Source organism: Dasypus novemcinctus, chromosome 16, assembly GCF_030445035.2.
Source record: "Dasypus novemcinctus isolate mDasNov1 chromosome 16, mDasNov1.1.hap2, whole genome shotgun sequence".
Lineage (NCBI taxonomy): Eukaryota > Metazoa > Chordata > Mammalia > Cingulata > Dasypodidae > Dasypus > Dasypus novemcinctus.
In genome coordinates this window covers 33078697-33297416 of record NC_080688.1, presented here as the reverse complement: position 1 = coordinate 33297416, position 218720 = coordinate 33078697, and the positions used below count along the sequence as shown (strand labels likewise).

General features: G+C 36.9%; 1 protein-coding gene and 1 pseudogene across 2 annotated transcripts; one reads left to right on the top strand and one right to left on the bottom strand.

The window, feature by feature from the left end:
* Positions 1–22194: 22194 nt before the first annotated feature.
* SMCHD1 (structural maintenance of chromosomes flexible hinge domain containing 1) lies at positions 22195–193371 on the top strand. 2 transcript variants are annotated; one of them, XM_004455865.5, is made up of 48 exons: positions 22213–22777; positions 34096–34171; positions 34944–35105; positions 41718–41800; positions 42434–42564; positions 64157–64271; positions 64395–64514; positions 76023–76189; positions 77638–77728; positions 78408–78618; positions 81619–81739; positions 81816–81999; positions 84182–84376; positions 87247–87360; positions 87787–87893; positions 88614–88696; positions 88866–88979; positions 93202–93279; positions 93358–93477; positions 97353–97497; positions 104248–104344; positions 106059–106131; positions 108052–108191; positions 108802–108936; positions 118473–118700; positions 122462–122610; positions 123545–123633; positions 124176–124294; positions 128499–128666; positions 130797–130922; positions 131285–131364; positions 131759–131916; positions 132582–132697; positions 134634–134698; positions 142760–142847; positions 143442–143573; positions 144591–144743; positions 156097–156223; positions 156386–156505; positions 158024–158109; positions 158724–158846; positions 162185–162375; positions 162706–162815; positions 163096–163166; positions 172327–172498; positions 185624–185782; positions 185997–186108; positions 192347–193371. In XM_004455865.5, exons 1-48 carry the CDS (start codon positions 22583–22585, stop codon positions 192369–192371), a joined length of 6024 nt encoding a protein of 2007 aa, XP_004455922.1. In that variant the 5' UTR covers positions 22213–22582; the 3' UTR covers positions 192372–193371. The 2 variants fall into 2 exon arrangements, with proteins under 2 accessions (XP_071064596.1, XP_004455922.1); XM_071208495.1 differs by lacking the exon at positions 76023–76189 and having other exon boundaries at positions 22195–22777.
* Positions 57690–60323, bottom strand: LOC139436619 (CWF19-like protein 2 pseudogene; annotated as a pseudogene).
* Positions 193372–218720: the final 25349 nt, after the last annotated feature.

Genomic DNA, 218720 nt, shown 5'->3' with positions numbered 1-218720 from the left:
AATTATAGAAACATATACAACATAAACATTCCTCACCACCATCCATTACTAGAACTTTACCATCACCTGTAACCTGTACATTATTTTCTCTCTATGTATTTGCATATTCTCTAATATTTTCTTTGTGGCTACCATAGGGCTCAAATTTTACATCTTATATCTGTTAAAATCTTGTTTGGTTTGATACCAACATAACTTCATTTGTACATATAAACTGTGTTCCTCCATCCCCCATCTTTATGTAGTTCTTGTCACAAATTACATTATTTCTATAAGTTCAAAACTTTTGACTTATCATTATAAATTGTCTCTTAGATCCTGTATGAAGTAAAAAGTGGAGTTACAAACCAAAAAGAAAATAGTACTGGCATTTATATTTACCCAGGTCGTAACCTCCTTTACCAGAGATCTTTATTTCATGTGGCTTCAATCTATTGTCTAGTATCCTTTCCCTTCAACCTGCAGAACTCACTTTAACATTTCTCATAGGGCCTGGATAGTGAAGACAATTCCCTCAGCTTTTGTTTACCTTAGAATATCTTAATCTCTCCCTCATTTTTGAAAGACAGTTTGCTGGATATAGAATTCTTAGTTCACAGTTTTTCCTTTCAACACAGTAAATATGTCATCCCACTGCCTTCTTGCCTCCATGATTTCTGATGAGAAATTAGCAGTAATCTTAGTGAGGTTTCCTTGTATATGACATGTTCCTTTCCTATTGTGGCTTTCAGAATATTTTCCTTATCTTTGACATTCAACAGTTTGATTATAACATGCTGCAGTATGGGTTGATTTGGGCTGATCCTGTTTAGAGTTTGCTGAAAGTCTTGGATATATATATATATTCATGTCTTTCATTAAATTCAGGAATTTTTCAGCCATTATTTCTTCAAATATTTTGTTTTCTCCTTTCTCTATTTCTTCCCCTTCTGAGATTCCCGTAATTCATTTACTGTACACTTGGTAGTGTCCCACAAGTTCCTCAGGTTCTGTTCACTCTTCTTACTGCATCTTTCTGCTCCTCAAACTGTATGATTTCAATTGTATTAACTTCAAGTTCAGTGATTCTTGTGCCAGCTCCAATCTTCTACTGAACCACTTTAGGAAATCTTTTATTTTCTGTTACTATAGTATAACTTGGAGTGTACAAGAGTCTAAAATTATCATTGAACTTACAGGGCACTCTTCAGTTAACATCTTTTACTTCACTCTAGAAGCTTTTCTTCTAAACTCATCAAGATATGCCTGTCTTCAGAACTAGCACCACTGGAGGAGATATTATTCTAGTTACAAAATCCCGTGTATTATAGAGTCAGAAAAAGGTTTTAGAGGTTATATAGTTCAATCTTCCAACCAATGAGAAATATCTCCCACAGTTTTTTTGTTAGTAGGTTACCTACTCCTTGTCTGAATACAAGTGAGGAAAGCTCCCAAATTGCTCATTACTACAAAGTATTCCATGGCTGAGCAAGTCTGTTTGCCAGGAGGATCTGATACTGGGCCAAAGACTGCCTTCAAGTTACTTTCTCTTATTTGGGTACAGATATATTTTTTTGTCAGAGAGTACAGTAGTGAATTATCTTAGTTTCCAATTCTACTTAGGGGCATCAATTATCTTTATGTTTGATTGACTTTTTTCTTTTTTCTTCAATCTCTTTGTCATTTTTATCTGCTTTCAATGTTATTTTAAGCCTTTCCTCTATGAAAGTATTTTTTTATTTTTTTAATTATTAATTTTTTTCAGTTTGTTTTCTTATCTTTTTTTTTAAGATACATAGATCACACAAAATGTTACATTAAAAAATATAAGTCACCAGATGCAATGGATGTGTCATGATGATGGGGGAGAGTGTTACTGTGGGGGGAGTGGTGGGGTGGGGGTGGTGGGGGTGAATGGGGACCTCATATTTCCACACCATAGCCCACACTCTCCCACATTCCATCCAGTGGGCCATGGGAGGACATACAATGTCCGGCAATTGTCCCTGGAGCACCACCCGGGACAACTCCAAGTCCCAAAAATGCCTCCACATCTCATCTCTTCCTCCCATTCCCCGCACCCAGCAGCCACCATGACCACTTTTTCCACATCAATGCCACATTTTCTCGATTATTAACCACAATAGTTCATGAATAGAATATCATTAAGTCCACTCTAATCCTTACTGTATTCCTCCTTCCTGTGGACCTTGGCTTGGTTGTGTCCACTCCACATCTATGTCAAGAGGGGGCTTAGATTCCACATGGATACTGGATGCAATCCTCCTGCTTTCAGTTGTAGGCACTCTTGGCTCCATGGTGTGGTGGTTGACATTCTTCAACTCCATGTTAGCTGAGTGGAGTAAGTCCAATAAATCAGAGTGTAGGAACTGAAGTCTGTTGAGGCTCAGGGCCTGGCTATCATATTGTCAGTCCAGAGGTTCAAATCCCCTAGATATATCTTAAACCTCAGCACCAACTACAATTCCAGTAAAGTAGCATGAAAGTCTTGTGAAAAGAGATCACATCTGAGTCCAGCTCCATCACGCAGAAACACCAGCTCCAAAGAAGGGCCAACTGACATGGCAGTGAACCCCATCTGCCATGACCATAGAACCTGTGGGTCTCTTTAGCCCTCAAAAGGACCAATACCTGGGGTTGTATCTACTTTATCTGTCTCTGAGACTCTGCTCAGGTGTGCATAAGGGCAATCCTTCTGACAACCTCCAGACTCTTTTTTAGAGACTCATAGCCATATAAACTCATTTGTCCTTTCCATTTCCCCCTTACTTTAGGTCAAACAGCATTTTTAACTCCTGTTATTATATGGAGAGAAGGATATTCTGCTGGTCTGCGTTGAACCTTTAATTCAAGGTCATTTTCTAGTTACATCATCAGCTGGTACTTGGTAGTGATCCCTCGGTGCCAGGGAGGCTCATCCCCGGGTGTCATGTCCCACTCTGGGGGGAAGGCAGTGCATTTACATGCTGAGTTTGGCTTAGAGACTGGCCACATTTGAGTAACATAATGGCTGTCAGGAGGAAACTCCCAGGCACAGTGCTGCTCTAGGCCTTGTTCTTTTTTCAGGCGTATAGGCTCACAAGTATAGTCATTAGTATCAGGGGCTCACTGTTGGACCCTCATTCCTTCCTGGTCCTTACCTGAGGGACTGCCACTGCTCCCCTAGGGACCATAACAGAGCCCTCCTCGCCCCCCCTCAACCCCCGGCCAGGAACCCAGTACCCCCACAGCTGTTGTTTTTAATTGTTTCCACTATGAGTATATCCAAACATTTCCATGCACCCTGGACACATGCCCTGTATAACTCCCTGTCAACCATATATCGCCTGTCAATAACATCCCATACCAGTATTCCTCCGCTGCCATTGTTGAACCACTCTGTGATCCAATCACATCTATTCTTCCCTCTCCCTACCCTCAGCAACTACCATGGTCACTGTCTCTACATCAATGATACAGTTTCTTCCATTTCTAGAGTCACAATAATTCTAGTGTAGAATACCAGTAAGTCCACTCCAATCCATATTTTATTCCTCCATCCTGAGGACCCTGGGATGGCAATGTCCACTCTACCTCTAAATTGAGAGGGGGCTTAGATTCCACAAGGCTGATGGATGGGATTCTTCTGCTTGCAGTTGTAGACTCCCTTGGCTCCCTGGTGTAGTGGCTGGCCATCTTCACCTCCCTGTTGGCTGACCTGGGTAAGTCCAATGAACCAGAGTATGTGTTGCAACTCTGCCAAGGCTCAGGGCCTAGCTGGCACATGGAGAGTCTAGAGATTCAAGTCTCCTGAGCATATACCAACCCCAGCACCAACCACAGATTCAGTAAAAGTGACAAGAGCCATGTGTAGACAGTTCACATCTGAGTCCAACTGCATCACTCTCAGAAGCACAAGTTCCAAAGTAGGGGCCACTGGCGAGGCACTGAACTCCAGAGCCATCTGTTATGGCCATAAGACTTGGGTGTCTCCATAGCCCTCAGGAGCAACACTACCTGGGGTAGTGTCTTTGGCTGTCTCTGAGTTCTTGCTGAGACGTGCATAAGCATGACCCCTCTGATGACCTCCCTACTCATTCTGAAGTCTCTTAGCCATATAAACTCATTTGTCTTTACAATTTCCCCATTTTATTCAAGGTCTTTTTCTAGTTGCATCACCAGCTAGTGATTGGTAGTAATCCCTCAGCACCAGGGAGGCTCATCCCTGGGAGTTATGTCCCACACTGGGGGAAGGTAATGCATTTACATGTGGAGTTTGGCTTAGAGTGTGGCCACATTTGAGCAACATGGAGGCTCTCAGGAGATAACTCTTAGGTACCCTGCAGCTCTAGGCCAAGTTGAAATTTCAAGCACACAGGTTTATAAGCATAGTCAACAGTATTAAGGGCCCATCACTGGACCATCCTTCTTCACTGATCTTTGCCCTTGTTCTTGGGGGATTGTTGCTACTCCATTGGGGAGTGTGACAGAGTTCCCTGGAATGGGAACTCTCAATTGTCATGTAAAACTCTACCCACTATGTCAATACCCAATGAACATCCAAATGTGTCTATATATCTTATAAGCATGCCCTGGAGAACTCCCTCCCACCCATGCATCCCCCATCAGTTAAATATTAATATTTATTTTGAAATTATTTGACTTTAAAAATTGCATAAATAACCTCCTGCACATAAATTTCCTAGCTAAAAACTTACTATATTATTATTCTCTCCCTCTCCCCTCCAATTTATTTATTTGCTTGCTTGTTTATCTTGAGTCATTTGTAAGTGGTAGGCATAGTACCTTTTTACCTCTAAATACTTCATTTTACATTTCCTAAGATCAATGACAGTCTCTAACATAACCACAATACAATTATCAACATCAGAAAAATAACATTGTTACAATATTAGTACCTTAGCTTCAGAATTTACTTAAAATTCACCAATTGTCCCAATACTGTCCTCTATTAATATATTTTTTTCCTGGTCCAGGATCCAATGTAACCTTTACACTGAAAGCGTTTCTCAGTCTGTTGATAACTTTCCTTATCTTGATATTTTTGAGAACAGATCAGTTCTATTTTATAGAATGGCCCTCCATTTTTTTCTCTAATACATCCTCATGATTAGGTTGAATTATGTATTCATGGCAGGAAAACCACAGAAATGATGTTACCTTCTTTTCTGTGTACCACATGGGAAGGAGCATAATGTTGATTGGTCCTATTAATGGTGGTAACATTAATCACTTGGTTTTGGTGCTTTCTGCAAGACCATTGTTTTCCCCTTTGTAATTTAATGAGTATCTTGTGGGAGTATTTTTTGAGTCTATATAAATGTTTCCCATCAAGCTTTCACCTACTAGGTTTAGCATCCATGGCTCTTGCACAAATTATTACTATGGTGGTTGCCAAAAAGTAATTTTCTAATTTCTAATTGTATCATTCAATACTCATGCATTTATTAGATAGCATTCTACTCTAGGGAAGAACTTTCTCTTTTCTACCATTTGCTTATTTATATCAGTATGGACCCACAGATTCTTACTTTAAGGAGTCGGTTATATAAGCACTTCCTTATATTCAGGCACAATAAAATGTTCCATACCCATCCTGTATTTTCACAGCCCCATACTTGGAATTAGCCAGTTAAAGGAGTCCTGACCAAAGTCTGACTATAAGTAGCCATTGGGTCTGTGGACCCACCCAGAAGTCTTTTTCTTAATTCTCAGTTGTATAATTAAACCTGATATACTTGGGATTTGGAGTATACCCTACACTGGGTCCTGGGTGGAGAAAGCCAAATAGAAACCACTTGCACTGATCCTCAGCCAAATAATAAATAAATATAATATCATATACCAGAAAGGATGGCAGAGATTAGTGGCACCTTTAAAGACCTACAGGACAAAGGAGTAGTGGTTCCTAACATACTGAACCAGACAATCCAATACTAGTCCCAATCCCAGCTGATACCAGATGTGGTCTCACTGCTAGAACAGATTAATAAGGCTTCAGGCTTGTGGTATGCAACCATTAATTTGGAGAATACATTTTTTACTGTAACAATGTATTCTGCACCAAATGAAGAAAAACAGGGCGAGTAGACTTCTTTGCATTCTAGAAACAACACATTCCACACCCAGGAATATTGTTATGACCATGTATTGGGTAATCTGGAAGGCTGCCAGACTTGAGTGTGGCCAGGAGCAGGAAAGGGCACTACAGCAAGTCTGGGCCATGGTGCAATCAACTCTGCTTCTTGGGTCATCCAATCCTGCAAACTGATGGTGTTAGAAGTGTCCTATAATGGGAAAGATTTAGTATGAAGTTTAGATAAAGCTCCAGTGTGAAACTCGTAACTCAGGTCTCTGGGATTCTACAGTAAAGTCATGCCATCCATGCAGGGATGTGCATGCTCTTTGAGAAACAGCTCTTTGCATTTTACAGGGTCTTAAAAAGATGGAACAATTAACCAAGGGACATAAAGTGACCATGGATTTAGAACTTTCCATTGTGAGCTGGCTTCTGTTGACTCACCAAGTCAGAAAGACAGAAAGGCCCAAAAGTAGTCCATCACAGCTGGAAATGGTACAGCTGTGATCAATCTTAGCAGGACCAGATTAAGCTACTTAAGCAGGCAGTTAAGATCTTCGTGTCAATTATCACAGTTTTACCAGTTTTCACCTATGGGCATATGAAGGATCTGAACAACCAGTTGGTGGAGGAAAAATTCCAAAGTTGATTTATAAATGAGTCAACTCAGTATATGGAGTCCAAACCAAAAGTCAGCATGTGCACACAGATTCAGAAGTTGCCCTCTATAAGGAAAGGGTTAGGTTTAATTTTCACATAAAAGTGAAGCCAGAGCAGGCTCTGCAGTTGAAGGAAGGAGGGAAAGGGGTTCTAGTGGCTTTGGCACCAAGAATTTGGAAAGTGGTGCTAAAGCAAGGGAGGGGCCTAAGTGAGGGCAGGGCCAATAGTGATAGCAGCTCCAAATTTGAAAAGCTCCCTAGGAGCGAAAGCAGCACCTAGCCTGCCCAGCCTTCCGGAATGTAAGGAACCAATGACTCAGAGCAGGAAGTCCCATAAGTTAGTGAGATGTCCTGGATAGGTTGTAACCCTGAAATAAAAAATCAATGGGGAACAGAGGAGGGACCTGCAATTTAGGTTTAGGTTATAAATATCATTGTTTCTTGCTGTTTGGAAGGCTGGCCATTTTATCCAGGTTGTGTACCTGTTCTTGTAAGATGGTTAATAAAATTATTTTCTCCTCCACAATCAGGTGAGCTTTTGTTCTCTTACAGGTGCAGTTTTCTTTCCAACACCTGGAAGACTATGATGAAGGAGAATCTTGCTAATGGGCAGAACTGTGAGCAGAGCACCTGGTCAACCACTTTGCGTGGAAGGAAGTTTTCCTTCTTTTTTTCATTTCTATATAATAATATGAAACTATTAGTATAGTATGTTTTTTTAAAGTTTGGTAGAATTGTCCATCTGTGTGCTGCTTATTCTGGGTGTAACTCTTTGACAACTTTACCTATTTCTTCCACAGAACTCAGTTTCAGTTTTTGCTTTTGTTTTGTTTTGTTTTGTGTTGTTGTAAATCTCTTCTCTAGTTTTGGTAAACTACATATTTAGACATTTTTCTATTTAATCCAATTTTCGAATTGATTTCACAGACTTGAACAAAGACTTTGTTGTGATTCTTTTTTTTTTCCATTTTGTGTTATTCCCCTTATTACTTACTTTGTATATTTGCACTCTTCCCTTTTTTCTAAAATAAAATAGCTAATGGTTATTCATTTTTTAGCTCGATACTTCTGTCTTTCTGTTTTAACTGAATAAGTTTTATGTTTTTTTCTTTATTAATGAATTACTTCTGCTTTCCTTCCATTCATTTTATGATTTTTTCACCTAACTTTTTGAGTTAGATTCTTTATCATTTATTTTAATTATTTTTAATGTATTATTTAATGGTATGAATTTTCCTCTAAGTTCTACTTTAGTAAGTATCCCATAATTTTTTCCTATGCTTTTATTTGTTATGTTTTCATTATCTAAAGTTTCAGTTAGTGCTTCCTCTTAATTCTAAGCAATTTTAACATATTTTGAAATTTCCAAATAGAAGGTATGTCCCCCCAATTTTTATTAATTTCTTTTTTTTAAAAGATTTATTTATTTATTTATTTCTCTCCCCTTCCCCCACCCCCCACCCTGATTGTCTGTTCTCTGTGTCTGTTTTGCTGCATCTTGTTCTTTGTCCGCTTCTGTTGTTGTCAGCAGCATGGGAATCTGTGTTTCTTTTTGTTGTGTCATCTTGTGTCAGCTCTCCGTGTGTGTGGCACCATTTCTGGGCAGACTGCACTTTCTTTCACGCTGGGTGGCTCTCCTTACTGGGCGCACTCCTTGAGCATGGGGCTCCCCTCCGGGGGGGACACCCCTGCGTGGCAGGGCACTCCTTGCGCGCATCAGCACTGCACATGGGCCAGCTGCATATGGGTCAAGGAGGCCCGGGATTTGAACTGTGGACCTCCCATGTGGTAGACGGACGCTCTAACCACTGGGCAAGTCCGCTGCCTTTCTTAATTTCTAGTTGTTTTTAGTTTTGATCAGAGTATGCCTACTGTGTGGAATTTACTGTTGTTTTTCTTTGTGGCCTAATAGGTTTTGTGAGTATTCATGGACACTCAAACCAAAAGTGCATTCTCTTTTTGGGGTGTATAACTTGGTATGGGAAGCGGACTTGGCCCAGTGGTTAGGGCGTCCGTCTACCACATGGGAGGTCCGCAGTTCAAACCCCAGGCCTCCTTGACCCAAGTGCAGCTGGCCCATGTGCAGTGCTGATGCATGCAAGGAGTGCCCTGACACGCAGGGGTGTCCCCTGTGTAGGGGAGCCCCACGCGCAAGGAGTGTGCCCGGTAAGGAGAGCCGCCCAGCATGAAAGAAAGTACAGCCTGCCCAGGAATGGCGCCGCACACACGGAGAGCTGATGCAGCAAGATGACTCAACAAAAAGAGACAGATTCCCGTGCCACTGGCAACAACAGAAGCGGACAAAAGAACAACATGCAGCAAATGGACTCAGAAAACAGACAACTGGGGTGGAGAGGGGAGAAAAATAAATAAATAAAAAATAAAAATCTTTTTAAAAAAACAACTTGGTATGTATCAATAAGATGTACCTTATCAATTATTTTACTAAGATCCTCTATAATTTTCCTTTTTTTTTTGCAGGACCAGTGCTGGGACCTCCCATGTGTTGGGTCGGAGCTCAATTACTTGAGTCACATCCACTCCCCTAATTTACTTTTTATTTATCTGACCTCTCATAGATCAAGAAATAAAGAAGTTAAATATCAAATTCTCATGGCTAATAAGTGGCAAAATCTGAATTGAAGTATCTGGTTGTTATTGTTGTTATTTTTTTAAGGTACTGGGGCTGGGGATTGAACCTGGGACCTCATATGTGGGCGCTCAACTACTTAAGCTACACCGGTTCCCAGGTAGTCTGATTTTAGAACCTCAGCTCTTAACTATTATTCAGTGCTGACTTTAATGGGTATTTGCTATATGTTCCCTTGTGTGGTGGCACCCAGGGTCAAACCATTTAGTAGCAGACAAGAGAGATCTCCCAGGGGAACAATGTGAAATCAATAAAAAAGGATTGTAAAGAGGTTAGAGCTTATGAAGCAATTTAACAAGGTATGCAGGAAGTCAGAAGGAGCTGAAGAATTGTGCAAAATGGTGACATGACTAGAGCAGCAGGAACTATAAACAATATGGAATGTTGGTCAGTAAGGTCTCTTAGAGTATGGTGTAGTCAGTGAGGGAGTAGTGTGGTGGGGGCAGGGGAAACGTGGTTAAATTTGGTATGGTAAAATGGCTAATACCAAGAAACTGAGGGACAAGTGCCACCAACATTCCGTGAGTTATGATAGTGAAATAGTTTATCTGTTGAAAACCTTCCAACCTCTGACTGGGAAAAAACTTATCAGTTCTAAAGCAGGAGACCCCACCCTGCTAGACATCAGCAGTGTTAGGATAAAAGTGGAAAAGGCTTCTGAGTTGTTTGTCCCTTAAAGGGGAGGTGACAGCTCCACTAATGTGGTGGTAGAGGGATAGGATAATGAGTTGCTGTCCACTAGTAGTCTTTCAACTCCTAAGACTAGAGCAAGACATCAGCTCTAAAGAAGATAGTTTGTTCACTAGCAAAAATGCGTCTATCCTTGGGAGATCTTTGGACACATGTCTAAAAGTGGATAGTGTCCACTTTCTGCCTGACATGTTAGCAAGGCTGCAGTGGCTGCATCTGCTCTCTGAGCTTCACGATGCTGCCCAAGGATGGCAAGAAGAAGATGCCGGAAAGTCAGCCAGGGAAGACAAAGACTCAGTGAACACATCAGGAGGCAAGGCCAAAGAGAAGAAGTGGTCCAAAGGAAAAGTTCAGAACCAGTTCAATAAAACTTAGCCTTATTTGACAAAGGCACTTATGACAAACTCTGTAAGGAAGTTCCCAACTACAAGTTTATAACTCCTACTGTGGTCTCTGAGAAACTGAAGATTTACAGTTCCCTGGTCAGGGAAGCCCTTTAGGAGCTGCTTAGTAAAGGGCTTATTGTGCTGGTTTCAAAACATAGAGCTCAAGTATTCTGCAACAGAAACACCGAGGGTAGAGATGCCCCAGCTGCTGGGGAAGATGCATGAACAGGTCCAAACAACTATACATTATGAAAAGTAAAACTATATTAAATTAAAAAGAAAAAAAAATAGGATAGTGTCCTAGCAGAGGAATGGAATAGTGGAACAAACTACTCCCTTCTCAGCCTCAGTAGAAAGAGTGTCTATTCTCTGCAAACTAGAGAATGTGTTACCTAGACCCTTAATAAAAGGTCCTTAGGTACTTTGTTCAAAAGGGCGGAGAATGCAATTATCCTGGGAGAGAAATGGAAAGTTATAAAACGGATTCCCTAAATATCTGATAGCTTTGAAGGAGGGAAGATGAGGTTAGATCTGTTTGAGAGACCTGGTTTTCTAGGCACCAGGGAGGTTTCAAGACCTGGCCTCTGGAAAAGGAATTCCAGATCTAATCTCATACCTACACCCTCATGCCTCACATCCTGGAAGAGAGATATGAAGATGTGAAATGGTGGGTGCCCCTGAAATGTTCCGTTCACAGGAGAGAAAGGCAAGTGTGGAATTGAGTCAGGTCAGAAACTGCGTTGGCCGTGGTCCAGTGGGGCAAGGTAGAAATGGCTCTGGCACATCTAAAAGGACACCCTGAAGGAAGGAAGTGAGCAAGGAGTAGCTATGAGGACAGTTAATCCAAAGTCCCCCAATAGCAGATACCCTCAATCTGTAGGTGAAGAGGAGATAGGTAATTGGGACCTGAGAAGAGCATACTTTGGTGTCTTTCCTTAAGGAAACCTCTGTCCTGGGGCAAAGAAAGGGAGCTCCAGGGGTTCCAGCTAGTAAGAGGCTTAGCCAGGAGAAGAGAAATTTAGAAGATTCCAACTTCATAGGAAAATCACTCTGAGTTAAAAAGCCACCCAGAGCTAACAAAAGCCAGTTAAAGCCCACAAAAGAAAAGACCACCAGGCCATACCTATAAAAAACAAATTTACTTGAACTTGCTGCACCAAGGAAGAACTAGTCATGGGATATCTCAGTAAGAGGGAGCGGGGAAGGATTTTTATAGGGTTTGGACCTGTGCCAGTTGATTCTAGGAAGAGATTGTTAATCATTTTTGCAGCATCTATATAGCATTAATTATGTTTGGTCAGAAACACTGTTCTGTTCGTCTTGTCCATATCCCATTGGAAACACTGATTATCATGGTAGGATTGCTGGCAGCATTGGCTTTTCACTTCTTCGTGTCCTGATTAGAGTTGGAGGCCATGGCTGGGGATAATAATTTGACTGACTAGAAGATTTTAGAAAAGTCTCAGTAGCACTGTAGTATAGAGGAACATATTCTAGGGGAATAAGTCCTCTAAAGCAGAAGAAAATGTAATAGGGCTTGTGTGGACATAGGAGGTGGCTCGGCAATTGTTGAAATATCTAAGGTGGACCTAACTCTGGATACCCAGCATCTGCTTACTGGTTGATTTACCTGTGAGAAGACTTAAGAATGTGTTAGAAGATTTAGAGACATGGGGAGAGAAAAACAAAATGATACTGAGTACAAGATATCTGTACTCCCCTTCCTGTTACGGTTCCTTGAGGAGTTTGGCTTTGAGTGGCAAACACTTTTTCTCCTGGGCTAGCAAAATTGGAGACAGTACACTATATGGTATTAACTTCCTTTTATTCTGAAAAAGCAGCAGGGTTGGAAAGATTAGTTTCACAGATGTAAGGCAAAAGGATTCTCTGAAATGGAAAAGGTTGAGGCACTGTGGATCTAAAAATCTAAAATGTTCAGTGGTACACTAAATTATTCTCTCTGTATGTGTACATGTGTGTGTATGTATTTGAGACTGTATTTCTTTTTCTTTTTGAGAAACCTATTTTTAGGTATAGGTCACAGGAACCAGGAGGAGGGACACACCCAACAGCTGTAGAAGCAGGAAACATGTACTATAAAACAGAAGAACAAAAACATGAAAATTGAGAGTATTTGTGCACATTTTGTCTCAACTCTACCTTCCTTGAAAAAGTTCATATTTTGTATATGTGTGATTGGGAATGGGGATGGTTGATTCTCATAGTGCATTGTTCCAGTATGATTCAAGCAGTTTGACCTCTGCAAACTTACTGTTTCCTTTGAAGATGTATTTATTTTCTAGATCACATTCCAAAAGTATTAGGAGCTAAGTTCCATGAGACAGTGGGGGGATGATTATAGAAGTGATATTCACTCCAAGCTGGAGGAGGGTCTGTGGAAAGCAACTGGCCTGGGCTTGACAGAGATAAACTTGAATTGAGCTATTGGTACATATAGTTAGAACTAAAAAAAATACAGACCTTGAGAAATAAGAAAACTAAAAACTGTTCTTGTTTTTCATAATTTATATTGTTATGTATCATGGTGGTTTAGAGCTATGTACCCCAGAAAAACAACATGTTCTTAACCTTAATCCTTTCTCATGGGAGTGAACCCATTGTAAACAGGATTTTTGATGAGGTTACTTCAGGTAAAATGTGGCCCAACTGAATCAAGATGGGTCTTAATCTTATTACTGGGATTCTTTATACACAGAATGAAATTTAGACATAGAGGGAGAAAGCTATAGGGAGTAGCCAGAAGCTGGAAATCAGTGGAACCTAGAGGAGCCAGGAGAGGCCACCATGTGCATTGCCATCTGACAGAGAACCCAAGGAACAAGGACTTCTGGCAGCCAGCCCCAGAGCACCACAGTCTTCTGGGAGAAAGCATCGCCTTGATGGCACCTTGATTTTTGTCTCCTAGCCTCAAAATTATGAGCCAATAAATTCCCATTGTTTAAGCCAATCCATTTTATGGCATTTGTTTTAGCAGCCAAGAAACTAAAACATACATACTAACTGAACTACTTGTTAGAATATCTGTGTATCTCTTGTGAGGATACTGCATTTTAACCCTTAACAGACCAAGAGCTCTGTAAGGAAAGGATGAGTAATATCCAATTCCTTCAAGAAAGTGAAACCTAGATAGGAAACAGAAACTGAGTCCACAAGGGAACTTCTATTTCTCTCTGTGCCTTGTGTTTGGACTATATCTGAAGCAAGGTAAACATATTTGAGAATATTACTGATTGGTAGGAGAAGACAATCTCTGTCTCTTTGAAAACAGACCAAGCGCTCTGTAAGGAAAGGATGAGTAATATCCAATTCCTTCAAGAAAGTGAAACCTAGATAGGAAACAGAAACTGAGTCCACAAGGGAACTTCTATTTCTCTCTTTGCCTTGTGTTTGGACTTTATCTGAAGCAAGGTAAACATATATGAGAATACTACTGATTGGTAGGGAAGACAATTTCTGCCTCTTTGAAAATGGGGACTATATGCTGCAAATGAGCTAACTATATTTTGCAAATCAGATTAGCTATATGTTCTTTCCTACATTAGTCACCCTTTTTCCCGCTTTGGTCCAGTGTTTCTCAAAGTATCATGCTTAGACTACAGCAGAATTGCCTGAGAAGTGTTAAAAATATACATTTCTAGTCCCATACTTGACTGATTCAAAATACCTGGGGAGGGAACCTAGGAATCTAAACACATACCACAGGTTTGGTTTTTTTTTTTAAGCATATTTAAGTTGTTGTGTTTTGTTTTTTCACTCCCCCACCCCTTGCTGCTTGCATTCTCTGTCTGTCTGCTCCCTGTGTCTATTCGCTGCATGTTCTTCTGTGTCTGCTTGTCTTCTCATCTTCTCTTTAGGAAGCACCAGAAACTGATCCTGGGAACTTCTGACATGGGAGAAGGTGGCTCCCACAGCCACCTCAGCTCCCTGGTTTGTTGTCTTTTCCTCTGTGTTCTTTTTTGCATCACCTTGTTGTATCAGCTCTCCACGCAGGCCAGCTCTCCACACAGGCCAACTCACCTCCAACAGAAGGCTCTGGGAAATGAACCCAGGACCTCCTATATGGTAGAAGGGAGCCCAATCACTTGAGCCACATCTACTTTCCACAGGTTATTCTTTTTTTAAAAAGGATTTAGCAATCCACTTATTTTTTTATTTCTTTCCCCTTCCCCCTGCCCCCAGTTGTCTGCTGTGTCCATTCACTGTGTGTTCTTCTGTGACCTCTTCTATCCTTAGCAGCAGCACCAGGAATCTGTGTTTCTTTTTGTTGCGTCATCTTGTTGTGTCAGCTCTCCGAGTGTGCGGCGCCATTCTTGGGCAGGCTGCACTTTCTTTTGCGCTGGGCGGCTCTCCTTATGGGGCACACTCCTTGCGCATGGGGCTCCCCTAAGCAGGGGACACCCCTGCGTGGCACAGCACTCCTTGCGCACATCAGCACTGTGCATGGGCCAGCTCTACATGGGTCAAGGAGGCCCGGGGTTTGAACCGCGGACCTCCCATGTGGTAGGAAGATGCCCTATCCATTGGGCCAAGTCCACTTCCCATACAGGTTATTCTTATGCATACTAAAGTTTCATTTCCCCAGCAGAGTCTCAACTATGCTGCCAGGAATTAAGGAGAGGATTTGTGTTCATAAAGGCAATAGAATTTTAGAAAAGAAGCTTGTGGTGGCAGCAGCAACAGGTAGAGACCCCAAGTGGAAGGTTGGGGTTTCAAAGTCTAGCTATTATTTAGAGCCCATATGTAAATTCTCCAACCTTGGAGACTTTAATATGATTTTTATTGCAAGAGGGAGTGATTTCCTGTAGACTTTGAGTCTTTCTGGAGAAGACTGGAAATATCTTATTATTTGTCCACCAGATGAATCCTGGGGCTTCCAAGTTGGGCTGTTGTTAAATTCTTAGGAAGATGATCTTCTTTTGAGCTAGAAAATACTTTTCTGCACCTGTATGAGTAGGATCTCCCTTGGGTTCTCAGTTCCACCTTCTCTAAGTACCTCAACTCCGTACCATTTGATTCAGAGTCTGAATCAAAGGTTGGAAACTCCTGACCAGACTCCTGTGTGACCTCAGCAGGCTTCTGACACCCCTACGTGATCACAAAGGAGCCCTAAAAATGGTTACTATTCCCACCTGGCTTCACATTCCTGGTATACGAATTCAACTTCATGGTTATAAACTGTCCAATACCCCCTGCCTCCTTTTCTTCCCTCTCTTCTCTGTTCCAGTACTTATCTCTAAAAGCAAAACAGTATGGTTAAGTACATCACATACCATAGTTGGAAGAGGAAGGGGATTAAACCACTTTGCACTCTTAGACAAACCAAAAATGGTAGAATGAACCTGACTGGTTCTGGTTCACCAAATAACAAAAGCTGGAAAACTTCTGGTAAACCTGGTCACTCCTGATTTTTGCTATGCTAACATCTGAAGACTTATCACACCCTTTATAAATATGATCTGTAAGAAGTTGCTTTGTTTTCACTATAAAAAGACTAATATAAACTTAATACCCTTGATAATTTTGCCTTTCCCTTTATTTTTTGTTTTTTAAAGATTATTTATTTCTCTCCCCTTCCCCCCCCCCCTCCACCCCGGTTGTCTGTTCTCGGTGTCCATTTGCTGGGTCTTCTTTGTCCGCTTTTGTTGTTGTTAGCAGCACGGGAATCTGTGTTTCTTTTTGCTGCGTCATCTTTTGTTGTGTCATTTCTCCGTGTGGGCAGGTTGCACTTTCTTTTGCGCTGGGCAGCTCTCCTTACAGGGTGCACTCCTTGCGCGTGGGGCTCCCCTACACGGGGACACCCCTGCGTGGGGGGGCATTCCTTGTGCGCATCAGCACTGCACATGGGCCAGCTGCACACGGGTCAAGGAGGCCCGGGGTTTGAACCGCCGACCTCCCATGTGGTAGACGGACACCCTAACCGCTGGGCCAAGTCTGCCTCCTGCCTTTCCCTTTAAATACTTGTTGTTGGTTTTTGGTTTGTTATTTATCTATTTATTTTTTTGATGTATTCATTGTGCCCATGTGCAGTCATCAATTTAGAAGGAAAAAAATTTGTGTTTTGAAATTGTCAGGCCAGTTCTTCTGAAATCTGATGTTCTTGCAGTCTTTGAAAGTAAAGTTTTTCTTTCCTTTTCTAAATGCCTCCATCTCTTCAGTATTTCATTGACGTCCTTTGTATTGTGTTCCCTGGAATCTTTTCCACTGCACTAAAATCACTACATCCCCACATCTCCCCACCTCAAAGAAAGGCATCATCATATACCTAGGGACCTAAATCGGAAAAGTTGGGTGTTGTCCTTGACTCTTACCTATTTTCCACTCTTTTGTTCGAGGTCTGTTAATCCAGCATCCGAACAGCCTTTCACATCTGTCCATTCTCTCCTTCTGGCATACAGACATAACTTTGGTTTTTTGTTTGTTCATTTGTTTGTTTTGGTATGTGAGGTTTTCGTTTTAATCTGTTGCTTTAAAAAATATATCTTTATTGAGATATAGCTCATATACCATAAACTCTGCCACTCATTTAGAGTGTACAATTCAGTGGTTTTTAATGTTTTCAGTCTTTCAACCATCACTACAATCTAATTTTAGAACATTTTCTTCTCCCCAAATAGAAACCCCCTCCCCACTAGCAATCAACTGTAATCTCTTGCCTCATTTCTGTAACAGCATCCCAATAATTTGTTAGTCTGAGTCCCTGTAACCCATTCTCTATACTACCGTTGGATTGAACTTTCTAAAGTGCAAAGTTAATCATGAATCATCATAGGTTAAAAACCTTCTATCACTCTTAACAGACTACAGTACAAAGTCTTTAAGATGGCTTCCAGAGCCTATAGGGATCTGACCTCCTTCTTACTCCAGTGATAAACAGTATTTTAGAATAGAGGTCCTTAATCAGGAAACCATGGTGGGCTTCAGAAAATGGATGAACCTCATGAATGTGTCTGGAAAAGTTGATATGTCTGTGGACATGTTTCCTCCATCACCACATCCCATAGAGAGATGATGGATAAATTCCACCAGATTCTCAAATGCTTAGAATATTTGAAAGAGCAGGTTATATATAATTTTACAGATTTCATGGACTTTTAAAAAAATCTTTCCATAGGGAGTGGGAAACAATATTTTCAGGATTTGAGGTCTCTAGAGATCAGTCTGCCCCTGGGAGTCTGGGGTTGCGGGATGGGAAAGTCTTACTGTGGGGAACGATGTCTAAATTGAGCCCAGTTAATTATCCTAAGGTTGTGTGTTTTGAGGGGTGGGTGGCGGGAAGGGATGTGGAGAAGGAAAGAGGGAAGCAAAGGGAAGGAGAGAAAGTAGGCCAGGGGGAGGAGTGATATGTCGGCAGTGCACCAAGGCTGCACTGTCTACAGTCATTATTGCCCAGACCACTTGCTCCAAGAGGGCAAGAACTATTTCTTGCTTATCTTTGAAGTCCCAGCACCTAGCACACGAAAGGCATGTGACTGGCAACAAGGGCTTGATGAATTGATGAATAAATGAATGAACACTTCTAATAAGGCATCACAGTTATGTTTTTATGCTTGTTTTATTTTTCTCTGACTCTGCAATCTTAGGCTTGGGGTTTGTTGAACTGAATTACCTCAGTTACATAGCTAGGAAGGGGTTAGAGTCAGGACTAGAGAGCACATGTTCTTATTTCTAGTTCAATTTTCTTGTCCCTAGCATCATGTTGCTTCTTCAATGCTATGCAAGTAAAAACATTCTCATATGTCCCTCTTCTGAGTGCTTCTTCTCTAAACTTAGAAACCACAGTTTCTTTTCTGATCATCAGTTTCATTTCTTTTTAGCTACACACAAATTCTTAAAATCACATAATTTTCAAGTAGTTTTTTCAAATATTCAAATCCATCTTACTTGATTTTTAGGTTAGTTATAGATGTTTTTCTAATTTATTTAAAACAGCATGAAAATTTTTACTCTTCATTTTTGTTAATGGAATTTAGTATTTCTGTTAATAGAAGTCATCTGAAGTAGCGCTTGGTGTATTTGCCAATATAGCACTTTGCCTCCAACTTCCAATTGACTGGACCAAGGTTTATGAAAACTGGGATTCTCAGCAAAAAGTTAACTTTTTTTATCCACATTTCAAATGATGCTAACAAACATTAGAATATATTTTGAATTAGATGTATGGTTCTTGTTTTCAAAACAATGACATATCTTAATATCTGAGCACTAAGTTCTATAGTTTTAGAAGATTCCAAGGATATGTGAGCATTTGTTGTAAATATACAGAGAGGTTGTAGAGAGAATTGAATTAATGAAAATATGGCTCTGTTCACAATATTACATGGACCCCAAGAGAACGTATCTATAGTGCATAAGCGTTCAGGTTTTGGAGTCAGACAAATTTGGGTTTTGGTCTTGGCTCTATCTATTACTAGCCATATGACTTGGGCAAATGACTTATCTTATCGTTTCTAAGTTAGGTGTAACACCTATCTAGTAGAAATTTTTGAAATAATGTCTCAATCACTCCATGAATGTGATGTGGTAGACTGTTACTTTGGTGGCCTCCAAAGAACTATGCTTTTTTCGTTCCTGCCTTTGTGTAGTCCCTTCCTCTTCATTCTGGAATAGCCCCATGACCTGTTTTAACCAGTAGAGTATGGCAGAAGTAATGCTGGACCAGTTCAACTCCTAAACCTTAAGCTTCCACTTTTGCGCTATGGAGAAAGCTACCCACCGTGTAAGAAGTCTGACTAACCTGAGACAGCCACTCTGTGAAAACCCAACCTAGCCATATGGAAAGGCATGGGCAAAGGATCTGAGGCCCCTGGCCAACAGCCCCAGCAGAGCTCTCAACCAACAGCTAGCACCAACTTGCTAGCTATGTGAGGAAGGGCACCTTGGAAGCAGCTGGCTCCTCTAACCCCAAACTGCCCAAGTTGATACCACATGAAAAAGAGATGATCTGATTCTGCCAAGCTCTGCCCAAACTGCAGAACTGTGATCATATAAATAAAATTGCTGTCTTATGCCACTAGATTTTGAGGTAGTTTTTTACACAGCAATTGATAACTGAAACAGGGTTGGAGAGTAGAAAAGACACTTTCCCCCTCTGAACATGTTTTCTAAAAGCCGAAGACCTTAGGATAAGTCAGAGGATTTTGGAGAGGGGATAATAATGAGGAAAGGACTTGGCATTCATAGAGTGCCTTGAAGAAAGATGAAAGGAGGATATTCTCCAGATTAAAAAAGGGGTTCCATCTAGGTTGTTGAGAGGAGAGAGCAAATTTAATTTGGGGGAATGTAATTTCATTAGCAAATCCTAGCAAGACTGCCTTCCTTTTTTCCTGCCAACTGCCCTACTACTTTTAAAACTGATCTCATTACAGATATCAGTGTGATTCCCAAACTGGCAGTGATTTCTGCAGGTCTACCTCTGTGGTAGAAGGGACCACTTAGGAGCTCAGCCAATGTCTAGCGTTAGCCAATGGAACATCAGCAAAGGTGACGCAAGCAGAGGTTTGATAAAGCACTTGCACTTCCGAGCTTTCTCTTTTGGAATGCTGCCAGAGCCAGGTAAGCGCTCAGGCTATCCCATTAGAGACACCTAATGGAAGAGAACTGAGGTGCCTGAGTCAGCATCCTCAGACCAAACGTGAATGAGGTCATCATGGAGCATCCAGGGCCAGTCAAGCTGCCAGATGATTGCAACTATATGACTTACCTCAGGTGATACCAGCAGAAGAACTGCCCAGTTGAATTCAGCCTAACTTGAAGAATCATCAACAAATAAATGGACCCCAATTTAAGCTACCAAGTTTTGGAGTGGTTTGTTATACAGCAATAGATATCTGATAGAGGAACACTTAAATATTTAGCTAAATATGATAAGATGGCCAGTGAAGATTAATATTGAGAGTCAGTTCAACAGAACTAATTGTGGGGACTGGTTCATTTCAAACTCTCTAATTATATGTGATGAAAATAAAGAACAAATATAATCTTTCTTTGATGAAAGTTGACTTTACCTCTGAGAACGAAAGTGACTGGCAAATGGTTCTGAGACTGTTTCAGACTGCCATATAAAAGACTGATTCAGATTGGACCTCTCAACAAGAAGATACACATCAATATTTCCACCAATATTTGCCCATAACATTGCCGTACACTTCTCTGGCAGCATTTTAGATCTCTCCTCTTAGCAATTATCCTGAAATTATTTTCTAAAGACATGACACGTGTTTCTGCTTGTATCCATGTATTTGTATAATTCAGTATTACAGAGAAATAAGAAACAGCCTAATTAACCTCTCACTCTAGGTCCCAATTTTTCTGAAACAGAAGGGCAGTTCATCTTACCCATTAAGAATTAGAAAAACATTTTTTTTCCTTAAGCCATTTAAACCAAACACTTATATAATGGAATGAAATGAAAGCTCACAAGGATTTGAAAGGTAAACCAAGAGGCTTCAACACAAACAAAACACAACATGAGGCTTCACAGAAGTCCCATAGGAGTCAGGGTTGCTTTGGTCTCTCCCAAATGCCACGGACGGCATTCGGCTACAAGCTACCTCTTTCATATTTTATCTTTCACCGTCTACTGCTACATTCGCTCTACTTCCAGCCATGGTAGTCCTCCCAAAACACGTTTGTTCGACATTTTTGCTCCAACTGTAGGTACTACCTGTAATATCTTGTCTATCTGAAAACCCGTGATCCTGTATATATGGATATTTTTAAAAATCTAGATTTCTAATGCATTACATCTATTAGCCTATCCTTTTAATTAACCATGAATGTTTTGGTTAAATATCATGCAAACTTTTGAAGAATTGAAAAAGTCCCCAATCTGTGACCTTGCTTCGTGAATTTACATGTCACTATTAAGTATGAAACAGTCGCTAAATAAGATTTTAAGAATTGGAGGGCACACGAACAAATTTAGCTCTTCAACAAGGACAATATGTTTTTGTAGTTAGGGCACTACACACCCACGATGTGTGTAATAAAACTTATGCCCCGAAGTCAAAGCCTTTTACAGAAAAGCATATGTTAAGCATGTTGCATACATTATGGAATTCAACCCTAAAACTCCTCGGCGTAGGTGTTGCTCTTCCTTCCAATTTACAGCGGCGCGAACTGGGGGGATTCGGACTCGCGGGACGCTCGGGCGTCCGGAACGCCATCAGTTGCAGAGACCCGCGCCCACTGAGGGGACGGCGGTGACGTCACGGAATCGAAATTCTGAGGTTTTCCGGGCCAGCTTTAGGTTCGCGGCCTTATGCCAAACCCACGCAGGACTAAGAAATGAGGCAGGAGAAGCGGCTCCGGGCCGCCGCGAAGGAAGCTCCCTTGGCGTCCGTTTTTCCCGCGAGGGGGCCATGCGCCGGCTGCAAGGCAGCCGCACCCCGCGCGGCCAGACGCTTCAGCCCGCGTCCGCCGAGGACGCAGTCGTGGCCAGTGCCGCGCCCGGAGCTCGCGGCCAGACGGGTCCCGGCGGGGATCATGACACCGCGGGACGGTGACGGGACCCTCTCCGTCGAAGGAAAAACTTCCCCCGGGAGGTACCCCACCGCTGCGAGCATTAGTTCTTCAGTCCTCGGCGCTCGAGCACTCCCCTCAGGCGCCGGCCAGCGCAGCCCGGGCACTTCCCTCCAACTGGGCGGACAGGGCGGGCCCAGAACCGCTTTAAGGCTCCGCCCCGTCCCGCGCGGCCCGCCGGGTGGCCCCGCCTCCGCCCCGCTGTCCGCGCCTCTTCCTCCTGCGCCACAGGCACCGGTGGCGGCCTCGGCGGTGGGTCGCGCTCGAGGCTCGCGTGGGCGGCCGCGGCGCGGGTCGGGGCCCGCGGGGAGCGCGCTGCGCGGCCTCTCCTCCACGAACTGTGGGCCACGGAAGTGACGTGCGCCCGGGCCGCAGGGCGTTTGAATCGGTTCCCGGGTGATCCTCGCGCTCGCCGCGCTCGGCCGCCGCCGCGCAGGAAGAGCTGCGGTCGCGCCGAGCGGAGGCCTCGAGCCGCCGCGGGGGTCGGTAGGGAAGGCGCAGCGCGGAGCACGCGCCTCGTTCCTGAGCGCGGCGGCGGCCGCTGCCGGCGCTACTGTCTTTTCTCTTTTGCCCCAAAATGGCAGCGGTGGGCGACGGCGGGCCCGGCGGGCCCCGCGGGCCCTCGGCGGAGACCGGGGAGGGCGGCGGGAACGACGGCTACAAGACACTGTACTTGTTTGACCGGCGCAAGAAGGAGTCCGAGCTCGGGGAGCGCGCGCTGCAGGTCTCGGACAGCGCAGACTATTCGGAGTTCCGCGCCTCTGTGTGTCAGGTAAGGAAGGCGATGGAGGGATGCGCGCGGAGCTTGGGGCGGGAGGATGACGAGAAGCCTTCGTGGCTCACCGAGAGCCATAAACCTGTCACCGGCGCTGGTCCTGCGGAGCAGCTTTGCCTCGACTCCCCAGCCCGGGCACCCGCCATGCCCGGCGTCGGCTGGCAGGAGGACGGGGCGCGTCCTGCCGCGGCCTCCGAGTGCGGGGCGCGCTCCCCGGCGGTCCTCGCTCGGCCCTTCACTTCAGGGTGCTTATCTCGGGTTTACGCGGCCTGTGCTCACCTTAGGTGGGGAGAGGCTGTACAAGGCATCTTCCTGTGGGTAAAGCCACTTGTGCTTGTCATTAGTTTGAAAAATAATTTTTTTTCCCCTTAAGACGGGAGCAGCGTTCTACGCGATGTCTCTGTTATGAGCGTTGCGATAGTTAAAACTTGTGAAATCCGCGGAGCCCTTGTACGCCAGGTTCATTAAATGATGCCCTAACTTACCGGGTCCAGGGCTGGCTGGGTCCTTCCGCAGTGGAAACACTTGTTCAGGTTAGCTGCGCCGTGGGGCTGGCCTTCTCACTTTCTTAACCCTTGGGAGTACCTCAGCTAACTCGAGGGATGCTCATGTTGGTGTGGAACACCAAGGCGTTTAGATACCCACTGTATTGGTTGCTGAGAAGGTTAGTGAGGATATAGGTAAATCTCCTTTAAACTGGGAAGTAATTTATAAATATGAAATCACTTTGTTCCCTGAGCTTTAATTTAAAAAAGGAATTTATCATGCCCCGAGTTAACTGCATGTGGTACATTTTAAGCTATAAAGAACACTTAAATTCCAAGGAAAAAGAATTTTGTTTGAAACTTTCGTCTTGAGCAGACTGATGGGTTTAGAAATGTCCTAGACACATGCTTCTTTACAGTTGCTGAAATAATTGAAAATAAGAACTATAGAGTAAAAGCGACTTGGGAGAAGGACTTTGTACCGTTCATAGCTGTATACCAAGCGCCTGGCACATAGTAAATGTCCAATTAGAATGGATAAATGAGTGAAGACGAAAACATCAACTCTGAAGTTCCTTCTTGTGCCTGGATGTGTATTTGAAAAGTGAATGCCCATCATCATTTTTGTTTAATGTTTTGTATCTCACAAAAAATCTGACATTAATTATTTTTATTGTAAAAATATCAGCACATTAGAGAAAATACGGAACCAAGAGAGAAAAAAAGAGTAAACTTTTACTCATTGTAAAACTTATAATCACTGTTAGCACTTGGTATTTCTTGACAGAGTACCCTCCATCCGTTTTTATTTTTTAATAGCTGTAATACATGTTTTATCTTTTTCACTTAATATTGTTGGGTGTTTTTTCTCTTTTAATCCAGTTTTCATAATCAAAGTTTGAAATAGTTTAGTTCCTCTGTTTCCTTGATCACATCCCTCCTTTTTGTTTACATTTACATTGCTTTCACAATTTTTATAATTTTAAATAATGCTGTGATAAACATCTTTGCGAAGATAGTCTTTTATATCTTTTTCCTAAAAGTTTAGAATCTTAGAAATAAAATTCCTAGATCAAAAGCCAGGAACATTATTAAATACTTTCGAATTACTTTTTAAAAATGTTGTGCTAATTTACCCTCCCTGAAGAAATACACTATTTCCCTTCCTCTTTCCCCTGTGAGATCTTTGCAATAACTGTGGGATAGGGCAGGTGGCCTCTTACAGAAGTGGAAACTCACTGTTAAAGCTGGTGACTTGTGTAAGTCAAACAGAAGAAGTTAGAACTCAAACCCAGAACCCATGTTTTTTCTGTTATACCATTTTGCCTCAAATGAAGTTCTTTGCTACAGGAAACATATTTATCCCACTTCTTCAATATGTTAACTTAAGGTAGGTAAAATTGTCTCCATTATATTTGCAAACAACTTAAAGTTACTAAATTAAGTCCAAGATTATACAGTTAATAAGCAGTGAAACTAGAGTTGGAATCTAGGTCTGTGTGATTCTAAAACTTGTTTTTTTTAACCTCCAGTCTCACCCGTACTGTTTACGAAATCCTTTGTTTTCCTTGTTCGGGGAGGAAGCAAAATATTGTGTTATCTTTCATGTAAAATATGAATATGGGTAATATTGCATATATAAGACTGTTTTTACAAAATATATATACAAATAAATGAGAGAAGGAAACAAGAGCAACTATGTATGGGAGGGGAAGCATAGATTGAGAGGTGATGAGTTTTGTTATTATTATTACTGGAATAATGAAAGTGCTCTAAAATTGATTTTAAGTGATGAATGCCCAACTGTGATTATACTTAATACTGCTGATTGTGCACTTTGGATGGATTTATGATTTATTATGTACCAATAAAATTTATTTTTAAAAAAAAGGAAAACAATTAAAGTCTTTCATTAAAACTTAAACAAATACATGTTTGTAATGCCAGGAAGTATTATGACTCCTTAGCTGTTGCTTGGGGAAAGCTCACCTTGTGGAAAAGAAACATTCGTAAGAGGGAGGAAGTAGAAAGGATAGATATGGAAGAAGCCATTAGACATGGGATAAACAGTTATTGACTCACCTGAGTCCTTGTGGCCTTTCAGAGTCAAAGATTAAAAACTGACTTACCCTGTTGCAGTAATGAAAATGTTCTAAATTGAGATGATGACAGCACAACTCTGAAAATGAGAGCTACTGAATGAATATTTTGAATGGGTTGTATAAAGCATAGGACTGTATAACTGCATTCTGTGGTAGAAGATGGACTGTGGTTAACAGAGCAAATATGAGAATGTTCTATAACAAATGTATATTACTAGTACAGGGTGTTAATAATTGGGTGGTTTGGGAGAAAATACACCAAATACAAGATATGTGCTATCTAATATTTTGAGGATGTTCTTTCATAGTTTGTAACAAATGTTTCACAATTGTGCAAGGTTGGGGGTGGGATGATGTATGGGAGCCCTGTATGTTGATATGTATGTTTGTTTTGTAAGCTCACAACTTTTACTATACACTTGTTTATATATGTTCATGTATGAATGATATACTTCAATAAAAAATTTTAATGGAAAAAGTCTTAAATTGGCATTAAGTCCTATGTGTACAACCTTCCACCCCAATTTTGAGGAATTGTCTACCTTTTTCTTTGTGTTGCTCCGTTCTACCTTTCTACCATGATATTTGTTATACTGTTGTATATTTTAATACTGCGTTCTCTTTAAGAGCAGGGACTTTACCTACTAGTCAGTTTATTACTCTTTAGTTAAATGAGTCCATTTCTTGCTTTCTTCAAAAAAAAGTATTTGTGGTAGTTTATAAGGATACAGTGTGTTTAAAAATCCCAGTAGATGAGGGGGAGCGGCTGTGGCTCAAGTGGTTGAACTCCTGTCTCCCACATGGGAGGTCCTGGATTCCGTTCCTGGTATCTCCTGAAAAAAACAAAAGCAACGAAACAAATAAAAACAACAGAAAACCAACTTGGGTAACCAATGTGGCTCAGTGGTTGAGCACCACATTCCCACATAGGAGGTCCTGGATTCCTTAAAAAAAACAAAAAACAAATAAAGTAGATTTGGAAGGGAAATATGGAACCTGAAGGAAAGTCAATAAACAAAAGTGCATTTGATAATACCTTACGCTATTAACAATGCTGAGGCATGAATCAGCTTTGAGTTTCCTAATGGTCAAGACAAAGAAGGAACTATAGTTGATACAGAATTCACAATGTTTGTAAAATAAAAGCAATCCCATTTTAGGAGAAGCAAATATATTCCTGGTGTTAAGATTTGAGAAGAATTTCTCCCTTGGTTAATATTCTGAGTTTAATGGACAGCATCATCATTATTAGGAAAGGCTGCTTATGCTGTCTTTTAATGCAGGGTAGTATGGTTATTTAGGGTAATGGAAGCTGCTTAGCCAGTAGCCAGCCAAAATTCTGTAGAAATTTCTTATTCGTGTAATGTGGATATTCCTGGTCTCTGAATGATTCGGGGACTTGGCCATCAGGTATTGTCAAAGCAGAAATCATTAAAGGCTAGTTTGAAGAGTTTAAGCAATGCAGTAAGGTATGTACTTTCTTGGTCCATGAATGAAACCTAAAGAATTTAGAGGATTTCATGGACTGAAAAATAGCCTTTCATAAATAATTCTTAAAATGGGCTTATGAGAGAAATTAGCAGATAGTTTGCTGCTGACTGAAGTACATAGAGGACAGGTATTTTGTATTGCCCATTAAAGGCAGATCCATATGTTTTAAAAATTACCCCAGAAATGATTGGGATTGAAATCTCTTACAAAAAGAAAAAGTCTAATCAAGACTCTTGCCCTAACATAATGTCTTCCCACTTTCAGTATACAGAAAGGAAGAGCAGTATGTTAGTATTGAAGTACAGGTTAGTATAAATACAAGAAAGACTTTAGTTGAAGTCTGATAAATTTTAGACCAAAAATGTGAAGAGACAAGAGTAGTGTGTCTTGAATAAAAGGATGAGTAGTAAAATAAAAATAATTTATATTTGTTGCATACTAGGGCTTTATTATAACATACTTAGAAAAATTATGAATTCAAGAAGTTTTTATATAGAATTATAAGTGAAGCAAAGAAAACAACTCATTCTTTAATAGAACAATAATAGATTTATGGAGAGTATTATATGGAATAATTAGATAGAAACACTTCAGAGGTACATAGATCTTAATTCATTTTGATACTTGGTTTTTTGTTGCCTTTTTTTTTTTTTTAAAGTAGGTACTGGGGATTGAACCTAGGACCTTGTACATCTCATACATGGAAAGCAAGTACTCAACCACTGAGTCACATCTGCTCCCCAGTGAGAGTTGTTTTTTTCATTTGTTTTGGTTTTTTTTTTAGGAGATGCCGGGGATTTGCCCTGGGACCTTGTACATGGGGAGCAGTTGCTTAACCACATCTGTTCCCCTTGACAGTTTTTCAGTAACTATAACCCAAATTTTAATCTTCTGCAATATACATGAACACTGTGATCTAACAGTTGTATAACGTTATAGAAATTAAAAGTAATGATTGACCAAAAAAAAGACTCAAATTTAAACCTCTAATAAAAATCTGTAAGGTCAGTTTATCTTCTAAAGTAATAGAATCTTATTCCTAGTCAGTTTATGTCTATGGCTCTATGACTTCATTTCTCTAGGGTGGAATTGCTTAGGGTATGAGTGTCTTTAAGTTTTCTAAGTGTGCCAGATTGCTTTCTAGTGTGGTTGTACTATTTTCAGTCCTCAGCAATTTGTAAGGTCCTATTTCCCTGTACAGAGGTCTTCATTTGCTATTATCAAGATTTAAATTTTTTGCCATTCTCATGAGAATGGTATCAAGTTATTTTTTAAATTTTTAAAGATTTTATTTATTTCTCCCCACCCCCTTGTTTTTCACTTGCCGTGTCTCTTCATCTTCCTTGGAGGCACCAGGAGCTGAACCTGGGACCTTTGATATGGGAGGGAGGCTTAAAAGCTTGAGCCACCTCTGCTCCCTGCTTTTTTGGGTCTCTCATTATGTTTTTTCTTCTTGTGTCTCATGTGTCAGCTTGCTGTGCCTTCCTGTGATGCCAGCTAGCTGTCGTCTTTAGGAGGCACCGGGATCCGAACCAGCGACCTCCCATGTGGTAGGTGGGAGCCCAGTTGCCTGAGCCACATCTGCTTCCCTCAAGTTATTTTAATTTCTCTGTTAAGTAGTGAGGTTGAACATCTTTTCATGGTTTCCAACCTTTTTCTTTATGACTTATACTATTTGTATCTTCAGAAATCCTTTTCTACTCTCAAAATTATTCTCTGATCTTCTACATTTTTACATTAATAGATATTTGCTTTAATTCTCCTAGAATTATTTTTGTGTGTTGTGATGGGTATTTTATCTATATCTATGCAGTTAGCTAGTTGTCACTCTCCTTTTTTGAATAGTTTGTCCTTTCCACACTGTTTTAGGTCATTTCTTTCATTTGCCAAGTTCCCAGGCATATATATGTGGGTCTCTTGCAGGGCTCATTGGGCTTTTTTCCTTTTTCTTTTCTTTTCTTTTTCTTTTGGTGTTTGCAAGTTTTATTTTAAAGGATCAAAAGTAAATATTGGAAATTGGAAAGGGAAGTGTAGAAGTAAAACTTTCCGAACTTGCAGAGACATAAATCTATATACAGAAAATCCTGAAAAATCCACAAAAAAAATCTACTAGTGCCAAAAATGAGTTCAGTAAAGTGGTGCAGTACAAGACCAATGTGCAAAAATCAGTAGTGTTTCTGCACACAAATAAGGGAAAATTCTTAATAGGAAACCAAGAAAACCATTTACAATAGCAACTGAAAGATTCAAATATTGAGGAGTAAATCTAACTAAAATAATCAATTATCTAGGAATAAATATAACTAAGGATGTAATGGTTGTATACACGGAAAACTACAAAACATTGCTAGAAGAAATCAAGGAAGACCTAAATAAATGAAGGACATTCTGTGTTCATGAATTGGAAGAGTAAATATTGTTAAGATGTCAATTCTTGCCGCAGCAATTTATGGATTCAGTGTAATCACAATCAAAATTCCTACAGCCACCTTTGCAGAAATGGAAAAACCATTAATCCAATTCATGTGGAATGGGAAGTGAACTTGGCTCAACTGATAAAGAGCGTCTGCCTACCATATAGGATGTCCAGGGTTCAAACCCAGGGCCTCCTGATTGATATGGTAAGCTAGCCCACACACAGTGCTGATGCATGCAAGGAGTCCCTTGCCCACGCAGGGGTGTCCCCTGTGTAGGGTAGCCCTATGCACAAGGAGTGCACCCTGCAAGGAGAGCTGCCCCTGTGAAAAAAGTGCAGCCTGCCCAGGAGTGGCGCTGCATACATGGAGAGCTTACACAGTAAGATGATGCAACAAAAAGAGACACAGATTCCTGGTGCTGCTGACAAGAATGCAAGCAGACACAGAAGAACTCAGCAGATGGACAAAGAACAACAACAAAAAAACCGGGGGGGGGGGGGGGGAGGCGGGGGAAACGAGAGAGAAATTAAAAGAAAAAAATTCATGTGGAAGAACCACAAATAGCTCCATCTTGAAAAAGAAGAATGAAGTTGGAGGACTTATACTTAACGATTTTAGTTTTTGTTTGTTTTTTTAAAAATTTTTTTCTTTTCATGATTTTAAAACTGATAAAACCACAATAATCAAAACAGCATGGCACTGGCGCAAGGACAGGCATATAGACCAATGGAATTGAATTGAGAGTTCAGAAATAAACCCTCATATCTATGGCCAACTTAGTTTTGATAAGGGTGCCAAGTCCACTGAATGGGAAAGAATAGTTACTACAACAAATGGTACTGGGAAAACTGAATAGCCATGTGAAAAAGAGTGAATGTCGCCCCCTACCTTACACTTTGTGCAAAACTCAGTGCAAAATGGCTCAAAGACCCTCTCAGTCAGAAGCAGAGTAGGCATTGCCAGCCCCAAATTCTTAAGATTGAGGAATGAACAAACATAAGATGGGAATGCAACTATGGACTAAAGTAGACTTATTATTCTAGTAATGAAAGAACTTTTGTGACATTGATATAAAGACAGTGGCCACCAGAGATTCTGAGGGGAGGGAGAGGGAAGAATAACTGTAGCATGGGGCATTTGAAACTGTTCTGCTTGATATTGCAATAACGATTACAAGCCTTTATGCATTTTCTCAAAATCTGTAAAATGGTGCAATATGAAGTATAAACCATAATGTAAACTGTAAACTGTACTTAGTAGCAATGCCTCAATTTGTGTTCATCAATTGCAACGTATGTACCATGCTAATGAAGATTTTATGAGGGAAAGTGTGGGTGGGGAAGGGGGTGAGGGATATGGGGATCCCCTATAATTTCGATGTAACATTTATGTAATCTAAAGCTTCTTTAAAAATAAAAAAAAAATCAGTTAAAAAAAATGGATCAAAAATGTAAATATAAGAACCAGAACTATAAAACTCAGAAGAAAATAGAAGGAAGCAACTTTAGGATTTTGTTTTAGTCCAGGGATTCTTAGCTTTTTTTGTTCCATGGATCCCTTTGCCAATCAGGTGAAAACAACGGACCTCTTCTCAGAATGTAGCAGCAGATAGTTTCATGACCCTGAACATTGGCATGTCTTTAAATTAAATTTTAGGATTATTCAAAATTATGTTTTACAACTTTACCATAATTTCAATACCTGCTAACGTAACATGGTTCAACATCTATTCAGTCATTTTTGGCAAATATTTAGAAATTGGAGTTTTCCTATGGCATCATATAACCATCTCCACCATCCTTGCCAGCTTTTTTGCAGGCAATTATCCACTGCACTCAGAACATCAAAATAAAAATCATACTAAGTCCACACTATACTGTGTATTATTTAATATATCACACCCACAACAACACATCCCCGTAAGAGTAATTTTTTTTGAATTTTCAATTCAAGCTCATGAACCCCTGAACTCTGTGGGCCCCTGGTTAAGAACCCCTGTTTTAGGCAATAGTTTTTTAGAATTTACACTCAAAACACAACAAAAGAAAAAAATAGATAAATGGGACCTCATCGCAGTTAAAAGCTTCTGTGAATCAGAGGACTTTATTATGAAAGTAAGAAGACATCCTATAGGACGGGATAAAATATTTGGAAACCACATCTCTGATAAGGGCTTAATATCCAGAATATATAAAGAAGTCCTGCAACTCAACAATAAAAAGACTAACAACTCAATTAAAAAATGGGCAAAAGACTTGAACAGACATTTCTCCAAAGAACATACATTATACAAATGGCTAAAATGCTCATTTCACTCAACATGTTTTCAAATTTTGTCCATGTTGTACTATGTATAAGAACTTCATTCTTTTTTTACAACTGAGTATTATTTCATTGTATGCATATATCACATTTTGTTTATCCATTCATCTCTTGATAGACACTTGGGTTGTCCATTTTTTGGCTATTGTGAATAATGATGCTACAAATGGTATGCGAATATCTGCTTGAGCCCCTGCTTTCACTTCTTTTGGGTATATACTTAGAAGTGAAGTTGTGGCTCATATGTAATTCTGTATTTAATTATTTAACTCCTAAACTCTTTTCTGCAGTGGCTGTATGTACCATTTTATATTCCCACTAACGATGTGTGAGGGTTCCTGTTTTTCTGCATTCTTGCCAACACTTGTTTTCTTCAGCATGTACTTCTCTTATTACACCATCAAAATTATTTTAAATATATCTAATATCCTAGTCTATATTCAGATTTCTCTGTCTCAGAATGTTTTTTATGGTTGGTTTGTTAACATTGGGATCCTAACAAAGATCCCATATTGAATGGTTTTTATATTTCCTAATTCTTTTTACATTTAGAACGTTTGAACAGAATCTTTGCTGCCCCCAATCTCTTTAGTTTTTCCTGCCATTGACTTGAAGAAATCAAGTAGGTTTTTCTTTAAATATCCTACATTCTGGATTTGTCTTTGTTCCTTTATTGTGCCATTTAATTTGTTCTTCTATCTCCATGTGTCCTAACTAGAAGTTAGCTTTAAAGGCTTGATTAGATTTTGTTCAGCTTCTGTGGGGGAGGGTTCATAAAAAATACTTGTAGATAATGCTGATACTTCATATTGTATCACATTAATAGGTACATTATATCTGGATATTCTACCCATTCTTAGCAATGCTAAGATCAAATTAGTGGGATTCAGATAGTTTCAGCTGTGTCCCACCATAATAAAATTTTGATCCATTGATGGTAATATTCATATTGCCATTTCTTCTGTAATCTTTAAAAAAAATTAGAGCTATTTGGTTACTCTGAGATACAGTTTATTTCCTTTTAATATGTCAGTATTTAGGAATTTCTAACCCTAGTTAATTTTTGTAGTGATCAGTAGGGGTTTTTAGTATTATTATTCAAAATTTGAGTATCACTAGTTTAGATTTTTTTAATTGTCCTCAGTAGGAAGGTTGGTACCTGAAGCAGAAGCCAGCCTTTTCTTGTAACTGTTTATACATTGTTGTATTCTTTCATTTTTGTAAGAGCATATATTGCATTTAAAACTTTAAATATAGGTAAAATTTAAGTGAAAATGTAAATTTAACTGTTCTAATTCTCAATTTTTGATTACCAGTGAGATAACATTTTTCATATGTTTATTAGCCTTTTGCATCTTCTGTTGTTGATTGTTCGTGTCCTTTCTTTCTCTTTGTTGATCTTCATTTATTGATTTATGAAGGTTATTTGCCTATTTAGGGTTTTACACTTAGTCTCTTGCTGCAGTTTCCTTCCTGCAATTTATAATTTGCCTTAACCTTTTTTTTGTTTTAAAGATTTATTTACCTTTTTCCCCCCACCCTGCTGTTTTTGCTGTCTGTATCCATTCACTGTGTGATCTTCTGTATCTGTTTCTCTTTTTTGCTTCTCTTCTTACCTTTCTGCTCTGGGATTCAGAGGGATTTGATCCTGGGAACCTCTGTTGTGGAGAGAGGTTCCCTGTTAATTGCACCACCTCATTTCCTTGTCTCTGCTGCGCTTTACTTTGACTCTTCCCTTCATCTCTCTTTTTTGTGTCATCATCTTGCTGTGTGACTCACTTGCTTGGGCACTGGTTCACCTTGCAGGCACTGGCTCACCACATGGGCACTGGCTCATCATGCAGGCATGCTTTCTCTTCTTTTTTACCAGGAGTCCCAGGGATTGAACCTGGGTCCTCCCATATGGTAGGTGGAGGCCTTATCACTTGAGTCACATATGCTTCCCTGCCTTAACTTTTTAGTTACCCTTTTGAAAGGGATTATAATGAAGAGTCTTTAGTATATATTTCTTCTTTAGGTATCCTGCATAGTGTGGCTATCTGTACCTCAGTGTTATGAAATATCAACCTCTAATTTCTTCTGGTACTTTCATTTTATTTTTACATATTTAAATAATCTATATGCACATTAAGTATTATGCTAATGCTTTGTTCCAAATAAGTTGACTGCTTCAACATGTCATTTTTCTGAGTTGGCCATGCTGATAGATGTTAAAACCATTTTCAGACATTCCACCTACTCACTAGTGTTCCTAAGTGGCATATAATAGCAGAAAAAACAATCTTATTAAGAAAAGAGGTAATTTATAGATAGATAATGTTCTATATTAGTTATTCAAAGGCAAAATTTAAAAAAAACTGAGTCTTATATTTCCCAGATAAATAATGTAGCAGTAAGTTTATAAATATGTTATCAGTTTTTTCATATTCTTGTAAACTTAAATAGTGCTTTTATTTCCTTTGTGTAACAATTAAATTTATTCCTCCTATTTTGGATAGGCACTTGGCATTTCATCTGAAGATAAATTTGTTATTACAACAACAAGTAGGAAAGAAATTACCTGTGATAACTTTGGTAAGTAAACCAGTATTAAGTTTTTAATGTGTTCTAGTACACAACAGTGCAACAACTATTTTATCAATCATATATATATGCAACTAAAACTATTAGTAATTTTTTCTTGAAAAAAGAACAGTTTATTGGGAAATGGGAGAAAAGAATAGAATTATGCATTCCCAAATGTAGGTGTAGGCTCCTCTAGACAGAGAGAGCCTAAAATTATTAATGATTTTGGTTTCTTTGATTGTTGGGATAGGAGAGAAACCTAGCTATGTGTGCATAGTCTGTTCAAGGGCCATATTTTTTAAGTAAGTTTATTGGAAAACATTTAATATCGGTTATGGCTATAGAAGATAATCCCATGATCAGCATCCAACACAGGTCGTCCTCTTGTGCCTTCAAGAAGCTACTTTTCCTAACTAACTTGGATACTTCTGTTTCTCTTTTTATTTAGTTACCAAGACCTGCCAAGTTTTCATGCTTGATTCCTTTTGAATTTAAATGCGTCTTCTCCATTCATACTGATAATACTAGAATACACATCTTCATTTGACTTGCTAATAGTTTATCTTATTAAGAATTGAATGTTTCAGATGAGTAGAAGTGTTTGCACCTGCTCATTGATACCCTTAGCAAAATCCAACTGAATTTGTAGATTCATTGTTGTAGAGTTTGCTTGTACCATCTTTAGAGATATTTCATAGATATATAATTTTCATTTTCAAATTATAAGTTCACTGAGTTTCTGAACCTAGCTTGGCCTTTAAAGTTTATTTCTTGATTATAGATGAAACTGTTAAAGATGGAGTTACTCTGTACCTGCTACAGTCGGTCAATCAGTTACTACTGACAGCTACAAAAGAACGAATTGACTTCCTACCTCACTATGACACACTGGTTAAAAGTGGCATGTATGAATATTATGCCAGTGAAGGACAGAATCCTTTGCGTAAGTATTCCATCCATATTAATTTTATAAATGATTATTCTCCTTTAACCCTAGTTTGTATGTCACATTTATTCACTTTTTACCAATTCTCTCCTTCTACCTTTGAGAAGACTGATCCTTATTGTGAACTTCCTTACCATGACCTCTTCTTGCAACATCTTTCTTTTTTTCTACCTAAGTCATTTTTCTTCAGTGTAAGAATATACCTCTTCTTTAAAGCTAACATAGTATTAGAATTAATTCTTTCTCAACTTGGGATTTTGTGCCTATACTTTCCATCTCCTGTGTTCTCTTCTCTCTTGATTTATTCTTCCTGGCCTCCTTATAGACCTCTCCCAAATCAAGAAAATATTTGCCATACCTTACTAACTTATATAGCTCAACTGCACAAGTAAGTGGTTTGTGTTTTTGTCTCCATCTCTTTATCATTTCCTTCTGTCTTATCTACTTGCCAATTTTTATCCTACTTCTGGGCTATTTTCTAGTAACCCTACAAATCAGCCAGTTTACCTGGTCTTCCTTCTCTTTACCCTGCCAAAGTGTTTAATACCACTTAGATATTCATTATAAATGTTTTTAATAGCCATTTTTTCTTATTGTTTGTGTATTATAGTTTGTAGGAAATGAGAAAATGTAGATGAGCAAAAAGATCATAAAGAAAATCTGTTTCTCTACTACTCAGAAATAACCACCACTAACACTTTGGTGTTTATATTTCAGACCTTTTCATATTTGATATTTCTTCTTAAACTTTTTATTTTGAAATAATTTCAAACTTACAGGACACTTACAAGAATAATACAAAACCCTGACAGAGAACTCCAGCATCCTCCCTCCCCTGATATGCAGATTCACCAATTTTGACATTTTGCCACATTTGCTATATCATTGTGTCTTTATGCAGTTATCATTTAATCATTCATGTTTGATTTCTTTCTAAAAATGGTTTTCTATTGTACTTCCTTCTTAATCTACTTTTTTTTAAAGATTTATTTTATTTATTTATTCCTGCCCCCCTGCCTTGTTGTTTGTGCTTGCTATCTGCTCTCTCTGTTCATTCATTGTGCACTTGTCTTTTTTTTCTTTTAGGAGGCACCGGGAACCGAACCTGGGTCCTTGCATCTGGGAGGGAGGCACCTAATCGCTTGAGCTACCTCTGCTCCCTGCTTGTTGTGCCTCTCATTTTATTTCTTCATTGTGTCCCTTCATTCATCATCTTGTTTGCGTCAGCTTGCCATGTCAGCCCATCGTGTCAGCTTGCTGTCTTGGTGGTCCTCTGTAGGAGGCACCGGGAACTGAACCTGGGACCTCCCATGTGGTAGGCGGACACCCAACTGCTTGAGCCACATCCACTTCCCTAATTTACCTTTTTTAAAAAAGATTTATTTATTTATTTATCTCTGCCCCCATTGTTTGCTTTCTGTGTCCATTCACTGTGTTCTCGTCATTGTCTTCTGTTTCTGATTGTATTCTCGTTAGGTGGCTTCGGGAACCAATCCTGGGACCTTTCTCTTGTACCACCTCAGCTCCCTAATCTGCTTTGTCTCTTATTATCTTTCCTTTGTGTCTCTTTTTGTTGTGTCATCTTGCTGTGCCAGCTTTCTGCATGGGCCAGCACTCCTGCGCGGAGCAGCACTCTTGTGCATGGCAGCACTCTGTGCAGGCCAGCACTCGGCGTGGGCCAGCTCACCACATGGGCCACCTTGCCTTCACTAGGAGGCCCTGAGTTCCGAACCCTGGACCTCCTATGCGGTAGAGGGGAGCCCAGTTGCTTGAGCCATATCCATTTCCCCCTAATCTACTTTTTTTGCTTAAAAATATAATGAATATCTTTCCATGTCAATATACACTTGTTTTTAGTAGTTATACTTTCCTTAGATACTCTATTTTTTAATATCTAGATTGTTTTCTGTTTGTTACAAATGACTCTCAATATTCTTGTGCCTAAATTTTTGAGCACATCCTTTCCTCAGCTACTGCTCCTGCTGTTGGCTGCAGTGCCAGGGACTGTGCCAATGCTTTATGAGCTTTCTCTCTTTTAATCCTTAATCCTATATGGTAAGCAATGTTATTTACCCTGTTTTGCAGAAGAAACTGAGGTTAAAAGATTTTAGGTAACTCGCCAAAGGCCACACTGCTAGTAAAGTGTTGGCGTCTAGATTTTTTTTTCGATTTTTATTTTTTATTTATTTCTCTCCCCTTCTCCCCCAGTTGTCTGCTCTCTGTGTCCATTTGCTGTGTGTTCTTCTGTGTCTGCTTCTGTCTTTATCAGCGGCACCGGGAATCTGTGTTTCTTTTCGTTGCGTCATCTTGTTGTGTCAGCTCTCCATGTGTGTGGCGCCATTCTTGGGCAGGCTGCACTTTCTTTCGTGCTGGGCAGCTCTCTTTACGGGGCGCACTCCTTGCACGTGGGGCTCCCCTACGCGGGGACACCCCTGCGTGGCACAGCACTCCTTACGCCCATCAGCACTGCGCATGGGCCAGCTCCACATGGGTCAAGGAGGCCCGGGGTTTGAACCATGGACCTCCCATGTGGTAGGTGGACGTCCTATCCACTGAGCCAAGTCTGCTTCCCTGGAGTCTAGATTTGAACCCTAGCCGTGTGACTTCAGAGCATGAAACTCAATTAGTACATTTACTACCTTCCATATTATTCTTTTCATGCATCCAGGCTCTTATTTCTCCCATTTTATAACCTCATTATCTCATTTCCTTCAACTACTGCCCTATTTTTTTTTTTAATTCCCTTTTACAACAAAACTCTTCAAGAGTTGACTGTATTTATTCACTATATGAAGTCTCTTTCCTCCTACCATGTTCTCCCCCTCACTCTGACCAGGCATTTGCTTTTTCCTTTCAACTGTAACTACTGTAATAAGGTTATCAGTGCTTAAATTCAGTGATGAATTTTCAGTTTTCATTTTACTTGAGGCATCATTTGACATATTTTATCACTTCTTCCTTGATGTATATTCTTCACTTGGCTTTATAGAAACTGCACTTTCTTGATTTTCCTTCTGCCTCATGAGCTTCACTCCCCACACTTTTAATGTCAAAGTGCCTCTTTTTTTTTTTTTTTTTTTTGAGGTACCGGGACCAGGGGATTCAACCCATGACCTCATATGTGGGAAGTCGGTGCTCAGCCACTGAGTCACATTGGCTTCCCTGAGTTGGTTTTTTCATTTGTTTGCTTGTTGTTTGATTTTTTGTTTTTTAGGAGGCACCAGGAACCAAACCTAGGACCTTCCTATATGGGAAGCAGGTGCTCAGCCTCTTGAACCACATCTGCTCTCCAGCTCTTGGTCCTTTGATCTTCACTTCTACTTCCCTATTTGATGAGCCCATCCAATCTCATAGCTTTAAAAACCGTCTTTATGACAGTGACTCCCAAATGGAGGTGGTGAGAAATAGTCATTTTTAGTCAAATATTGAAAATACTTCAGACTTACCTCCTGAATTCCAGTTTTGTTTATCCGTTTGCCCATATGGGTCTCCAATAGGATGTGTAAAATGGGAACCCTGATCTGTTTACCTTTACTACCCTAGTTTTCCTATTCAATTGATAATCACTCGATCTTTCCAGTTGCTCAGAAATCAACCTGATCCTTCTTTGTCTCACTTCATCTCACATTCAATCTGTCAGGAAATCTATTGATACTGTTTTCAATATTTATCTAGAAATAACCATTTCTTGCCACTGTGTCACTATCACCTGTACTGGGCACCATCATAACTCATCTGGTTTACTCAGTGGCCTCTTTACTGGTCTTGTTTCTCTTCTTATTTCTATCTGCATAAGGTCTGAGAAGTAAGAAAGATTGTATACTCATCTGCTGGAAACACTCATGTCTTCTTTTACTAAGAGAAAAGGCCAAGTCATTATAATTATTTACAAGGCTTTAGCAGTCCTGCTTTGTATCTTTCTGACCATATTTTACCTATTCTTTGTCTTGCTTGTTCACTCAACTGTAGCCCATTGGTCTTCTTGTTACTACAACATGCCAACCCTATTCCTAGGTTATTCTGGAATTCTTTTACTCCAGAAAACCCCTTGTCTCATTCCCTTGCCCCATTCAGTTGTGTTACCTTCTCAACAAAACGTATACCCTGATCACCCTTTTTAAATTTGCAACTGTGTTCCCTCTATGCCTTTACTATTATTTAATCCCTTTCCCCCCGTTTCTTTCTAAAATGCAGTATAATTTACTTATTTATTATGATTATATTTAGCTTTATGTATTCTTCCACTAGTATGTTAATTATGCAAAAGCAGGATTTTTCTCTTTTTTGTTCAGTGTCTAGGACAATGCCTGATATCAATACATTAGTTAGGTGCTTAAATATTTGAGTGACTCTCATTCTTTCTTTGGAGATAAATTTCTATATCTATTACTGTGGAGTCAAAGAAGAGAATCATTTTTAAGACTTCAATATAGATTGTTTAATTACCTCCTAGATTGTACAAGCTTTTATTCCCAATCATCATCATATGAATAAGTGGAGAATCTCACTTTTTAAATTCTTGCTTTGATATCTGTAACTCTGTACTATTTTTCTGAGTGTTTCCCTGCTTCAGTTTCCTTTGCCTCTGGTTCTGCTTTTGGTTTTTCTTTGTTGTTAGGTGGACATTTCTTCAAGTCATACTGATCTTTTTTTCAATATACATATACTTTCCTCTTAGTGACCTGATCCAAGCCCTAACCATTACATCTATGCCAGTGAAGCAAAAATCTTTATCTCTAGCTGATTTTATTGTCTCAGTTACGTGTGGTATTTGCTCCATCTCCCTCTGGAACACCTCTTCTCATTTAGTTTGTTGTAGCATTGTATCTAAAATGAAATTTTTCTTCCTTCCCCTTTAAATTTTCTCTTTATGGGAAATATGACCATTTGTCCAGTCTTGAAGACCATCTTGGATTTCTTTTTCCTTTTATTTTTATCTAAACAGATACTAAGTTATACTCATTTCTTCCTGCCAAATTTCTTTTCACTCTTCTTTTCCTTCCATTTTCTCCAATGTTCCTTTGCATTTTCTAGAGTTATTACTCTTAGGCACTCCTTAAAACTGGTCTCTGATAGCCTTATATTTATCATATTTTAAAGTTTTATAGTTTTATTGAGATACATTCACAACCATATAACTATGCAAAGTGAGCAATCAGTGGTTTTTAGAATATTCACAGTGTTGTGCGTTCATCACCAAGTTTGTTTTTTTTAACAATTTCAGTACTCCAAAAAAAAAAAACCCCACATCCCTTAGCAGTCATCTCTCAATCCCTCTCTCCTTCCCCAGCCCTATGTAAGCTTATATTTATCTTATTTGTTGTATCTATATTCTGACTAGATGGTTATAAACATAGCTGTCCTGTAAATGTTTAGGATGAGTGGAAGTGCTTGCTGGAGTGCTACTTTCTGGATTAGTTAGCTTTAGGTGGGTAGTTAAGCTTCAGTATAGGTAAGAGACATATATTTGGTGTGGAACCCTTCCTTTTTAATGAAAGGAATAAAAGTGGGAAATAGTTTGAAAAGTGACCGTGTAGAAAGGGGAGAATACTAGTATATTAGTCAGCCAAAGGGGTGCTGATGCATAATACCAGAAATGGGTTGGTTTCTATAATGGGTATTTGTTTGGGGTAAGAGCTTACAAATACCAAGTCATAAAACATGAGTTACTTCCTTCACCAAAGTCTGTTTTTATGTGTTAGAGCCAGATGGCTGCCTTCATCTGCAAGGGTTCAGGCTTCTTGGGTTCCTCTCTTCCTGGGGCTTGCTTCTCTTTCCTCTGTGTGCTTACTTCCTGGGGCTTCAGCTTAAGACTTCAGCATCAAACTCCAGCATCAAAAACTCTCCAACACTGTCCTTTGTCATGTCTTTTATCTGTGAGTCCCCGTCCACTGACGTGACTCAACACCCTACTGATGTGGCCCAGTCAAAGCCCTGGTCATAATTTAATCACGCCCAGGTACAGACCAGTTTACAAACATAATCCAGTATCTATTTTTGGAATTCATAACTATATCCAACTACTATGGCTAGTAAAAAAATGAACCAGTGATAATTCGAGTGTCAAGTTGGTTGTAGGGAATCAGTAACCATTCTGTCATTTCAAGCAGACAAGTTCTGCTATTTGTCAGTTTCTGTTAGTCATAAGAAACTTGTATTGAAATTAACCTTTATGAGGTGCTTTTATAGTTGCTTCATATTTGCCCCCTACTTCTAAATGTGCTTAGTTTTGACTTTTTGCATGATGTAATTACATACCACAGACTACTATTTGATTTTATGGTTATGGTCTTCTGTTTGTCTTTCATGTTTGTATGTCTGTCTTCAGATTATAAACTCCTTGAAGCCAGGAATCATGGCTGGCTGACTCATGCCATATAATGCCATACAAATACTGGTTGGTGACTGCTTTTTTATGCTGGTGGTGATGGGCGATGATGCCTTTATTATGTATTGTATCATTAGGATCAGGATAATGCTTTAATTCTAGCTCTTTGGAAAATAAAAGTGATGGCTTAAGGTACTTCAGAGTTTCTTCTACTTTGAACTTTTATATGATGTATTTGGGAGTAAAAAGTTAGGCAATAATGCTTTCTCAATCTCTTCCAGCATTTGCTCTTGCAGAATTAATTGACAATTCATTATCTGCTACTTCTCGAAACGTTGGTATTAGAAGAATACAGATCAAATTGGTAAGAAAATAATATAAAGCAATTTAACTTTCCTTTTATAAAAATAGTTTAATTTCACTGGAAAAAAATTAGAAAATAAAAATAAGCTGTAGAAATAATTATCTTCATTAGTAAAAATTTCTTGTCTTTTTTTTTTCTATGCATATATGTATGTAGTTGTGTGATCATACTGTAATGTTTTCTTTCTGTAATCTCCTTTCCCTTAACAGCACATTGTAAATATTTTCTATATAATTGATAGTCTGCAATATTGTATTCTACTGTTACAGAGTAGTTAATCAGCTATAATACAAATTAGTAATCTTCTAAATGTCATAAAACATTTAAATTTTTTCTTTATTTTCCCTTTGGCAGTAATGCCGGGATGATGAACATCCTTATAGGTCTTTTTCCATCTCTCTGATTATTTCCTTAAGTTAATTCTGAGACATGGAATTTTTGGGTTGTAGGATTATGCAGAATTCTAAGGCTTTTGATAGATATAGTTGAAGTGCTTTTCACAAAGTTATGTTGATTCAAGCTTCCACCAGCAATGTATGAGTGAACCAGTAGAAGCACTTTTTCCGTATTTAAATTTTCATGTTTTTAATATTGATTTGACTTCTGTCTTTCTGAACTTATTTTGTTTCATAGCTTTTTGATGAAGCGCAAGGAAAACCTGCCGTTGCAGTGGTAGATAATGGAAGAGGAATGACCTCTAAACAGCTTAACAACTGGGCTGTGTATAGGTTGTCAAAATTTACAAGGCAAGGTGACTTTGAAAGGTTAGAAAATCTTATTCACTGTTTTATTTCATTTTATTTTATTTTTTATGGGTAGTTACATATTTTAATAAAGATAAAAACTATTGTGCCTTTTAGATACACATCTTATATGTTTGATGTTACAAACATCTTTATTTAGATTTTTATATTATAAAATTGTTATGATCAGTATATACTTGAACAGTTCTTTTGCATTTCCTAAGGTCTGTAGGAGTTATGTTGATTTGTTGGTATTGTGGAACTTTTCCCCTTTCTTTATTAAAGTTTGATGAAAACTGTATAGCATCTAGAGTAGTAGAATGTTTCTTAAATAGGCTGTTAGCAATCACCTCATATCCTTTGCCAAATGTTTATAGAACTGCATGTATTTCTGTGGCACTCACTAGTGCTCTTCTTTCAGGGACTTGTGTCAGGAAACATTAACAACTGTCTGAATAAAATCTATTCAGGAGTTTTGTATCAGAAGTAGGTCTTTGGGATATGGGCTGAATTCTGATAAAAAGAGTGACCAAGTAGTCTTGATGTTTTTAGCTGAATTGTATATTTTAGATAGCAAACTTGGGAAGACTGTTGGTGTTCTTTTTAAGTAGTCCATGCTTGTTCATTACCCTGTTTTGCTCTTTGCTATGTTAAGGAATGTCAACCAAATTTAAGGATCAATCTCAATAACGTGTTAAAATTAATGTAGTTAGCACATTTGCCTTCTCAATTCTGAAATTTCAGCACCCTCAGAATTTTCATTGAATCTGTAAAGACAGTGTCATGTTAAGAGACAATATCTTGAAGAACAAGGGCTCTGGAATCATTTGGTCTAGTTTGAATCCTAGCCTTGCCACTTACTAGTTGTGTGACATTGACCAAGTTACTTTACTTCTCTGTGGCTCAATATCTATATCTTAAAATGGGGATAATACCTCATAAGATTTTGTGAAGCTCAAGTGAGTTAGTACATGTAAAATTCTTAGGACAAACCCTGGCATGTGATAAACAATAAATGTCAGCTACCATTAGTTATTAGTTCTCATTCCTGACCTCAGACTCTCGTTTTTTAAAATATTTGTTTACTTTACTTTTCTTTATCCCCCCTGACCCCTCTGGTTCTTTTGTCTGTCTGCACATTGTTTACCTTCTCTAGGAGGCACCGGGAACTGAACCCGGGACCTCCCACATGAGAGACAAGTGCCCAACGGCTTGTACCACATTCGCTTCCCACGGGCTGCAGTGTCTGCTGGCTTATGTTGTGGCGGGGGCAGCATCTGCTCGTCTTCTTTCAGGAGGCACTGGAACCTGAACCCAGGACCTCCCATTTGGTAGATGGCACCCAACTGATTAAGCCATATCTGCTTCCCTCAAACTTTAGTTCATCTTTTTTTTTTGATGCAGTTCAAGATAAATTATAGATATCAGTATAGTTTCTCCTAGTATGAGGTAATGATATCATTATCTAGAGTTAACCATTTTCCTTTCTTGTGAAATGCTCAAAATTTCAGTGAAATGTTCATACTTATCTTAATTCACTGTATTTATTTTTTACTGAGATATAATTCACGTAACAAAATTTACCTGATTAGAGAGTACAGTCCAGTAGTTCTATCAGTATAGTCATAAATTATATAGTCATCACTCTTAAGTCCAGAACTTTTCATCACTCTAAAAGAAACCCATTACCCATTTGCAGTTATTCCTCATTTCCCCCTCTTACCTGCCCCTGACAACCACTAATCTACTTGTTTGTCTATATGGTTTTGTATCTGGACATTTTATATAAAGGGAATTATAAGATGTGGTATTTTATGTCTGTCTTCTTTCAATTAGCATATTTTCAAGGTTTATCCATGTTGTAGCATGTATCATCAGTACTTCATTCTTTTTCATAGCTAAATAATATTCCTTTGCATGGATATTCCACTTTTGTTTTACCCATCAGGTGTTGGACATTTGGGTTGTTTTTAGTTTCCAGTTCTTATGAATATGCCACCCTGAGCATTTGTGTCTCTGGTAGATAAAGTTGGATTATTTTTCTTTTTTCAATCCAGTCTGCCATTATTTGACTTTAGATTGGAATATTTAATCCATTTACATTTTATGTAATTATTGATAAAGTAGGATTTGCATCAATTATTTTGATATTTATTTTCTTATTTTTTGTTCTTCTCTTCTGCCATTAATGCCTTTTTTGTGTTAAATAGTTATTTTCTAGCATACCATTTTAATTCCTCCCCTTTTTTGCTATAGTTTATTGAGGGTTTTTTTTGGGGGGGGTGGGGTTTACGTAGAGATTACAAGTTTAATTTATAACAGTCTAGTTTGGATTAATACCAGCTTAATGTTAGTAGACAAAAACTTTGCTTCTATACAGCTTCATTTGCCTTCCCACTCTTGTGCCATTATTGCTATACAAGTTACGTCTTTATGCATTTTAGTCCCATCAACACAGTTTTATTCTTACTGTTTTTTAAAATTCATTGAAGTATATCACTCATACCTAAACATACGTAAACAATAAGTGTATAGTAATTGTTGTGAACTTAAAAAACAAACATATATGACATCATACAGGACTCTCATAACTCACTCTACCACCAATACTTTGCATTGTTGTTAAACATTTTTAATGATTAAAGAGCATCATCAAAATATTGCTACTAACCAAAGGATTTTCCTCTAATGCATCCTGTTATTATTATCTGTATGTCATTTATATAGGAACATACATAAACAAGTGTATAGTAAAAGTTGTGAACTTACAAAGCAAACCTGCATAACATCATACAAGGATCCCATACATCATCCTGCCACCAACACCTTGCATTGTCCTCAGATGTTTGTTACAAATTATTAAAGAATATTGTCAAGATCTTACTGCTAATTATAGTCTTTATCTTATATTTGGTGTATTTTTCCCCCAACACACCCTATTATTATTTTTAAAATATTTTTTATGACAAGTTGTAAACTTATAAGATAATCATGCACATGTGCAGAATTCAGAAACAACACCTCTGTATCAGCACACCACACTGTGGTGGAACATTTGTTTCAGATAAGATAGTATCATCTAATTGTTACCACGTCCATAGTGTACATTTGGCACACATTTTCCATACCGCCCCATTATCAATATAGTATATCTTTGACACATGTGCAAGAATATTATTACTGCTAATCACAGTCCATAGGTCACTCCAGTTGTATTTTTCCCATGCTTTTCCACCTTCCCACCACCCTACAGTAGTGATGTATATTTGTTCTAGCTCACCCAGGACACGCTTGCATCTGTGCTGTCAACCACAATTCTCATCCACCACTTGGTTTACTGTGCTATTCAGTTCCTCGATTATTCCCTAGCATTCTGTGAATTGGCGTTTACATACCTAGACTACCATTTTCAGCCACATCACCATTTATAAAAACTAGCTGTTACTAACTGTTACAATCCACTGTATACATTCCCACACTTTTATAGTAAAGCCGATTAAAACTTCTACATACATTAAACATCACTAGTCCATCTCCATCCTTCTCTTATCTACCTTAAAAATCCACCACCTACCACCAGATTTTGAAGATATTTTCCTGCAATTTCTTCTATAAGCTTTATGGTTCTTTTATTTTTAGTTTTTTGATCCATTTGAGTTAATTTTTGGATAAGGTGTGAGATAGGGGTCCCTTTTCCTTCTTTTGCTTATGTATATCCAGTTCTTTCAGCACCATTTGTTGAATGGACTGTTCTGCCCAAGCTGTGTGGGTTTGAAAGCTAGTCAAAAATCACTTCACTATACATGTGAGGATCTGTTTCTGAACCATCAGTTTGGTTCCATTGGTCTGTGTGTTTGTCTTTATTTATGCTTGTACCATGCTGCTTTTACCATTAGAGCTAGGTAATATGATTTGGTGTCTGGAGATGAGGGTTCCCTTTTCCTTTTTAAGATGTTTCTGGCTATTCAGGACCCCTTACCCTCCAAATAAATTTGATAGTTGTGTTTTCAGTAAAAAAAAAATGCTGGTGGAATTTTTACCAGGATTGTATTGAATCTATATATCAATTTAAATAGAATTGACATCTTAATGATATTTAGTCTTCCAGTCCTGAGCATGGAATGTTCTTCCAGTTATTTAGGCCTTTTTTGACTTCTTTTAACAGTTGCAGTTTTCTGAATACAAGTGATTGACATCATTGGTTTATTCCTGAGTTTTATCTGTCATGTTTTATTTTCACCACTCTTGACACTTACTTTTATTGATATGATCTTCATTTCTAGACTCTCTTCCACACCTCTCTCTCCTGTTTTTTTCTTTTCAGCACTAGCACACACTTTAGTATTTCCTGAAAATCTGGTCTCTTGGTTAGAAATTCTCTCAGGTTCTGTTTATCTGTGAATATTCTAATCTTACCCTTTTTAAAATTTCTGCCCTCATTTTTGAAAGACAATCTCACCAGATAAAAGATTCTTGTCTGGAAGTTTTTCTTTTGTGTCTTAAATATATCATGTCACTGTCTTCTTCTCTCCATGGTTTCTGGTGAGAAATCAGCTCTTAATCTTATTGGGTATCCTGTATATATTATATAGCATTAATTTTCTCATGCTGTTCTCAGAATTCTCTCTTTGTCTTTGGCATTTGACATTCTGATTAGATGTGTCTTGGAGTTGGTCTATTTGGATTTTTTCAGGTGGGATTATGTTGTGCTTCTTGAACTCTCGGACATGGCTATGTCCTTCAATAGGGTTGGGAAATTTTGCACCGTTATTTCTTCAGTTATTCCTTCTGCCCCTTTTCCCATCTCTTCTCCTTCTGTGACACCCATTATATACATGTTTGCATGACTTTTGCTTGCTGTCATTTATTTCCCTGAGACCTTGTTCAATTTTTCCCTTTTTTTTTAAGATTTATTTTTATTTATTTCTCTCCCCTTGTCCCCCCCCTCCCCAGTTGTCTGTTCTCTCTGTCTATTTGCTGCATGTTTTTCTTTGTCTGCTTCTGTTGTTGTCAGCGGCATGGGAATCTGTGTTTCTTTTGTTGCGTCATCTTGCTACGTCAGCTCTCCGTGTGTGTGGCGCCATTCTTGGGCAGGCTGCACTTTTCTTTCGCGCTGGGTGGCTCTCCTTACGGGGCGCACTCCTTGCGCGTGGGGCTCCCCTTGCGGGGGACACCCCTGCGTGGCAGGGCACTCCTTGCGCCCATCAGCACTGCGCATGGGCCAGCTGCTCATGGGTCAAGGAGGCCTGGGGTTTGAACCACGGACCTCCTATGTGGTAGACGGACGCCCTAACCACTGGGCCAAGTCCGCTTCCCTTCCATTTTTTTTCATCTGTTCTTTTGTATGTTCACTTTCAGAGACTATTTCTTCAAGCCCACTAATCCTTTCTTTTGCTTCCTCAAATCTGCTATTATATGATTTCAGTGTTTTTTTTTTATTTCACTTATTGCACCTTTCATTCCCATAAGATTTGCTATTTTTCTTTGTATGCTTTCAAATTCTTCTTTGTGCTTATCCAATGTCTTTTTAATATCCTTAATCCCTTTAGCCATCTCATTGAATTTATTAAGGAGATTTGTTTGAACATCTATGATAGGTTGTCTCAACTCCTTTATGTTGTCTGGAGGCTTATATTGTTCTTTTAGCTGGGCCATATCTTCCTGTTTCTTGGTGTGGATTGTAATTTTTTGTTGGTATCTTGGCATCTGGCTTACTAGAGTATTTATTCTGGGTACAATTATTCTCTTTAGTTTAGGGCTTCCTGCCCTTTCTCCCTTGCTGGTTGTGTAGTTGGGGCCAGGCATGTAGTTGGTGCTGTAAGCTGTGGAGGCTCAAGCTGCCCTCATTACCCCAGGGACCAGTGAAGCTTCTCCCAACTTTCTCTGTTGCCAGGGGTAGGGACAGAGTCACGGCTGTGTGAAATAATCCAAATTGTGCAGGCCTAGACTGTAGTTGGCCAGAGAGACTGGTGAAGTTTCATACCCCTTTTCTTCCCAGCCTGAGGTGAGGATGGAGCTGCAGGTATAGGTAGCAATCCATGCAGTGCCGTCCAAGGTAACTACAGTTGCCCCAGTAGGCTTCTGATTGTTCAGTCTGCCAGCCAAATGTACCTCTTGTTACCTGGATAGGCTGGTGCAGGGCCTACCAGCCTCTTCCCTCCCAGATGTGGGGTTGAAGCCTAGTCTATGGCTGAGTGAAAGAAACCGTCTCTACCTTCACCGTGAGTTTTGGTCAGCTGGATTTCCCCTCATGCTGGGGGTGGAATCAAAATGGCGGCTACTGGCCTCTTTCCAGCTTGGACAGATTGACCCCATAGCTGTTGCTAGGGCTATGCCTTAGCCAGCTGAGTCTACTAATCAGTAGCCACAGTCAGTGGCCAACAGTCTCTCCCTTCCCTGTTTTTGGGAAAAGGAGCTTCCAATTCCAGCCACAGAAGAGCTCCTGGAGCAGCTTGCACTGCCAAACTATGATAATCACTGGCCTCCACCACTTGGCTGGTAATTTCCCGAGAGGCTGGCAGAGGTCCCCCCAGCTTCTTCCCTGCTGGAGTTGGGGCTGGGGCTTAGGCTAGAGCTGCAATCTGATCTGGATGGGAAGAAGCAGGTCCCTACCAGCACTGTGGTTTTCAGTCCGCCCTGCTTTCCCTGGTGCCTAGCATGGAATTAAGATGGCAGCTACTAGCTTCTTTCTGACTGGGACAGGCTCAAACTTCAGCTGTTCTTAGGATTATCCTTTAGCCCGCTGAATTTACTTATTAGTAGCAGAAGTTGTTGCCAAACTGTCTCTTCCTCCCCCGTTTTTAGGAAGTGGAGCTTTCAGTTCCAGCCACAGAACAGCTCCCAAAGCAATTTGTGCCTCCATTCGAGGATGGGCACGGGCCTCCATGGTGTGGAGCGCTCTACTTAGGAATTGTCTCTGCAGATGGGCAGTCTCCTCCTTCTATTCCTTCATGGATGTTGCAGAATGATCTTCTGGTCTCCTGGAGCCCCAGACAGGTGCTTCAGCTAGCTCCAGGTAGGTCTAGGTATTTGCTAACTGCCCTGTAGCAGGAGCTACGCTAGGAGCTCCTTACTCTGCTGCTGGCTTGCTCCATTCTTACTGTTTTATGTGATTGTCTTTTAAATTAGAGCTTAAAAAAGAACAAAAAAACTTAAGGAATATACTTATACTGCCTTTTCTATTTCTGTAGTTAACCTTTACTGGTGTTCCTTATTTCTTTATGTATATTTGAGTTACTTCTACTGTCCTTTTGTTTCAGCCTAAAATATTCTCTTTTCTTTCTTGAAGGGCAGGTCTGCTGGTAACACATTCTTTCAGTTTTCATTTATCTTGGGAATATCTTAGTTTCTCCTTCATTTTTTTTTCCCCTCCTTCACTTTTGAAGACTACTTCCGCTGCATAAAGAATTCTTGTTTGATAGTATTTTTCTTTCAGCACTTTAAAGATGTCATCCTCCTGTTTTCTGGCCTCCATAGTTCTGATGAGAAATTAGGTGTTAATCGTACTGAAGATCCCTTCAACATGAAGAATCGCTTCTTGCTGTTTTCAAGATTGTGGCTTTGTCTTTGAAATTTTGAATATAATGTGTCTTGGTATAATTTCTTTGAGTTTATCTTACCCAGAGTTCATTGAACTTGGATGCACAGGTTAATGTTTTTTCATCAAATTTGGGAAGTTTTTGGCCATTTTTTCTTGAAATATTCTTTTTTCTTCTTTCCTTCTGGAACTCCTATTATGCATATATTGAAACAATTGACATTGTCCCACAGATTTTTGAAGCTCTTCATTTTTCTCCATTCTTTTTCTTTTCCTCAGATTGAATAATCTCCGTCATTCTGCCTTCAAGTTAACTGATTTGTTCTTTTGCCAACTCAAATCTGCTGTTTAAGTGAATTTTTCATTTTTGTTATTGTTCTTTCAGCTCCAGAATTTATATATGGCACTTTTTTTGTTGTTTGTATCCCTTTATTGATATTCTCTATTTGGCAGAACATTGTTCTTCTTTTTAGATCTTTAGATATGGTTTTCTTTACTTTTTAAAGTATATTTAAAATAGCTAATTTAAAGTCTTTGTCTGGTAAGTACCATATCTGACTGCTCTTATTCCTGTGTATGGGTCATTCTTTAATGTTTCTTTGTATGTCTCATTTTTTTTTGCTTAAGATGGGACAGTTCAAATAACTTTCTCTGGCAGCTGTGGAAAGCAGATTGCTCTCCCTCACCAGGGTGTGTTATTACTCCTGTTTGTTGTTTGTTTTTGTAGTGGCTCTTGAACCATTCTATAATGTTTGTAATCTTTGTAATTTGTCTCCATTTACGTGTCTGCTTGGTTAGCTTAGTGGAGAGCTAATCATTGGGCAAGGCTTTCCTAAAATGCCTTGAATCACTAAGTCTTCCAGCTTTTGCGGAGGGGTGCTGTGTGCATAAAAGGACATAATTTCATTTGATTCACCTGTTTCAGAGTGCTCCAGCAGGCAGTTTACAAATTTTCCTTTGCCTTCACTTCTTGCTTGCAGAGATCCTCAAGTTCAACCAGACATGAGAGATCAGAGCCTTCTCACTTCTATCTTGAACGTGCATACAATCCTTTGTGTATGTGACCATTTTGATTTCCATGAATATGTTGGAGCTTTTAGAAGCCACAATGGACCTCTCATTTCCCAGCTTTTTCTTTTAAGTTTTTGGTCAGATTCTTTGCTCCCCAACTGTTTTCACCACCTCGGATAGGTATGAAGATTCAAATTTGCTGCTGATTGTTTTTGACAAGTGCCCCAGGGGAAAAGTTGTTCACATTAAGCATGGTGGGAGTTAGGTCACCAACCAGACAGGTCAAAAATAGTTGCCTAGGGATGGGATTCTGGGGAACTCCAGATACATTTTTCCCTTCCAATCGCGGCTAAGCTGCTGGTTTGTACTGTGATTGTGGGGCTGTCAGTTTTTACTGTGGAGCTGGTGAGAGAGAAATGGAACAAGTTAAAGTTAAAATGCCACTAAGCTCACTGTTCTTACTGAGGTAGAATTGTGTTTCTGTAATAAATACTTATATAATTGTAAGCCTTTGGTTAATTTTTAGAGTTTTGAAAAATGTGCTTTTGATAGTTTTTCCTGTGTTCTCTTTACTTTTATCGATGAGTGGATATTTGGATGTCTTACTCTGCCATTCTGGAAGTGCTCTAGTCATGATTTTTGACAAATGGATATACAAATGGATTACACATTACAAATGTGTAATTCAAATTTCTCTCAAGATATAGAAAATTGTGTGAACCTAGAAATTTCCCTAATAACTTGAGCACTATTGCTATCATTGTCTTAGAATTTAAATTGGATACCTGGAACAATTATTGTAATCTTGTGTGCTAAATTATTTTGTGGTGGAAAGAGGTGTGACATTGGGTTAACTGGGTGCATAATTGAGATGTGTTATTTTTGGGCATTATCATTGAATCTGTTAAATCTTCTTCTCCAAAGACACAGTTCAAGAGGAAGGAAGATGTAAAGGGTAGATATCTTTTGCTTTATACCCAACAGACCATCTTGGTGGGAGCCCACATCATCGTACACAGGACTTTTGCTATTGGATCAGTGCTACTTTCTGCACGTTCAGCTTTCCAGTCTCTTTTAACTCAGTTAGGGAGCCATTTTTTGAAAAATAGAAATGGTATGTCACATGGTTCTACTACCTGTGCCATTTTTAAATTGTAGGGAGGGACAGGGACTTCCTTACCCTCCCAAGAAGATTTCCTCTAATTTCTCTGAAGAATCTGTTTTATCTTCAGTATTTTCCTGCAAATTAAGAGGACATTTCTGAACTTTCACTTAACTCACTTGACCAGATTTGAATTGGGATGTAATGTTTAGGCATATTACTTTAATTTGGTCATTTCTGTTGACTCTGGCAGAGTTGTTCCAGAGGCTCTACCAGGGATCTATGGCCATTTGTCAGTTTTGTTAGAGGTAGAGTTTCTTTATTTTGGTGGCTTCCCCCCCCTTTTGGTGGATTTGAGGTAGTGAGATATAAATATATATTCACTCTATTTCCTGGAAATCGCTTGTATTATTTTCAGTTTTTAAACACTAATTTGATCATCTCTCTTGAGTCGTTTACTTTTTATTACTATGGACAAATTTTTTTTTTAAGAGGGTTCCATAAAATTATATTTATTGGAGTTAATTTTATGTTTCAGTTGTTCATTTTGTTGACTTTCATTTTTGTTTTAATTTTATTGCAGTAACATATATGACTTAAAATTTGCCTTTTTAACCCTTTTTCTTTTTTTTTCCCCAAGAACTCCAGTGTTTTGTTTCCATGCATGCAGATTTTGTTTCTCCTTGTTTCACAAAAGTATAGTGTCTTTTTATATATGTATATTTTTAAAGATTTATTTTTATTTATTTCTATCCCCTTCCCCCCACCCCGCCCCAGTTGTCAGTTCTCTGTGTCCATTTGCTGCGTGTTCTTTTTATCTACTTCTGTTGTTGTCAGTGGCATGGGAATTTGTGTTTCTTTTTTTGTTGCGTCATCTTGCTGTGTCAGCTCTCCGTGTGTGCAGCGCCGTTCCTGGGCAGGCTGCACTTTCTTTCGCGCTGGGCTGCTCTCCTTATGGGGTGCACTCCTTGCACATGGGGCTCCTCTACGCGGGGGACACCCCTGCGTGGCAGGGCACTCCTTGCGCGCATCAGCACTGCGCATGGGCCAGCTCCACACGGGTCAAGGAGGCCTGGGGTTTGAACTATGGACCTCCCATGTGGTAGATGGACGCCCTATTCACTGGGCCAAGTCTGCTTCCCTGTCCTTTTATATTTTATCAAGAATATGAATGATTTAATTTCCTAGAATACTTTTGTATCTTGATCTAAATTTATTCCCAAGGGAGACAACTTTCTTAATTACCCATAGAACTGTTTCTTTGCTGTAAAATTGTTTCTTAGGGACTTGGATTTTTTTTTTTTTTTTTTTTATTCAGCTTCATGAGGAGATACTTACGTAGACCTTTGAGTGTGGCTGTAGGAACTTTCTGGGGCTCTTTAACACAAGTCTGTGGCTTACTTGAAATCTCTACTCAGTAGCATTGTTTTCTGTGATAGGGTTGTTACCTAGGTTAGGTTTTTATGGATGGTTTGGTATGAAAAAGACTAACTGCCTGGTAATTGTGAGAGTGCCCACTCCTAATCCAAGAGTAGAATTCTTAAGTTTTGAATTAAAGTATGTATGTTTTGTGTTGTATCAGTGATCTCTTCCCTCCTTAAATTTTGTATACTTCCCTAAGTATTTGAAGTAGAATATAGGAGAGGATATTTTCAACCTTTTTCTTGAAGTATTGCCATAGTAACTGAAGTCTTAGAATCCTTCCTTCTAACCGCCCCCCCCCCTTTTTTTTCCCCCCTCCTTTTTATGTGGACATAAGTTTCATAGAATTTGGTCATAATTCTTGGTTTATAGTGCATTATCATTACATTATATTTAAATTTAAATTTCAATATAAAAATGGATAATAAAATGAATAATCAGAATCTACCACTCAAACTAAGAAGTAGAACATTTCCAGTAAGTTGAATCTGTTTCTTCCCATATTCCTTTTTCTCCCTTCCCACCAGAGTTAACCACTATCCTGAATTCTGTTCTTGTTTTTTTAAAAAATGTATAATTTTGCTTGTTTTTAAATTTTTTGAAAAGGGAAATCATTATGTGATGGTCTACAAGGGACTTAAACATTTTCACTTAATATGAGGCTACTGAGATTTCATCCTTATGTGTGTGTCATTATCATATAATATCCTTTCTCTATACCATAAAGAAATCACAGGGAAGCAGACTTGGATCAGTGGTTAGGGTGTCCGTCTACCACATGGGAGGTCCACGGTTCAAATCCAGGGCCTCCTTGACCCGTGTGGAGCTGGCCCATGTACAGTGCTAATGCGCGCAAGGAGTGCCCTGCCACGCAGGGGTGTCCCCCGCGGAGCGGAGCCCCACGTGCAAGGAGTGCACCCCGTAAGGAAAGCGGCCCAGCGCGAAAGAAAGTGCAGCCTGCCCAGGAATGGTGCCGCACACATGGAGAGCTGACACAACAAGATGATGCAACAAAAAGAAACACAGATTCCCATGCTGCAGACAAAGAAGACGCAGCAAATAGACACAGAGAACAGATAACCGGGGTAGGGGGGGAGGGGAGAGAAATAAATAAAAATAAATCTTTAAAAAAAAAAAAGAAAACAGGTTTTCATGCCACTGACAACAACAGAAGTGGACAAATAAGAACATGCAGCAAATGGACACAGAGAACAGACAACTGGGATGGGGAAGGGGAGAGAAATAAATAAAATAAATCTTAAAAAAGAAATCACAGTGTATTTCCAGTCTCTGATGGTGTGGCTTTTTTCCAGGTTTTAGGAATTGTGAACATTACTCTCTAAATAGTGTTTTGTATATGTTTCCTGGTACACAAGTGAAAAGTTTTGCAGACTGTGTAGGAGGGAATTTGTGGCTTGTAAAGATGAATGTTCTGGTTTACAAGGTAAAGGCAAATTATTTTCCAAAGTGATTAAACTAATTTATACCATTCAAGAAACTATTTGGGTCTGGGTTTTGTTTGTTTGTTTTTGTTTTTGTTTTTGGTCTTTCTTGTTTTTCTTTATTTTTGTTTTTAGTAGTTTATGTTTTTGTGGGGAAATTTTTAACTGTTGCTTTATTTGCATTATAAGAATATTTAGGCTTTCTATTTTTTATTATGTTTCAGTAATAAAGTTTACTCAGAGTTAATCCATTTCATTTAAATTTTCAGTTATTGGCATATAGTTGTTGATAATGTTTTCAAAAAACTGACCTTTGCTATATAAATTTTTTTTATGAATTTTTCTGCTTTCAATATCATTGATTTCTCTTTATTATTCCTTTCTACTTGTATTAGATTTATTTTGTTCTTTTCCTGTTTTCTTGAGTTAGAATCTTAGGTTAATATGAGCACTGCTATAAATTTTTCTCTAAGAACTACTTTATCTGCATTCTACATGGTTTGATAAGCTATATTTTCACTTTCATTCAGTTGATTTTTTTTTTTTTTTTTTTGAGGTGCTGGGGTTGGGGATTGAACCCCTGACCTTGTATGTGGGAAACTGGTGCTCAGTCACTGAGCCACATCGGCTCTTCTGAGTTGGTTGGTTGGTTTGCTTTTTTTTTTTTTCTTGGATACACCAGTAACCGAACCCAGACCTTCCCATGTGGGAAGCAGGTGCTCAACTGCTTGGGCCATATCCACTCCCCTGTATTTTGAAAATGTTTTTTTGGTAGCTACACTTATGATTGTTATGACTTCTTGGTGAATTAACCCCTTTATCATTATGTAGTGTTGCTCTTTGTCCCTGGTGATTTTCTTTGCTCTGAAATATATTTTGTCTGATATTAGTATAGCCATTCCAGTCTTTTCATTCATGTTTGTATGGTATATCTTTTCTCATGGATTTTCTTTTAACTTACTTATGTCATTATATTTGAAGAGAGTTTCTTGTACACAGCATATAGTTGAGTCTTTTTTTTTCCTATCCACTCTGGCAAGTTTATTTGGTATATTTAGATAATTTTTAATGTAATTATTGATATGTTATGACTTAAATCTGATGTTATATCATTTGTTTTTCTTTGTTTTTCACTTCTCTCTTCTGACCTGTATGTAGGTTACTTGAATGTATTTTAGTATTCCATTTTCTTCATAGTGTTTTAGAGTATACCTTTTTGTATATTTTGTTTTTTATTTAAATGGGTTCACTAGGGATCACTGTAAACATACATTAACTTATCGCAGTCTACTAGTATGGGTATTTTACCATTTAAAGTGAATTGTAGGAACCTTAGTACTATAGCACCACTTAGGTCCCTTTACTCTTTCCCGTTTATAGTTTAATTTTCATAAGTATTGACTGTACATACATAGTGAATCACATCAGTGTTATTTTGATTTCGGCAGGATAACAATTTCAAGAACATGAGGAGATGTGTAGTCTATTTTATTTACCCATTTATTTGCTTGTTTCATTGTTTTTTTTTTTCATTTCTTGGTGATATTCCTTTTTCCAAATCTATTTTGTCTAATATTGCCACTCCAGCTTTCTTTTCATTAGTGTTACCGTGGTAAACCTCCCCCAGATGGTTCTCTCATCTGTCTGCTCATTGTTTGCTCACCTTCTGGAGACACCAGGAACTGAACCCGGAACCTCACACATGGGAGGCAAGTGCCCAAGAGCCTGAGCCACATCTGCTCCCTGAGGGCTGTGGTGTCTGCTGGCTTGTGGCATCTGCTTGTTTAAGTGTCTGCTTGTTGTGGAATTTAGCTCGTTGCAATGGGTGCAGTGTCTGCTTGTCTTCTTTAGGAGGCACTGGGACCTCAACTGGTGCCTCCCATGTGGTAGGCTAGTGCCCAAGTGATGGAGACACATCCACTTCCCTAAATCTTCCAGTCTTTTCCTTTTAATGTATTGTGCATATTTAAAGAGGACTTCTTGTAGACAATGTATAGTTGTGACTTACAGTTTGATGATCTCTAACATTTTATTGGGATTATAGACCAGTTAACATTTAATATGATTATTGGCATATTTGGGTTAAAGTTACCACCTTCTCTGTTTTGTTTTTTTTTTTCATTATCAATTCTTTATTACTTTTGGAATACTATTTTTCCTTTAACAAAAAGAATAGTGGTGCTATTATATGATGGTTGAAAATGAAGAGATCTACAAAATCCTATGAAATGAAATTTCGATTATTACTGAATATGTCACTTTTCTAAAAATTGTAAAATAATCCAGGTAACAGACTTAACAATTTTGGAGCAAACCGACTTCTCTTTGGACTGATGATTTGCTAAGGCCCAGATATTCCTTTAGAGAGGTCCTTCTCTACAATTAACTGAATATTTAAGAAAACCAGGAATTAGGAACAGAACAGGAGTGTGAAGAGGTCATTCAGTACAGCCGGCTTATTCCATGGTTATGAAAATGAAGTACCCAGAAGCAACTGGGGGTTGTTAGTGTCCCACAGCATTCTGTTGCTATTACTCTCTTTCCCTATAGCCTGAAGATCAGTTGTTTAGTCAGATGATGGAAATAAAACTGCAAGGTATCTAAAGAGGAGGTGAAAAATGAAAGTGGCATTTCAGCACTTTTTACATTTGGTAAAGTCATATGGTTTCCACCACTGAGCAAACTGCAGTGCTTTCTTCCTTTGGTCCTCAAAGCTTTCTCGGATTCCTTTCCTCCCAAGTCTTGGTTCTATATCCAGCATTCCATCAATGATTTCCTTTCCAAAGTAATGAGGGAATTTGTTCTGATCTTCAGTAATATGGGCAAACCCTCCTTGGAGGCAAAATCCACACAGAAGTAAGGTAAGCCTTTGGGTACAGATTTTTTGATATCTTTTGAAGACAAATCAATCAATTTCTTGTTCATGGACCACTCTTCATCAGATTCCATTATGGCTTTCTTAAAATAGACAGGAGCCCTATCACCCACTTCCTTTGGGAGAGGAATGCATTAAAAAACCATATGATACTGTTTCTTCATGCCCATGTTAGTTTCCAAAAAGATGCAGTCTAATCCTTTATTATCAAACATCTTTACCAATGATTTTCTGAACATCTGAATTTCCTCCCAGATGCCCTCATCCAATAAGGTAGCTGCTCTGTGGTGTTGCAACAGGACTATCAGGCAGTGCCCCTCAGTAGGAGACTGAAAGTTGGGTAAACATAAATAAATCTTAACACCTATTGCTACAATAAGATGCTTGGGAAATTGAGAGCTGTCAAAACAATACAGACATTTTTCCATTTGTTTAGTAAGACTCTGGTGATCAGCAATAGCTTTTTCCTCTGGTTCACTTCTTCACCAAGACTTTCTCTTTCAGCAGCCTTGGAGGTGAACATGTCATCCAGAGTGTAATAGACTATATCTGTTTTTCCCATAAACTTAGATGCCATTCTCATAAAAAGCCTGTTTGATTTTCTACTGTTCCTGTCTTTTCATTTTTTACTCTAAATCATTTAGGCTCAGATTATCATCATTGTGAAAGTATCTGACCCTTTATTTTCCTCATGGGTTGGAACCTTTTGTCTCCTCTGTCTTTCTTCTTTTGAGTCCAGAGATTTTCCTGGTGTGTTCACAGGCCATACTCTTCCAGACTGATCTGTTTTAACAAGGATCACTTCTGCTTGTCCTCATCTCTTCCCCAGATTTTCTGGATGATATCTGTGTTGATTTTTACTTTGCCTTTTCAAGTTGAGCTCTAAGTTGTTCAGCTAATTCCATATTTGCTATCATCTCTGCCTTGATAATCTTGGCACCCAACTTGTTCTTTTCATCAACACTCAAGATATGGATGGACTCATCCTCTGAACTCCTTCCAGCAAATGAAGACTCTGTGGCCTGCAGATGTTCTTTCGTCATAAAATTGTCTCTCAAGCGTTCATCCTGCGATTTTCTTCTCACATGTTCTGGAATATGTTGGTAGTCAACACTGCTACTAGTTTCTAAATGTCTCTTATCTTCCTCTCCTCTCCTGTTAGAGCGACTCCATGATGACGAATTTCCCTTGCTCTTCTCAGTGGGTTTTGAAAACCACAAGTTAAAGAACCCTGAGCTACCAAAGCTGAAGATGAACTTGATGGTTCAAAATTTCTGCATTTGCTGTGAAATGCCAGTTCTTTATCATTAGAAGATCTCAAGAATTTAGGTCTCAGATTTCTAAAAGAAGAAAACTTAGTTTTGCCTTCAATTGGATTCTCTTACATACATCTAAAGACCCAGATCTATTATCTTTTTCATCATCAATAAACTTGTCTTTATTGATACAATTACAATTATTGTTTGTAATTACTGTCAGACCATACCTATCCCTTGAAATTTTATTATAATTTACTAAGTCTGATTTTCTGTTGTCTTGACTAATTTGCGCTTTATCAGAATATGTTGGTTTCCTCCACCGTTCTCATCTATAATCTTCGTTTTTGGATGCAGTTTTTCCAGCTTCTTCTAATTTCAATTGAAATATTTCCATTGACCCGTATCTTTCAGCTACAATGTCCTCAAAATTTCTGTTTTGTTTCTCAGCTTGTTCCTTCATTCTTTGATATGACTTCCTTAGCCAGCTTAGTCCACCGTCTTCTACTACTGAAATTTTGGTAACTGACGATACATTGCAATCTTCTGGTGGAAGACCTGTCCCACCATCCTTCCAGTATGGATTCAATTCTCTTTCCATTAGTCTGGACTGCTCAACTGCTTGGGTTTTCTCTTGCTCCATTTTCCTTAGAGATTCTTTTTCAGCTTTGAGTGATGATAACGATACAGTTTTAACAGACATAAAATCAACAGTCATCCACTCATCTCTTTGACTAACTTGGGTGCCTTCTTCTTTTTCTAACTTACTGTCTTTCTCTTTCCAGGCCTTTTCTTTGCTGGAAGACTGAGATATGGAACAGACTCAACCCACTCATCTTCAGAGCTTGAAGAACTGTCAGCTGATTCATTTTCATATTTGTTTCTTGCTCTTTTTCTTCTTTTCCTTCTTTACTTTTTTTGAATGCTTGTCTTTTTTCTTATTTTTCTTCACAGTGTTCCTGTGACAATTGTGCAGTTCACTCATTCACATCGGCAGCATCCATGTGTCTTCACCTCGAAATCGCTTACGTTCTTTATGCCTTTCTTCCTTTTCAAAATTGACTTTAGCCTGGCGCACCACTTCGGCCCTGACTATTCGAGCCTGTTCTTTATGCTCTTCAATATTCCTCACACTTTTGAATCAACCACTGGCAGCCACCATAGTTGTTGTCCATTTTATCTGTTTTTTATTTGTCTTGCCTGTTTTTTTGTTGTTCCCCTTTTCCTTTTTTTCTGCCATAAGTTTAGATTGAGTATATTCTGCCATGGGAAATTCCATTTTATCTTCTTTTTGGATTATTAACTATAACTCTTTGTTTTGTTGTTTCCTGGTAACTTTGGGATTTATACTGTAAATCTTTATCACAGTCTTTATCAAATAATATAAGTATTATAGCAATGCTGTACTTCCTTTTACCCCATCTCAGCCTTTGTGCTTTTGTTTTTTACATTTTATTTTGACAAACACATCTCAAAGTATGCTGTTATTTTTACTTTAATTATGTTTCAGAGAGATTTTAAAAAGTGTCTTATATTTACCCATGTATTTGCCTTATCTGATGTTCTTCATTCCTTTGTGTAAATCCACATTTGTATATATAACAATACTCTCATTCTTGAAGTTCTTCCTTTAACATTTTTTTATACCTCAGATTTGCTCTTTGATGAATTTTTTTTTCTTGTTTTTTAGCTTTTGTACATATGAAAAAGTCTTTATTCTTCCCATTCTTTAGTGATGCTTTTGCTGAGTAGAATTTTAGGTTGACTTTTAAAAACATTTCAGCACTTTACAGATGTTGATTCATTTTATGTCTTGCATAGTTTATGATGAGAAATAAGCTGTCATCTTTGCACCTCAGTATGTATTGTATCTATTTTTCTTTTTTTTTTTTTTTTTACCATTAATATGTATGTATTTTCTGAGACATTGTGTGTATGAGTGTGTGTTTTGCAGAGACAGGTTTTTATTTTTGTTTTGTGAGGGCAGGTTAGTATCTGTCTTGTCAAGGCAAGTTTGTATGTGTGTGTTATGTGGTGATAGTTTCGTGTATTTCTTGTGAGGCAGCACTGTTCTGTTAAGGAAAATAAGCTTTATTATTACATCAAGTAAACAGTTTTAATTTTTTTTCTCCAGACATTTTGAAATCTACATACATTCTCAGTATGAAAATTTTGGGGGTCTTTGTTAGGTATGATAGGTTGCTCTTCTGTATTTATAACTGTGCACTTTTTAGTTGATTTAAAAGCACTAATTGTCAAGCATATATTTAGGCAAAAAACTTATATTCAGCAAAATTTACACTATATGCCAGACTGGGGCTGGCTACTAAGTAAAGTGTGCTGTCAGTATTTACTAAAAGACAGAATCTTTAGAGTTGTATCAGCATATGAAAAGGAACAGAGAACAATTTAGATAACATAAATGTATTCAAAAGAGAAGATTAAAGGAGATACTGGTATCTTGGAGATAAATTAGTTTGATAAAAGATGGGTAACTTTTTCATGTATTTTTAAAAAATCAATGCTTAAGGAAAAAACTGAAAACAAAATAAAAAATCCTGGCACTTTCTAAAACTACTTAAAACACAAATTCTAATCAACTGCAAAATCTTTTTTCAATCTTAAAAGTCTATAGGTTCAGAACCATGAGAGGGAAAAGGGGAGAAATCAAAACAAACTTAACATTTTGAAAGCAAGAGTTTCATCTGAATGAGAGATGAACTGTAACTTCTTGTAAAAAGATGGAAAGACTTTGAAGCCAACAAGATGGATCTGGCATTCTTTCCTACCTATTTCAGCCTAGTACTCCCAAACCAGTTCTCCAGTATGAATGATGCCTCATTTTAGTCCCTTCTTTGAACTCTTGGTCCCTGCATAGGTGAGTCTGATCTCTCTTCCCAGCTCTTCCATGATGGCCAGCAGTTCAGCATATTTGCTTTGGGGTATCTGGCTCTTCCCAGTTCCCTGCATGTGGCCAAGGAATGGCAGCCCATAGTCACTTAACAGCTGGTAGTACTGTGAGAACGTTGCCATGTGGTAGAAGGAGAGTGGACACTTGCAGCTGGAGAAAATGGTGGCCAGTAGTGATTCTTAGCACATCATTTGAGATGCCAAAGTCTGGCTCTTCCCCATCATTAGAATAAGCCATTCTTGACATGATTTCAAATGAATTTCAGGTGACTGTAGTGAGTGGTTTTGAGCCTAAGACTTTGAGACTGACAGATGAGAGGCCTCCCAGGGCACACTGATGCTGGCATCCACCTCATTTCGGATATGAACTCACAAATTTCTCATGAGCACCTACTGAGTGCTAGGCATTGTTCTAGGCTCTAGAGACTCATGAATGAAGTTTCTCCTGGTCTTCAAGAGGGCAGGTTTTTGTGTGCTTTGTAGTTTAGTCGGTCTGATATTACAGTGTTGTATCTTCTCAGTTTTGTCCATTTGTGTTTGTTTTGATTATTGCTTTATAAATTTGGTACTTTAACGTTTTAAAATATTTTTATTTATCTCCTTTTTCCCCTGTTTTTCTGTTCTTATTTTTTACCTTTTTCTCCCCCAATTTGTTATGAATTTTTGTAGTTGATCTTTTAGTTCTTTCCTTTTTTTCCTTTTAATATTTTATAAATTATGTATTCCTTTTCCTGGTTGTTCTTGAAATTTTAAAATGCTTGTATGACTTTTGACTTCAAGCCAATGGCCCTTAGCGTAATTACAGTGTTGTGCATCCATCACTCCGAAAACTCTAGAACAATTCCATTACTCCAAAAAAGAAAAACTCTACACCCTCTAAGACTTCAAGTTTAAAAGTATCTCTTTGCCCTAAACTAAGGACTTTGAAACACTTTAGCTCTGATTACTTCCTTCCAAAATTAATACTTTTTTTACCCAGTATTTTAATTCTGAATTTTTAAAAATCCCACACTTTATACATAACCAGTTTTCACTATCCATCCTCTTTAATAAAAATCTTCCAAATGACTTTGAAAAATTGCCTTTGTATTTTTTTCCATATTATATTGTCCTTTTGTGCCTGTGGGAACATTCTTTCTGAACACATCTTTTGGCACTAGATTCCTTTCATTTATTTGTTTATTATTATTTATTCATTTTAATTGTATTTTTTTGAAGATACATAGATCACAAAAAATGTTACATTAAAAAATATAAGAGGTTCCCATATTGCAGCTCTTTGTCTATCTTCCCTTTTTACAAATATATTTAAACTTGTTAGATATTTTCCTTTACTCTTTCATGTTGTTTAATTTTACTTTGACTTTTTTTGTCTCCTTTTCTTTCGTTGTTTCTTATGGTAAGTTCTTTGTATATATCTTCCAATTTTGCAGTTCTCTCCAGCTCTGTTACATCTGCTCTTTAACTTTTCCATAGTGTTAAAAGTGGTTCCAGCCTCACCCCACTTCTTTTTATTACTGATAGTGGGAAATGCTTTCTGTAGAGACCGTGCCAATGATTAGTCACCAGTACTGCCTGCCTCCTCTCTAGAGTGTTATTATGGTACAGTGTAGGGGGGACACCCTTAGAGCTCTTCATCTGTCATGATACGTGGAAATGAGACTTTCTTCTGCTTTAACCCTCTTCAGACAGTTTTGTAACAAGTTTTAGAATAGCAAACAGTTTGAAAGGGCAAGTTCTAGGGGTAATAAGGACATATAAGGATAAGGATATTTCTTTAGTGTGCTGAGATTTTCTGCGTTAGTAGGTGGAACTCAAGAATTTTCATTTCCTAGGGTTCCCGGGTGATGCTGATGCTGCTCGTCTGGGAACCACACTTTGAAAACCACTGGACTACGTGATGCCTTGACTTTCAGCTCTTTTTCTTTAACCTTTGATTAGAAGTGTTATCTGGCTGGGGGATGAGTTTATTAACACTTAATAAAAATGCTGTAAAATTTTCCTTTGGCTCCTAAGTAGCTTGTTCAAAATCACTGCATTAACATTTTTTTATTTTAGTGATCATTCAGGATACGTTCGTCCAGTACCAGTGCCACGCAGTTTAAATAGTGATATTTCCTATTTTGGTGTTGGAGGCAAACAGGCTGTTTTCTTTGTTGGACAGTCAGCCAGAGTAAGTAAAAAGATTTCTAATAAGTGAAAGTTTATCAAAATATTTTGAAGTTGACTCTGTCTCAATATGTTAATTAGTTTAACTGTTTGGAATTTTCAAGGCATTCTTTTTAATACTTCACAGATGATAAGCAAACCAGCAGATTCCCAAGATGTCCACGAGCTTGTGCTTTCTAAAGAAGATTTTGAGAAGAAGGAGAAAAATAAAGAAGCAATATATAGTGGATACATTAGAAATAGAAAGGTGCGATGCATTTTACTTCAGTATTTGTAAATTTATTCCTTTGGACATATGATATATGACAGAACTCTTTAAAAATTTTTTTTATCCCCTCATCCCCACCTCTGTATGTACTCACTGTCTGCTCTCTGTGTTTACTTGTCTTTTTTGTCTTTAGTATGTACTGGGAACTAAATCTGGGGTCTCCCATGTGGGAGCCACCTTTGCTCCCTGTTTGTTGTGTCTCTCATTGTGTTTCCTTGTTGTGTCTCCTTGTTAGGTCATCCTGTTATGTCAACCTGTTTTGTGAGCTATGTCAACTTGTTTTGTGGGCTCACCGCACCAGCCCATCATGTGGCTTGCTGTCTAGCTTGTCTTCTTTAGTGCCAGAAACTAAACCCCAGGACCTCCCGTGTGGTAGGAAGGGGCCCAGCTGCTTTAGCTGCATCTGCTTCCCAGAATTCTTTTTAAAAATTTCTAAGGTACCAGAGTTGTTGCTTTAAAAATGAAAAATGTGAAGATAAGAAATTAGTTACTTCTTCGTTCTTTTTCTTTTAATCATGTGACTAGCAAAAATTGTCATTTATGTGCTTTCTCAGATTGGAGGTTTTTAGACTACAAATTGTCTTAGAAAGCCTAGTAAGGTTACTCTTAATTGCTTGTAAAATTTAGACTTTTTTCCCCTTGGTCTAAATTTGAGTTTAAAAATATTTGTTATATAATAGCCATAGACAAAACAACAACAACAACAAAATTAACTCCAGAGAAATAAGTGAAACATTTATTTCTGCTAAAAGTTTGCATTCAAATTCTTATTTTAATATGACAAGAAATTTCAATCTTTGGTGGTAAGTATTATTGTGTTTATTTTTTATTTTTTTATTTTTTATTATAAATTGTGTTTGCAGTATTGCTGTTCAGCATTTATTTTTTACCTTGAAATCTTTAATTTTGAGCTTTTGAAAGATTCTTTCTTGATACTGAAAAAAAACTATACAATTTATAGAGAGGTATAAAGAAAATAAGAGTCCTAAATCTAGAGAATAGTACTGATTAACATTAGAGTGGATTTCCTTCTAGTCTAAATTCTTTACTGTATACTTCTATCTAAAGAACTTTAATCCCATATTATTTCAATTAACATTATTTCCCCATGTTATATGTTTATTTGATACACATTTTTTTCTTTTCCTAAAAATTTTTTGATACGTATTAATAAAGCATAAATCCATCTGAAGTGTACAGTGGTAGTCGGTAATCAAATAGTTTTTATTCATCACTTCAGTCATTTTTAGAGCATTTTCATTATTCCAGTAATAATAATGATGAAAAACGAAAACCAACCAACCAAATAAAACTCATTGCCTCTCAATCTCTCTGTGCTTCCCCTTCCACACTGCCATTCTATTCCCTTCTAGTATATTTGTATTTATATTTTGTAAAACACTCTTATGTGTGCAGTATCACCCATATTCATATTTTACATAAGTTTTCACTATGTGCTGTAGTCCCATGTTATAATTTTTAGCTTCTAGTAATATACATGGCCTTAGACTTCTCTTTCAACCACTGTTGTATTAGTCAGGGTTCTCTTGGGAAATAGAATCAGTAGGAGATATCTGCCAATAGTATACAATTTTATAAGTGTCTCTGACATGACCTTGGGGATGCGCAAGTCCAGGTTCCGCAGGCAGGCTGCAAGCCAGGGCTCTGATGAAAGTCTAGTAAAGGTTCCCAGTGAGTTTCTGGGAGACGTTGGTTGTCCAGAGACAAGCTGGGAAATTCTCCCTGAATGCTGTAATCACTGGATAAAGAGTCACTCATTACTGACAGCAGTCTTACTGATTGATACAGATTTAATCAGCTATCTATGCAGTAAAGTCACTGGTGACTAAAGTCCATAAATGTCCTTGTATTACAGTTAGCCCAGTGCTTGCTTGACCAAGCAACTGGGCTCAATTACCTGGCTGAGTTGACACATTGGCCTAACCATCACAGTCCATGCCTTGTCAACTCAGCAACCACACACATTACCTTAAACCATACTTGGTCTTTAAATAAAAGCAATAACAGGTATGCATATATATACATTTCCGCCTAACAATGTTCAGCTCTCCTGTGTACAACCAGAAACGCATTAATGCAGAATAGGGTGCAAGTCATGGGCAATATTCACTCTTAAACTTGATATCCTTAAATATTATGACATGAACCTAATACACCTTGTCATGTGGTAGGGGGAAAGGTTGGGGGAAGAAAACAAGTTCATTTTGTGTACATATACAGTCATAACAAAACGAGGAAAGATTCATGACTATTACAATCCTCATTTCTGTAACTGGTCACGTGGAAGAAGTTCATATTTACCACTACCTTCTTCCACTGCCCATTCCATGTTGCCATTACCCTCATCGAGCATTTCAGCTGGCTGTGGTTATTTGGCTGGTGTGGGTTGACCCAAACTTTAATTCCTGAAGATTCTGGGCCATTGCTAGTCCTCACTGGATTGGTTTGCTAACTTTAATCACAGGGCATGGCAGTACTAGGACATGACCTCGAGGATCTCCTGTATTCCAGGCAAACTCTTCTTTACTCCCATTATTATATGTGGAGTCCTATTTCCCCTTGATAGTCAGGATCAATCACCTCAGCCAGGACAGTAATTACCTTCTTTGCCTGTTGATTCAGAGGTAAGAGGAACCCAAAGTGGCCAGGTGGCCACTGAACTGGAAGTTCAGTGGAATTGTTACTGTGTTCCCTGGTGGCAGCGCTCCTCGTCTTGGAACTGAAACCTGTAGACCAGCAGAACTTGAGGTTGCAGGGACAGGAAGCAAAAATTTTCCTAGTGCATCACTAGAAGGTAATAGTGAATGGTGCCATTCCCATTTCCACCCCTTGATTCCTGGATCCATGAATACTGATGATGGGAGAAACAGCACCATAGAATGGATGCTGACTTAGAGCATACACAGCTTCCTGGAGAACATTGCCCCAACCAGCCCTGCAAAGTATTGCCACCTAGTTGACACCATAATTGAGTCTTCAAAAGGTAACATGGTAGGGGTGGTGATCATGGGCATTTGGGCTACTTCCTCATGTAACTTACTTATGCCTTCAGGACTCACTTGAACCCTGTCTTGTATATACCACTTCCACTTTATTATGGATTGCTGCTGTGCACACCCAACTTTGTGGTTGGTGGGTCAGGCAATACCCAGCTCATGATGGCAACTCAGTTCTCATGATGGCCCATGGTTAAGCATTCAGAGCTCAGTAGCAGGCCAAAAGCTGTTTCTCAAAAGGAGAGTAGTTATCTGCAGAGAACTGCAGGGCTTTTGCTCCAGGATTCTAAGGGTCTTCTTTGTGATTCTCCTACAGGAGCCTGCCAGAGGCTCCAGACAGCATCTCTATTTGCTACTGAAACTTCCAGCACCATTGGCTCTGCTGAATCTTATGGCCCAAGTGGTAGTACAGCTTGCACAGCAGTCTGGATCTGTTGTAAAGCCTCCTCTTGTTCCAGAACGCAATCAAAGCTAGCAGTTTTTCTGGCCACTCGGTAAATGGGCTGGAGTAGCACATCCAAATGAGGAATGTGTTGTCTCCAAAATCCAAAGAGACCAAATAAGTGTTGTACCTCTTTTTTGGTCATAGGATGGGCCAAATGCGACAGTTTATCCTTCACTTTAGAAGGGATATCTTGACATGCCCCACACCACATGACATCTAGAAGTTTGACTGAGGTGGAATGATCCTGTATTTTTGTTGGATTAATATCCCTTCGTCTCATGCAAATGCCTTACAAATAAGTCTTGAATCTTTGCTACTTTTTGCTCACTAGGTCCTATCAACATATTATCATCAATATAATGGACCAGTGTGATGTCTTGTGGGAGGGAGAGATGATCAAGATCCCTGTGGACAATATTATGACATAGGGCTGGAGAATTGATACACCTTGAGGCAGGACAGTGAAGGTATACTGCTGGTCTCAGCAGCTGAAAGCAAACTCTTGTGGTCCTTACTAATGCCAATTGAGAAAAAAGCACTTGCCAATGAACAGCTGCATACCAGGTACCAGGGTGTTGATTTGCTCAAGCAGTGATACCACATCTGGGACAGCTGCTGCAGTTGGAGTCACCACCTGGTTCAGTTTACAGTAATCTACTGTCATCCTCCAAGACCCATCTGTTTTCTGCACAGGCCAGATAGAGTTGAATGGGGATATGGTGTGAATCATCACCCCTGTATCCTTCACATTCTTGATGGTGGCACTAATCTCTGTAATCCTTCCAGGATTCTGGTATTGCTTTTGATTTACTATTTTGCTAGGTAGGGGCAGTTCTAGTGGCTTCCGCTTTGCCTTTCCAACCATAATAGTCCTCACTCCACAAGTCAGGGGTCCAGTGTGGGGATTCTGTCAATTACTGAGTATGTCTATTCCAGTTCTGCTTTCTGGAACTCGGGAAATAAGCAGAGAATGTGTCCAGGGACCCACTGGACCATCTAAGACCAACTTGAGCTAAAACTCCATTAATCACTTGACCTCCATAAGCCCCTATTCTGACTGGTGGATCACAGTGACATTCTGGGTCTCCTGGAATTAATGTCATTTCTGAGCCAGTGTCTAATAAGCCCTGAAATGTCTGATCATTTCCTTTTTCCCAATGCACACTGATAAAAGGCTGTAGATCTCCTTGGGTAAAGGTGGGAAGAAGATTAACAGTATAAATATTTGGCAGTTTAACAGGATCCTTCCCCAAGGGGACCTGGCCTTCTCTTTCAAGTGGCTGTGGGTCTGTAAACTGTTTCAAATCTGGCAGTTGATTAAGGGGCCATGATTCTCTGCATCTTTGATTTGATTTAGGGATTCATTCACTTCACCTAGGACTCTTCTGTTTATACAGATCCAGAAGAAATAATAGACTGCTTATCTATTTCATTTCTAATACCCCATGATGTATTAGCCCATGCCATAACTCTACATGAGTCAGACTATTTTGAGTGCTGCTTTGAATCTGTCTTTCATTGCGGTAGCCATGCCCACCTTGACTTTGGCGATTAACCGCCGATACTTGACTTTTACTACCAGACTGACATCCAATCATCCCCATAATGTTTAAGGATTCTAATTCCATCACAGCCCTCCCTACAGTAATATCTGGACTATAGAGAAGAGCAAACACAGAGCTCTTCAGGGAAGATGGAGTTAGTCTTAAAAATTTATTCCTCACAGTCCTGGTTAAACGTGTGTCCTCCGGCCTTTCCTGGGGTGGGTGGGCAGGTCTCACATGGTAAATCCATTCTAGCATTCCAATCTGTCTAAGCCTTTGAATTACCTCTTCTACTGTATACCCAGGCAAATTGGGCATCTCACCCTCAGACATGCTAGGCCATCTTTTGGTCCATGTTTCAGTCAGCCACCCAAATAAACTTAGAGCCTTTTCTAACCCCTCAAGCTGCAGCACTGGATCCAGAATTTCTGCTTAGTGGCCCCATATCAATAAATTCAACCTGATGCAACTTTTTTTCTTTTAAAGATTTTAAAAAAAATGTATTCCCCCCCCCCAAGTTGTCTGCTCTCTGTGTCCATTCACTGTATGTTCTTCTATGTCTGCTTAAACTTTTTATTTTTTTTATTTTTAAAGATCTGATGTAACTTTATATTCCTTCCACCATTATCCCTTAACGTATTCCCCTGATTTCTGTCTATTTAAGTTGGAAAACTCATGCAGTTCTTTCAGAGTATGCTGTACTCCTTATGGGTCGTACTTTGTATTTCACCTTTGAGGGCTTGCTGTGATTTTAGTCTAATAATAGATCTTGAAAATAAGAGGGGTGGCGGGGGTGGGTAAGAAGGATTAGAAATGTCTTGCAAACTACAGACCTTAGGGCATTCCTTTGCCTTTTCTTCTGGTGAGACAGGATTAATCTCTTCAGGCAGGGGTTGGAAGGCAAATTTCTCAGGGTACACTGGAGGCTGAGTGGTGCATGCTGGAGTTTAGCTGTTACCTGCCTCAGGTCTGGGAGGAGGTCCAGACTCCCTGGGGCTGGCCAAAGGCTGGGCAGTGTATCCTGGACTTTGGCTTGTAGCAACCTCAGGGAATGGAAGGAGGTCTGGACTCCTTGGGGCAGACTGGAGGCTGGGTGATACAAGGTTGACAAGGTGTCCACAGTGCATGGCAGGTTTATCTGATAAAGTCTCAGAAGAATTTAGGGCTCCAGTGTCCCCACCAATATTATCATCATCCCATATGTCTCCATCCCAATCCCCTGGGTTCTACTCTTTTCCAATCAATGCCTTTACTTTAACTGTAGAAACCCTGCAGGGTTGAGATTTTAGTTTCCTTTGTAACTCTATTAGTATAATGAGAATCTGAGTTTGGTTCTCAGATATTTCAAGCCTGTAGTTAGAGGAGACAAGATTTTCATTCAGAGTACACATAGAAACTTTCACATCATGCATGTCCTGTTTAAGTTTCAAATTTGAAGCCTTTAACTCATCTCTTTCTTTTTTAACTATATCCAGAGTATCTAGGAGCCAGCCAACATCATTATACCTTATGACTCAACCAAACTCTGTTAAGGTGTTTAAAATACACTCACCCAGATCCTTGTTTCTTGTAAGTGTGGAAGTAGGGGAATCCAGTGATGATATATTGCATACCTCTATTGCCAACTCATGCCATGGACTGTTAGCGGCGGCTTTATTATTGAAAAGGGAGTCATTAGTACCCTTTTTTTTTTTTAAGATTTTAAAAAAATATTCATTTCTCTCCCCTCCCTTCCCTGCCCCAGTTGTCTGTTCTCTGTTTCCATTCCCTGTGTATTTTTCTGTGTCCATTTCTATTCTTGTTAGCGGCACAGGGAATCTGTGTCTCTTTTTGTTGCATCATCTTGTTGCGTCAGCTCTCCGTGTGTGCAGCTGCCACTCCTGGGCAGGCTGAACTTTCTTTTGTGTTGGGCACACTCCTTGCACTTGGGGCTCCTCTATGCAGGGGACACCTCTGTGTGGCAGGGCACTCCTTGCATGTATCAGCACTGTGTGTGGGCCAGCTCTACACGGGTCAAGGAGGCCCTCGGTTTGAACCATGAACCTCCCATGTGGTAGGCGGATGCTTTATCCATTGAACTGTGTCCACTTACCTCATTAGTACCCTTCGGTCCAATTAGAGTAGAGAGCCACTTGCAAAACTTCCAGAACCACCTCAGACATCCCATGTTTAAGACTCTGTTCCTCAAGAACCACTTCTGGTACCAAGTGGTATTACTCAGGATTCTCAAGGGAAACAGAATCAACAGGAGATATCTGCCAATAGTATGCGATTTTATAAAAGTCTCTCACATCACCCTGGAGATGTGCAAGTCCAGGTTCTGCAGGCAGGTTGCAAACCAGGGCTCTGATGAATGGCCAGTGATGGTTCCTGATGAGTTTCTGGGAAGACATTGTCTGTCCAAAGATGAGCTGGGAAATTCTTCCTGAATGCTGAAATCACTTCCCCTTTTAAGGCATTCAACTGATTGGATAAATTGCCACTCGTTGCTGAAGGCAGTTTCCCTGATTGATGTAGATGTAATCAGCTATCTATGCAGTAAAGTCACTGGTGACTAAAGTCCATAAATGTCCTTGTATTATAGTTAGCCTAGTGGTTGCTTGACCAAACAACTAGGCACAATTACCTGGCCCAGTTGACACATTAGCCCAACCATAACAATTGTCATACCCACATAATAGCTGTGCTAGTCAAACACCATGATGTGCTCTCACCTTTTCCATTCATTTCATGAGATTTACAAAGAACCTTTTTACCAATTCTGCACAAATTCACCCTCAGCTTTCCCTTGTCTACCCTTATTCTATTTTCTGGTGACCTTTCTTCTAATTATTCTATGAGTTTAGATAATATATTTAGTTTATAATAGATCAGTCATACAGTATTTGTTCTTTTGTGTCTGACTTGCTTCACTCAACATACTGTCCAGGTCCATCCATGTTGTGATATCCTTCACTACTTAATTTATTACTGCTGCATAATATTCCATTGTGTGTATACACCACAATTTGTTAATCCAGTCATTGGTTGATGGACATCTGCGTTGTTTCCAACTTTTGGTAGTGTCCCTGCTCTCAGTTTTTCTTGGTATATACCTAGTAGTAGTATTGCTGGGTCACATGACAAGTCTATATTCAACTTCCATGAGAACTGACAAACAGTCCTGCATGTTGGTTGTACCCGTCTACATTCCCACCAACAGTGAATAAGTGTTTCTACCTCTCCACATCTCCAATATTTACAGTTTTCCGACTTTTTAGTAATGACTAGTCCAATAGATTGAAATACCTCATTTTAGTTTTGATTTGCATTTCCCTTATTGCTAGTGACATTGAACAGTTTTTCATGTTTTTCCTTGCATTTGTGTTTCTCCTTTGGATAATTGTCTTTTCAAGTCTTTTGCCCATTTTAAAATTGGGTGGTTTGTCTTTTTATTGTTTTGTGTGACGCCTTATATAGCATGGATATTAAACCCCTGTCGGATATGCACAGCACATTTTTACTGGCTTCATATTGTCTCTTTGGATGAATGTACTTTAACTTATTCTGTTGAATAACTTGTTTCCAGGATTTTACTATAATTATGAAGACATTACAGTGAATATCTTTGCATAAATTTCACCTGAATTACAGATTTTTTCCTTTGGATAGATTGTTGGAATTTTAGAAGTGGCAATGACTTTGAACGTTTTAAATGTTCCTGGTATATCTAAAAAATTGCTTTTCTTAAATTTTGAACTCATTGTATGAAAGTGCCTATCTGACCCTTTCCTTATTCCTAAAAAGAATGAGTAAGGGTAAAAGCAGCAAAATGTTGGCATTTTGATGGGTGAATGTAATTTCTTTTCTTTCATTACTAGTGGCTTATTTCCTTTTTCATGTTTATTAGCTGCTTTTTATTTGTCTGTAACTTAACATGCTTCTTTGTCCAGGAAATTTTTTCACTTTTGTTCATCTCTTTTTCTCTTTAAAGTTCTATTTTTATTTTTTTAAAAAAAGTTGTGTTTAACAGCTTATATATATTGATATATTTATGTAACATTATCCCTACACCACTTTCATCTTAAGGTCATAAAACCCTGTAAAGTATATTGGAGGGTATATTATTTGCTATGTTGAAACTAGAGGAAAATAGGAATTGAGAATTTAAGTGATTCTTAAATTGTATAATTGTATCAGAATTGTATATCTGTGACAATACCTGGATAGAAATGGGGTCTCTTAGATTACATTTCCTCTACCAGCTTTTCCTGTGTTTTATGCTTAATTCATTTCAACAAACATTTAATGAATACCATTTAAAGACCTTGCTCTTTTCTTTTCTGGCTAGTCCTTTTCACTTCCTTTTTTGATTACTCCTTTGCCTCTGATGTGTAGCAGTTTTCAGACTGTGGGTGAGGTTGATAGTTCTTGATATATAATGAGCAGTCATTCCTCTTCTATGGGGCTGTACATATATGCCACTTAAATATCACAACTCCCAAATCTGTATTAAGAATTTTCTCATACAATTGAGATTGAATCAAACTGAGATCAGTAAAGGAAACAGATTATTCTAGGAGCTTAAAACAAAATAATAAGGAGAGTTAGATTTTTGAATGATTATTGGAAGGACTGAAGGAATTGACTGTAGGTCGAACCTCCTAGAATAATGCCAGGACACTCAGAATTGACTTATAGGGATGCTCTTACATCTGCTATCCACATGACATGGGAGCCACCACCACTGGTACTAGAATTCAGAAACACTGTACCATAGCTATGGTCCTGGAGTTGATATGATCTCACTTTCATAGTTGCCTCAGCACTGGAACACAGAATGTCTGGCCACAGCCAGTTTCTGCAGTGACCTTTTGGCACTTGAAGTGGAGCCTGGATACACTGATCTTTCCAGAACCATGTTTGATAAGAGAAAACAGAAAAAAACCTTAGGAAGATGACTTTCGCTTTTTCCATTCAGATTCTTAGCTAGTACATGTAATTGATAAAATCTAATTTATGTTCACAACCTGAATGCAAGGGAGTGTGGGAAATATAATTTCTAACCTCTGCAACGTAAAAGGGCACAATAAAAGGTAGTAATGGATGCTGAGTACCAATTGATGATATCTAGCATATCTGTATTTCCAGTTTCAGTTTGATGTTCTTCCCTAGGTTTTCCAAAAATAATTCATATTTGCTACATCTGACATCAGACACTATCTATACATCTTTCTTGTTCTCTCCCTCCCTTATCTCCCCAACTACTCTTGGCAATTCATGGCACCCTGTGGCAGTTAGAAATAGTAATGCTTGTCATTAATCATTAATTGTCTTTTAAAATAAATTCTTTTGTCTGCCCTCTTCCACCCATTTCCCATTGCTCTAAGTCAGTCTTTCCAGCCTCATTTTTCATGTTTATCATATATTCTAAGCTACCTTGTTTTCCTTCTAATTCAAATCCTTCATTTTTTCTTTTGTCTGGAGTGTTCTTTCATCTACTGGGTGAATGTCACCCTCTCTTCTGTAGCTCTTGGTTCACATCTTTATAATGATGCATGTTTCATAAGCATTTGTTTTTCTTCTCCTACAAGATGGTATTTGTGGGGAGCAAAGGCACTGTCTTATTTATCCTGCACCTTATGTTCCTCATTCCCAGGATGAGGCATAGCATTTGGAAGGTGCTTGATAAGTGTTGGGACAGTGAATCTGTATCATTAGTTAAGTTCATTCTAATCTACTAACTCTCGGAGTATATAAAATGTTACTTGTGTACATTATGAATTGTAGCTATAGTAATGGCAATTTAGTATGCAGGGATGCATTAGAAGGGTTTTGAAGAGTTTTTTTAATAGTAAAGAAATAATATAGGCTTATTAAAAAAGAAAATTTGCCAGTTTTCTAGATATAATTGTTTAGTGTGTATCTTTACAAATTTCTGTAAGTATAACAACATAGAACTTTGTATGTGTGTAGCCAGTTTTAACATAGACTCATATTACAAATTAAGAAATTTGTAATTCCTGTTCCACCCACCTCCCTTCCACAAGCTCTGGTGCCCAGAATGATTTTACTTGCGTTTATAAAACCCAGTGCATTTTGGCTGCCCCTAGTTTTCACAAACATGAGGGGCTGGGCATTTGTTCTGACCAAGTTAAGTGGTAGGTATCCTAAGCAAGGACTCCTTCCTTCCTAGGGTAAGTGTGCTCAGTTTTTAAGGCATTTTTACTTGGTACTTATTTGTGTCTTTTCTTTTATGATTCTATCATTTAGCGTGATAGGATAGGGAACTTGGTTATGTAAACCAGCTTAGCAACATATATAAAGATTCCCTGTCTTTGTAGTGTCACACTCAGCTGGTCTGTTGTTTTGTCCCAGTTTCTTCCAAAAGTTTTTCTGAAGCCTGTTTCTGAAACTTTTCAGTTGACATTAAAAATTGATGTAATATTATTTGTAGAATTACAGTTTAGGATTATCTAATTTGTTATATTCACTCTTGTAGCCATCTGATTCTGTTCACATTACAAATGATGATGAACGATTTCTACATCATCTTATCTTAGAGGAGAAGGAAAAAGATAGTTTTACTGCTGTGGTTATCACAGGGGTACAACCAGGACACATACAGTACTTGAAAAATTATTTCCATCTTTGGACACGACAGTTAGCGTAAGTAATTATATTTGATTCTGGATATATTGCTACTTATCTCTTTTAAGACAGAAAACAGAGATAAATTTGAAGTCTCTTTGGTATCCTTTTTGCTCCTTTCTCATTTCCTTACCTTTAGTACAATATATAGTTCTCTGATATTGGTATTAAAACCACTCTCTATTCATTCTGGAAATATTTATAGCATTATTTGTACTGAGCATTATTTGAGGCACCTGCTTTTTGATACCTATTATAAAATTTAAAATAAACTTCAGGGTTTATCAAATTCAGCATCCCCATTCCCATATCTCCCTTTTGTGCTATTTCACAGCACCTTTCATAATCTTCCATACCATATATTTTACTTCTTTTTATTTATTTATTTTATTTTTTTAAAAAGATTTATTTTTATTTATTTAATTCCCCTCCCCTCCCCCGGTTGTCTGTTTTCTGTGTCTTTTTGCTGCATCTTGTTTCTTTGGTTGCTTCTGTTGTCGTCAGCGGCACGGGAAGTGTGGGCGGCGCCATTCCTCGGCAGGCTGCTCCCTCCTTCGCGCTGGGCGGCTCTCCCTATGGGTGCACTCCTTGCGTGTGGGGCTCCCCTACGCGGGGGACACCCCTGTGTGGCAGGGCACTCCTTGCGCGCATCAGCACTGCGCATGGGCCAGCTCCACACGGGCCAAGGAGGCCCGGGGCTTGAACCGTGGACCTCCCATGTGGTAGACCGACGCCCTAACCACTGGGCCAAAGTCGATTTTCCTTACTTCTTTTTAATTTGTTTTCCTTCATTGGAATTTAATCTGCCTTCTTCCTTTTTTTTTAAAATTGACTGCTGTGTTACCAGTGTCTAGAAGAATACCTTATTAGACACTCAGTAAATGTTTGTTAAATGAATGCATCAAGCTTATTATAATTTTTTTAAACCCTTAATGTTTGACTTATTAATCCTGGAAATAAATCTTTGTATAGCTATTCCAGTAAAATTTAAAATTATTCTAGGCACTCTTTATCCCGTTAGGTAGAATCAGAAGACTATTTCATTAATGCTTTTAAGTCTTTTCTCTATAGCTGTATTAAATACACCATTTACTGGATTGTTTCCATAGTTAGCATTGGTCTGAATTATTGAGTCTTGCGAAATGGATATATCTACACAAAATCATGCTTTAAAAAATTATCTTTTCACATTTACTCATAAGACTTTTGCACTTAATTTGGATAAATGTGTACTCACATAGTTAAAATTTTTTCCTCTTTTTTGAAAGATAAATTTGTTTTTTGGGGGTACCTTTTTCTGGATTGTTTTTAACCATTAAATGGGATGCTGTGTAAATATTGCTTAATAGAACGCTTGGCTCCTAATAGGTAATGCTAAATAGTTATAAAATTGTTTTTGGTAGAAAATGATATGAACTATAATTTTATGTGACTTAAAATTATAAAGTTATTCTTTTATATTTTAGGCATATTTATCATTACTATATTCATGGCCCAAAGGGAAATGAAATACGTACTTCAAAAGAAGTTGGACCTTTCAACAACATTGATATTGAAGTAAGATAAAAATCCATTTAAAAATATTATGGAGCTTTGGATATCTGTTGCAGTCCCAAGTGATTCTGAGTAACAAAAATCAGTCAGCAATTAGACAACTCCTCTCCTTGTCTTTTACCAGAGTACATTGGTAATTTGATATCTAAGTAAAGAGATTGCTTTAGATGTATTTTACTTGAACCTTCATTTACTGTAGTATCTGGTTTCTGTTTTGCCTCTCTCTTCTCTAGAGATGAGAGTTGTTGCAGAGCATCATGTCTCGAATCAGGGAGAAAAGGGGACATAACATAGCTTTCCTTTCCTTCATAGATGCCTTACTGTAGTGACTTAGGATGTAGAAGCAGAGAACAATTGAATGGTGGATTTTCAATACCATTGTTTACATGTTAGAAAATATTTCACATACATCATGTCCCACTTTTTTTCTCCAGCTGGAAACCTTGAATTAAATGTACTCATGGTTTACCTATCCTTCAGCTGTAATGTGCTGTTTCTTAATCTTTTAGTAGTATATTCATTATTAAGATGCTACTAAAGCCACTTAACTCATATATATATTTCATTAAACTGGATTACTTATATAAATAAAAGTAGTTTTTGCCTATTCTGGTTTTGGATCCTAGCTGAGGACAAAAGTGAATTCATCATAGAATTTAATTATTTTTGTTTTATTTTTTAGATTTCTATGTTTGAAAAAGGAAAGGCACCTAAGATTGTCAACCTAAGGGAAATACAAGATGACATGCAGACGTTGTATATAAACACAGCAGCTGATAGTTTTGAGTTCAAGGCTCATGTTGAAGGAGACGGTGTAGTGGAAGGGATTATCCGATATCATCCTTTCTTATATGATAGAGAAACTTACCCTGATGATCCATGCTTTCCGTCAAGTATGTTAATCTGTTATCTTAGTTACAAAATGTGAAGTGGTGATCTGCCATAGTGATTTGTTTTCTTAGTGAATGTTACTAGTTGGGCTATTAAGATTAGATAAGGGAAACAGATGTGGCTCAACTAATTGGGCTCCTGTGTCCCATATAGGAGGTCCAGGGTTTGATGCTCAGGACCTCCTGGTGAGGGCAAGCTGGCCCGCGTGGTGAGCTGGCCCATGTGGAATGCCAGCCCATGCTGGAATGTCACCCTGTGCAGGAGTGCTCCCCTGTGTGGAAATGCCACCCAGTGTGGGAAAGCTGCTCCATGCAGGAGTGCCGGCTGATGCTGAGAGCTGGTGCAGCAAGATGACACAACAAGAGACATAGAAGAGAGAAAATAAGAAGACAAAGCAGAACAGGGAGTTGAGGTGGTGCAAGAGAGTAATCACCTTGTTCCCATTCTGGAAAGTCTCGGGATTATTTCTCGAAGCTGCCTAATGAGAATACAAGCAGACACAGAAGAATACACAGCAAATGGTCACAGAGGGCAGACAAAGGGGGGAATGGGGGAGGGGGGAAATAAATAAAAAGAAATCTTAGGGGAAAAAAAGATTAGATGAATAGGTATTAAATATTTTATTCCTTACACAGGTCTTTTTAAATTGTTAGATAATTGTAATTTTTATAATTCTTGGTTTTTATGTATATTCAGTTCAAGATGAATAAACACTGGCTTTAAGAAAACATATTTTCTTTCACATACTTCTCTTACTGAACTAAACTTTTAGTTATGTGCTGCATGTTCTTTATATATTCACCATATTATCTTCCTTTAGCTTTTGTTATATGGATATTATATGGACTATATGTAGTCATATCTGTTCGTTTTTTTCTGTTTTCTGATTTTGTTTTGCTGTGTAAAGTCTTCCACCCCAAGATTATAAAAATATCCCATAGTTTTTTTTTTGTTTTTTTTGCCATTTATGTTCAGATCTTCAGTACATATTTGATATCCTTTTTTGTGTGTAAGGTGAGGTAGGAATTTAACTTGTTATTTTCCATGTGGGAGTTTCCTGGTGCCAATTATTGAATATTATAATTTTCCCTTAGTATGAAATATCACTTTTTAAAATATGTTAAGTTCCCATAAGTACACAAATCTGGATTCTTTACTATGAAGCATTGATCTGTTTTGTATTTTTGTACATGAGTAATAATAATCTCTTGTAGCTTTATCCTGTCTTTGAAAATATTCTTAATTCTTAAGCTTTTGCTCCTTTAGATAAACTTTGGAATCAGTTTCATACATTCATTTTTTTTTTAAGATTTATTTCATTTATTTCTTTCCCCTTCCCCCCCACCCCAGTTGTCTGTTCTTTGTGTGTTGTCAGAAGCACGGGAATCTGTGTTTCTTTTTTTGTTGTTGTTGCGTCATCTTGCTGTGTCAGCTCTCCGTGTGTGCAGCACCATTTTTGGGCAGGCTGCACTTTCTTTCACGCTGGGCGGCTCTCCTTACAGGGCGCACTCCTTGCGTGTGGGGCTCCCCTATGTGGGGGACACCCCTGCGTGGCAGGGCACTATTTGCGTGCATCGGCGCTGTGCGTGGGCCAGCTCCACACGGGTCAAGGAGGCCCTGGGTTTGAACCGCAGACCTTCGATGTGGTAGACGGATGCCCTAACCACTGGGCCAAGTCCGCTTCCCTTCATACATTCATTTTAAAAAATCATAGTGAGTTTATTAGAATTGCATTGAATTTATAGATTAACCATGCTAATTTTCCTCATCCAGAATACTTTCTAGTGTATCCCTAGTGTTGTGGGTTTTTGGAACCAGATTTCCCGAGTTTGCCTTCTTTGCCACTTTCTGCCGTATAAACTTTGACAAGCCACTCCCTGCCTCACTTTCCTCATCTGTAAGATGGAAGTTATAATCCATAGCTCATACTAGTATTGTGAGGGTAATAAGAAACTGTTCTAAGTCCTTAGAACAGTGCCCACCACTATATATGTAGTAAGTGCTCAATAAATGTTGTTATTGCTCAGGGTGCTGCCTTCCAGTTTTTAATCTTTCTGTGCTTGCTGTCAAAGAGCAAAATAAAGTTCTTCAAATGATGTCTACAAATAAAGTTCTTCAAATAAGTTGAGTGATGATCAGAGGGGTTTTCCTCTAAGCATAGTGACTTAGTTTTATTGAAAGGAATTCCTGTGGGGACTTTTTGGGTTGGGGGGATTTTTAGTTGGGCGATTTAATGTCAAGATAACTGAGGTGCTATTTTATCAGTATCATAACATCTGACCCTAATTTATCAGATTATATGATTGTAAGGAGAATATTGCTAACAAATACAATGTTATAGACTTATGCTAATTATACTTTTGCTGCCAGTAATATGTTTCTAGCCATATAGTAATGCATACTTCTAGCTGTGTGCATATTTCTTGCTCACCTGAAACTGATATTTGAAAATTTAATAGTTAGATAAGGTACGCTTGATTTCTAGTATTGACTAATTTGATTGTCCAAACACAAATTTGTACCTTGACACCATAAATTGATAATATTTTCATGTGAACATACTGGGCCTGGCAGGATTGTGAAACCTATTTTAGATATAGGATGCAAAACTCTACATTTGTAGGTAGAAGGGATTCTATTATAGGACATAATCTGTTTGAATGTATGAAAATTTTTTTTTACTGCACAGATAGGTTTTAAAGATTGCAGGCTCAGCAGCCAGTATGGTACTCTGAACACATAATTTCCTTAATTTGTAAGAAGGTAATTACTGATTTTTAAATGACAAGCACCATTGGTAATGTGTGATCTGCTTTGGAAATTTTTCTGTGGGCAAAAGTAAAACCCTTTTTATAAAATGCAGTTTGAGATCATGTGGATTTGTGTCACCATTTCTTGGAAGCTACTTTAATAATTCACTTACAGACATTGACTTCTTAGTGATAGAATTGAGCATGCCTTATAGTAGTAAACATTTTGTTCTGCTTATTCCCTTGACCTAGAATTAAAAGAAGAAGATGATGATGATGATTGTTTCATACTTGAGAAAGCAGCAAGAGGAAAAAGACCTATTTTTGAGTGTTTTTGGAATGGACGATTAATACCATACACATCTGTTGAAGAGTAAGTTTTGATTTCTGCTGAAATTATATTTTTTATATCTAACCTTTTTACTAACTGATGTTATGTTCTTTTCAAGCTTTGACTGGTGTACTCCTCCTAAGAAGAGAGGGCTTGCACCAATTGAATGCTACAATAGAATATCTGGTGCATTATTCACTAATGACAAATTTCAGGTCAGCACAAATAAGCTGACTTTTATGGATCTTGAGCTGAAATTGAAAGATAAGAACACCCTTTTCACAAGGATCTTAAATGGACAGGTATGATTTTAAATATCAAGTTTTGAATATTAACAAATATTCTATTTTTAAAGTAAAAAGTCATGAGTAATATAGTTTTTACTCATTTTTGCACACTTAGGATTTTATTTATTCAAAATACTCTGATATAGAAATTTTTCTTCATGAGCATTTCAGTATTCATTTTACTCAAAAATTTCAAACTGATTAGATCATATTTGGATAAAATTTACAGATCTTTATTAGATCTTAATATTGACTTAATATAGTGACTAGAAGCTATAGAAGTGTCTCAATTTAATGAGCACATATGTGAATAATTGTATATGGGACATGTAAATATTAACGTAAATATGCAATTTTGATCTAGTCTTGGTAAAAATGGGGTAGAACTATGAAATATTTTGGACTTAAAAGGTGGTTTGAAAATTTATTGTTATAATACATGTATTAATGTAATAAAACAAGAATTGCACTCAGAATAAATTTTTAAAAATTTGAGTGGATAGTGTACTTCTATCCACAGAAATTTGTACTTGCTCCTGTTCTTTTTGTAGTTTAATGATGAATTATGATGGAATAGATGCATTTATTATCAACCTGTATTTGCTGGATAGTAAATAAAAATATGTAGCACACGTATTTAAAGTCAGCCATCCCTAAAAGATGAGATTAATATTGCTGTTATAAAAGATTGTAAATCATATAGGATTAAGATGCTTTTCATAATCATTCAGGGAGTTAGTACACAATTATTATGTACTTGGAATTAATGTTTTATATTATCCAACATTTATTGAACATTTTTGTCTTTCCAAAAGTTATCTATAGTAGGTGAATTCTATTCCATTGTTACATTGTAATTTTAATTTTGAAAAATATCAAATATACAGGAAAGTTGAAAGAATAAATATCCATATTGTCCTCCTAGATTGGTTGTCATCTTGCCACATGTGATACACTGACCTTTGTCACACTATTGAGTTTCTGGATTCAGTTAATGTATCTGGTTATTTGTCTGGTTGATAATGAATCCTGAGACTTCTTTAAGTTTTATCTTAGCCTTGAAGTGTAGTATAAAAATTTGGTAGGCAAACTTTACCATTCCTAGTTTATAAGTTTAGTTAATATCCAATCAATTACATATAAGTTGACAAGCTTCAGGAGAGAGTTGGTACAGGGAACAGGAGTGGAAGGAAGACTTCTTGGGCACTATATAACCTTTTGGACCTTTGTGTCTTTACAATATATATGTACTTATTGAAAAAAGAAAAATTTAAGATAAACGTATTGGCCCTCTAACCGAAGATTTAAAAGTTGCAAAAACTTTAGCTGAAATTTATAATTTTGTTCCACTTTCCTTCAGAAATGATGCATTATAGATTAAGTTGTGTAGGGAGTAATGCTCTTTGATAACTTAGTGGATTGTCTTCTGTGAAAGCTGATAATATAGATTTTGTCTTCTCTATTCATTCTTATGGAGATCTTTGTATGTGTTATTTAAAAACTAATTTTTAAAATTACTATTATTTTTTAGGAGGCACTGGGGATTGAACCCAAGACCTCGTATGTGGGAGCAGGCACTCAATCATTGAGCTACATCTGCTCCCCCCCAAAACACTTTATTTTATAATTTAAATTTTTATTTTTGAGTAGATATGTGCATGTTATATGAAATTAAAATTAAAGAAAGGGTCTGTAGCAGGGGTTCTCAACCTTTATTTCATTATTACTCTAAACAAGACCCTTTTTAGACTTTTTTTTCCTAATTATTACCCCAGTGAAATTTTAATACCACAGATAAACTGTACGGTGTCCCCACTGAGAATGCATGGTTGACAGTAAGAAAGCATCTCACCCCTTTTCCATAGCCAGCTAATTCTGAATCTCATAGACAGCCAAGTCACTGTTACTTTTTTTTTTTTTGGTGTATCCTAAGATTGAAAGCAAGAAAGGAAGTTTTGTTGTTGGTATTAACCTTTGGGGCCTTGGTTCCAGGGATAATATCAAAGATTTCCTTTCTTCAGTAATAATCTTTTTTAAACAGCCTATATTTATAGGGGAGATGGATCCAGCAAAATATTTTTACTTTTTATTAGACTTCTCTGAATGTGGAAAGGAAGGTGGAATGAATGATAAGTAGCTATAGTTATATTTGATTACTAATTCAGTCTATTTTATAGAAAATTTTGAAATTTTACAGGAACAGCGCATGAAAATTGACCGAGAATTTGCTTTATGGCTGAAAGACTGTCATGAAAAGTATGACAAACAAATAAAATTTACACTCTTTAAAGGAATAATTACACGTCCTGATCTTCCTTCTAAAAAGCAGGGCCCTTGGGCCACATACTCAGCAATAGAATGGGATGGAAAAATATACAAAGCAGGACAGCTGGTAGGTTTATTTTACTTTTATACTCAATTTTTAGGATAATTTGAAACTAAATTAGATGTATTAGATTTTTTTTTTAAGATTTATTTATTCCTGCCCACCATATCTTTGTTTGCATTTGCTGTTTGTTTGTTGTTTTCTCATCTTCTTTTTAGGAGGCACCAGAAACTGAACCCAGGACCTGACTTATGGGAGGGAGGTGCCTGATCACTTGAGCCACCTCTGTTCCCTGCTTTGTTGTGTCTATCATTATGTTTTCCTCCTTGTGTCTCTTGCTGCATCATCTTGTTGTGTCAGCTTGCCGCATCAGCCCGTCTCGTCATGCTTGCTATCTTGGTTGTCTTTAGGTGACACTGGGAACCAAACTCGGGACTTCTCGTGTAGGTGGTAGTACAATCTCTTGAGCCACATCCTCTTCTCAGATGTATTAGATTTTAACCAAACTCATAACACACATGTATTGGTGTCTCGGAAAAGAATGAAAAAGACAAATTGATTTTAATGACATAATTTATTGTAGCTTTTTGAAAAACTTTTATTTCCAAATGATCAATTAACAAGGTTTCTATTGTTTCTTTTTTGTTTTTTAATTTTAATTTTGGAATAATTTCATATTTATAGGATCGCTTTCTTGGCAGTAAACTTTACTAATTTAGAGATTCTCAATGTTATTTTAATATAATGGCAAATGAATTTTTTGCAATATTTATTGAGCACCTACTGCAATGTGAGTTACTCTGCCTTCAGACTGAATTGTAGAGAATGCAGAGATCAAGGAGATGTGCTTCTCTCTTAGGAATATTATAGTCTAAAAATAGAGGTAATAAGCAAAAATAATAGAAGGTGAAAAGTCCTATGAAAAGAGAGGGTGAATAGTGCTTTGGGAGTTTAAAAGGATAGGAATTTTCTGGCTTTGGATGGTGATAGGGCCTGGGAGAAGAGAGCAAATCATGAAATCCTTTGTGGAAGAAGCAGCATTTGAGCTGGACCTTAAAAGGGGATAGAGGCTCATGTTTGCACAGATAATTTCAAAAGTAGAAGGGTGTCTGTTCTCTCTGTAAATGTCAGATTCATCATAATCTATTGAAAGTCATGAAATTAGATGAGATCCTCTAGAAGTAGTGAGTGGGACTAGAGAAGAGGCTAAGGGCTAAGCCTGAGGCTTTCCCAACATTTAGGGGTTAGAATGTGGAGGAGCTGGCAAAGGAGACTGAGGGATAAGCTGGTGACATAGAAAGAAATTAGAATTCTGTATCTCTGAACTCAACTGAAAAGTTTCAGGGAGAGAATGATCATTTTATTACTTGCTGCCTGGTGGTAAATTGCTTTCTTAGGAGAAGATAATCCTAACATAGATGGAGACATAGGTAAGTGCAAGAAAACAGCAAGCAGTAGAGTTGGGTTGTCAGGCATTCTTTATGTATGTGTGAAGAGGAATAGTTTAGAAATGAGACTGTAAAAGTAGATTGGGGCATAAACTCTTGTGTTCCTTTTTGGGAACTTCTGAATTGGACAATCCTTAGGCTTTTCAGGCAGAAAAAGAAGAATCTCAAATGCATGTGTTTTAGTTTGCCAGGGCTACTGTGACAAATACCACACAGTGGGTTGGAATAAACAGCTAAAATTTTTCTAATGGCTTTGGAGTCTAGGAATCCAAAATCAGAGTTTTGACAGGCCATTCTTTCTCCTGGAGTATGTGGCATTCTTGTGCTAGCTTGCTGCAACCCTTGGGGTTCCTTGATTTGCATCTCTGCCTTTGTCACATGGCTTCTACCTCCATCACATCCCTTCTCCTTCTGGCTTATTTTCAAATCTGGCTTCTTCGGAGATGGTTGAATGGATTCATGAGTCATACACCTAATCTTAGCAAACAGCTTTTCAGTCACAACCTTGGGAGGATCCCTGTTCTCTGGGGACTCATTTCCTGCAACACAGGGAGAGGGCCCTCCCCAGTCAGGCTCGCTTCTGGCCCTAATCTCAGAGAGCATGCTATCTGGAAAGTTGAGAGTTTTCCAAATCATCAAGCAACATTTCCTTTTTGCTTAACAATTCAGTCCTCAGTTTATACCTTCCTGCTCTCATTTTTCTATAAGCAACAAGAAGAAACCAGGCAGTGCCTTCCCACACTTGACTTGGAAATCTCCTCAGCTAAGCATCTGAGTTTATCACAAGTTTTACTTCTAATCCAATGCTAAGATTCAATTTGGTCATATTCTCTGCTACTTTATAATAAGGAACACCTTTTCTCCAGTTTCCAAAAACACATTCGTCATTTCATTCTAAGGCCTCACTGGAAGCACCTTTAATGTCCATATTTCTGTCAACATTCTATTCGTGATGATGTATATATTCTTTAAGATGATAGAAACAACCTACAGCTCTGATAACATTTTGAGCCCTCCCTAACCAGCGTCACATTTAATGTCCATATCTCTCCCAACAGTATCTTCAAGGCATTCTAGATTTTTCATAAGCAAATTTAAAGCTAATTTATTTGAAGGTAATACTAACTTATCAGAGCTTATAAATCAGGGTTCTTAACCTGAGAACAAAAGTTTACAATGAAAAAAAGGTGGGAGGTACTTTGGCATTTGTAATAATTGGCTTTAAAAGAATTCTGGACTTTTTAACATATACTTAGCCATGGCGTTTTTGATCTGAAGCAGTTGCCCTATGTTTACAGAAATTTTAAGAATAAGTGGAGACTTGGATAAATATGATTTCATTAGAATGCTTTTTTCATTAGTTTAAAAAATAATGAATCCCAAAAGTTTTTTCTGTGTAAAAATAGTCCTATGAAATAATGATTGTTAAACCTGTTTCTGCTACTAAATATTAATACTAAAGCCTTTTTCTTTTTAACTAAATACTAGGTTAAGACAATTAAGACACTTCCTCTCTTTTATGGAAGCATAGTAAAATTTTTTCTTTATGGTGATCATGATGGAGAGGTATATGCTACAGGAGGAGAAGTTCAGATTGCAATGGTAAGACAAGAAAATCTTGGTATTCTTGGAAATCTCTTGGTATTAATTAGTTACTTTGCTTAAATATTGAAATAGAGATATAACATGTTTTTCTTGTATTTGGTTTTTCTTTTGGATAAAATGGTTATATGTAACCATTTCCTTCAAGGTCCAAAACTAGTAAGTATTGGAGCCAAAATTCCATCTCAAAAAAGAATAACTCCAAAACTGGAGTTATTTTTTCCCCAATACTATGCTCTGTTAATATTTGAATGTTACTTAGTTAGTAAAAGAAATTACATGAAAAATGGAAATAAACACTGTGGTATAATGTAAGAATATCTAAATGATTTACGTATTTGGGAAAACATTTCTCTGAAACATGCTTTCTGGCAGCTGAATATGAATGATTTTCTTTGAAATATTGGTATAAATTTATTTATTCAGGAACCTCAAGCATTATTTGATGAGATAAAAACGGTGCCAATTGCAAAGCTGGATAGGACAGTTGCTGAGAAGGTTGTAAAAAAATATGTAGAAGATGAAATGGCAAGGTAAGGCAAGTTTCCAGATGGATGACAAAAATAGCAAGAAAAATTTAAGGGTGAATCATAGTGCTTTTACGTAGTCTTGAATGTCATTTTACTCTTACGCCAGGGCATTTGTAGGCCTAGATGTTGTACATATTGTGATGAATTTCTTGCCTTTAAAAAAATTGAGAGCTTTAATCATTATAAATACAGAATCCTGTATTTATTTTGTAGAAAAAGGAGGAAAGTTTTTTAGCTGTAAAGTGTCACTCTTATAGGCAATCTGATTAAGGCATTTAAAAAAAAGTTGGTTTGGCTTGCAACTAGAAGAAAATTTTATTAGCTGCTGAGAGGCAAAGATTAGTATAAAAGTAAAAAGGAGCAGCAGAGCAGAGCTCTTTTCTTGGCTCTTCTGCTTTCTAGTTAAGGATGTAGTCACTTTGGTTCTTAAGAATCTCATTAATTATTCTCTTATTCTTAGAGTTTATACTGTTTGCCAAATAGAAAAATAACCCAAAGATTGACTGTTCCTGGCTCTTAACACTAGGAGGTGTTGTCTCACTTTTTTGGTAGCAATAGTGATGGTTAATCAGGAAAAATATTTTAGATGTTGATCATGTAGCATTCCAGTTTGAACCTTTCAAAATATAGTAGAAATAAATCTTTAAGCTTCTAGTAATTTGTTATAATTAGGACTATAATTGACATAGCTTGTGAAGCATTAATATAATGGTTTCTTAATAGGCTCCCTGATAGATTGTCAGTAACTTGGCCTGAAGGAGATGAATTATTGCCAAATGAGATTAGGCCTGCTGGAACCCCTATTGGTAGGTGTTGTGTTTTGTTTTGTTTCCCCCCTAATAGTGAAATTGTGCTTTTCTTATGTCTTACATTTCAAAATGTAAACGTCTGAAAAATTGAAATGCAGTATCAAGACTGAGCAGATTCTTTCAGTATATTTAAGACACATTTTTTCTTTAAATTTTGGACTAATAGGTGCATTAAGAATTGAAATACTGAATAAAAAGGGGGAAGCAATGCAAAAGCTTCCAGGAACAAGTCATGGAGGGTCAAAGAAACTCCTGGTTGAGCTCAAAGTTATATTACACTGTAAGTATATAAACTAATTTGGGTCTTTAATATTTTCCTTAAAAGTATAATACAAATTTACATATTTTTATGTAATTATTGATGAGCTTAGATAGATGCAGTAAATTGGATTCATGTTAGGAATTTCAGGGGCTGTGAATAATTAGTGTTTAAAATGGTTAAAATAATGATATGGTACATACCTAGAGGAATTTGCACTGGGTAGGAAGTTAGACCGGATACTCCTTAAGTTCTCTTCCAAATAAAAGATTTTGTGAGTCAGTACTTAGGTGTATATTATTGCTTATCTTCTGTTTCCCTAACCTGAAACACATTGTTACTAACTTTGTCCATTGCTTTTTGTCTTAGCTGCCTAAAAATACTTTCATTTTATAGTTTCTGTAATCTATTACTATATCCTCGTGTGTCTGGTGCATCAGTTTTTAAGATTTAGTATTTTATTCTATGTTTATTTTCAACATTTGAAAAACCGTTTAAAGATATTATACTTTCATTGTATAAATGCCTTATTAAACCTCAGAAGCATTTAACACAGTTTGATCACCTCTTATTTTACTGAAATACTCTCTTTTTTTAGCTTCTGTGACACCATACACTCTATTTTGCCAACCCTTTGGCCACTTCTCAGCTTGATCTTTTTCCTCTATACCACTGTAAATGTTATACTACAGATACTTCAGGGTTTTGTCCTAGACATACCTCTTTTTACTCTGTGTTCTCCCTTAAGGCAGTCCCATTAATTTCTTAATCCCCTGTGTCTAATCCACTGCCAAATCCCATACTGAAAAATGGCTTTGTTCTGCCCACTTCTTTCCATATCTTGTTACTGTTCAAGTCAAGGTTATCAGGAGCTATCATCTTGACCATATATCAGCTATTCTTGCTCTACTCCAGCTCATTTACCACACAGAATCCAGAGGTGATCCTTTTAAATTGCAAATCTGATTGCCACTCTCCTGCTTTATTTTACTATGCTTTTAATGGCATAGGATACCAATCATAGCTCTGTAAGACTCTCACATGATTTGATCCTGCCCCGTCTTCAACTTTATTCTCACTCAACTTAGTCCCAGCCACAGTTGTTTTCTTTTAGTTCCCATACAAGTTTGTTTTTCCCACCTCAGGGCCTTTACATATGTAGTTTGCTCTGCCTAGAACTTTTAAACAGCAAATATATGACCAGCTAACTTATCTCTCAGATTTCAGCTGAAATACCACTTTATCAGAGAGGTTTCTCTGAATACTAATGGTAGAACTCTTCTGTTATTTTCTTTAGCATCTTATATTCTTTTCCTTCAATTTACTTTATATAACTTGAAATTCTGTTTGTTTATTAAATGTTTCTCTTCCCTCTAGAAGACTTTTTGTGAAGGACCAGATAGCTAATATTTTAAGCTTTGAGATCCATACTTTCTCTGTCACAGCTACTTAACTCTGTTGTAGAACAAAAGCAACCATGGACAAAATAGTAGTTTGCAGACCCTTACTCTCAAAGATAGAAATTCCATGAAAGAAGGGATATTGACAGTTTTCTTCACTTTTTCCCTAGTGCCTAGTATATAGAAGTTAATGAATGCAAGAAAAATCAGAAAATTGCTTGGTCTTTTCTAGAGGACTTATGGTGGTGGCTTATTTATCTAATTTCAATGACAAATCTGCATTTGCACCATTTTTATAAACTTAAATTTTTAAAATTATGAATGAAGCAAGTAGAATGGTATGATGAGCCTCCATATACTGATTAATTAAAAAATTTTGTATTTGTCTGTACTTGCTTCATCTATTCACTTTCTGATTGTTGTATCTCAAGTGCATGCATTTTTAAGAGTATTATTTTCTTATGTAATTATAATTCAGTTATCACAGTAAATATTCCTTGGTATTATCTACTACCCAATTCCATTCAAATTTCCCTCATTTTCTAAAATGATATCCTTCTTTTTTTTTTTTAATCAGTTATATACGTTGTATTAGTTCTTATATGTCTTCTTTAGTTTCTTTTTTTGCAGCAGAACCTCTCTTTTTAAGGCCATTGATTAGTTGACAAAGCCCAATCACTTATTCGTAGAGTTTCACATTTTTCTGTTTCCTTGAGATGTCACTGAACTTGTTCCACTATTTTCTGTTTTATGAAAACTGCAAGTTAGTTCTAACGCTTGATTAGGTTCAAGTTCACTACTTTTTCCTAAAGCAAGAATCAGCATGATATAGGTAATTTGTGTTTTATATGGTATTACATCAAAGAGACACAGGATGTCTACTTGTTCTACTTTTAATGATGCTGGATGGATCAATGAAATCACTTAGTAATATGATCCCTCCATTATGAAGGTCTCCATTCACTTATCATGTAATGGTTTCATGTACTAACAGTCTTTGTTTGAATTGGTTGTTTTATTAGGGGAAATGGTGATTTTTTTTTTTCTGATTCTTTTATTCCTTCCAAATTTATTACCCAAAATTCATCCATGAAGAAATTTTCTTTGTTAATTAGAGTTATTTGGTTACTCCAAAACACAGCTTTTATGGGAAAGGCAGTGTAGATGCTCAATTATTTTCTTTAATTGCAAATTACCAGAGTGAGGAATCAGTGCTGTGCAGTAATGACGAGTGAGTTGTTTATTTTTTGTATTTTTGGTTTTTTAGGAGGTACCAGGGATTGAACCCAGGACCTTGTAAATGAGAAGCAGGCTCTCAACCACCGAACTATATCTTCTCCCCTATTGTTCTGTTTAATTTAGTGTTACAAATTTATGGGCTTTTAAACATTTAAATGTTTCATTCTTTTTTTTAATTTGGTTCTTTTGTCCTCTTGATGTGACTCTTTAATAACTTCCTTTCTCTAAATTTTAATGAGGGGTCCATGGACCGCTGTAGAGAGATTTCAGGGGGTCTGTGAGCTCGAATTGAAAAAATAAACTTACTATATTTATTTTCTCTGACCTCCCATGTTGAGTGTCATAAAATTATCTGCTGCTACATTCTGAGAAGGGGTCCTTGGTTTTCACCTGACTGGCAAAGGGGTACATGGAACGAAAGAAGTTTGAGAACCCCTGCTCTAGATAACCTAGAATCTTGTTACACATTCTATCATGGACCTGGATTCAGCCACTCCTGGTTCCTTTCTTTGGGAAATGGAATTTAGAGTCTGCAGACTGTGTTATGGTTATTCATTGCTACTGGGTGAAATTGCTTGTAAGCTTTTTCAGTTGACAAGAAGGAATATATATTTTTGAAAAAGATAAAACTGAATTCATGCTGATATTTTGGGGTTTTACTTTACTTGATTTTATACTTGTATTTCTTTTTACATTGGAAATTCTGATCCTTAACAATGTTAACATTTACTTATTTGCTTTGTTTCACAATATTTAAATGGATTAAAAAATAAGATAGATGTAAATACTACTACTAAGACTGTTAAATGAAATTTGACTTATTTGTAGCTAGGTTTGTCCTAAAATTTTATTTCTGGATAAATATTTTAAAATTCTTTATTCTAAAGTCAGTAGAAATAATTTTGTTTTTGGTGTGTGGTCATGTCACCAATTTAGTAAACATTTTGGTTTTAAGTTGCCTTAAAACTTAAAATAAGGCCTGGTTGCCGTATTTTAATTCCACAGTTTGAATATTCAAATAATTTACATAATTCCAAAGTTAAAAATAATGAACAAAAAATATTTCAGAGGGGTTACATTATCCTCTGAACACTACCTCTTTAGGTAGTCATTTTATTGTTTTTTTGGCTTATCTTTCCAGTGTTTTCTTTTTATAGCTATAAGCAAGAGCAGTTATATTTGTATTTGTTCCCCTTCCTTGTACAAAAGGTAACATTTTATATATATATATATGTACTGTTCTATTCCTTTTTTCTCTTAACTGTATCTTGGATATTGCTTTATAGCAATAAACTGTTATTTTAATCTTGAAGAAAGCTTTTAAGGGAAAGTGATTTTTAATATCAAAGGAGAGTTCTTTATTAAATGCTTTTGCTTATTCCAGTTAATCTTAGTTACAGATAAATTTTTAAGAATTGAAATAAAAGGATTTTATTGAGTAAAATTTTGTTATTGCTGCTCAGTTGCATAGGTTCTTATGAAGCTTCAAAACAATTTGTAAAATGTAGAGAGCAAAGAAATAAATATCAGTGTGACATTTCACATTGATATTTTTAATTCAGTTTCTCAAGGCATAAATGTTTCTTTCTTTTTTTTTTATTAAGCTTCAAGTGGAAATAAAGAAATAATTTCACATATTAGTCAACATGGAGGAAAATGGCCTTACTGGTTTAAAAAAATGGGTGAGTTATTATTTTGAATGTTAGAAATCTTATCAGTTTTACATTGACTTGATTTTTATTTCTTCTTAATTTATTCAGAAAATATTCAAAAACTGGGGAATTATACATTGAAATTACAAGTTGTGTTGAATGAAAGTAATGCAGACACTTATGCAGGGAGACCACTACCATCTAAAGCAATTAAATTTTCTGTTAAAGGTAAGCCAAACACTAATATATTTAAGTATATATGCTAAAGGAGACATTTTAAAATCCAGTGGGAAAAGATAGATAATTCAGTAAAAGATGCTTGAGTAATTGGGTAACCATCTTGATTTTAAAATGACTTTATAATTTTACTTGATAGTCATATTCACTCTGAATTTTGAGGACATTGCCTCTTTGTTCTCTAGTTTAAACGTTGTTACTGGTGAAGTGTAGAATACGTGTGACCTGCCTCCCACTCCACCTCCCCAATCCTCTGCCCCTCCCTTCAATCCCAGAGGTTTGGGGATTTTGCTGTTGTTGTTGTTCTCAGTTTCTGAAATGTTAAAATATGTAATTTTATGGTACATTATTTTCATCCATTTCCTGGGTACCACGTATGCCTCTTCCATCTGAAAACTCCTGTTTTGTTTTCTAGAACATTTTTATTAAGATGTTGGACTTCCTGATTAGTGTACTAATTTTCTTTTTTTTGTCCTTTCGATATCTTGGTTTTAGTTTTCTACTTTATGAAAGATAGTTCTTTAACTTGATGTTCTGTTTCTAAAATCTCCTTTTTATTCTCTGGATATTCCCTAGTCAAAGCATTCTGTTCACATCTCATGGATTCAATATCTTTATTAATTCCCTGAGGATATTAGTAGGAGTGAGTTTTTTTCCTTGAAGATTTTTCGTATAGCCTGTTTCCTCCCTCTTGCTTTTTTCCCTATTTGGTCTGGATGGGGATCTGGGGAACTGTTCAACAAGTTTTCCTGTTTTTACCCCAGTTTCACTCCAACTTGAGATAGCCATTACTGAGACTTTCAGGTGTCTAGTAGTATGAATTCGATTGGTTCTTTACCTGCTTTGTTGATGATTGAGGATTTGATGTTCTTGGGTCTTTTTGCTAAGTCATTTATATTTACCCATATCTTCTCCAGCTTTCAAATGATGTGTCTGTTGTCTTTTTTTCTTGTTCTTTGTTTTTATAGGTTTAGACCTCTTTAAAGCAAATCTCTGTAATATTATTTCAGGGTTTTGGAGAGACTTAATCTACGTAATTTAGATCAGCTTTCTTTAATCAGAAGGACCACATTGGAGATTTTTTTTGCTTTTTTTTTTAGTTTTTTTTTGGTTGTTGTTGAGGTACTGGGGATTGAACCCAGTACTTTGTACATGGGATGCAGTTGCTCAACTACTGAGCTAAATCTGCTCCCCAGTGAGAGTTGAGATTTTTTACATTTATTTTATTTTTAGGAGGTACCAGGGATTGAACCCGGGACCTCATACGTGGGAAGCAGGTGCTCAACCACTTGAGCTACATTCCAAGGATATTTGTTTCTTGATGTGTACATATAAATCTAGTATATTCTTTTTTTTTATGATTTATTTTATTTATTACTTTCTCCTCCACCCCCTCAGTGTTTGTGCTCCCTGTCTGCTCTCTGTGTCTGTCCATTGTGTGCTCATCATCTTTTTAGGAGGCATCAGAACTGAACCCGGGACCTCCCATGTGGGAGGGAGGCACCCAAAGGCTTGAATTACCTCTGCTCCCGCTTGTGTCTCTCATTGTGTCCTTAATTATGTCTCTTCATTGTGTCATCTTGTTACATCAACTTGCCATACCAGCCTGTTGTGTCAGCTCGCTGTCTTGCTTGTCTTTAAGAAGCCACCAGGAACTGAACACAAGACCTCACATGTGGTAGGCAGGCACCCAGCTGCTTGAGTCACATCTGCTTCCCTAATATATTAATTTATTTAATTTATTTATTTTTAAAAAAGGTTTTAAAAAATTTATTTCTCTCCCCTTATACCCCCTCCCAGTTGTCTGCTCTCTGTGTACGTTTGCTTTGTGTTCTTCTGTGACCACTTCTATCCTTATCAGCGGCACTGGGAATCTGTATTTCTTTTTGTTGTGTCATCTTGTTGTGTCAGCTCTCCTTGTGTGTGGCGCCATTCTTGGGCAGGCTGCACTCTCTTTGGCGCTGGGTGGCTCTCCTTATGGGGGCACACTCTTTACGCGTGGGGCTTCCCTATGCAGGGGACACCCCTGCGTGGCCTGGCACTCTTTGCTTGCATCAGCACTGCGCATGGGCCAGCTCCACATGGGTCAAGAAGGTCTGGGGTTTGCACCACGGACCTCATGTGGTAGGTGGACGCCCTATCCATTAGGCCAAGTCTACTTTCCTATTAATTTAATAGCTATGGAACACATTATAGTTTAGGCAGATTCCTGTGTTTTGGGGTTTTGTTTATTTGTTTTTGGCAAGGGAGTAAAGAGTTTTTTAATAGACAAGAAAAGTGCACAGTCCAAGGCATGGGCTGCAGGTGAGCTGCAGAGTGAGACATGCTAGATTCCTGTTAATGAGCATTTAGGTTACTTGTAGCTTTTTGGGTAGTTTTATACTTGGGATTGTATAAATTACATCAGTATATGGAATAAAAATTATGTTGCTTCGTGTGTATGTGCTAGAATTCCTTTAGAGCAGGGTTTCTTAAACAGGGGTTCATGGACCCCCAAAGGGTCCTTGGAAAGATTTCAGGGGTCTGTGAGCTTGAATTGAAAAAAAATCACTTATCTTTGTTTTCTCTGATCGCTAACTGAAATCTAGCATTTCCTTCATTTATGAATGAATGCAATAAATTACAGTGGTATTCATTTCATATCACAATACAGTTGTTGTGTATCTCAAAAAATCAGTTATGCTCAACCATACTTCAAAATTATGGTAGTTATTAAACCTGATGCTAGTTGAGTATCACAAAACTATCTGTTGCTACATTCTAAGAAGGGGTCCGTGGTTTTCACCGGACTGGCAAAGGGATCTGTGGAACAGAAAAGGTTAAGAACTTCTGTCAGAGAGTAGATAATAAAAAAGTAGAAGTGTTGAGCTGAAGTGTTATGTGTTTTAACATTTTTACTATTTTTACTGTCAACTTGCCTTTCCCAAAGGCTGTGCCATGGTATTCTCACTAACAGAATATGAGAGTTCCAGTTTTCCACATGCTCAGCCCTAGCCAGTCCATTTATTTATTTAGTCTAGTTTGCAGTACAACTGTTTCTCCCATTACTGGGTTGTACCTCTTCTAGCCTTTATTGCATGTTGCATGTCATCTGTGAAAGCTTGTCCTTTACTGTATCCATTTTAATAGTTTAAAGTGGTGGTTCTTAAATTTGTGTATGCATCCCAAGCACCTAGAGGGCTTATTAAAACAGACTACAGGACCTCACCCCCAGAGGTTCTGATTCAGACGGTTCGAGGTGGGCCTTAGAATGTACATTTTGATTAAATTCCCAGAGTATGGCTGATACTACTAGACCAGAGACCACACTTCGAGGCTGGTTTATAGGAGGTTTTTATGTGTTCTGGATTTTAATCCTTTTTTGCATGTGTTGCAATTATTTTCTTATAGGGTGTTTATCTTTTACCTTATTTTTAATTGTTTAAAATTTGTATCATGATAACATATATACAACATAAAATTCCTATTCTAACTTCAAATTTACTACTAAGTGATATTAATTACATTCACAATTTTGTGCTGCCATCACCTCCATCCATTACCCAAAGAGAGCTTACTTTTTAATTTTGTGTCTTATAACATTTTAAAAACATTTGTAATTACTGAGTTTAGTCTTTGCTTTACACGTTCTTTCCTATGGTAAAGTTATAAATATATTCATTTTCTAAAAATTTTATAGTTTAACAAACACATCTCAAATACTTCCAGACTTTTATTTATAGTATGGTTTAAGGATCTAACCTTCATTATTTTCCCAAATATATTGTCAATTTTTTTACAGACCTTTATCATAGTTTTATTTTCCATATGTTAAATAGATCCATTTTGTATATTTACTTTTCATTTTTACTTTTGTTTTTGTTAAGAGGGCAAGCCAGAGAAATTTTCATTTGGTCTTCTGGATCCTCCTTTTCGTGTTGGAGTCCCATTCAATATCCCTTTGCAGTTTCAGGATGAATTCGGCCATACTAGTCAACTAGTAGCTGATGTTCAACCAATTCTTGAAGCAAGGTAATTTAAAGGATCAATTTGTATTTGCCTTTTTATATTTGCTGTGCATTCATTTTTTTCTTTTATTAAAAAGCTTTATTTGTGTGTAGTTTTTACTTGGGTATTATTTAAAATGTTTAGTGAATTTTATGATACTTAAGGGCTTTATTTAGGCACAAGATGTCCTATGCGACTTCAGTGCCACATTTCCCTGTGCAAGTTTGGCAGTAGTAATACCACTGTTCATTCTGCTTGTTTTGCTTAGAAATTATAACTATTTAAACTTAGTGATATTGTCTCTCATAGGTTTTTTATTTGCTATTGCTGTTTAATTTTGATTTGTTTGAAAAAACATAGCAATAAAGTTATTCTTTCCTTGGAAATTTGGTCATTCCTTAGAATTTGCCTTAGAATTTACTTCCTTAAAATTGGTCCTTTGGAGTGATGTGAATTTCTCCCCATCCCCTCATTGTTTGCACCTGCTGTGTCTATTCATTGTTTGCTCGTCTTCCTTTTAGGAGACACCAGGAACCAAAACGGGAACCTCTCATGTGGGAGAGAGGTGCCTCATTGCCCGAGCCACCTCTGCTCCCTGCTTTGTTGTTTCCCTCATTATATGTTCCTCCTTGTGTCTCACTGGATCATCTTGTTGTGTCAGCTTGCTGTCTTGCTCATCTTTAAGAGGCACTGAGAACCGAACCTGGGAGCTTAGTCACTTGAGCCACATCAGCTTCCCACCATTATGTCTTTTTGAGGTGCCTAGGGAAAATGCCTCACTAGTCTTAGTACATGAATTGTGTTTCTTTTCCTAAACAGTTGCTTACCTAAGTGTTATGTATTTCTTTTTTGCATTGGCTGCCAATTTGTTTTTTCTATTCACCTTTTATGTATATTATCTTATTATCTGTGTGTTTTTATTTTTCCCTTCCTTACTGTGGTACCATTTACTCTTTCAGTCATTTTAGTATGTTCTGTATTCCAGATACTTTTGCTAGCTGGAGAAGTAGAGATGAATAAGGATATAGTATTTGCCTTCCAGAAGCTCACACACTAGTGAGGCAAGGATAGTCTCGTCATAGATACGCCATGGTTAAGTTTTTGAAAAGCAATACTGAGTCATAAAAATTATTCAGAATGCATTTTTCATAGTTTTTTTCCCTTAAATTGAAAAATGTCATTTTTGCATATTACATTAATTTTAATATTAAGCAGTGACAGAAGAATTGAATAACATATTTGTTTAAAAAATAAAACATTAAAATTGTCCAGCATTGCAATAAAATATAAAATATTCATGCATTAACTTTTATCTGTCATCCATTGTAATACTCACTTAAAATTTCACCTTTTAATAGCATTCTAATATATAAGTTGGTGGAGTTAATTACATTCATAATGTTCTACTATCACCACCATCTATTACCAATTACTCCCCATTCTCTACCCCTCCCCAACCCCTGGGAACTTTTTTTCTAGTTTTTGACTCTTTGAATTTATTTTTTCTTATTATTTCATATAAGTGATATCTCACATTATTTATCTTTTGTGTCTGGCTTATTTTACTCATCATGATGTCTTTAAGGTTCATACCTGTTGTCTCATGTATCAACTTCATTCCTTTTTATGACTGTAATAATCCATTGTATGTATATACCATGTTTTGTTTATTCATCCATCCATCGATTGATGTACACTTGGGTTGATTCCATCTTTTGGTGGTAGTAAATAACACTGTTATGAATATTGGTATGTAAAATGTGTAAAGAATATCTGTTTTCAGTTCTTTTGGCATATACTTAGAAGTGGGATTGCTAGGTCATGTAATTCTATACTTTCTGAGAAACCACTAATGTGTTTTCCATAGTGGCTGCACTGTTTTACATTCCCATCAGCGGTGAATGGGTGTTCCTATTTTTCCATATCCTCTCCAACACTTGTTCCATGTATTTTTCAATAGTAGCCAGTTTAGTAGGTGTGAAATGATATTTCATTGTGGTTTTGAGTTGCATTTCCCTAATAGCTAGTGATGTTGAGCTTTTTTTCCTGTGCTTTTTAGCCATTTGTATTTCCTCTTTGGCAAAATGTCTATTCAAATATTTTGCTCATTTCTTAATTGGGTTGTTTGTCTTTTTGTTGTTGTAGTATTTCTTTATATATTCTGAACATTAAGTCTTTATCGAGTATGTGGTTTCCAAATATTTTCTCCCATTGAGTAGTCTACCTTTTCACCTTCTTGACAAAGTCCTTTGAAGCACCAAAAGTATTCAGTTTTGAGGTGGTACTACCATTTATGTTTTTTTCTTTTGTTGCTCATGCTTTTGGTGTACAGTATAAGAAACCACCTTTTACAACAAGATCTTGAAGATACCTACCTACATTTTCTTCTAGGAATTTTATTGTCTTGACTCTTTATATTTAGGTCTTTGATCTATTTTTAGTTAATTTTTGTGAAGGTGTGAGATAGGCGTTAGTCTCTTCACTGTTTGAAGTATTTGATCCTTTACATTCCATCACCACTATTTTCTCTTTCCTCTCTGGGATCCTTTTTACTTGGATAGTGGACTTTCTAGAGTATTTCTCTGATTTTTGTAATTTTTCTTCCTGTTTCCTGAAATTTTCCGTTTCTGTTTTACTTGCTGACGATATATCTTTACCACCTTTCCAGTTTGTTTTCCTTTCTACTAACATTTTTAATTTTAAAAGAAATTGCTGGTTCTCTTATTGTTCTTTTATAGATTCTGTTTTTCTTTTATGAATATAATGCCTTTTCTCACTGATAAATGGTATTTTAGTTTTTTTAAGGCCTTTTTCCCCTGTATCGATACTCTATTTTTTCCAAGTGAGTTCTTTTGACTTGCTTTTTTATCTCATTTCTTTGAATACTTGTATCACCGATCATCTGCTTATAAATAGGGGGAGAATTAAAATGCACATTGGAGACTGAGGATGTGGGAGGGGCTTGTTGATTAAGAGTGCTGCTATAGGATGATCTCTCTAGAATACTCTTGTTAAGGGGAAATCCTGATGTCAGTATGTTTAGGTATTTTTTCTTGGGCTGGGCAGTGTCCTCGAAGAAGAATCTTCAGTCCCTTGCCAGAAACAGAATACTTTGTCCGGATTTGACCCAAAGTCAGGGAACAGGGGTGGGGTTGGGGAGGTCTCAGCCTCCACATGTTTTCATTCATGATTATGCCTTCTGTTTTTGTTTTTCTTTTTTTCATTTTTTTACCCTCCTTCACCTATATTTGCTGTCCCCTGATTCAAGCGTGCTCTGTTTTTTTTATCCTATTGAGAGAATAATCTTTTAGTCATCTGTCAGAATTGAAGAGGGGAGATCTGGAAACCTTCCCTTTTTGCTTCCACTTCTAGAGGCACCTGGTATTGCCAGTTCCTAGGGATTCTGGTTTCTAGCTTTTCCCATTGCTGTTGTAGGATTCTGTTTTTTGGGACTGCTGAGTCATTTACCATTTGTCTATCTTGTTTGCTAGCATGTTAGATAAAAGAAATCCCTTTTTCATACTAGTGGGGTTTCAATGGACAATGAAAATTAATATGTTATTTAATCTGTTATTGCCAGGCAGTCTGTTTTATCTCTTATGCCACCTTCTATCTTTTTTTCAAACAAGGCATATTAAGTTCTACAGTTTATTCAGAAAATACCTGTAAATATTAAAATCCCAATTTTTTATCCAGTGGGATGTATAGAGGCCCCTTGACATAATTAAAATATTACCCTTATAACAATCTATGCATCTTCAAAAGTGTTTTTGAAATCAGATTACTCATGATAGTAGGTAATGTATACATTCTAACTAGATTGCATCATCACATGGCTGCCTTTGATTATCTGGACTTTATCTAAAATTGGTATTCAATTTAGTATATGCCAAAATTCTTTAAAATCCCCCTGGGTGAAAGATTTGAAAGACATGTTTCATCTTTCTATTTTTATGGATATTTAATTTTTTACAGAAATCAGTCAGACATATGATTTTTCCTGTACTAGAACTAGTGGAAATACCTTTAGGAGGGAATGACTTACCACCATGCAGGTGCCTGTGTACATTTTATGATCTGGTAATATGTGTATACGTATGTGTATATGTCTTCATTACTTAAAGTCACAGTCATTATTGAATATTTACAATGAACTTTGCTCTGGGGATGTTACTCAGTTCTGGCTCTCATGATTTTTTTAGCCAAAGCACACAAATCACACAAGGAGCTTTTGAAAAATACTCAAGTATAGGTCTCTGTTGGGATGCAGGCAAGCTGTTTAAGTGATTCTGATATGTAAGTATAGGACCTCTGATGAAAATTGTAAACTCTGATTCACATAACTAGTACAGGATTACAGTCTTGGTAAATGACTGAAGTTATTTTTGTTTTTTTTTAAAAATTGAAGTATGATTTATACACAGCGAAAAAGCACAGATCTAAAATACAGTTTAATGAAGAGTGACAATTACATATATCCGTGTAGTCACACTCGCTAAGTTTTAGAAAACTTCCATTATCCCAGAAAGTGATCACATTTACTATGATTTTATAAAAGCTTTATTTTCATAATTGTATTCATTAAGAAAATAAGAATTTAGTTATCTTTTTAAATCACTCCATCATGTAAAAAATTCTACTTCAAGAAGGTGCTTTAAAAATACTTTGATAATCAAAATTAGGTAGTAGTCAGATCTTACTGTTTGTATTATTCTTTTGAATACCAGGCTCTTTTTGTCATTTGAGTGTGTAAATCCCTAGAATGCGTTACATGTTCTTTAGAGTTTTAAATAAAATGTAATATAGGAAATCCTGGGAATAATACTCCTATCCCTAGTCCTCATTACTAATATCATTCAGGAATAGTTACTGTGTTAGTTTTTTTAAAACATAGATAATCATGTTGCTTCTGTTAAAATTATGTGAATGGGTCCTTGTAGCCTACCAAATACTCTCAATTTCTTCATATGACCTATGAGGTCCTTCAAATTTGCTTCTGAATTGCCTTTTTCTCCTCTATCTATCATCACCTACTTAATATACTGTATATGCCGAGACTTTTTTACTTTTTATTATAGTAAATATGCAGTAAAAGTTACTTATTTTGTACAGTTTTATCATCACCTACTTAATATACTGTATATGCCGAGACTTTTTTACTTTTTATTATAGTAAATATGCAGTAAAAGTTACTTATTTTGTACAGTTTTATAAATTGTAACTACTACCACAATCAAGATCCACCACAATCAAGATACAGAAAGGGAAATATATGCAGCTCAACTGATAGAGCATCCACCTATCATATGGGAGGTCCAGGGTTTAAACCTAGGGCCTCCTGGCCCATGTGGTGAGCTGGCCTACGTACAGTGCTGATGTGGGCAAGGAGTGCCATGCCATGCAGGGGTGTCCCCTGCGTAGGGGAGCCCCATGTGCAAGGAGTGCACCCTGCATGGAGAGCGTGAAAAAAAAAAAAACGCAGCCTGCCCAGGAGTGGTGCTGCATACACGGAGAGCTGATGCAGCAAGATGATGCAACAAAATGAGACACAGATTCCTGGTGCTGCTGACAAGAATGCAAGTGGACACAGAAGAACACACAGCAAGTGGACACAGCAAACAGTGGGGGGGGGGGGGGGATGGGAAGGGAGAGAAAGAAATAAAAAAATAATTTTTTTTTCCAACACCCCAGAAAAATTCCTTCATGCTATTTCTTTGTAGTAACATCCTCCCCAGCCCATAACTCTCAAAACCACTGATATGTTGTCCATAGTTTCATGGGATTTTTTTGAGAATATTTTATACATGGAATCATACAATATGTATCCTTTTGAGACTGACCTTCACTTAGCACAATGCCTTTTTTCACCCAGTTTGTTTCAATAATGCATTAATTTTATTTCCACAAATAACAATGGACTCTTAAGCTTTTACCTAATTACCAAATTTTAACATATCCCTACCACTTTCTAAAAGATATTCGATTCCTTTATTGTGTCCTGTTCCTCATGCTCCCTTAATAAAAACCGAATGCATTATTTGAAGCTATCAGATTAAGCTTCTCCATAAAATAAAGCGTTTCTGTTACGTGATTGTTATATCTGAGTTTGCATTGGTTCCCAGTCCCCACCCAGACCTACTGAATGTGAAGTGGGCCTAGAAATAAGTTCCCTTACTCCTTGCTGCTCGTTTGTGGTCCTTGGATGAATAGCATTGACATCACTTGGGAGCATGCTAGTTAGAATTAGTTAGAACTGCTACATCCTGGGCCACATCTCAGTCCTACTAAATAGAATCTGCATTTTAACAAGATCCCCAGGGGTTCATGTGTACATTAATTTGAGTATTACCCTGCTGATTCTGATTTATAGCCTGTGGTCAAATCCAAGGACTTCCTTAAACCTGGTTTATTTGGGTATTTTCTTTGCTTTAGTGGGCTTTAATCGCTCTAGGTCAATATACATGATCTAGCTTTTGAATATTTCCTACCTTGTATCTTTCCTATTTTAATATATGCAGTTTTCAACTTTACATCATATCTGTTGTATTATCTGCAGTGGCTAGCCCATTGATGTCACTTATCAGTAGTTATTGATCAGTTTTTATAGTCTGTAAAAGTTGATGGAATTTGCTTTTGTTCAGTTATTAATATTTTTAAAAATTCTAATTTATTAGAAAAGTAACCATGTCAATAGTATATGTGAAAATAAAGCATTTGCAAATTATTTCTAGATAATGGAGGGAACATTATAAAAAAATAATAAATTTTTTCCAGTGGTTTAGCTTTACATTATGAAGAAATAACCAAAGGACCAAATTGTGTAATTCGAGGTGTTACAGCTAAGGGCCCTGTAAACTCTTGTCAAGGCAAGGTAAGCATCATGCATAAATGTTCTAATATATAAATATTTGTTCTGTGGTAAAAATGAAATTGAAAATATAAAATCAAATGACTGGTTTTTATAACAAGATGACAGAAATGTTGGGTTCTTGAGAAGTTCTCAGGATCCTGTCACCTGACTTAGCACCTTTAAGAAAAATCAGCACTGATCTTAACTGTTGTTTGCTTAGTCATATATAAATTAAATATTTTTCTGTTGCCTTTGTCTTCATTCCAGTCTTTTCACATTCAAAGCCTTTTTTTTTGACACAGTTATTCAGTATTATCTTGTTTTTCTTTCCTCAAGGTTTCCCATCGTTTTTTGAATATTTTTCGTAGAACAAAAAGACAATATTAGAAATATGAGAAACTTTAGATTACTTTAAACATAATTGGTTTTGCATTTCCCTATCTAAAGGGAGGTGATTGGGAAAGGGATAAGGCTAGTCAAGTTATAAATTACAATAAGGTAGTTTTTCAGTTAGGTATATAAAAGAGCTAATAGATATATGACTAAAGGAGACACCATGGCTAATAACTTAAGTAATGTTACTTGTTACAATCACTGTATTATTACATCCAATAAATATTTAAAATTTTCCAGCAATGTGATGTTTAAATAGAGCATGTGAATTTCCGCAAAAACTGCTTAACTCCTTTCAAATCAGATGAAAGGTTTAATTCTATACTTTTTCTCTAATTCCAATTTTCTGAAGAAAGGACTTGAAATTCATGCCAAACTTGACAACAGTAAGATAAACTTAACTAAAAAAGAATTGTAGACTTCAAAAACTTTTTCTTTGTAATAGTCTGATGATATTATGTCATAATGTATAACAGATATTCCACCATGGTGTGGTTTGTTGATCGAGGGGTGTTGTACATGAGTTCTGCATAGATGCATGATTGTTTTGAAAGTTCACATCTGCTGTAATAAAAATAATTTTAAAAAATAAAAAAAACACCTTTTTCTATGAAATAATTTTAGATTTACAGAAAGTTGCAAAGGTGCTGTAGAGTGCCCATATACTCTTCATTCAGTTTCCTCCATTAATATCGTAAACATACTTATCCAAACTAAGAAATTAATATTGATTCTGTACTCTTAAGTAAACTACAGACTGTTTTCAGATTTCTCCACTTTTTCCATTAATGTTATTTTTCTCTTCTAGGATTCAATCCAGAATACTACATTGCATTTAAAGGTTTCTAGATTTCCCCCCCCATTTCACTATTATTTTCCACTTTTTTTTCCCTAAGAGGTACTGGGAAGTGAACCCAGGAACTCATACGTGGGAAGCAGGTGCTCAACCACTGAGCTATATCCACTCCCCAGTGAGAGTTGGGTTTTTTTTGTTTGTTTTTTAGGAGATGCCAAGTATCGAACCTGGGATCTCGTACATGGGAAGCAGGTGCACAACTACTGAGCTACATCTATTCCCCAGTATTTTTTAAAATAGTTATCTTGATTTTGATAATTATTCAGAGGTTACGCATTTTAAATTTGAAGAGACTATTGTCTATAAGGATAAATGTGTCATTTTTTTCTTCATCTCATATATATATGATAATTTTGATTAAAAAGTTGCTCAGTAGATTTCTATAGTAGTATGAAAATTAAAAACAAAATGCAAATCAGAATTGAGGTGATAAATTTCTTAAGTATTTTGGATTTGGGTTTAATTTACAAAATTTTTTTCCAACAGAATTTTAATCTGAAGGTTATTCTGCCGGGTTTAAAAGAAGACTCACAGATTTTGAAAATTAGATTACTACCTGGTAATATTATTTTAAGAAATATTACTAATATTTACCTATTAAATAATATTTTTATGATAAAGTATAATGGTTCTTAAAAATTTAGCATCTTTTGGTTTGTTTTTGGTATGTCTTAAATACATTTGAATGTCAAACAGCACTGACAGAAATAACTAATTTAAAAAAACCTTTAGGCAGACTTTAATGCAATTCTAAAAATCTTGGGAGAAAAATTTAAATAAGAAAAAATATTTTTAGGGCTATATTAGGCTTATTAGAACTGGGTCTGTTCTTTACCTTCTGTTTTTAACTATTCCTATTTTAAGAAGAAAGGTTTCTAATGCAATTTGTATTAAATTAATTTGGTAATGATTTATAAACAAATAACTTAAAATTATATTAAAATTACACAGGATAGAAATTGCCAGTTAATTTAAGAGGTAGTCTTTTATAATGTTTCACAGTGTATATTATGGATCAGCCCCTCTGCTTTTGAGTCTAAACTCTGACACCTATGTGCAAGGTAAACTTATTCTGTGCCTCAGTTTATTCATGTATAAAACAGGATAATACTTTCATAGGGTTGTGAAAATTAAGTGAGTTAATACAGTCATTCCTTACTTTGCCTGGTTCTGTAGTAATTAAATTGAGAACACAGTTCTAATGTGCATAAGTTTTCATTGATGTGGTGCTATGCAAAGTGAGGACTGCCTATACATATAAAATACCATGATTGCGTTTTCATCCATATATGATCATTACTTGTACAGGTTTTACAGAAAAAGAACATGTTAGTAACTTGATTTCATAAATTCCAGTGGTTTGAGGTTTCACATGCTCAAGTGTGAATTGATAAAGAAATAAAAATGGCACAATTTTTATGGTAGAACTATAATAAAAATTTTATGTATTAAATGCTTCTTTTATTTTAGGAGTTTTGAGTAGTAAAATTCTCACTCGCTGGGTAGTTCTGACTTACTTTTGGAATTTGAGAGTAAAAGATTAAGTAGCAAGTAGCCCTGTGTCACAGTGAAGTCACATAAAGGTCAAGGGGTTTCAGATTACAAACCAGATTTAAACCTGACTCTGCCATTTACTAACCAGGTAATCTGATTTAAGATACTTAAACCTCTCTGGATACCAGTTTATTCATCTTTAAAATGGGAATAATCATATTTCTGTCTGCATTAAAATTGTTAGAATTATATGAGAATAGTGCTTAATTCAAATTTAGGACAGTGTCTGACATATAGTAAATAAGTATTAATTCATGTTTGTTACTATAATGTGTTTCCAGTAGCTGTTCTTTATAAGCTTGTGATTTACTACTTATCATAAATTGAATTTTAAAATATTTAGGCAGTGAGTCAGGTCAGTTCACTGAAGAAAACGTAAGTCCACTTTTATTAATCTTATAGGAAACTTGGTGTCTAATTGCTTATGAAATCAAAGTTGTGGGCAATCTAACCATTAAATTAGGCAGTTATGCCATTATATGAAGTGATCCTTTGAATGTTAACATCTAAAACAGTTGGATAGTTACATGTACCCAAGAAATCACTCGTGTGTAAAGTTGTAGTAAATCAAAAAAGTAGTTTGACAGAATTTTACCTTTCTTCTTGAAGACTTTTTCCAGGATCTTTTAAAGGTTTTTACATGTTTATGTGATTTCTAGCATAAGTGATCACCATGTCATCACTTAAAGCATAAAAACTAAACCTAGACATCAAATTATACAATTAAGACAACAGCGATCTTGTATAGAATCTATGTATTTTTGAGATAAACATGAATAAACATGAACATTGCTTGTTTTTTTCTTCCTTGGCATTATTTACAAAATATCAGTAAAATTTTAAATGTTAAAGTAGTTTCTTTTGATATTTCAGAAATTCAAGTCTTTGAAACCTGACTGTATTTTATTATGTAATCTCCTGAAAGGTCCCCCTCGTCGATTGAAAGTGAAACCTGATTCTGAAATTTTAGTAATTGAAAATGGAACAGCATTCCCATTTCAGGTAGAAGTTTTGGATGAATCAGACAATATAACAGCACAACCAAAATTGATTGTTCATTGTAAGGTAAGCTTATAAATAAGAATCTGTAGATTTTATTTTGAGTCACATGTTAGTAAATGGCAGTAACTATCTATATCTTTTAGCTACTTTAGAGTAAACCTTACCATAGTATCAAGGTATTTACTGATTAGCCTGTGGAGAAATGTGTGAGGAATCTCATTGCAGATAGTTTTTAGTATCCCTAAGCCACTAAAAATGCTGGCTTCATAAGTTTTTGGATGAAAGTTTCCTCCTTTCTCCTCCCTTGCTTTCATCTTCCTCCTCTCAGATGAAATATTTCATTTATGAGCAACATGGGTAATATTCTTCAGGATGGGGAGGAATGAAGGTGGATAAACAGCCCAAAAAGGAAAGAAAACCCAAATAGATAAAGGAAAAAAAAGTTGTTGAGGAAGTTGATTTTTCTTCCAAAACAGATTTATTTTACTTTGCATTATGGAAAGTAATTCTTTTCATTCAGAAATTGCCTAGAATTTTGGTGTTTTATTTAGAATTTGCCAATTTTTAGTCAGAAATTGTACTTGTGGTGAATTATTTGAAATTTAGATGAGCAATTACTGAGTAAGTTACATTTGATTGTAGTCTAAAACTCTTTTGCATATGGTTCCAATAGTTTTTAGGTGCTCCAAATCTTCCAGTCTATGTTGTGGATTGCAGTAGTTCTGGAACTAGTATTTTAACTGGATCTGCAATTCAAGTTCAAAATATTAAAAAAGATCAGACGCTGAAAGCAAGACTTGAAATACCTGTAAGTTATTGTTATTCATTGATAATTATATTGAGTCTTTAAAGCTTTATAGTTTATGTAAACTTTTAAAAATAGAGTATGTATTGTCTTTTAAAAAAAGATTTATTTATACTTCCCATGTTGAGTCCTTATATGAATGTTTTTTAAAAGCTTTATGTTTTATGTAAAGTTAACTTTTAAAAATAAAGTATTTGAGATTCTTTTGCCAAAGGAAGGAAAAGAGGGGAACATAAAATTGTATAGTGAACACTTGACATTTTGTATCAAATGTTTAATTTTCTTGATCAAGAGTTTTACATTTATAGCTGTTGATTTACATTTTCCTCATTAATTTTTCCTTGTGTTAAAATTGTTACTTTTGTATCAATTTTATCTTATACTTTTGTTCTTTATAGTTTACATTTGTTTGTTAGGATGGCTAGTAAATATCCCCATATAAAGCAAAAGGATGTATAAATATTTAATTTGTGTGGATAATTTTTTAAATAAAAGCATATATTTTATTAGCAATTTGGCATAAAGGGAATTTTATATAATATGCAGATAGACTACTTTTTATTAAATATGCATCATGGCTTATGATGAAGCCAGTATGAAGGAGAAGGTGCTGTAAATGCTTGCTTTCCTAAGATTGCTCAATGGGATAGCAAATACTTTTAAATAAGTAATATAGTTGTGTGGTTTTTTAAAAAAATATATTTTTATTAGAGAAGTTGTGGAGTTTACAAAACAATCACGCAAATGTGTGGAATTCCCGTACAGTACTTCTCCACTAACACACCACATTGTTGTAGAACATTTGTTACAGATTATGAGATTTATCATCAAACTCTTACCATTAATTATGATCTATAGCATACATTTGGTATATTTTTTCCATATACCCCTATTATTAACAAAGTACATCTTTGACATTGATGCAAGAATATTACAGTATTGCTGTTAACTATAGTTCATAGGTTATATTAATTGTATTTTTCCTGTGCTTCTCCACATTCTTACCAACTTGCAAATAGTGATATACAATTGTTCTAGTTCATAGGACATTCTTGAATTTGTGTTATTAACAACAATTTTCATCCACCTCCGGATTCACTATTTTATTTAGTCCTTAGATTATTTTCTAGCTTTCTTTCAGTTGATATTTACATCCCTAGACTACCCTTTTCAGCCACAATCCCATTTAAAAACCAGCTGCACTGTTTCTACTCACTATAACGTGTTACTGTCAACCATATCCATTTCCATACAAGTTAATTAAAACTTCCATATACATTAAGCAACAGTATCCCTTCTTAGTCCTCTTCCTATTTTCTAATAATCTATACTCTAGGTCAGGGTTCTTAACCTTTTTTCTCCCATGGACCCCTTTGCCAGTCAGGTGATAACCACTTACTAAGCCCACACTGTACTGTATATTATTTAATAAATATATCACACCCACACCAACACATCCCCACAAGAATAATGTTTTTAACTCAAGCTCATGGACTACCTGAAATTTTTCCACAGATTTCCAAAGGTCCAATGGATCCCTGGTTAAGAACCCATGCTCTGGGTTTTAGCTCCATGCGTTTATACTTTGTATTTAGTTCGTATTAGTGAGACCATGCAATATTGACCTTTTGTGTCTGGCTTATTTCACTTAGCATAATGTCTTCAAGGTTCATCCATGTTATCATATGTGTCCCAATTTATTTTCTTCTTACTGCAGCATAGTTTTCCATTGTATTTATATACCACATTTTGTTTATCCATTCATCAGTTGATGGACACTCAGGTTGTTTCCATCTTTTGGCAATTGTGAATAACACCTCTGTGCACATCAGCATGCAAATGTCTGTTTTTGGCACAGTTTTCAGTTCTTCTGAATATATTCCTAGTAGAGGGAATGCCAGTTCATATGGCAGTTCTATAGTTACCTTCCTGAGGAACTGCCAAACTGTCTTCCAAAGAGGCTACACCATTTTACATTCCCACCAACAGTGAAGGAGTGTTCCTATATCTCCATAGCCTCTACAGCACTTACTGTTTTCTGTTTTTTAATAATGGCCATTCTATGCGGTGTGAGATGATATCTCACTGTCATTTTGATTTGCATTTCTCTAATAGCTAGTGATATTGAATATTTTTTCATGTGCTTTTTGGCCATTTGTATTTCCTCTTTTGAGAAATGTCTATTTAAGTCTTTTGCCCATTTTCAGATTGGATTTCCTGCTCTTTTACTGTTGAATTGACCACTTTAGATAGAATGGAAATCAAATCCTTATTGGATATGTGGTTTCCAAATATTTTCTCCCATTGAGTGGGCTGCCTTTTCACCTTCTTGACAAAATCTTTGAATCACAAAAGTGTTGAAATTTGAAAAGGTCTCATTTATCCATGTTTTTTTTGTTACTCCTGCTTTCAGTGTAAGGTTTAAGAATCTTCTCCTACCACCAGGTCTTGAAGATGTTTCCCTACATATTTTTCTAGTAGCTTTATGGTTCTATCTTTGTTTAGGTTTTTGATCCATTTTGAGTTAATTTTTGTATAAGGTATGAGATGTAGAATAGGGGTCCTCTTTCTATCTTTTGGATATATATATATCCAGTTCTCCCAGTACCATTTGTTGAATAGACCATTCTTTCTCAATTGTGGGTTTGACAATCTTATCAGAAATCACTTGACCATAGATGTCAGGGTCTGTTTCTGAACCACCAGTTCGGTTTCATTGGTCTATGTGTCTGTCTTTATGCCAGTACCATGCTGTTTTTACCACTATAGCTAGATAATATGCTTTGAAGTCTGGAAGTAAGAGTCCTCCTCCTTCTATGTTCTTTCTTTCTAAGATGTTTCTGGCTACTTAAGGCCCCTTACCCTTCCAAATAAATTTGCTAGTGGGGTTTTCCATTTCTTTTTAAAATGCTTGTGAAATTTTATTAGGATTGCATTGAATCCGCATATCAATTTGGGTAGAATTGACATTTGAATAATATTTAGTCTTCCAATCCAATGGAATGTTCTTCCATTTATTGAGGTCTTTTTAAAATTTCTTTTAGCAATGCATTATAGTTTTCTGAACATAGATGCTTTACATCCTTGATTAAGTTTATTCATAAATATTTGATTGTTTTTGACGCTCTTGTAAATGGAATTTTTTTCCTGATTTCCTCCTCAGATTGTGCGTTACTAGCATGTAGAAACACTACGGATTTTTTTCCAGATTAATCTTTTATGTTGCCAGTGCTGAAATAATTTATTAGCTCTAACAGGTGTGCTGTAAATTTTTTGGGACTTTCTAGGTATAGGATCATATCATCTGCAAATAGCTAAAGTTTTACTCCTTCCTTTCCTATTTGGATCCCTTTTATTTTTCTTGCCTGAGTGCTCTAGCTAGAACCTCTAACACTATTAAGCAATAGTGATGACAGTGGGCATCCTTGTGTTGTTCCCAATCTCAGCGGGAAAGCTTTCAGTCTTTCACAATTGAGTACAATGTTAACTGTGGGTTTTTTGTATTTGGCTTTTATCATTGAGAAAGATTCCTTCAATTCCTATTTTCTGTAGTCTTTTTATCAAGAAAGGATGCTTTAAAATTTTGTCACATGCCTTTTCTGTATCAGTTGAGAGGATGATGTGATTTTTTGTTTTCCATTGATTAATGTGGTATATTACACTGAAGATTTTCCTATGTTGAACCACCTTTGCATGCCTGGCATAAAACCCACTTGATGAAGATAAATAATTCTTTTAATGTGTTGTTAGATTTGATTTGTGAGTGTTTTGTTGAAGATTTTTGTATAGTATCCATTGGGGAATTGGGTCTGTAAATTTTCTTTTTTCATAAGATCCTCTTTGTGACCCAGCCTATGCTCTATACTGGAGAAAGATCCATGAGCACTTGAGAAGAATGTATATTCTGCTTTTTTGGGCTGCAGTGTTCTGTATATGTCTATTAGGTTTAGTCTATCTATCATATTATTCAAGCTCTCTTTCCAGTGCTGAGAGTGGTGTATTCAAATCTCCAGCTATTATTGTAGAGACATCTATTTCTCCCTTTAGTTTGGCCAGTGTTTGCCACATTTGTAATTTGGCTAATCCTGGTTAGGTGCATACCTATTTAAGGTTGTTATTTCTTCCTGGTGAATTGTTCCTTTTATTATTATATAATATCCTTCCTTGTCTCTAATAACATTTTGCTTTAAAAATCTCTTTCATTTGATATAAGTGAGCTACTTCAGTATTTTCTTTTTTTGGGGGGGGAGGTGGTGGTTACTACATGCATGAAATATCTTTTTCTAGCCTTTCACTTTCAATCTAATGGTGTCTTTGAGTCTAAGGTGAGTCTCTTGTAGACAGCATATAGATGGCTCATATTTTCTTAATCCATTCTGCCTGTCTGTTTCTTTTGATTGGGGAGTTTAATCCATTAACATTCAATGTTATTACCATAAAGGGAGTTCTTCACCCATTTTGACCTTTGGGTTTTATCTGTCATATTTTAGTTTCACCACTCTTTTGTACTTTTAGTTACTTTTTTTTTTAACTTTTTATTTCTTTTAAAAAATTTTTTATTTCTCTCCCCTTTCCCCACCCCCAGTTGTCCGTTCTCTGTGTCCATTTGCTGTGTGTTCTTCTTTTGTCTGCTGCTGTTGTTGTCAGTGGCATGAGAATCTGTGTCTCTTTTTGTTGTGTTGTCTTGCTGTGTCAGCCCTCCATGTGTGCAGTGCCATTCTGGGTAGGCTGGACTTTCACGCTGGGCGGCTCTCCTTTCGGGGTGCACTCTTTGTGTGTGGGGCTCCCCTACGTGGGGGGCACCCCTGCGTGGCACGGCACTCCTTGTATGCATCAGCACTGGGCGTGGGCCAGCTCCACACAGGTCAAGGAGGCCTGGGATTTGAACCATGGACCTCCCATGTGGTAGGCAGACGCCCTATCCACTGGGCCAAGTCCGCTTCCCCTTTTAGTTACTTTTACTGATACTCTTCATTTCCAGGATGTATTCTAAGTCCCTCTATCCTGTCTTTTCTTTTCAGGCTGTAGCACTCCCTTTAGTATTTCATACAAAGCGGGTCTCTTGGTTTAAAAACTCTCTGTTTCTGTTTGTCTGTGAACATTCTAAACTTACCCTCATTTTTGAAAGTGTTGCTGGATATAAATTTCTTGACTGACAGGTTTTTTTGGCAGTATCTTTTTTTTTTTTTTTTTAGGAGGTTCTGGGGATTGAACCCTGGACCTTGTACATGGGAAGCAGGTGCTCAACCACTGAGCTACATCTGCTCCCCCAATGAGAGCTGTTGTTTTCATTTGTTTGTTTGCTTTTAGGAGGTATTGGGGATTGAACCTGGGACCTGATAGATGGAAAGCAGGTGCTCAACCATTTGAGCTACATCTGCTTGCCTTTTGCAATATTTTATATATGTCATACCACTGTGTAATTGCCTCCATGGTTTGCGATCAGAAACCAGCTGTTAATCTTTTTTTTTTTTTAAAGATTTATTTATTTATTTAATTTCCCCCCCTCCCCTGGTTGTTCTTGGTGTCTGTTTGCTGCGTCTTGTTTCTTTGTCCGCTTCTGTTGTCGTCAGCGGCACGGGAAGTGTGGGCAACGCCATTCCTGGGCAGGCTGCTCTTTCTTTTCACGCTGGGCGGCTTTCCTCACGGGCGCACTCCTTGCACGTGGGGCTCCCCCACGCGGGGGACACCCTTGCGTGACACGGCACTCCTTGTGCGCATCAGCGCTGCGCATGGCCAGCTCCACACGGGTCAAGGAGGCCCGGGGTTTGAACCGCGGACCTCCCATATGGTAGACGGACGCCCTAACCACTGGGCCAAAGTCCGTTTCCCCAGCTGTTAATCTTAATGGGATCCCTTGTATGTGATCGCTTTTCTCTTGCTGCTCTTCAGCATTTGACATTCTGATTAGTATGTGTCTTGGAGTAGGCCTATTTGGATGGGAGTATGTTGTGTGTCTTGGACATGGATATCTGTGTCGTTCAATAGGGTTGGGAAATTTTCTACCATTATTTCTTGAAATATTCCTTCTCCTTTTCCCTTCTGTTCTCCTTCAGGGACATGCATGACACGTATATTTTCACATCTCTTGCCATCGTTTTGCTCCCTGATACCCTGTTCAATTTTTTACGTTCTTCCTCTGTTCTTTCGTATGTTTGCTTTTGGAGGCCTTGTCTTCAAGCTCAGCAGTCCTTTCTTCTGCCTCCTCAAATCTACTGTCATATGCCTCCATTGTATATTTAATTTCATTTATTGTGCCTTTCATTCCCATAAGATCCACTATTTTTCTATGTATGCTTTCTAATTCTTCTTTGTGCTCACCTAGTGTCTTCTTAATATCTTTAATCCAGGGGTTCTTAACAAGGGTCCAAGAGCTTGAATTCAATTAAAAAAACAACAACGTTATTCTTGTGGGGACCTGTTGGTATGAGTGTGATATATATATATTATATAATACACAGTACAGTGTGGACTTAGTAAGGGGTCCGTGGTTTTCACCTGACTGGTAAAGGATCTGTAGAACAAAATAGGTTAAGAACCCTTGCCTTAATCTCTTTGGCCATCTCATTGAATTTATTAAGGGGATTTGTTTGAACATCTGTGATTAGTTGTCTCAGCTCCTTTATATATCTGGAAACTTATGGCCTTTGTGCCATATCTTCCTGTTCTTTGGTATGGATTGTAATTTTTTGTTGGTGTTTTGGCATCTGGTTTATGAGATATATTTATTCTGGGTGATTTCTTCCTTTCATTTAGGGCTTTCTTGCCCTTTCTCCCTTCCTGGTTTTGTAGTAGGAGCCAAAGATGTAGTTGGAAGTGCAAGCCATTGTGGCTGAAGCTGCCCACATTGCCTCATTAACTGATGAAGCTTTTCCCACCTCTCTTCTCTTCCAGGGATAGGGACAGAGTTGCAGTTGTGAGCAGCAGTCTATCCTGTGCAGGCCAAGACCATCTGTAGTTGTCCTAAGAGACTGATGAAGCCTCACGCCCCTTCCTGTCCCCCTTGGGGTGAGGACGGAGCTGGTGTTATAGGCAGGAGACTAAGCTGTGCAGGTCAAAACTGTAGTTTCTCAGGGAGACTGAGGTAGCACCTGTCTCCCTCCTCCCTTGCCAGGGGTGGGGATTGACCTTCCAGAATGCCCAGCAGTCTAATCCATGTGGGCCAAAAGCATGTGCAGTTGCCCAGAGAGGCTAAAAAAACACAAGCTGCCTCTTCTTCTATGGGGGATGGGCGGGGATGGAATGGAAGGTGCTCAACAAACCACGCCAGGGACGGAGTTAAATGGCAACTACTGGCCTCTTTCCAACTTCCAGAGGCTGAAAGTTTAGCTCTTCTTAGGATTATACTTTAGCCAGTCAGATTTATTAATCAGTAGCTGAAGTTGGTGCCCGACCTTTCTACTACCCCATTTTTGGGAAATGGAACTTCCAGCTCTAGCTGCAGAATAGTTTCTGAGGCAGCTTGCCCTGTCAGTGGAGGATGGGCACAAGCCTCTGCGGCGTGGAGTGCTTTACTCGCAAATATTCACTGCAGATGTACACTCTCCTCCTTCTGTTCTTTAAAGGATGTTGCAGACTGCTCTTCTGATCTCCTGGGCTTCCCAAAGAGGTGCTTTAGATAGCTTTGGGTGATTACTAACTGCCCAGTAGGAGAGACTGACTTTTTTTTTTTTTTAAGATTTATTTATTTATTTATTTATTTATTCCCCCACCCCCACCCTGGTTGTCTGTTCTCAGTGTCCATTTGCTGCGTCGTCTTTGTCTGCTTATGTTGTTGTCAGCGGCACGGGAATCTGTGTCTCTTTTTGTTGCGTCATCTTGCTGTGTCAGCTCTCCGTGTGTGTGGTGCCATTCCTGGGCAGGCTGCACTTTCTTTCACGCTGGGCGGCTTTCCTTACGGGGCGCACTCCTTGCGTGTGGGGCTCCCCTACGCGGGAGACATCCCTGCGTGGCAGGGCACTCCTTGTGTGCATCAGCACTGCGCATGAACCAGCTCCACACGGGTCAAGGAGGCCCGGGGTTTGAACCGTGGACCTCCCATGTGGTAGGCGGACGCCCTAACCACTGGGCCAAGTCCACTGCTCCCAGACTGACTTTTGAAGTACCTTACTCTGCTGCCATCCTGGCCCCCCCCCCCAGTGTGATTTCTTAATAATTGATATGGTAGATAGTGAATAACCTACTCAGTTGCTTAACTTATTCTTGTCTACTAAGTATATATCAATTAGTATATCTTTGAGCTTCAAAAGGATAAAAGAGCTTTTTTTCCCATTAGAATGAGATGACAGCTTTATTCCAGTCTCTCCAAATATTTGTTATGTATTTTCTGTATGCCATGATGTTTGCAACATAGTTTTGAGGATACTAGCTTGCAAAGGGTCAGCAGTATTAGGACTTTGATTTTGGGAGGAATCTGGGTTTGCAAACAAGAATAGCAAGCATTAGGGATTAGATAAATACTGCAAAACAGCAACAGGAATGAGATGAAGAATCCAGGTCATTTAAGATAGAGATGTATATCCCATAATATGCATTTAGAAATGTTATCCCAAAGGCAGTAAATCTTGAGTTTAAGGAGTCAAGCAAATAAGATATACGTAATTTGGAGAATGGGGTATTCATCCGATAATCTATGAGGTAGAATTTTTATACATATCATCAGTCACATGAATGGGCTTTGATAGGAAATGGCAACAATTGGATGAGGAAGGAGACAAGAATTAATATAGTAAAGGGCAGAGCATGTGTAGCTCATGATTGAGCTCCTACTTTACCTGTAAAAGGTCCCTGAAACCGCCTTGAAAAAAAAAGATTGTAAAGATGTTTAGGGTTAGGCTTATTTTGAGTTTTATGTATCCTGTGGAATGCATTATAGCTAGATCATGAAATAATAATATGTTTAATTTTATGTGCTTAAATTCAATTTATGTAGCATAATCCAGCTCCTACCTGATCCGTAGAATATTTATATGCCAATAATAAATTATGGGTAAACCAGTATCTTCACCTCCTTAGCCTTCAGGAAATCTTGAGCCCTTCTCTGGCTGTCAGCAACCTTGTTCACTTACCACAATGTGTTATGAATTGAAAAGGCATGGAAGCTTCAGTGTAACCTAATATTTTATGGCAACTGCTTGTCTCTTTTTTTGGAATATTCTTATTAAATCTTTTTTCTTATTGATAAATGTTAATCACTGAACTTGTGTCATAAGATGAAAATTTCACAAGATTTTCAAAACTTTGAAATATATTCACCAGTAAGATGAAGGGAATCCTTTTAAGTCTAAATATGTTAGCTTCAGGTCTTAAATATGTGACCACTGTCATTATGTATATCTCAATGGTATAAGATATGGCACTGTTAATAGTATAATGCCCTCTTAATCACAAAGCCTCCGAATGTAACATTATGTAAGATGACCTTTCACAGTATTGAAGCTAAGATTCTTCAGCAATATAAAGAACTCATCATTAAAGCCAAATATTTGTCTTCAGTACAGATGCCTTTCAGTATGTATTTGTGTTTTACATCTTCCTAGAGTTGTAAAGATGTGGCAGCTGTGGAGAAGACTATTAAGTTGCTTCCCAGTAGCCATGTTGCAAGACTTCAGATATTCAGTGTGGAAGGACAAAAGGCAATCCAGATCAAACATCAGGATGAAGTTAATTGGATAGCAGGCGATATTATGCATAATCTTATTTTTCAAATGTATGATGAAGGAGAAAGAGAAATTCATATAACTTCAGCTTTAGCAGAAAAAATTAAAGTAAGTATGTCAAACAGATTGGTTATTTGCAAGATTTTATTTGTTTTATGCTTGAAGGACTGAAGAAGATTGTCTAGGGTAACCTAAGAAGCAGCTTATCACAGGAAAATAATTCTATTATTAAAATTCTAGGCTAAGTAAGATTTTTTTCATGGATTAGGTTGAAATATGGATGGGTTCGTATGTGACGAACTTTTACTTAGGAAAGTAATTTTGACACTTAAACAAAATTCCAGTTGTCATTTTGTTTAATTTTGCACTTTTGACCAATTGTATTTTTGTAGTCACAATCAAGACTATCACCTTACCAAAAAGGTATATTTATTGCATATAGTAATACATTTGTAGCTATTCTGAAAGCACTAAATGAAAGTTCTGTTAAAGGCAAACAGTGAAACCCCATTAACTACAGAGCCCTGATTTGGCCATTTGAAATTGATGTACCACTCTTTTAAAAGCATTACCATTGGGGAAAATAGTTCTGTGTCATTCCTCAGTAACTTCCCTTGGGCCTTACAGATTGCTGTCATCTGAATGTGCCTTGTGTACCTTGATGGGATAAATCTGCATGTTGAAGCTTGACATGTTGAACCAGATCAAAAATGGCAAAAAGATTTTTATCATATAAAGTGAACAGCTCTGTAGCACTCCATTTATGGTTAAAAGAGTAGTGAACAGTCTTTTTTGTCTTTTAAAAGTGCAATCAATTCTCTGATGCTTCATACACATTGCAAAAAAGCACTTCTCTAAGCAAAATCATACAATAAAAACCACATACCTTACGGAGAAGGTAGGAATTAGAGGCATAACACTCAAACTTTGTTAGTGATCCATTTCGAAAATAGATAGAAACCTAATGAAGGAGTAGGAGAAACAGTAACACATATGTATTCCTACAAGACTTGATTCAGCTGGGTGCAGTTCTCTGTATTCACCTATTCTTTTCATGAATGAAATTGTGCATAAGCAAAAGTGAAATCTGCTTTATGTTTAAATTGTTTCCTTTATTATTAATTGTGTTGGAATAAATTTGCACTTATAAAACAAGCATTATCACAGAACTGTGATACTTTTCCCCTGACATCTATAGAGATAAAACTCAAATCTTGAATGTGGTGAAAATCCAGGTTTCTTTATAGAATTTGGAGAGAAACATCTTCCCATCTTGAGAGAACCAAAATTTGTGAAAGGGTTCTGATTACATTTTTAGAGAGTTAGCATTGTTGGACATGATGTAGGAATTTTGTATACTATTTTTATGTCATGAGTTTCCAAGTATAGAATCTGATATTTTAATACAATTTTTAGCAGGAGTGCAACCAATCTTATTTTTAAAAATATACTTGGAATAGCTTTTGCTCCAGCCCATTTATTGTTTCCTTCCATAATTAAGGAAAAAGGAGGCTCAGGAAAGAAGAATTCCTGACTCTGCTTGGGTACAAGCCATTTTTACCTATCAACAGGTTTGAAGCTGAGTAGTTTACAAGAGGTGCCAGGAACGTGGCTTTTGGTTTGCTTTTTTGTTTTTTTAAAGTAATATCTTTTAGGAACTTAGCATCTTCGGTTTTCCTATCAAGTTTGAGAAGAAATGTTCACTAGAGAGCCTCTCCCTGTACATGATCTTCTCTTTGTCATTCTCTAAGTTTGTGCCTCCATTTTGTACATTCTGTCTCTAATGTAGTAGTGTGTGTTTCTTGGGCACCAAAGATTTAAAAACATCCACCTCTTTACTGTCAGTGAGATTTTAAATACTACTTTTAAATTAAGTGTACAGTCTTTATAGTCGTTTTGTGGTCTTTACAGAATGAAGCCAAGATTTAGGAATATCAACCTAAACTGGGTTGGGAATCCATTGAGGGGGTTGCAGGTTAGGGTAAGGGAAGAAGCCTTCATCTTTTTTTACATAACTCTTGCTTGCCTTTTATCCTGCATTATAAAAATAAAAGTAGGGAGTGGATGTAGTCCAAGTGGTTGAGCGCCTGCTTCCCATGTATAGGGTCTTGGGTTTGATCCCCAGTCCCTCCTAAAAACAAACAAACAAACAAACAAAAAACAAGCAAGCAAACAAATGAAAAACTAAAATTAAATAAAAGTAGATGAAGAAATAAGGATGGTTTAAAAAGATTAAAAGGTGGCTAGGAAGGTTAGAACAGATTAAAGAATTCAAAATATAATATCTGTGATTTAATAATCACAACTATAGAAGGCTTTAAAAGCAAAGATAAAGTTTAGCTAAAAAAGTTTCAAATAACAATGGATAGAATTTTAAAATTAGGATTGAGTAGGATAATACCAACTTTAAAAATGAATCAAGTAATACATTAAAATATGAAATGCAAAAGTTGTAAAATTAAGATAGTGCTAAAGGTCCTCAGGAAGGATTAAGACAAAAATGGGTATGGCTCAAGCGATTGATTTTCTGCCTACCACATGGAAAGTCCGAGGTTTGGTTTCCAGTACCTCCTAAAGAAAACAAGCAAGACAGTGAGCTGATGCAACAAGAGGCACGAGGAAACCATAATGAGATACACAACAAATCAGGGAGTGGAGGTGTCTCAAGTGATTGGGCCCCTCCCACCCACAACAGAGGTCCTGGGTTCAATTCCCAGTGCATCCTAAAAAAAAAAAAAGAGAGAGAGAGAGAAGACCAGCACACAACAAACACACAGCAAATGCAAACATTGAGGGCATAGGGAGAAATAAGTAAATAAAATAAATTTTTTAAAGAAAGGATTGAAACTAAAGAATGACTAGCAAGATGAATTCTATGTAACTGTTTTTTTTTACCTTACTGAATAAGAGTTCACCTAGATCTTACTCAAAGCTTCTGTAAATAAGATTAATTTTAAAAAAATGAAATATTACCTCTCAGAAGTAGTCATATGACTTGATTTACAGTTTATCTTTAAACTCTAATGATCCCAGTGATGGTCTTTTGTGATAAGGCTCTAATTAAAGAAATGACTTAAAAATTCTTATTCTTGTTTGTTTGGACTTCCTGTCTTCACCCCAAAGAGCCAGAATGTTTAAATCTATTTAAAAGGATATAAAAGCGTTGGATATGTATTTCTAGTAACAGAAGCATCTGGTTCTATGAACAAAGGAATGTGTAGATGTTTGCTTGGAAACAAAAGCACTAGAATGAGTTTCTTATAGGTATTCAAAATAGCACTTTTAGGAAACAGATTATTGAAAATGTTTAATTTTTGTCTCAAATATAGTTGGCATTGGAAGTTTAGCCTTTACTTGAATGTATACTGTAGATTTTTAACAAAACAAGTTCTATATTATGTCTAGTGTTATTTAAAATTATCTCTTTCATATGTTTTAAATAAAGTAAAATTTATATATGTTTTATACATAAATATACATGATTATGTTACGCTTTAAAGTTTAGAAATTTCACACATCTGTAATTATAATCATGCCAATAAAATTTTTTTAGTGGTATTCTATATACAGATATATTGGGACCACAGTTAAGAATTTTGAACCCATCTGGGCAATAAATGTTCAAAAGTTAAAATAAAAATTCTTATTCTGTTCCCTTGGAAGATATCAGAACATTAACAGCAAAGGTAAAAAAAAGATTCTTTTTTACCATAGTAATATGTGGTCTAGTGGGGATTTTTCCCCTTTGGGGATGGAAGGAGATGAGCTATAATTTAACATTAAAATAAGTCTTTAGTAAGGTAAGTGGCAGTAGGAGGGCTTAGACAGACTATGCTTTATTTTATTCTTAAATATAATTTCTCTTCTAGGTTAATTGGACTCCTGAGATTAACAAAGAACACTTGCTCCAGGGTCTACTTCCTGATGTACAAGTACCGACATCTGTAAAAGATATGCGCTATTGCCAGGTTTCATTCCAAGATGATCATGTGTCTTTGGAAAGTGCATTTACAGTAAGGTTTGTGGGCTTATTATATTTTGAGATATTTCAAAACTCAGTTTATGGCAACAAAAATAAATTTCTATAATACACCTGTGTAAAAGTTGTTTTTAATGTAGAAAATCTTGCAGTTTCTGTGAAATAAGTTAGGTGAATAAAGCTAGGAACTCATTCCTGTTTTCACTGTTACTCTTTGCTTAATTGGTCTTCTAGTATCTAGAAGAACTAGAACCTTCATTAAAGGAAAGTCCTTGTAGTGCAAGCAATAATGAAAGTACCTGCAAAATGATAAGGACATTAAAAATACAAAAGATGCAGTGTGATTTAATTTTCAGAAGGAAAAATGTTTTCATGGTTAGTGATGATTGTCAAAGCTGAATCCAACCAGACCTAATATATTGGAATATAGTAAAGGGAGAAGATTTAAATGACTATATAAAAACCTAACACTGTGACCTATCAATTCCTTGGCCCCCTTTTTTCCAGTAACCTCCTTCATGTTAATTCCTCTCCCATTTCCATACTCTTCCCTAAATTTAGAACAACTCCATATTTGTGATTAAACATTTCAAACTTACTTCTCTTTGACCACAACCAGATGCTTTGATGAATTACTTTTCCTGGCCCATCTGTTTTCTTTCTTGGTGCTCTATTGTCACACTTTTCTTTAAATCCAGCGTACATGTTATGACCTAACACTTCTGTAATTTTTTTGGTTTGTATTCTCTATCATTATGCAAGCTTTCTTTTCCCCATTTCCTTTTGGATATAATAGCTATGTACTATAAATATAAAATATATATAAAAGGTATTTGGAGGGGGGAGCTTATATTAAAATGTAGAATATGAATGTTAGATATGTATGTTACTTCTTAGCACATTGGACCTACTTCATTTTTTTTCTGCAATTAATGGTGTAACTAAAGCCTTTTAATTTGTTAACCAATTTCAGACCACTTCCAGATGAACCTAAACATCTAAAATGTCAGTTGAAAGGAGGAAAAACAGTACAGATGGGCCAAGAGCTTCAAGGAGAAATTGGTTAGTTTGGCATGCTTTTCTTTCTTTAAAGCACTTCTGTAATGTTTCCTTATATTCATGCTTTGGTGTGCATAATCTGAAAGGAAAGCTTTAGATTTATAGAGTCTTACTGGTTTAAAATCCATTGTTGGAAGATTGACCATATTTGCTCAGGCTGACAAACCTGGGAAATAAGTTTAGCAAAAATAGTTTTTTGAAAATATGTTGCTTTTTGTTAGAATAGTAGTTACTTTTAAAATATAGCAATGGAGTCCTGTGTATCCTATGCATTTTTTATCTATATACTATTGCATAATGTTAAAATCCTTAAAATTTTCATGGTGAAAAAAAAATTAACTTCTGCATCATGCTAAATATATAATATAAATATACATTTATAGATTGAGTTATATTTTTGTAGCAATTACAAAAAAGAGTAAAATCATTTTTACCAAAAAATTACTTAAATAAGAAAACAAAATTAAGTGGTTTTTTAAGTGTAAGCTTCTAAGTTGATTTTATGAAAAAGATTTCTTTAAAATTTTCCTTATTTTTTTTTAAAGTTATAATAGTTACAGATCAGTATGGAAATCAGATTCAAGCATTTTCACCAAGTTCTTTATCTGCTTTGGGAGTTGCTGGAGTTGGACTTGATAGCTCAAATTTGAAAACTACTTTTCAGGTATGGCTGTTTTCTGTAACAGTTGGTTTATACCATTGTTTTATGTATAGCAAAATATTTGGGAAGAACTAAAATGAGTAAGAAAAGTTCGATTTTAGTGTTTAAAGTGAAAAGTCATAAAAGGCATTTAAAACCTTTAATAAAAAGGTATAGGAATTTCAAATATATACAGAAGACAGAACAGTATAGAGAATTCTCATGTACCTCTCACTCAGCTTCAGCAATCATGGCTAATCTTATTTTGTCTATACTCCTGCCCTCTTCCCCCTTACCATATATCATTGTGAAGCACATTCCAGACATCTTCTCATTTTATCCATAATTTGTTTTTTTTTGAGGTACTGGGGATGGGGATTGAACGTGGGACCTTACATGTGGGAAGCTGGCGCTTGACCACTGAGCCAAATGGGGTCCACTGAGTTAATTTTTTTATTTGTTTTGCCTGTTGTTTGTTGTTGCTGTTTTTTTCTGTTTGTTTGTTTGTTTTTAGGAGGCACAGGGAAGCAAACCTGAGTCCTTTCGTGGGAAGCAGGCACTCAACTGCTTGAACCACATCTGTACCCTATAATTTTTTTTTTTTAAATGCATCAAGTCTTTTTATGTGTGTGTGTGTGTGTGTGTGTATGTGTATATCTCAGTGCTGCATTGGGCCTAACTTCCACAACATCTTTGTAAAACTGGAATCCTTCTGTTGGTAGATTGGCAGATGAATTGAAACCAAATGTTCCACCTTGTATTGCCTCTGGAACAAGGCTACGATCTTCATGAATATCATCTAAAGGGAATAACTGGTCAATGATCTCATAGGCCAATTTGTAGATATCTTCATTTTCATGATTTTGAAGTTGTTCAATTTTCTCCAGTCCTCCACATTATTCTATTAGACTGGCTATGGTTTTGGCGTTGTCGTCTGCCATTTTTAATATCTTACTTAGTCCATTGAGCCATAAATATTTTTACATGTATGTAAAGGTCTTTTTGTTGTAGCTGTAAAATTGAATTTCATGGTGCTCACCCTCTACATCACATGAGATAGTAAGGAAAAAATGAATTGTTAAGGCTTACAGCTATACGGTTAATTCAGGTTAGCTTGAGAAACAAGAACCCTGGATGAATTCTTTCAGTTTTAAACAAAAAAAAAAAACAGGCATAATGTACTCTGCTTGGAGAGGTCAAGACAGCTTTGGGAAAAAGGAAATTGTATTAGTCATCCAAAGGGGTGCTGATGCAAAATACCAAAAATTGGTTGGTTTTTATAAAGGGTATTTACTTGGGGTAGGAGCTTACAGATACCAGGCCATAAAGCATAAGTTACTTCCCTCACCAAAGTCTGTTTGGAGCAAGATGGCTGCCAATGTCTACAAGGGTTCAGGCTTCCTGGGTTCCTATGTTCCTGGGGCTTTCTCTTCTCTGGGTTCAAGGTTCCTTTCTTCCTGGGACTGGCTGCTTCTTCCTCTGTGAGCTTACTTGCGGGGGCTCCAGTGTAAGTCTTCAGCATCAAACCTCCAACATCAAAACTCCCATATCAGAAACCCTCAACTCTGTTCTTTGCCATGCCTTTTATCTGTGAGTCCACACCCACCAAGGGGTGGGGACTCAGTGCCCTAATCATAACTCAGTCATGCCCAGATCAGATTACAAGAATGATCGTATATCTATTTTTGGAATTCATAACCATATCAAACTGCTACAGAGATATTGGAGTTAGGGCTTCAAGAACCTCCCAGGCCAAAGCGGATGACAGAGTAGGAATTCTGTCAGGACTTAGAAAGCTGAATTCTTTTAGAGCATCAAATGCCTTAAAACTCTTCTTTTAGACCTTGTATTAGGGTTCTCTAGGGTTGTATTAATCAGAGTTCTCTAGGGAAACAGAATCAACAAGAGATAGCTGTCTGTAGTGTGCGATTCTGTAAGAGTCTCTCATGCAGCCTTGGGTATGCACAAGTCCAGATTCCGCAGGCAGGTTGCAACCAGGGGCTGCAGTGAAAGTCCATTGAAGGTCCTTGATGAGTTTTGGGAGATGTTTGCTGTCCAAAGATGAACTGGGAAATTCTTTCTCAATAGTGGAATCACTTCCCCTTTTAAGGCATTCAGCTGATTGGGTTAAGCAGCACTCATTGCTGATGGCAATCTCCCTGATTGTTGTAATTATAACCAGCTATCTATGATTTACCACTGCAGTAAAGTCAATGGTAACTGAAGTCCATAAATACCCTTGTATTAGTTAGCCCAGTGCTTGCTTGATCGAACAACTAGGCACAATTACCTGGCTGAGTTGACACAATAGCCTAACCATCACAGACCTCCATTGCACTTTTTACTTGATGGACAGATCATGAGAATGGCCTCCTTTTTGCCCTTTCTAACTAGAGTTTTTGTCTTCTTTCTCCATTAATTTGTTATGCTATTGTTTCCTAATTTTTAGGATACCATTTTTCACTGTATCTTTACTCTGCTGAAGAACTTTTAATGATGTTTTCTTTGCACTGTAAAGATAAAATCTCCTCTTTGACCTTCAGGTTCTTCCATTATCTAACTTTATTCCATGTGTTGATGAAATCAGAAAACAGCCTGTGCTTCTGTTGTTATGCATGAACATTCCCTTCTTCTTTCACCTTATGTATAGACTCCCATCTTCTTTCACCTAATTGTTCCTAAATTGTACTTTTTCTTCCTACATCTTCAGTTTTCTCCTCTATTAGATCATTCCCATCACCATATAAACATATTATAATATTCATTTTAAACCACACCCCTACACCCCCCCCCCCAAATAAAAAAAACAAAATTTCCTTTGGCCATGCATCCCTGTTTATCTGCTGCCTTATTTCTGATCTTCTTCTTATAGGGTAATTTTGAAAGAGTTGCATGTATTCTCTGTTTTTACATTCTTTTCTTACTCCTGCAAGCCACTCTGATCATGCTTTTCCATTCTCTTCTACCTGTGCAAATCAAGAGGGCAGTTTTTAGTTCTCATCTTATGCCACCTATCAGACATGTCAGCATTTTATATTCCACTAAATTTAAAATCCCGTCTCCTTGGAATGGTCTCTAATAACCTGTAGTATTCTATTCTAGCAGCATCTAACACTTTTCTCCCCAATAGCTCATATTCTCCAGCCAAATTGATTTTCTTTCTGCTTTTTGTCATTACAGCTGATGTATATTATCTTGGCTCATTTTCAAATTTTTATACTCTATTTGTACTTACGTGTTTGTAAGTGCTTATACAAATTTCGTTTTCCAAATTTGAAATAATACCAGAAGAACTTATAGAATGTGAATTAAAACAGAAATCACATCTTCTAAAGGGCATTTCTTTGTTTTGTTATTAAATACAGAATTCCAGAATAAATGTCCATATTTTGAACTTTTAAAAAGTTTACTAATGAATATTTAATTTGTTTTCTAAATATTGTAACTTCTCCTGAGTAATTCAGGAAGATTAATTTGTGATTATATTTTGCAGTTTCATTGTTACAGAAAATGTTTTACAAACTGTTGTTTCAGAATAGAAAACATGAAGTTTTATCTCTAATTTTGAAAATCTGTTGAAGTAGATTTGTGCTTAGTGGAAAATAAGATGATTAAGTCATTAAGGGGCACTGTTAAAATATGAATGCTATAGTTCTCAAGCCAGTATGAAATCAGTTTATATCATTTAATCACATTACCAAGTTTACAAGTGATTGAGCAGTAACAAATCAAAACCCCTGCTTTATAGAGATTGCCTTCTAATGGGAAGGACATGCAACAGATAGATTAGTGAAAAGAAGAACAGAAAATTATGATAAAGGCACAGAAGGTCCTTTTAAAGGGTAATTGGGAAGATCCCTCTGATTAAGATATAATTTCTGCAAAACCCAAAGAAAAACCACTTATGTATCTGGTAAAGATGTTGCAAGCGGAGGAGAAGAGCAAGTGGAAAAACTGTGGAGTAGGCATATGTTTGACTGTTCAGGGAACTGAAAGAAGGCAATGTAAGAAAGAAGTAAATTAATAAAAGACCAAGTAAAAGTTGCAGCCAGAACATTTTGGATCCCTCCTCCATCAAAAAGAAATCCTCTTTTTCCTCTCGTGGAAATGGAAATCATGGTATGCCAACATTGGCATATATATATTGTTTGCTGTTATGTTTCCCAGATAAGCCATCTATATGTACAAAACATTACCTTTCATTTCTCAATCTACTTTTCCTCACTAGGAAAACACACAAAGTATAAGTGTAAGAGGCATCAAATTTATTCCAGGTCCTCCTGGAAATAAGGATCTTTGTTTTACTTGGCGTGAGTTTTCTGACTTTATTCGAGTGCAACTGATTTCTGGACCTCCTGCTAAACTTCTCCTTATAGATTGGCCTGAATTAAAAGATGTAAGTAATTTCCTGTCTTGATTGAGTGAATTTACAATCCCAAGCCTTATTACTTTTGTATTGTTGGTGGATCCAAATAGATAAATTTTGTTGAAGTATCAGCAGCTAACAACAGTTATAGTAATATTAACTAGCAAAAGGACAAAGTAATATGAGGTTTCTTAATACTAATTTGATTCATCACTGTGTCCCTAGTTTGTTAAAAAATATTTAGTGGAATAATTCAAATTTTGAGTACTTTATTACAGACATTTCAAACATGCATGAAAATTTATACTATAATGAACCCCATTTGCTAGTTACCCAGTTTCAACAGTTATTGAATTTACCAGTTCCATTTCATTTTTCTTTCTTACTAACAAATTTTTTTCTGGAGTTTTTAAAAAGTATATTCCAGGTATCAAGGCATTATCACCCATTCAGTATGCTGTCCAACACAAATACTTAAATTTTAAATATTACTTTTGCAAATGTCTGTCAAATCTGTTATCTACATTAGTTTTTCACTAAACTTTTTTTAACTTTTTTTTTTTTTGTTTTAAGGAGGTACTGGGAATTGAACCTGGGACCTCATAATGGGAAGCAGGCACTCAGTCACTTCCCTAACTAATTTTAAATTTACAGATTCTGGTACTCAGATAACTGTAGGAGAGCTTTAATTGTTGGTATGATAACTTTTGTGTTTTTTTTGAGGGAAAAGGAACTCACATGAATGTTATTAGATGAAATTGTACTAGTAAAGGAACAGGTCATCTAGGAAAATATATATGAATGTACCTTGGTATGATTTTGCTCTTTTTGATTTGTGAAACTAGTATGTGGCAGTATGCTTATTAAAAACTTATTTTTAAAATTTTTTATTATACTCGAATAAGGAAAAACCAGTTTATTTTTATTTGGGAGCACTTATATTTTATAATTTAATACTTTTTTGGGTGCCTCTTGAGTCAGTTGATTATATTCAGGAACAGGTGTATGTATATCTTGTAGGTAGAAAAATGCTTGATGTGTTCATATTTTTCTGTGATCTCTGGTGAATACCAAATATAATGATAACTTTTTATCTCAAATATTAAGTATAAAATTTATTTTCAGATACTATGGAAATCCAGAAACTTTAAAAGTAAAACCTAAAACTGATTTCTTATTCTGTTAGTGATATGGTTATATGTCGATAAGGCTGGAAAAGAAATCATGTAATATCTATTTTCCTAGAATTTTCTAATTTGTATTGACTCACCTTTCCTCCACAGGATCTAAGTGGAAAAGAAGAACTGATTTAACATCTAAGTGTCATAAATATAAAAAAATATTTTATAAATACACACATAGATGTATTTTCACACTTCAATAGTCTTATGATATATTATCATTCTAATTTTATAAATGAGGAAACTGACCTCCCAAAATGTTAAATAATATGCCAAAATGAAAAAAGTGGCAGAGGACAGATTTGTATTCAAGAATGATCCAGATCTGCTTTTTTCACTGTTTCCCAGAAAACTCCTGATCAACTGGAGTGATTCTTTGAAGGATAACCTAAAAAAGTAGTTACTATTTGAAAGATAGATAATTATGTAATCATGAATAAAGTACTATCATATGTTTATATTTGAGAACTATCAGCACTTTTTTTAAAATTCAGACTTTTTTTTTTTTAAGGTACTGGGGCTGGGGATTGAACTGGGACCTCAAAAGTGGGAAGCAGGCCCTCAACTACTGAGCCACATTGGCTTCCCTGAGTTGGTTTTTTTTCAGTTGCTTGTTTTGTTTTTGATTTTAGGAGGCACCAGGAACCAAATCCAGGTGCTCAACTGCTTGAGCCACATCTGCTCCCCTCACACTTTTATAAACTTTGGCAGAAGAAATACATAAATGTAATGGCTATGTGAATTTCATGGTAGCAAAGCATTAATCAAACTAGCCTCAATGGTGTCTTTTAAAAAAAAACCTAAAAGTCCCATAGCACAGTATTAATTTTTTGTCCATTTTAATAGGTTTTAATGATTTTATTTGATGAAAGAAGCCATGTGAGTAGAACAGAGATACATTAAGTGATCATTATAGAAGTGGTAATTATATTGTTTGGCACATATGTTTTAGTGCTTCTTAAAATATTCTCTGTTATAGTCTATTCCAGTGATAAATGGAAAAGAATTACAGAATCCTCTTATTGTTCAACTTTGTGATCAATGGGATAATCCAGCACCCGTACCACAAGTTAAAATAAATATTATAAAAGCTAGCAATTTAAAGGTAAGTTTTAACTCCTTTAAATCATTTCGGCTTACTTAAAATGTTGCATTTTATTCCCAATAATGTTTTAAAGTGTCACAGTTCTTTTTATTATTATTATTATAGTGTATGTAACCTTACTACTGCTTAGTTTAAATCAACCAAAAATTTTTTCGTAATTTATTTTGAGGAAGTAAAGTTTATATCTTACAGTGTGGTTACAAGTTTACATCATTTCAACTAGTTCAGATTAGAAAATTATAGTTTAGAAAGTATGTGCAAATATGGTTTTAAATAAAATTATAATAGAAGTGCTTGTTAAAAGGAAAATAACTTTATTGATCTTTAGAATTTTCTAATTGCCTGTTTTGTTTTATTTTTAGCTCACTCCTTCAAACCAACAGCATAAAACAGATGAAAAGGGCAGGGCTAATTTGGGAGTGTTCAGTGTTTTTGCACCTAGGTAAGAAATGAAAATTGACAGTTGTTGGTATTATGCATGTTTATTTTTCTTATTACTTGCTGAAGTTCACAGTAATTGCCAGCCTTCTAGTTAGTGTTAATCAGAACCTGGTATTGAACTGGAGTAGAGTTTGGAAGTAGCAGGGTTTTTACCTTTCAGATTTGCATGTGCTATATACTGAGTAACTCCAGATAGAACCATCCCTAATGTATGCATGTAGAGTTGTCTGTGCTTTTCTACAAAAGTACAGCAAATCACCAGTTAGAGAGTAAAATGAGTGAGAATTGGGAAGAGAACTCGTTTCCTAAAGGAATTAAACTTTGTGTAAATTGTCTCAATTTTTACATTATGGCTAGTTTAATTTAAACCCCCCTTTTTCTTTTTTTGTGATTAGGGGAGAACATATTATGCAGGTTAAAGGCATCTATAACAAGAATACCATAGAAGGACCTGTAATTAAGTTAATGATTCTTCCAGACCCTGAAAAACCCATTCGTCTCAATGTTAAATATGATAAAGATGCTTCCTTTTTAGCAGGAAGTCTCTTCACTGGTGAGTAATTCAGTTTTTAAAAGTACTTATACTAATTTGCCTTTTACATTATTGGAATAAGTTATTTATCTTAGATGTCAGCAAGATAAAAAGCATGCAAATAATATTGCCTATTAAATGGCAAAGAAAATACATTTGACTTGACCGTGTCTACTGCCATCCCTATAGCCTTTTTTCCTTTAATGTTGAGTCAACTGAAAATTGAAACATAAACGGATAGCCTGTAATTAGTTCAGTTTATGTCTGGACATTTCACTGAACTGTGAAATTCTGCAAAAGAAATAGGCACTGCTAAAAATGAAGAACTTAATATGATGTGGCAACATTAAGCTTAAACTCATAAGACCCAGGAACTTTTAACTTAATTGGGATGGAAATACATCACACCAGTATTTATAATTAAAGATATTCAGAGCAACAAACATTTACTAAATGTCTTCTCTATCTAGGCACTGTGCTCAGCTCTTAGTTACAATGATAAATATGACAATTTTCAATGAGTTTTTATAGACAAATTGTTAAGGAATTGTGGTTAAAGAGTGGTTTTATTTTCATCAGAATTTTGTTAACATTAAAGAAGATGCTTGATTTAAGAAATACATTTATTTGACCATATCTACTAATTGGACTGAAATAAAATAAATTTTTAATGTTTACTGTGACAGATTTTATGATAAGTGTTATTTCTGAAGATGAAAGTATCATTAAAAATATTAATTCAACACGCATTTCCATGAAAATGTGGAAACTATCTAGCAGTGGAACCCGACCACCAGCAAATGTGAGTCCTGGATAGAAATCTTAGAAATTGTAATAGCTTGTTTAATGTTTAACTTAAAATTAAATACAATTTAATGCAGAAGTACAATGTGTATACATATGAGAATTACAAATTGCTCTATCCTTGGGATATTAAAAAATGCATCAAGGTATGTTTCAAAATTAACTGGGGAGAGGGGAGCATGGATAGTTATTGATTAATGGGTACTGAGCTTAGTGGTGAAAACTTTGGTAATGGATGGTGGTGATGGTAATTAATACCACTGTGATTGCAGGTAATGTAATTATTATTGAATTATACACTTGGAATGGTAGAAATGGAAATTGTGTTATCTATGTTATCAAATAAAAGTAGTTTTTTTTTTTTTAAGATTTATTTATTTAGCCCCCCCACCTTGGAGCTTGTTTTTTGCTGTGTGTTCTCTGTGTCCATTCACTGCATGTTTTTTTTTTCTCTGTGTCTGCTTGTCTCCCGTTTTTTTGTTGGTTCATCTTGCTGCGCCAGCTTTCCGCGGCACGCGGGCCAGCTTGCCTTCACAAGGAGGTCCTAGGATGCGAACCCAGGACCTGCCATATGGTAGACGGGAACCCAACTGATTGAGCCTCAGCTGATTCCCTAATAAAAGTTTTTTTAAAAGAAGTATTGATGTTATTGAGAAGCAGTAGCTTACATTGAGATAATTTGTCCTTTAAAGTAGCCTTGTCTAAAGGACAGTAGTACAATGCAAAGAACCTTAAATATCACTAAGGGGTAATACAGAAAATGAAATGAGATGTGATAGACACTTCAATTTGGGGGTCTAAAGCAGTAATGTCTACAAAAAGATACATGATGTCTAATTCCACTTATATGAAATATCTAGAATAAACAAATTCATAGAGACAGAAAGATTAGAAGTTACTGCTTAGGGGCTACAGAGTATCTGTTTCGTGGTGAAGAAAAATGTTTCGGTAATGGATAGAGATGATGATAGCCCAACATTGTAAATATACTTAATACTACTGAACTGTACACATAAAAGTGATTAGAATGACAAATTTTATGTTATGTGTATGTTTCCACAATAAAAATTTATTAAAAATTTTTTAAAAGATTCAGGTTGTGGAGACAGAAGTTAATGTTGAGTTAAAGTCTTGGTTGAAAGTCACAGAAAATCTACCTTAAACAGGCCTGAGAAACAAAGGTAATTTATAGAACAATACAGGAATAGACATCTTAAGCACTTGTCAGTACCATAATCTCATTGAGTGGCAATTTAGTTAAAACAGCCTGTCAGATTAGAATATAATACTAGTCACACATACTATTTAAAGTTTTTTATTAGCCACATTAAAAAAGTAAAAAAAGAAATAGGTAAAAGTTAATTTTAATGTATTTTTAATCTAATATATTAAAATATGTCAATATATAGTCAATATTAAATTATTAATGGAATTATGAATTCTTTCTTATTTAAATCTTTGAAATTTGGTGTGTATTTTATACTTTACACATACAAATAAAAGTGCTCAGTTGCCACACATAGCTGCTGTTGGTTAACACACTGGACAACACAGATATGAAATCTCAAATTGAAAACTGAATCTTAAACCTTATTTAAGGATCCTGATTTAATAATCTGTTTCAACAATTATGGTTAGTTTTGATCATCTGTTTAGGAAACTAACTAGCTTAAGTTAGATCACCAGTCCATAAAGTCTGTTACCTTAAAATAATATTGCTTCAGAGATCCATTGTGTATCCTTTAATAATGGGATGTGATTCCACTGTGTCTGATTTCACTATCGTGTTTTTCAAACTTTGTAAAAAAAGTATATGCATGTATTTTTATAAATCGAAATGTGATCTGGATGCACATTCAGTTTGATATATAAGTTTTCATTATAAATATACTGTTAAATGTTTGCAATTCCTTCTCTCCTACTCCCCTTTCTAGGCAGAAACATTTGGTTGTAATAAAATAAAAGATAATGACAAGGAAGATGGCTGCTTCTATTTCAGGTATTTATATATTTCTGTGCATATTTTGTTAAATATTTCAACCCTTGCACATAACTGCCTGCTCACCTAGGGGAAAATAATACATGATGAAATAATGGAAAAGTGTTAAAATTAATTTGTGGGGAAATTTTTTAAAATAAAATGTGTGTGCTTTATTTGTTTTTAAGCTTTGTAAAATGGTTTGGGGCAGATTGTTGTCATGGCTAGATTAGCTTTCAAAAGAAGAATTACTTTACATTATGGGAGCACAGAGATTTCTGTAATTTTAAAGTTAACGTTTTATGAAGTAAAACTAGAAAACTGGACTAGCTTTTTGCTGTTTAACTATGTGACTTTGACCATTATGCATCTTTGTTTTGGGGCCCCATTTTCAAATCTGAAAAATGGTTTTGAAGGCCTTATTTCTAAGGCTTTTGTTCTGTTTTTCATTTTAAAATTCTTTGAATCTTCATGAGTAGGATTAAAATGCTTCTTATTAGTTCATTGCTTTTTCAGTCTATCTGTGGGGAAGAACCAATTTTGTTTTGTTTTTTTAATTCCCCATTTGTCATAGACTGATGCTTTTTGTAAAAAAGGAAAGAGAAAACAAAAAGCTCACCAAACACAAACTGGATTGTTGAGGCAATGTCACATTGGTGTAGAAGTTTCTAAACTTTCCAAGTTTTGTAATTATCTTGTTACAGACCAGTAACAAAATGTTCAGACCAATACCTGAGCTCCAACCACACTTTGAATAATATTACCTTAGATCTTTTAGAAATATTCCAGAGTTATTGCATGAGACTGATTTTAGATATCCCATACATAGCATACTGCCTTCTTTATAATTTATTAAATTTTCTTTCAAAGTATGAGTCTTCTAAATGTGGAAGAATTGGGCTATTTCATTATATTCCAAAAATATTTACATAATTTATTTTAATTGAATGTTGATTTAGCACTCCAAGGCATCAGTTTGAACTAAGTAGTGAATCTTTAAAAATAATCCCACACTTTTGGGATTAAGTATTGGTGGTTCACAATGATATAAATATACTAAATGCCCATTGAATTGTATTCTTTAAAATGCTTAATTTAATGTTACATGAATTTCCCTTCATTAAAAAAAAATCACTCTGTTACACTTGTAATATAATGAAATATATTTTCATATACTGGATATGCTTAAATGAGTGAAAATAATGTATGTCTGTCACAATGTTTGTCATTTTTCTGCTGTGCTTTCTTTGTGTAATAAATTATGTATCTATACATGTGTGAGTCTGTTTTAGGCCTCCCTGTTACATTGGTCTGTTTTTCTATATTTTGCCAGTATTACACTGTCTTGATAAGTATGGAATTCTGTAGAACAAGTCCTCCTTCTTTATTCTCCTTCATGTGTATCTTGGGGTTTGCTCCTCCATATAAATTTTAGAATCAGTTTATCAATTTCAAATAACAAAACACACTATCAGTTTTTTTAAGTGTATCTTGTAAATTACACTATAGTTTTTTTCTCCTGATAATCTGTTTTTCAGTTTAAAAGTTTATATTTTCTACATATAATTACTAATACATTTGTTTTTAAATCTGTTATTTTTTATTTGATCCTACTCTCTTTTTTTCTTCCTTTTTTATCTACTGTGGTTTTTAAAAATATGTATATTTTATTAGGGAAGTTGTGAGGTTACAAAACAATCATGTATACTGGTAGAAAGAATTCCCATATCTCACCTCTCCACCAGCACCTTGCATTGTTGTGAAACATTTGTTACAGATTATGAAAGAACATTACCAGATTATTACTGCTATGGTCCATAGCTTACCTTTGGTATATTTTCCCCATCACTCTCTGTTATGAACACTGTATATTAATATTGTACATTTGTTATAGTTCATGAGAGAAAATTCGCAGAGTTGTACTATTAACCACAGTCCATCTTCCACCACATGGTTCACTGTTTTATACAGCCCCATACTTTGTAGAATCTATTGAAAATGTATACTCATTGGCTCTCACTTTAATCACAGAGTTATATAGTCATCACCTCAGTAAGTTTTCAGATGGTTTCTTCAGTCTAAAGAAAAGATCCCATACCCCCCCATTATTGACCCTTAGTGTTGATATAATACCTTCTTTGACATTGTTATAAGAATATTACAAGATTGCTATTAATTCTAGTCCATAAGTTACATTAATTATACTTTTCCAATGCACAAGCATATTCTCACCACTAGTAATAGTGACATACATTTGTTCTTGTTCATAAAAGTACATTCTTGTATTTGCTCTGTTAACCACAATCCGTATCCACCTCCAGGTTCACTATGATATTCAGTCCCTAAATTATTCTCTAGCTTTCTTTCAGTTGACATTAACGTCTCTAAACTACCCCTTCAGCCACAATTCCATTTATTTTTAAAAAGTGTAAGTTATACTCACTATAATGTGTTACCATCAACTCTATCCATTTCCACACTTTTACAGTCAAGCTTGTTATGCTTCTGTAGACCTTCTCAGCCCTCAATCTATCTCTTAGTAACTTATACTCTAGGGTTTAACTCCATGTGTTTATTCTTCATATTTAGTTCATATTAGAATATACAATATTTGTCCTTCTGTGTCTGGCTTATTCAGCATAATGTTCTTAAGATTCATCCATGTTATCGTATGTGTCCCAATTTCATTTCTTCTTACTGCAGCATAGTATTCCATTTATGTATATAACCCATTTTGTTTATCCATTGATCGTTTGATGGAATCTTGGGTTGTTTCCATCTTTTGGCAATTGTGAATAATACCACTATGAACATTGGTGTGCAAATGTCTGTGTGCGTCACTGTTTTCACTTATTCTGGATGTATTCCTAGGAGAGGGAATGCCAGTTCATATGGCAGTTCTATATTTAGCTTTCTAAGGAACCACCAAACTGTCTTCCACAGAGCCTGCACTGTTCACATTCCTACCAACAGTGAAGGAGTGTTCCTGTTTCTCCATATCATTTCCAGCACTTGTTGTTTTCTGGTTTTTAAAAATGTCCATTCTATGAGGTGTGAGAGATCTTGTAGTTTAGATTTGCATTTCCCTAATAGCTAGTGATATTGAACATTTTTACATGTGCTTTGTGGCCTTTTGTATTTCCTCTTGGGAGAAATGTCTATTTAAGTCCTTTGTCAATTTTTAAATCAGATTGCCCTTTTATTGTTGAGTTGTGTGATCTCTTATACAGCATGAAAATCAAACCCTTATTGCATATGTGGTTACCAGATATTTTCTTCCATTATGAATGGGCTGCTTTTTCACTTTTTTTTGACAAAGTCCTTTGAAGTATAAAATGTTTAAGTATGAGGAGGTCCCATTTATCCATTATTTCTTTTGTTGCATGTGCTTTCATGTAAAGTTTTAAGAGTTCACCGCCTACCCCCAGGTCCTGAAGATGTTTCCCTATGTTTTCTCCTAAGTTTTATGGTTCTAGCTTTCTATTTAGGTCTTTGATCAATTCGGAGTTAATATTCGTAAAAGTTGTGAGGTAGGTTTCCTCTTCTTTCTTTTAGATATGGATATCTGGTTTTCCCAGCACCTTTGTTGAAGAGACTATTTTGCCACAGCTGGGTAGGTTTGACAGACTTGTCAGAAATCACTTGACCATAATGTGAGGGTCTGTTTCTGAACCAACAGTTTTGTTCTATTGGTCTGTATGTTTGTCTTTATGCCAGTACTTTGCTGTTTTTATTACTCTAGCTAGATAATATGATTTAAAGTTCAGAAGTAAAAGTGCTCCTCCAACTTAGTTCTTCCTTTCTGAGATGTTTCTAGCTATTTGGGCCCCACACACCCTTCCAAATAAATGTGGTAATTGACTTTGTCATTTCTCTAAAGTAACTGTTAGAATTTTCATTAGGATTGTATTAAATCTGTACATCAATTTGGGTGAACTGACATCTTAATATTAGTCTTCCAACCCATGAACACGAAATGTTCTTCCCTTGATTTATGTCATCTTTGATTTCTTTTAGCAACACATTGTAGTTTTCTGGAATATAAGTGCTTTACAGTTTTTGTTAAATTTATTCCTAAATATTTGATTCTTTTAGTCATTTTGGTAAATGGAATTTTTTCCTGACTTCCTCTTCATATTGCTCATTACTAGTGAATAGAAACAGTCCTGATTTTTGCATATATTAATCTTGTATCCTGCCACTCTGCTGAACTTGTTGTTAGGTCTTTTAGCTTTTTTATCAATATTGGGGGCCTTTCTAGGTATAAGGTCATATCATTTGCACTTAGTGAAAGTTTTTTTAATTGTTATTTTATACTCTTTATTAACTTGGTAGTTATACTTCTTTATTATTCGTAATGATTTTTCTTAGAGATTTAGCATGTATACTTGATCTTATGAATCAAATCATGTCCCACACAAACACATATTGTTGAAGTCCTAACCTGTGGTCCTGTAGATGTGAACTTGTTTGTAAATATTTAGGATCTTTAAAACTTTTATTAAAATGAGGCCAAATTGAATTAGAGTGGATTGTAATCCAGTATGATGGGAGTCCTTATAAGCAGGAAATTTGGACACAGTCAGGAGTAGGAAACAGAAGAAGACAGGTGACCATGTGACAGAGGTAGATATTGAATTATGAATTGCCAAGAAGCCACCAACAAAAATGTACAGACTTCGGAGAAAACATGATCCTGCCAACACCTAGATGTTGGACCTCTGGCCTAAACTGTGAGAAAATTTTTGTTGTTTAAAACAATAGTCTGTGGTATTTTTAATAGGCCTGACAAACTAAGACATATCAAGTCTAATAATACTTTCTATGTTTTACCTTTTTCCAGGCAGTGCATGGGTCATAGAACACTTAAACTCCATTTTTCATCCCTAAACTTACATACTTTTATTGTTCTGTTTGTTAAATATATAAAGGCGTGATTACTATTTTGCATAGTGTTCATTTGAATCTCTACTCATTTACGCTTTCTGTTAATCTTTCATGTGGGATAATTTTCCAACAGAGAAAGTGCCTTTAGTATTCTGTTGCATGTCTGCTGGTGATGAATTATCTTTTTTTTTTTTTTTAAGGTTTGTTTCCCCTCCCTCCTCATTGTTTGCTGTCTGCTCTCTGCCTGCTTGCCTTTTTTTTTCTTTTTTTTTTTCAATTTTTAGGAAGCTCTGGGAAACAAACCCGGGACTTCCCATGTGGTTGGGTGGTACCCAATTACTTGAGCCACAGCGACTGCCTACTTGTGTCAGCTCGTTGCATCAGCTCACCATGCCAGCTCGCTGTCTTGCTCATCTTCTTTAGGAGGCATCGGGAGCCAAACCTGGGGCCTCCTGTGTGGTAGGCGGGCACCCAACTGCTTGAGCCACACACATCCTCCCATCCTCCCCATTTTTTTAATATATCCCCCCTTGTGGCTTTTTGTGTGCTTTCTGCTCTCTCTGTCCATTTGCTTTCTCCTGTGTCTATATTTATTTTATTTCCCCTCCCCCCTTGTGGCTTGCTTGCTGTCTGCTCTTTGTGTCCATTTGCTGTATACTCTTCTGTGTTTTTGCTTGTCTCCCTTTTTTGTTGCATCACCTTGCTGAGTCAACTCTCCCCAACACCTGCAGGCCAAGTGGCTCTGCTCAGCATGCAGACTGAGCGGCTCTCCGCAGCATGGGAGTGAACCCGCCTTCACAAGGAGGCTTGGGGACGCAAACCCAGGACCTCCCATATGGTAGACGGGACCCCAGCTGATTAAGCCACAGCTGCTTCTGTCCCCTCCTTTTTTAAATTTGAAAATATATTTATTCCATATTCATACATTAAGGATATTTTCACTCTGTTCTTTGTCATGGTTCTTTCAAGCCATCCTTCACTGTCCCATCATTTCTGTTGAGAAGTTAGCTCTCAGTCTTCTTGTTCTCTTAAAAAAGTAATCATCCTTCCCGCCTTCTTTGGTTGCTTTCAGTTTTGTTTTTAGCAGTTTTACTATGATGCACCTAGGTGTGGATTTCCTCTTATTTATCAGGTTTGGTGTCCAGGGGCTTTGATCTTATGATCTTTGTCCAGTTTTGAAAAATTTTTCACCATAGTTTTTCAAATATTGCTTCTGCCCCTTCTTGCATTGTTATTTTCTGACATTCCTATTTACAAAATGTTAGTCCTTCTCAGAGTATGTTCTCTCTCTTACCTTCAATCTTCTATTTGCTATTCTTTTGTCTTTCTTTATTCTAGGTATTTCCTTCTAAACTATCTGCGGTTCACTAATTCTTTGTTCAGTAGCACCTAATTTGCTGTTATATCTGTCTTAAGATTTATTTATTTACTTATCCCCTCCCCCCCCCCCCCCCCCCCGCCATTGTCTGTTCTCTGTGTCTATTTCCTGCATCTTCTTCTTTGTCTGCTTCTTTTGTTATCAGCGGCATGGGAATCTGTGTTTCTTTTTGTTGTGTCATCTTATTGTGTCAGCTCTCTGTGTGGGTGGAACCATTCCTGGACAGGCTGCACTTTCTTTGGTGCTGGGCGGCTCTCCCTATGGGGAGCGCTCCTTGCGCGTGGGGTCCCCTACACGAGGGACACCCCTGCATGGCAAGGCACTCCTTGCGTGCATCAGCACTGCGCATGGGCCAGCTCCACACATATATCCATCTTTAGAGTTCTCAATATGTTTGGTATTTTCAATTCTAGGATTTACATTTTTTTCCCCTAGAAATCCAGTTCTCCATTGGAATTCTCAGCCTTGTGTTTTGTCACCCTGAGTTTATTGAAGTTTGTGTCTGTAGTTCCTTTGGATTTGTTTCAATTATTTCTTTTTTCTGTTGGATTTTTATTCTGGTTCTCTCCGTTGCTTCATGTATCTGGTTATTTTTTATTGTATCAAACTTTTCATATATGAATATTTATAGAAATAATTTACAGTCTAGGGTGGTATTTCTGCCCCTCTCCCTCTTCCTCCTCCCCAAGGTTTGCATTTGCTTCTGCTAGTTGCCTGGCCCACTAGTAGTTTATTATCACCGTTTTTCAATTTTAGGGATTGAGATGATTCAAAGCTGACGTGGACTTTCCCTTGGTAGTTTGTCTGTTTTAGGCCCATCTGTACTCCTAGGATATCCTCTAGGAGTAAATTAACCTTATATGTGAAATTTACCTTCCTGGGCCACCATCCTGACTTAGATCCTGGCTGAGTTCTTTTTCACTAGCCTGTTAGCTCTTGAACACTTCAAGCAATTTTTATTTATTTATTTATTTTATATATGGTTGTCTTCATCAGGAAGGGTTGGTCTGTCCTCTGAAATCAGATGTCTTCATCAATTGTTACTGTAACTTTTGGGGATTATCCTCTTGGAAAAAATATAAAATATGGTTTATAGAGGAAGGTTAAATAATTTTCTCCGAAGTTGCATGCGTATTATAGTGCTGTGATTTTAGGACGGGTAACTATTCTCAGCCTATGTTCTTTTCACTACATTATGCCAGTATTTTGTGAATATGAATGGCATTCAGAAGCCATCTTTGGGATCGTGAATACCAATGCACACATCAGGCAAGATTTACGTAGGATTGTTGTTCATATTCTCATTGTGGTTGTGTGATCAAAGCAGGCTACTCAGTGTACTTCTTATTAGTTTCTGAGTTCTTTATTGAAAATCACAACAAGTTCCTTTTATATATATAAAGTCAAATATTTAGAATAGTACTTGAATGGAAAAATGAAGCAAAGTAAAAGATCAGCACAATGTCTTAGAATTTTGAAATATAATAATCCAGTTGGAAATGTGTAATTTAGAAATGAAGCAAAATTCACCCCCAATATAATTCAACCTTTTCTGTGATTAGTAGTTTCTCAGATTTATATTCCTATATTTTCAGTTTTGCCAAAACCTTTGTTTTGGATGTTTTGTGAAATGTATAGGTAACAGTGACATGGGAATAAGCCTGATTCATTGAGTGAATGAAGCTCAGTGTATTAATAGTAATTTTCTCCTTTTATTCATTTACTTTTGTGGAAGGAACAGAAATGTTGATGGTTTGAATTCTTTCTCCCTTTATTTAAAAATTACCAATAATCTCATCTCTTTCTTGTTAACCTAGGGATAAAGTAATTCCTAACAAAGTGGGGACATATTGTATCCAGTTTAGTTTTATGATGGATAAAGCAAATACTCTCAACAGTGAACAGGTTTGCTTACTTCTTTATATACCACAGTTAAATTTATATTTTTCTCAGTTAGCTAAGAATGAAAGGTTTTGTTTAAAAGTGAATTAATATTTGGATGCAAAGTATTAACAATGCAAACATTGGGAAAATTAGAATAGCATATATTTAAATTATGTTTAGTAAGTTTTCTTGATGCAGAAGTCACTTTTCCAATTAGTTGAGTAAATATTTACTCAATTAGTAAATATTTTGGTACATATATGTTAATGAGGCTCATAACAACCATATACAAATCTTTCCATTGATAACATTTGTTACTAGAATTCTGGATAATTAAGTTTAAGGTAGTTTTAACATACACCATCTCCATTTAATTTTTTTCCTCCATTTAATTTTTTTTCACTACCTGTATTTTTACTGTCTCAGTTCTTAGATGATTATAAATAATAAAAAATTATCCTGAGTTTTTGAAGTAAATTGATTTAAGTGATTAATGGAAATAAATTTTAGAAGGTAATATTTCTTTTAGTATATGCTATTATTTCTTCTCTTCAATCTCTTACACACTAAAGCATCAATGTGTTGTTAATCAGAGTACTTCTTTTGTTTTGAAAGATTATATTTGATGTTCTACCTAATCAACCTGTGAAGTTAATTCCTAAAATTCAACCAGCCACACCAGCTGTTTCTAATGTTCGCTCAGTTGCTAGTAGGACTTTGGTGAAAGATTTACATCTCAGTATCACGGTAATGTTAATTTTCTTCCAAAAATAACTGTGTAACAACATTTATTTTAAATTTGGAGTGAAAATTGTTATCAAGGAGTCAGATTCAGGGCAAACTTTTACAGATGAATTAAATATAAACATCTTTTTATTTGACCAAAAATGGAGAATACATGACATCCATAAAATAAATACAGGTATACTAAGAAGAGAACTGACTTAAAATGTAAAAATCTGCTTACCTTTCCTAATATTTATCTTTATACCCCCATTTCCTGTTTGTGTTATGAATGTGTGTGAACTACATTGATTGTTCAATGTCTAGTTCATAGCTAAGGAAGAAAATGAATGCTCCTGAAGGCTGCTAATTACCTGAAGAGCAAGTAGCAACAGAGCTGCTAAGAATATTAACAAAAACATGTAAAGCCCTGTAGTGGTATTTCACCTTATGGAAAATTTTGCTAGTGACATATTTTACTCCTTTCAAACTGCTTTTTCCTGTTTTAGACTAGTTAGTGGTTCTTAAGTTTTCTTTCCCACACCTCTTCTCAAGGTAAAACAGTGCCACAGAATTAATGCAAGGGGTATTTGAGTCCATATATGCACCAAACATTGTCCGAACAGTACAGGATATTTCACACATAGATGTTTCTCTTGATTTTTAAATGCATACAGATGCTGTTGAAGTTAATAAGATAATTAAAAAGCCATTATAAGTTGATAATACTTTTCTGTTAAGCATTTTTTCACATTAGTAGATGCTGCAAGTATATAAGAAGGTGAAATTTTTAAGTGGGGTCCTTGTAATTTATAAAGATAGGAGCCGTTGTATTAGATATATGTCTCTGGGTTTTTTATGGCTTTCTGGGACTATTTCTTCTGGAGCACTTAATCTTAAAACCGAATTCTGGGCTTGGATTAAGAAGAATCGTAATTTAATATTTGGGGGTCTAGAATATGTCATTATTTATTTATACATGCCATTCTCTGGATTTACTCTAGCAAGTTTTTCTAATTATTTTCCATTATTTATTTTAAGGATGAGTACAGCAATCATACTGGAATTGATTTGGTTGGCACTGTAATAGCTACTATCAAAGGTTCTAATGCAGAAGATACTGATATACCACTCTTTATTGGGAAAGTGAGGACGCTTGAATTTCCCTTTGTGAATGGTTCAGCTGAAATCACGGTAAAGTTTTATACCATTTGGTAGACAAAATTTCTGTCTTTAATACTTTAAACTACCATATTAAGATACCTGTTCCTTTCTATGCATGGCTATGAAAATATACTAATTAGAGCATAAAAATTGGGAAGTCACCTGAAATATTTTGTGATTTTGCTCTAAACTATTACTGATTGAACCCATGATCATAATTACTGTTAGTAAGGCTGTTTTTTTCACTGTGGATGACACCACCTTTCTGTGAGTCTGGTGATTTATTCGCTTCTGTGACAGTGTATCATGTTTCATTGAAAAGCTGCCATTCTGTGAATAGAAACAGAATAAAACATACCCCAGGTAAAACATAAACATTTCTAGAAAAATTAATCAGCTTATATTTTTCTTTTTTTTCTTTTCCAAAATGAAAATATTCTTACTTGTGTTAAAAAAAAATGTATAAGAACTGATAAAAAAAAGTAATCACTGGAATACAGATACCTTCAGAAATAATAATGATTATAAGTATATAGCTTTACAGACTTTTCAGTGCATGCACTAATAGTGAACACATCTTCTGTGTATATTATTTATATATGTGTATGATAAAATTTCATTAATTTCATTAATATAAAATTATATTAATGTAATAATTGTACTGTTTTAAAAATCTTATTTTCCTGTTTAATATATCTTCAATATATTTCTTAGTAAATGTTACATCAGCATTTTTCTATATACATCTTCTGCATATATCTGATTATTTCCTTAAGAAATTGCTAGGAATAGAATTCATTGGACACAGGGGATGCACATGTTGACCTTTTGATTGTTGTTGCCAAATGTCCTTCAGTTTAAACTTCTGCCAAAAATATGCATGCATTTTCATAGTATTGCCAACCCTAGATATTACCAGTTTTTAAAATTCTAATCAACATTCCTATATTTTAAAAATTATTTTGCCACTTGTAAGGTTGACATTTTTAATATATGAAGGAGAATTATATTCCCAATGCTATTTCTAGTAATCTTAATTTTTGATCTGATTGGATTTTATTTTTAGCCTACTTTAAACTTACTAAGTATCATTTATTGAATAATTCTTCTGTAATCCAACACATTTGAAATGGTCACCTTCTCTTGTATTTTTTATTGTCCTTTTCATCTTTCTATCTAATTTGATGTTAACATCATATTTTTTTTTGTTTTTTTAAAAATTTATTGAAGTAATCACTTATCTATAAACATACATAAACAATAAATGTATAGTAATAGCTGTGAACTTACAAAACAAACATACATAACATCATACAGGACTCTCAAACCTGACCCTGCCACAAGTACCTTGCATTATTGTGAAACATTTTAAACTAATTATTAAAGAGCACCCTCAAAATATTATTACTGACCAAAGTATTTTTCCCCCAACCCACCCTATTATTATTTTTTATACCATTTATACGTGAACATACATAAACAAGTGCAGAGTAAAAGTTGTGAACTTACAAAGCAAACGTGCATAATATCATACAGGGGTCCCATACATCAACCCACCACCAATACCTTGCGTTGTTGTGAGACACTTTTTACAAATTATAAAAGAATATTGTCAGAATCTTACTATTAACTATAGTCCTTATATTTGGTGTTTCCCCCCCGACCTACCCTATTATTATTCTTTACATGTATTTTTATGACAGAAGTTGTAAACGTAGACAAAACAATCATGCACATGTGCAGAATTCCCAAACAATAACCCTCTGTCAGCACACCTCATCGTGGTGGAACATTTGTTAACGGATTATGAGATATCATCATCAGACTGTTACCACTAACCATGGTCCATAGCATACATTGGGCACAATTTTTCAATACTCCCCCATTATCAACATAGTACATCTTTGGTATAGATGCATGAATATTACAGTATTGCTGTTAACCACAGTCCACAGGTCATTCCCATTGTATTTTTTCCCATGCTCCTCCACCATGTATATCTGTACATACATCTACTGTGTATCACAAAGGACACTCTTGCATCTCTACCATCAACTGCAGTTCTTATCCACCTCTGGGTTTACTGTGCTCTTCAGTCCCTTGATTATTCTCTAGCTTTCTTCAGTTGTCATTTACGTCCTGTATTAGTCAGCCAAAGGGGTGCTGAATCAAAATACCAGAAATCAATTGGTTTTTATAAAGGGTGTTTATTTTGAGCCTCCTCTCTTTCCTCATGACTGAGCTCCTCTGAATTTACTTCCCAGGGCTCCGGCTCAAGACTCCAAACTGCTTTCTCTGTGCTGCAGTTTCTTTGAGTCCCCGCCCACCAAGGGGGTGGAGATTCATCATCCTACTGACTTTGCCCAATCAAAGCCTTGATCATTATTTAATCAAGTAAAAGCAAAACCTCTGAATCCAGTATACTCTAATATGCCTGGAGGGACAGACCAGTTTACAAACATAATCCAATTTCTATTTTTGGAATTCATAAGCCATATCAAACTGCTACACATCCCTAGATTAACATTTTCAGCCACATTCCCATATATAAACCAGCTGTTACTCAATATAATGTGTTACCATCAACTTTGTACATTTCTAAACTTTTACAGTAAAGCTAAATTAAAACTACTATATACATTAAACATCAGGTCCATCTCAGTCCTCCTCTTATCTCCTTTAAGAATCTACCACCTACCACCAAGTTTTGAAGCTATTTTCCTACATTTTCTTTTAGAAGCTTTATGGTTCTTGCTTTATGTTGAGGTTTTTGATCTATTATGAGTTAATTTTTGTATAAGGTGGGAAATAGGGGTCCACTTTTCCTTCTTTGGGCTATGGATATCCAGTTCGCTCAGGACTATCTGTTCAACTGACTGTTCTGCCTGAGATGGTGTGTTTGACAGGCTAGTCAAATATCACTTGACCTAAAAGTGAGGGTCTTTTTTTCAACTATCTGTTTGCTTCCATAGGTCTATTTGTCTTCATTATGCCAGTATCATGCTGTTTTTACCACTGTAGCTAAGTAATATGATTTAAAGTCTGGAAATGAGAGTCCTTCAACTTTATTTTTCCTTTTTAAGATGATTCTGGCTATTCAGGGCCCTTTACCCTTCCAAATAAATTTGAAACTTATATTTTCCATTTATTTTAAAAGTGCTAGTGGAATTTTTGTTGGGATTGCATTGAGTCTGTATATCAATTTGATTAGAATTGTCATCTTAATGATACTTATTTTTTAAATATTTTTAAATTTATTTTTAAAAGATACTTAGATTGTATAAAATGTTACATAAAAAAATATAAGGGATTCCTATATGCCCCACTGCTCACACTTCCCAATTTTCCCCACATTAGTATCTTCTTTCATTAGTATGATACATTCATTGCAATTGATGAACACATTTTGGAGCATTGCCACTAGGCATGGATTATAGTTTACATTGTAGTTTACAGTCTCTCCTGTTCAATTCTGTAGGTTATGGCAGGATATATAATAACCTGTATCTACTATTGCATCGTCATACAGGACAATTCCAAGTCCCCAAAATGGCCCCATATTGCACCACTTTCTCCCTCTCCCTAACTTGAGCACCTCCAGTGGCCACTGTCTCCACATCAGTGATACAGTTTCTTCCATTGCTAGAATCACAACAATTCTATAGTAAAATACCAACAAGTCCACTCTAATTCATATTTCATTACTTCATTGTGTGGACCCTGGGATGTCAGTATCCACTCCACCTCTAAATCGAGAGGGGGCTTAGATCCCACATGGCAGCTGGATGTGATTCTCTGTTTCCAGTTGCAGACTCTCTCAGTTCCCTGGTATGGTGGTGGATGACCATCCCAACCTCCGTGTTAGCTGACCTGGGTAAGTCCAATGAACCAGAGAGTAGGTGTTGCCACTCAGCTGGACTCAGGACCCAGCTGGTACATGGATAGCCTAGAGATTGAAATCTCTTGGACGTACACCTACCAACTCCAGCACCAACTATAGGTTCAGATAAAAGGGACATGAGAGGCATGTGTAGATAAGTCACATCTGAGTCTAACTCTGTCACATTCGGGAGCACAACCTCCAAAGTGGGGCCCACTGGCAAGGCACAAACTCCAAGGCTATCTGTCCTGACCATAGGACCTGGATGTCTCCAGAGCCCTTAGGAGCCCCACTATTTGGGGTAGTATCTACTTTGACATTCCATGAAATCCTGCTGAGATGTGCATAAGTGTTACCTCTCTGATGACTTCCTGACTCACTTTGAAGTCATTTAGCCATATAAACTCATTTGTCTTTACCTTTTCCCCCTTTTATTCAATGTCTTTTTCCAGTTGATCACCAGCTAGTGCTTGTTAGTAATCCCTTGGTGCCAGGGAGGCTCATCCCTGGGAGTCATGTCCCACGCTGGGGGAAAGGTAATGCATTTATATGCTGAGTTTAGCTTAGAGAGAGGCCACATTTGAGCAACATGGAGGCTCTCATGAGGTAACTGTTAGGCACCCTACAACACCAGGCTAAGTTGCAATTTCAAGAGCAAAGGCTCAGAGAGTTGTCAATATCAAGAACCCATCAGTGGACTATCCTTCTTCACTAGTTATTGCCCCTGAACTTGGAGGATTGTTGTTGTTCCCTTAGAGAATGTGGCAGAGCTCTCTAGTATGGGAATTCAGTATTCTTTCAGTTGTTGTATGACTCTCCTACCCACTGTGGCAATGCCCCATGAGCATTTGAACATATTTATATACCTTATATATATGCCCACTTAATTATATTTAGTCTTCCAATCCATGACCATGGAATGCTCTTCCAATTATTTAGGTCTTTTTAAAATTTCTTTTAACAATGAGTTGTAGTTTTCTGAATACAAGTGCTTTACATCCTTGATTAAGGTTATTCCTGAATATTTGGGTTTTATCTGTCATATTTTATTCTCACCACTCTTTTGGTACTTTTATTTAATTTTACTGATATAATCTTCATTAGACTCTCTTCCAGGCCTCTCTCTCCTGTCTTTTCTTTTCAGGCTGTAGCACACCCATTAGTTTTTCCTGCAAAGCTGATCTCTTGGTTACAAATTTTCTCAATTTCTGTTTATCTGTGAACATTCTAAACTCACCCTCATTTTTGAAAGACAAACTTGCCAGATGTAAGATTCTTGGCTGGAAGTTTTTCTCTTGCAGTAGCTTAAATATATCACTGTCCTCTTGCTTCCATGCTTTCTGATGAGAAATCTGCATTTAATCTTATTGAGTATCTCTTATATGTTATGCATTTCTTTTCTCTTGTTGCTCCCAGAATTCTCTCTTTATCGTTGGGATTTGACATTCTGATTAATATGTCTCTTGGAGTTGGTCTATTTGGATTTATTTGGTTGGGAGTACGTTGTGCTTCTTGGACATGGATATCTTTGTTTTTCCATAGGGTTGGGAAATTTTCTACCATTATTTCTTCAAATATTCCCTCTGTCCCTTTTCCCTTCTCTTCTCCTTCTGGAACGCCTATGACACGTATATTTGCATGTCTCTTGTTTAGTTCCCTGAGGGCCTGTTTAATTTTTTCCATTCTTTTCTTCATCTCTTCTTTTGTATGTATGCTTTCACAGGCCATGTCTTCAAACTTACCAATCCTGTCTTCTCCCTCCTCAAATCTGCTATTACATGATTCCAGTGTATTTTTTTTCCTTTTTTATTTTCTTTTAAATGTTGCATTCAAAAAATATGAGGTCCCCATATACCCCCCACCCCACCCACGCCACCCCTCCCACGTCAACAAACTCTTCCATCATTGTGGCACACCCACTGCACCCGGCGAATACATTCTGGAGAACTGCAGCAGCACATGGAGAGTAGTCCACGTTGTAGTCCACACTCTCCCCCAGTCCACCCAGTGGGCCACGACAGGACACACAATTTCCAGCATCTGTCCCTGCAGCACTGCCTAGGACAACTCCAAATCCTTAAAATGTTCCCACACCATATCTCTTCTTCCCTCTCCTGACCATCAGCAGCCACCGTGGCCACCCTCTCCACATCACTACTACAATTTCTTCCCTTACTAATCACAATAGTTTCCCAGAGAACACCAGTAAGTCCCTTCTAATCCATACTCTATTCCTCCATCTTGTGGACCTGGGATGGCTATGTCCAGTCCCCCTGTACATCAAGAGGAGGTTTAGATTCCACATGGATGATGAATGCAATTCTCCTGCTTGCAACTGTAGGCACTCTTGGCTCCCTGGTTTGGTGGTTGACCTTCTTCATCTCCCTGTCAGCTGACCAGGGTATGTCCAAGATACCTCCAGTGTATTTTCAATTTCATTTATTGTACCTTTCATTCCCATAAGATCTGCTATTTTTCTGTATATGCTTTCAGATTCTTCTTTGTGCTCATCCAGTGTCTTCTTAATATCCTTAATCTCTTTATCCATCTCATTGAATTTGTTAAGGAGATTTGTTTGAACATCTGTGATTGGTTGTCTCAACTCCTTTATGTCATCTGTAGGCTTATCTTATTCCTTTAACTGGGCTATATCTTCCTGTTTCTTGATGTGGATTGTAATCTTTTGTTGGTGTCTTGGCATCTAGCTTACTGGATGTATTTATTCTGGGTGTAGTTTCTCACTTTAGACTTTCTTGCCCTTTGTGCCTTGCTGGTTATATAGTAGGAGCCAAGGAATTGTGTAGTTGGTGCTGTAAGCTGGGGAGGCTTAAGCTGCCCTCATTGCCCCAGGAACCAATGAAGCTTCTCTCATTGTGTGCCAGGGGTATGGACGGAGCCAGTCTTGTGTAATAACCCAAATTGTACACAACTATACTGTACTTGCCCAGAGAGACTGATGAAGCTTCATGCCGCTTTTCCCCCTGCCTTGGTCAGGAATGGAGCTGCAGGTGGGGGCAGCAGTCTGTGCTGTGCAGATCAATAATGACTGCACTTGCCCTGGTAGACTTCCAGTTATTCAGTCTGTGCCAGCTGAATATACCTGGGTTACCTGGAGAAGATGGTGCAGGGCTCGCCAGCTTCCTCCCTGCTAGAGGTGGGGCTGAAGACTAGGCTAGGGCTGCAGACCGATGTGGGTGAAAGAAACCGGTCTTTACCATGACTGTGATTTTCACTCAGCCTGGCTTCCTGTCATGTTGGGGGCAGAGTTAAAAAGGCAGCTGTCGGCCTCTTTCAGACTTGGGCAGGTTCAAACTTTGGATGTTTTTAGGATTATACTTTAGCTAGCCGAGTTTACTAATCAGTAGCCAAAATCGGTGTCCAACCATCTCTTCCCTCCTCTTTTTGGGAATGGAGCTTCCAGTTTCAGCCACAGAATAGCTCCTGGGGCTGTTTGTGCTGCCAAAGTAGGATGATCATTGGCCTCTGCGGCATGGCCTGTATTTATCCAGAGAGGTTGATGCAGGTCCCCCCAGTTTCTTTCCTCCTGGAGGTAGGGCTGCAGCTTAGCTAGAGGTGCAATCCTATCTAGATGGAAAGAAGCTGGGCCCTACCAGCACTGTGATTTTCAGTCCACCCCTCTTCCCTTCATTCTAGGGGCAGAATTAAGATGGCAGCCACTGGCCTTTCCAACTTGGACAGGTTCAAACTTTAGCTGATTTTAGGATTATACTATAGCATGCTGAATTTGCTAATCAGTAGCTGAAGTTAGTGCCCAACCATCTCTTCCTCCCCCCTTTCTGGGAAATGAAGCTTCCAGTTGCAGCCTCAGAATAGTTCTTGATGGGTGGCTTGTTCCACCAGAGGAGGATGGGCACCAGCCTCCAGGGCATGGAGTGCTCTACTTAGGGATCTTCTCTGCAGATGGCTGCAATCTCCTCCTTCTCTTCTTTCAAGGATGTTGCAAGATGCTCTTCTGGTCTCCTGGAGCCTCCAAACACGTGCTTTAGATAGTTCCAGGTCATTGCTATAACTGCCTTGTAGCACAGGCTGACTCTAGGAGCTCCTTACTCTGCCTCCATCTTGCTGGTTATGTCATATTGTTTTTAATAACTCTGAGGGTTGCAGACTGGAAGCCTGCTAGATGTATTTGGCTTGCAGACTTGTTGGTCTGGCAACGACCAGTTGGTGCAGCATTTCATTTTAATTAATTTCCAGCATATAAAGTTCTGGAGTTTTTACATGAAGATCTGTGTTTCTTACTTGGAGAAATCCAGAGGTCTGGCAATCCAGGCCAGGATTCCAAGGGCAGCAGTATGGGGGACTGCACAGTACCTACTACTCCCAGGCCATGCATCTCTTCTCCAGGCAGTCGTGGCCATTCTGCTTCCTCTCGTCTCTTGACATTGAGGGCAAGTGTCATTTGTCTCCCATATTCACACTTGTGCTTACAGTGGAGAGTAAAGTAAAATTTTCCTATACTCTAATAAAAATTAGCTAATGAAAGGCATGTTGATAAAAAGGATGGGGAGACCTGTTTAATTTGAAAAGTAGGTTTATTTTTGAAGAATACATCTGGCCCACTTTTCTGTTTATTTGCTTGACCCTCCTGTAGTCATTGGAAATCTGACTTAGCTTTATACAGTTTCTTTTTTATTTATTTATTTTTAATTCATTTTTTAAAATTTTACATTAAAAAATATGAGGTCCCACTGTACCCCCCAACCCCTCACCCCAGTACTCCCCCCATAGCAACATTCTCCTCCATCATCATGACAAATTCATTGCATTTGGTGAATACATCTCTGAGCATCGCTGCACCTCATGGTCAGTGGTCCACATCGCTTTATACGGTTTCTAAGGTTAAATATTAAGGCAGTGACATAGTTTCCCAGTAGCTGTCAGGCTTCATGTTGTCCATAAAATTTTGTCTAACCACTAGAGGTCTCTAGTATCATTGAATAATTAAATATAAAACTCTGAAGTCTTGCTTGCCTCCTGCCGTACATATTGATATAATAGGTCTGAGGTGAGGCTCTGGATTCTGATATTTAACAAACAGGTGATTCTTATCATTAGGGAAGTTTAGGGAACACTGGCCCAGAACATGAACAATATTTGTGACTGTTTCACATTTGCTTGAAAAGAACATGTATTTATTTGTTTAAAGTTATAATCTAAATTATAAATGCTCATGTTTATTTTATTTTTCAAATTCTCAGTCTATTTGATCTGAAAATTTCTGAAAGAGGCATCTTAAGTTTCATTCTGTTATGCATTTGTCCGTTTCTTATACCAAATTCCCATTTATACTTGGATCCAGTTTTGTACTCTTTGCAGTCCTGTTCATTTCTCTTATTTTATGTATCTTTTTTCCTTGATGACTCTGTACCAGGGATTAGAAACTATAAAACTTTGATGTAGGCTAGGCTACCTTAAACAAGACATAAAGGAACATTTAACATTGAAGATGAACGTTTGCTATATGCCATAACATTTGTACCATAAACATCTTTGACAGAGTTAAAACAACAGTTCATATTTGTGGACACCACAGTAGTGGATTACTATTTCGTCTCTTTAGGAAAAAAATTCATGATTGATATTAAGTATTGACCAACTTCAGGGGAATTGGGAACTCTTATACGCTGCTGGTGAGAGGATAGATTGATGGACAGCCTTTTTGAAGGGAAATTCGATTCTACCTATTTTAATAAGCTTTTAACTAGCCATTGTATTTCTCGTTATCCATCTTAAAGTATTTATTTGTAGTCATTCAAAGATATATTCTGGGGAAGCAGATGTGACTCAACAGATAAGGCCCCTGCCTACCATATGGGAGGACCCGGGTTCAATCCCTGGTGCCTCCTGGTGAAAAAGAAGAAGAAAAAGCATGCCCACACAGCAAGCCAGTGTTCGCGTGGTGAGCCAAGTCCACACATGGTGAACTGAGTGCCCACGTGGTGAGCCAACTGCCCACATGAGTGCCTGCGTGGTGAGCCAGTGTCTGCATGGCAAGCTGAGTGCCTGTGCAGTGAGCCAATGCCGGCACAAGTGAATCACTCAGAAAGATGATGACGCAACAAAAGAGAGACTGAAGGGGAGAGTCAAGGTAAAGTGCAGCAGAGACCTGGAACTAAGGTGGTGCAATTGACAGGGAAACTCTCTCTACCTCAGAAGTCCCAGGGATTGAATCCCAGGAAATCCTAGAGAAGAAAGATGAGAAGACAAAAAAAAAGAGAAATAGATACAGAGGATCGTGAGCAAATGAACACAGACAGCAAAAACAGCATGATGGGAGGGGAGAGGGAAGAAAAAAAATAAATCTTAAAAAAAAGATGTATTCTGAATTGTACATAATATTTATACATTTTTAACAACCTACATGCTCATAAACCTGAACACCACCAGCTGTATAGATGTTATGGTGTAGTATATCCATATTACAAATAAATTTTCACATGGATTGATTAACAAATATTCACAAGCGTATATCAACAAATTGAGTGCTGAAAGCAAGTTACTGAAGCAAAAAGCTATTTTTTAAATGCAAACAATTATGTTTTTATGTGTTTACTTTCATGTAAGTACATTGAAAACAATTTTTAGAAACTAAATGGGATCCATGATTGGTTTAATGGAGGTCTTTTATTCTGTATTTTTTGGGAAAAAGGATTGTTGCTATAACTTATAATTTTATTAATTCATGGATTGTTCTACAATGTCCTATTGATACAGTTTTAAAAAATTTTACTTTTCTGTCTGTACATTGTGTTATTGTAGTCTTAAAAAACAACAGCAGCAGCTAGCACTTTTTCCCATACAACTGTGACTAAAATCATTTGGGATATAAATATTTATATTTATATTTGCATCATGTCCTAGTTATATGTTATAGTTAAAGTATATCAAGCTAAAATATAACAAAGGTGTTTTGGGGTATTAATGAAGAAAATACAGTTTTTAAAAAACAACTCAGTAGGGCCTTTCGGGCCATCTTGTGCCGTCACCTGGGACTTGGTGGGTCTACTTCCATGGTAACAGCTGTAACTTAAACTCAGCACTGGGCTTTGGGCATTTCTTTGTGATTGTTTTTATAACTTTCACACCATTGCTGTCGCACACTGCTTCAACGTGAAGATTGGGAATGAAGATTTTGCACCTTAAGATATAAGTAGCCGTTGATATTTCTGGTCCTAAACAAAAGATGCTTTTAATTTTCCACTATGTATGTAATTTTTACATGACTTGCTTGTGCTCTTTGGTCTTTCAGAACAATACCAAAAGGTAAAAAGTTTTGTGTCTTGGGGTTATGGTGGTTGTGATGTCTTAATGAATGTTTAGTAAATCTAAAATCAGTTAGTTTTGCCACTACTTTGAAAATAGAGTATACTTTAAAATTTATCAGTTATTTGAAAACAGGACAATGAGATTCGTAACATTTATACATGGAATAATATTTTTTTAAATCTGATTTTTCCTTCCTGCTTTTTTTCATTTGTATAGAGTCTTGTGCTGGCAGAAAATAGTCCTGGAAGGGATAGTACTGAATATTTTATTATATTTGAGCCTCAGCTACCAGCTTTATCAAGAACATTAGAACCATATATCCTACCATTTATGTTTTACAATGGTAAGTTTCTAGGAAAATGGATGATTAAATTCTCTTGTTATGGTAATGTAAATAACTGTTTTGCTTTTCATTTCACATGTTTATTAACTAATCATGCTCTAATATATTTTGGAAAATTCACAATCTTAACATTGTTTAAATTATCTGACTCTTTTTCCTTAGATGTAAGGAAGCAGCAACAAATGGCAGCACTTACAAAAGAAAAGGACCGATTATCTAAGTCTATTGTTGTGTATCGAAGTTTATTTGAAACCAGCAAACAGCTTCTTAATGAAATCAAATGTAAGTCATTTTGTATTCAGAGGCAATAAAAATTTATGCTTTGGGGTATGGTAAAGCAGAAAGTTAAGAGCGTGAGACACAAATATATTCTGTTCCTTTTTTTTTTTTTTTTTAAAGATTTATTTATTTATTTATTTAATTTCCCCCCCTCCCCTGGTTGTCTGTTCTTGGTGTCCATTTGCTGCGTCTTGTTTCTTTGTCCACTTCTGTTGTTGTCAGCGGCACGGAAAGTGTGGGCGGCGCCATTTCTGGGCAGGCTGCTCTTTCTTTTCACGCTGGGCGGCTTTCCTCACGGGCGCACTCCTTGCGCGTGGGGCTCCCCCACGCGGGGGACACCCCTGCGTGGCACGGCACTCCTTGCGCGCATCAGCACTGCGCATGGGCCAGCTCCACACGGGTCAAGGAGGCCCGGGGTTTGAACCGCGGACCTCCCATATGGTAGACGGACGCCCTAACCACTGGGCCAAAGTCCGTTTCCCTATATTCTGTTCCTTATCTGCTTTCCCTAGACTGCAAGTTTATTGCCAGTTGCTGCAGAAAGGTAGTAATGAAAAGTTTGTTATTAGTCATTTGATAGCTTTTAAGAGAAATTATTCCTTCATTTTAAATAAATTTACATCCTGCATATCTATACAAATTTGAGGTTTTCTGAAACTTAGAAATTTGGGTCTATGGAATATTTACTTTTTAGACTTTTGGCATACAGTGATAATGTTTATCTAACTCTGACTTCTGGCAAAAGCTGCTATTTGAAAGTATCACTGAGGGAGTGATAATTTAATTTTATTTGGGTCATGGGGTATATGTATTTTACTTAAAAAGTATACAGTACATCATGCCATGAACATACACTGATCATGCAGTATGATGTAACTTATTCTTGAGTGACTCTAAATAATGTTTGTATACAGTTAAGACAAGGTATTTACTGAATTGTGCTCCATCATCTCTTTCTCTTTTCATTTGTTTTCCCCTATGGTTTTATTTCCACATGGTTGTTGGCCTCATATTAATTGAATAATGAAAAATTTGATCATTTAACCAACAAATATTTACTGCCTGCCCCAAAGTCTTTTTGTATTATTAGCCAGGTCAAGGACATTTAGAGGAGAGTAGGAGCTAAATAATGAGAATAAAATATCATTTGTATAGCACTGAAGTTGTTTTTATAAGGTCTTATTTCGTTCTGAGAACAATCTTATGCAATAACATATGTATAGTCATATGGATTAAAATTAAATGACCGAAAAAAACAAAAAACAAATAAAAAATTGAATGACTGATCCAGTATAATATAGCATGTCCTTTTGCTGCATTATTTTTGCTTCTCATTTTATATAAAAAAAGGTGAACCTTAATTTTAGATTTTAAGTTTAACTTTGAATTTCAAAAAGAGTCACGTCACATTTCATTTTAGCATCAAGCATTTAAAGAAAAAGAAAGGAATGAAAATGAAATAGTTTTCCAAAAACTGTGTTTTGGCAACTTTCAGAAATTGATTTTTTGTTGTTGTTCTAGGCCAGCGTGAAGAAGCAGAATTGAAAGAGGCACAATTGCGGAATGAACTAAAAACACATAATATTGACATTCCTTCAGCACAACAGGTACAATTCCAAGTACACAAGAAAGATTTCTTTTTTATTAAATTGTAGTCTATAAATTTTTTTTTCAACCATTGATGTTTTATTAGGAATGTTATGGACACCATTGTTTTGAGGTACAAAGACATATGTGGGTGATAGTCTAGACACTTATTAGACATTAAAAGGGCTAACAAAATGACAAAGTGCTCTTTTCAAAGAAATTACATTTGTATTTTTTAATGCTATGCAACCAATAAATGCAATTAATAATTTATCATCTTGAATATTGCTTGAAGAGACTGTGAAAGCAATATTCAATATAAATGGTGGTAAAGAAAATAATGGAAGAAACAAAATGCAATATAAATACAAATTTTTTTAACTTAAATTCTTTTATATGTGTAACTTAGTTTCAAAGAAATAAAAAAGTCCTATTATAGGAAGTGTATTTCTTAACCAAGATTTAAAAAAAAAATCAGATGGAATCTTTGCATTACTATCACAATTGCTTTTTAAAATAATGCCTACTTATTTATATTTATGTTGAGTTTTCAAAATTATTGATTTTCAGTTGTCATTATAGTCTGGTGGAAGTATAATTGGCTTCATAATTAATTTTTCTTTATAAATTACAGATGGCACACATTGAAGCACTTTTGAAAAGAAAGAAATCAGAACAAGAAGAACTAAAGAAAAAACCTAGAAGATCATGTACTCTTCCAAACTACACTAAAGGCAGTGCAGATGTTTTGGGAAAGGTTTGCATTTAAGCCATTTAAGAGGCATATGACATTATTTTGTTTTGTTTGTTTACATCTTGCCTTGTTTAAAAATGACATTATAACTATAATAAGAGGGTCTGTTTCTCCTACACTTTTGATTTTTTCTGATCAATTACCTATTCCTGTTACCTATAGGGATTTGGCCAGAAATTAAACTGAAATGTGGAGCAGATGTGGCTCAAGTAGTTGAGTGCCCACCTCCCACATGGGAGGTACCGGATATGGTTCCCAGTGCCTCCTGAAAAAAACAAAAACAACAAGCAAAACAAACAAGAAAACCAACTCAGTGAAGCCCATATGTCTCAGTGGTTGAGCGCTGGCTTCCCACATACAAGATCCCAGGTTCAATCCCCAGTCCCTGGTACCTCAAAAAAACCAACAAAACTGAAATGCATAAATTATTCCATAATTCTTCCTTCCACTGAGGGCTGTGGCAGTAGTTGAGTTAACATCTCTTTGGAACGAACAAGACTTTCTGCCGTAGAGATGCTTTATGTCATATGGCTTTATAGGTAACCAGGATCTTTAAAAGTGACTCAAACTTAAGTAAGACAACTGAAGAGAGAGAAAGATCAGAATATATCTGAGTTCTGAGTCTAATGTTAAACAATGCATTCTGGGATGCTCTTAGAACTTATAAAAGGAACATATAAAACAAAACTTCATGCATACTTGTTGCCAAGAGAGTGACATTCTTCCTTTTATAGATAAGTATACTGTACTTCAGAGAATGTAAATAACTTGTCAGTATAGTTAGTAAGAGGCAGAGCTTAGATGTAAATCAAGGTCTTACTCCAAAGTCCATGTCAGTTTTTTAATGTACTGTCTCTAACTTGAAGATAGGGGGCGATAGTTGCTCTAAAATCATGTAGCAGTCTTTACAACCAAAACCTTTTTCATTATTATCCAAACTCAAAAGTCTGTAAATTTAAAAAAATTAATAAAGTAGAATCATATTGGATAACGAGATGCCAACATAAAATGTTATTTCTCAGAACTAGTTTATAGAAAGCAGCAATCCTGTGATTTTAAGAATATAGATATTCATGGATAGTCTTGTTTCAGATACTAATGTTCCGTATTTCAGTGGTTTAGCCAATGCAAAATTGTTGGATATGTGAGATTTTTACTAGAGTATAAAATTAATTTTGACAAGAAATATATATTTTAAAGTTTCCCATAACATATTTTAGAAATTGGGGAAAATCTTCAAAATATCATTTCATATAGTTTTCCTCTGCCCCCTCCTAAGTACAAGCTTCTCCTAACTAGAAAGAGTAAACTTTCTACTTCCTCCAAATGATCCTTAATCGTAATTCTTCCTTATTTCCTTTAAAAACAAAAAACTTCCTGCTATTTGTCCTAAAATTAAAATGAATAATCCTGAAATATAGTGAGGATGAGGAAAGATTTTTCCCAAAACTTAGTGTATTTGGTTTTAACACTGTGAATACCTCAGTTAACTTGGCTGCTTTAGTTATTTCCTTAACTCCCACTGTCTTGAAATCCCATCTCTATTTTTTTTTTTATATGCCATTCATCACCCATTCCTAAATGAGGAAAAAATTAGTAACATCCTTGAAAATGACTAAGGTAGACTCTTTAAAGCTGGAAAAGTAGTTGAAGCTTGAAGGAGCAGAACATTGTATTTACTATGCAAGTGAAAACAAAATGTGAGTTCATATCTTAGGATTTGATTTTTGAGAAAACAGTACTGTTGTACATACTCTGTATAACCCAGAAGTTTGAGCTAGTATAATGTTAAAGGAGTCTAGTGGGCTTCCAGGCATATCTTTACTTAGGAACAGATATGCCAGTTATGAGACTAGGGTGCTTGTGGTCGATTACAAAATTATACTTTAACTAAAATAAGGTCACTTAATAATTACTTTGTCTCTACTAGTCTTTTCTGCATTGGCTAAAAGATTTTTTTCATCTTCATTTTTATGAACTGGTTTCTTTGCATGCCTGTTTTCTTACCTTTCTTTCACTAACTTAAAGAGAATTGAATACAAAGGTAGAAATTATGATGTTTCAACAATGATGCACAGCATTCTTGTTTCTAGGGCAGGGTTTTGCTACCAGGTTAAGTAAGAATAAAGGGTAGAAGTGATGATCCCAGCAGTGAACAATTTTGTAATTGGCTACTGTTCTCACCTTGGTGGAATTTTGACCAGGAATGCTTGTGTGAAGGCTAGTATTTGTAAATAGGAGAGTGATTATTTATTCTATACTCCAAAGAATTGTTCATTTAAGCAGAAGAAACTATTCTTTCCAAAGAAATAGTATTGGAGTAAAATATCTACTTAGAAAGATGTTATTTAACTGTATATAGGTTGAATTGAATCTTAAAACTTCTCCAATTATTTTATGTGTATATTATTTAATGTATTTTAAGAGTAATACATTCTAAGTGTAGAGATACTATAATAGGACAAAAAAATCATCTTTAATTTGCTGGTAAAATTCCAAGTATTTTTATTTGCTTTCTTGCAAATTTATTGATGTGTAATCTGGAGTAATTTTTCCAAAATTCAACAACAGAATAAATATACAGTTTAATATGTTAAAGCTGGTAAGTTTTTACAGCTTGAGACTTTATTTTTAAATTCATGTAAGTGCTTCAGAGAAGTTTTGTTTAAAAGACCTGGGCTTTAAATATGTTTAATATCAAATGTCTATATTGGGGGAAGTGGATGTGGCTCAACTATTTGGGCTCTCGTCTACCATATAGGAGGTCCAGGGATTGATACCCAGGGACTCCTGGTGAAGGTGAGCTGGCCCACGCACAGTGCTGGCCCATGCAGAAGTGCTGGCCCACATGGAGAGCTGGCACAACAAGGCGACGCAACAAAAAGAGACACACAGGAGAGATAATGAGACGTAGCAGATCAGAAACTGAGGTGGCACAAGAGAATGATTGCTTCTGTCCCACTCCAGAAAGTCCCAGGATTAGTTCCTAGAGCCGCCTAATGAGAATACAAGCAGACACAGGGGAACACACAGTGAATGGACACATAGAGCAGACAATGGAAGGATGGGAGAAATAAATAAATCTTTAAAAAAAAAGTCTGTATAGGATTTAAAAAAAATTTTTACTTGATATTTCTTAAATCAGTAAACATTTACTAAACACCTGTTATGTACTAGCACTGAAATATGCTCTCCTTGTAGGATACAAAGATGAATGGACCTGAAAGAACTTATACTTTGGTGGGAAAAAGTGACATCTAGTATAGATGGTGAAATGGTAGAAATATGAGTGACAAATTATATAGGAAAAAGCTTACTTGATCTTTTTTAATGGATTATAGATTGCACATTTAGCACAAATTGAAGATGATAGAGCTGCAATGGTTATTTCTTGGCATCTGGCAAGTGACATGGATTGTGTAGTCACCCTCACCACTGACGCTGCTCGTCGTATCTATGATGAAACCCAAGGTCGTCAGCAAGTGTTGCCCCTTGATTCTATTTATAAGAAGACTCTTCCAGATTGGAAAAGGTTAGAAAAATGAAAGATATGATTTTTCTGAAATAGTTCTATTTTTTATCAAAGCTCTGAATTTTAAAATGATTTCTTTGAAAGATATCTCAATCTGAAAAGTGATGTGAATTACATCATTTTTGTCTTCATCACAAAGGAGTACATTTCATTAACAACATTGTTTTCATTTCTGAAGGCACAATAGCTGATCATTTAGGAGTAGCAACCGTGGTGGATGGGAAATAGATTATACAATCGAAGCGATAAATAATATATCCATATGTTTTTCATATTATTGTTATTTTATTAAAAAGTTGTATTTGTTTTTAAATATTTCTTTTCATTCAGGCCTCTACCTCATTTAAGAAATGGAAAATTATATTTTAAACCCATTGGAGATCCGGTCTTTGCTCGAGATTTGTTAACATTTCCAGATAATACAGAACATTGTGAAACAGGTAAAGGACGTTATGATTCTTTTATTTAGTACAGATGTTACAGATTTATAAATTATTGATTATGAAAATATATGTTTGTATTTAGTTTATAAGTGTTCGTTTTATTAATATTTAATTCTATTTATTAGATTTTCCTATTAGAGGAATGTGTTGGATAAACTTAAATAACATTAGCATTCTAATCAAATCTTATCAAAGAAAAATTTGCAATGTGTATTACATTTTAATGCCTCCAAATAAAATGTCATAATTTAAGAAATTCATTTATTGAATTTTTTAGTATTTGGCATGCTGTTAGGAGACACCATAATTTTGGATAATTTGGATGCTGCCAATCATTATAGAAAAGAGGTATGTATTTGAATTATTTTTTAAATTTGCTGCTCCAATTTTAATGCATATTATTTTAATTTAATGTAGCATTCCATTTGATGATATATATGCAAGTGACTAAGTAGACTTGTCAAAACCAATTTGAATCCTACAAATCAATAAGCATCATAAAATTGAGCAAAATATATGAACAAATGGGCCAAGATGTTGGCAAACTGAAGTAAGGTGTTTTTGGACAATGAAATTATCTTAGCAAACTGAAGTAAGGTGTTTTTGGATGATGAAATTCCCTAAAATTCAAATCTGTTAACTATTACCAATGAGAGTATTAGAAAAAGAGTACTCCCAGATATGTTAGTGGAAGTATAAAGTAATATAGACCTTTGGAGGGCACTTCGACAATATAAATGTTTCTATTATCTATTGTTACATAAACACTCCAAAAGTTAGTAGCTTTGAGCAACAAACGTATTTTTACTTACTACTCTGTGGCTTTCTTCACATACTGTGGACTCGTGATGTTGGCTAGTAGTGCTGGGATGGTGGAAGCTCCAAAATGCCTCACTGACATGACTGGCATTTGGTACTGGTTGCCATCTACGATTTGAGATGGGGCTGGACAACCTCAGTGGGGCAGTCTACTAGAGTCACTGATCTCTGCTACCAGGGTCCTGTGGTTTAATGCCATTAAGATTTTTTTAAAAGCTCTGTTGTTTAGCTAGGAGGATCTTTGAAGGCACTGCCCTAAAATCTTTCTGGGATATCCTTGACTTGATTTTCACTCTGAGGCCGCACTTTATTGGCAGTGTACTCAATTTGATCTTAGCCTTAAGGCTGGCCATTTTTCAGAGGATTTTTTGTCAGCTGGAGAGGCTGGGGATGAAAAAGTTTTAATTTCCAACCCAGCAAGGTCCTGGGTTAGAAATATTCCCTGTAAGTTATTTTTAAAATTAATTAGTTTACTTTAGTTTATCTCCTACTCATCCTACTAAGTTGTCGCTGGCTAGGCGCTCAGCGTGATCTTTAAGTTGGTGTCCTCAGATGGCCCCCATATGGGCCTCTTCATGTGGCTGCTTGGGCTTCTTTACAGCATGGCATCTGGGTTCCAGGAAGGGATGTTCCAAACAGTAATGGCAGAAGCTAAAGCTAGCTCCCTTAAGTTCCAGTCTCGAAAATACATAGCTATATTCAGTTGGTCAGAATCTGGCCAGACCAGATTTTAAAGGGTTTGGGGGTGGAAACAGACTCTCCCTTCTGCTTTAGAGATGTAGCAAAGAATTTGCAGTCGTCTTTAAACAAGTTATTAAAATAATTTCTCTTACTGGCATGTACTCACAAGTATACCAAGATGTGTATGAGAGTATTCATTAGAATATTAAAGGATTAATTTATAACAGGAAACTTTGGAAATAGTCTAAATGTTCATCAGTTAGGATTGGACAGCTCATTTAATTTATACAATAGAGCAGAATGTAGCTATTAAAAAGAATATAATAGATTTTATATGTCCTAACATGGAAGGTATGCAAAAAGTATTGTATCTTTAAAAGTTACAAAATGGTATATATAAAAGGATGTCTTTTTTAAAAATAAGGGTATGTAATTTTTAAAATTGGAAGAAAAGGTTCCATACTTTTGACTGTATTAAGAGGATTTCACTTCTTTATTACTTTTACTGTTTTATGTAGAAAAAAAGAAAATTACCTTAAAGGATTTTTACCTTAAATTATCTTAAATTCTAGGTTTAAATTGAAAAAAAGAAAACAACTACAATTTTAAGTTTCTAGAAAGCTAAACAAAAATCGAAATCTAACAGAGGGGCTTCTGAAACACCTTAAGTTCTAAAGACTTGATGTTAAATTAGGCAAAAATCAGAATTAGGTCCCACTTAGTATCTTTTTTTATGGTATTTTATATGAAGTTCTCATGATTTTACTCTGTTTTTCAAATTCTTTTAGGCAGGGATGATTGATTACTTATAGACAAGGCATGATTTTTTTTTTTAATTAAAGATACTTAGATTACATAAATGTTACATTAAAAAGGTAGAGGATTCCTATATGCTCCACTCTCTACCCCTCTCGCACTTTCCCAAATTAACAACTTCCTTCATTAATGTGCTACATTTGTTACAATTTATGAACACATATTGGAGCCTTGCCACTGTGGATTATAGTTTATGTTGTAGTTTACGCTCGCTCCCACATAATATTGTAAGTTATGACAAGATAAATAATGACCTATATCTGTCACTGCAGCATCATTCGGGACAATTCCAATGTCCTGAAAATGCCCCATGTTACACCTATTTTTCCCTCTCCCTCCCCTCACAACCTCCGACAGCCACTCTCCACATGCATGGTTGTTTTTAAGTTGCCTATATGAAATGTGAAATTCTCAGAAGTCATTATTATCATGAGTAAATTTTAGGTAATGTATGTATGAGGAATTATGTGATGCTGTATATACCACAGTATTTTTTCTGTACTGTAGCATAGTGACATTAGAAACAGAATCCTGTGTTTATATACTCCAATACCATTTGCTAACTGTTTGGCCTTGGGCAAGTTATTTCCCTAAGCTTCAATATGTAATCTAACTGATTAATAATGTAACTACTTCAGAGGACTCTAGTAAAAGATTGAATGAAATAATACAAGTAAAGGATGTAGCAAAGAACCTGGAATATGGTAAACATTTCAGTAAGGGACAGGTCTCATAGCATCTAAGATCCTTAAAGTCTTGAATTCTGTGATACACAACAAGTACATAGCAGCTATATGAAATGGGAAACAGATTGAGAGGTGAGGAGGAATTTTCTTGTTTTTTGTTTTTATTATTATTGTTTTTGAAATAATGAAAATGCTCTAATAATATTTGAAGTGATGAATGCACAACTTTTGATTATGCCAAATACCATTGATTGTATACTTTGGAGGAATTGTATGCTTTATTTATTAATATGTATCAATAAAATTGATTCGTTAAAAAAATTTAATAGTTATGTATTGGGGTGTGATAAGCATGTTTGGGAAGCATTAAAGATTGCAGTGGGTGTGGGAGAGGAGCTGATGAGAACAACTCCCTTTTTCCCAGGGAACATGCCCAGCAGCCCCTGGTCAAAGCACTGTTGCCATAAGCTATCACTGGGACACCTTCAGGGCTCCCTTCCCTTGAGTGCCTCCGAGGAGGGAGTGCACTGTATTAACTCACAAGTATTTTCCTCACCTAAATGGAGGTCACTTCAGTTGTCCCCCCCCAAAAAGAACATGAGGAGAAATTTTGTTTGCATTATGTAAAAGAAAGCAGGCAAGTTTAAAATATGAGCCAGTGCCTATAAATAGTATATTCTAGAGTCACGGGGATTTTAGAGATTATCTAGTTTCTTTATAGATGAGAGTCCTTAACCTCAAAACAAATAATGGATTTGTCCCACCTCACACTGCTAATCTATGACAGAGCTAGCACCAGTCAGCAGTTCTTCTTTGGGCAATGTTAAGAAGTAATAAATATGTCTTCTTGAATTTAGCAGAGTTAAATTAGTGAAATTATTGAGAATTACACAACTACTTAGGCAATTGTATTTGGCACCTCCATGGAAGGTTCCTTTTGAACCTATTAATTGCTATAATATACTAAACCAGAAAGGATTTGGTGATGGGGTGCGAGTATAATCTGGTGTGATTTAGGATTTTTATATATTCTGAATTATGAAACAAGAAACCATGTTATATTATGATAACTTGGAATCAGTTTGAAGAACTGCGTTTACCAGTAATTACAGACTTAACAAATAGGGTAATAATTGGAAGATTCTTTTAGTTTCAGTTTGATATTAGAACACTTTGTATAAGCACAATAAGTAGTGTGCTAGTAAATGCTTAACAGCTGCGTCTATGGGGATGGAGCACTTGTAGCTTTAGCCAATTTCTATAGTGTAAGTATTCCTGTCCTGTTTATTTCGGGCTACTTATGTGAAGTCATTGAATGTGGAATTGAGAAGACGTGTATAGTTGGCTTATTGCAACCCACAACTAACAGGAGTGACCAAGACTAATTAGACAAATCAGTCGTTGGACACTCCAGCTGAAATTAACTAAAAATAGTTTTTAAAAATATGTGTCTTAAATTAAGGTACAAACTGACAAGAAAGAAAAGATTCTAAGTGAAATTGGGAACCCAGAGAGAACTAAAGCCAAACTTTGTCTTGAGAACATTTGTCAAACTAATTAAACTTGGAGCACCAGTTCTTATGCCCTTGAGAACTCAGAGGGAAGAAGATAAAACCCAGGGTAGTATATTAGTCAGGGTTCTCTAGGGAAAGAGAATCAAGAAGGGATATCTGTCTATAGTTAGAGATTTATCAGAGTCTCTCATGCAGCCGTGGGGATGCACAAATCCAGGTTATGCAGGAAGGCTGCAACCAGGAGCTCTGATGGTAGTCCAGTGAAGTCCTTAATGAGTTCTGGGAGATGTTGGCTGTCCAGAGATGAGCTGGGAAATTCTCTCTCAATGCTGGAATCACTTCCCCTTTTAAGGGATTCAACTCACTGGGTTAAGCAGCACTCATTGCTGATGGCAGTCTCCCTGATTGTTGTAATTATAACCAGCTATCTATGATTTACCACTGCAGTAAAGTCAATGGTGACTAAGGTCCATAAATGCCCTTGTATTATGATTAGCCCAGTGCTTGCCTGACCAAACAATTGGACACAATTACCTGGCTGAGTTGACACAATAGCCTAACCATCACAGTGAGTCTGATGGAAGATCACTTTTCCAATACACTAGGACCCCCAAAGGGCTAAACTTTAGTGTAAGGGTAAGTAAAGAACAAATCTGCCACCTCTACATGAATTCTGACTACCTCTGGGACTGCAAGGAAATTGCCTCTCTTGAACCTTGGCATAAGTGGAATAGAAAAAAATTTTTTTTTCCTAGAGAATTCATCAGTAAAAATAAATTGGCCCTGACACCACTCAGGTGGTATGGAAAATCCTAAGGTGAAATTTGGTTTCATAAGGTGCTGGACTGATAGTGTACCTGGATGTCTGATTGGAGTAAACAGATTCTTTCTGTATAAATTCACCTTTATCTTAGGTTTGAAATAATTTCCATATTGATAATGATAGCATATATTTTAAAGGTATACTTAATATAGTTCAAGAAATGAGAGTGAAAATGAGAATGAACAAACAGATTTGGAAACAATTTCTGGAATTGAAAAATGTAATAGAAATTAAATGCTTAGTGGGAAGTTTAACAGCTTAAGAGAGTGTTGGTGCATGGCAAAATAGGTCAGAAAAATCAGCTAGATTGTAGCCCAGAGAAAAAATAGAGATTGAATGTAAGAGTGAAAGGTTGAGACATGGTAGATTAGAATGAGAAAATCCCATGTAATTCTTTTTTTTTTTTTTTAAAGATTTATTTTTTATTTATTTCTCCCCCCATCCCCCCAGTTGTCTGATCTCTGTGTCCATTCACTGCATGTTCTTCTGTGCCCGCTTCTATCCTTATCAGCGGCACCGGGAATCTGTGTTTCTTTTGTTGCGTCATCTTGTTGTGTCAGCTCTCCGTGTGTGCGGCATCATTCCTGGGCAGGCTGCACTTTCTTTCACGCTGGGTGGCTCTCCTTATGGGGCGCACTCCTTGTGTATGGGGCTCCCCTATGCAGGGATACCCCTGTGTGGCAGGGCACTCCTTGTGCGCATCAGCACTGTGCATGGGCCAGCTCCACATGGGTCAGGGAGGCCTGGGGCTTGAACTGTGGACCTCCCATGTGGTAGAAGGATGCCCTATCCATTAGGCCAAGTCCACTTCCCCATGTAATTCTAATTAGAGTACCAAGGAGGGAGAGAACCAAGGAGGGAGAGAGAGAAGGTAATGGCTGAAAACTTTTTAGAATTGATGAAAGACACCAGTCCATATATTTTAGTTTCCTAGGCTGCTCAAAGCAAATACCATAAAATATGTAGGATTAAAAATGGGAATTTGGGAAGTGGATTTGGCCCAGTGGATAGGGCATCTGCCTACCACATGGGAGGTCCAAGGTTCAAACCCAGGGCCTCCTGACCCATGTTATGAGCTGGCCCACGCTCATTGCTGATGTGCACAAGGAGTGCCGTGCCACGCAGGGGAATGGACACAAAGAGCAGACAGCTGGGTGGGGGAAAGGGGAGAGAAATAAATAAAAAATCTTTTTTTTTTTTAAAAGGAATTTATTCACTCACAGGTTTGAGCCAAGAAAATGTCCAAATCAAGGCATCATCAAGGCAATGCTTTCTTCCCAAAGACCAGCAGCTGCCAGGATCCTTAGCACCTCAGCCACATGGATCTGCTAGTCTCTCTACTCTTCCACGTTTCGTTGATTTCAGCTTCTTCCGTGGCTTTCTCTCTTTCTGTCTGAATTTGATTCTCTTACAGAGGATCCAGTAATAGAATTAAGACCCATCCTGATTGAGGTGGGGCACATCTTAACTGAAATAACCTCATCAAAAGATCCTACTTACAATGGGGTTTACACCCACAGGAATGGATTAGATGTAAGAACATGTTTTTCACAGGGTACATATGGCTTTAAACCACCACACTATAACTTCAAGAAGTTCAACCTAATTATAAGCAGAATAAAAAGAAATCTCTGTGTAGATGTACCATAGTGAGACAGCAGATCTACAGAGATAATCTGTAGATTATGAAAACTATTTGAAAAGTAAAGTAGTGAAAAGTCATTAAAGAAGTATCAGATGACAGCTGACTTAGCTTCGCAACAATGGAAGCCAGGAAATAGTGGAATATCTTCAATGCAAACAAATGTCAGGGTAGAATTCTGTATCCAGCAAAATAATTTTTAAGGATGAGGGCTTAATAAATGTATTTTCAGATAATTCCAAAGCTCTTAAGAATTGGCTACAAGCAAACTTTAGGGATCCTAGATGGAAGGTCTGAGAAATAAGCAGTGAAGATGGGGGTGGTGGTGGTAAAGGTGTGGGTAAATTTGAGCAAAGATTGACTAAACAAAACAGTAACATGGTTATGGGGCTGGTAAGTAAGATATTAAAGTATTTTGCAATGACAATTTATATAAATCAGGGAGATGAATTATATTTTTCACAAGAAGTAACAAGCTTATTAACTTCAGGTTTTTTAAAAGAAAGTATGCTTGTTAAAATGGCAAGATCATTTAGTTCGGTAATATGGGAGCTTTTTTAAAATTTAAGCTGTGGGCTGTTCATGTTTGCAGCAGAAATAAATATTGGGTTTAAGTGGAAGTATTGTTTTGCTTTTATGTTTCTCTTTTCCAAAAAATGTTACAGAACATATGTGACGAAAACAGGTATTGTATTTAGTCCTCATAGCACAAACTTTTCCTTGCTTCCAAATATTTGAATGATGGTCATATGTCACTCCACCAATTTACCATTTTAAAGCTCTTCTATGGTATCCCTTGGTAATATTTTTACATTTCCATTGCCTTTATTATTTATTGCTTTCTCTTTCATCAGATGTGAATAAATATCAGCCAGAGCTGTTGCTCACTGAATTGCAAAAGCTGTCATGACGTTTTTGTCGTGGTAGTATGCTTAGTGAAATAAGATTGAAGGATACTTTGAGAATAGAAATTATGTCCATGAAAGTGATATTTCCAGAATTTTTAAAGCAAGCCAAACTGCCTTTCCTAGCAGCAGCTTTTAACTCTTCCACCATGTTATTTAAAAGAAAATAGACAAGTCTATATATTTAAGTGTTTGTTCTTTAAGGTGGTATTAAATCCTTTTAGATAAATGCCTGAATCCAGAGTTTGTGTTTTTAAAAAACATAAATACAAATTAAAACTAAGAAATTAAGGTATGATTATTTGTTTTACTAAATGAGTCATTTCACCAAAGGATCACCACAGGTTTTCCTCAGATAGTTGTCTTATTGCATTAATTTTTTAAGTATGCAAATTGCTTGGAAAACAACTGCAAAGAATCCCTGAAATTATATTGAGGAATAAATACTAATCAAGATTTTTCTATTACATGTCATATTATGACTTTTCATTTTCTGAAAATCATGTTCTGTTTAATCTTATTTATGTAATTCAGAGACTTTTGAACCTCCATGGTAGATTGGATTAGGTATTTTTACATTTTAAATTATATAATCTTCAATACTTTTCTATTGTCTGTTCTATTTCATGGTGTGACTGTGTCATAGTTGATTTTTGTAACTTATTAACTTACTGAGATATTTAAGTTTCATATTTTTCATCTTTGAACAATGTTTCAAGGTATATTGTTCATTACTGTGATTATTTTTTTCAGAATAAATTCTAAGTAGAATTCTGAGCCATACAAAAGTTTAAGTTTTTAATACTGGTATTGTCACAGTTCCTTTGAGAAGAGCAAATGAATACAAGAAAACCCATTTCTCCATATTTCTCCCAACATTGGGTGGTTTTTGTTACATGTGGTTTTGGGTTTTTTTTTTGTTGTTGTTTTTAACATTTTGAGGAATGAAAACATGTCATTTAAATGACACTGCTCTGGTTACCAATGAAGCTGAACTTATTTTGTATATTTTCTTGGCATAACATTCTTAAAGATCATGAAATACTAAATCCAGTGTGCTGAAGGATTTAGTTAGCCCTTAATTCCCCTTCGATTAGTTTGGTTTTACTACCTAATCTTAGTTCCTCCAAGTCTCAAATTACTAGCTCTTTTTCTTCCCATAGTACTTTTCTTTGAAGATTCAGCCATATAATTTTTGGCTTGCATTTTCTTCATTGTAATATTATCTTTTTGCTGTCCTTTAGTTTTCTGGAAATCTTCTAACAGAAGGAACTAGCACAGGTGATCATGCCGTTGAGGCTGCCTTGGGTTTCAGAACCACAGAGCTCTCTGTCCCCCTCCTCCCTTCCTTCCTTCATCAATCCACATATCACTTTCGCTTTATCTGTTTGCATCGTCACTATTTTAGTTTAAGCTGACACTTCAGAAGTGTTCTAACTGATATCCCTACCTCTTTTTCTTTACAGTTCACCTTACACATCGTTAGCTTATTAATTTTGTAAAAGTACTACCATGATCATGTCATTTCTGATCTAAGAAGCTTTTAAGTGATTTCCTTTATTTTTAGAATAGTTGAAATAAGTTTTGTAGGTCTCTAATTAATATTCATTTACTTACAATAGGTTGTTAAAATTACACATTGTCCTACACTGCTGACCAGGGATGGAGATCGCATCCGAAGTAATGGAAAGTTTGGAGGTCTTCAGAATAAAGCTCCTCCTATGGATAAACTTCGGGGAATGGTGTTTGGAGCTCCAGTACCAAAACAGTGTCTTGTCTTAGGGGAACAAATAGGTAGGTTCAGTAAGTAACTTACATTTCTAATTTAATTTTAGTTCTTTATTTGAGGCTTATATATTAAGATTGTAACAAGGAAAATTAACCAGTAGCAAATGTAATTATTGTAAGATGCTTTTGTTTAGTACTTTCACCTTTCTTATATGAGGTAGCAAGTTACATAGACAGTGGGTTTTCCCCAAATTCTTTTCAGACTTGAAATAAAGAAAATACTTTCTTCATTGAATAAATCAGTACTTCATCAAATAATAATACTTATTTTTATTATCTCATACTATCTATGTAAAATATGGCTGAGAATTTTTTTTAAAGTGCATTATATGAGACCCTTGTTCCCTATTTCCCTTGTACAAGCCATGTCCCATTGCCATTGATCCTAGTCAGCCTATAAAACTTGTCTTTTTGCCTGTCCTTTGAAATGCATTTATTTTCCAGGACATCACCTATAGACCATTACTTAAAGCCTGCTTGTTCTTAATTTTGTATAGTTCTAATAGGCTTGGATGTCTACTTTTCTAGCACTCAGAAGTTGTTAACTTTTCACTGAAGTATAGTAAACATCAGGAAAGTACAGCTGGATAAATTTTCACTAAGTGAACATTGCACCTTTATTAAGAAATACAACATTATCAGCATCACAGAAAACTTCTCATGCCCTCTTTAAGTCATTATTCAACCTCATCAATCCCCAAAGAATAACTATCTTTACTTAAAATAGCATCATAGATTAGTTTGACCTATTTTTGTGCTTAATATAAAGTAGAATCATGTATTGTATACTTCTTTGTGTGTGTCTGGCTTCTTTTGTTCAACACTATGGATGTAGTTGTAATTTGTTTTCACTTTTCAATATTATTTCATAGTGTGAATATACCAAAATTTATTTCTTAATTCTTTTATTGAGGAATTTGGGTAGTTTCCAACTTTCGGTTATTACTTCAGCTCCCAGCATTTTGTGTGTGTGTGTATATATTTTTTTAAATAGCATTTCCCTACCCCACCCTTGTCTGTTTTGCTTGTTTTTGTTTGTTTGTTTGTTTGGGTTCTTTTGCTCTGTTGTCTGCTTGTTGTCGTTGTTTTAACTCATTGTCTGCTTGTTGTTTTTGCTTGTTGTTTGTTTGTCATCTTTAGGAGGTCAGGGGAACCAAACTTGGGACCTCCTGTGTAGGAGGTGGGTGCTCAACTGCTTGAGTTACATCTGCTCCCCCAGCAGTTTTTAAAGTTGTAATTGGGAAAAATGGTATGAGAATGGGGTACACATTTTGGTTTATGATGTCAGTGAACACATACAAAAATCTTCTCTGTACTTAACAATAGACAGTAACTGAACACTTAGTTCATTAGTACGTTTGTACTAATGGAAAATCAGAAAATTCTATCGGGGATGGCAAATCAGTATAAAATCAGGGACAGCAAATCAACATAAAAGCCTCACTCTTTGTCAGTCTAGCACTACACTTTATGCCAATTCTTCTCAACCCAGGACATGAAAAATAATTGCAATGATATGGCAAATGTGGGAAAATATTAAAAGTCTGAATCTGGGTGGGGGATAAGTTGGTATTCTCTTTATGTGTCTTGTGTTATTTTTGCAACTGTACTGTAAGTTGGAAATGATTTGAAAATAAGTTTTTAAAAAATCAATAAGCCAAAAGACTAAGTGAAAAATGGTTAGATGACATGATAGGTGATTTTCAAAAAATAATTAATATTTGAGGACTTATTTACCAGTTGCTTTGTTAAATTTGCCACCTAAATGATCTCATTTACTGCTGTTAATCTTTCCCATTCTACAGATGAAGAAGTTGAGGCTCAAAAAGATTAGATAACTTTCCCAAGTTGAGAACAGTATATGTATTTGTATGTACGTTGAAGCAAAAGAATAGAATAAAAATGTTTTTCTTCATTTCTGGGTCATATAATTGAAGTAATTTTCCTATGCATTATCCTCTCCTATATATTTTTCAGATTTACCTCAATGAAAACATCACCTTTATAATCAGAAAAATTTAGCAGTGTTTGGGTTATTCTGGGGTTTTTTTGTTTGTTTGTTTTAGGAGGAACCGGAGATTGAATCTGGGACCTCGTACATGCGAAGCATGTACTTAACCACTGAGCTACAGCTGCTCCACACCACTTGGTTATAATATCCATGTTCTTTGAGCCAGTAATTGATCTTCTACGAAACATGCAGTTCTCAATACTGACAGTTGTTTTTTAACTCAGGTGAATATTATAATTGTTTTTCAAGCAAAATGTTAGAAACATTAAATGCTTTAAATGAATTTGTAATTTGGGAAATATCTGACAAGGTATATGGAAAGTGAATAGAAATTATAAATGTTACAAATTAAGCCTACACACTTATAGAATGGAAAAAAAAAAAACCAATAAAAAATGAAGTGTTAGCCCTACCATTTTTCCCCTAATTTTTCCTCCTTTCTGTATTTTCCCAAGTTTTATAGCAATGGTATAAATGGAAATGCTTTTTAAAATGTAAAGAAAATAAAGTTTATAATGGTGTCATCATCCAACTCATTAATATTTTTATGTTCCTATATTCCAAGGTAGTCTAAAAGTCTTACCAGATTAGCTGTTATTTATCCTGACCCTAATTTATTACTCTCACTTATTCCATTCTATTTATTTATGTGTGTGTGTGCTTTGTAAGTAATGTCATTCTTAATGTTTTTAGAAGTAATGGCCAAAATTATTTAAGTGTGTGGTTTTCCAGGTGGGGGTGTTTCGTTTTATCATGGGAATAATAATTAGAGCAGTGTAATGGACTCCCATGCAGTTCTGTCATCCAACTACGATTATCAAAAAGTAACCATTCTTGTTTCATTCATACCCATTTCTCTCACAAGGTGCCTCCTTCCTCCTCTCCCCAAGTGGGTTATTATGAAGAAAATTGGAGCAGAGCAGATGCCTTAGTATATTTTTTTCATATATATTTTCCCCAGTCATAAGTGTTTATTCATTTTTGCCAGTAAAGTTCTTAGCATCTTGTAAAGCACAAAGTTTGAAGATACCTAAATATTATTTTGTAAAGTCTACCTTCCGTACATTTAACTACTGAAATTTTCAGTGGTGAGAAATTTGCTTCTGTTTTCTAAAGCACTCAAGTGTTTAGTCAGTTGACTGCTTAAACACTTGCTTAATATCAGCCTTTTGGATACTCTTTCAGTTCTTTTATATTATTTTAATAGCTTTGTCGGCTGCTCTTTCTTCTGGATCCACTGAAAATAATCTTTATCTTTCGTAATACATGTTGTACAAAAATAAATCCATTGCAGTTTGAACTAATTTTATTAAGTATTTTGCTGTTTTCACAGTAAAGTTTCATTAATATTTTTCTAATAATTGAAATTTTCAGAAAATATACAAAAGCTCTAAAATTGTTTTTTTAAACAGATGTGATTTTTAAATTTTTCTCTTTGGCAAATTCTACTAGGAAAGAAGACTTTAATGGAGATTTCATTTTATGTATAAAAACCTTTAGAGTTGATGAGGCATGTTAAGTTGCCACCATCTATCTTATGCATAGAATGTGAGGCTATTCTATTATTAGTGCTTCGTATAATAGGAAACACTTTATTCTGTCTCTGCTTAGTAATGACAAGACTAATGTTCTATTAAAGCTTTTGCAACTATTAATTTTACGAATATTTAAAGTTCAAAGAACCTCATAACTTATATTAAGAAATAGGATTTCAGGGGAGACTTGTGGAAAGATGACAGAGTAGGAAGCTCCAGGAATCAATCCCTCCACCACAGCAGTTATTGAACTGGCAGGAACCATTTGAATCAACAATTTTGGAAGTCCAGAGTATAGTGGAAACACTGTGCAGCATGAGGAAAAGGTGGTAAATAGCAGTAAATACTGCTGAATTGCACCCTCCTTGCATAAGCTGTCCTGCCCCATCCACCAACACATGGCAGGCAGCAGTGGTGACTGTAGCCTGGGCTCCTGGTGTAGCTTGCCAGTGCCAGAGTGGGCTGTAAGGACTCCCAAATTCCTGGGTGTGCAGTTCAGTCACTGATCACTGCGTTTGGTTTTTTTAAAAAAATAATTTTTATTTATTTCTCTCCCCTTCCGACCCCCAGTAGTCTGCTTTCTGTGTTCATTCGCTGTGTGTTCTTCTGTGATCACTTCTATTTTTATCAGTAGCACCAGAAATCTGTGTTTCTTTTTGTTGCATCATCTTGTTGTGTCAGCTTTCCATGTGTGTGGTGCCATTCTTGGGCAGGCTGCACTTTTCTTTCATGCTGGGCGACTCTCCTTATGGGGCGCACTCCTTGCGCATGGGGCTCCCCTACATGGGGGACACCCCCTACGTGGCCCGGCACTCCTTGAGTGCATAAGCACTACACATGGGCCATCTCCACACGGGCCAAGGAGGCTTGAGGTTTGACCCACAGACCTCCCATGTGGTAGGAAGATGCCCTATCCATTGGGCCAAGTCCGCTTCCCATGATCACTGCCTTTGATTAGCTATTTCAGATAGTTGTGGCACTGAGGGTAGCAGTGTTCCAACCTCCCACAGGGAAGAGCAGCAGAGGAGTCTTAAAAAGGCAGTACCTATTTTGTTTTTTTCTCTTTTCTTTTCCCGTTCCCCATTTGGAAGCAAAAATAGTTGGAAAAGAACCACAAATTGACGGCTCCAGCCCTTGACAAAAAGAACAAAAACTATCTAGCATTTCCAGAGGAGTGGGAGAACTAGATTTCCAGAGTAATAACAACATAATATTCAGAATACGCAGTGCTCAATAAAAAAATTACAAAACACGAAGAAATAGGAAAGTAGGAACCAGTCACAGGAAAAAAAAAATTGCAAGGAACTATCCCTAAGGAAATAATACATTGGAAATATTAGCTGAAGATTTGAATTCAACTGTTTAAATATGTTCGTTGATCTAAAGGAATCTGTATACAAAGAACTAAAGGAAGTTAGGAAAACATTGAGCAAAATAGAAATTACATGTACATATAAATTTAGAGCTGTAAAGTCTGGTTATTCAAATGAAAAAGACTACGATGGTTTCAAGCAGACTTGAGAAGTCAGAAGAAAGGATCAGCTTGAAGATAAGACACTTGAAATTATCCAGGGCAGGAATTCTTAACCTTTTCTGTTCCATGGACCCCTTTGCCAGTCAGGTGAAAACCACAGACCCCTTACCAAGTCCAAAATATACTATGTATTATACAGTCAATATACCTGTACCAACACATCCCTACAAGAGTGATTTTTTTTTTTTTAATTTAAATTCAAGCTTACAGACCTCTTGTTAAGTACCCCTGATCTAGGGTGAGGAGCAGAAAGGAAAAATAAATTAAAACTAAACAGAGCTTAAAAGACCTGTGGGGGACACCATCAAGTGTACCAACATAGGCATTATTACTGTTCCAGAGAGAAAAAGAAAGAAAAAGTATTTGAAGAAATAATGGCCCCAAACTTCCAAAATCTAATGAAAGACATGAATTTACACATCCAGAAAGTATGAGTCAACTCCAGGCAAGACAGATTCTAAAAGATCTATACCAGAGCACATTGGAGTGAAATTGTCAAAATCCAAAGACAAAAGGATTTTGAAAGCAGCAAAGGAGAAGTGACTTGTCACCTACAAGGTATCCCAGTAAGATTAACAGTGGATTTCTCATCAGAAACCCTCATGGCCAGAAGACTGTGGGAAAGCATATTTCTTGTAAACCAAGAAATCTAATCTGGCAAATTAACTTTCAAAAATTAAGGAGAAATTAAGACATTTACAGATAAACAAAAGCTGAAAAAGTTCATTACCAGAAGACCAGCCCTACAAGCAATGCAAAAGGGAGTCCTTCAAGCTGAAATTGACACTAGACAGAAACTGAAAGGCATAAGAAAAAATAGCGTTGGGGGGAACACAGTGTCAGGTTAGGCATATAAGGCTCAGCTCTCACAGAAACAAAGGAGAAAAAGTGAAAGGCTGCCAAGGGACCTGCTTTGAGGGTCAGTAGACCAGAACAGTGCTTCACAACTCCCACGAGGGTGAGGGGCAGAGAGCTGAAGAAGCAGAAACAAACTGTGAGTGAGTAAACCTCCTGGCTCCTGGGAAGAACTCCCCTCCCCCACCCCCGGAGATGCTCAGTGGGGCAAAACCCTGCTTCTTTTCAGCTGACCTACAGGGGAGCTGACTTCTTCCTTCGTGGCAGCTGTTACAACGGAAAAGGGAGGGGTAGTCAAGGGTTTTTCTTCAGTAAATTTGGCCTGTGAAACCTGCTTTGAATCTCAGCTCTGGTCAGATGAAAACAAAGGAAAACAGAGAGAGATACACCTCCTTGGAAAGGTGTGCCAAGCACCATCTGCCAGTCAGTCTAGAAATTACATGGACAGAAACTGCTTTTAGAGCTCTTTTTACCCCACCCCAGGGAGGAAGTCTGTTCCCTATTAGTGACTCCCTAGCATGAGTTTGGTAACTTAAGCTGGATATTTTAAAGACTTAAGATAAGTTGAATCAAATATCAGAGTCTTGAAAAATTAACAGTAGGCAAGAGAGAGAAATTGACTATCAGAGTAAATTTACCAACATATCAGATGCCTAGACATCAGCAAAATCTTACAAGCCATACTAAGAAACAGGACAAGATGGCCCAGCCAAAAGAACAAACCAAATATTCTGAAGAGATTCAGGATTTTAAGACTATAGATAATCACAAAACTCTCTCCTAAATCATTTTAAAGAAAGAAAATATGACTAAGGAGATAAAGGATATTAAGAAGACACTGAGTGAGCATAAAGAACAATTTGAAAGCCTGCAAAGAAAAGTAGCAGAACTTATGGGAATGAAAGACAAGATGGATGAGATTAAAAATATACTTGAGGCACATAAGAGTAGATTTGAACTGCTTAAAGACAGAATTAGTGATTTTGAAGACAGAACATCTGAAGTAGAAAAGACAGGAAAAGAGAATGGAAAAAAATGAAACAGGGTCTTGAATTGAATGACAACGCGAAACACAAAAATACATTATCAGCATCCCAGAATGAGTAGAAAATGGAAAAGGGGCAGAAAGAATATTTGAGGAAATAATGACTGAAAACTTCCCTACCCTTATGAAAGACATCAGTATACAAGAAGGACAACACACCCCAAACAGGATAAGGTAAATATATATAAATAGGTAAATATATATAAATAGGTAAATATATATATATATATATATATATATATATATATATATATGTAAATATAAAACCCTATCTTATTGTAAGTTTGGTTTGTAATTTGCTTTTTCCTCCCACTACGTGACTTAACAGGCAAATCTGTACTATAACATTTAAAATCTGTGTTAATGGGCAAACATATGAAGATGTAATCTGAGACAGTATTAATATAAAGAGAAGGCTAGGGATCGAAAGGAGCAGAGCAATTGTATAGTACTAAAATTTGGTTACTACTGGTTAAACTTGGTCGTTATTTAAGATGTTCATTGTAATTACAAAGGTAATTATGTAAATAAAAATACAGAGAAAAGGAAAGAAGGGAATAAAAATGGCATGCTATGCAAAACATACTTTAAAAGGTAGTAATTGAGGAATAAAAAACATACAAGACTTACAGAAAACAAATGATCGAATAGCAGAAGTCAGTCTTTTTTTTTCCAGTTATTACCTTAAATGTCAAAGGAGTAGCCTTCTCTATAAAAAGAGATTGGATGAAAAAGCATGATCCATCCATGTGCTATCTACAAGAGACTCACTTTATATACAAAGGCAGAGATATTAAAAAGGGCAGAAAAAAGATATTCTATGAAATCTGTAATCTAGAGAGCCAGTAGTAGTATGTTATCAGACAAATAGAACTTAAGTCAGAGATTTTGAGCAGCAAAGAAGGATATGTATAATGATGAAGTTTAATCTATCAAAAACACATAATTAGGGAAGCAGATGTGGCTCAAGTGATAGGGCTTCCACCTACCAAATTGGAGGACCTGGGTTCAATCCCTGGGGCCTCCTGGTGAAAAAGAAGAAGAGAAAGTGTGTCTGCGCAGTGTGCCAGTGCCTGCGTGGTGAACCAGTGTCCACACAGTGAGCCAGTGCCCGCGCAAGTGAGTCATGCAGCAAGAGTGATGATGCGACAAGAGAGAGATGAAGGGGAGAGTCAAAATGAAGAACGGCAGAGACCAGGAACTGAGGTGGCGCAGTTGACAGGGAACCTCTCTCTACGTCAGAGATCCCCAGGACTGAATCCCGGTGAATCCTAGAGGAGAAAAAATGAGAAGACCAAAAAAAAGTAGATACAGAGGATCACACAGCAAATTTGATGCAGACAGCAAAAAACAGCAGGGTGAAGGGAGGGAGGGAGAGGGGGAAATAAGTCTTTTTTAAAAAAACCCACATAATTATAAACAATCACTTCATGACAGAGATGCAAAATGTATGAAACAAAAACAAATGACAGAATTGAAGGGAGAAATAAATAGTTCTACAGTGATAGTTGGTGACTACAATATACCATTTTCAGTAATTGATAGAACATCTAAACAAGATAAATCAGGATATAGAGGACTTGAAAAACACTATTAACCAATTAGACTGAATGGAAATATGTAGAACACCCAGCAACAGCAAAAAAACACATTCTTCTCAGGTGCTCGTGGAGTATTTTCTAGGCTAGACCATATGTTGGCCACGAGTCAAATCTTTAAAAATCTAAAAAATCGAAGTTGTACAAAGCATCTTCTTAAGCCACAATGGAATAAAATTAGAAATCAATAATGAGGAAAACTGGAAAATTTACGAATATGTAAAATGCTTTAACCAATAGGTCAAAGAAGAAATCACAAGGGAAATTAGGAAATATCTTAAGATGAAAACAAAAACACAACAAACCAAAACTTATAGTTGCAGCAGAGGCAGTGCTCAGAGGGAAATTTATCACTCAAAACCTACATTAGAAAAGAAGAAAGATCACAAATCAATTACCTAACTTCATACCTAAAGAAACTAGAACAAGAAGAGCAAACTTAAACCTTAAGTTAGTATAAGGAAGGAAATGGTAAAGTAAGAGCAAGATAAATGAAATGTAGAATATAAAAACATTGGAGAGCATCAACAAAACCAAAGGTTTTTTTTTTTTAAAGATCAATGAAATTGACAAACCTTTTGCAGGATGACAGAGAGAGGTAGGATATATATCAGTAGTGAAAGTGAGGACATTACTACCAACCTCAGAGAAATAAAAAGAATATGAGAGGGTGCTATAGAAAGAAAATATTTGGGAACCATATATCTGATAAGGTTTTAATAGGCAGAATATGTAAAGAATTTCTACAACTCAAAAACAGAGACAATCCAATTAAAAAATAGACCAAGTGTGATGATTAGGCTAATGTATCAACTTGGTCAGGTAATTGTGTCCAGTTGTTTGATCAAACAAGCACTGGGCTAATTGTAATACAAGGACATTTATGGGCTTTATTATCAGTGAGTTCACTGCATAGATGGCTGATTACATCTACGATCAACTAGAGAGATTGCTGTCAGCTATAAGTGACGCTTTATCCAATAAGTTGAATGCCTTAAAAGGGGAAGTGATTTCAGCATTCAGAAAGAATTTTCCAGCTCATCTTTGGACAGCCAGTGTCTCCCGGAAAGTCGTCAAGGACCTTCATTGGACTTTGATTGGAGCCCCTGGTTTGCAGCCTGCCTGCGGAAGCTGGATTGTGCATCCCCACGGTCATGTGAGAGAATCTTACTATTTACAGATACCTCTTGTTCTTTCTGTTTCCCAGAGAACCCTAATATACCAAGTATTCAAAAAGACATTTCTGCAAAGAAGATATTAAAGTGGCTGATAACTATATGAAAATATGCTCAACAGCATTAGCCATTAGAAAAATACAAAATAAAAGTATAATGAGATACCACTTCATACCATTAAGATGGCTATTATTTTGAAAACTGAAAAGTGTTGACAAGGATGCAGAGAAATAGGAACCCTGGCACATTTTTGGTAGGAATGTAAAACGATCCAGCCACTATGGAAAACAGTTTAGCAGTTCCTCAGAAAGTTAAACATAGTATTACCATATAACCCACCAATTCCACTCTTAGGTATATATTCAGAAGAATTGAAGGCAGAGCTTGAACAGATATTTATACATCAGTGTTCATTGTAGCATTATTCACAATAGCCGGAAGGTGCAAGCAATCCAAGCATCCATCAGTAGATGAATGGATAAATAAAATGTGTTCCATACAATGGAATATTATTCATTAATAAAAAGTGCTGGTATGTAGTACAACAGGGACAACCCTTGCAGGCATTACATTGAGTGAAATAAGCCAGATGCTAAAGGACAATAATTGTATAATTTCTCTTTAGAAATACTTAGAATAAGCAAACTCATAGAGACAGCAGAACAGAGATTACCAGGGGCGGGGGGAGGACGATGGGGTGGTGGTGAAGAATGGAAGTTACTGTTAATATAAGTTTTGGTTTGGGGTAATGCAAACCAAAATAGTTGTGAATCACACAGTATCGTTGATGTATTTAATGTCAAAACATTGTCTACTTTAAATGATTTGTATGTGTATTTTATCACAGCTAAAAGTAAATTATTTTAAAAATAGTATTTCAGTACTTGATTACCTAAATTGTCTTTAGGTATTGTCTGTATTGTCTTCTTTATAAAGGCAACCTCACTGGCATACTGGTCTGGACATAATTTTGGAACTCCTTCATGTAAATTTAACTATTTTATATATAGAGAAAACATTATTCTTGGTATGCAGTCAGAAATACTGTTAGATCAGAGAGCCAGGTTTTTTTCTAGAGACTTTTAAGTGTCCCAATACTAAGTATAGATAGATAGTATAGAAAACTAAGGATAGTTTTCTTTTTAAAAATTATTCTTGACTCTTAAAGTGTAAAATATTTCAACTTAATGTATCCTGTATCTTAAAGAATTTTTTCCAGTTTTTGTATGTAAACTACCATATACACTTGTTCAGTATCCAGATGTTTGTCCATTCCTGTGAATATTGATCATCTTTGTGACTAGAACAGGCATTGGCAAACTTTTTCTCCAAGGGTTAATATTAAAGACTTCAAGCTTTTTGTGTCAAGAGGCAAAATTGAAGCTATCATTTAGGTATAAATAAACCATTTAAAATGTAATCATTAAAAAATGTATAAATCAGCCCCATGCCAATCAAGATAATGGAGTGAATACTTCAAGACTCCCCTAAAAGCTTTAAACAATCAGCAAGGACTAGCACAAACATCTTTCTCAAATCTCCAGAAACAGTTCAAGACCTGCAGTAACAGGATGAGTGCCGAATCAAGAAAAAGACAACGCAAAAGCAGTAAGATCTCATGATGCCTTGTCTAGCCCCTCTCTCACTCCACACCAGCTTGATGGGGATCCCTGGTCCTTGTTCCAGAGAGAGCAGAGTAACCCTTGTGCACATATCAGGAACATGTATGTCTGGCCCAGTCTGGTGGTCTGAGGGACTCATTGTCCCACAAATTGCCCTACATGTAGAAGGCAGTGTACAAAGCTTTCCTATAGAATGCTGTGGTAGAGCAGTCAAGTAGTTACCTGGTGCAAGGAATTGCTAACTGTAGGATAATACAGTGCAGTTCCCAGGACCATGAAGAAACTGTTTTCTAGGGAAGCAGGAACATTTATATCTGTGTAAATGGTAACTTCTTGGGCCACATGTGAATGCTGAAGAAGAGAGACATTCATAGAAAGCATCAGGGTGGTCTCTAAGTTTGGCCTGGAGCTTTTCTCTTTATACATTACATGGGTTAAGCCCTGAAGAAAACTAACTGGCACAGGTCAATTTGCAAAAACTGGGAAAGGTGTTTTTTTTTCTTTTTTCGTTTTTGGTTAGCTTCTGGCATTCATGGAAAGCTCTGTCATAACACTAGCTGGATAGGAGCTTAATAAATAGTAACCTCAAAGTCTAAATTCCAGATTTAACACATTAAAATATCAAAATGTCCAAGTTGCAACAAAAGATTACAAAACATACGAAGAAACAGAAATTGATGGCCCAGGCAAAGAAGAAAATTAAAGCATGAGAAACCATCAGTGAGGAGGACCAGACCTGGCATATACCAAAGAATTTTAAAAATTGGTCCTAGGGAAGCAGATTTGGTCCAATGGGTAGGGTGTCCGCCTACCACATGGTAGGTCTGTGGTTCAAACCCAGGGCCTCCTGACCCTCGTGATGACTGGCCCATGCTCAGTGCTGTTGTGTGCAAGGAGTGCCGTGCCACAGAGTTGTGTCCCCCGTGTAGGGAAGCCCCACACACAAGGAGTGCACCCTTTAAGGAGAGCCGCCCTGCACAAAAGAAGTGTAGCCTGCCCAGGAATGGCGCCGTGCACTCACGGAGAGCTGATGCAGCAAGATGACACAACAAAAAGAGACACAGATTCCCACAGAAGAACACACAGTAAATGGACACAGAGAGCAGACAATTTGGAGTGGGGGTGAGGGGGCGGGGAAGGGGAGAGAAATAAATTAAGAAAAAAAATAGAATGTCTGAAAACTTACCAAATTTTAAAAAAGACATGATTATACACATCCAAGATGCTCAACAAACTCCAAACAAGATAAATCAAATAGACCCACACTGTATTTTATTAAAATCAAATTGTTGAATGCCAAAGGTAGACAGAATTCTGAAAACCATTCGTCACCACTAAACCTGCCCTACAAGAGACGCTAGAGAGTTCTGCAGGTTGAAAGGAAAGGACGCTTGACAATAAATTGAAGCCACATTTAAAAAAAAAAACCCTCCAGTAACGGTAACAACGGGTAAATATTAATGCCAGTGCCATTGTATTTTTGGATTCAATTGTCAGTGTACCTTTATTTAGAAAAATCTTTCCTGACATAGAAATAAATTTTTTAAATCAAGCAAACTAAGAAAATGAACAAACACTTTTTTATGCTGGGAATAAACTATCTGCTTTTTTACTTCATTTGTTTTCATTTTATGGATTAAACATAGTTCCCACATGTTACTGTAACATAGCATCTATGTGTTGCTAATTCTTCTTTCCTAAAACATGGGTTTGTTAAGATATCAGCAATTTAATCATATCTTTGGTTTCTACTCAGATCTTCTCCAGCAGTATCATTCTGCTGTGCGCAGACTGGGCAATGTGAATAAGGACCTTAATGGTCAGTTAGAATACCTTCATACTCCTGAAATGAAGATGAAGAAGCAAGAGCTTGATGAACATGAGAAAAATCTGAAACTAATAGAGCAAAAACTAGGTGTGTATTTACTTTGTGTTAACATGTAGTTTCTCTGAATGAAGACAAATATTTATGATTAGAGTCAAGCTACTAGAAGAAAGAATGTGAATGATTCAGAAATGGTAGTAAACTATTCTCTCAGCAAGAGTAAGAAGAGGCATTCTCAGTATTTTTAAAATCTATTTCTATAAGGATATTTTTCAAGTTAATTTTCTGTTTTCCATCTTTTCAGGTATGACTCCAACACGTAAGTGTAATGATTCCTTGCGTCACCCAACAAAGCCTGATATGACAGATTGTCCAATTCCTGCTAAAAGAATGAGAAGAGAAACCACAAGACAAAGGTGAGAACATTATGACCTGAATATTATCATTGGTTAGTTTATCAAAGCTCTTGGTTCATCATACTTAAACAATAGCATATGTTGCTGATTTCTGATTTCCCCCTTGAGCCGGAATTAATACCTTTTAAAAATTTGATTAAATGATGGGTAATAAAGATAAGACATAGCCATTGTATTGTCCTGCAATATTTAAGTTTTCCTTCCATTTTTTGATAATTATTTGGATATATTAATAGCTTATTACTATATTGTATTATTATGTCATATTAAAAGTAAAACTGCTTTTCTGTTTTTTTGGTTTGTTTCATTTAAAATATACTACATTCTGCTTCATAGGATCAGCTATTTGATCCTTATAGAATATGGAAAACCATCTGTACATTATTAGTTATTTTTAAATTGCTTATAGTTTTGGTTTGGAGAATCAGAAAACATTTAGAGACCTCACCAGAAAAACCAGCAGCGCCATCTGCAACCTAACTCAATGGTAAAGAAAATAGTGTCTTTTCTATAGTATATTTTAATAGGGCCATCCCACAGAAGGATGTGGGATTTCGTGTACATTATTTCAAAAGGTTTAAATGTGGACTCTCCCTGAATATGTTTATTGTATTGACCCGAAAGGAGTTCCCTCGAGACTGTGGTGTTTGGAATGGGTGTTCCATGCCCTATCCATCTGCATATTCTACATTTAGTCATTGAATGATTACTTTGTGGCATATATTGCTGGGTGAATAAAAGTTTTCTTGTCCCATAGACCTCTACAATCCTGTGTAAATGACAAACAGTAAAAATGTAAACAACCTTTTTTTCTCTATATAAGCACACATAATAATGTTAAGTTCTTTGAAGGAAAGAAAAAAGGATGAAGTGATATAAACAGTAATGAAGAACTATATTGATTGTCAGAAAAGATGCATTTAAGCAGATTACTCAAAGATAAGAAGGAGCCAGCGGTATAGGGTTTGTTTGTAGTCAGAGGGAAAGTAGGGAAGCTGTGAGAAAATAGCCAGTATGACATGTTAGAGGAACTGAAACAGTGCTTGAATGTGGCTAAAGCATGGTGAGCAAGAGGGACAGTGGCTTGAAATGTGGTTGGAGGGGTAGGCCTCCCACACACAAAGGAAAATCAATATGTTGCAATAATAGGTAAGATAAATTCTTTTGTCTTATGTACATCTATTGACTATTTAAAATTGTGTGTTTGCAGGAAAATAAAGTGTCTTTGAATAAGCTGCCTTTAAAGTAAATGAGAGAAGGAGCTACTGAAATGATAAGATTATAAATAAACAGTACTTCTCATGATAGGGGTGTTCCCTACATATAGGCATATGTATGTTTGTTTATGGGCATGCACGCTACTAAGCTGATCATTGAAAGTGTGTTGAGGCTATTGAGCCTCAGAAAGAATATCCACAATGGATTAAACACTTTTCAAAAAATGTTTAAAAATAATTTTTTAAAATTATAAATTCAAAATGATGCACAAAAACCTCATTAGTTCTTGATGGTGGTTGCTAGGATACTAAGGCATTACTGGGAAAATTTCTATAGTCATATAAATAAGACATGTATTCTGCCTTTGCTGTAAGAACCGTGTCAGGGTAAATAAAGAGGGAAAGTTTTTTATAGAATAATCAAGTAATTAAGTGAAAAGTTGATGGCAAAACTTAATAATAGAAAGATCAGACTGACATCACCTGAACCTACTGATCAATCTTAGCGACTATAAAAGTAGGACAGTTACTATTATGTGTCTCTACTTGCCTCTCAGTAGAAACTAACCTGACTCTAATGAAACTTCTAGTCAGCCTTTCTGAACTGGAGTTTTGTGGAAGAATTGACCATTGAAGAAATTTGAGTGAATATTTTCCCAGTTTTCCATAGCTAGTACCATTCTAGATGCATAGGAATGAGGTTAATTCTTGGCACACAATAGATGCCTTGCAGCATTAGAGTTTAATTCTTTCACAACTTTGAAAAGGACTCAGTTTACCAGTTTACAGGAAATAAAGGGAATTTAGTGACAAGTTAAATGACAGCAGCAGGATACAATGAACCAAATCCAGAACATGGGACATTTTACAGTTCAGATGATGACTGGTTTTACAATGAACCAAAAAAAAGGTTCTACTGCTCTAGAATTAAAGTGATTGAAAAGTTAGAACAACCAAATATCATGTGTTTACCTTGTTTGGATCCAGATTTTAACAAGCGACTTTAAAATGACAACTTTGAGATAATTGGGAAAATTTGAATATCACTTGACTATTAGGTAACATTAAGGAATTGTTAATTTTGTGAGTAATAGTACAGCATTTACATTTAAATATATATACAGTTAAAATGTATAGTGAAGTACTTATTGATTAAATAACAATTTCTGGATATATACTCGAAATCACTTGAGGAAAAGAAAAAGTAGCAGAGGATAACCCAAAATCTGGCAAAATGAAGCTTGAAATAAAGATTCATTCTTTTACTCCCTCAACTTTTATGTAGATTTGCCATAAATTTTTTAAGATTTATTTATTTTCCCCCCTCATCCCCTCCTTCTTTGTGTTTGCTGTTTGCTCTCTATGTCTGTTCATTGTATATTCTCTGTGTCCACTTATCTTCTTTTAGGAGGTACCAGGAACCAAACCTAGACCTTCTGTATGGGAGGGAGGCACCCAATCACTTGAGCCATATCTTCTCCCTGCTTGCTATGTCTCATTCTGTCATTTTGTTGTGTTAGCCCATCATGTCAGCTTGCTGTCTTGCTCATCTTCTTTTGGAGGCACCAGGAACCAAACCCAGGACCTCCCAAGTGGAGGTGGGTGCCCAACTGCTTGAGCCACATCTGCTCCCCATAAATTTTTAAAGAAGCATTTTATGAGGGTTGGAAAGCACTTTTCCTGTTTTCTAAGAGGCCAAATCCCCTGTTTCCCAGTGAGGAAATTCCTCTGGAGCAGTTCTAGACTAAGAAATAAAAATTCTTGAGGCAATGCTATAATCTCAGGACTGAATTAGTCCTAGACTTTGCTGTTACTACAGCATAACTACAGATAGCTTTGAATTGGATCTTGTTAATTAAGATTTCATAGCGGCTCAGAAGTGGTATAGGAGAAGTGGATGTGGCTCAAGTGATAAGGTCTCCACCTACCATATGGGAGGACCTGGGTTCGATCCCTGGGGCCTCCTGGTGAAAAAGAAGAGAAAGCGTGCCTATGTGGTGAGCCATTGCCTGCGTGGCAAACTGAGTGTCCATGTGAGTGCCCATGTGGTTAGCCAGTGCCTGTATGGCGAGCTGAGTGCCTGCATGAGTGACCATGTGTCAAGCCGATTGCCCGCGCAGCGAGCCGAGTGCCCGCACAGCAGGCCCAGTGCCTGAGTCACACAGTCAGATGATAAAACTGAAGACAGACGAAGGGAAGAGTCAAGGTGAAGCGCAGCAGAGACCAGGAACTGAAGTGGCACAACTGACAGGGAACCTCTCTCTACGTCAGAGGTCCACAGGATCAAATCCTGGTGAGTCCTAGAGGAGAAGGATGAGAAGAGAAGACAAAAAGAGAAATAGATACAGAAGATCACACAGCAAAAGGACACAGATGGCAAAAAAAGCAGGGCAGGGGAGGGAGAGGGGAAAGGAGGGAAAAAAAGTATGGGTTAAAATTTATTTTCTGTTTATTATTGTTAGTAGTATTGTTTTCATCAAAGTAAGACATGTATCTAAATCAAATGGTATATTCTAGATTTACAGTGTGCACTGTGTAATATGAACCACAAATGTAATTTTACATTTTCTAGAAAGAATCCATATTAAAGAGTTCAAAAGAAATGGTGAGATTAATTTTAATAGAATTTGTTTTTTATTCTTTTTTTCAAACAGAGTCTTTCTTGTTTTATCAACTTCAGTTAATTTGACTTAACCCAAACCCCTTCCCCTGGGTGTCTGTTGTGCCTGGCCCTACCTAATGACTTGTGGACTGAATTGTTCTAAATTGTTTAAGAACTTTCATATTATCATAATTATTTAGTTATAGTCTTTCCTGCACCCACACCCACAGCAAACCTCAGTGAGAGCAAGCTATGTTGCCTTTGCTCAGGAGCCACCGATGGCTGGTTAGCTGGTGGCAGCACAAGTACGAGAAGAGCTTTGCATGATAAAACCTATCCGGTGTATCCTCACCCATATTGTTTCTCAGAGACAACTTTTAACTTTATTTTTTTAGTCAGTCTGGTGTTACTTCCATTTTTTAATACACTTACAGTTTTCTTTTACCAACTTAAGATAATATGGCTCACCCAATCCTGGGCATGAATATCTACGTGCCAGACCCCACCTAATGACTTCTGGACTGAATTGTTCCAAATTGTTTGAAAACTTTTATGTTATCATTATTATTTAGTTATATTCTCTCCTGGCAAGTTCAAATTAGTCTTCTATACTCTACCAGTTCTTAAAGTCATGTTAAGTTTTAATGTAATATATGTTAGACTATTTCTTGTACATTGTTGATTTTTCTGGAGTTTCTATTGGCCTTCCTTTTTCTTTCACTATTTATCTTGATCACATTCTCTCCCTCCTGCTCCAGGGACTAGTAGGCCTGTGTATCTGTCATCCTGCGTCTTCCTTGACTGCTCTTTTGGGCTGAATCCACTGATTTTTTGATTCCTTGTCTTTTTCTTTCTTATAACTTCCTTGAGAAAAAAAAAAGTGTATAACAAGAAACTTGGAACCCTTGCATATCTGAAAAATATCTTCATTCTGCCTTGACATTTGGTGTTTTTTTTTGTTTTTGTTTTTTTCTTTTGGTATTTTTCTTTTTTGCTTCACATTTGTTTTTCTTTTTCTTTTTGCTGCCTTCATTGTGTGCTCTCTGTGTTTACTTGTCTTCCTTTGAGGAGGCACTGGGAATCAAACCTGGGACCTGCCGTATGGGAGGGAGTCACCCAATCACTTGAGCCACCTCCATTCCCTGCTTGTGTCTGTCATTGTGTTTCCTCATTGTGTCACCTCATTGCATCATCTTGTTGTGTCAGCTCACTGCACCATCATGTCAGTTTGCTGTCTTGCTTGTCTTCCTTAGGAAGCACTGGAAACTGAACCCAGGACCTCCCACATGGTAGGCAGGTGCAAACTGCTCCACTTCCTTCACATTTAATTGAAGCTTTCTGGAGCTTGCAGGATAGAAACAAGGAGTAGGTATAACCCTAGAATAGACTAAAGAAGAAGGTCCTGGGAAATAGTCTAGAGACAATGGGAGACAGTCTACCTAATGGAAAGGTATAAAGACTCAGAGTCAGAGTCAGTGTTGGTAAATGTAACAAAGGGTCAGAGTGAAAGCCCAGCCCCAAACAGCAGATGGGAGGTAAGAGGATGGGGGCAGAATAAAAAAGGAGAGGATTCCACAGCCTACAATATGCCAGATTTTTAACTCAAAACTTGGAAAATGTTTTTCCCTTGTTTCGAGGCTTAAAAAGCTGTCACCATATAGTTAGATAACTATGGCAATTAATTAATTGAATACTTGTATATTGGCTTCAGGTATAGTTGCTGGCACCCTAGAGGACTGTCTAATGCTGGCCATCTAGGAGCCAGCAGCCCAATTGTTGGCTCTCCACCCACACAGGTTATCTTAACAGCACAAACTCTTGGTATATTCCAGTTGTACAATTGGGAAAAAATTTAGTAAGAAATAGAACTGTAATGTATTTATATACTTATGTATGAATTTATATTTATATATATTACATATTTATATATTTGGATACTTGTTAGCTTGTCTGTATAGATAGATACCAAAGTATTCACTGTGTTCTTTACATGAAAGGGATTATAGAAGTTTTAAATGTTTTTCCTTTCGCTTGTCTTTGTGACTTTTCTGTAATTATAATTACTGTTCATTTTTAAAATAGTAATTTCATTTAGGGAAAGGAAAAAAATAAATGAAAATCAACAAAAAATTTGGGTCTGATACCATACCCAAGGCCAAGAACTATGGTGCAAATTACTTAGCCCTTCATCTAAATATATTAACTACTGCTTCTATTTTAAGCCTTTGGGGGGGAGGGGCATATAAGTGAATAAAATTATTTTATACAAGAATTTCACTAAATCTGTTTATGCTGAAAATTGTAATAATTAATGGAGCATAGTTCCACTCTATATTTGAGCATCTAGTATGAGGGAGTTCAGGAAAAGAAATCTTCGATACATAAAACTTAATGTGTTTCTTTTTGCTACCTTGACCAGGATTATAACCAAAACAGATGTGTGAAAGATAAGAGAGGGGACTGTTGGCCTCACTGAGAATGCCCTGACCTCTGCAGCTGTTTGAGAAGGCCAAGAGGGTAACTTACCAGATTGAATATTTCTGGGGACGTGACAAGTATCTGGGCATGAATTTCCTTGTCTGTCCAGATGGGACTGGAAGCAGCAATTCAATTTTATGAATCTCACTGGACAATGTGGACTTACTGGAATTATTCCAGTCATCATGCCCTTTGTCATTATCTTGCAGATGTGTCAGAGAAAATGTGCAAATATGGCAGTGACTGTAAAACCAGCAAATGGTGGCATTTATTAACCCTGAAGAAAAGTTTATGTACTATTTTTCAGTATAATTATCATGGATATGTTAGAACTGTTTCTTGCAAACAAACCTTTTTCTTACTTTTGTGTGAATTTATTTAACAAAAATGTTTTGTCTGTTTTGTCTAAGGAAGTTTCTAGAGGTGTTAGATATTTAATTGTAAATATGTGGGGAAACTCAGTACAGAATTCAGGATAAACAATAGAAAAAGCACAGGTTTCTGGGAATTCAAATGTTAAGATACTTAGACATTAAATTGATGAGTGTGAACTTGTGACAGTGGTAGCATTTTAAATTTCTAAAGACTTATTCTTTGTATATATAAAATATGCAGCATCAATTTTTATAAGTATTGTTTGACTTTATTGATACTAGAATATAGTCTCAGCCTTAACTCTACATTTACATTATTTTGTAATTTTTTTATTACTATTTTTAAAGGGTTAAAGACGCATACAGTCCCACATTAATGCAATAAACATCTTCTAGAAAGTTGCTGAAAAACCTTTGACTTGTCTATTAATCCAAGCTAATGTGTGTCAATATGTTTGTCTTTGTGTAAGTCCGAGACTATTGGTCTGTGAAGTTATTTTGTAAGGAAAATGTTTGGTACAGTTCTGTGTCCCAGGAAATGTGTTTTTTAATTCTTTCAGTGAGGTTAATAAAGAGAATTGTTTCTTCCCTACTGAATAGATAAATGGTTTTGTTTTTGTTTTAGTTTTATTTGAAATTTTCTAAATGTTACCCTCCTTAGAACTATTGTGGCATTACCTACCTTTGTAATTGGAAATCATCTAACTGTTGAAGAAAAAAAATTAAAACTACAGGAAAGATTGGTTTCCATAGTACTACGCATACTTGAAGTCCTTAGAAATAAGATTATATGAAAATGATAGGTAAGAAAGGTTGGAGAAATTATTTTTTAGGAACTAGACTTCAAGTATATTTAGTAATATGTGAAGGTTGTTTGCAAGAGTCATGTATTAAATCGATAACATTGAGACTTATCTAGAACAAAAAAAGCTGTGTTAAAAATTTAAAATTTTCATTAGAATTGTATTTAAATATCAAAGTTAATTTTATTGCTCAAAACAGCAAATAAGACTTTTAAGTATTTTATATACATTTTTGTGGAGTTTTTCTGCCCATTAAAAATTAACCTAATGGTTCCCAGTAATTATAGTAAAAAGTTTTTCCATATTTTTGCAGTTGGATTTATTTAGCCAAGTATTTTTTTTCAATATATTAAGTCATTATGAATCCTTTTCTACATTTGAACAAATATCAAGGTTCATATTGTATCTGATACTAATCATAGACCATTTTTGTCATAAAAACAGTTAAAATTTTATTTTTATGGAGAAAAAAATAATACCACAATCATTCATCTTTTGTTCAGTGGTATGTAATCTGAAAAATGTCACAATGATTAAAAAATATATATATATTTTCCTGTTTTTTTTTTTTTTTACTTCTAAGGTAAATATAATAGCCTCTTTGTATTTTGAAATGCCTGAAATGAAAAGCCCTCTTTCCATGCCTTCTTCATGCCCATCAATTTTCATGTGTGCATTTGGGCAGGTCTATAGTAAAAATAGGCTCAACTGACTCAAAGGTTTATAGAGATTTTTGTATGAGATTTTTTAAAATTATAGGACCAATACCTATTACACATATATTAAGTGGGGGGAAGCCTTTAAGTTAAATTTGTTCTTAGTTATTAAATATTAGTTTCAAAAGTAAAATTTCTATTTTCTAAATTTTTAATACTTTCAGCTCTATCATTTGGTCACATACAACCATTATATAGTAGATTAATTCCATTGTATTTTTAGTATATACTTTTCAAATACTTTTTAGTGAAAAATTGGATTTGTATAGTTTTATGCTGTTAAAATGCCTATTATATCTCCTAAATGTCTTCATGGACTCACCTCTCCCCATTCATGGTTGTGTAATTAAGTGTATAAAAATTACTTTTATACATATTTAAGGTATTTTATTTTGCGTCTGTTGAGCCTACATTATCTCTTGCCTCCATTTTGCTACTATTTACCATGTATATGTTTAGGGATAGGTAGCAACATTAAAATTTATGGTAGAAGGTTTGGCCTTAAAATATTACCAGAAGTTTAAGATAAATTTTTAGATATACTGCATCAATGGCAGAAAAAGGATTTGACAAATTCCAACACTCTTCTATGGTAAAAACTTTCAGAAAACTAGGGATAAGTGGGAACTTCCTCAACACGATAAAGGCCACAGTGAGCATTAAACTTGGTGGTGAAGTACTGAAATCTTTACCCTAAGATGAGGTGCAAGGCAAGGATGCTTACTTTCACCAACTTCAGTTCAACGTAGTATCAAAAGTTCTAGCCTAATTGATCAGATCAATTAGGCAAGCAAAAGAAAAGGCATCTAGATTGGAAAGAAAAAAGTGAACTATATTTGCAGGTGACATGATCCTATATGTGGAAAATCCTAAAGAATTCACAAGAAAGCTACTAGAGGTAAATAGTCAATATGCAAGGATACATAGTCAATATGCAAAAAATCTATTTTGTTTTTTTTTTATTAACAAGGAACTAATCCTAAAAAAATTAAGAAAAACACATTTGCAACAATATTTAAAATAATGAAATATCTAGGAATATATTTAACCAAGGAGGTGAAAGACGTATACACTAAAAATTACAAAACCTTGCCAAATGAAATTTTAAGAAACCTAAATGGAAAGACCCCAAGTTTGTGGATTAGAAGCCTTAATATTGTTAAAATGGCAATACTATCCAAAGCCCTATACAGATTCAACTCAATCTATATCAAAATTCCAGCAACCTTGTTTGCAGAAATGGAAAACCCAATCCTCAAATTCATATGGAATTTCAAGGGGCCCTGAATAGCCAAAACAATCCTCAAAACGAGGAGCAAAGTTGGATGCAAAAAGCATGCACACTTCCCAATATCAAAACAACTACATAGCTACAGTGATCAAAATAATGTGGTACTGGCATAAGGAGAGAGACACAGACCAATGGAATGGACAGTTGCTGACAAAGGTGTCAAGTACATTCAATAGGCAGGGAGGTGTGGGGAATAGTCCCTTTTTAATTTTATTAAAGTTAATAGACCACAAGGAATGTTACACTGAAAAACAAAAAAAACAAAACAAAAAATAGAGGTTGCCATATAGCCCACTCCCCACCCCCACCTCATCATTTTTGTAAATTGTATTTTTTTAAAGATATATATATCACAAAAAAATTACATTAAAAATGTATGAGGTTCCTGTATACCCCCCACCCCACTCCTCCCACACCAACAACCTCCCCCATCATTGTGGCACACTCATTACACTCGGTGAACACATTTTGGGGCACTGCTGCAGTACATAATAGTTTACCCTGTAGTTCACACTCTCCCCCAGTACATTCAATGAGTTATGTCAGGATATATAAAGTCCAGCATCTGACCCTGCAATATCATTTAGGACAACTCAAAATCCCAAAAATGCCCCCACATCACATCTCTTCTTCCCTCTCCCTATTCTCAGCAACTACTGTAGCCACTTTCTCCACCCTGATGCTAAAATTTCTTCTATTACTAGTCACAATAGTTTTATAGTAGAATATCAGTAAGTCCACTCTAGTCCATATTTTATTCATTCTGTGGTCCCTTAAACAGATGATGCTATACAACTGAATTTCCACATACAAAAGAATGATATTGGACTCCTACCTCACATTATATATAAAACTTAAAATGGATCAACAACTTAAATATTTTAAGAGCTAAAACCATAAAACTCAGGAGAAAATGGGAAAAATCTTAAATGACACCAAAAGCACAAGCAACAAAAGAATAAGTTGCAATTCATCAAAATTTAAAACTTTTGTCCTAGTCATAGATGTCGTGATTCTATATTTAGAAAACCTGAAATATCTACCACAAGGCTATTAGCTAATAAACGAATTCAGCCTAGTGGTGGGATACAAGATAAACACATAAAAATCATTAGTGTTTCTATACACTAGTAATGACCAATCTGAGTTGGAAATCAAGGGGAAAATACCATTTATAATAGCAACTAAATACATTTAGGAAATAATTTCACCAAGGATGTAAAGGACCTGTACTCAGAAAACTACAAAACACTGCTAAAATGAAAGACGTCCGAAACAAATGGACATTCTTTGCTCATGGATTGTAAGACTAAAGATTGATAACTACCTAAATTGATTTACAGATTCAATGCAATCACAATCAAAACTCCAAAAGCCTATTTGACAGAAATGGCAAAGTCAATTACCAAATATATAAATTTAATTACCAATTAAAAATAAATAAAATCCAAGGACTCACCTCCTGACTTTTAATGCATATTAGAAAACCACAGTGGTAAAAAACAGCATGGTATTGGCATAAAGAGACAATTGAATCAAGTTGATAGTTCAGAAATAGACTCATATCTATGGTCAGTTGATATATGACAATGCTACCAAGTTCATTCACCTGAGAGAGAACAGTCTCTTCAACAAACAATGCTAAGAGAACTGGGTATCCATATCTAAAAGAATGAAAGAGGACCCTTATCTCACAAGTTATACAAAACTTAACTCAAAGCGGATCAAAGACCTAAACAAAAGCCAGTACTATAAAACTCCTAGAAGAAAATGTAGGAAAGCATCTTCAAGATCTGGTGGTAGGAGGTAGTTTCTTAGACCTTACACTACCAAAGCATGAGAACAAAAGAGAAAATAGGTAAATGATACTTTCTCAGAATTAAATACTGTTGTGCCTCAAAGGACAAAATGAAAAGGCAGCCTACTCAATGGAAGAAAATATTTAGAAACCACATATCTGATAAAGGTTTTAATATCTGTGACGTATACCAAGATCTTACAACTCAATGATAAAAAGACAAATGACCCAATTTAAAAATGGGCAAAAGATTTGAATAGACATTTTTCCAAAGAGGAAATACAAATGGAAAAAAAAACAACACAGGAAAAAATAATATCACTAACTGTCTTTGCTTACCACAATGCTGCCTTGCAAAGTACCAAAAATGAGTTGGTTTTTATAATGGGAAATTTATTAGGTAAAAACTTACAGTTCCAAGGATGTGAAAATGTCCACATCAAGCCATCATCAGAGATGCTTTCTCACCAAAGTCAGATACTAGTGAGCCTGGCGTCCTGTCATGTGGCAAGGCAATATGGCAGCCTATCTTTGCCCTGCCTTGCTCTGAAGGTGTACCATCTCCTGGAGCTCACCTGTGGGTGATCAGGCATATAGCTAGTCTCTTCAGCCTTGAGCTGCTCCATGGGACCAGCCTCTTGGGGCTTTGTGCTTCAGCTTTGGCTGCTAGTAGTCTTTGAGTCCTCTCTAACATGGCAGGGTCAAAGTGGTGGCTCCCTTATTCTGTGTCTCTCTGTATGTTCTCAGTTTATATATAATACCCAGCAAGAGGGCAGAGACCCAACCTGTGTTACCCCTCACTGTCATAGTCCAATCAAAAGCAATCTAATCAAGGTCCCTTATTTGAATCTAATCAAAAGGTCTCATCTACACTTCTTTTACAGAAACAGGAATGGGTTAGTTTAAGAATATTATTTTCAGATAGTGGATGTGGCTCAGGTGATAGAACCTCCACCTACCATAAGCGAGGACCCAGGTTTGATCCCTGGGGCCTCCTGGTGAAAAAGAAGAAGAGAAAGTGTGCCTGCATGGTAAGCCGAGTGCCCGCACAGCAAGCTGAGTGCCCATGTGGGTGCCCACGTGGCGAGCCAAGTGTCTGCATTGCAAGCCAAGTGCCTGCCCAAGTACCCAGGTGGTGAGTCGAGTGCCCATGTGAGTGTCTGCGTGGCCAGCCAGTGCCTGTGTGAGTGTGTCACACAGCAAGATGATGACACAACAAAAGATAGGAAGGGGAGAGTCAGGGTAAAACACAGTAGAGATCAGGCACTGAAGTGGCACAATTGACAGGAAACCTCTCTTGACATCAGAGGTCCCCAGGTTCGAATCCCAGTGAATCCTAGAGAAAGACGAGAAGAGAAGACAGAAAAAAAAAAAGAGAGAGAGAGAGAGAAATAGATACAGAAGCTCACACAGCAAATGGACACAGCAAAAACAGCAGGGTGGGATGGGGAGGGGAAGAAAAAATAAATACCTTCATTAAGAATATATATATATATATAAAATTTTCTGGGGTCCACAAAAAAAAAAACAAAAAAAAACCAGGACACTATAAGAGAAATACAAATCAAAACTAAAATGTGATATGATTTCACACCTATTAAAATGGCCATTTTAAAAAAAAACAAAGCTACAAGTGCTGGACAGGATGTGGAGAGAGAGGAATACTCATTCACTGCTGGTAGGAATGTAAAATGGTGTGAAAGACAGTTTGGTGGCTCCTCAGGAAGTCAACTATAGAATTGCCATATAATCTGGCAATGCCACTACTAAGTGTATACCCAGAAGAATTGAAAGCAGAGACACAAACAGACAAATGCACCCCAATGTTCATAGCGGCATTCACAATTACCAAAAGATGAAAGCAATCCAGGTGTCTGTCAACAGATGAATGGGTAAACAAAATGTGGTATATACATACAATGTAAGAAGAAATAAAAGTACTGATGGATGCAACAACATGGATGAACTTCAAGGACCTTATGCTGAGTGAAATTAGCTAGACACAAAAGGACAAATATTGTATGCATTCACTAATATGTACTAATTAGAATAAGCAAACTCATAGAGGTAGAATCTAGAAAATAGGTCACCAAGAGATAAAATGAAGGTAGAGAATAAGGAGCTGATGCTTAATCTGTGGCAGAATCATAATTAGGTTGATTGTAATTGTTTGGAAATGGACAGAGGTGATGGTAGCACATTTTGTGAGTGTAATTAACAGTGCTGAAGTATGTGTGTGAATGTGGTTGAAAGGGGATATTTGGGGTCTTATATGTTACTAGAAGGAAAGCTAGAGAATGAAACATGGGATTGTATAACACAGTGAACCCTGTTGTGAATAAGGATTGTGGTTAATAATACCACTTATAAGAATGCTATTTCATGATCTATAACAAAAATATGTCACTAATACAAGGCCATAATAGGATGGTATTTAGAGGAAAATACACCTAAAGCAAAATATGGACCATAGTTAATAGTAGTATTTTAACATTCTTGCATCAATTGTAACAAAGGTACCACACAAATGGTGTCAACAATGGAGGTGGTATATGAGAATGTTTTATTTTTTATTCTTAGAAAAATGTTAGAGGTCACAGAAACAACCACATTTCCTTGTCTGTTACACTGTCTTACTCTGAGACATCTCTGTAAGTATATGCAGCCAGCTGCAGTTCAAAGCTTCAAGTTCTGTGGGAAAAAAAGGAGGAGAAAAACTTTACATGAGAAGCAAGGCAAGTATATAAATTATGTTCTACCTATCAATTAACGTAACACTGGTAAGGAAGTAAGGGTTGGACATGGTCAGATGTCTCAAGAGACAGGGCCTTTTGAACATCCTGAACATTATATAGCGGTATGTCCTTGTTGCCATAAGTATGTTTTCTGGTTAGATACCCTCACAGTAGCTAAAAGTATTTATATTAAACTTCCCCTCCTGGGGAAGTCCTGCTACTTTCTCCAATAATATGGTTAAAAGCTCTGGAATATGCAACACCTTCCTAATAAAAGAAAACAGGCTAATAAGCCAAGACTTGCACCCATGAACCTTATTTCTGTAATAATTCAACTAAGTCTAATTATAATTAATGGCTAAGTGTTAACTTCTGAAAACCTCTTTGTTGCTCAAACATGGCCTCTCTCTAAGCCACACTCTGCAAATAAACTCATTACCTTCCTTCCAATATGGGACATGACTCCCAGGGATGAGCCTTCCTGGAACTGAGGGATTATTCACCAAGCTTTAATCAGCAATGCATTTGAAGAAAGACCATGATCAAAAGGGGGAAATATTAAATTAAATAGAGGCTTTTAGACAAAACAATTTTATTGATACATCTTATAATAAACAAACAAAACTCATCACCTCTCAATCTCTCTATGCTTCCTCTGCCATACATAGCTGCTATTCTCTTTCCTTCTCTCTAGCATATTTTTATTTATATTTTGTAAAAATAGTCTTATGTATGCAATATTACCTATATTCTTATTTTACTTTGTTATACAGTCCCATTTATACTTTTCAGCTTTCCTTCTAGTAATATATATGATCTTAGACATTTCCCTTCAACCAGTCATACCCATATATTATAATAGCTCTGCTAGTTACAAACACTATGATGTGTGTTCAAAGGTGGTTCTGCTGGTCATATTCACTGAATAGAATATGTCTCCCGCTCTGTCTCCCCCTCCCTTTTCCTTGTAACAACTGACAGGGAGAAAGACGTCTGTTCCCCTCTCAGTAAGCTGCAGTTAAACTAGAGTTTTTGTGGCTAAGAGATTTCAAAGTGAGTCAGGAGGTCATTATGGAAGTTACATTTCTGCAGTTCTCAGCCAGATTTCACAAACTGCCACAGTAAACAAAACCTCAAACTAAAGTGTTCATGAGGGCCCTGGGGATGTCCAGACACCAGAGCAAGTCACACAGCCACATGAAACCAGATCCACAGTACCAGTCATGGTTACCTCTAGATTTAAAGCTAGGGTGAAAAATCTCATCACACTCCAAGGGGCAGGAACACACTGTTCCTTAGGAGTAAATATCTTCCATTAAAAATGTGCAAGAGTTTCCCATCACATATATGCTTAACTCTGGGGAACATTTCCAAGAGTGCATCAGAGTGTCTTACGCCAGAAAGACAGAATGTAGTGTTAAATTAGTCTGAATTCACTTAATATGAGTGTACTTAATTGAGATTCCAGATTTGGTATGATAGCTGGTGCAACTTGAGATAGATCCAGCAGCTTACTTAGTTGGTATTTGAAAACTGTACTCAGTTGTGGCCAATCTCTGATGAATTTGAGATGCCAAAGCTTTCCTGGCATGAATTGAAGGTGGGGGATAGGGAAGTTGGAGTAGCTTATCACGTGATAGCTATACATCTGTCCCCTAATTTGTTGTTTGATATGGCCCAAAAGACAGTTTTTTACAAATAAAATTTATTGAAGCTTATCATTCATGCATCAACATACATAACCAATAAGTGTACACTAAAATTTATGAATTTACCAAAACAAAAAAGCATATCATCTTACAAATAGAGAAAGATTTTTGTAAACTAATCTATTTCTAAGGTGAGATATTCTTTGAATTAAATTCAGTTGAGAGGCCTTCGATTAGATTACCTGCTAAAGTTAATGTAGGGCTGATAGAGGAAGCCCTAAGAGACAAGACCTGTGCCAGCTTGGAGGTGAAATCAGGATGAAAACAGAACACATGATCCTGAGAGTGGAAGCACAGAGATGAAGGAAAGACCAGGCAGAGATTGACCACTAATTTATGTCAACATATGGCAGCTGAGATTGGTGAGAAAACACCTCTTGTAATGCCTTGAATTGAAATTTTCACAGCCTTGGAACCATAATCATTTACCCCAAATATAGCCCATTTATAAAAGTCAAAACATTTCTGGTATTCTGTATCAGCAGCCCTTTGATAAACTGAAACACCCCTTTATAACCCTCGTTTTTATCCCTTAGTATTGAAATAATACTTTCTTACCATTGCTGAAAAATAGTACAATATTATTATCATCCACAAATCATATTAGTTACAATTTTCCCGTGTGTCTCCATATAATTAACACTTTGTAAAAGAATAGCGTTCTTGTATTTATACTTCCACAACAATTTTCACCCACCACTGAAACACTGTTATATATTCCCTGAAATATTCCCTAGTTTCCTTTCATGACGTTTAGGTCCACAGTCTAGCCCTTTCAGCCACAATCACATTTACAAATCAGCAGTGTTAGTTATATTCATTATAATATTAACTCTCAACTCTTATTTCCAAACTTGTACTATTGACCTTATTAATAACGCTACATACTTTAATCATTGGCCCTCATTCCCAACCAACATTCCATTTCTTAGTAACCTATACTCCAGAGTTTACCTCTGTGAGTTTACTCAATGTGTTTAGTTCATGTCAGTTAGACCATACAGTATTTGTCCTTTTGTGTATGACTTATTTCTCTCAACATAATATCACTAGGTTCAGAATTGTCAGTTCAGAAGCCCAGAGCATCTGGAGTATAGAATAGTCTGTGTCCCTTGAGGAAGCACCCTGCAACATTGCTTCATGTATGTACATTACTTCCTTTTCCAAGTCTTCCCAAAAGGAATATATCGCTATTTACTGGATAGACTGGGGACTGTGGATAAGAAAATACCCAGAAATTTTGAGAATTGCTAGATACTATCTCTGAACTGTCACTAATTTCTAGGAGCAAAAAGCTGTGGACCAGGAATCAAAGTAATGGTTTATAGTGATCAGGCGATAGAAAGAGCTTTAAGCGCAAGTCTGACTCACAGCAGATACCTTCGATCCATAGATGCACATTATGATAAATTCCCAGTGCCTGCATGTTTAATTTGAATACAAATGCTAGCAGAATCACCCAGTGGCACTTGCACTTTGACCCATGTGATAAGGTACATTATGACGTGAATGGCTAAACAGAAGCCCCTGAAATTTTCCTTTCTACCATGATAAAAAATCTGAAGCTATACTACATTTTGGGGGGAATGGAAGAATTAATGCTACCATCAAAACCTTAAAAGAAATAGAAGTGTTGTTCTGGTTAGGTTAATGTGTGAACTTGTAGATTACATAAGGAAGTGACCTTAATGACCCTGGTCACCGCTCCTGCCACATTACCATTTCTTTCTGAGCCCTCAGCTATTGCCTCTTGGGGAGTTCCTTATGTTGAGTTGAGTAAGAGAAAACTTGGGTCTGGTTTAAAGATGGTTCTGCACAGCATGCAAGTACCACCCAAAAGTGGACAACTGCAGCACTGCAGCCTCATTCTGGGGTGTCCCTGAAGGACAGTGGTGAAGGCAAAGCCTCCCATGGGCAGAACTTTGAGAAATACCATTGGCTGTTTATATTGCTCAGCAGGAGAAATAGCTGGAAATGTGTCTGTACACTGATTCATGGGCTGTTGCCAATGATTGGTCTGGGTTGTCAGGGAATTGGAGGGACATAATTAGAAAATTGGTGACAAAGAAGTAAGGGGAAAAGGATAGACCTTGCTGAGTGGGTAGAAAACCATGAAAATATTTGTTTTCTACATGAACGCTCACCAGAGAGTGATTTCAAAAGAGGGATATTTTAATAATCAAGTGGATAAGATGTCCCACTCTTAGGTTAGCTCTCAGTCTCTTACTGCAGCCACTCCTATCTTGATGTCATTATGTCCATGCCTAATGGGGTCATGGACAAAATGGCCGTGGTGGTAAGGGTGGAGGTTATGCAGAGGCAACATCATGGACTTCCCCCCACCAAGGCGGACTTGGCTAAAACAGCAACTGCTGAAAGTCCAATCTGCCAGCAGCAGAGACCCACATTCAGCAGCCAATATGACCATTCACAATGGGTTCAGCCTGCTACTTGGAGGCAGATTGATTACATTGGACCACTTCCATCATGGATGGGACAGCAGTTGTCCTATCTGGAAATGACACATAATCTGGCTATTGGGTCTCAGTCATCTTGCTGGAGTCTTTATAAATGGGAGAAACATAAAGACAGACAGAAAAAAGTCTGTAGAAACAGAGAAACCCAGAGAGCCTGAGCAAAAGTCCCCAGAGGAGAGAGAAGTGATGAGCCATGTGCTTTATCACCCACAGCTGAGCTCGGGAAGAAAGTAAGCCTGGAAGGAAAGGTAGAGACCTTGGCAGAGCCCCCATTTGCCTTCCTATGTGGCAGGAGTCCAGGACCACCAGCAGGTGACGTTTGGTAAGACAGCATGTCTGATGATGCCTTGATGTGGAGGAAGCTTTTAACCCAATAAATTCACATTATAAAAGCCAACCAATTTTGTGTACATTGCTCCTATCAGCCTTTAGCAAACTAAAACAGAAACTCGTACCAGGAAATTGAAGTGCTGCTAATGTGCAAATATCAAAAATGTTGGAATGGTTTTATAAATGGGTAACGGGTTTTTGGAAGGATTGCGATATGCTTCATAGAAAAGTCCTAGATTTATTTGATGATACTCTTGGTAAAAATATGGATTCTAAAGATATTTCTAGGAAGCGGATTTGGCCCAATGGATAGGGCTTCTGCCTACCACATGGGAGGTCCCACGTTCAAACCCAGGGCCTCCCAACCCATGTGGAGCTGGCCCATGCACAGTACTGATGCGCGCAAGGAGTGCCCTGCCATGCAGGGGTGTCCTTTGCATAGGAAAGTCCCACATTCTAGGAGAGATCCCAGTAAGAGAGCTTCCCTGCATGAAAAATAGTGCAGCCTGCCCAGGGTGGTGCCACACACATGGAGAGCTGATGCAGCAAGATGACACAACAAGAAGAGACACAGATTGCCAGTGCCGCTGACAAGAATACAAGCAAACACAGAAATAACACACAGAGAGCAGACAACTGGGGGAGAGGGTTAGGGGAGAGAAAAAAAAAATTTAAATAATAAATATACTTTTTTGAGGCCTTTGATAAAAATCATGAATGTGACATTGCAAAGAGGAAAAAAGGTGATCCTTGCTCTCAAGTGGCAGAGAAACTTAAAAAATTCATTGCTGATGTTAGATGGGAGGCAGAAATTGATAGAGACCAGTTTTGCAAACTAAATGTTGAGAGTGCATTCTGGCTCTGCCTTGCAGCTTATAGCAAAATGGAGAAGCTGAGAACTGAACTCCTGGGCACAAAGAAACCAGAAATTGATGATTTGGGAAATGACAAGCTTTTGGAAAACGAGTCCCCAGACATTCAAGTCTCAGGTGAGGATATGACTGTTTGACAGAACATGGAACCACAGCAGTCTTCTCAGCAATCCTCAGTATGAGGACTGGAAATGCAGTTATCCAAGAAAGGTTTGTGGAAAACCTTCCTGTCTAATGTTTGGACCCATGTGAGCTAAACCACCAAATATTTTTTGAGATCTGTAAGAAGCAAACTACTGTCAGTCTGAACGAAAAGGAGTAAAGGGAGCGGTTAAAGGAAAAATACTTCAAGGTCAAAGCAGTGGAAGCAGAAGTCTGGACTTAAAACATCTTCTTGAGCCAAGAGAGGGGCCCCATCCCTGTTTAAGGAAATGGTCAGTTTGACCTGGCATTTGAGGAGGGTGGGGCTTCACCTCCATTGGTCAGGGAGAGTGCTGCTGCCTCAGGCTTTAGAGAGGGTGGAGCACATTCCCTGGGCAGTGCACCTGTGCCCCTGAGATTAGGATTTTGGGAAGAGTGCGGCCATCACACCAGTGGCTATCTTGTGCCTGATAAGGGTGGAACCAAGAAGATGGTCACTGGCAAGACCGATGGAGGGGTAGGGACCCTAGCACTGTGGCCCTGAGGAGAATGAACCATCTCTCTCTATCTGACTTTCAGACATTGAAATAAGTGTATGTCCTGCTGCAGGTTTTCAGGACTGTTTCTGACCTGTGATCCCTGTTTCATTCCAGTTTATCCTTATGGTAATGCAAATGTGTAGACCAAATGGTCCCACTTTTTTATGTAGGAATCAGATAACTTGTTTTCCAAGTTTCACAGGCTACAGCAGAAGGGAAATGTTGCCCCAAGACAGACTTCATTACTACAACTGATTTTGATGAGATTTTGTGCTTAGCATTGTTACTAAAATGACTTCAAGTTTTTGAGTTAGTGAAGTGGAATGACTGTATTTTGTATTTGGAAAGAACATGTGTTTTTGGCATCCAGAGGGTGGAGTGTGACAGTTCGATGCTTTTTGTGGCTCCAAGAAAAGATCACATGTTTAAAGCTAATCCATTCCAGTGAGTGTGGGACACTTTGATTGGTCTGGATTCAGGTGAGAGGGCCTTTGAGTGGATTACTTGAGAGGAATGACCCAGGGCAGGTCTTGGTCATCTTGCTAGAGTCTGTTATAAACAGACTAAACATAGAGACATGTAGGAAAAAGCTGCAGAGATGGAGAAACCCCAGGAGGCTGAGAGAGGGATCCCAGAAGCTGGAGGCTGGGATGATTAGAGCTTTGCGGCATGAAAGAGGCCCTGATACACTGAGAGCAAGTCCTGGAAGAGAGGAGAGACAGTCCATATGCCTGATCACTCACAGCTGTGCTGGGAGAGAAAGTCAGCCTGGAGGGGAAGGTAGAGACCTGGAAAGAGCCTCCCTTGTGCCTTACCCTGTGTCAGGAATCCAGGATCGCCTGCAGCCGACCTTTGGTGAGACAGCATGTCTGACGATGCCTTGATTTGGACATTTTCACAGCCACATAACTGTAAGCTTTTAAACTAAGAGTCCCATTATAAAATCCAACCCACTCCTTCTATATTGCTCCCAAGAGCTTTTAGCCATCGAAAATAGCAAGTATTGTTGTTGCTCAAGAAACAAGGATGAATAAGACAGTCTCGTTCCATGAGATCATGAGGCCTAAGTGGTCTAAAACATGCAGTCTGTATATGAGCATGTTAATGTGCTTGATGTATGACTTCTGGAGTCCTTTTGAAGAAATGCAACATATAGAAACATAATAAATAAAGGAAACCACATGATCAATTACTGGTAGAAAACATAGGCCACTCTAAGGAGTAAAGATGGATTAAGTGGTCAATTATTGATAAACATATCCCATGTTCTGACATTTAATTAAAACAGCACACAGAAGCAATGTGGAGAAAATTTTAATTATCAAAATTTTATGTGAAATTACATTAATGATATAACCAGAGGGTATGGACACCTTGATATATAGAAATAAACCTTCTCTTGTGAAAATTTATTAGAGTTAATGTTATAGATGACATGCTAAACATAACCTATAAATATCATTAAAATTAAATCGAAGAAATAAACAGATTAGACAACTAATTGGAATAAATAAATAGGATAAATGAACTTATAAGACTCATATTTTATAAACTAGAGGTATGAAATATCATTAAAATTTAATAGAAATGAAAAGATTAGACAACTAAATGGAATGAATAAATAGGATAAATTAATTTATAAGACTCATATTTTATAAACTAGAGGTATGAAATACACTAAGAGTTGTAATTTATCAAATATCTAATTGTGCTTTTTTATAATCTCTTAATACAATAAGACTAAAAGAGAATAAATGAAATATATCAGTTGAGACTAAAAGACTTGGCTGTTGTTTTGGATCTTCAAAGTAGACTCACTGCAAGGAGGAGCCACACAGCAGGTGCTGCATTTGTTTCCAGGTAATAAACAGAAGCTGGAGTCAAGAGTTTGGTGTTGGTACATTCTTGTTACCAGTGGAGATTACTGCAGGGCCACAGAAGTCTCTTAGCAAATGGACTCTTGGGGAGCTTCCTCCTCGCTTTCCAGAATAGGGGGAAGCATAGGATGGCCTGCTCTGAGGATATTCCTCCTGGGACTCCTTCTTAACATCTGCTTTTTAACGGGAGGGCAATGTGCAGGACCAGCCCCTGGGCTGGCTGCTCCTCTATCAGGTGAGAGGGTGGAGTGAGAAGAGGCTATTGAGGTGCTTCTGCTCATGCAAGGACCTCCAAGACCAGCTCTGTGTTGATCTGGGGTCCCTGCTGACTCTGGATGGGGTTGGCTCGACTGCATGGACTCCAGGTTGTGGCAACTGGTTGCTTCAGGGGATGGCTTTACCATTTCAGCCTGATGCTCCTCTGCCTTCCTTGGGGACCAGCTGGCCTGAAGGGTTCCTGGTGGTGTGTTCAGGACTCCGCCGAATGCTCCATTTGGAAGATGAGGAATGGAATGATAAGTTTCAAAAACGTTCTGTTCTTCCTCAGTTAGTTTTTGTGCCATGTGTATGTTTTCTTTTCTCAGTTCAAATAGGTTTCTCTCAGCTATCCGAGCTCTTATCTCCATGTCTTGAGCTTTACGCCTCTGGGAAATAAGAAGGCTTTCGTAATACTCAGTGATTCTTTCAACTTTTCCTGAGAGAATTTCTGCTTGAATTTTATAAGTTTTCAGCTTTTCACATCCATTGCTGCTGTCTTTATTTGCTTTGGAAAAATCCTCCTCCATCATTAAAGGGTAAATTCTCTCTAAATGGAACATTGGATGAAAACTTGTTTTTTTTTCTGAGTGAAGTTTGGCCCAGACTTGATGTTTCTGCTGGAGCTTTTTCCTCTCCCTTTCCAGTTGGCTGATTTCTAACTGGAGCAAATCATTTTCAGTTTGGAATCTATGCACCTGATTTTCAAGTTCATTGATTATTTTAGTTTCTTCTTCTAATTTTGTGTACATTTGTTGTCTTTTTTCTTTGAGACTTTGTAAGTAAGCATTTAACTCCAGCCCATCAATCAGCCCTTCTTTGGATTCTTCATCTACAAGCTTTACATTTTCTGATGTCTTCAGTATTTTCAATGCCATGTTCCCAAGATCTTTCTTGTGTTCCTCAGGAGCGGCAGCTGAATCATTGATCTTAAGCAAGGCCTCACCTGGAGGCTTGATCTGACCCACTTTATTGGGAAGAACTTGCTCCATAGGCAGTTTAGTGTTTTCTGAGATTTCTCTCACTTTAGTAAATTGGCCCAGTTTTCCCTTCTGTTTTTGAGATTCCTCTGAAGGCAGGTTTATGCTTCTTTCAAGCCCGGGCATTACCTCCAAAGTCACTGTTATTGCTGGGTGAAGCTGTTCTGTCTCCTCCTGAGAGATGTTGAGAGATGATTTGGTTGGTGCTACTTGATGTTGCGTTTGCCTTGTTGAGTCTTCTAAGGTTGGAGTATTGCTTTCAGTGTCAGCCATCAGGGGAACTTCTTGGAAACATTGACATCTCTCTCTTTTCCATGAATTTTTAGTCTCATCTCCTTTAAGTCCAGGAAAAGAGTCATTGATTTCCAATTCTTTCTTCCTGGTCTTCACATTGACAACTTCTGAAACTTTGTCTTTGCTTTTGGCTTCCGTTAGAGTTGACTTAAGGTCTCCATATTCTTTTTCCATGTGGCATAACTTATCACCGAGTTGTTGGGTTTTCTCCAGAAGAGCAGAAAGGCCAGTGGCCAATTGTTTGTGTATCCTTCCATCATAATAAGATTTAATAATAAAAATCCCCACTATAGTTATACAAGCCACCATCTCCCACAGCATTCCTTGGGGATCTGGGCTTGGTATAAAGTCCTCTGGCAAAGCTGCCAATACCTGGCCGAAGGTCACCACGATCAGGAATGCACAGAGCATCGTGGCTATCAGCAGACCCTGTGAGGCTCTCCAGGCCTCTGCTGAGTCACCTCAGGTTGCCAGGGGCCTGTTGCCACAACACAGAATAGAACCCAGGGGTGAGCATCCTGCCCGGAACCTCCCACCGCCTGGCCACCAAGGCAGACCTCAGTGGGAGTGGGGGAGGGGTGGAGAAATACTGTGCCTCCATTCTTCCCACATCTTGACCCAGAAACCAGTGATCACATCAAACATCCAAGCATATATTGTCTGTGCTTTGTAGACCAGTAAGTCTGGCCTGTGGGTTTGGCCACACTAGGTATTTCCTGGCTGCCTTAGGGATGGAGTTAAATCTCTTTCCATATCTGTAACCATCTGGATCACTTGTTGGGAGGCTTCATAGTAGAGGATTTGCTGACCTCCAATGCCGGACACTTATTCCCTTTCTCTTCAATAAATGTTTCATTCCTTGGCCTGGGAGGCTAAGGCAGCCCCTGGTGATCAGCAAAGACAGTAACTTCCCGGCTTTCTGTCTGACAGAGCTGGAATGTATTTCATGAGAATGATATGGGTTATGATGGGCCCTGCTTGGGGTTTCAACTCCCTTCACTAATTTCACCTTTAAAAACGAGGGAGAAACTTTGGAATTTTTAGTCTTCAGATTTCAAGCATATGCAGTCTACCTTTGATCTCTGGATTCACATTTGTTTTTTTCCTTCTGACAATTCACATAATGGCTGCATCGACCACCAGTTTTGCTGGCGTCCATGTTACACTTCAGCAACTGCATTATTTTGAGATTTTACTTTGAAAGAATTTAAAATCTTGTAGACAGTTGCAGAAATAATACAAACCCCATTATGTGAATTAAAATATAATACCACTTTGCCATTTTGCCATCTTTGTAATATCATTCTCTCCCTCCCTTTCTCCCTTTCTTCCTTCCATCCTTCCTTTCTCTCTCTCTCTTTCTCTCTTTCATTTATCTATCTATCTTTTACAGGTATACCTTATCCTTGAACACAATACCTCCATGTATGTTTTCCACAAATGAGGATATTAAGTTATATAACAGCCTTAAGTACTATTATCAAATTCAAGAAATTTAACTTGGATGAAAACCTGACACCCTGTTTCATATTTTATATATATATCACATAATGTCTTTTTGAGCCTTTTCTTCCCCATTCTTAGTTTCCATTCAGTGTCATGCATTGGATTTAATTGCCATTATCTCTTTAGTTCCCCTTTCTTCTTTTAAATTGTGAAAATGTATATGAATGTGTATACATCTTCCTACCCCAATATTCTATTCAGTGGAATTATTCACATTCACAATGTTGCAATACCTTTATCAACATGCATTACCAGAACCTTTCCTTCATGCCAAACTGAAAACCTACACTCGTTTTGCATTATCTCCCATTACCCCTGCCTTACATCCTGGGTATCCTGTACTCTACTTTCTGTCTCTATAACTTTGCATGTTCCCTGGAATTTTTGTGGTTACCATGGAACTTAAATTTAATATCCTTCATCTTTAACAATTTTTTTTGTTCGGTACGAGTTTAACATCCTCAATAGTATACGTGAACTATGGTCCTACACTGCTCCATCTTGCCACTTTTAGGTAGTTCCTCTCACAAAGTATTTATATATTATGGGTCAAAAACCATTAATTTATCATTATCTTTTATGTATTTGCCTTTTCCATTCCTTTGGGAGTCAAAAGAGAAGTAGAGTTACAAGAATATAATAATAGTGGTATTTATATTTGTGCATGTCATTATTGCTGTGGGAGGTTTTATAACTCCCTGTGGCTTCAGTCAGTTGTCCAGTGTCCTTTCTTTTCAGCCTTCACAATTCCCATTTGCACTCCTGGTAGGGGAAGTCTAGTGGTGTTAAAGACCCTCAGGTTTTGTTTATCTGGGAATATCTTTTTTATTTTTATTTTATGTATTTATTTTTATTTTTTTAATGTCACATTAAAAAAATATGAGGTCCCTATATACCCCCACTGCTCCCTCCATAACAACAACCTCCTCCATCACCATGAGACATTCATTGCATTTGGTGAATACATCTCTGAGCACCGCTGCCCCTCATGGTCAATGGTCAACATCATAGCCCACACTCTCCCACAATACACTCAGTGGGCCATGGGAGGACATACAATGTCCGGTAACTGTCCCTGCAGCACCACCCAGGACATCTCCAACCCACGAAAATACCCCCACATCACATCTCTTCCTCCCACTCCCTACCCCCAGCAGCCACCATAGCCACTTTCTCCACACCAATGCCACATTTTCTTCGATTACTAATCACAATAGTTCATGAATAGAATATCAGTAAGTCCACTCTAATCCATACTGTATTCCTCCATCCTGTGGACCCTGGAATGATTGTGTCCACTCCACATCTGTATCAAGAGGGGGCTTAGATTCCACATGGATGCTGGATGCAATTATCCTGCTTTCAGTTGTAGGCACTCTTGGCTCCCTGGTGTGGGGGTTGACCTTCTTCACCTCCATGTTAGCTGAGTGGGGTAAGTTATCTGGGAATATCTTAATTCTTCCCTCATTTTGAAAGACAAATTTACCAGATACAAAATTCTTTAAAGTTTTTTTTTTTTTTTTGCTTTCAGCCATTTTATACAGTAATTTTGCAGTGAACAATTTTGAGAAGACTTAAAGATTCCAAACAATATTTACCACCTTAAACCATGTGCTTTTAAATTATTTTTTTGTAAAGGTTTTCTTTTACAGTGCCAAGACCATTTCTTACAAATAGGTCAGAGACTTTTAAAGATTCAGTTCACGCTGTATACACTAAGATTCTATGTTTTAGAAATATATTTACATAGTTTAACTTGAACACATGAAATGTCAGCAGTTGTCAGCAATTGGGAAAAAGACCAGGAAAATGAAGCTATGTAATGTAGACAAGTACCCCATCAATAGAATCTTGCAAGTTATTCTGAAGATTTAGATTCTGAAATAAAGGCTATTGTGACTGTGATGATTATGGCTTTGCAATTAGGAGGAGAATGGTGAGAATGGAAAGCAGATGAAAAATTCCAGCGGTAATTTTGAATATTTTGTAGAGAAAAAGAAGGTAGAATAACAAGTACCATGATTCTACCTTGTGTAACTGGGTAAAAGTTATTTCATTCTCTAAGAGAGGAAACACTGGAGGGAGGAATAACTTTAAGAAGAGAGCAGGGTTATTAAATTCAGTGTTGAAGATACAGAGTGTGATACATCATCTGACACATCTAATTAGAAATGTTTATTAGAAATTCAGCCACATTGTTCTGGAACTCAGATTGGTGACCTGAAATGGAGATACTTCATTGAGAGAGTGTAGGCAGAAATTTTGCATTGAAAAATCCATGGTACTATGAAGAAGAGTCACTAAGATGAGAAGAAAAGGATCCTAGGGCAGAACCCTCAGAGAGTCCAAAATAGGAATAGCATCACTTGCGCAGTCTGATATTAACATCTTGCATTAGAGGTGTGTCTAGTCCCTTGTCCTTGACAGAGTCTGGCACGTGGCCAATGTGTGACACACAGCTGCAGAACCGATATCCTGCTCAGTGTGGGGAGATGCTGCAGCCTATCAGGTGTCTTAGAAACATGGGGAAGATTACTGAGTACACAGCCAGGCTGACACTCTCACAGTGGCAATTCTCTAAGGAATGGAAGAGGGAAAGGTGGACATGCTTTACAAGTCAATTCCTAAGTTTCAGGCTGTGGCAGTTTGACATTTTTGTGGAACCCAGAAACTCATGCTCTTAGCGCTAATCCATTCCTGTGTGTATAAACCTATCGTACTGGGGACCTTTTGATTAAATTACTTCAGTTAAGGGCCTTTCATTGGATTATGTGACCCAAGGTGTCCTAAACCTCTTACTACAGTCCTTTATAAACTGAGGAATAAAAAGCCTCGGACACAGAAAAAGTCTGCAGAGACAGAGGAACTGAGAAGCTGAGAGAAAAGACCCTGGAAGCCAGAAGCAAAGAGGAAGCCAATTTAGCCAGAAGCTGAAAGCAGTGAGGCCTGGAGGAGAGGGGAGACGAGTGGATGCCCTCCTGTGCTTGAATGCCCACTGCAGCTGGGGGAGAAAGCAGCTTCTGAGGACTTGATCTGGAGACTTTCATGGCCTCAGAACTGCAAGCTCATAAGTGTATACATCCCTATTGTAAAAGCTAACTCATTCCTACTATTTTTTTTGGCAGCACTTAGCAACCTAAACAAAGGCCTTCATACTAAATGGAAGAGTTGGAGGTGGAGTTGGAGGTGCAGGCCAAAAAAGGGAAGGTGAAGCTGCAGGTGCAGGTGGTGGTGGAGCTGCAGGTCCAGGTGGAAATGGAGCTGCCGATCGAAAAAGTGAAGGTGGAGCTGCAGGTCTAAGTGGAGATGGAGGTGCAGGTCAAAAAAGTGAAGGTGGAGCTATAGGTCCAGGTGGAGGCCAAGTCAGAGGTAGACTTGCAGGTCAAGATAGAGGTAGAGGTCCAGGTCCAGGTGGCAGTGGAGCTATAAATCCAGTTGGAAGCAGAGGCCTGAGAGGTCACAAGGGTGGAGTGGGTGGCCCATATCTCAGCATCGGTGGCTGATGGCCTCTCATGTGGCAACTCACGAAGGGCAGCCCTGGAAAAGGAGAGGGCCCTCTTGCAGCCATATTGACCTGTAGACAGAAGGAGTTATGTTGCATTATGACAGACCAAACCACAGCACCCCAAAGGTGAAACCCGAGAAAGCAGGCATCAATGCCTGGCACCTTCCCATCCACCAGGTGTCAGAAGACAAGCATCAGTGACACATGTCACTGCCCATGTCTACAAGGTGAGGAAAGCCCAGGTGGGGGCTGTTCTGTGGGATGGACCGGGGATTCCAAAGAAGAAAGAGCCTATTCCAGAGAGCGAGGCATCCTTTTCCAGGATCCGCACCCCACCCCCTCCACTCCACCACAGAAGCTCGCTATTTGCATGTTAAGAACATTCAGAATGAGAGGGAATGAAAACTCCATGCTCTGCAGAGGCAGGGGTAGCTGCTTTTCAGAGCCTTCCATCAGCCTTTCCTGTCTCATCTCTGTTTCTCACCACTTGGCACACTAATCTGACCATCTTGTTCCCAGAGCAACTAGGTTAGGGGTTCTTCATCGGATTTTAGGGGGCCTGGGAGCTTCAATTAATTTTGAATAAACCTAAAATTTAATTTAAAAACATGCCAATGTGGAGTGTCATAAAACTCTCTGCCACTACATTCTAAGAAGGGGTCTGTGGTCTTCACCTGACTGGCAAAGGGGTCCATGGAACAAAAGGTTAAGATCCCCTGAATTAGATCATTTGCCCAGAGCCACACAGCTGTAAGAGGCAGGGCCAGATTCAAAACCAGCTCTTCTTGCCAGCTTCCCCTCAACCCCTCTGCTTCCCTGACAGAGAGGTCTTCTACTCTCTGGAAATGCTGCCCATGGACTCCAAGATCTCTGGAGAGATGGTGTTCCCAGAGTCCTGCAGGGGACCTTGAGAAGTATTTTCTGATGGAAACAATTAGGCTCAGGTATAATATTTATTTTAATTCATAAGTGATATTGTTTTTTGAATATACCATGAGATGTAAATTAATTTTGTCCTATGGAAAAATAAGTTAAGAATTCTAAATAGCAGAATTTAAATAAATATATTTTGATATCAAGGTAGAAAAGTGCCATGAGGTATGATCAGAGATCTTACTTATTACAGCACCTGCAGTAGCATCAAGAGAACATAGTGATATGAACATAATTCAAGCTAAGGCCTTGGCTGGGAATTAGCCCTGCATGTAATGACTGACTTTCACTCTTCAGTGTTTCACTCTAGTATAGCTTTTCTGCTATCAATACATAATTTCTGATATTCAAAATATTTCTACCTATTGTACAAATGGAGGGATTCTTCAACAGCGTATTTCCAAACAGAGGTAGGACAAGGTGAATTATACTATTTATAAGAAATCCACACTGACTAGGTGAATTCACAGTTGAATGAAGCACACAAGATAAAGTTGGAGGGTCGACTTTGTACATTTTCAAGTTACCTAGATTATACCTAACTCTGAACAGGAAAGGGGTAAAATAGCAGCAGAAGCAGCAAAAACCACATCAGGAACCCAGCAGCCTTCCCAGGCAAAGGAAATTGGTTGAATCAACTGTGTTGTGAGATTTACAGCAGCTGAGTTAAGCGTTGTCCTTGTGTTCTTCCCAGACATACAGCAAAGCCCTTCAGCCTTCCCTGGCCTATCAGCTCTTATGGCTCTGAAAGTTCCCAAAGGTGACAAGATCAACCAGGAGAAGCCATGCTTGCTGCTCTTGACAACTGATGAGACAGTTAAGATATCGCAGAAGAAGAGGCGAGTCCAGGCCAGGGTATTACAGAATTGATAAAGGTTTCTTGAGACCGTTACTGTTCAAAATCCCACAGCAATTGCCCTCCCCTCCTCCATGGACTCTGTAGGGAGTGGTCTTCCTGAGCTGATGTTCCTCATGGGTGCTGTGCCAGGTCCTGCATCGGAGAAAGCAGGAGGCCTCACTGAGTTTGACTTCGACTTTCATATTCTGTACAGTAGACTGATTGCCCTCCACCCCTTCCTCCACCATCTTAGACTCTTTAACACACTCAGACCTATTTCCAGAGGCATGGGTTCCCAGTGGACCCGTGAGAACCAGGGGAGGCATGCCCTTGACCTCTGAGGAAAACATTGCAGGGTTCTTCTGGCAGAACCAGGTGTTTCCTAACAAGTCAACCACCTGAGGACAGGTCAGGGCTCAACTCCATCTGAAACTCCATAGTGAGACAGGTGTCTCCCAAACACATAGGGGAAATGGCTTACTGTTTATGTGCAGAAACAATTAGAATACACAGATTCATAGGGGCAGAATCTAGAATGCAGGTTACTAGGGAACTGGGTGGGGTAAGGAATGGGAAGTTAAGATATTACATGTACAGGGTTCCTATTTGGAATGAGGGATGGTGGTGATGGTAGCACAACACTGTGAACATAATTAACAGCACTGAAATATCTAGCTGCATGTGGTTAAAAGAGAAAATATTATATTTTATGTGTGGGAACCCTAAGTTAAACCATGGACTATAGTTAATAGTACAATTGTAAGCTTGTGCTGTGTCATCAGTTGCAAGAAATGCTCTACACCAATGCTCAATGTTGGTGGCAGGGTAATGTATGCGAATCCTGTATTTATGCATGATTGTTCTGTAAACCCACAACTCTTGTAATAAAAAAAAATAAGTATAACTTTGAATAGGAAGAATATCCTAGATATAAATACTGGTCCTGTTCTTTCAGTTCATATACAATCTGACTTCTGTAGCTGATCATCTTTTATACAGATATTTATGGAGAGAAATATACTTGCAGACAATATTATAATAATGAGAAAAGGAAAGATTTATGGCCATGAATGGTAAAGATTGAGGATTACATTTATAACATCAGAGAATTCAAATTACGCAGGGATTTATGAGATTATCTGCCCTGCCAATAGTGTCCAAATGTCACTAGATCCCTCAGGAGCCCTACTGTTTGAGGCACTGTTTACTGTGGCAGTCAATGAGATTGTGATAAGATACGCATAAGCTTAACCTCTGGAAAGACCTCTGGACTCACTTCGAAATCTTTTAGCCATAAAAATTCAATTGGATTTAATATTCCCCCCTTTTTTCAAGGTCTTTTTCTAGATTCATTGCTAGTTTATGCGTGGTAATAATTCCTTGGTGCCAGGGATGCTCATCCCTGGAAATCATGTCCCATGCCAGGGGGAAGGTAGTGTATTTATATTCTGAGTTGGCTTAGGGAGAGGCCACATTTAAACAACAGGGAGACTTTCAGCAGGTAACTCTTAGGCAATATATAATACCAGGCTAAGTTTCAATTTCACAAGTAAAGGTTCAAAAGTACTACCATAAAAAGCAAGTGCCTGGCATAATGGTCTCTCCTCCTTTGCTAGGCACTGCCGATGTACTCAAGGGATTCTTATTGAATTAGAGAATAGAGCAGGACTTCTGAGGATGGGAATTCAGTATGCTTTCAGTTATTGTGTGGGTCTCCACCAACTGAGACAACACCCCATGACTACTTGAACACAGTCATATGACATAGAGGCATGCCCCAGGTGCATTCCTACTCACACAGCCCCTAATCGCTGACACCCACAACAGTGATCTTCCCCTCCCACAGATGGGACCCTCTGTGATCCAAAACAAAGCCAAAAAATAAACAAGTACAAATAATATAATAATAAATAACAAATAAAATACAAAACTTAAAATGGGTAATAAGATAAAACACTTTTTTCATTGTGTCTTTCATCACTGTAAGATCTGTTATCTGTTATGTAGTGACAATTTTTCCCATATGTTCCCCCAGGGTCTTATTTTACTTTATCTTCAAATAACCTTCAGATTACAGGAAAGTCACATAGAAAATACAGAGGATCCCATATACCCAAAACCCTCCCACCCTCCCACTCTAACCTATTAATAACATTTTACATGTGTATGGTATATTTGGTATAGTTGAAGTACAAATATTCAAGCCTTGCTACTAACTATGGTAAATGGTTTACAATATAGTTTGCATTTTGCACTGTACACTTTTATAGGTTTTGATGATACTTAAAATGGTCTGTTTCCATCATTGAAAGATCATGCAGTACAATTCCAATGCTCTGAAA

Coding starts and splice junctions, on each gene's coding strand:
- SMCHD1 (XM_004455865.5), top strand. CDS start 22,583: ATGGCAGCGGTGGGCGACGGCGGGCCCGGCGGGCCCCGCGGGCCCTCG. Junction 108,192..108,801: donor AATTGATTGTTCATTGTAAG/GTAAGCTTATAA, acceptor TGGTTCCAATAG/TTTTTAGGTGCTCCAAATCT. Junction 156,224..156,385: donor ACCATTTATGTTTTACAATG/GTAAGTTTCTAG, acceptor CTTTTTCCTTAG/ATGTAAGGAAGCAGCAACAA.